Source organism: Leptodactylus fuscus, chromosome 2 (assembly GCF_031893055.1).
Source record: "Leptodactylus fuscus isolate aLepFus1 chromosome 2, aLepFus1.hap2, whole genome shotgun sequence".
NCBI classification, from domain to species: Eukaryota; Metazoa; Chordata; class Amphibia; order Anura; family Leptodactylidae; genus Leptodactylus; species Leptodactylus fuscus.
This window is the reverse complement of record NC_134266.1, coordinates 45,925,189-46,213,546: the sequence shown is the minus strand read 5'-3', so window position 1 is coordinate 46,213,546 and position 288,358 is coordinate 45,925,189. Positions and strand designations below refer to the sequence as shown.

Below are 288,358 nucleotides of genomic sequence, written 5' to 3'. Positions count from 1 at the left end.
TATATATATATATATATATATATATATACAGTATATTGTTCTGCATTGTACAAGTATTTAATCCCCTAAAAAGAAAAAGGCAACAAATTTGTCAGAATTACAAATAACAATTAGGCTAAGACCCCAACGTTTTTTGTTGCAGATTTTGCTGTGGCATTTTGAGCCAAAGTAGGGAGTGGCTTGAAAAGGAATAGAAAATATAAAGGAAGCTCTTAGACATCTCCCTTCTATTAAATCCACTCCTGATTGGCTCAAAAAAACACAGCAAAATCTGCAACAAAAAACACTTTGTTTCTGCAACATGGGGCCTCAGAGCTGTATTCACACAGAGTAACGGCAGGCGTTTTTTGTGTGTTTTTTGCACATAGCGCTGCGTTAACGCCACGTAACGCCGCGTATACGCCGCGTTAACGCCGGTCAACGCCACCGCAAAATAGCGCCGCGTTAACGCCGCGTATACGCGGCGTTAAGGCGGCGCTACGCGGCGTTAACGCGGCGCTATGTGCAAAGAGCACACAAAAAACGCCTGGCGTCACTCTGTGTGAATACAGCCTAAGACTAAGCGCCCAAGTAGAAGCCCAGTAAAAAAAAAAAACACTGTGGGAAAAACCATGGCAGCAATGCATGATGTTTTTTCTTCACGGTGAGTCCGCAGAGATTTTCCCTGCAGACTTTCTGCTTCCATTATATCTATAGAGAAACCGCCAGCATTTCCATAGGTGTAATTGACATGTTATGATTTCCAAAACTGCAAAAGCATGTTCGCTGCATGTATTTTTCTGCAATGTGTGGATGGCATCCAGTCGCAGCTCCTCGTATTTTGGACCGGAACCTGAGGCAGTCTCAGGTTCCGGTCCAAAACACCTCGTGTGAACTTACCCTAAGGGAGTCAGAAAATGAAGAGAAATCTAAGGTGGATGCTTTACAGGGCATGATAAATTGGCCCTAGTGTGTTTCTTGGTAATGCTAACCAGGATGACGTAAAAGTAAATTTGTTGGGCTGAAGCGCTACGAAAAATGGCGACCTGGCCAAAAAATAAAAAAGGTACTAAATTTTTGAAAAAAATAAGTTATGACTTTTTTATGCCTTGTATACCAGTAAACTGGCATTCAGGGCATGATAAATCGGCCCCAGTATTTTATTTCTAACTTTCATACCCCAACAGTAAATTTTCAAAGTCACAATTTATTTAAGAGCAATTTTTTTTCTTTCTTCTAAATAAAATTAAAAATCTAAAAATGCTGCATAAACATAAGCGTTAGTCAATAGATATTTAATCTGGACGTATGCATCTGTTCCAGGAAATACCCAGCACGATATATATGGTAATTTGACATTTTGAATGTTATTTTTTTTCACATCATGTTTGTTCCCTATGGCGGGCATAGCTTTCAGACAAATCCACACATATACTTACATATTCATGCAATGATATACGTATACTTTTAGATTTTAGTTTTTATTGTTCGTCTTCCATAGAATTACAGCCCTGCAGACCTTCTATCAGCAGAAATGTCATCCCATCCTGAAGTTAGGTCAGTTTGATGGACAAATAATCAATACTATATATATTTATATGCAATATATATGTGCGTGAGTGTGTGTGAGTTTGAGTGTGTTTGTATGTTAACCCCATCCCATCGCAGGCAATTTTAAATTTTCGATTTTCATTTTTGATTTCCCAACTTACAAATCTCATAACTTTTTTATTACTCCATTTACAGATCCATTTGAGGGTTTAATGTTTGCAGGACAAATTGTTCTTCATGATGGCACCACTTAACATTCTGTACAATGTACTGGGAAGCTGGATAAAAAAAAATCGTAATGAGGTAGAATTGGCGAAAAACTGCATTTGTGGGAGCTTCTTACTAGCTTTGTTTTTACGGCATTCACCCTACAGCCAAAGTGACATGTCACCTGTATTGGTATTGTATTGGTGTTTCGGTACCATACTGGAAATATGAAATTTATATAGTTTTACTTACATTTTAACCCCTTAAAAATTTTTCTTAGCGTTACCATATTCTGACACCCTTAACCTTTTTATACTTCCGTGTACAGTCTCCTGGCTGTCATGGCAATAAATTGCCAACGCCACATATCGTTCCGGGCGCCAACGATCTACTACAGTAGCTGAGCAGCTGCCTTATTTAAAGCCGACATTTGCCGTAATAGTACAGTAGATGTCGTGAAGGGGTTAAAAGCAGATACAAAAATACAACTATAGGGTGCGCTCCTTTCCTGATGTTTGCTTAATAAAAGGATATAGATATTTTTGCAATATATATTGATGTCACATGACTACTGTAACTTTAAGAAAATGGCACCTGTCAAGGGGTGGGGTATATTAGTAAGTAAGTGAACAATCTGTTCTTAACATTGTGCTAGAGGTGGTAATAAAATAAATAAAAATAGATATGTAATTATAAGGTCATGAGTAGAGATGAGCGAGTAGTTAAACACTCGAGATTCGAATATTCGATTTGAGTAGTCCTCAATATTCGACTATTCAATCAAATATTGAATCCCATTATAGTCTATGGCAAGGGTGGGCAATTAATTTTCCCATGGGGCCGCATAAGAAATTGAAACTATTCTAGAGGGTCATGCGCGTCGCAGCAAATTTAGCTCCACCCACTTCTGTGTTGACTCCACCCATTCTCAATCATCTTTCCTTGTGCCCCCACAAAATATAATCCTCCTACAGTCACCCATACATTATATGCCCCCACATTATAATGTTCTCTTCCAACTGCCCCACAGTATTAATTCCTTCTCCTAGTGCTCCAGTTTAAACTGGTGGAAACTAGAGGGGACATTAAACTCGGGCAGCTGGAAGCAACAATTAAACCGTAGGGGTAGCTAGAGGGTGACATTAAACTGGGGGCAACTAGAGGCAGACAGGTCCCCCTCCAGCTACCTGCACGGTTTAATGCCCCCTCCAGTTGTCCCCAGTTTAATGTCCCCCAGTTTAAGTGCCCCCTTCATCTACCCCCAGTTTCATGTCCCCCCTCCATTTCTCTACCAGTTTGATATCCCCCTTTATCTTCCCCATTTCATGCCCCCCCTCCATCTCTCCCCCAGTTTCATATCCCCCCTCCATCTCTGCCCCAGTATAACGTTCCCCCTACATCTCTGCCCCCAGTATAACATTCCCCCTCCATATCTGCCCCCAGTGTAACATTCCCCTTCCATCTCTGCCTCTAGGTTACTAAGACACAGACACAAACAGACAGACACACACACGCTCTCCACCCTACATCTCACATCCCCCCTCCCTCCCCTCTCAGTACCTTAGGACACGCACCACACATCTCCATCTTCTTGCACTGTCCTGCCGCCACTAAGACACGCCTCCCTAGAAACGCCTCCCTAGTCAAGCTATGTGGGCCGGACTGAATCATTCAGGGGGCCAGATATGGCCTGCGGGCCATACATTGCTTAGGTCTGGTCTATGGGAATCAAATGCTCGTTTCAGGGGAAACCACAATTCGATAAATGGGACTCACCAAGTCCACGAGTAGCAGGAGGAGAGTGTTGAGGAGGAGCGAAGGAGAGTGCGGTACTTGGGCAGAAGTGTGGTACTGGTTCTGCAGGAAGCTCGTCTTTGATGAGACGGAGTCTAAGATGTAGACTGCATATTTAACATTAGAGCAGTCTACATTGTGGTCCGATCTTAGACTTACACCACCAAGTACCCCTTCCTGAAGTCTACAGGCGAGCTGACTACCTGCTTCAGGTAAGTTCTCCGCTTCATGTACAATGGTTGGCTTCTGTCATGTAGGAGATAAGCGGCTGTGCGGGCACCACTGGTGTGCAGGGCTCTACACATGGGGGATTAACCCTTCTGTGGCCCTGGGATTTCTGCAGGGATGTCATTGATGCTGAAGTTTTGACTGTCAAAGACGACAAATGCTATAGTATTCAACCAATCAACTCTGGTTCTGCAGGAGGGATGCTGGGGATTTCTACTCAAAGGTACTATCCTGTGGGTCTATCATTCTCCCCGCGCCATGTCCTGCTCTGCTCGGTTCTTTCTCTGTATGTGGGCCCGGACTCCTCCTGCTTTGCTTTTACTCGTCCTGCAGAACCAGCGTTGTTTGGCCGAATGCTATACACTGTCTAGCATTCGGCCAATCAACGCTGGTTTTGAATCAAATTTTTACTGCGAATAGCGAGCGGTATTCGATCAAGTACGAGTATTTCGAATACCATAGTAGTTGATCGAATACCTACTCGATCAAATACTACTCACTCATCTCTAGTCATGAACATCCTTAATAAGGGACAAATTGTGACACTAAACAATTGTTTCACCTACAAAAATCTTGTAAGGTGTTCCCAGCATGCAGAGATTAGTACATACCAAATGTGGTCCAAAGAAGGACAACTGGTGAACTGGCAACATCTAGGACTTATAGGATCGGCTGTTGTTGTCTTAGTTGTCTCTGCTATTGTTGCTGGCATTAGTGACCTCACCAAACATTCACAGGTCTTATGAAGTCCATTCTTGACAGATCAAAGCTGTTTGATTGCCAGAAGCGGGTTTACACAATATTACTCAGGTAGGTTAATGTTAGGGATGGTCTGTGTATGTTTTAACACCTTTTACTTTGCAGAAATGTATAAAAATTGCTAAAATGTGATGTGAATATATTCCGGGTGTAAAGGTTTTATACTATTCTGACACACTTTACTGATTCCTCTTCATTAGCCAAGGCCTCGGGGTGCAGAAGCTGTATAAGAATAATGGAAATGAGATCTCTACAATCCTCCTCTGATCGCGATGGACGTATTAGTCTTAGAGTTGGCCATTTAACGCCTCTTAAACCATGAATATTGAAATGTATTCCTTAACACCAGGAGGAGAGTCTGCTCAGCTCCTGAGTATCATCTGGCTATTAATCTTATGTTTCTACCATGTTCTGGAACCCCATAGAGACCTTACAATCTACACTGGTTCTTAGTTCTTCAATAGCATAAATTTCAGGAATCACTTACAGCAGAAAATTGATGTAAATGATAGATAATAATTTTGTCAGGGCTGATGGCTATGGTCACGGTAGGCCCATAAGACCCACCCATTTGTAAAAGCTGACAGATTTTGAAGACGAACAGACTTCATTCATGCAATCTATTATGTCATATAAACTGACTGAGATAGGATTTGGTCGCTTTCTTATTTCTCCAGTTCAATAATCCTATTTATACCACACAAAGACTTCATTTTCAAGCTCCTGTACATACAAGTAAACTCTTTTGTACTCATCTCAGACATTTATAGCATTTCACCAAGATGTGCTATAAAAGTCTTAAGTCCATGACTGAGTCTTCTGCTATCATGGATATCGGATCCCTTAGTTCTTGTTCCACTAGATATAGAAGCCACCAGAGAAAGACTATAAAGTCAGTCAGGTGACGTCAAGTCTCTCCAATAAAGACCAAGGAGATTTCTCATGTATCCGGCGCCATGTTCTATTTCAGCTTCTTTTTATGCCACATTAAAAAAATTAAAAAAAAAAGTTTTTGTAGCTTGACAGCTTTAATATTGTTTGTGCCATAAAATTGCCGGAAGAAATGGCTGAAATCGAAACTATCCCTTAGTTGAAGTAGTTAGACCACACGAGATGCACCAAAATTATTAAGGCTATATTCACATCTATGATCTATCAGAAATCACTGGCTGAAAATGCGCTGCAAACCAATATTTTCATCCACCGATTTCAAGGTTTTTTTAAATAAAAAAAAAATAAAAGAACTACGCCCAAAAGACCCCATTATAGTCAGTGCGGTCCACCAGGCTTCATTCTTTTCCATTGCTTGGTGCTTTCCCGATTCAGCGCACTGTCGGATTTCCCGATCCGTGCCCGGTGTAAAGCGCTATCGGTCCCGGTACCGTAGCGCTTTACAGTCAGAAGGGCGTTTCTGACCATTAGCCAGAGACGTCCTTCTGCCTCGCGTCGCCAATCGCGCTGTGCTGTGGAGCGGGGAGGAACGCCCCCTCCCTCCCTGATAATGCTAGTCTACGGACAAGCTGTGTGAGCAGAGGGAGGGGGCGTTCCTCCCCGCTCCACAGTACAGCGCGATAGGCGCCGCAAGGCAGAAGGACGTCTCTGGCTAATGGTCAGAAACGCCCTTCTGACCATAGAAGAGCTACGGTACCGGGCCGTAAGCTCTGTACACCGGCCACAGATCGGGAAAGTCGACAGTGCACTGAATTCAGCGCACTGTCAGCTTTCTGGCAGTATATAGAACTGCCTGTGCCCGGATATGGTGAAAGGTCCTCTTTAAAGTGCTGCGGGAAGAACCATGATGCGTTGCCGTCGCGATTTTTCCCACAGGGCTTTATTGCTGCAGGACGTCCCATAGGGCCTTAGCCTGAAGCAACCAAGAGGTAAACTGTAACGTCCTCATTGCTCCAAAGAGCTCATTTGCATATATACAAATACAATGCTATCTCAGCAACAGAGGCACAGGCTCACAGACTTCCATTTATAATTTTGGAGAATCTGACACCAATGAGGAGTAGATCAGGACTAGCATAACAAATGTCAGTTTTAACAAATTCCTCCTTAATGGGCCCTTAGCACGGTGGAAAATGAAGAATTTCTCTCGGATTGCCACTACGGATTAGACCCAGATAAATGGGCTAAGTCAGCAGGGAGATTCGGACCCCAGCATCCATGGCAGGACACTTATTTTTTTCAGATTCCTGCTGTGATTTCTCCTCCCATTGTTGTTGCTGATTCGGGAGTGGAATCCGGCCACAAATCAGTATCTAATTATGTGTGAAGTCACAGAAACAACTAAATCCAATGGGGAAAATTTGCAAAACTGTCTAAAAGAAAAGTTGTCTTTGTTGCCCCCAGCAACCAATCACAGTGAAGCTTTTACTTTTCATAAAACTAAAAAGTAAGGCTTTTTGGCCACAAAGCAAAATCTATTCCAGGCCCTTGGACTACCGTGTTTCCCCGAAAATAAGACAGTGTCTTATATTAAATTGTCTCTCTAAATATAGGACCTATCTTATTTTCAGGGGACGTCTTTATTACAACCGGCAGTCATGCCGGCACTTCCCTAGTGGAGCGTCAGCATGACTGCCGGTTGTAGGTAGTGTAGTGTAGGGGAGGGGGGAAGGTATCATACTTACCTTTCCCTTCTTCCTAGCAGCGCTGGTGCTGCCGTTCATCCTGGAAGTGGTGAGCGGGGCTTAGCGAGGCTTTGGGGGGCAGGGCTTAGCAAGGCTTCAGGGCGGGCTTAGTGAGGCTTCGGGGGGTGGGGCTTAGCTGAGCTTTGCAAGCTCCACTTCACTGACACAGCAGCCGTGCTCTGTGCTCCGTGTGCACAGGAAAGCCGGCTGCTGCCTCTTCTGTATGGCAGCTGCTGTCTCTGCCTCTGGGATGAGCTGCGAGAGCTCATCCTACAACAGCAGAGGCAGCAGCCGGCTTTGCTGTGTACACGGAGCACAGAGCACGGCTGCTGTGTCAGTGAAGTGGAGCTAGCTAAGCCCCGCCCACGAAAGCTCCACTAAGCCCCGCCCCCCGAAACCCCGCACACCACTGCCGGGCATGCCTTTTTTTCGGGGGATGCCTTATATTAGGCAATTCAACAGAAACCCCCCCCCCATGCCTTACTTTCAGGGGGTGTCCTACTTTCGGGGAAACACGGTATAATGTATCTGTTATGGCATTGATCTTCTCATATAGGGAAGACTGTTTGTTCCATGTTTATGTTTGTAATCTGACAATTGTTTGTTCCATGTTTATGCTCGTATAGGGAAGAGACACCTTATGTGCCTTCGAAGACTTTAGGGCCCAGGTGTGACTTCTGCACTCCCAATACCATTTATATTTGTTTCATTAACCAAAATTGTAACATATGTCATTAGGAGCAAGTTATAGGAACGAAAATCATCCTCCTACAGTGATGTCACCCCATGATGGAGTCATAACCGGTGAAGTTGGTTGGCTTCAAATGGTATAATATGAAGTCCAGAAGTAGGTACAAGGTGATTATAAAGGTGACAATGAATTCACTAACCCTGTACCATTAAAAGTGACAAGTAGAGAAAGCTAGAAAAATAATTGGCAGCCAGAAGACTAAGCGGTCACTTATAATGGGGTTTTCCACTAGTGAAACGTCCAAAAAATCTGCTGTGAGATTTTATAAAGAAAGATGTGTCAGACAGATTTTCTAGTTGACAGCTGCTGATAGGCTGAAGACGTGCACTGCCTTACCCCTATACATTCAGGATGGGTAACCTTTCTGCTGAACCAGGCTCTGGGGACAGCAGTGTCATTATTTGTTGGTTTGCTTTGGTTTGCCACACAAGTGACATCCGAAAAAAATTGACACCTCATGTGCCGTATACAATATATACTGACACCCGCCATAGCATGGCATCATACCTGATGCAGATTTGCAGATTTTGTTGCAGGTTTTCAAGCCAAAGCCAAGAATAACTACGAAAGGAATGGGAAATATATAGGAAGTTCTTATACTTCTAGATTTTGCTCAATCCACTTCTATCTTTTGCTCAAAAAGTGAATGAGATTTTAGTTAATCTCACCCACACACTGCGGAAAATAAAAGAGCTGTGGAAAAGCAGTATTTAGAAAAATGCTTAGGAAAAATCAATGTGGGAATTTAGGCGACGGACTTCTCGAAAACCAAGTATATCAACCCAGCACCACCGATATGTCAGGGCCACGTGAATCATCTGTTATTTGATTTTTATCAATATGTAAATGAGGTTGCAACTTATGATCTACAAGGGCGAAACATAGATTTATTCAAGTGACCCTTATTTATCTATCTGTAGGGCTGGGTTGATATGCGGGGTTCTCGATACAGACTCCCTTTAAAGAGAACCTTTCACCAGGTCCACTCACCCCAATTTGTAATATTTGTTAATAGTACCTGCTCCACTGATTCTAGTGCAGTTGGAATTTTTTTCTCAAGTCCCTGCCATTCCTGAGCAATCAATGCTGTTAATTTTGGTGCCTGATGTGCTATTTAATTTCTGTACTGTCAGGTGGGTGGTGTCAGGCAGGAGCAGAGACGGGGTGTGACTGAGCTCTGACACTGGCTGACTCTGATTGGAGCTCTGAATCACGCCCCCTAGCTGACACCGCCCCCAGATATTAAAGAGCCTAAACAGCACACCCGGCACCAAAATTACCTGCGCTTGCTGCAAGAGAATGGTGGGGGCTAGAGAAAAAAAATCCAACTGTGCTGAAATCAGAGGAGAAGCAGCTTTTAACAGATGGTGAGAACTTGAATTGGTGGAGGTGGTAAAATAATCTTAAAATATTTCTCAAACTTCAATGTTTAATCACTGTAACATATTTGTATTCATTCTGTGGCATTTTGTACTATATTCTGGTCATGTTTCTGGGTGCTAATAAATAATCACTGTCTTAAGATTAGCAGCACCTGGATGAAGGCGGTTTATTGATACTCTTCAGTAAATGTACTTTCACTCCTTTGTCTTTCTTCACTAACAGCTGTGTGCTAAATTGAATGCTTAATAATCCATGCAAACTAGATACCCAAGGAGATTTATTCCAAACCAAATATAGCTCTCTTTCATTACTTGTGGGATGTATAAAACAGTGGGATACCATGTTGCGTGAATCTCTAAATTACGGTGAGTTAATTGAATTATCGACCTAATCTACTGTGTCAACTTTAAGATACAAAAGTCATGTACCGTCTGTGGCTAGAAGAATTCTAATTGTAAGGGATGATCTCATGTTAGTTATTAATGGCATATCCAAAGAATATGTCATAAATGTCTGAAGGATATGGGACTGATCCAGTATCCAGAATGGGAACTCAAGCCCCATCCTGTCTGGTGCCATGACCACTGTGAATGGAGAGATGACCACGAAGTCAAGTCTCAACCTAGTATACTCTAAACCAATAAAGGCACATGTGAAGATTATATATTTTCTTGCCATTTTTACTAAAACACAAAAACACATTGACCCAGGGGCCTTGCAGCGCTGGAGTCCTGGTGTTCAAATCCCGCCAAGGGCATAAATCCATCTGCAAGGAGTTTGTATGTTCTCCCTGTGTTTGCATGGGTTTCCATCCCATATTCCAAACATGTTCTGGGCCCTTAAAGGGGTTGTCCTGTTATGGACATTTATCCTCTATCCATAGGACAGGGGATAAGTGTCCGTAAACTAGGGACCCAATTGTCACATTACCCAGCAATCACAAAGACAGGGGACCGAAAGTACCCCTATAGCCTTCTTGTCAATAGAGCTCAAGTGCACTTGCATGGTCGGTGCTCCATTCATCTGTATGGGATTGTGGATTCTGCTGGAGATTGCAGTCCCAGGAGCCCCATAGAAGTGAATGGAGCACTTGGGGCTTCGAAACCTAGAACCCTTCAGTCATTTGATTGGTTGCATTGCCAGCAGTCAAACACTCCTGATCTAATATTCATGAACTATCCATCAATATCTAAGTCTTGAAACGCCTATACAACTTATAGATCCAAAACTCTACGTAATTGTATTAATATGATCCTCCCCCTCCAATTACATATTGCAATTTCTTTCAAATAAACTATGGTTCTCCTAGGATTGTTATTGCTTCTCATTATAATGAGCAGACACACTGTGATTTAATTAAAACTGTGTTCCCCAATGAGGCATTTTAAATTTCTAGTCGTGCTGACATACTGTCATACACAAGAGTATTCCAATTAATAAATTACCTAATTAGTATTAAAGTGGTTATAGTTACTAGCCAAGCAGCATCGGCAACACCACACATCCAGTGATGAGATACAGCAGAAATACATTGGTATTTAATAGAGATGAGCGAGTAGTGAAATATTCGAGATTCAATATTCGTTTCGAGTAGAGCCTCAATATTCAACTACTCGATCAAATATTGAATCCCATTATAGTCTATGAGAAAAAATGCTCGTTTCAGGGGAAACCACTATTCGACTAAAGGAGAGTCACCAAGTCCACGAGTAGCAGGAGGAGAGTGTTTAGGAGGAGCGCTGTGCAGTTAAACCGCACGGACCCCATTATAGTCTATGGGGTCTGTGTGCTTTAACTGCACATTGCTTGCAGTTGCGCTGATAAAAAGTAAGCTCCCTCGTAACCACAAGCTGCCAGCTCTCCCGAATAGCAAAGAGGAGCCTGCGGGAAATCAATGCTGGTTCTGCAGCAGGCTCGTCCTTGCTAGTCGGGAGAGCTGGCAGCTTTCTGTTATAAGTAGCTGACTCTCTTTCTCACAGGAATTAATTGACCAGCGTTGATTGGCCAGTGTGCAGCATTCGGCCAATCAGCGCTGGTTCTGCCGGAGGCTCGTCTGTGAGGAGGCGGAGTCTAAAATCGGACCACAATGGAGACTGCTGTGGTCCAATCTTAGACTCCGCCTCCTCACAGACGAGCAATCGGCAGAACCAGCGTTGATTAGCAGAATGCTGTACACTGGCCAATCAACGCTGGTCAATGCATTCCTATGAGAAAAAGTCAGCTCCCTCATAACAGCAAGCTGCCAGCTCTCCCGATTAGCAAGGACGAGCCTGCTGCAGAACCAGCATTGATTTGCCGAATGCTATACATAGCATTCGGCAATTCAACTCTGGTTCTGAATCGAATCTTTACTGCGAATAGCGAGTGGTATTAATCGAATACTACTCGCTCATCTCTAGTATTTAACTAACAGAGAAGTGAAAGCTTCGGAAGCCCAGGCACTGAATGAGACTATAGCTGCATCAGATACAATGTATGGGACCACCCTTACAGATGAAGAAATGTTCTTTAAAGAGGACCTTTCGCCACCTCTGCAAAGTCCTGTTCTGTGCAACATTTTATAGGTTCTGCTTCATTGATTCTGGAACAATTGAACTTTTTCTTCTAGCCCCATTCATGAGCAATAAGTACTCTTAGTTTTGGTACCTGCTATCCCATTTAGGTTTTGTAAGGTGGGAGGTGTCAGGCAGGGACAAGCAAGGGGATGTGACTCTGAGGTCTCACACTGTCCACCACTGATTGGAGCTCTGAATAACATCCATTTTCTCCCTCCTACCTGACCCCACCCTCCTGACAGTACAGAGCCTAAATAGTATATCAGGTACCAAAACTAACTATACAGAATTGATTGCTCTGGAATGGTGAGGGCTAGAGAAAAAATTCCAACTGTGCTCAAATCATTGGAGTGGCCTATTAGCATTTTCTAAAAACTGGATTTGGTGGAGGTGGTGAAAGGCCATCTTTAAAAACTTCCTTGCTACTACTGGACATACATACCTGTTGTCCATTTGTATAGTTTTTTACATTTTTTTTTCTGCACTTTACACAGGAAAAAAAATGTCATTGTTACTTTATAATTATTGTACAGTATGCTTTCTCATTGCTGTAACAATATTATACCTAATGGTTCTTCCTATAGGGTGCATAATTTTAGGAACATCCTGCAGAGTTGTTGGCTATTTTGTCAAGTTTTTACATTTTCTCCTAATAATATTACAAATTATAAGCTCATCATTCGAAATATTCCATAATAAAAGGAAGAAAAAGAATATCTAGTTGTTCTTCTTTCTCTAATTTTGTTCCATTACTTCTTTTTTGATGTTTGAATCATAATTTTCATCCTAGAATAATGATAAGAAATGAGCATACTCATTACGATTACATTTTATATGGTCCCTGTTATTAAGCCAAGGGTCTTAGGATTTCCATATAACTATAGTAATGTAGGTTTCAAATTATTTTTTGTCCTTGTTTTTTCCATTTTTCTATATTTTCAAATCTAAAAAATATCTACCGTATATACTCGAGTATAAGCAAAATTTTTCAGCACAGTTTTTGTGCTGAAAAAGCCCCCCTCGGCTTATACTCAAGTCAGCAAAAAAAAATAAAAAAAAATTATTTATTTATTTATTTATTTATTTTTTTAGGGTGGGGGGGTGGGGGGGTCTATGACCAGCCACAATATTAATGTATAGAATCTCCCATAAAATAGTGGGGAAAAAAAGAAGCTTTAAAAAAAATAAAAGCTCTAAATCACTTCTTTCCCTAGAATACATACAAAAGTAGAAAATGACTGTGAAACACAAACACATTAGGTATCCCTGTGTCTGACAGTGCCCGGTCTACTGAATATAGGGGATCTGCAGTGCTCCTGTTCCGTCGGGAAGGGGTTAATAGGATATACCCTATACCCAGATACCCTATATTCAGCAAGGCTGAATTCCAAGTGGGGGAAAAAAAACAGTCCTCAAGCTCAGGGAAGGGGCAGACAGACAACCAAAACACCCCCTCCCCTTCCCCAGCATCTACTGCACCCAAAAACTCCGACCATTTTAATTTTTGAAATTTTCCAGTAGCTGCTGCATTTCCCCCCCTCGGCTTATACTCGAGTGAATAAGTTTTCCCAGTTTTTTATGGTAAAATTAGGGGCCTCGGCTTATATTCGGGTCGGCTTATACTCGAGTATATACGGTAAGTCTCTGTCTAATAATATTAACAAATATATTTTATATGGCAACTGTTATTAAAAGGGTTGTCCCATCTCAAGGATACTATCTATGCTGGTAGCTTATATAAAAAGAAGACTTTTCCTAAATATATTCCTTTAGAAATTCTTCTATGTTTTCCAGCAATGTGACCTTATTCCTCTCATTGTGTATACAGCGTTGCTATAACCACGGGCCTATAGGACAAGTGAAGTCACTCACTGCTCTTGCCGGAAGGATAATCGTTCAGCTAGTTGCAGTTTCCTGGTAAAGCCCGGTCTGTTATCTCTCTATGTAAACACACAGAAAACACTGAGTCCATTCAATACAAGCATCTTCATATTATCTCATCTGCAGAAGTATTGTGTGTCTCGTTCAACAAGAGGGAGTAGGGGGAAGACAAATACAGGAAGTGAGAAGCAGACACTGCAGGCAGAGTGCTCAAACACTGAGATGGGAAAACCCCTTTAAGCTATGGGTAACAGTGATATAGGTTTCAAATAATTTTTTGTCCTTATTTTTTTCCATTATTATATACAGTATTTCCAAATCTAAAAATTGTACTTAGTCTTTACTCTACTCCAAAGTAAAATTAGCGTTACAGTCAACATTGATTATGTAATAGACGAACTTTTAAAGGGATTCTACCATTAAACTACCTTTTTTTCTAATGAACACGCCGGAATAGCCTTAAGAAAGGCTATTCGTCTCCTACCTTTAGACGTGGTCTCCACCGCGCCGTTCCGTAGAAATACCGGTTTTAACCGGTATGCAAATGAGCTCTCCGCAGCAATGAGGGCAGGCCCCAGCGCTGAAACACCGTTGAGCGCGTCCCCATTGCTGCCCAGAGCTCTTTCCTGCGCCGCCTCCTTCTTCTGCAGCAACTCCGCCTCTTCTGGCTTCTCTTGCTCTTGTAGTTCGATACAGGAGCATAGAGAGACCACTCCAAAATAGGCGGCCGCCGGCGGCCATTTTTGGGTAGCCGCTCTTGCAGTTCAATACAGGAGCTGGCCGGCGGCCATTTTGGGGTAGCCGCTCTTGCAGTTCAATACAGGAGCTGGCCGGCGGCCATTTTGGGGTAGCCGCTCTTGCAGTTCAATACAGGAGCCGGCCGGCGGCCATTTTTGGGTAGCCGCTCTTGCAGTTCAATACAGGAGCCGGCCGGCGGCCATTTTGGGATAGCCGCTTTTGCAGTTCAATACAGGAGCTGGACGGCGGCCATTTTGGGGTGGCCTCTCTATGCTCCTGTATCGAACTACAAGAGCAAGAGAAGCCAGAAGAGGCGGAGTTGCTCCAGAAGAAGGAGGCGGCGCAGGAAAGAGCTCTCGGGCAGCAATGGGGATGCGCTCATCGGCCTTTCAGCACTGGGGCCCACCCTCATTGCTGCAGAGAGCTCATTTGCATACCGGTTAAAACCGGTATTTCTACGGAACGGCGTGGCGGAGACCACGTCTAAAGGTAGGAGACGAATAGCCTTTCTTAAGGCTATTCCGACGTGGTAATTAGAAAAAAAAAGTAGTTTAATGGTAGAATCCCTTTAAGACTTCTTTAGCATCCTAAATAATAATTACATCATCTATATATCCTTTATAAATACTGATGTTGAAATTAAAGAGATTACAGTATGAAAAAATATAGTGATCCTTTAATACAGCCATATAATATGTAGCATGACTGGCAGCCATTTTATCCCATCACTGTACTGGCTATATGGTGGGTAATTTTTTATACTTATCTACTGCTATGGAACTATTAAGTTGGTATTGTGCATTTGTGAATTTATGTCCGATCATAATGTTTGCTAAATATTCACTGAACAATTCTCCTGTTTCAGTAGATGTGCTAAAAATCTGATAGAAAAGGGCTTTGATTGGTTTTACTTGGTCATATGTCCTAATGGTCAGCCAGCCCCGTGGCACCTGTGAGATCAGGGGAGTAGAGGGAGTAGGGGGTAGTGCAACCCTGGTATTAGGGGTTGGTTCTTATCACATAACTTGGCAGACAGAACCAGACTGGAACCTCCGAGTCATAATAGAGAGTCTGCCGGATCAAGTAGGTTAATCTTAACTTTGCAGACAACTCCTTTAAGGCTAGAGCTACAGCACAGTTGACATTAGCGCAACACATTTTTAATGTGTAGCCATACTGTTGTCACAAGTAATGAAATTTTTGGTTGTGTTGCTGCTCGCAATTTGCTACAATTGTGATTAAAAAGTTGAAAAAATCCAACCTCATTACGTACAGTTAAAAACCAATCTACAATGTGGTCTTTAGCCACTTGGCATATGTCATGGCCCAAATCACTGTGTAGCCTTAACCTAAATACCGTCATATGCATCATATATGTACTTCAAGGAAAACATGAAAGTATCCAGAACTGGCTGTTCACTTGAATACTCCAGTTTCCAACTTTGTTGGAATTTCTTTAGAAATCTTTATATCGCACTGATCGCTGCCGACACAAGAAGTCCACAGATGGCCATTATGACGCAACATTGTGATGATTCACGTCAATTGACTACATTTAGCTCATCGCAACTGACCTGTAATTGTCAATCTAAATGTAATAATTTGCATTATATTCTCCTGTCTCAAGCAAATGGGAATTAATTAATTATTCATTAATTTAATCACTTGTACTTAACCAAAGAACAATTTATATATAACCTAAGCTTGAACCGCTAATAGATTCCAGCTGTCCACCATTGTACGATTCCAGGCGCACATTTAGAGATGGATTATTAATACTGAGGCTTTCTGCTACCGAGTAGAACAGATGGTGGATCAAAACACAAGTTATGTATTTATTATAAAATTTCATTTCAGAAAAGTGGAAAGATTTACGATAATGTAGACTGTAGATGTGCTCCAATTGTCTTGACTTACTAATAGGGTTGAGCCGATCTTGACTTTTCAGGATCGATTTTAAAATCCGATTTCTGATCATTTTTCATTCGAACCCAATCTCGATCCCAATTCCGATCCCAATGCAAGTCAATGGGATTTTTTTTTAATCGGAGATCGGATTTTAAAAGCAATCCTACCCCCTGGTGTCCACTTACCTCCAGAAATGGCTGGTCCTGTGCCCCGTGCCTTCATTCTTCGCCTCGCTGCTGCTCCACGCTGCTTTTCTTCCTTCGCTGCCCCCTCCCTGCCAGGTTAGGAGAGTGTGGGCGGGTTAGGAGAGTGTGGGCGGGTACTGGGAGGGGAGACGTCACGTCTCCCAGCCCTGTACCCGCCCACACTCTAAGCCACAAGCCCCGTCTACCTAGCGCTTTAAACACTAATCAGGGAGGCGGGGCAGCGAGGCAAGAAGAAGGAGGGCACCGGAGCAGCCATCTCTAGAGGTAAGTAGCTGCTAGAGATTTAGTTTAGCCTTCCATTCGAATGAATAGAGGCAGCCGGCGCGCAGGGGGTTAAGGCTGTGTGTCGGCTGCTTCCATTCATTCCTATGGCCTATCGTATACTCAGTGTGAAGGCTAAGCAATGCATTGTGGGAAAAATCACCGATCTTGATCCCACATAAAAAGATAATGTTCGGAATTCTGATGGCGATCGTGAAATTTTCTCGATCGCCAATCGGAATCCGATCTTTTCCGAACACGATCGCTCAACCCTACTTACTAACTAAGATAGTTATAAGATGCATTTACTGGAAAAGTGGAAGACAGAGACTAGGACCTGATGTCAGGTATATACTTGGCATTGTGAACTTTGACAAATGCTGCATGACAAGGAACTTTGGACAAGGAACTAACTTAAAAGGAGGCCATGGTTGTGGTCATATGTAGGTCTCCAAGAGGGCCAAGATGACCATTCTGCCCTATATGGAAAAAAGAACTACAAAGTCACAGCGAAACAGTGCATTCAGACAAAGCCATCTCCCCCCACCTCCCAATGGCGTCCAATGGCAGAACGATTCTCTAAGAATGAGATAAGGCAGAGTTAGGCTACATTCAGATGACCGAGGAGCACAATGAAAATTTTTCACGGATGTCTTGCACCTGAAGGGCACATGTCTTCACAAATCCCCATACATTTGAGCATAATGGACAAAAAAAAGGACATGACCAATATTTTAACAGTCCATTACAAAGGACCATCAATATAATGGTAATGTGAATAGCCCCCATTCACTCACATTCAATTTAATGATACAGCGTGATGTTCTTTAAAAAATGAACGTCACACGGCCAATAATCACTGTTGTATGAATAGCATTGTATAGCATTGTTGCCCATAATAATTTTCAAGGGGGTGTTCACACGTAGGAATTTGAATATTTTTTCTGCTGCTCAACAGTTTGAGACTAAGGCTTTTATAGCAAGCGCTGTGGAAAAGATCGCTGCGTAAACGCATCACTTTATTTTCCGCAGAAATTTTTACAGAAAGTCTGCAGAAGTCTAAAACAGAATCTGCCCAAAGAATGAGCAGGATGCTTTTTTCTTCTGCTAGCTGATATCATGTCGAATTTGAGGACGATTCTATGTCAAATTTCTACATGTGAACACCCCCTAATAGTCCAACCCAGAATGAGACGTTATCTGGAACCTCTAGCATTGTATAGACCAAAAAGTTATATGGCTCTCACTATGTGATGAAAGACAATGACCTCTTAGGCTGGGTTCACACTACTGTTGTTAATGTCCGTTGCTGTCATCCTATGATGGAAGGCAGCAACGGACATTAACAATGATAGTGTGAACCCAGTCTTATCCAGCAAAACAGATGCCGGTAATTCACACTATTGTGTTACAAAGTGTATAAATGTCACATATAAAGAGGAAATTACTGTGAGGAATACCGAGCCAAGCGCACATGAAGCAGATTCACTGTTGTATATTACAAATGAATTCATTCTTGGTAGGAAAACGGAAATAGTAGGGTGTGTAGAGATATCCCAAAATAAAACTGCATGCCACAGCACAAGGTGATGATGAATAGTTACATCAGACTGACAGACTGGTAAAGAGTACATTAACTAAATCCATTCCATATTATTAATGGAGGGGAGACAACAATGAAAACTTTCTTATTTTGCATTCTCATGACTTATGATATTCACACACCTCATTTCTGGCTTCAGTTTCCAGCTTCATTTGCTGACATCCTTCTTTTTATAAGATCCGTCTAATGACTCATACCGCTATAACAAGTAACACAAAACTGTGAAGTGGGAGACGATTTCTCTCTAAAAACCATTCTGCTGAGTCTTTTTGGTATTCTGTGTATATCCTCTCTACAATAACTATAATACAAGCTCACTATTCAGAATCTGCCAAGTGTTGCCGATGAAATTTACCAGCAGGCAGATCTTAAAGCAGTATATTAACCTTTTATTCCATTAAAGGGGCTCTATCATCAAAATCATGTCCTATGAGCCACACACCGCTAATCCTATTTTAAAAGCCCCCCCCATTTTTAAACTAAGGCTGCATTCACACTGAGTAACGCTGGCATTTTTTGTGCTTATTTTTGCACATAGCACCGCGTTAACAGCTATGTGCAAAAATAAGCACAAAAAACGCCAGCATTACTCAGTGTGAATGCAGCCTTATACCCTAAAAACGAATATTCAAATCATACTTAGCGTGCACGGCGGGCGGTTTGTGCAGTGGTGGATGTCATGTTTCGGTCACGCCTTCCTCTGGTGTCTTCTTCCAGCGACGTCCTCCTGGGCTCTTTCTTCCACGCCTTCATCTTCTTTTCTTCTGGTGGGTTGTGTTGAAATCCTGCGCGTGCGCAGTAGCGCTCCCTCCGGAACTCTACTGCGCACGCTCTGGCGCCATTTTTGTCAATGGAAGTTCGTGTACTTCTAAGGGGAACTGAGCATACTGCAGAAAGAAACGCATTTTCACTGCAAGACGTCCTGTGGGGCCGAAGCCTAAGGCTAAGTCCCCAAATAGCACAAACACAGTGTTTTTGGCTGCTGTAGAAACACAGTGGTAAAAAAAAAAAAAAATGCTGAATTTTACAGTACCATAAAGTGAATGAGATTTTGGTTAATCTGATCCACACACTACAGGGAAAAAAGAGCTACAGAAAAGTGGCTTTGTCAAAAGTTAAAGAATCACAAATATTTTCCTATAGATTTAATAGAGGAATGAAAAAAAATGAAAAAACCACAGCACAAACTCAATAAAAAATACTGTAGATAAAAAGCAGTGTGTCTTTGCTGCATATTGCTATGGGAGTCATAGCCTTAAAGGGGTTGTCCAGGCTGGAGGAGGTGAAAAAAAGAAAACATACTCACCTGTCCCCAGTTCTTCGGTTCCCTCCCAGCACAGTGCGCTCCTGCTGCTCCAATGTTTTCTACTGGGTGACGTTCCGGCTGCACGTGACTGCTGAGGCCAATCAGCGACTAGTGACATCCCCGGGTTCTTTCCTTAGGTTTGAGGAAAGCAAATCAGGATGTTAAATTTGGCGACGACTTCCACCGCAAGAAGACATCGGAGAAGCAGGACAATACCGCACTGGGAGCACCAGGGGCAGGAGAGTCTGTATTTATTAAATTATTTTAATAATTAATTTTTCTATTTTTTTTTTTTTTTTATTAAAAGTTTTATCTTTGACAACATATTTCGACTAACGTTCCATGTAGTAGGCTGCAGCAAAAAAAGCACTATGGAAAAAACCTCAGCGGAAATAGATGGCATTTTTCCCCACAGAGCTTTTCACAGAAAGCCCACTGAGTTTTCCTCTGCAGACTTTCTGCTTCCATTATACCTATAGGGAAAACGTTGTCATTTCCATAGGTATAATTGACATGTTGCGATTTCCAAAATGTGATGGTATTTCAAATCGTATTATTTCCGCTACAAGTATTTTTTTGCAATGTTTGAATGGGATTTGCTAGAAACTCATCCACTTTGCAGGGACTATAAATCGCTCCGGTTTTTGCCTCGCCATTTACATTACAGGGGGTCCTGGCATTAAGACCAGTTGCAGACGACTGCGGCTCTGTTCCATGTGCTATGTATGTGCTATGGATAGCACACTGACCCATTCATTTCAATAGGCCAGAGAGAATTTCATGGTGCTGTGTGCGGGCCGACAGTCCGGGCCACAAAATGTCCAATTCCTGTCCTATTTTGCAGCCTGTGCTTCCATGGCTCCTATTAATTTAATGAAAGAAACTTGGCCCGTGCACAGGCGACACACGTGTGATATGACCGTGTCCCCCATGTGCCGCCCATGCTTTTAAGTCACAGCCGGCCGTTTGCAGCAAGTTCATCTGCAACAAGCCTAAGAAAGAAATTCTCATACACATTAACGTTGTACCTCTGCCCCGTTGGCTTTTAGAATCTATTATATCTATTAGAGTATGAAATCTTCTTCATGTCTTATCTCTCATGATATCTGCGGTTCAGGCATCTGCGAATGTCATTCTTCCGAAACTTGTTCATATTGAATCAAGTATTTTGTGACCTTTTTATTGGTGTAATCTCTGTCTGTCACATTTATCATGCTTTTGCACTTTTTTCCTACATTGGCACCTTCCTTGTCATTTTTCCATTTTGTCGGATAATGAGGACACGGTTTGCTTGGCGAGCGGATGATGCCACATTTATCACTTAAGACTTTTGAAGAAAAATCCAAGCGCACTTCAGGACAAGGAAACATACCATGTGGAATAAATTGTTAAGCCGTGCTTACATTGTAAAACCTTTATTAAACACTGTGATATTTTGATAAATTTGCTACATTTTTTGCTAGCAAAAAGCAAAGCACACAGTTATCTTCTCATGCATGTAGCCATAGGGCATAGTTACAGGGGGTGCAGTGGTAACCCTTTACCCTAAGATCCTTCTGATACATAAAATATACCTTTATTCTAAATGAGCGATGGTAGGGGCCCAATTATGGATTTTGCTCTAGGGCACAGGAGCTTCAATTTAGGCCTCTGCATGTAGTGTCCCTGACTGATAACTCGGCCACAATAAGGAAATCGTGGCTGGGTTTCTGACAAGTCCCAGACCATAGAAAGTTCCTGCATTCATGGTCATATCCACTGGCAACTGATCAAGACAAAAGATGTCACCACTAAGATGGTTAGAGGAAATCTATAAAATTGTGCTAAATTCTAAACCCTACTAATATTATAAATGTGAAAGTTTGTATGTTTGTTCCTCAATCATTCAACAACAGCTGAACGGTTTTGGATGAAATTTAGTACATAGATAGTTTGTAAAGTGGATCAACACATAGACTGCTTTTTATCCCAATAAATGGCATGGCTTCACGACTGTTATGAATTTATGTTCATATACTATGTTAAACTGCAGGACAATTCACCTAATTGCAGTTTGCTGATTAAGCCTGGTTTGTTATCTCTCTATGTAAACACACAGATAACACAGAGTCCATTCTGTACAAGCATCTGCTTATTATCTGATCTGCATAAGTGTTCTGTGTCCTCTTCAGCCAAAGGGAGGAGGGGGGAGACAATCTAGGCAGCGTGCATGCTGAGACACTGAGATGGTAAAACCCCTTTAATTCAAATTGGCAGTTTCCCAATTTTAAACATGCCAGGAAAATGAAAAAATAATGTGTCGCAAAATTCTCAGAAAACCAGAGCTATGATGGTACCCAACAGTCAACACATTACTCCTCAAGCAGAGCTGAGGAGGATTGAGCAAGCTAGGTGTCAAGTGGCTCTTACAGCAGCCGAAACACCGTAGCAGGCGGATCATCGATGCCAACAACACGCTCATTATTTGGTGTCCCTTCCAGCTGCTGAGATACCAGAACAATCACAGGCACGGCACAAGGAACAAGTTAAGTGGCAGGCCAGCTTGCGAGCAGGCGAATTTTTTTATCACTCACACATTTTTCATTTCTCTCTGGACCCATTTCTGAAGTCCACACAGATGAAGTCGCGGGCAGAAGCTAGTTACACATATTTGCAAAAATTTAACTTTTGATTGTCCACAAATTTAAATATGATTATGATCTTAAATAAGGCATTACTCAGATGACCATAGTGTAAATTGGCAGTGAAAATGGATGAAGTGGCCCATTTTTTATGGTAGATCCATGGGGTAACCTTTTTCACAAATCTCTCTTGAAAACTGGCAAATCTATGACATGTCCTATTTTTTTACACAGTGAGTAAATAGCCCCATGGAGGAGTGTGAATAGCCCCATAAGTTCTGTATTTTGAAAGCAAGGAGCATAGCTGTAAGAGGTGCAGAGATAGTAGTCGCTACCAGCAGGGGCGTAACTACCGTAGAGGCAGCGGAGGCGGCTGCCACAGGGCTCGGGCCATTAGGGGACCTGGTGACAGCCGCTAGCGCTGCGTTTTTTTGTGTGTGTTTTTTTTAATAGGCCATTACGGGCCCTATTTACTTGCCGATCCTGGCTGGGTCGGAATCGGCAAGTGACACCGCGGGCCCCACAAATACTATCATTATACTCGGGGGTCTTTGCAGACATAATACTGTGTGCAGGGGCCACTATGGGGGATAATACTGTGTGCAGGGGACACTATTGGGGATAATACTGTGTGCAAGGGCCACCATGGGACATAATACTGTGTGCAGGGCTTACTAAGGGACATAATAGAGTGCGGAGGAGGGGGTCGGTCGAGGTCTTCGGCGTCGGTGTCGGTTGGGGGGGGGCATGTCAAAAGTTCGCCACGGGTCCCACCATTCCTAGTTACGCCACTGGCTACCAGGTCATGACAAATGGTATGTAGGCGCCCCATTACAGTTTTTTGCATTGGTGGAAGAAACTTCGAGTTTCCTCTGTGTTAAAACGTATGATCATTTTTAATATTCATTTGAATAAAGCCTTACTTTGAAAACAGACCCAGATCCATCAAGTTCAGCATATGATCCTATATTAGATCAACACCCTGGATCAACCACTCAACTCCAAAGTTCATCTTTTCCATCTAGTTCCTCTAATTTGTGTTATAATTTGTAATTAATTATAACACTCAATGTCATTGCTTATTAGATAAGCATCTATCCCTTTTTTAAATCCTTCATGCCAAATCACGTATATGTATGTGATTAGGTGTGTAGGAGACTATGGAAAGGGCTCAGGAGCTAATCTCTCTCCATACACAGCAGATGTCGGGTGTATAATACAGTCAGCACCTGCAGCTAACAGATACGATCGCTGCCGACACCGTTCTCAGTTGTTAACAGTTTAAATGCCTCAGGTAAACACGACCACGGCATACAAACAGCACAGGCATTATGGGCACCACCGTCTTTATTCAACTGCCACCCTCCGAAGACGTTCGACAAAAGTGGCAAATAAAAGTTTAAAACAGACTGACAAGTGAAAACTTGCAAATTTTCAGCTTTCTTAAACTAGACATTGGTCAAAATTGCAGTGCCAGAGTTTTCTCTGAGTTTTTTTACGCTGTGTTTTTTTGCTGCATTTCCGCCCAGTGGGGCCTTAGCCTAAAGGTGCGAGCTCAGCATTTCAAGGGTCAGACACAAATGTGGGAATTTATCAACCCAACTATTATTATTATTATTATTATTATTATTGTTTATTTATATAGCACCATTAATTCCATGGTGCTTTACATTTGGGGGTTACATACAGTACACAGAATATACAGGCAGATATAAAACTAACAGTGACCGACTGTTAGGGTTAGAGAGTCCTGCCTGCAAGGGCTTACAATCTATGAGGGAAGGGGGGTAGAGACAGAGGGAGAGGGGGAGAGGCTGTACAGATTGGTGGTGCGGTGATAGTGTTATTGGAGGTTGTAGGCCTTCCTGAATAGATGAGTCTTCAGGGCCTTCTTGAAGCCTGTGATTGTGGGGATCAGTCTTATGTGTCTTGGTAAGGAGTTCCAGAGTATGGGGGATGTACGGGAGAAATCTTGGAGACGGTTGTGTGAGGAGCGGATGAGAGCAGAGCGGAGTAGGAGGTCATTGGAGGATTTGAGGTTATGTGTGGGCAGGTAGCGGGAGATTAGGTCAGAGATATATGGAGGGGACAGGTTGTGGATGGCTTTGTATGTTAGCGTTAGTAGCTTGAACTCAATTCGCTGGGCTATAGGTAGCTAGTGGAGGGACTGGCAGAGGGGAGCAGCCGATGAATATCGGGGAGAGATGGGTGAATTAAGCGAGCAGCGCAGTTTAAAGTGGACTGGAGGGGGGCGAGGGTGTTAGCTGGGAGTCCATGGAGAAGGGTGTTGCAGTAATCTAGGCAGGAGATTATGAGGGCCTAGATGAGCGTCTTAGTCGTTTCAGGGTTGAGGAAGGGGCGAATTCGGTGGACGTTCTTGAGTTGGAGGAAGCAGGAGGTGTTAAGAGTTTGAACTACACCAGTCTTTGGGTAATAATCTTGCGCATCTGTGGTGCCAGGCCACTTATTGCTCCAAAGATGTGCCACATCCTCTGCTTTGTGCCTTGCTGGTCACTTTCCATGAATGGGGGTGGAAAGGGGAGGGTCACTGACCCTTCTTGATAATTCTGGCGCAGATTGCACCAGTCACGTTATTAAGACTGTCATGCAAAATGCCAGTCTTAATAAATTTGCCCCAATGTATATAAGTCTAGAGGAAAGTTACATACAAACATTATCTCAGGTTTCCCTGAGGTTATTTCGCACATTATGTGTTCTCTATATCTGATGGGCTCGCTCTCATTAGATTGTTTAACCAGAAGATTGCAAAATGTTTTCAGCAGTAAAACTATTTGTATATAATTAGGCAAAGTAGAAACATAACGAAAGACGCAAAGCATTCTGCACATCATTTACCTAATGAGTCTAACATCAGTAAGTTCCAAGGCAAAGTAAACCAACAGGCGACAATAATCAGCCCGTACAGATTGCTTCTCCCTCGGCAGCCATGTGTGCAGTCATTTCTACAAAAATCACCAGCAATAATTCCTCTCCATATTAACTTTATATGGACTGTGCCTTCATCACTCCCACGTAAGCATATTTTAATTGTAGAAGATCAAAAAAAGTCTAATGCGCCAATAAAATAAGCAATTCGTGTATTATATAGACTAAAATGATCACGATTCTGCGGCAACCTCAATAAACAAATATCTAATGGGAGTCTGAGTGACTCCCACACTAACCCGATAAATGCTGAAATGGTCACTATTGCTTCAGCAAACTTCGCATAAATAAAAACTTTATATCAATAAAATATGTGAATATAAGACTAGGTTCACAATTGCTCCCGTTCGGGAATTCCGTCCACGAACCCGCTTGCAAGCAGGACTTTTCTCTCCGCTTTTTACAGGTGGAAACCAGGAAGAAATCCAGCAGACTCCATCATGGTAACTGACCCCACGTGGTGTCCCACACCAAAAAAAATAAAAAATAAAAATCGCTGCAGGAATATCTGCAGCAGCAACACATCGCGGTTCATTCCGCAGCACTTTGCAAATTAAATTCACAGTTGTTTCTTCTGCAGACTTTCTGCTTCATATTATATATTATGGGGAAGTCAGCTCAGTAGAAGCCATGCTGCGGGCCCAAACAGTCAAGACAGGGGCACAAAATATAAAGCAAACTGGTTTATTTTGAAAAAAACTGGAAAATAAATAAATCTTGACTTCAGGCACCAAAATGAGCAAAATAAAGTACAGCCTTAAGTTCAGGCAAAAACAAAATAGAAAACCTGCTCGTCTGAGCAACTAACTAAACAGAACTGATAATCTAACTATACATGTGGCTTACTACCAGGCACACGATCAAAACAAGCGCAATATTGTCTCACCGGACTCAGGGTTACTGGACAGAACCATACACCTCCTTTCACCTCATGGAACTGCACTACAATGCAAGAGCTGCAGGCTTTTTCTGGCCCAGTAAGGAGCCCAGGAGCTACACCTGGACTGAGGCCTACTCCAGATCCGTCCTGGACCACACATATGTCAGACACCTGGGGCTGATATATCTGGAGCCCAGCACTCTGTCACCTTCTCACAATATATATAGGGAAACTGCCGGCGTTCCCACAGATATAACTGACACGCTGCAATTTCAAATACCACAATTATTTTGGAAATAGATGCATGTTTGTACCATGTATTTTTCCAAAAAGTGGCTATGGGATTTGCTAGCATCCCATCCACTTTGTCTTGAGTGTATGATGCAGAATTTTTTTCCGTGGCATTTTCACTGCAGACCAAACATGGCATTTACACCACGTGGGGCTCAGGCCTTAAGTGAATTGGGTTTCCATTTTTCAGGTCCCCAAAGTGCACCCAAAGAGCGGTAACCAGTCACAGATGTGGACCTATCGTTAGATACTTTGTAATGTATCTTAGAGTAAAATTCTCCTCTTATCAAGCTGCTTTCTCTCACTAAACTGACTTTCACTCTGAAATTTTTGTGTTTATCTATGTCTAAGCTCCAGACAGAAGTTTAGGAGCTAAAGAAGAAGCTCTGTATCACAGCCTAGGCGCTTTATTCACATCATTATCAGTCAGTATGTCTTTGTATATGTCATGCATGATCCTAAGGTTGTTTTTTATATAGAAAGTTATGTAGCACTTTCTCCTCTACTTACCGCGGCAACCATTGTCCACCCAACAGCTCAGGGAGAACTGCAAACTAGGGATAGAGCCTGCAGAGGGGAAAAACTGTAAAGCATAAAATGTAGAATACAAGTCATATAAAATGTAGAATACAAATCATATAATAGCCAGAAATAGTGCTACAGATGGACGTGTTCAAATATTGGAGGGCAAAAGTATAAGAGTTATAGTTCTGGGCTCCAATGCAAAATCTGTAACAGACCCCAAATACCAGAATACTAATGTCTTCTTATGTGGCAGAGGGGAATTTTGGCCTCAATCACAAGCATATGTGAACCTAGCCTCTCTGCTGCCTGAGGCGAACTATAGAAAGGTGACTCCCCCCCAAAAAATACCCATCCAGCTATCTTTTGCGACAGGGTCCCCATCATTAGGACATGAATCCCTATTTGCAGGTCAAAAAATTCCCTTATATAGTGTACTGCCCCTTTTTTTGCCCCCCACACGATGTACAACCCCCTTTTTTGCCCACCACATGATGAAAGACCCCTCTTTTTTTTAGTCCACAACATGATACAATACCCACTTTTTCTGATCCTACATCATGGTATTTGACCCCATTTTTCTGGACCCACACTGTACATAACCCCCTTTTTCTGTCCCACTACATAGTATATGACCCCCTTCTTTTGCCCCCACAGTATATGACCGTGCTTTTTAAAGCACACCCCCACAGTATGACTCCTTTTTTATGCCACCCACAATATATACTCCCTTTCTTTTGGCTTCCCCACAATATTTGAACCCTTTTTTGTCCCCACACAGTATATTACCCCTTTTTTTAACACACACACACCCCACAGCATATGATCCCCCTGTTTATGACACTCACAGTTTGACCCCCTTTTATAACCCCCATACAGTATATGACCCCTTTTTTAAAGCCCACCCGCAGTATATGACCCCTTTTTTATCCCTACCCCCACACAGAGTAGTAGCAGTTGGTTATTGTAATAACACAATATGTAGTTATAAATTTTAAAAAAAATGCCACCCCCCAATTTATTCCATGAGGTACAGTTTGAGGCCATCGCCACAGGTCATTAATAACAATATGGTAAGACATTTTAAGGGAACCACAAAAATCCTTTAAAAATCCTACAAAAAATCTGGTGGTATATGGAGATGCTTTCATATGTAGATTAGATGGAGACTAAGTTTTCAATATGAGTAAGGCTAAACTTGTTTTTTTAACACAGCACCCAACACAGAACTGTGCAGGATACATTATGGTGCACAATATGGTTCCATATTTAGGATCACTTTACGAAGCGATATATAGTCACGTACATATTTGCTTGCATAAGTCTTAGTACTATTGCTGGTGTTCTAGTAGAGAAAGCAAAATTTCTCTGTCTGCTATACAGAACTGAAATAAAGTCCCAGGATGACAAATATGAGGAATCTACTGTACCAAACATTACCAGATAGCACGATCTGTGCCGGACATTGTATTACTATCAATATACTGAGTGCACGAATGGTTATGTTATATATCCCACAATAACAGATGTAGGCCACCTGAATGTGCAGTGATATACCAGACAATATTATAGCCCTTCTTTATAGGGTTAATATAATAAGGTCATTTATATCTACTATAATTATAGTATTAATCCCATTAAAGTAATTAAAGAGGACCTTTCATGGGTTTGGGCACAGGCAGTTCTATATACTGCTGGAAAGCTGACAGTGCGCTGAATTCAGTGCACTGTTGGCTTTCCCGATCTGTGCCCCGGGTAAAGTGCTATCGGTCCCGGCACCGTAGCTCTTTACAGTCAGAAGGGCATTCCTGAAACTCTGTCAAGAACGTCCTTCTGCCCAGCAGCACCTATAGCGCTGTACAGTGTGAGCGGGGAGGAACGCCCCCTCCCCTCCTGATAATACTCGTCTATGGACAAGCACTGTGAGCAGAGGGAGGGGGCGTTCCTCCCCGCTCACACAGCACAGCTCTATAGGTGCTGCTGGGCAGAAGGACGTTCTTAACAGACTCTTAACAGAGCCATAAAACAGATGTAATGCAGATACTTAATATAAGGTACTCATGTAAGTAAGAAGGTAGGTGCAATAGGTATCAGGCCGAGAGTTTAGTGCAAGAAGAGAAAAGTTTTTAACTATTACAAAAGTTGTCTGCTTTGGATAACTTATTCTTTGATGAAGCCCCCTGTTCTGTTGCATTATTTCATTTATATTACATGTAAGACTCATTACAGCCAATATTCCCAATGTGCAGTCTTTGATGCTGTTCTGCTTGACCTATGGTAGGTGATGACTAAGGGACGCACACAGCAGCTCTGCAGCCTGCAGCTCATTCATTCATGTTTAATGACTTGCCGGAAGCAGCACAGATTATAGAATACTGTAATACTCTACCGCCTGGCCCTGCCAACAAATAGTGAAATATAATTCTCTTGTGGGGAGAGTTTAGGTGGATTACAGGTGATTCTCAGATAACATGGTGCAGACACAGTCAGAGAACTGTGATATGAAATAGTCAATTTCCTCACTGTCCCCACAGTAGTTGCATCACTAGCTTAACTATTGTTGCCAAATGTCCCCATTTTACAAGCTTGGCTTTATCAGCACCTTCATGACATAATGAGGCTGAACTCCGGCATTGTCAAAACTGATGAGTCTCATTAAGCAGCCAAACTAATAGTTACGATTAGGTACTAAAGTTCCTTGACAATGCTATTTATACTGACTGATCCCCCTGGGTTTTAAAACAGCCTTCTCTGGAGTGTTAATGTTGGGCACCACCAGCCTGCTAATAAACTGAACAACTTCATACAATAAATAATCCGATCTCAAGGCCATTACACTATAGAAGTAAGTGGTGGAAAATGGAATGGTAGCCGGCAACAAATGTGTTATAAATAGGGAGCAATCGATGGGGAGCCTATGATGCATTCACAGTTGGCACTAGCACCATAGGACTAATGCACTATAGTGTTAGTAGCACATACTGTAAATGTGTTAGATGGAGATGAAGTTATTGGCTGTTGGATTGCACCAACAGATGATGTCCCTCCTTCTTCACCCCAAGTGTGAGAAGGAGCGCTATCAGAGATCCTTCCTCCCAACCGTGGTCAGGCTGTATAATAAACATCAGGCTAAGCGGAGATCACTCCGTACAGAGAACTAATGATCCTGAGTCTTTCTTTTTTTCTTTGTTACTATGACTCCTAGTATCTTTTTCTATCTGCTATGAGCTTGTATGTGTTATTTCTTATAATATATTACTGTATCTTACTTATCGTACAGAACACGCAAGTGGCTGAAGATGGAGAACAGTTAGTTACTTTATAGGATTTCAAAGTAACAGTTATTTATCTATGGCCCGTATATATATTTATCATGTTAATGCAACATTTAGGCTAAGGCCTCACTTATAAAAGGGCTGTGGGGAAAACAGGGCACAAACACATAATGTTTTTTCCCACAGAGTTTTCCTCTGTGTACTTTCTACCTCAATGATACCTACAGGGAAATCGCTGGTGATTCCGTAGGTATAACTGACATGATGGGATTTCCAAAACTGCAAAGGTTTTGGAAATCGCAGCATTTCCACTGTGCGCATTTTTCTGCAATGTGTGAATAGGATTCACTAGAACAAATCTGTTCAGCCATTCCAAAGATATAAGCCAAATGGGCCACAACTCTACATTCACACAGAGGCTTCATCCCCAGAAAAACCACACTGGCAAGTCTAATTTGCATCAACACTTAAAGGGCTTATAGCTTTGGAATGGCTGAGCTGATTTGGATAAACAGGACAAATGTTCAGGGTGACATCGCCTATCAGATGGTGTATGTCATTGGACTTGTCAGACCTGGTGACAGATTCTCTTTAAAGGCATTACAGAATCCTGTCCTATTAAGGAGGCCAAAATCCCATTCCATGGGTACTACACTTACAATTGGAAAAATGATATATACATGTTGAAGTGCGGTTGCAGTAAGGTATATGTTAGACAGGCTTAACAGATGGTAAAGTTACCCTTCTGCTGTCAGAAAAGAAGGAAAACGCAGAAGATGCCTGCGAAAGGAGATTACAGCAAACCAAGAAAGACAAGAAAAATTGGGCATTTTTTCTTTAGGTGTAAATCTAAATAACAACCAGCAAGGCCGGCGGCCAGGAGATGCAAACACTAGATAGCAAAAACCTAAACTATCCATACCAGACACAAGACATTTGTAATAGGACATAAGGTTTTAGTGCTGTAAATACCTATGTCTGCCCTACTCACTAAACATTTGGTCAATATCACATACATTAATAATACATGGACAGAAAACTGTAAATACAGAATACATTAAAATTACAATTCTTGTTGAAACTCTAGAGATTTAATGAACCTAATAAAGAAATCCAATAAACTTCCCCTAGGTGAAGATCCATTTTTATCTGCAGATCTTCAGCTTCCTCCATCGCTTCCAGCACTTCCATCTGAGACCACAAACCTCATTTCTAATTTCAAACAAATATATCCACATTATATCCCTATTACATTATCTTCTTTATTCTACTCTGTCACTAATACATGACATTATTCTACATTATTGTATTACATTACTTTGGTATTCTACAGTATATCAGTATTATTTGACATTTTGTATCCTATATCACTACTACATTATTCTGCATTACTTTTTTATTTTACTGTATATCGGTATTATATTCAATTCTTTACTTCATATCATTATTACATTACTTTGTTTTCTATGTCACTATTACATTAGGTTCTTTATTCTCTATATCACTATTACATTATATTATTCTACATTGCTATTACATTATACAGTATAGCAGTATTATACTCCATTCTTTACTCTATGTCACTATTATCTTGTGTCCTTCATTCTGCATTAATATTACATTTCATTATTCTGTGTCCCTATTACATGTTTATTGTACATTGCTATTACATTGTTTTTTATTCTACATTGTCAATATGATAATATTACATCACTATCCACATGACTATTACATTATATTCCACAGTCTGCAATACATCACTATTACATTACATCCGTTATCCTACATCACTATATTACAGTATTTCATCCATCACAGAACACTCTACATTCATTATTCTACATTGCTGCACCATTACACTTGTTATTCTACATCACTATTATATTACATTCTTTATTCTACATTGCTATTACATTATATTTTGCATAAAATATCAGTTACATTACATATTTTGCATCACTATATTCCAGTCTTTATTTTACATCACTGTTACATTACATTCTTTACTCTGCTTTGTTATTACATTTTTTACTATTCTATAGCATTATTATATTATATTCCTTATTCTATATCATTATTACATTCTTTATTCTATGTCTCTATTACATTACATTTTATCTTCTATACCAATATTACATTATAACTAGAGATGAGCGAACAGTGAAATGTTCGAAGTTCGATTCGAGTAGTCGCTCAATACTCGACTGTTCGATCGAACATCGAACCCCATTATAGTCTATGGGAAATAAATACTCGTTTAGGGGGAAACCACTATTCGACTCAGGAGGGTCAGGAAATGATACCAACACCCTGGAATGCAACTGGGACAGCTGGGGAAGCATGTCTGGGGGCATCTAACACGCCCAAATCACTGTATTATGTCAGGATCCCTGTCAGCTTGCGATATGCATGAGCTGACTTTTTCCCATAGGAATGCATTGACCAGCGTTGATTGGCCGAATGCCATATAGAGTACAGCATTCGGCCAATCAACAATGGTTCTGCCGGAGGCTCATCTGTGAGGAGGCGGAGTCTAAGATCGGACCAGAATGAAGAATGCTGTGGACCGATCTTAGACTCCGCCTCCTCCGGCAGAACCAACATTGATTGGCCGAATGCTGTACTCTGTATGGCATTCGGCCAATCAACGCTGGTCAATGCATTCCTATGCGGAGATGTAGCAGCGCTGGCCGTGCGCTCAGCTCGACTACTCCAGAGATGCAGCCAAGCTGAGCGCACGGCCAGCAGTGCTACACTGGAGATGTAGCAGTGCTGGCCGTGCACTCAGCTCGGCTACTCCGGAGATAAGACGATCTGAGTGCACGGCCAGCACTGCTACACTGGAGATGTAGCAGTGCTGGCTGTGAGCTCAGCTCAGCTACTCCGGAGATGAGCTGAGCTGAGCGCACGGGCAGCACTGCTACACCAGAGAACCGCTGCTACACCGGAGAACCACTGAACCCTGCTGCACACTCAGCTCTGCTACATCTCTGATGCAGCAGTGCTGAGTGTGCAGCAGGGTTCAGCGCATCTCTGATGCATCAGAGCTGAGTGTGCAGCAGGGTTCAGCGGTTCTTCAGTGTAGCAGTGCTGGTCGTGCGCTCAGCTTGGCTGTATCTCCAGAGTAGCCAAGCTGAGCGCATAGCCAGCTCTGCTTCATCTCCATTGGGCCTCAAGCAGAGCCAACTGCGCATGCCCAACAGCCACAAAAAAATGCCCGCTTACACAGCTTACTGTGTAATCGGCCATTCTCTTGTGGCTGCCGGGCATGCGCAGTCGGCTCTCCTTGGGACCTGATGGCAGAACCGACTGTGCATGCCTCGAATATTGAAACCCAGGATGGAAGAAGACACAGGGAGAGGCCGTTCCTGAAGAAGATGGAGGTGGAGCTGGAGAGTTCTCTCGCAGCATTGGGGACACCTCCAGTACTGTTTGAGCGCAGGGGCCTGCCTCCAGTGCTGTGAGAGAACGAATTTGCATATCGGCGAAAAACGGGATTTTAACTGAACAGTGGGGCGGAGAAGACATCTAAAGGTAGGAGAAGAATAGCCTTTCTTAAAGCTATTCTGTCGTGTCAGCGAGAAAAAAAAGGTTTTTAATGGTAGAATCCCTTTAATCCATATCACTACATACTTTAATCTATATCACCTTTATACTACATTATTCAATATTACTATTACACTTTCATTCTTTATTCCATACCACTATTATACTACATTATTCCATACCACTATTATACTACATTCTTTATTCCATATCACTATTTCACAACATTCTGTATTCCACTTCCTATATATAATGTTATCTTTATTATTCAGCCTTCTCTTTTCCCCCTACTGGCATCTGATCTAATCATAGAGATTTATAGGTAACGTGAAATGCGCCTTTCATTCATCTCCTCTGCTGCCACTAGACACCTGTATCGAACCATCTTCACACAGCTGGCTGCTCAATCTGCTCAAGTGAATGTAGATCAGCGAAATATGGATCTCACTTACAATCTGATGAGTGGATAAGTACAAGACTACGCTAAATATAAAGCATTCCTTTTTAATTCACTCTAAGTGTTGTCTGACCCCAGGGTATATTGGAACCAAATGCACCGTGCTTGCTTATGATGAGATTTATCCCCCCCTCCCCCCCTCAGCCTATGAGCCCTATGCATAAGCCAACTGTATATTCTATAAATAGAGAACCATTCACCTGTTAGATGGTGTAAACTGGGATGTTATGCATCATCATACCTTTTATATTTTCTGTAAAGATCAGAGACTTAGGACACCAAGCTAACCGGGGCTCTGATTTGGCATCCAAACAAGGTCTTACATGTGGTACTTAAATTTAGCACAAATATAAGGTCAGTGCCTGTGATTGCTTCTTGTGTCCTGGCTGTCTGTGTCTGCTTTGTGCATGTTATTGTGATTAGTCCATCATGTACAGATTGTGGTTTATTCCACCATTTAAGCTCTCGATTCCTGATTTGGCTATATTTGTACACTCCTGAACTCAACCTCATCTGCATCACGATTTTACTTTCTTCATACCCCACTGGTTTGAACTTTGACTAGTTGATTTACTCTTTCTCTTCTGGCCATTGGTCATCTCTCTAGATATGTGGACTCTCACCTGTACTCTGCCATTTGACTCCAACCATTGGTCTCTAGTCCATATCATAAGATGTCAACTTTATTCTATGGGTCAACCAGGCTGTTTAAATAAATTAGAGAACCCTATTCACATTTTCAGCACCCCATTATGACACTGCAGGAGTGCCAGTCCGTAAAGTAAGGAGCGACCTTGTCTCTGCATAAGGGTAAGCAGCCACATCTGCTTGTTCTCGAGAACGCACATTCCCAGTACATGTACTGCCGACTGTATTAAGAGGTTAAGTCAAGTAGTTCAATTTTTTTATTTCAACAGAATATTCTTCTAGTCATCTGGGAAAATATTAAAGTACAGTATCAGTAGAATTGAAGGGTCTTTCCTATGAGAGCATCCATTGTGTTGAATTTTCTCTATTAGTCCTTGTTACAGAAAGTTGCTTAAGAAGACACATCTGTCAACTTCAAACCCAATTCACAAGAAGATCGGGCTAGACTGCAGGTCTCTGTGCTTTTCCTCTTCAGGTAGTAATTTCTTGCAGAAGTGCCAACCCTTATTATAACAGGCATATATTTCTTTTATACTTCGCCCATTAATTCTTCACTGTCGCCGTCCTACAGATTCAGCGATGTGAGCCTCATCTCGGAGTTCCCAATACGAAATATTCTGTTTAACTTATTTTCTCCCAATGATGACATGAAAACTAGAAATGCTTTTGAACATTAGAAGTCTGTGAGAAGTTTGTGACAAGTTTTGCACTTTTAAAGCAGAAACCTTATGCAATGGAATTGATCAATTCCACCAAATTTATATGCTTTTTCTTAATTTGTATTTTAGGGCAGCCGTATTACAAGCACACACTCCTTTGCTGGATTGACAGGGCAACAGATTGTGTGCGCTTTATGGCAGCTGAAATGAATGGATGTCAATTAAAAGAGACACCATAGATTATTACAGTCTACGCAAGGAGATGGAGTACAGCTATCTCCCCGGAGAGGATGGAAGAACAGAGGACATAAACAGAGAACACCTCTTATCTGTGCGAGTGTCACTATCCTCCCTTATCTAGGTTTTCATCAGTGCCATAAAGCGGTTATTAACTCACCCACTGATATAAATGAGTTGCCACCATATCATACTATACCAGACTAGACTAGATTAGACTGTACAGCAAAGCAGGAAAAAATACACAAATGCTAACAGGCTACAAACTTATATGTAAAGTGGATTCCATATTAACAAGAAAGCTCGTTGTCAAAAGACAGAACCAACAATTGTAAAACTGATATTAATGCCGAGCATAGTGGTAAACAATGGCCGCACAGAGATACAAGCTACGCGATGCTGCTCGCGAAAAAATAAAAGCGTATGCATGCACAAACACTACACAAGCGCCAAGTATGGGAGTAACAAAAGTAAAAATTATATCAGTTTTACGCATGTGTGTATCTTTATGTTTTGTGGCCAGTATCGTGTGAGTAGCTACACCTCGGGCATGTGCATTGCCTGTGATAACGGTGGTGATTTGTGAAACCTGTGTATTTCCCAGGTATCTTCTTTGCTGGTATTTGTTCATGTCTTAGATAAACTTCATCTTTGTAATGTGAGCCTACCCCCTGATGAAGCCAGTATGGCAAAACGAGTGTCAGGTTGGTGAGATTTATATTATATTTCTAAGGACAGAACAGTGGTGTTTTATTATGATACTAGCTATAACCCGCGACTTCGGTGGCGGCCCCCTGACGCTTGCTTAAACCACCTGCAGCGCGGGCCATGGGCCCCAATGCCCCTCTACTTGTGGCCTGCGCGGGCCCCTCCCACAACATGGTGGGCCGGGACCCCATGGCCACGCTGCTGCGCTTGGGTTCCTCTCCTTTTCCCCCACCCGCACCTCCAGACCTCCCCTTACCCCCCATCCATGTCCCTGGCCCCCCTTACCCACCTGTGACCCCGGTTACCTTCTCCACCCCCTGTCCGCATGTTCAGTGGGGCCCCCCCTACTTACCTTCTGCCCTCTGGTCCTAATCCCCCCCTAACCCCCAACACCTCCTTCAAACCCCCCCACCCCACCTGCCCTCTACCCATCGCCTTTTTCCCCCCTCACTTAAGCAACCCGCCGATCATTGGACCCGCAGCACTTACCCAGTAGATCCTGTGGAGGTCTGTGTGGTCCTTGCCGAGACATCGGGTTTCCCGGGCACACAGTACGTGTGTTTGTGTGGCTGGGTGGATTAGCAGCAGCATGAGGACGTTTGGCCGGCCGGCATATGAGCTGCCTGGGGAAAGTTGCGGGCAGCCGCCATGTTGTGGAGAGTGTCCTGGGACACTGGGCACGCCCACAATTCTGCTCAAACCTATGGGGCCATTGTGCTGGCTCCCTAACGTGCCCACACACCGCCATGCACCAATAGCAGCTGTCTGTAACTCTCTGCGCTGACGTGATGTCCGGGCCAACAGCAGAGCTGGAGACAACTTTGGAGGGTCGTGGTGGTGTTTTGGGGTGAGTGACACACTTTTAAAGTAGTCTATTACCCCTTCCTGGACAATATGTAGGTGTGTGTGAAATTTCTAGGAAATCCATTGAGCCATCCGGGTGTGATTTAGGAACAAACATCCAAAGATCCAAACACACAAACTCACAAACTTAATATTAATAGGATTGCACCTTGTATGGCTTTATGTATCCACTTGATTGTATTATTATGTTTTCACTCTCTATGTCACTGGGGTTCTTTTAGCTATACCTGTTAGCATATAGATACATTTATACCACCACCTGTGTCCTTGTATTATATTAATGTTTTTATCCCTCCACTTTATATTATTTTATATTATAATATTTTAGCAGGTTAATAATAAAGCTATAAAGGTTTAATTTGCGACCCTATATTTTTGGATACTCACGCTATCCCTGATTTTTTCCAATAATTGCATAATATAGGGAAACCTTTTGAATCTCTTTTTGTACATATCCCTCCATATGTGATGCATTAAGGCAACATTAGCCTCCCCCTCTCTGTTTGGTCCTTTTACTATTTGCTATTTTTGTCATGCCATTTTATTGATATCATTAACAAATTTATACCATTTTATCATTGGTGGTTCTGTCTTGTACAGCAAAGCAGACGAGTCCATTTCAAGAAGATGAAAAATTAAATATGTTTATAAAAGTTATAAAACTTGTGGTCTCAGTAGCTCAGTACTCAGTACTCCATAGAACTACACAAAGATCACTTTAAAATGGCTGATAGAGCATGCGCAGTCGGCTCTGCCACGTTGGGTTCAGACAGAGTTGACAGAGCATGTTTGGGATTTCAATCCTGAACAGAACAGTGTTGAATGCTACGCAGAGGAGAAGATGTAGGGGGAGAGAATATGCAATAAGTGACAGTGAGCGGTGATGACGCTGGTGTGCTCGGAGCACAGGGAGAACACCTCCTCTACTCCCTGAGCATAATTTGCATATGGAGTAAGCGTTTTTTCACAGAAACGGTGGGGAACATAAGAGGAGGAAAGGTATGAGTAGAATAACCTTTATAAAGGCTACTCCAACATGGCATTACTTAAAAACATGATTTTCAGAATCCCTTTAATAACTAAGCCGATCCATCTCCTATCAGTCTGTAGCTATATGCAGGTATATAACAATATGAGAAGGACAGATGTTTCTTTACACCTGTAAATCCACTTTCCGATTTCAGGAAGACCTAGTAGTGAGCGGAGAAGGACTGTCATTTCAGATTTCTTTTTCCCAGTAAGCTGTATGTAACAGCCAGCATGATAGAGCCGGATCAGCAGTGTGCCCATTACAGGAAGCCGCTTATCACTATAACACTATACCCTTCCACATCTCAATCTCTTGTATTGACTGCATTAGAAAAGAAATCTCGGGAAAATTCCCTTATGATTACAGGTCTGTGAATGTGCTCTGACCAGATGTCTTGCTGCTGGTATTTTTCTTTATATTTCTATTATTATTTCTAAACATATAGCGAGAGCATGCCTCTCAAATTGTTAGTCACCCCAGTTATCTTTGGGATCCTGCGACAGAAACAGTTTGACAGTCTTTACTGGCTACAGCAGTCTCTGGGTTAGTAACGTAATTGACTCCTTGTGCGTGTACTACCATTATACAGTCCTATGAAAAGGTTTGGGCACCCCTATTAATCTTAATCATTTTTAGTTCTAAATATTTTGGTATTTGCAACAGCCATTTCAGTTTGATATATCTAATAACTGATGGACACAGTAATATTTCAGGATTGAAATGAGGTTTATTGTACTATCAGAAAATGTGCAATATGCATTAAACCAAAATTTGACCGGTGCAAAAGTATGGGCACCTCAACAGAAAAGTGACATTAATATTTAGTAGATCCTCCTTTTGCAAAGATAACAGCCTCTAGTCGCTTCCTGTAGCTTTTAATCAGTTCCTGGATCCTGGATAAAGGTATTTTGGACAAACAATTCAAGTTCAGTTAAGTTAGATGGTCGCCGAGCATGGACAGCCCGCTTCAAATCATCCCACAGATGTTCAATGATATTCAGGTCTGGGGACTGGGATGGCCATTCCAGAACATTGTAATTGTTCCTCTGCATGAATGCCTGAGGATTTGGAGCGGTGTTTTGGATCATTGTCTTGCTGAAATATCCATCCCCGGCGTAACTTCAACTTCGTCACTGATTCTTGAACATTATTCTCAAGAATCTGCTGATACTGAGTGGAATCCATGCGACTCTCAACTTTAACAAGATTCCCGATGCCGGCATTGGCCACACAGCCCCAAAGCATGATGGAACCTCCACCAAATTTTACAGTGGGTAGCATGTGTTTTTCTTGGAATGCTGTTTCTTTTTGGACGCCATGCATAACGCCTTTTTTTTATAACCAAACAACTCAATTTTTGTTTCCAAAATGAAGCTGCCTTGTCCAAATGTGCTTTTTCATACCTCAGGCAACTCTATTTGTGGCGTACGTGCAGAAACGGCTTCTTTCTCATCACTCTCCCATACAGCTTCTATTTGTGCAAAGTGCGCTGTATAGTTGACCGATGCACAGTGACACCATCTGCAGCAAGATGATGCTGCAGCTCTTTGGAGGTGGTCTGTGGATTGTCCTTGACTGTTCTCACCATTCTACTTCTCTGCCTTTCTGATATTTTTCTTGGCCTGCCACTTCTGGGCTTAACAAGAACTGTCCCTGTGGTCTTCCATTTCCTTACTATGTTCCTCACAGTGGAAACTGACAGGTTAAATCTCTGAGACAACGTTTTGTATCCTTCCCCTGAACAACTATGTTGAAAAATCTTTGTTTTCAGATCATTTGAGAGCGGGCTGTCCATGCTCGGCGACCATCAAACTTAACTGAACTTGAATTGTTTTGTAGAAAGAAATGGTCCAAAATACCTTCATCCAGGATCCAGGAACTGATTAAAAGCTACAGGAAGCGACTAGAGGCTGTTATCTTTGCAAAAGGAGGATGTACTAAATATTAATGTCACTTTTCTGTTGAGGTGCCCATATTTTTGCACCGGTCAAATTTTGGTTTAATGCATATTGCGCATTTTCTGTTAGTACAATAAACCTCATTTCAATCCTGAAATATTACTGTGTCCATCAGTTATTAGATATATCAAACTGAAATGGCTGTTGCAAATACCAAAATATTTAGAACTAAAAATGATTAAGATTAATAGGGGTGCCCAAACTTTTTCATAGGACTGTACTTCAGAAGGAAAAAGATACATTCAGTATAACCTACAGTAGTGAGTCAATTCTGCTTTTATGTTATACATATTGGAGGGAATTGGCGTTCTTTACCCCAGTCTTAATCCATTCCCCACTGGTGCATTCATTCTAATGAAGAATCCTGCTCCACTCCAGGATGGCGATCTATGCCGGCCAGGTGTACACGGGTGTAAATTTCTTAAATAACTCTGACAAATTTCTGGCATGATTTATAGTAGATTTGTCAGACAGGTGCCCTAACCTGCCTTAGTGTCCAGTCTCCATTCATCTTTAGGGGGAAGTAGTGAATCTCTGAGGCTAGAAAGTAAATTCCACCAATTGTTTGATGATTTTTTTTAGTTTCTAACTGTAGTTTAAAAATTATTTCTGGCAGGCTCTATCTTTCTATTTTGTAATAGATGAATGTCCCAATTTAGCACAATGATAAAAAGTTTGGGTTATTTGTTGATAAGTCTAAAGTATGTCTAATGCTCAATGAGGTCCAGTTTGTAATATAGGATTACAAATTCAGAGGTAGGAAGGGAGGTCTCTGAGCAGTAACTCCTAGACGAAATGGAGACAGGTTACATAAAGCATTTTTCATCTCCTCTGGTAGATCTTTCCTGCACCACAGTAAATGGTTTTAATGGGCAATGTGTAATGTTTAATTTCAGAGACATAACAAGAAACCTTTGGCCCACATAGCAAGACTTGTAATGGGTCGCCTCTATACCACGAATACTTTATGCAGCAAGTTCAGAAATTGAAAAGAGTACAAGTATTTTGGTCTCCTTTATGCAGATGGATAACCCACAGGATAATGCACAGAGTGATGTCACAGTACAGGGATATTACACAGTGATGTGACAGTACAGGATAATATACACAGTACAGAAAGAATGCGAACAGCGATGTCACAGTACAGGGATAATGTCACAGTACAGGAGTAATACACACAACGATATCACAGGACAGGGATAATACACGCAGTGATGTCACAGGACAGGGATAATATACACAGTGATGTCACAGCACAGGGATAATACACACAGTGATGTCACAGTACAGGATAATACACACAGCGATGTCACAGGACAGGGATAATATACACAGTGATGTCACAGCACAGGGATAATACACACAGTGATGTCACAGTACAGGGATAATACACACAGTGATGTCACAGTACAGGGATAATACACACAGTGATGTCACAGTACAGGGATAATACACACAGCGATGTCACAGGACAGGGATAATATGCACAGTGATGTCACAGTACAAGGATAATATGCACAGTGATGTCACAGTACAAGGATAATATACACAGTGATGTCACAGCACAGGGATAATACACACAGTGATGTCACAGTACAGGATAATACACACAGCGATGTCACAGTACAGGGATAATACACACAACGATATCACAGGACAGGGATATTACCCACTATCATAGCACAGGGATAATGCACACAAAAAGATCACTGTGTACACTGTGACATCACAGCATAAGAAGAAAGTAATTACAATGATGTCACATGCAGGTATTAGGATGCCCCTGTAAGGTAATGGAGGTGCAGTCAGTTTTCCACACCCCCTTCCATCATCCATAGATATCAGTAATTGTACCCTAAGTCTCAGTGGAAATGGACCCCATAAGTTATTGGGCCCCAAGCAGCTGCTGTGTTTGCTCTCCTAGTAGTTACATCTAGGCTTATTTACCCTGTGGTGGCGCTACAAGGAAATGTAACACTACTTGTGAGCTTTCTCCACAGATACAGTAAGAGCTGACCACAGGGACCTGATAGAGGACACTGTTTGCTGCTTACTTATTGGTAAAGGACACTTCTAATAGTAGGAATTGTCCATTGTGGAGAAATGCTTTATATTCCCAGGAACATCCGAGCACAGACATTGTTCCAAGTTTCAGCACAATATAACATACATAATATTGGAGAGCGGCGTCTCCAGTTGTATATTTTTAGTGGCAGAGGTTGCTGCTAGATGTGACCACTCAGCTATTGAGGTTTTCATCCAGGTCCACTAGGTGGTGCATGAAGTCATCACTTGACAACTATGTTGTACTTTGTGTTTTCTTTGTAATATTGATATGGAATAAACAGAATTTATCACAGCGGGATCTCAGCATGGCGCGTGATAGATTTAGACTAAAAAATAATTTGCTCTGTTGCTCTCTTGACATATTGGAAGTCATTTACAGTCCTATGAAAAAGTTTGGGCACCCCTATTAATCTTAATCATTTTTAGTTCTAAATATTTTGGTGTTTGCAACAGCCATTTCAGTTTGATATATCTAATAACTGATGGACACAGTAATATTTCAGGATTGAAATGAGGTTTATTGTACTAACAGAAAATGCGCAATATGCATTAAACCAAAATTTGACCGATGCAAAAATATGGGCACCTCAACAGAAAAGTGACATTAATATTTAGTACATCCTCCTTTTGCAAAGATAACAGCCTCTAGTCGCTTCCTGTAGCTTTTAATCAGTTCCTGGATCCTGGATGAAGGTATTTTGGACCATTTCTTTCTACAAAACAATTCAAGTTCAGTTAAGTTTGATGGTCGCCGAACATGGACAGCCCGCTCTCAAATGATCTGAAAACAAAGATTGTTCAACATAGTTGTTCAGGGGAAGGATACAAAACGTTGTCTCAGAGATTTAACCTGTCAGTTTCCACTGTGAGGAACATAGTAAGGAAATGGAAGACCACAGGGACAGTTCTTGTTAAGCCCAGAAGTGGCAGGCCAAGAAAAATATCAGAAAAGCAGAGAAGAAGAATGGTGAGAACAGTCAAGGACAATCCACAGACCACCTTCAAAGAGCTGCAGCATCATCTTGCTGCAGATGGTGTCACTGTGCATCGGTCAACTATACAGCGCACTTTGCACAAATAGAAGCTGTATGGGAGAGTGATGAGAAAGAAGCCGTTTCTGTACGTACGCCACAAATAGAGTTGCCTGAGGTATGAAAAAGCACATTTGGACAAGGCAGCTTCATTTTGGAAACAAAGATTGAGTTGTTTGGTTATAAAAAAAGGCGTTATGCATGGCGTCCAAAAAGAAACAGCATTCCAAGAAAAACACATGCTACCCACTGTAAAATTTGGTGGAGGTTCCATCATGCTTTGGGGCTGTGTGGCCAATGCCGGCATCGGGAATCTTGTTAAAGTTGAGAGTCGCATGGATTCCACTCAGTATCAGCAGATTCTTGAGAATAATGTTCAAGAATCAGTGACGAAGTTGAAGTTACGCCAGGGATGGATATTTCAGCAAGACAATGATCCAAAACACCGCTCCAAATCCTCAGGCATTCATGCAGAGGAACAATTACAATGTTCTGGAATGGCCATCCCAGTCCCCAGACCTGAATATCATTGAACATCTGTGGGATGATTTGAAGCGGGCTGTCCATGCTCGGCGACCATCTAACTTAACTGAACTTGAATTGTTTGTCCAAAATACCTTTATCCAGGATCCAGGAACTGATTAAAAGCTACAGGAAGCGACTAGAGGCTGTTATCTTTGCAAAAGGAGGATCTACTACATATTAATGTCACTTTTCTGTTGAGGTGCCCATACTTTTGCACCGGTCAAATTTTGGTTTAATGCATATTGCACATTTTCTGATAGTACAATAAACCTCATTTCAATCCTGAAATATTACTGTGTCCATCAGTTATTAGATATATCAAACTGAAATGGCTGTTGCAAATACCAAAATATTTAGAACTAAAAATGATTAAGATTAATAGGGGTGCCCAAACTTTTTCATAGGACTGTATGTCTTTTCCTAGAAATGTTAATTTATTTTAATATAGTAGACATTTATGGAAATGTTCCACTGACATGTCTGCAAAAAAAATTGTATGAAGATCGCATTATGACATCAGAACCTAACAATTATACAGAAACAAGTGGCATTACATAGACGCTCCAGCAGCTGCAACCTGTCACTGATCACTACTGAAGTTCCTTCCTTGGACAACCAATACTTGCCCAGTGGTTCTTCAGCATGTGTAATATGTATTATACAGTTGGGTCCATATAATATACACCTCCCCTTTATTATTATTACAAGTCGAAACAAGGAATTTCAATGACTCAGTCTCCTACCATAGTCCCCTGCATCTCAAGGGCTTCAAGAATTGGATACTCTTCTCATTCTCCCACCATATGTCCAGTAGACAGTCCCTTCTCAGGTCAAAGTAGACTATGTCTTTCTCACTCATAAACAATTAATTCACAGACGTTCTTAGAGGCTTCCAATATACTGTCATGTCTCCTCACTCACATCTCATCCATGACTGCACCACCAGGACACCAGCTACTCTACTGGTCCATTAACAGAGATTCTATTCCCATACAGGACCCAACTATAGCCATCCGTCATTCTGAGGATAGTACTGCTCTCCCAGCATTGGCTTCATGCCAGGCTGATTATTCCCACTGCTCTAGTGAACTTGGCAGCGGTGCCCACAAGATCTTATAATACACCTCAGCCATCACTATTCAGGATGTGACCTACCTGAATTACATGGCACAGACCACTAATGGTAATCAACAGTTTACCATGCAGTCTACTAAACCCACTCCAAAGCTTTGGTTCACAAAAGTACGAAACTGCTCCCCTCTCAGTATCTCTCAGTCCTATCTCTGTAAGCAACCTTCTTCAAAGATCTGCACAGGGCCACATGTCACAATCTATCCAACCTCGCATCATCACGACTGTCACAAATGGCAACAAACGTCCGCTTTTCATAAGCTCTATTCAGCCCCCTCTCAATAGTGTAACGGCACAATGCATCATCATCACCATACTCCATTTCTAGCTAGAGACAAGCTTTTTCTAGGCTCAGGAATTTTGATAAGCACTTTAATTTCTTATTAAATCAATTAAATATAATATAACTATATGCTAACAAAACCCTTGATAGGCTGCAATTCACAACACAGCTGCAAAGTGTGTCCACAAAGACGCCTATAGTGTGTGTTTGTGCCACAACATCACAAAATGATGTTGTCTAGAAAAGCTAGTTATCTTGTGACACGAATACCTAGACATGTCCAGCCAAGAAGAAAGATAAGGAAGGACACATCTGTACCTCTCTCTCTTCTAATCCAGAGTAGTCACAGTAACACACTGCCATCCTATGAATAGAACAACATACAGTATATACAGTGCAACACATCATATGTACAGGAATGTCCAGGAGCCAAGGTTGAGGAAAGCTAGGAGGTTGGGAATAGTAGAATAGAATCTCTACAGTGCAGTTTAGTGGAGCCCTGCAGGGTGTAAGATGATGTTCCCTGGGCATGTCCTAATGGTGAGTCTCCCTGAGCATGATGGTTGTTGGAGTGACATTGATGGTGAATGCAGGATTAAGACTCAAGAGGTGGTGCTGTGGGACGAAGAGTAACTCATGACTCTTCCCCCTCTTCTCTTCATAGACTTCAATAGTATGTTAGAAGTAACTAGAGCTGTATGTGAGGATGCCAGTCTGTTTACTCTATGGGTATGGATTTTATTGGTGATAACAGACTATAGTGAAGGATGTGGAAAGGAAAACAGTCAGAACAATAGTAGTATTATATATTACATATATATTATAAGTTTCTTACTATAAACTTATAAAAGTTGCCTTATAATTGGAGGTATTATTTCATGTACTGTATATATTTCTAAATCTAAATATCGTGGTTCTTTAACTAAATTACTGGCAATTCACTAGAATATATTACACAAGACCTCCGTGGCCTTATTGTCATTACTCGCCATAGGGTCCTGGAAGGATGGGATGTTTTTAGTGTAATTAACGGCAGCCCATTAGCTACAATGGCTTGTTAGTAAAGAGCGTGCGGAGTGCGGCTGGCTGTGCACAGTTATCATTACAGATACGTTTAATTTGGCAGGAACCAAAAACATCTAGATTAAGTCATTACGAGGAGGAATAAATACATTGCACGTACCCTGTATTATTAAATGGGGGGCCGTAAAATAAAATTTAAAAAAAAACAAAAAAACAACTATCAACTAAATATGACACTGGCACAGTACCATTGTCTTTGTGAGAAGATACAATTTATATCTGCATTTTTTTTATTTATTCATTGCAGAAAGGTATAATTTACAAGGATAGTAGCCCACCTGTTTTAAGAATCTTGTATCTGCCTAAATCTCTGCGTAAATCTTCCAATCTCGTAAAGCTGGGAGACAGCTACTGTGAGGGAACAATGATAACTAAGTATTTTAATAACAGGGAGTAACATATTGGGCCTCACACAGAAAAATTGGTCAGATTTAGTATACCTGCTGCACAGAATTCCTGCCTTAGTTTTTCAAAATTTTGACACAATTAAATCAAAACAAATTTTTTACAAATTTGCTCCAAGAAGAACTAGGCGCAATTTCTTTTCATGGTATATACGTCACTTTTCTGGTACACAAGTCACAATAAATCAACTCCGCAGAGTTTCCAATCAATGGGAGCGGAGCTGCAGTAACTTGGCACAGTCATTACTAATTGGACAGAGCTGCCTGCTTTCAACTTTGACAATTGTGTAGATGTGGTGCTGTCAGCTGCTGTGAACAGCTGATCAGTGAGGGTACTGGGTGTCTGACCTGCAGGAATATACACAAGGGAAACAGTTTCATGGTTAAACCTACCCCTTTGCTGACCATCAGCACTGACAGAAGTGCTCATTGGTTACCAGTGGGACCTGGGAAGTGAGCAGTCAGTTTGCTTCTTAGTAGTCAATGGTCTTAGGACTGACCACTCCTTCTCTGCAGCTTGTGCCAGCATTACTGAGACACAGTGTGCACAAGGAGCAAAAAGAAATGGGGATTCCTAAGACTGGTGACTACTGAGAGGTGTACTCACTGGTCACTCCCTAGGCCATACATTGTGTGAGGACTGGGGCATTATATGGGGGCTAAGCTGGAGGCATTATAATATGTGAGGGATGAACTGGGGGTATTATAATGTCTGGAGGCTGGAGGCATTATCCTATGTGAGGTCTGAGCTGGAGGCAAGGCATGGTACTGTGTGGGGGCAGTGGCATTGTACTGTGTGTTGGAAATAAGACTGCATGGTATGGGAGGCATTATATTTTTTTGAGGGTATAAAAGAGCATATTAAAGGGCTCGTTCACACGGAGTTACGTCCCACGAAATTTGGAACGTGTACGCCGCGTGACCCTTTGCGTGCCGTACACGCTCCCATTCATTTTGAGCATGGATCGTATGCGCCGCGCTAGTTTGTGGCCGTAAATAAATGCACGGCCGCAAACTAGCACGGCGCATACGATCCCCGCAAAGGGTCACGCGGCGTACACGTGCCAAATCTCGCGGGACGTAACTCCGTGTGAACGAGCCCTTACTGTGTGAGGGTGCTAAAAGGGACATTATACTATCTGACTAGCATTATATTGTGTAGTAGCCACTGAGGGGGCAGTATACTGTAAAGGTGCACTTGGACAACAGGAAGCAATGTGGGGGCACTAAGAAGGTGCCATACTGTGTATGGCGAGCGCTTCCTCCTGCTCTATAAAAATCCTGCATACTCTCCTGGGCACTGGCATTCAGCTTTCTATTTCTGCGCCCATTTTTGCAGTAAATGGGAGATTTCTGAAGACCATGGAGAAGGGAGAAGCTGATCGAATACAGCTGTTCCTTCCCCTGTGGTCAGCTTCAGAAGGCAGCAGGATACATCTCCAGTGATTTATAAATTTAGTCATCCTGTTAACATCCCTCTCAGACAGGTAATGTGAAGCTCCTGGGCCCCTATGTAAGATCTGTGCCATTAGGAATAGTGTTATATGCTATGTAGCATAGGCAGCTTTGGGGCCTCTCAGGCTCCAGAAACCATTGCTACTGCTACACCCCCTATAGCTATTTTCCCAGAATTCCCCTTAATCCAATGGCTGCTTGCCAGTCTCCAGGCTACAAAGTTATTATGAAAATGTTAACACTTTCTTTGTAAGTTTACATAGAAAAAGAAAAAAGCCTGGCAACTGGTTCAACGATGGGAGGGACATGTCTCTATACTGCCCCGACATGTCATAGACAAACTGCGGACATGTGCTCAACTCACAACCTGGTATCTGTAGCGGAGGATTGCCTGATGGGATGGGAGCATAGTCGGTAGTTTATATAGGCTAGGGGCATACGTTTATAGGGAGCTCCAGATAAATCGGATGGGGATAATTGGAGGATGTGATGGGTGGGAGTGTCAGTAAGTGGCAGCCAAACCGCAGAGTTCCCAAATAGACAGGCCTTTGTAGAATGTGTTCCTATGCTGAACTCTGGTTACTACCATAGCACATGTCCATTCTATAAGGCACCACCATACTGGGTCTATCTGGGACTTGCTTTCATAAACACATTCTGACTGTGACCGCGGATTTGTCTCATTTCTTGTCTTTGTTATCGTACTGATTTGTATCAATGTACAAGACCATCCCCGTTCCTGACTGCGGTAATGCCGCCTGCGTGAAATACTGAACTGTTTGTGTCTGGATTTTGTATTTAATTTGAAAAGGTTTAAAATACAGTAAAAAAATTGAAGTAGAAAAACCATTGCAAATAGATGTCACGTCTAGACAATTGCTAAAATGTTTTAGTACCGAAATCCTAGATGATGCTGTATGAATTATGTATTATTGCTGTATGCAAAGCCAGGCAGACAATCGAAGTCTTATCATTTCCTAAATCCCGCTCCATCATTGTACTTTTAATTACTATTCTAGTAAATCCTGAAGTCACTAGCGGATTTCGAGACTTGACTTGCCGGTTTTTATAAATGGAAGTTTAGTAACACAATTCAGTCTTGGATTTGTATTATCATATTCTGTGTGTTATCATATTACATGTTATTAGTAGAGATGAGCGAACACTAAAATGTTCGAGGTTCGAAATTCGATTCGAACAGCCGCTCAATGTTCGTGTGTTCGAACGGGTTTCGAACCCCATTATAGTCTATGGGGAACAGATACTCGTTAAGGGGGAAACCCAAATCCGTGTCTGGAGGGTCACCAAGTCCACTATGACACCCCAGGAAATGATGCCAACACCTCTGGAATGACACTGGGACAGCAGGGGAAGCATGTCTGGGGGCATCTAACACACCAAAGACCCTCTATTACCCCAACATCACAGCCTAACAACTACACACTTTACACACTCAATACCACCTCTCTGACAGTAGGAAAACACCTTGAAACATGTGTATTTGGCACTTGCAGTGAGGAGAGCTTGTCACCAGCAGTGAATTTGGCCCTTGTAGTAAGTTGAGGTTGGCACCAACATTTGTTTTGAAAATCAGGGTGGATTGAGCCTCTAACCAGCAGAGTTTGGGCAAATTCATGGTGGAGGGAGCCTCTAAACACCCCAGTTTGGACCAATTCATGGTGGAGGGAGCCTCTAAAAACCCCAGTTTGGACCAATTCATGGTGGAGGGAGCCTCTAACCAGCCCAGTTTGGACCAATTCATGGTGGAGGGAGCCTCTAAAAAACCCAGTTTGGACCAATTCATGGTGGAGGGAGCCTCTAAAAAACCCAGTTTGGACCAATTCATGGTGGAGGGAGCCTCTAACCAGCCCAGTTTGGACCAATTAATGGTGGAGGGAGCCTCTAACCAGCCCAGTTTGGACCAATTCATGGTGGAGGGAGCCTCTAACCAGCCCAGTTTGGACCAATTCATGGTGGAGGGAGCCTCTAAACAGCCCAGTTTGGGCAAATTCATGGTGGAGGGAGCCTCTAAAAAACCCAGTTTGGACCAATTCATGGTGGAGGGAGCCTCTAATTAGCCCAGTTTGGACCAATTAATTGTGGAGGGAGCCTCTAACCAGCCCAGTTTGGACCAATTAATGGTGGAGGGAGCCTCTAACCACCCCAGTTTGGGCAAATTCATGGTGGAGGGAGCCTCTAACCAGCCCAGTTTGGACCAATTAATGGTGGAGGGAGCCTCTAAACAGCCCAGTTTGGGCAAATTCATGGTGGAGGGAGCCTCTAAAAAACCCAGTTTGGACCAATTCATGGTGGAGGGAGCCTCTAATTAGCCCAGTTTGGACCAATTAATTGTGGAGGGAGCCTCTAACCAGCCCAGTTTGGACCAATTAATGGTGGAGGGAGCCTCTAACCACCCCAGTTTGGGCAAATTCATGGTGGAGGGAGCCTCTAACCAGCCCAGTTTGGACCAATTAATGGTGGAGGGAGCCTCTAAACAGCCAAGTTTTGGGAAATTCATGGTGGAGGGAGCCTCTAACCAGCCCAGTTTGGACCAATTCATGGTGGAGGGAGCCTCTAAACAGCCCAGTTTGGGCAAATTCATGGTGGAGGGAGCCTCTAAACAGCCCAGTTTGGGCAAATTCATGGTGGAGGGAGCCTCTAACCAGCCCAGTTTGGACCAATTAATGGTGGAGGGAGCCTCTAAACAGCCAAGTTTTGGGAAATTCATGGTGGAGGGAGCCTCTAACCAGCCCAGTTTGGACCAATTAATGGTGGAGGGAGCCTCTAACCAGCCCAGTTTGGACCAATTAATGGTGGAGGGAGCCTCTAACCAGCCCAGTTTGGACCAATTAATGGTGGAGGGAGCCTCTAAACAGCCAAGTTTTGGGAAATTCATGGTGGAGGGAGCCTCTAACCAGCCCAGTTTGGACCAATTCATGGTGGAGGGAGCCTCTAAACAGCCCAGTTTGGGCAAATTCATGGTGGAGGGAGCCTCTAAAAAACCCAGTTTGGACCAATTCATGGTGGAGGGAGCCTCTAAACAGCCCAGTTTGGGCAAATTCATGGTGGAGGGAGCCTCTAAAAAACCCAGTTTGGACCAATTCATGGTGGAGGGAGCCTCTAAACAGCCCAGTTTGGGCAAATTCATGGTGGAGGGAGCCTCTAACCAGCCCAGTTTGGACCAATTAATGGTGGAGGGAGCCTCTAAACAGCCAAGTTTTGGGAAATTCATGGTGGAGGGAGCCTCTAACCAGCCCAGTTTGGACCAATTCATGGTGGAGGGAGCCTCTAAACAGCCCAGTTTGGGCAAATTCATGGTGGAGGGAGCCTCTAACCAGCCCAGTTTGGACCAATTAATGGTGGAGGGAGCCTCTAAACAGCCAAGTTTTGGGAAATTCATGGTGGAGGGAGCCTCTAACCAGCCCAGTTTGGACCAATTAATGGTGGAGGGAGCCTCTAACCAGCCCAGTTTGGACCAATTAATGGTGGAGGGAGCCTCTAACCAGCCCAGTTTGGACCAATTAATGGTGGAGGGAGCCTCTAAACAGCCAAGTTTTGGGAAATTCATGGTGGAGGGAGCCTCTAACCAGCCCAGTTTGGACCAATTCATGGTGGAGGGAGCCTCTAAACAGCCCAGTTTGGGCAAATTCATGGTGGAGGGAGCCTCTAAAAAACCCAGTTTGGACCAATTCATGGTGGAGGGAGCCTCTAATTAGCCCAGTTTGGACCAATTAATTGTGGAGGGAGCCTCTAACCAGCCCAGTTTGGACCAATTAATGGTGGAGGGAGCCTCTAACCACCCCAGTTTGGGCAAATTCATGGTGGAGGGAGCCTCTAACCAGCCCAGTTTGGACCAATTAATGGTGGAGGGAGCCTCTAAACAGCCAAGTTTTGGGAAATTCATGGTGGAGGGAGCCTCTAACCAGCCCAGTTTGGGCAAATTCATGGTGGAGGGAGCCTCTAACCAGCCCAGTTTGGACCAATTAATGGTGGAGGGAGCCTCTAACCAGCCCAGTTTGGACCAATTAATGGTGGAGGGAGCCTCTAAACAGCCAAGTTTTGGGAAATTCATGGTGGAGGGAGCCTCTAACCAGCCCAGTTTGGACCAATTCATGGTGGAGGGAGCCTCTAAACAGCCCAGTTTGGGCAAATTCATGGTGGAGGGAGCCTCTAAAAAACCCAGTTTGGACCAATTCATGGTGGAGGGAGCCTCTAATTAGCCCAGTTTGGACCAATTAATTGTGGAGGGAGCCTCTAACCAGCCCAGTTTGGACCAATTAATGGTGGAGGGAGCCTCTAACCACCCCAGTTTGGGCAAATTCATGGTGGAGGGAGCCTCTAACCAGCCCAGTTTGGACCAATTAATGGTGGAGGGAGCCTCTAAACAGCCAAGTTTTGGGAAATTCATGGTGGAGGGAGCCTCTAACCAGCCCAGTTTGGGCAAATTCATGGTGGAGGGAGCCTCTAACCAGCCCAGTTTGGACCAATTAATGGTGGAGGGAGCCTCTAACCAGCCCAGTTTGGACCAATTAATGGTGGAGGGAGCCTCTAAACAGCCAAGTTTTGGGAAATTCATGGTGGAGGGAGCCTCTAACCAGCCCAGTTTGGACCAATTCATGGTGGAGGGAGCCTCTAAACAGCCCAGTTTGGGCAAATTCATGGTGGAGGGAGCCTCTAAAAAACCCAGTTTGGACCAATTCATGGTGGAGGGAGCCTCTAATTAGCCCAGTTTGGACCAATTAATTGTGGAGGGAGCCTCTAACCAGCCCAGTTTGGACCAATTAATGGTGGAGGGAGCCTCTAAAAAACCCAGTTTGGACCAATTCATGGTGGAGGGAGCCTCTAATTAGCCCAGTTTGGACCAATTAATTGTGGAGGGAGCCTCTAAACAGCCAAGTTTTGGGAAATTCATGGTGGAGGGAGCCTCTAACCAGCCCAGTTTGGACCAATTAATGGTGGAGGGAGCCTCTAACCACCCCAGTTTGGACCAATTCATGGTGGAGGGAGCCTCTAATTAGCCCAGTTTGGACCAATTAATTGTGGAGGGAGCCTCTAACCAGCCCAGTTTGGACCAATTAATGGTGGAGGGAGCCTCTAACCACCCCAGTTTGGACCAATTCATGGTGGAGGGAGCCTCTAATTAGCCCAGTTTGGACCAATTAATTGTGGAGGGAGCCTCTAACCAGCCCAGTTTGGACCAATTAATGGTGGAGGGAGCCTCTAACCACCCCAGTTTGGGCAAATTCATGGTGGAGGGAGCCTCTAACCAGCCCAGTTTGGACCAATTAATGGTGGAGGGAGCCTCTAAACAGCCAAGTTTTGGGAAATTCATGGTGGAGGGAGCCTCTAACCAGCCCAGTTTGGACCAATTCATGGTGGAGGGAGCCTCTAATTAGCCCAGTTTGGACCAATTAATTGTGGAGGGAGCCTCTAAACAGCCAAGTTTTGGGAAATTCATGGTGGAGGGAGCCTCTAACCAGCCCAGTTTGGACCAATTAATGGTGGAGGGAGCCTCTAACCACCCCAGTTTGGACCAATTCATGGTGGAGGGAGCCTCTAATTAGCCCAGTTTGGACCAATTAATTGTGGAGGGAGCCTCTAACCAGCCCAGTTTGGACCAATTAATGGTGGAGGGAGCCTCTAACCACCCCAGTTTGGACCAATTCATGGTGGAGGGAGCCTCTAATTAGCCCAGTTTGGACCAATTAATTGTGGAGGGAGCCTCTAACCAGCCCAGTTTGGACCAATTAATGGTGGAGGGAGCCTCTAACCACCCCAGTTTGGGCAAATTCATGGTGGAGGGAGCCTCTAACCAGCCCAGTTTGGACCAATTAATGGTGGAGGGAGCCTCTAAACAGCCAAGTTTTGGGAAATTCATGGTGGAGGGAGCCTCTAACCAGCCCAGTTTGGACCAATTCATGGTGGAGGGAGCCTCTAAACAGCCCAGTTTGGGCAAATTCATGGTGGAGGGAGCCTCTAAACAGCCCAGTTTGGGCAAATTCATGGTGGAGGGAGCCTCTAACCAGCCCAGTTTGGACCAATTAATGGTGGAGGGAGCCTCTAAACAGCCAAGTTTTGGGAAATTCATGGTGGAGGGAGCCTCTAACCAGCCCAGTTTGGACCAATTAATGGTGGAGGGAGCCTCTAACCAGCCCAGTTTGGACCAATTAATGGTGGAGGGAGCCTCTAACCAGCCCAGTTTGGACCAATTAATGGTGGAGGGAGCCTCTAAACAGCCAAGTTTTGGGAAATTCATGGTGGAGGGAGCCTCTAACCAGCCCAGTTTGGACCAATTCATGGTGGAGGGAGCCTCTAAACAGCCCAGTTTGGGCAAATTCATGGTGGAGGGAGCCTCTAACCAGCAGAGTTGGTGGAAATCAGGGTGGAGGGAGCCTCTAACCAGCAGAGTTGGGGGAAATCAGGGTGGAGGGAGCCTAGTATTAGCAGAATTGTGCAACGCTTATGGTGGATGAGTATGAGGATGCGGAGGAATTGGAGAGGTTGAGTACAGACATGGAGTTTCATGTTGGGGTGCTTTACACAGGTGGGCACAAAAATGACGGCTCTACCCAGTGGTGGTTCATTTTTATCAAAGTGAGCCGGTCGGCACTCTCAGCTGACAGACGGGTGCGCTTGTCAGTGATGATGCCACCGGCTGCACTGAACACCCTCTCAGATAGGACGCTGGCGGCAGGACAGGACAGCACCTCCAAGGCATATAGGGCAAGTTCAAGCCACAGGTCCAACTTCGACACCCAATACGTGTAGGGCGCAGAGGGGTCGGAGAGGACAGGGCTGTGGTCGGAAAGGTATTCCCGCAACATGCGCCTATACTTCTCACGCCTGGTGACACTAGGACCCTCCGTGGCGGCACTTTGGCGAGGGGGTGCCATCAAGGTGTCCCAGACCTTAGACAGTGTGCCCCTCGTTTGTGTGGACCGGTGAGAACTTGGTTGCCTACTGGAGGAACTGCCCTCCCTGCCGCCAACGTCACATGCTGGAAACATCTCCATCATATTCTGCACCAATTGCCTGTGGCAAGCATTGATGCGATTGGCCCTCCCCTCTACCGGAATAAAAGACGAGATGTTGTTTTTATACCGGGGGTCAAGGATAGCAAAGATCCAGTACTGGTTGTCCTCCATGATTTTGACAATACGCTTGTCGGTTGTAAAGCACCCCAACATGAACTCAGCCATGTCTGCCACAGTGTTAGTTGGCATGACTCCTCTGGCCCCACCGGAAAGTTCAATCTCCATTTCCTCCTCATCCTCCATGTCTACCCATCCGCGCTGCAACAATGGGACGATTCGAAGTTGCCCGGAAGCCTCCTGTATCACCATCACATCATTGGACAACTCTTCTTCCTCCTCCTCCTCCTCCTCCTCCTCCATTAAACGCAGTGAAGCGGACAGATGTGTGGACCTACTCTCCAGCTGTGACGGATCGGATGCTATCCCTAACTCCTCTGTGTGATCTGAGTTATCCCTGATGTCAATCAGGGATTCTCTCAGAACACACAAGAGCGGGATTGTAAGGCTCACCATCGCATCCTCAGAGCTCACCCTCCTTGTGGACTCCTCAAAGACCCGTAGGATGTCACAAAGGTCTCTCATCCATGGCCACTCATGGATGTGAAACTGAGGCAGCTGACTTTGTGGCACCCTAGGGTTTTGTAGCTGGTATTCCATCAAAGGTCTCTGCTGCTCAACCACTCTATTCAACATCTGAAACGTTGAGTTCCAGCGTGTGGGGACGTCGCACAAAAGCCGGTGTTGTGGCACATGCAGGCGTTGCTGGAGAGATTTTAAGCTAGCAGCGGCTACTGTCGACTTGCGAAAGTGGGCGCACATGCGCCGCACTTTCACCAGTAGCTCTGGAACATTGGGGTAGCTCTTTAGGAAACGTTGCACCACTAGGTTGAAGACGTGGGCCAGGCATGGAACATGTTGGAGTCCGGCAAGCTCCAGAGCTGCTACCAGGTTCCGGCCGTTATCACGAACGACCATGCCTGGGCCCAGGTGCAGCGGCTCAAACCATATTGCCGTCTCATCGAGGAGGGCATCCCTCACCTCGGAGGCAGTGTGCTGTCTGTCCCCCAAGCTGATCAGCTTCAGCACAGCCTGCTGACGTCTACCAACGCCAGTGCTGCAACGTTTCCAACTCGTAGCTGGGGTCAATCTAACAGCGGAGGAGGAGGCGGTGGCGGAGGAGGAGGCGGTGGCGGAGGAGGAGGCGGTAGAGGAGGAGGAGGAGGGGGGTGTTCTTCTCGTGTCCCTGCCAGGAATGTTAGGCGGGGAGACGAGGTACACCGGGCCAGTTTGGGAAGCAGTCCCAGCCTCAACTACATTCACCCAGTGTGCCGTCAGTGAAATGTAGCGTCCCTGTCCGCATGCACTTGTCCACGCGTCGGTGGTCAAGTGGACCTTTGTGCAAAGCGCGGAACTAAGGGCCCGCCTGATGTTGAGTGACACGTGCTGGTGCAAGGCGGGGACGGCACACCGGGAGAAGTAGTGACGGCTAGGGACGGCATAGCGAGGTGCCGCAGTTGCCATCAGGTCCAGGAAGGCGGGAGTTTCAACAAGCCGGAACGCCAACATCTCCTGGGCCAGCAGTTTAGCGATGTTGGCGTTCAAGGCTTGCGCGTGTGGGTGGTTAGCAGTGTATTTCTGCCGCCGCTCCAATGTCTGAGAGATGGTGGGTTGTTGTAAAGAAACGCCTGATGGTGCCTTTGATGGTGCAGGAGAAGGAGATAAGACAGGACCAGGGGAGGATGAGGTAGAAGTCAACAAAGTGGCGGAGGCAGATGAAGTGGTGTCCTGGCTCGTCCTCTGGAGTGCATCGCCAGCACAGTCAGCAGTGGCAGTGGCAGAGGCAGAGGCAGAGGCAGTGGCAGTGGCGTGAACGGCAGGCGGCCTTTGTCCTGCCGTTGCTGCCTGCCACTGATTCCAGTGCTTGGATTCCAAATGACGGCGCATTGAAGTGGTGGACAGGTTGCTCTTCTCAGAGCCCCTAATCAATTTCGAGAGGCAAATTGTGCAGACAACACTATATCTGTCCTCGGCGCATTCCTTGAAAAAACTCCACACCTTCGAGAAACGTGCCCTCGAGGTGGGAGTTTTTCGGGGCTGGGTACGAACTGGAACATCTTGGGAGATTCCGGGTGTGGCCTGGCTTCGCCTAAGCTGCTGACCTCTGCCTCTGCCTCTAGCTACCCTTTTTGGTGCTGCACCTGCCTCAACATCCACACTACTTTCCCCGCTTGACATCCCCCCTGTCCAGGTCGGGTCAGTGTCCTCATCATCCACCACTTCCTCTTCCAACTCCTGTCTCATCTCCTCCTCCCGCACAATGCGCCGGTCAACTGGATGCCCTGACGGCAACTGCGTCACATCATCGTCGATGAGGGTGGGTTGCTGGTCATCCACCACCAAATCGAACGGAGATGGAGGAGACTCTAGTGTTTGAGCATCTGGATACAGATGCTCCTCTGTTAGGTTCGTGGAATCGTGACGTGGAGAGGCAGGTTGAGGGACAATGAAAGGAGCGGAGAACAGCTCTGGGGAGCAGGGACAGTTTGGGTTATTGTTCTGTAAAGCTTCGGAATTTTGGGAGGAAGGAAGACAAGACTGTTGGGTAATAGGAGGAGAGGAGGCAGAGTCTGACTGGCTGCTGGACAATGTGCTGTAAGCGTTCTCTGACAGCCATTGCAAGACCTGTTCCTGGTTCTCGGGCCTACTAAGGTTTGTACCCTGCAGTTTAGTTAATGTGGCAAGCAACCCTGGCACTGTGGAGTGGCGCAATGCTTGCTGCCCCACAGGAGTAGGCACGGGACGCCCTGTGGCTTCACTGCTACCTTGCTCCCCAGAACCATTCCCCCGACCTCGCCCACGGCCTCGTCCACGTCCCTTTCCGGGAGCCTTGCGCATTTTGAATTCCTAGTTAGAAATTGGCACTGTATACCAGTAGTAAAAATTGTGGGTGCACGTAACCCCAATATATTCTTTGAATTACCAGTCAGAAACTGGCACTATATGGCAGTAGCAAGAAATGAGGGTATTTGTATTCCCAATATACTCTTTGAATTCCCAGTCAGACAATGGCACTGTATACCAGTAGTAAAAATTGTGGGTGCACGTAACCCCAATATATTCTTTGAATTCCCAGTCAGAAACTGGCACTATATGGCAGTAGCAAGAAATGAGGGTATTTATAACCCCAATATATTCTTTGAATTCCCAGTCAGACAATGGCACTGTATACCAGTAGTAAAAATTGTGGGTGCACGTAACCCCAATATATTCTTTGAATTCCCAGTCAGAAACTGGCACTATATGGCAGTAGCAAGAAATGAGGGTATTTGTATTCCCAATATACTCTTTGAATTCCCAGTCAGACAATGGCACTGTATACCAGTAGTAAAAATTGTGGGTGCACGTAACCCCAATATATTCTTTGAATTCCCAGTCAGAAACTGGCACTATATGGCAGTAGCAAGAAATGAGGGTATTTGTATTCCCAATATACTCTTTGAATTCCCAGTCAGACAATGGCACTGTATACCAGTAGTAAAAATTGTGGGTGCACGTAACCCCAATATATTCTTTGAATTACCAGTCAGAAACTGGCACTATATGGCAGTAGCAAGAAATGAGGGTATTTATAACCCCAATATATTCTTTGAATTCCCAGTCAGACAATGGCACTGTATACCAGTAGTAAAAATTGTGGGTGCACGTAACCCCAATATATTCTTTGAATTACCAGTCAGAAACTGGCACTATATGGCAGTAGCAAGAAATGAGGGTATTTATAACCCCAATATATTCTTTGAATTCCCAGTCAGACAATGGCACTGTATACCAGTAGTAAAAATTGTGGGTGCACGTAACCCCAATATATTCTTTGAATTCCCAGTCAGAAACTGGCACTATATGGCAGTAGCAAGAAATGAGGGTATTTGTATTCCCAATATACTCTTTGAATTCCCAGTCAGACAATGGCACTGTATACCAGTAGTAAAAATTGTGGGTGCACGTAACCCCAATATATTCTTTGAATTCCCAGTCAGAAACTGGCACTATATGGCAGTAGCAAGAAATGAGGGTATTTATAACCCCAATATATTCTTTGAATTCCCAGTCAGACAATGGCACTGTATACCAGTAGTAAAAATTGTGGGTGCACGTAACCCCAATATATTCTTTGAATTCCCAGTCAGAAACTGGCACTATATGGCAGTAGCAAGAAATGAGGGTATTTGTATTCCCAATATACTCTTTGAATTCCCAGTCAGACAATGGCACTGTATACCAGTAGTAAAAATTGTGGGTGCACGTAACCCCAATATATTCTTTGAATTCCCAGTCAGAAACTGGCACTATATGGCAGTAGCAAGAAATGAGGGTATTTATAACCCCAATATATTCTTTGAATTCCCAGTCAGACAATGGCACTGTATACCAGTAGTAAAAATTGTGGGTGCACGTAACCCCAATATATTCTTTGAATTCCCAGTCAGAAACTGGCACTATATGGCAGTAGCAAGAAATGAGGGTATTTGTATTCCCAATATACTCTTTGAATTCCCAGTCAGACAATGGCACTGTATACCAGTAGTAAAAATTGTGGGTGCACGTAACCCCAATATATTCTTTGAATTCCCAGTCAGAAACTGGCACTATATGGCAGTAGCAAGAAATGAGGGTATTTGTATTCCCAATATACTCTTTGAATTCCCAGTCAGACAATGGCACTGTATACCAGTAGTAAAAATTGTGGGTGCACGTAACCCCAATATATTCTTTGAATTCCCAGTCAGAAACTGGCACTATATGGCAGTAGCAAGAAATGAGGGTATTTATAACCCCAATATATTCTTTGAATTCCCAGTCAGACAATGGCACTGTATACCAGTAGTAAAAATTGTGGGTGCACGTAACCCCAATATATTCTTTGAATTCCCAGTCAGAAACTGGCACTATATGGCAGTAGCAAGAAATGAGGGTATTTGTATTCCCAATATACTCTTTGAATTCCCAGTCAGACAATGGCACTGTATACCAGTAGTAAAAATTGTGGGTGCACGTAACCCCAATATATTCTTTGAATTCCCAGTCAGAAACTGGCACTATATGGCAGTAGCAAGAAATGAGGGTATTTGTATTCCCAATATACTCTTTGAATTCCCAGTCAGACAATGGCACTGTATACCAGTAGTAAAAATTGTGGGTGCACGTAACCCCAATATATTCTTTGAATTACCAGTCAGAAACTGGCACTATATGGCAGTAGCAAGAAATGAGGGTATTTGTATTCCCAATATACTCTTTGAATTCCCAGTCAGACAATGGCACTGTATACCAGTAGTAAAAATTGTGGGTGCACGTAACCCCAATATATTCTTTGAATTCCCAGTCAGACACTGGCACTATATGGCAGTAGCAAGAAATGAGGGTATTTGTATTCCCAATATATTCTTTGAATTCCCAGTCAGACAATGGCACTGTATACCAGTAGTAAAAATTGTGGGTGCACGTAACCCCAATATATTCTTTGAATTACCAGTCAGAAACTGGCACTATATGGCAGTAGCAAGAAATGAGGGTATTTGTATTCCCAATATATTCTTTGAATTCCCAGTCAGACAATGGCACTGTATACCAGTAGTAAAAATTGTGGGTGTATATAGCCCCAATTCTATTGCTAGGGGACTTGCAGGGTATTTCTGGGGTGAAGGTGGGGGGGCACACCGTTGGAACGGGTATCGGGGGTATATATCGGGTATACGGGAATACACTGACAGTGTATTCCATTCAGGATCCTGGGAAAGCTGGGTTGCGGCGATTGAGCCCGTCAGTGCCACGTTACACTGACAAGCTTCTCCCTGGAATTTAGCTCTTATAAGAGCTGTTGGTTGTCTTCTCCTTCCTATCCTAGCCTGTCCCTGCCTACCCAGAATCTAACCCCTAGCTAACTGGACGGAAACCTCCGTCCTCGGTGAATTGCAAGCTCAGAATGACGCGAAGCTGGGCGGCGCTGTTCTTTTAAATTAGAGGTCACATGTTTTCGGCAGCCAATGGGTTTTGCCTACTTTTTTCAACGTCACCGGTGTCGTAGTTCCTGTCCCACCTACCCTGCGCTGTTATTGGAGCAAAAAAGGCGCCAGGGAAGGTGGGAGGGGAATCGAGTAATGGCGCACTTTACCACGCGGTGTTCGATTCGATTCGAACATGCCGAACAGCCTAATATCCGATCGAACATGAGTTCGATAGAACACTGTTCGCTCATCTCTAGTTATTAGGTTACAAATATTACATTTATAACACTTTGGGCATTTTTTCACTGATTTCTTTATTACATTTGCATCCCAAATGCAAAATGAATCAATTCATTAAACTGTTTATTTGCAAATTTCTTACTATTTAGTTGCCGTAGAGCCTGAATAACTCCTTCACATACAGCAGATGGTTGTTCAAGTACTTTTGGCTCACGGCTCAGTGCTCCATGTTATGTTGTGTCTCTTGGCATTCTCCCTCCTATTCTGAGTGAGTGAGTGAGTACTTCTATAAGGAACAGCTAGTTGAACCTAAAGTCAGCCGTGTACAGTGTGAAGAGGCAAGAACTGTACCTTGTGGTGCCCTTGTACTACAGATAACAATGTCCAATACACAGCCCCGGGCTCTCACATGCTGAGGTCGGTTTGTGAGGTAGTCTAGGATCCAGTTGGGCAGGTGATGGTCCACTCCAACAAATAACTGATAGGTTCACCTTCTTGGCTTTATAGCATAGATAAAGTAGGTACTTCAGTGGATAGATGACAAGTTATATTGAGTTTTATCAATTTTCTCAGTTGCTCCTGCTCTATAACATGTTGCCCGCTCATGTGCTGCATTTTTCTGGTGACAGATCCCCTTTAAGAGGGAGTGAGGTGGAATTATACCAGCGATGTAGAGAGAAAGGAAAGCACACACTGCAGACTCTGCAGAAGGAGGTGGGGGGAACTAGGACAAGCGTAATAAGTGAATAAATGTCTGATCCCTCAAGAGCTTTAGAATGAGAATATATATATATATGTATTACTGTCAGAAACACGTCCATATAACACAAAGTGTGAAACTAGCCGCAGGTTGTAAATGGCATATCAGGGTCTGAAAATACCCAGAGATATAGAGATTGTAGACTAATACTTAGTACAACTTTTGTAAAGACAAGGTAACTACTAAAATACGGACTGTAAAGATGATCTTTGCATGTCAATGGTGTTCATAGGAAAAGTCTAGTCTTAAAATTGGTAAAATCTAGACTTTAGAGAGGATCTGTCTCCATGAACAAAATACTAAATGCCATACAACATTTTATTCTGTGTTCCTCATCAGCTTGACATTTTTAGTTTTAAAATCCGTCCACCCGCGGCCCCTAGGAGGTTATATGTAAATGAGCTTTTATTTGCCAAATTCGATCGAATATCAGGCCATTCGAGATATTCGTTCCCAATCGAATACCACGCGGCAAACGCAGTAAAACTTCGTATCCTCTCCCACCTCCCCTGGCACGTTTTTTGCACCAATAACTGTGCAGGGGAGGTGGGTTAGGAACTCCGACAATGGAGCCAGTGAAAAAAAATTGAAAAAAACCATTGGCTGCCGAAAACATGTGACCTCCCATTTATAAGAACGGCCTCCGCCATATTCGCCATTATTGCGGTCAGAGATAGGGAGAGAAACATATCTGCTGAGGGCTAGATAGGCATTAGCTTCAGATAGGCAGGGAAAAACCGAATAACAACAGCTCTTCTCAGAGCTATACACTGCAGCGACAGGAGTCCAGCTTTCCACGGACGGTGGAAAACAGGGATACACAACAGTTACTTGTTGCTATATACGTGACAAACACCTCTTGTTAGGGGTGTCCCCCACAAAATAGCAGGAATCCAGAGCAGTTACTTCTTGCTATATAAGTGCAAACCAGCTTTTCTTAGGGGTGTCCCCACCACAAAATAGCAGGAATACAGAGCAGTTAGTTCTTGCTATATATACGTGCAAACCAGCTTTTCAGGCAGTGTGCAACCCCAAAACAGGGATACAGAGCAATTAGGTCCGGCTATGTACGCTCAATACAGATATCCAGGGTGTGTACCCCCAAAACCTAGATGGGAGACACCGAAATTCAGTCTGGCTATGTACGCTCAATCCAGTTTTTCACGGTGTATACCCCCAAAACCTACCTGGGAGACATAGAAATTCATTCAGGCTATGTACGCTGAATCCAATTTTTAAGGATCTACCCCCCAAAGCTAAGTGGGAGACAGCAATTCAATCAGGCTATATCAACTCAATCCAATTTTTTGTTCAGTCCAGTATTGTTTGCTCTCCATGATGTGAACTATGCCTTTGTCTCTTGAAAAGCAACCCAACATGAAGTCAGCCATGTGTGCCAGTGTGTTACTTGGCATGACTTCGCTGCCCCCACTCTCCATTTCCTCCATTTTCCACTCCCCTTCACACCATCCGTGCTGAAGCAATGGGATGCACTGAACTTCACCCTCAAGCCTCGTGTGGGACAGTGACATGAAATGCCACTCCATCCCCCTCGTCTTCCTCCGCCAGCCAACGGTGCGAAGATGAGAGGAGCGTGCTCTGAATGTTTTCAGCCTAGCAGAGGCTACTTCTCACTTACAAAAATGGCCACACTTTGACCAGTATATCAGGCACAATGGTGTAGGTTTCAAAGAACCTTTGCACCAACAAGTTGAAAATGTGGGCCATGTGTGGACCATGTTTGAGTCTAGCAAGCTCCAGATTTGCTACCAGGTTCTGGCCATTATCACATACGCAAACATGCCTGGGCCCAGGTGCAGCGGGGAAAATCATATTGCCATATCATCCAGGATGGCATCCCTGACCTCAGAGGCACTGTGCTGTCTGTCCCCCAAGCTGATGAGCTTCAACATGGCCTGTTAATGTCTCCCCATGCCAGTGTTGCAGCGTTTCCAGCTCGTAGCTGGGGTTGATTTAACAGTGGAAGAGGAGGAGGGTGGTGTTTCAGCACTCCTGCCAGTAGTATTGGGCGGGGAGACCCAGTCCCAGCCTCAACTACTTTCATCCAGTGTTCCTGGCCGCATGCACTTGTCCACGCGTCGGTGATCAAGTGGAACTTTGTGCAACTTAGCGCAGAACTCAGGGCCCGTGCTGGTGCAAGGCTCAACTCACCCTAAGGACCAAAAACACTGCTGGTGAATTTTGTTCAGTTCCAAAAGACTATGTGTTTAGATTTGGCTCAGTCGCAGCTCCAGGACATGTCTTTGAAGGCAAGGTTTCCTTTAGTGGCTCCATCTCAGCTGGATGATGATGGTGAAGCTTGGTTAAATCTGGTGTCGGAAGGGAAAGTGGTTTCTGATCTATATCTAAAGTACTGGAGTATGTTGTTTGGACTATTAACACCTGATCAGAACCCTGTATAGGTAATGTAGAGTCCGATATTAGAGGACCATTACCGGTAGCAGTGGTTTCAGCCAATTCTCCCCCTTTGCGGTCCTCTAAATAAAAGTTACCCACAGGACTTGATGCCAAAATGTTATCAATTTCCCAATTAAAATCAAGGTCAATGTCTGGGTCCTCAGTCCAATCCACTGCATCAATCCCACACAATGAGAGTGATGGTTCTGGAACCACCGTTTTAGGGGCAAAGAGTTTTAAAGGGGCTAACACTCTGCTGGTGCAAGGCTCAACTCACCCAAAGGGCAAAAAACTGCTGGTGCAAGGCTGAACTAAGTTAAAGGGCCTAAAACTCTGCTGGTAGCTCAGCTTAAGGGCCTCTAACTTAATTTGGAAGGGCCAGAAAAGTGAATTTTTGAAGGTCTCACCACATCACACACACACACATCCACAATGACAGTTAAGGGTGGAAGCTTTTGGATTTCCCATTGCCTATGCTATCTGTGGTTGTCATGGGCAATGTGATTTAAAAGGGTGCTTGTTAATGTTTCTTTAGCTTAAATTTGGGTTTCTGTCATCCATTTGGGGAAGAAAGAAGGTTTCCAGGTATTTTCCCACTTTGATAGAGGTTTTTTTGAGTGTGGAAAGTGTGTAGTTGATAGGCTGTGATGGTGGGGTAAAACTGTGACTTGGGTTTGTTAGATGCCCCCAGACATGCTTCCCCTGCTGTCCCAATTGCATTCCAGGGTGTTGGCATCATTTCCTGAGGTGTCATAGTGGACTTGCTGACCCTCCTGAGTTGAATGGTGGGTTCTCCTGAAACGAAGCATTTTTTCCCCATAAACTATAATAGGGTTCGATATTCGATCGAATAATCGAATATTGAGCGGCTATTCGAAACGAATAACGAATATCAAATATTTTACAGTTCGCTCATCTCTAGAGGGAACCTTTTGTTTTCCTCTGAGAAAAATAAAAAAATCAAATTGATCCGGAGAAATTGTACTTGGCGACAGATCCCCTTTAAAAATGTGCTTTGTATATACATCATATTGTATTTTGGTTACACAAAGTTTTTTATATGCTTTAAAACAAGATGTAAAAATAACAAATAAATGCATCAAACCATCAAAGTAAAAAGCACAGGGCTTTGGGGTCCTGACGTGATTTTTACTAGGAACCCATATTAATATTTTCTCCTGTAAGTTTATCCACCAGGACGATACTGAATGTGGCAGAAATACTGAGATGATGCTAGGTTGTTGTCAAATGCGTCCTCCACATATTTATATGTGACTCAGAATTGGGAAGTGTATTTTCCTAAAACATGTATCTACATAGATTTTTCAGTATACAGAATGACGTGAGAGCGGATTCTTCAGTTTGCTGCGTGGGCATGGTACAGCGTATAATGTGATTGAAATGCATTGTTACAGCTCCCCCTAGTGGCCTCTTAGTTAATAATGCTATGGTTACCAGCAGTTACTCATTTTGGTGCAGTTTATTTCCTTATAAATGGACATGGCTTTTATCTGAACTATCAAGCAATGAATATAGGCATTGGCGTATCTACCGCCGTAGCAGCAGAGGCAGCTGCCACAGGGCCTGGGACATTAGGGGTCCGTCGAAAGCCGCTACCGCTGTGTTTGTTTGTTTTTTCTTAATAGGCCGTTAAGGTAACGGCCCTATTTATTTACGGATCCTGGCTGGGCCAGGATCGGTAAGTGACACCACGGGCCGCACAAACACTATCATTATACACGGGGATCTTTTCGGACTCCCGAGTATAATGATCGGAGGCCCGGGAGAGGTAAGAAACATAAAAAAACACTGTTACTTACCTCTCCACGATCCAGGCAGGCTTCAGGCCTAGTCATCTGACGTCTCATGACCCCGGCCTGCGTCCCGGGTAATGTGAAGTCTGACGTCATTGAAGATGGACTACAGCGGAGGCCAACAGCGGAGGACTGCAGCAGAGCCGGGAGATAGATGAGTAACAGTGGGGGGTTTTATGTTTTTCTCCCCCTGAGTCTCCAATTATTATACTCTGGGGTCTGAAAAGACCCCAGAGTATAATAATTGTATATGGGTGTCCACAGTGGGACACAATACTGTTTGCAGGGGACTCTATGGGGGATAATACTGTGTGTAGGGGCCACTAAGGGACATAATACTGTGTAATGGGGCCACTATGGGGGATAATACTGTGTGTAGGGGTCACTGAGGGGCATAATAGTGTGTGCAGGGGCCACTAAGGGACATAATACTGTGCAGGGGCCACTAAGGAACATAATACTGTGTGCAGGGGACACTATGGGGCATACTACTTTGTGCAGGGGCCACTATGGGGCATAATAGAGTGCACAGGAATGCGTAGGAGGGGGTCGGTCGAGGTCTTCGGCGTCGGTTGGTGGGGGGGGGGGGGCATGTCAAAAGTTTGCCACAGGGCCCCGCCATTAAAGGTTACACCACTGAATATATGTATATACTTATTAAAACATTTTAAAGATTCCAGAATATTGTAACAGATTTCTGTGATTGGGCTTCAGAGGTCATGTGGATCACGTAACATGATGCAGAAGCTTATACAGTTGTCTACGAGGTTAAATTACAATGGCGACAAATGGATAATTACTTGTCACTGGGCCCCTTGCAGCTATCGGGCCCGCAAAAACCCATTTTGCCGTTCTAATCTGCCTTTGGTAGGGGGTCACGGATGTCCATTGTTCGAACATCAGAACATAAGACGACAGAAAGGACCTGAGCCCCACAATTGGGACAGCTGGGTGAAGAATAGGTAAGTATCATCACTGCCCCCCTATTTAAAGACATAGCATGATTTGACATGATTTGTAATTTCTGCCCTAATTTCAATGTATGCATTGAGTCTTTGTCCTCCTGGAGCACTATGATGTCCTTTTCGTACCCCTAGTACTCAATTGTGCAAAGTATCTTATCTTGTAAGATGCTCACATATAGTTCAGCACTGAGACCACAATTTCCCATCTCCAATCTGTAACTATCCACCTTTTGTACATTTTATTCAATCTCGAGTTGACGCTTCTTATGATGATATTGAAGTCGCAGTGTCTTCACCTTTTTTCAGGTCCTCATACCAGACTTGTGTAACGCATAGTGCACGATGCTGGCATGGACATCTGTGATCTCACTATTACAAAGCATATGAGCCACCACCACTGCCGTGTCTGTCTTGCCAGAATTGATAGACCTTGTGATAACGCTGATCTTTTGCCTGGATTTCCACCATTTCTTGGCTTTTGAAATGATGGACGGACTTCATTTTATATTCTTCCAACTGTCATAGTACTCACACGATGCTGTTTGGCAATTTTCTTGGCCAAGAAATGGCTATCAATGAGCTGGATGATGCTGTTCCTCTTTTCTTGGGAAAATCTTCTTCATGACTGAGCTTCAATTTGAACCAGTTTTCCACTACCAAGAGCAAAACCGTAACAATGCAGTTACATAACAAGAATCTGCATAACTAATCATATGCTAAATAATTGCAAGCCAAATTTATGTATCAGATAGCCAAGATGATTGTCTATAAAATGATGGTTGTCTCACATTGGAAGCTGTAATGGATGGTGAGATATGGAGCCTGAAAGTGAAAGGATCAAAACACTGTTACCCTTTTGCTCGTTGGTGTATGTGGCCACAGATGTGTTCACTTTTAGATGAAGTCTGTGAGGGTCATGTTCACATTTCCAAAACTATGTCCATGTGTGGCATGTTCTTAAGTGCTTGGGCTGAGAAAAATTCACTCCCTCTTAGGTCCCTTCATCTTCTCTCCAAGCGAAGTGAAATTGGAGATAGAAATGCAGTGAAAACCATCCCTTAAGGCTTTATCAGTGGACACCCATTACAAAGCAAGCTGGTGTATCTAGATGTGAGGGACCTGACTTGGTGAGGCTTAGCGTATATTGAGATCATTTTTTGTCTATAGTAATTGCAATACTATTATATTTGATGGGTTTTGCCCATAATTGTGAATTAACAGATGTCAGCAGAAGTAGTAGATGTCTCAGATCACTTGTTGGGACAATTTCCATCTGTAGTTGTATTGTGCGGTATGTCAAACATGTCGAGTCTGAAAATGCAATCATTCTATACATAGTATTTATGGGGACATTACAATCATGCATGTCGTTATGTCTTCCTGCTTTTGTTACCTATATAAATAGCAGCGTCCTGATACACTAATAACGGTGTTATTTTTAGCCAAGGGGATGGTAAAGTGACAACCTGAGATTTGCATGGAATTTCAACATTTCAGTGGTTGTTATACAGACTCAGAATTGCAAGGATTTAGTCTGCCTTGCAACACTATCAGGATCACACGTGACGAATGTCACCGTCTATTTGCCACGTGGTCAGTTACCATATTGTAGAACTGCACATGCTTTAGGTTGAATTCACACAGGGTTTTTTGGACCAGATTTTGATGCAGAATCCGCCTCAGAATCCGGTCCAAAAAAACACCTCCCATTGACTTCAATGGGAGCCGTTCACTTCCTTTTCCTCACTGTAATTTCTTTAGCAGGATTGAAATTCTGCGCATGCGCTGTCAGGGCTGCCACTTCGGGTTCGGACAGAGCCGACAGTACATGCTTTACCAGTCACCCTGAATCTCATGAAAGAATAGAATTAGGATGGCATGTGGAGCATGCGCGAGATTTAGAGCCCTCTGAAGACATTGCAGCAAAGAGGATGAGCTGGAGATTCAGGGGGCATGCTGAAAAGGCACCAGAGGTTGCATTACAGATATGACGATGCTGTGCTCGGAGCACAGGGGGAACGTCCCCAGTTCTTCCTGAGCTTCATTAGCATATCTGGATAAATGAATATAATTCAAAAAGGTGGTGAGCAGGATTGAATAAGAGGTAGGATTAAACTGTCTACCAATAAGTATTTGGACACCCAGTAAAGTTCTGCGGAGGTGGAGTTATGGTCTGGGGGTGTTTCTCCTGGTATGGACTGGGACCCTTGGTCCCAGTACATGGTAAATTCAACGCTGACACCTATTGCACTATTTTAGATAACAGTGTGATTCCTACATTATGGCGGTTCTATGGGTCGGATCAATGTTATTTCCAGGATGACAATGTCAGCTGTCATGTAGTGAGGTCTACCATGGTTTGGTACAGTGACAATCAAGTTAACCGACTGCACTGGCCTGCCTAGAGCCCAGACTTGAACCCTTTCGAGCACTTCTGGGACGAGTTGGAACGAACTAAGGGCTGAAGCAGCCAGGCAAAATCGGTGAAAGAACTTACCTGTCTTCTCCAAGCTGAATGGAATAAAATACCACTAGCCGTCATACAAGGACTTGTGGAAAGCATGTTCCAGAGAGTTGAGGCTGTAATTGCCGCTCGTGCCGCTCAGACCACAGGTGTCCAAATACTTATTGGTAGACAGTGTAGAATTGCCTTTCTAAAGGTTGTTCCGACCTGTGTTTAGCTAAAAACAACTTTAACCAATGATAAACTCCCTTTAAATGTAGGCATCCTGCAAGACCATTTATAAATCTCCCATTGTCTGTAATAGGCAGACACGTAGCAAAATGCAACAAAATAATAAGATATTACATGGAAAACAATGGGATACATCGATCACTACTGATATAGGAAACATGCTTTTAGCATCCATCCCATAATAACTGTACAGGTTGTATCACAAATAAGATTCCATAATTATCCCGCTAGATAATTCATGGCTGATTTATGCGTACATTATATTTTGTGCTAGAAAACATTGTGTATTCCTCCTCTTAGCCAAAATTCTGTTTCAGCATGATTGGTAAAAGGTAAGTGGAAAAAAATCTCTAAAATGCAAATGAAATTTTCTGCACTAGAATGTATCTGCTTTGTATACCTCCACTATATAAGGTTATATTAATCACCAGAAGCTTACGTAAGTGAAGGAACACTCCAATGATACATCGTACTGGTGTTCATTTACCTGTAAAATTTCCATTTAGCATTTCCAGCATAAATGAACTCATTACCATCCCCTCAAGTGGTTATAAAAGTAAAATAAGTTTTATCTTAATGAGACGGAGAATCTGCCAAGTAATTAAACAGGAGAGGATTCCTTTACTGCTGCTGTAAATGTCAGGGGAAAGTGCTGGTCTTCTATCCATTATTCAAGCAGACCGGGAGACCTTCTGAACGTTACGTTCTGCGGAGTACAAGATATTCCCAAAACTATAGGGGAACTTTATTCTGTAGAACTGAAGGAAAGAGTAACAGCAAACATAGACGAGGAAAATGTTAACTTCAAAGTCCTGGGACAAGACGACTTGTAAACTCAGTTATAGGGGTAGCCAGGGATTCACAACTTTTTGGTGGTTACACATAAGTTATTTATATTTTTTAAGTTATATATTTTATAAGTTATGTTTTTTTAGTGATTTGCACCAAATGTACCTTTTAAGGAAACAAATAGAACACATGGGGGCGCTCTCTAAGATAAGATACTGAACAAAAGGTAAAAGAAAAGGCATGGGTGGGGTGGAATGGCTCTTACCCCAATGGTGGTTCAAGGCATGCACAACTAAGTGTACACAGCGGGTACTCAGACAGCTGCTGCTTCTGCCTGGTGGTGACCATGGACATCCAGATTGTGATACAGGAGTAGAAGAAAAACAGGATCAATAAGGCCACTGCTGAACCTTATCAAATATCTGTAATGTCTCTACCTGTTCGGGTCTCTGAACCACCCTCCGCTCGCATGTTGCGGAACAGGAGGTGTGTACAGTTTCATTCTTTGCTTAGACTTTTTTCATTGCACAGTGTGAACACTGCTAAATTATCTATCCTCTGTAATTGAATTTCCACCACACCCGTCTCCTGCACCTTGTTTCCCTCTGTTCATCAAATAGTTAATTCTAGCCTTACTTGTGTTATTGACAGCCTGTCTACCAATCAAACCTAAGGTTATCCTGGACTTCCTATATACAGGCTATCAGTCCACACAGGCTGGCTATTATGACTCTCTCCTTAGACATTGTCCCTGCTAAGCTCCTCTTTTGATACTATTGTATTACAGATCTCTGACCCTTGGCTTCCCTTGTGACTATTCTTTTGAATTACGATTTTGCACTGCGTTGCTTGACTGTTACCGGACCCTTGGCTAGCTGACCTCCTTTTGTTGTTGTTTGCCTTGTCTGCGTTCTGTGTTGTCACTTATATAGGAAGGGCTTGTCGACCAGTTGTCCTCTTCCGCTAGGGCAGTGAGGCAAGCAGGTAGGGGCAGTGGTGGGTTCAGCTTAGGGCTCACTGTCTTGTTGTGCCCCTTCCCCCCAGGGGTTCACCAGCAGCTACTGGGGAATTGTTCCTACTGCAATTGCCTTACACTATCAATATGGTTACGTTCATGGAAAAACCCCTCTGAGAGGAAGTGCTGGGGTATGTTTAAGCATTGTGTTTAGTGTTCCTTTAAAGGGGTTTTCTGGCATGAACAAAAAAATCTTCCTATAAAATAAACTCCCTCCCCCATCTAACTTCTAATTTAATTCAATTAAAATGTATAATTATCATGTGACTTCCCCTTCCCCACTTCCGGAATGTCACCAGTACTCCCCCCACCCCATCCCCATCCCCAATACTTACGTGTCTTTCTGTGTCCGGAACAGTTCTTCCTCTCTTCCAGCACCTGCGCAATCTGGAGTTGAGTTCTAGACAAGCGCAGTAGAGGTGGCACTCCATCTCTACAGCACATGCCTTACAGTTCATTCCGGTCTGTGTGCAGCATCTCCAGGCTGCGCACAGTGAAGGGGAGAGAAGGAGCCGGCTCCGACATAGGAAGCTAGGTAAGTATGATGGTATGAGACTGGTGGGGGGGGGGGGGTTATCAGTGGGCAGGATAGCCAGCTTAGCATAGCTAGGGCGGGATGGCTTAGTGTAGTTTAACTAGGGAGACAGGGAGGGGGTGTAACGCAGTGAGAGAGGAGGGGGCAGCAGTGATCGGGAGGTAGCGTGGAAGGTACACAGGAAGTTACATAGTAGGAAGCTACACATGTAAACAAATGCAGAACGTACCACAGACAGCTAGAAATCACTCAAAACACTGATAAAAGTATATGGGTGCACTTTTAACCCATTAATCACACTAAAGGGTCTTTTAAAAAGAAAATGATTTTTTGCCTAGAAAACCCCTTTAAGCATGAGTCCTCTACTTGTACTTAGTAAGGTTTACATTACAGCTTATATAGGATTCTCTAAGGTTTGAAACTGGTAGATGAGAAAGCTGGCCCGTCTACAGGTTGAGTAAAGCTTACAGAATTACAGTGGCGGATCCAGGCTTTGCGGGGCCCTGTGCAATTGACCTTGGAGGGGCCTACTTACTAATTGAAAAAATTAGCCCTAAAAATGCGTTTTTGAGGTGTTTTTTTTAACTAGTTAGCTGTGATTGACCAACTTATAAAACTGACCTTATTTGGGTACTATTAGCTGCATCGGGAGCGTGCACGCAAGGCCAGCGGCATAGAAGAGTTTATAGCAGCGAAGACTGGTGAGTAAGGGACATGGGAATACCCCTTTAAGGGCCTCGCGCTTCTAACCCATACCTCCCAACTTTTGAAGATTAGAAAGAGGGACGAAATGTGCGGCAAACTTGGCTCCGTCCACTTTTACGTTGACTCCGCCCATTCTCATTCATTTTTCATGTGCTCCCACACAGTATAATCCTCTTACAGTCACCCGTAAATTATATGTCCCCCCTCCATCGCTCCCCCAGTTTCATATACACCCTTCATCTGCCCCTAGTTTCATGTCCCCCCCTGCATCTCTGTCCCCACTTTCATGTCCCCCCAGTTTCATGCCCCCCCGTTTCTGCCCAGTTTCATGCCATCCCCCCCCCTCATCTGTCCCAGCGTCATGCTGCTCTCCCCCCCTTCATCTGCCCACAGTTTCATGTCCCCCCGTCTCTGCTCCAGTGTCATGCCATTCTCCCCCCCTTCATCTGCCCCAGTGTCATGCCGTTCTCCCCCCTTCATCTGCCCCAGTGTCATGCCATTCTCCCCCCCCCCCCTTCATTTGCCCCAGTGTCATGCTGTTCTGCCCCCCTTCATCTGCCCCAGTGTCATTCCATTCGATGGACGCCGATGAGTTGAAATCGGAACATACCTCCCATTTTGTTAGGTCCGGGCCGCAGCGCGGGCCTGCGGGTGGTTGCCCGCCTCGCCCAGCCCTGGATCCGCTCCTGCAGAATTATTTAGATTCACAAATGCGTTCTGGTTTTTGTTCTTCATGTCAGCTTGGGGACCCATAAAACGGAAACCCAATCTGCTTAAAAAGCGGTTACTAGCAGACCCCATACACTATAATGGAGTCCTCTGGGTTTCCACCCAAAAAATGCGGAGAGAAAAGCGCTGCTTGCAGAACTTTTCTCTCTGCATTTTTGAAAGAAGAATGGGAAACAAAATCCCTGAATGGAAACTGGACGCAGGTGTGAACCTAGCCATAAATGTACTCTCCAGTAGAGGTATAGAAACATATACCTATATGACATACACATCTCCCAATCCAAAATTGGTGATTTCACGTGCATACCCACAGTGGAATTACAACTATTCAGAAGTATAATACAGAACTTCTTTTACAAAGATGCAGATATAAACTTTTAGATTGGCAGAATTGTATCTCCTTTTCTATAAATCACTGCTAACAGACGCCCTCATATAAAGAACCAGGAGATATGCTATATGTCAGCCGTGGCTTCAAATGAAAATGTCTACATGCAAACAATTCAATGCTCAGGACGACAGCACATTATATATGAAAAATGTCTCCTGTCACAGGCAATCTCAGTATTGATGTGATATAGTCACTGAATGCAAAGAACGTCCATCTTTGTGAGAGCTTTATAAATCAATACCCAATATAATAAAGAACCTACCGAGACATCGTATCTAAAGAAAACACTGTCAGAACGATAATGAAATATGATGCATTAATATTGAGGCCTTGTCCTAAAGTCTTATAGCACAACTTAACTTTCAGACAACTTACAATTCTCTGGCTGCATTGGTGACATTAATAAATATTGTAATGTGTTTTAGTATTTCATTTTGTCTCCTGCGCTGAAATCGACTTTCTGTGCCTTCTGTATTCTAAGCTTTGTTTTACTCATTGGCTTCATACTGGAGTACAGGCTCTAATAAAGAAGGGAAACTGAATTTAGGGGGTTCACTTTAAACAGTTGGTCAATATAAAACATAGAACACTGCTTTTGGTACCCTATGCTGTTTCATAGGACACCAAAACTACTGTTCTAAGTTTTATAATGGCTGAGATCTAACTCTTAAAGGGATCCCCCATACCTAATTTCCCTGCTTTATGAGAGATCCTATAGTGTACAGTGAACGAAACAAGACAAAGAAAACAAAAGGGACAGAAGTGGATTTTAGCACAAGATTTCACAGAAAGGAACCAAAATCCATAAATGAAGTATATTACAATATATATGAATGTCACATCTGCTGCCAGAAAATTAAAAGTTGTTTAGACTGTTTAGTGACCCTTTATGGTATAACCAATCCCAGTTACAATTCAGCTCCTGATATCTGTAGTGTATATAGAACTAAGATATGCCAAGTGAACAGATTGCTTCCAGCCTAGTGTTAGCTCAACCAGTAGACGGACCAGGATTTTCTACATCTTCATTTCTAAGCACAGAATTGTGGTCTGGGGGCAGAATGCTGAGTGCTTGGATAACCCCACAACAAAAATAGTGACCCTGTATACAACTTTTATTAGATTTCTTTTTAAAAATATAGACCTAAAATGTGCATAGATGAGTCCAAATTCTAGTCTAGGTGTGATGTAGAAGTATACATACCTGTATGAAGGATATCTATATCCTATGGTCCCTAATTAATCCCCATTTGCATCCAAGACAAGGATAAATGTGTCTAATTAATTGGCCGAACGCCAAGTGGTTAAACGCATCGAATCTTCGAAGCGCTTAACCCCTTGGTGTTCGGCTGATTACATGCATTCCTATGCCAGCGAGGTTTTCAACGAATACTACTCGCTCAATGCTAAAACATACCATTGCTAGCCCTCTGCTCCTCTCAACAGAGAATGTAAAAAGTCAAAGGATATCAGCGAGACAGTGACTCAACATGTAATAATCGGAGACATCTGAAAGGTGGTAAATCCATTTTGATAGCACAGAAACAAAATTGATCTGACATTAAACTTTCATGATACTCAGAGCATATGACAAGGAAAATTCACAAGTAATTCATGGCCAGTGACATTTGTTGTAACATCAGATGGACTCATAAAAACTGCATGTAACCAGATCTGAGGACCAGGAAGCCGATAACAGCCGGGATATTGCAGGTTATGGCAGGTGAGATAAAAGTTTCTATACACTGCTAGGATATGTGACATTTGGTGTAACCTTATTATACAATGAACGCTAAGTGACTGTTCTCTTTGGATATCCTCAGCACAGGAAATATTTGTCTTATTAAATAAGGAAAAAGGAAAAACTTGAAACAATTAGTTACAATAATGATCTTTTAATTATGGCCGTGTATCCTGTGCAGAGCAATACACAACCAGTCATAATACACAACACCCTATTAAATATGTAATATCTGACCTAAAAGGGAGCTAACTAAAAAGATGGACAATTTCTAAAAAGAAGCCATAAAAATGCCCCCCTGCTCCATGAAATATTACTCCATCACTCGCTGGTTTTTTCAGATACTTGCGGCACATATCCCAATGACACACAGGATATAACAATGTGCTACATCACTTCCATTACATAGGTTTTTTGCAAAAAAAAAAAAGAAGCTTTTATTCTTTGCTTTTCTTTATTTGCATGTTGCTTTTTGGAACAATGGACAGGTTTTTTGCAAATTGCAGTGCTGTGTGGTAATTTTTTGAATGTGATTTCCTGTAGACTTCTCTATAGGAAAAAATTCAGCTGAAAGAAAGCATGCAAAAATGCTTCAGTTATTTTTACAACTTATGTGGGGAAGGTAACTCAGTAGCAGCAATGGTGAGGAAACAACCAGTTTGAGACAGGGACACAAAATCTGGTGCAAAAAAAGCAAAATAAATAAACCTTCACTTCAGGCGCAAAAGGAGCAAAATAAAATACAGCCTTAACTTCAGGCCAAGAATGTGAAACAAAACCCTGCTCATCTGAGCACTAACTAAATGATAAGTACTAACTGTACAGGTGACTTATTACCAGGCACAAGAATCAACAAAAAGAGCACAATATGGTCTCACCAGACTCACAGTGTACCAGGACAGACTCAGGCACCTCCTCTCACTTTCTGGATCTGCCCTGAAGTGCAGGCTCTGCAGGCTTTTATGGCCCAGTAATGAGCCCAGAACCTACACATGGGAAGAAGCCTATTCAAGATCTGCCCTGGACCACACATATGTCAGGAATCTGGGGGAGATATACTACAATATTCTTTCTGTCACCTTCTCACACCTCATAAACCACCACAAAAAAATATATCAACAGACCCATTGAATTATAGATTGTGTGTAGAGATGAGCGAACGCCGTTCGATCGAATAGGTATTCGATCGAATATCATGGCGTTCGGAGTATTCGTTCACAATCGAATACCAGGCCGTATACGCAGTAAAAATTCATATCCCCCTCCACCATCCCTGGCGCTTTTTTTTGCACCAATAACTGTCTTCCTCTTCTATTTTCTTCTTTCCCCTTTCTCACATTTCCTGTTCTTTACATGTATTTTTGTGTCTTTGTAGGCTATCACAGTTATGCTGTATGTTGTATAGTTGTTTAACTATTTATAAATTCCAATAAAAGATTGCTATAAGAAATACACTGGACATTCTGCACACAGATCAAACAGATAGCAGCGGTAAGAAGTTAGCCTGATACAGTCCTATGAAAAAGTTTGGGCACCCCTATTAATCTTAATCATTTTTAGTTCTAAATATTTTGGTGTTTGCAACAGCCATTTCAGTTTGATATATCTAATAACTGATGGACACAGTAATATTTCAGGATTGAAATGAGGTTTATTGTACTAACAGAAAATGCGCAATATGCATTAAACCAAAATTTGACCGGTGCAAAAATATGGGCACCTCAACAGAAAAGTGACATTAATATTTAGTACATCCTCCTTTTGCAAAGATAACAGCCTCTAGTCGCTTCCTGTAGCTTTTAATCAGTTCCTGGATCCTGGATGAAGGTATTTTGGACCATTTCTTTCTACAAAACAATTCAAGTTCAGTTAAGTTTGATGGTCGCCGAACATGGACAGCCCGCTCTCAAATGATCTGAAAACAAAGATTGTTCAACATAGTTGTTCAGGGGAAGGATACAAAACGTTGTCTCAGAGATTTAACCTGTCAGTTTCCACTGTGAGGAACATAGTAAGGAAATGGAAGACCACAGGGACAGTTCTTGTTAAGCCCAGAAGTGGCAGGCCAAGAAAAATATCAGAAAGGCAGAGAAGAAGAATGGTGAGAACAGTCAAGGACAATCCACAGACCACCTCCAAAGAGCTGCAGCATCATCTTGCTGCAGATGGTGTCACTGTGCATCGGTCAACTATACAGCGCACTTTGCACAAATAGAAGCTGTATGGGAGAGTGATGAGAAAGAAGCCGTTTCTGCACGTACGCCACAAATAGAGTTGCCTGAGGTATGAAAAAGCACATTTGGACAAGGCAGCTTCATTTTGGAAACAAAAATTGAGTTGTTTGGTTATAAAAAAAAAAAGGCGTTATGCATGGCGTCCAAAAAGAAACAGCATTCCAAGAAAAACACATGCTACCCACTGTAAAATTTGGTGGAGGTTCCATCATGCTTTGGGGCTGTGTGGCCAATGCCGGCATCGGGAATCTTGTTAAAGTTGAGAGTCGCATGGATTCCACTCAGTATCAGCAGATTCTTGAGAATAATGTTCAAGAATCAGTGACGAAGTTGAAGTTACGCCGGGGATGGATATTTCAGCAAGACAATGATCCAAAACACCGCTCCAAATCCTCAGGCATTCATGCAGAGGAACAATTACAATGTTCTGGAATGGCCATCCCAGTCCCCAGACCTGAATATCATTGAACATCTGTGGGATGATTTGAAGCGGGCTGTCCATGCTCGGCGACCATCTAACTTAACTGAACTTGAATTGTTTGTCCAAAATACCTTCATCCAGGATCCAGGAACTGATTAAAAGCTACAGGAAGCGACTAGAGGCTGTTATCTTTGCAAAAGGAGGATCTACTAAATATTAATGTCACTTTTCTGTTGAGGTGCCCATACTTTTGCACCGGTCAAATTTTGGTTTAATGCATATTGCACATTTTCTGTTAGTACAATAAACCTCATTTCAATCCTGAAATATTACTGTGTCCATCAGTTATTAGATATATCAAACTGAAATGGCTGTTGCAAACACCAAAATATTTAGAACTAAAAATGATTAAGATTAATAGGGGTGCCCAAACTTTTTCATAGGACTGTATAGTCTGAGGCACGGCAGCAGTCTGAACCAGTGATGAGAGAGAAATATCAGGTAACTCATTCCTGTTGTTACTGACTTACCTTAGGATAATTGACTGTGTAGCAAAGTGTATAACAGTAGGAAGTGAGAGAATGTGATCTTACCATATAGGGCGCCCATGAGACCATGTGGAATACAGTGTCCAATTCTGGAGACCCCACCCACAAATAGAAAGTTAAAATCTAATAGGTGCAAAGGCAGGCTCCCAAAAATAGTGGTGGGTCTGAAGCTTAATACATATAAATTAGAAGGCCCATAGGGCCTCTGATATTTTGCTTTTGTTTTTTTAATAGACCGTTACCTGCTGGATTAACTCCTATTTACTTACCGATTCTCACTCCTGCTCATGGCCGCTGGCGCTTCCCCTTCTGCGGAGGCGGCTGTGACCAGGAGCTGGGATCGGTAGGCCATGGTACCATGAACCCCACAAACACCCTATCATTATACTCAGGGGTCTTCTCAGACCCCCAAGTATAATGATCCTAGGGCTAGGAGAGGTGAGAGAACATAAAAAACACTGTTACTTACCTCTCCTGCGATCCGGAAGACTTTGGGCCTATTTGGTGAAGTCATGGCTCACGTGACGTCTGGTCCATCATTGAAGATGGCTGACATCAGCGCGAAGTTAGCCGCACGCTATGTGGGGCCATAGCCATAAGAAGAAGATAAAGAACTTAATTTCCATAGCCTTAGGGAAAAAAGGGAGAAGGCGGACATGATTGAAAGCTTTATATATGTTAAAGGTATAGATAAGGTTCATAGGGAAGTGGTTTTAATACAAACTAAACCCCAGGGGACACAATCTAAAATTAGTTGGGGGGAAATCAGAATCAAAGTCAGGAAATAATATTTTACTGAAAGAATAACTTCTAGCATATGTGTTTGGGAAATCCACAGTAAGTGAATGTAAGTCTGCCTGGGATAAAGACGTGTATCCTTAGATATAATGGTAATAATATAAGGGCAGACTAGATGGACCATGTCCTCCTTCTTCACCATCAATCTTCTACGTTGTCACATGTCACCTCCTGACTGGAGGGTCTTTACCTATTCGACATCTCCATAAATCTTAACATCTCAGCTTTTAGCAATGAGGCAAGAAAAAACATAAAAATCAATTAACACTTTATTTCACAGGTAAATTGGCATCTAAGGTATTGCATAGGTCTCGAGCACCTTGTATTTCAATTACTACTCCCATTAAGGTGCAAACACTATAAATAAATAAAAACTATCCAATCTTTTTTTGTAATAAAACCCGTCATAATTAAGGGTTTTTTTTCACACGGTTGGATAATGTGACTTGTATCAAGGTGGAATAAAAGATTCGGCATATGTATGAGTGATCTCGTGTTCATCCGGGAAGCCCTTGGAAATAGGATGCATAAGTAATTCAGCTGCAGACTGTGATGTATAAATTAGACTGCGTTTTTGCTCATATTTCCCCTTTTTGCATAATTTCATATTTCATTTTATAATGCACATCACTGAAGCACACTGCGATATCTGTCATGTTAAGAAAAAAAAAAGTTTCCAGACGGAACAGGTTCAAATGGATGAGAAAAAAGCATTTTGTTAGGCGAAAATTGCCTCTGAAACAAATGGCATCGGCTGATAGATCTGCTCCTTTATATTCAGTTAATAAGTGCGAGCGTGAACATTACTCCGACTGGTTTTTTTATATCCATTTTGATTTGTTGTAAAAAAGAAGACATTTTCCAGAAAGCTTTGTGTGAATTTATGTAAGGGCTCGTTCACATCTGCGGCCCAGTCTCCGTACTTAGGTTTCCGTTTCCTGCCTAAAACACAGGCAGGATACGGAAACCTGCAGGAGACTTTCTCACCCATTCATTTGAATGGGTGAGAAAGCTGTCCGGCCGTGCGCGGCGGTGAGCGTTTTGCGCTCTCCGCCGCGAAACCGGGTTTTATAATCCGGACACAGAGTCGGACATGCAGTACTCTGTGTCCGGATAAAAAAATCCGGTTTCGCGGCGGAGAGCGCAAAACGCTCACCGCCACGCACGGCCGGACCCGGTCTATGGTTTCGGTCTTCTGGCATGCAGAAGACAGAAACCATAGAACGGAGACCCCAGACGCAGGTGTGAACCCAGCGTAAGATGTATATATGGAGAACATCATTCCACTAATAAGTTACTCCTGATAATTCATAAAGATTGTTTTTGTTATCTCTCAACTTTCCAACAACAATGACTTTTTCATTTTCTATCAACGTCATCCTATTAGGGCTTGCTTTTTGTGAGACGAGTTGTATTTTGTATTACCCCTGCACTAATACAGAACACCAGTGACTGTCTTTCTGCTGTCTCTAATATCATGTCTTCGCTCGATCTGAAACTGAATCTCTCAAAGACAGAACTACTACTGTTTCCACCATCTAATAGATCTGTCACTGATATATCCATTGCAGTCTCAGGCCTTACTATAACTCCTAGGCAGTATGCCCGCTGCCTCGGGGTTGTGTTTGACTCAGACCTTTCCTTCACCCCTCATATTGAATCACTCATACGCTCATGTCATCTCCACCTCAAAAACATCTCCAGAATACGCCCTCTCCTTACCAGAGATACATTAAAGACACTTATTGTCTCTCTGATTCCCTCTCGCCTTGACTACTGTAACTCCTTACTAATCGGTCTTCCCCTCAGTAAACTCTCCCCTCTACAATCTATTCTGAATGCAGCGGCCAGGCTCATCTATCAGGCTAGACGCTACAGCGATACCTCCGGTCTGTGCCAGTCACTACATTGGCTGCCTATTCATTACAGAATACAGCATAAACTTATCACTCTCATCCACAAGGCTCTCCATAATGCTGCACCTCCATACATCTCCTCCCTCATCTCTGTCTACTGCCCAACCCGTGTTCTCCGCTCACTCAATGACCTAACACTTACCTCCTCTATTATCAGAACCTCCCATGCTTGTATACAAGACTTCTCCCGAGCTGCACCACTTCTCTGGAATGCTCTACCCCGGACAATCAGATTAACTCCCAATTTTTACAGCTTCAAGCGCAAACTAAAGACACATCTTTTCAGACAGGCCTATCACAACTCCTAATGGAAACCCTTCCTTAGTTAGAATCCCTAAAACAAACCCTTCTCTGTTCACACTCCCACATTTCCCCACATGATATGATGCCATTTCAGGCTAACTTTATATGTCCAGGCACCATCTGGATGTTAAAGGACACGACTGGTGACAGCTCATACCACTTTATGCTTGTGTAATGACAGTAACCTCTATTACAAAATTGTCTGACCACTGTATAAGCAATGCCGCCCCTGCTAAATGTGAAGTAGACTCCTATAGATAAGAAACTTTTATCACACCCATAAGAACATTTACAAGTCTATTTTGGTGAGTTGACAATCCCTTAAAATTGTTTCAATATATCTCTCTAATATCGCTCATTGTATAACCTTTTGGTATCGTTACGTTCTCACTAGCTTCAGCCTATCAGTTGTTCTGCTCCGTTGGAGGATGAGAACAATAGATAGGTGGACCACTCAAATAACGGCTGCACACAGAGTCTGGCAGACCTATTGACTAAAATCGGGTGGCCATTGTTTTAAAACTGAAAGAGGTGCCTGGAAGCTGAACGTTACATAAATATATGCCATAGATGAGAATCTGGTATTATAGTAACAGGTCATGGTGTGTCTGACTAAATGAACAATGTGTATACATGCACTAACATGATCTATGGCCGACTCTACATCTTTAATGACCCGTTGAGGTCTTGGTATGACATATACTTTGTAGTTAGAGAAGAAACGATTTAGACAGATGTAAAGGGAAAGAAATAAGACTTAGAAAAGTCATTAAGGATGTTACTAAGACAAGACATCAGCCGTCTGCAGGAACTCTCCAGTGATGTCTTCCAAGTCCAAAGCAAACGATATTTCCAATGTAGATGGACAAAAAGTCCTAGACCCGTCCTGAATTGTTAACCATTGTAACTCTAATAATCTGTATCAGACATGTGCAGCATCTCTGAAGCAGAAGGTCTGTGTGCACACTTCATATGTTTCACCTTCGCTGTCACCGGTACTTCTTTGTACATATTTTATTGGGAAAAGAGTGTTACAAAAATTCTTTCTTCTCTATCTGAAAGGCTCTCATTGTGTTGCTATGACTGTAATAGCTTGTACTGCTCAGCACAGCGGCCGGCACACAATATCCGTAAGTGCAAGAGACTATTGTGTCATGTCAGACAGAAAGTGGTGTGAAGCCGGGAGTCACTGGTCTTCCATCTAGGATAACAAGAAGAAATAAAAAAAATGACACACGGTATATAAAATAATATAGACACACATAAAACATATGTATATCACATAGATTTCACTAAATAACCTGGGGTAGGGTCCTCATGAGGCTCACTCTCCACTAGCACAGGAGATATAGCGACTGATGGTGAAAATACCATAAATCTGCCCCAATGTTTTTACTTTATTGCTGATACTATATTGATTGATAGTATTAGAACACGTAGAGCACCAGCATGCATACTGGCTCTGCTGTTCTGGGAACTCCCATGGAAGTGAATGGAGCATGCTGGGAGTTGTAGTTTCACAGCAGCTGGAGAGCCAAAGGTTCCCTACCCCTGATCCAGATGATACGAAACACAAGTCCTCTGTTTGATCCCTTAGGAGGACTGCAATTAGGTAACACCAGAATACCTATTGTACATTGTGCAAAATTCAGAACGGAGTGGAATTGGAGAAAAACTACAATTGTCTAACTTTCTTACAGGCTTTGTTTTTATGCCGTTCACTGTGCAGCCAAAATGACATGTCACCTGTATTTTATGGGTCAGTACAATTATGGTGATACAAAATTTATATACTTTTTTTTTTTTCTTACATTTTAACCCACTGCATTTTCTTAAATGCAAAAGAAAATTTTCTTGGAGTCACCATATTCTGACACTTTTTAGATTTCTGTGTATGGTGACGTATAGGGTATCTTTTTTAGAGGGGTGAGATGTACTTTTTATTCATACCAATTTGACCAATTTTCCCAATTTCCTCCCCTGCTTGGAGAATTTCCTTATTCCATTATGTACGATTACAGTGGCTTGCAAAAGTATTCACGCCCCTTGAACTTTTTCACATTTTGTCACCTTATACCTTATCTTAAATGGATTTTATTGAGATTTTCAATGATCGACCAACACAAAGTAGCCGATAATTGTGAAGTGGATACATGATACATACATAAAATGATACAGGATTTGCATAATATAAATCTGAAAGTCTTCAGCCCCTTATAGCAATACTTTGTAGAGCCACCTACACTGCATTTACAGCTGCAAGTCTTCTGGGGTCTGTCTCTACCAACTTTACTATGTTACTATGTAGTGTCCACTTTATCATTATATACAATGTTCTTATTATTATTATAGTGTCTCCTTCTTAATATATACAGTCTTCTCCTATTATTATAATATACAGAGTCATTATCATATACAATGTCCTCCTTAATATATACAGTGCTCTCTTTATTATATACTGTTTCCTCCTTTGTATATACAGTGTCCTCATTATTATATACAGTGTCTTTAGTATATACAGTGTTCACTTTATTATATACTGTTTCCTCCTTTGTATATACAGTGTCCTCATTATTATATACAGAGTCCTCATTATTATATACAGTGCCTTTATTATATACAGTGTTCCCCTTATTATATACCGTTTCCTCCTTTGAATATTCAGTGTCTTTATTATTATATACGGTGTCATTATTATATACTTCTTTCGTCGTCATGGGTGACGCATGCGCAGTCGGCTCTGGCATCGCGAGTGAACTCATCCAGGCGTCGGAGGGCTGTACGGACCTTACTGAGCATGCGCATTACACTGAGTTCGGCAAATACTTAGCGGAGCGTACTGCGCATTGTGCAGTCAGCTCTAACAGGGTCTCGCTGCCAGAGCCGACTGCGCATGCGTCACCATGATGACGAAAGAAGGGGAGGAGGCAGATCAGGAAGAAGGCGTGGCTGGATTGCCCAGTTCCGGCAGCAGTGGGGACGCCTCCATCGGCGTATGAGCGCTGTGGCCCGCCCTCATTGCTGCCGGACACTCATTAGCATACCGGGAAAAAATGGTATTTCGGATGACCGGCGCAGCGGAGACCACATTAAAAGGTAGGAGACGAATAGCCTTTCTTAAGGCTATTCCGACGTGGTCATTAGAAAAAAACATGTTTTAATGGTAGAATCCCATTAATGATGAAAAATTTGCATGGTGCTCTACGCACGTCACCCCTAATGGCCCCAACCCTATTTCCCAGTCTCTCACACCAACACATGCCCAGATGGTAAAATTCCTGGGTACACCCCTGTTGTATACACACAGCTTTGGCTCCCGATACATAGATAAGACTTGATAATGTTGTTAATGTGTAGGTGTGTATGTGTAATGTTATTGTGAGCTCCATTCATTACGTCTGTGCGTATATTCTTTCCGTTCAGATATTTTATGCTGAAAAGAACTTATCACAACACCAGCGTGATTCATCTACTAAACCTTCCTCAAAGGTCCAGGTCGGACTATTTCTCATTATGCCATGGAGAGATAGAGATTTATATGGGACATGAATTTCTCTACCGGCTGGAAGGAAACCGGAGGATAGTATCAGTCATACACATGTGAATGTTAAGGAGTTAGAATGGCACAGACATCAAATAAGAATCACTTAGAGGTCAAACAAGTCAAGGTGATGCTAATGGAAAAGGCGGCAATAAAACCAACCAAAACTGAATGAAGCTAAAGGTGATATATTCAGGAACTGGCACTTCTGTTATAGGACCATAATATTAGTCTCTGTCTCAATAAAAACCTGTACCTGAGGTCACAGATAATATTGAAACCTTGAAACCAATCGAGACTAGACATGAGCCAACTGATTTGGAACTAACTGATTTTGACCATAATTTTGCAAAATTTACCAAAACTTTTGCAATTTGTTTCAGACTGCTGCCACATATAAGACAAGGAACAAGACCAGAAGAGAAGGATTACATGGTTTCTGTGACCTAGGCCCGCTTCTGGCATAACCTGACGGTGTCTTAGCAGATCACGAGTGGTTGGTGGAGAGGTAACACTGCTGATGTCGGCATATAGGATACTGGGCAGGGAGAAGAAGAGACACTTTGTAACACTGCAAGGTATGGGAAGAATGAGTTATCACTGCATGATCCAAAACTATTACTGCTAGGGGAAAAACACCAACATTGCGATAGTACTATAGAATAATAGGGGAGGAGGGCTCAGGAGCACAGTTTAGTTAGATTTAATCAATTTTAGACAAATATGCATAAAATTCATAAGAGTGGTGGGAGAAGTCCTGCAATGCACTGCAATCACTTGCTGTGTTATACATACACTGGTCACTCTTTCAGTGCCAGTGTTAATTTCTTTGAAATAGAGCTATAGATAGATAGATAGATAGATAGATAGATAGATAGATAGATAGATAGATAGATAGATAGATGATAGATAGATAGATAGATAGATAGATAGATAGTAATACCTACGCAGTGTATGGTTAAAGTCGGAGTTTGTTTCCACTGTTTACCATCCATTTTTCCATAGACATACACCATCACTTTGACAACTTCAGCTCTGTTTGCCTTAACCCTGGTTCACATCTGCGGTCAGTAATCTGTTCCCTGAGTCCGCATAGGGAGTCCACATGGAGAGTCCGTATGGGGACCCCCCGAACGGAATACCAAACGCATTGGCAAGTGGTGACCTTATGAAAGCACACAGACCCCATAGACTATAATGGGGTCCGTGTGCTTTCCGCGCGGTGTCCACATGGAACATTTAGACAGAAAAGTAAATCATGAACTACTTTACTGTCCTCATGACTGCTCACCACTTGTCAATGCGTTCGGTATTCCCTTTGGTGGGTCCCCATGCGAATTCCCCGAAAGGACTACCGAACGCAGATGTGAACCAGGCCTTAGAGAGTTTGAGATGTGCTCTGTATAATCCTAGGAGCCCTGACAGTGTTATACACTATACTTTAAGCCAATTGAATCTGGTGATTGGTCCTGAGCTTTCCCGTGGAGCTCGCTGGCATCATGACACTTTGACACAAATGATAAAGCGTTCCTTCGGTAACACATAATTTTGCCTAAATTAATAATACAGGTGAAAATAAGAAGCTTTGTAATATATCTTAAAATATGTTTTCTTCTCCACTTTTCAGGCAGTTATTTTCTACATATTAGTTTATAAAGAGAGAGAGGGAAATAGAAAAGACACTCCAATAATTGCTGCTGTTCCACTTTGCTATTCTTTGATTTTTAACTCGACGAGGTTGTAGATAAGAGGCTTCTAGCACACAGAATGAGGCAATAAATCAATCAGCCAGAAGAAGCCCCCACTCCACTCCTCGTTTTTCCATTGAACTGTAGGTGTGAGGCTGAATATGGAGACCAATAAAACTTAAGTAAGCAAATTGGAGATAAGAAGCAGGAGAACAGACAAATAGGTGAAGATCTCCATAATAAGATATATCATAATCTTAAAATTTTCATCTGTACTATTCATTCTTGAAAAGTTGTTTATAACTGGAGGTTACTTTAAGACGTTGGCAAGCCACATGTGACTTCTGAGGCCCAATCAAAGGCCTTAGTGATCCTTCAGGGCTACTATGTCACCCAGGAGAATTGAAGACACTTGTGGAGGAGATCTGAATAAGGTAAAGGAGTCAGTGTATCAGTGTTTATTATTTTCCAGACCACTCTGGGCCTCCATTTACTATTCTCCAGGGTCTAAGGGTGACCCAAAAGCATAATAATATCTTGTGGGTGGCAAATTCGTAACAAACCTGGCTCGCTGATCTCCGGTCAACACCATTACTATACATTGGTGAGGGATTCTCTGTTATTTAATCATACTGGTGCATTTCCAGGAGGAATAACAGAAGAATGTCAGTGGTCTTTATGGATAGTTTACAGAAACTTTCTACCGTTTACTTTCTGGCTTTGACTTGTGAGTCAGTTTTAATCCAAACACAACATAACCTTCTCGCCAGCGCTTTTGTTATAGCAATATATTGTGAAAGAATCCTGTGTCTCTGGGTGCCATGGAAGCAATCTGTCGATTAACTTGACGTGTAGTGTTTACTTTCATTATTTGATATCATCTGCTGGCGCGGTTCTTTGTGTGACACACTTCCCTGCCTCAAGTATGATAACAATATTTCTTGGCAGATCTCCTGGGCATCTCAGTCACCCAGAAACTATCATTGTCTGAATTTCTACAGCTAAACAATACAGTCTGTGCTCATAGGAAGCGTGATATGTGGCGGTGACATACAGAAGTGGCAATTCACTCGCTGTGTTATCAAGTTTATCTTTGTAGACTAATACAATTGCAGGCAGATTTGCAATTTGGGAGTCATGCCTGAAAATATCTCTTTGTCCCCTTTAAGTTATTAAGAACAACAAGTAACGGCAGCGATAACGGATGTTATCAGATGTGACAGATTCTGCACAGAATTTTTGCAACAAGCTACTGTACAGCTTGTACATATGTGAATGAGGGTCTTAAAAATACCTACACAGAGGGCCAGGGGTGAACCATGGCTTTCTGCCGCCTGAAGCGGACGTCAGAAAGCCCCCCCCCCCCCAGGAGGAGGCGGAGCCGAGTGGAAGGGGGCGGGCCGAGCAGAGGAGGCAGGGCCGAGCGGAGCTTTAGCAGGCAGGGAGATGACCGCGCTGCTCCAGCGGCCTCCCCAATCCACCGCTCAGTGACGGTGACCCTAAGCCAATCCAGGACAGCTTGTCCTGGACTAGCTTAGGTCATCAAAAATGCCGCCCTCCCTGTGGCCCTGGCATAACGCCGCCTGAAGCGGTCGCTTCAGGTCGCCTCATGGGAGGGCACTGCAGAGGGCTACGTTCACATCTGAACCAGAGTGTCTGACTGTTGCAGTGCCTGTCGAAAATTGGCAGGGGAAAAAAGTCCTGCACAAAGGAAGTTTCCTCCGCCAGTTTCATTATAAAGTGTAACTAAACTTCCAGATAACTTTTGACTTTCTGGCAGTATTTGTGTCATTAATACATTTTGTATTATATTATATTAACAATTTTTGGCTCCTTACTGTGAAATCCTGCATTTTTTCACTCTTTCCCTTGCTTCTGTATTGAGAGCTGCCCCTGAATCTCACTGAATGTTATTGTGTATGGATACGTTCTGTGTAACATGTAACATTCGGAGCGCTAATGAGACAACATCGGGAATACTGTGTCCAGTTCTGGATACCTCCCCTACAAAAGGACATGGATGAAATGGAACGGGTGCAAAGGCGGGCTGCAAAAATGGTGGAGGATCTGAAGCATGAAACATATCAGGAGAGGCTTCTGTATAGAGGAAAGAAGTGAGGAAAACCTATACATATGTTAAAGGTATAAATAAGGTTGTGGAGGAAAGGGTTTTTAATTAAAAAAAAAAAATACTAAACACAGTCACACAAGGGCATTAGCTCTTCATGCACAGGGAGGATGTAGGGGGACTTTCTCCTGATCGCCGGGGTCCCAGGGATCTGAGTGTGCAAAACTCCTTTAACAGCCATGATTAGTGCTGTTACTGTTTTCAGCTATAGGTGCCCACAATGGATACCTACCTAACTCTCTCTATACCCGTCACCATTTACATGCACAACATACCTCAGAAAGATACCAGAAATAGTTCATCATAGACAATTTACATCCATTGCTAGGTTCACATTTGCGTCAGAGTCTCTGTTGTCTCTGCACAGAGGACATTTTCCTCCATTGCTTTCGGTTTTGAATCACAGACACGCGGCAGACCCCATTATAGCCAATAACATCCACTGGTGTCCATGTGTAAGCGCTGTTGTAGCGGTCTGGCTCTCAGATGGCTCCACAGAGAGCCCAGCACTAGTGTGAACCTCGTATCCCTGCAACAACTCATTGAATAAAGTTATGTTACCACATGTACACCGAAAATATAGAATTTTTTTTTTATAAAACAACCTGTTCTGCAAAGAAACAGACCTTATATGTTAATGAATAATAATAATAATAATAATAATAATAATAATATAAAACTTGTCGGAATAAACAGGTAAAAATTCGACAATGAAGCTAAATTTTTTTCATTTTTCCAACTATAACCAAATTTTATACAAGTATATAAAACAAATTCTTCCTGAATAACAGGACACTATTGCAATACAAAGTATTAATATAACAAATGCACGAGTAATCTTTCATTTAAAACTGGATTAAATGTCTCCTAAAATACCTGACTAAACTAAAAATCATCCCAACCACCAGCCCAGCATTGTAGCAAAGATTAGTCTTGTCCTATCTGTCATGTCGCAGCGGTTTCCTCAAGTGGATTTCTTAGAATTTTCAACATATTTTTTTGCAGAGATAACAGCAAACACATTCCTGTAATTGGACCTTTGCTGAATTTTAATTTATTTCATGTGTCAGGAGTTCATGAAAAAAAAAATTGAAAAAATTATTGATGAAAAATAATCAGTAAATGTTATCATGTTTTCATAGAGCGGTCGTAAAAAAAATATGACATGTGTATGTTATAAATGATGGCATCCCAAGGGGACAGAGGGATGGCCTTCTGCTGGAAAACTTCCACAACGACCCCTGATAAGTGCATTTTATTACCAAGCTAGAACTGATACAGAAGAGAGACTTATATATATATATATATATATATATATATATATATATATATATATATATATATTCTCAACTTAAGCCATAAAGGGTTAAGACAGAAATAACCCTGGAATTGGTAATATTGTAGTAATATGTAATACTAGCTTTTGACCTGTAGATGTCAGTACTGTAATTATAAAAAAATAAATATTGACAAATATTTAGGCTTATTAGTGGTGTTTAACCCCTTAAGGACAAGGCTTAGTTTGGGTCTCAAGGCTCAGATCCATCTTTCCCTTTATGTGACAATAGGAATAACTGCATAATAGATTTACCTATCCAAGCAATTCTGAGATTATTTTTTCATAACAGACTAGGGGGGAATTTATGAAGAATGGCTTATTCCACTCCGCTCTCAGAATCTCCTGCCCCAGCAGAGAATGTGCCTAATTTACGATGTATCGAATCGCCATAAAGAAGACGCATTCTCACGCCGTGATACCAAAATCTACGCCAACTTGTAATTGGCTTAAATTTCAGTCATCATTTATGCCAGAAAACTGGCATAAATGATGATAAATTTGGTAAGGCAATGTCCCCGCCCACAGCGCACCTTTGCCATGCCCCCTTTTTGGTGCACCTCCTGTGACAATTTACAGTCTTGGCTGTAAGTGTTGGCACCCTTGAAGAAAATGAAGTATTTCTCCCAGAAAATTATTGCAATTACACATATTTTGTTATATAAATGTATATTTCCTTTGTGTGTATTGAACCAAACAAAAAATATTAGAGGGAAAAAAAATCCATAAATGATATAACTTCACACAAAACTCCAAATATAGACCAGACAATATTACTGGCATCTCAACTTAATATTTGTCTCTACACCCTGTGGAAAAAATAACTGAAACCAATCGCTTCCTATAACCATCTGCAAGCTTCTTACACCTCTCAACTGGAATTTTGGTCCCCTGTTCTATTGCAAACTGCTCCAGGTCTCCTTACCAAAATCCTTTGGTGATGTTCAGATTTCATGTTGCTTTACATAGAGTCAAGGCACCCAGTGTTAGAGGCAGCAAAACAACCCGAAAACATCGTTGAACCTCCGCCATACGTGACTGTTACTTCTGCGTTCTTTTCTTTGTAGGCCTCATTCCGTTTTCAGTAAGAAGTAGAATGATGTGTCTTACCAAAAGCTCTGTCTTGGTCTCATCTGTCTACAAGATGTTTCCCAGAAGGAATTTGGCTTACTCATGTATCTCCTGCCATAGTGTTTCATTTCACTGAAATGTGGACGGATAGTTGATACATCCTGAGCTCACAGGACAGCTGGATTTCTTTGGCACCTTATTGGTGCTGCTTATCCACCATCCGGACTATCCTGCATTGCTACCTTTCACCAATTTTTTTCCTTCCATCCACATCTAGGGAGATTAGCTACAGTGCCATGGGTTGTAAACATCTTGATTATGTTGCGCACTGTGGACAAAGGTAGTGACAGCCCATGTCCTTCACTGAACCCACTGATTAGCCACCACGGGTGTGTGTGGTGGGGCCTTCCACAAGAGCAAAATGTTAGGAATCAAATGCAGCATCGGGCTATGTAGTGAGTACCAGCATCAGACACATTGATGAAATGGCAAGAACTGCACTGAGTATCCGTCGCACTCTGAGCTGCACCAAACCCAAGCCTCCAGAGTTGTTCACCAAGGCCCCAGCAGATGGCGGTAACCAGGAGGTGGCAGCAGTACACCAATAGAGTAGTCATCCAATCCTAGTTGTCAATGAAAGGTCATGGTAGTACAGAGGGGTAATCCAGGAGAGAGGTTAAACAAGCCAGGTTGGTAGCAGGAGAGCAGAGCGGTACCAAATCGTGATCAAGGAACAGGAGTCTGTAGGCAAGCAGAGGTAGTAGCAGGAAAGAGCAGAGTACAAAGTCAGGAGATTAGAGCAGAGACGGGGAAGGAACCAAGAAGTCAGGCAAGAAATATATAGAAAACACAGAAGAAGAGAGCTAAAATCCAGGTCAAACCGAATAGCCAGCGATGAATGGGAGCGGAAGTGAGCATAAATTGTTTCCAACAGGCACCAACATTAACCCTTCAACCCTTGACCGGAAGAAGAGTGGTCCCGATTTGAGTTAGGTGAGGGCTTGTAACCTCCACATCGCCGCAGTTTTTTTTAAAAAAACAAATTTCACCTTCCCCAGCCTAAAGCATATATATATATATATATATATATATATATATATATATTGCAAGAAATTGAGCATGTGAGTCTACCTAAGCCAGCCATTGATTTACTTGTAGGTCCATGGACAGTCTACGAGATTTACATCGGGAAGACAGATCTTTCAAGAGCGTGCTTATTTATTCACTGTGTCATAATAAGAATTCTTCAAGTAGCCACTTGTCACAATACATCAAGGATTAAATCAGAAGACTTGGATATAGAAGGCTGTGATCTGCATTCATTTAATAGCAATGTCAGTCCTATGATGAGGCAGATATGCTTTTAAGGGCTCGTTCACATCTGCGCCCGGTCTCCATTCATACAGGTTTCTGTTTCCTGCACAAAACAGAGCAGGAGACGTAAACCTGCAGGACTCTTTCATACCCATTCATTTGAATGGGTTTGAAAGATGTCCGGCCGTGAGCGCCGGTCAGCGTTTTGTGCTCTCCGCCGCGAAACCGTTTTTTTTAAACCGGACACAGAGTCAGACATGCAGTACTCTGTGTCCGGTTTAAAAAAAAACAGTATCACGGCGGAGAGCATAAAACGCTCACCGGCGCTCACGGCCGGACCCGCAATGACAGATTTCCATCTTCTGCATGCAGAAGACGGAAAGCTCAGAACGGAGTCCGGGCGCTAGTGTGAACCCAGCGTAAGGTGTGTAGCCATTGGGCAGCCTACTGATGTGTTAGGCCTCCTTCCTATGCTTCCAGATGTACAGAACTGCAGGATACAGTGTAGAGTTACAGGAACTTTGTATATTTCGGTACAGAGGCAGCAAAACCATTAATGGGTAAGGCTACGTTCACATACAGTCCTATGAAAAAGTTTGGGCACCCCTATTAATCTTAATCATTTTTAGTTCTAAATATTTTGGTATTTGCAACAGCCATTTCAGTTTGATATATCTAATAACTGATGGACACAGTAATATTTCAGGATTGAAATGAGGTTTATTGTACTAACAGAAAATGCGCAATATGCATTAAACCCAAAATTTGACCGGTGCAAAAGTATGGGCACCTCAACAGAAAAGTGACATTAATATTTAGTAGATCCTCCTTTTGCAAAGATAACAGCCTCTAGTCGCTTCCTGTAGCTTTTAATCAGTTCCTGGATCCTGGATAAAGGTATTTTGGACAAACAATTCAAGTTCAGTTAAGTTAGATGGTCGCCGAGCATGGACAGCCCGCTTCAAATCATCCCACAGATGTTCAATGATATTCAGGTCTGGGGACTGGGATGGCCATTCCAGAACATTGTAATTGTTCCTCTGCATGAATGCCTGAGGATTTGGAGCGGTGTTTTGGATCATTGTCTTGCTGAAATCTCCATCCCCGGCGTAACTTCAACTTCGTCACTGATTCTTGAACATTATTCTCACGAATCTGCTGATACTGAGTGGAATCCATGCGACCCTCAACTTTAACAAGATTCCCGGTGCCGGCATTGGCCACACAGCCCCAAAGCATGATGGAACCTCCACCAAATTTTACAGTGGGTAGCATGTGTTTTTCTTGGAATGCTGTTTCTTTTTGGACGCCATGCATAACGCCTTTTTTTATAACCAAACAACTCAATCTTTGTTTCCAAAATGAAGTTGGCTTCTCCAAATGTGCTTTTGCATACCTCAGGCAACTCTATTTATGGCGTACGTGCAGAAACGGCTTCTTTCTCATCACTCTCCCATACAGCTTCTCCTTGTGCAAAGTGCCCTGTATTGTTGACCGATGCACAGTGACACCATCTGCAGCAAGATGATGCTGCAGCTCTTTGGAGGTGGTCTGTGGATTGTCCTTGACTGTTCTCACCATTCTTCTTCTCTGCCTTTCTGATATTTTTCTTGGCCTGCCACTTCTGGGCTTAACAAGAACTGTCCCTGTGGTCTTCCATTTCCTTACTATGTTCCTCACAGTGGAAACTGACAGGTTAAATCTCTGAGACAACGTTTTGTATCCTTCCCCTGAACAACTATGTTGAACAATCTTTGTTTTCAGATCATTTGAGAGCGGGCTATCCATGTTCGGCGACCATCAAACTTAACTGAACTTGAATTGTTTTGTAGAAAGAAATGGTCCAAAATACCTTCATCCAGGATCCAGGAACTGATTAAAAGCTACAGGAAGCAACTAGAGGCTGTTATCTTTGCAAAAGGAGGATGTACTAAATATTAATGTCACTTTTCTGTTGAGGTGCCCATATTTTTGCACCGGTCAAATTTTGGTTTAATGCATATTGCGCATTTTCTGTTAGTACAATAAATCTCATTTCAATCCTGAAATATTACTGTGTCCATCAGTTATTAGATATATCAAACTGAAATGGCTGTTGCAAACACCAAAATATTTAGAACTAAAAATGATTAAGATTAATAGGGGTGCCCAAACTTTTTCATAGGACTGTACATCAGTATATACTACATCACCAGACATGTGTACATTATGACTCTGGACACAGGGGAATTAGGAACAGGGATAAAGCTCTTCTCACATACTCCTGCCATTGAGAACACTGACACATGTAATAGCCAGGCCTTTTTTCTTTTAGGGTGCATTCACACTGAGTAAACGCTAGCTTATTCTGAACGTAAAACACGTTCAGAATAAGCGGCGTCTAAAGCAGCTCCATTCATTTCTATGGGAGCGGGGATACGAGCGCTCCCCATAGAAATGAATGGGCTGCTTCTTTCACTCCGTGCAGTCCCATTGAAGTGAATGGGGAGTGCCGGCGTGTACGCTCCGGCATGAGCAGAGCTTGCCGTATACGCCGGCACTCCCCATTCACTTCAATGGGACTGCACGGAGTGAAAGAAGCAGCCCATTCATTTCTATGGGGAGCGCTCGTATCCCCGCTCCCATAGAAATGAATGGAGCTGCTTTAGACGCCGCTTATTCTGAACGTGTTTTACGTTCAGAATAAGCTAGCGTTTACTCAGTGTGAATTCACCCTTATACTGGTTTCGCACTTGCATGTTATTAAAAAAAAACAAAGGCTATAGACTTTCAAAAATTCCTGGAAAAGATTAGATGAAATAAAAATTGCAACCAGAACACTTGTTACAGGCAATTTATAGCTTTCAGAAAATGACTCCCTTACCGGGATCCTATCATTAAAAAGCTCGTAGCACGTAGGAATAGCCTTAAGAAAGGCTATTCTTCTCCTACCTTTAGATGTCTTCTCTGTTACCTATTGCTTTCAATGTGATACGCGCGTATGCCAGCACCCATAGAAATCAATGGGATCTGTTTTAATGCCGCTCATTCTTAACGAGTTTACGTTCAGAATGAGCGGAGCGTTTACTCCATGTGAAGGCTCCCTAACTGTTTTTTTGGCTGGCATCCCATGGACACCCGCCAACCTCATAGACTATAAAGGTGCCACATTAGGTTTCCACTATTTTTATACTGATGTTTGGTGGATTCTTTGGCAGAGTCTCCTACTCTGATGCAGATGTGAACCCCCACCCCCACCCCCACACCATGAATCTCATTGGAGAAGGGGAAATTTATAAAACAAATGCCTAGAGAAGAATATTGTTGGATCTTTGAAATGGATAATGTGATACCGGAACTATTTGCATTCCAATAATATTGGCCCATATGGTACCTTTTTTCTTTACTGTAATTTACATATAATTGTTTCATTTTTTTTTTACTATTAATTTGTTATACGGAAATAAATCCATTGTATTATGTAATTTTAGTGAGCATTTGATAAGGAGACCACTATTTGTTAACGCTACTTAATAAATAAATAGTATCCAATTAATTAAGAGACAGTCCAGCATAGTATCCTATCCATGAATAAAGAAGGGGATGAGTATGTGCTCCCATCCCTGTATTAAAGAGATCTATATTGTTTATTGATTGTATTATATAAGTACATAGGAGATGAACATTTGGGCATCACCAGTAGTCACTGCTCACTAGGGACTAACTGATTATATGTCCCTTAAATCTACATTATAATTTATCATGTTTGATGATATTAGTATAGTGCAAGTGAATCTATTTACTATTACTTTATATGAGGGCTTATTTTTTGCAGGAGCAGTTGTACATTTAGTTGACACCCTTTTGACATATAATGTTTTGAATAATGTTGTATTATTTTTTACCAAAGGGAATAAAACACCAATTTGTGAAAATAAACAATTCACCTGTATTTAGTTGTTCATAACTTTCTAACTTTTCTGTTGATGGGGCTATATGAGGGCTCTTTTTCTGCAAGACAAATTATAGTTATCAGTTGGACTTGATGGACCTAATCAACTATGTTAGGGATGTAACTAACAAAGACTGGACCCCACAGCAAACTTTTGACCCCCCACTTGGCCTAGAGTATCGTTTCGCAGCGCCGCACCTCCCTTGAGGCGACCTGAAGCGACCGCTTCAGGCGGCGCTATGCCAGGGCCTCGGGAGGGCGGCATTTTTGCTGGACTGGCTTAGCGTCACCGTGTCTGCAGCCCGACATGGGAAGTGAGCTGTGTATTGGGGCGGCCCTGCTGGACGCAGCGCTGCTCCAGCGGCCGTCCCTCACACACAGGCAGAGAGCAGGTCCTCTCCCTGCCTGCTCTCTGCCTGCGAACGCCGCTCGCTCCGCTCGGCCGCACCCCCTTTCCGCTCGACTCTGCCCCCTTCCGCTCGGCCCTGCCCTTTTCTTGCGACCCCCGTCGCCTCAGCTCTGCCCCTCCTCCGGGGGGGGGGGGGGCTTTCTGACACCGGGTTCACCCCTATTTCCTGGCCCCAAAATAAGATAAGATAATCCTTTAATAGTCCCAGTGCGTTACAGCAGCATGGATAATACAGTAATATACTGCAAGAAAGAACACATACAAGCTAATAGCAGATAGAAAAGATACTAGGAGTCATAGCAACTAAAAAGAAAAGAAGACTTCACGATCATTTAGTTCTCTGTGCGGAGAACTATATATGGTATATTGCCCCATTTACACACACTATAATTTCCCATAGTTTTCCCTGAATACAGTACAATAGTGGCCCCTCCACACAGTATAATGCCCCATACCAGATCCCACACAGTATAAGCAGTGGCGTAACTACCACCATAGCAGCGGTAGCAGCTGCCACAGGGCCCGGGACATTAGGGGCCCGGTGACAGCTGCTACCGCTGCTATCATTATGCTCGGAGGCAACGGCTGAGACACAGGAGCTGCAGCTCTGGCTCCTGTCAGCGCTTCAGGACGCTCTCCCTCTCTCCCCCCTCCCTTTCTCTGCTGTCCTCTGCCCACCAATGAGAGGAGGAGGCGGGGATTATCCCTGCCGAGCTCCTGCACAGAAGAGAAGAGGAAGAAGCTGCTCTAGGAAAATGAAACTGAAGCTACACAGGTACGTACTGGGGTTACTTATTAATATCAGGCATTTGGGGGGATTACTTGTGTTTTAGTAACTCCATGTGCCTCATAGTAATAGCAGTTAACCCCATCATCTCCCTCACATTAACCCCTGTTTGCCTCACCATAAGAGTTACTGATATGTGAGACATTTGGGGGTAATAGTAATGAAGATACTTTATTATTACCTCCATGTCTCTCACATATCAGTAACTCTTATGTGAGGTACACAAGGCTTAATGTGAGGGACATGATAGGGTTAACTGTTATTAATATGAGGCACATGGAGTTACTAAATTGTAATGCACAGGACCAGATTTTTTTTTATCCACAATTTGTCCTGGTATAGCGGTCAGCGGTGACAGTATTTAGTCCTGTAGGGGCCACTAAGGGACATAATACTGTGTGCAGGGGCCACTATGGGACATAATACTGTGTGCAGGGGCCACTATGGGACATAATACTGTGTGCAGGGGCCACTATTGGGTATAATACTGTGTGCAGGGGCCACTAAGGGACATAATACTGTGTGCAGGGGACACTATGGGACATAATAGAGCACGCAGGAATGCGTAGGAGGGACTCGGTCGAGATCTTCGGTGTCGGGGGGGCCCCATGTCAAAAGTTCGCCACGGGGCCCCGCCATTCCTAGTTACGCCACTGAGTATAAGGCTACATAGTGGCCACTTGACACAATATAATATCCAATAACAACCCCCCCATTCAGTATAATGTCCAATAGTGGTCCCTCCACACAGTATAATGTCCCATAGTAGCCCCACAACACAGTACAATGTCTTATAATGGCCTTTATGGTGTTCATTTGGCAGACCGCATAATTTTTGGGATACATCGTCCACAAATAATTATTATATTCTAGTGATAGAGGCCCAGGGGATGTGAGAAAAGATTAAAAAAAACAGTGGTACTCACCTCTCCTGGTCTTCGCCACAACTCCCTTCTGTCTTTGGGCCTCTTCAATGAGATCGCAGACATCACGAGGATCAGGGCAAGTCTTCAGGCTATGAATGACAGGTTTGCTTGTAGAGTTGGTGAAGCCTCACATTGATTGACTGAAATGTAAAGGGTTTTCTAGAGAAGAAAATCCTTTTCATATACATTATTAAGAAATTCTAAAGTAATAGAGGAGAGTCCTTTTTTTTACGTAGATTGTGAGCCCCACATAGGGCACACAATGTAAAAAAAAATTTTTGTGCTGGATCCTCATATCTTGGTCAGAGAGCAGATGCAAAAAGCATCTCTTACACTGGAGGACCTAACTGCTCCTTTATTACACAGTCAATAGACTGTTTTGATTGTTCACTGTGTAACACAAGTATGTCAAACACAAGGCCCGTGGCCCGAATATGGCCCTCCAGGTCATTTTATGTGGTCTGCGTGGTCTCTCTTTAGCCATCTCACTTTCTCTAGGCATAAGAATTCTAGGATCATGCAGCATTTGGGAAGGTGGCAATGCCAGCAGATGTAGCAGCAAGCAGGTGCCATCTTGACACACAGAAGCAACTCTGACTGCAGTATTTCCACCTCAGCCTACAAGGTATATCACTTTTCCAGGAGGACGCAGCATTTAGCAGAGGAGCTAGCAACAGCACAGGGAGCGGGTGCCATCTCATCACGCAGATGGCCACAGTATTTCCACATCAGTGAAAAGCGATTTTGCAACAAGTGGAGTTGAGAACTAATCATTTAATATCCAGCAACATAAAAATGTATGTAGGAGGAAGGCAAATTAAAGAAATATGAGAAAGTGAAAACATGTCTGTGCTCCAAGGAGAAAAACGGTATGTCTTTTGTGTTATGAGATAGTGTGGTGTTATAGGAGGAAAACATACATCAACATTTTGATGCCAAACACAGAGACAAGTACAGTGGCGTAACGATCATGTGCAGAGGGTTATGGGGCACATGTCCAGCTTTCGATGGCCAGGGCCCTTGCCGCCATGATAGCTATCAGGAAAACCTGGTTCCCTGACTGCTATACTGTACATATTGTTAATGGAAGGGGTTCAGGTATGTCGCTGGGCCCCTTTCCTATAGATGCCTGCCCGGGGAGGTGACTGTGGAGGAGGAATGTGGAGCATATTATACTGTGTGGGCCTTTTTCATTATTCACATCACACGCCATCTGTTTAATAGCAGCCATGAGATATTATTACAGGCTGTAATAACATTGCATGGTGATTATAAAACTGATCCTATGCAATGTAAACAGTGATTTTGACATCCATGGTGTAGTACTTAATTTCACCTACTGTTGAACAGGTCATCATTACGAAAAACTGGAGACCTCTTTAACATTGGCCATTAAGCTTCCATTCCAGTGACTACTTCAGGCTCCAAACACAGCAGAATATAAATTGATCGGTGAAGGTGGCAGACTTTCACCAATCTCATATTGATGACCTATTATCCTAAGAACAGACCCTCAATATGAAGTTTTGAACAACCCCTTTAAGTTCATGACGTGTGTAGGATTTCATCCATCTTGTACAATAAGAATGCAAAAGGAATAAGTCATTTAAACTGTACCTCCAATTATAAAACAGCTTTTCATAAATGAGTAATATAGGGTAATATAAGAAACTTTGTAATATATCTTATTAAAGAAATGTGTTTTCTTCTGCACTAATGAGACTGAGATGCCCTTAGAAACTAACTGCAAGATACTTAAAGATGACCTTCCACCACCTCTACCAAGTCCAGCTCCTTACATCGACTGATCCACTGATTCCAGCACAGTTGGAATTTTTTTCTCTAGCCCTGACCATTCCCCAGAAATCAATGCTGTTAGTTTTGGTTCCTGAAATGCTTTTTAGGCTCTGTACTGTCAGGAGAGTGGAGTCAGGCAGGAGCAGACAAAGGGTGTGATTCTGAGCACTGACACTGGCTGGCTCTGATTAGAGCTCTGAATGACACCCCCTGCCTGACACTGCCCTTCTGACATTACAGAGCTTAAAGAGGACCTTTAACGTCCTCTGGCACCCGAAATTTGAATTCAGTTTTGACAGTACATGCCCAGGTAGCTTCAACACCGATATCCCTTTACCTTCAGAAGGGCAAGCCTTACTTCTCAGCATCAACGCTGAGCAGTAAGGAATGCCCCCTCTGACAGTACAATGCTATGGAAGAGTACTGTCGGTGTGTTGGGGGTTCCTCACAGACCAGCAATGACACTGAGCATTAAAGCCCATACTGAGGGGGCCTTACTGCCAAAGCTGAAGGCACACATATCTCATGCACTCAGGTGCACTTCGGGAAAGCTCACAGGATGTGAAGGGTCCTCTTTAAATAGCACATCAGGCATCCAAACTAAATGCGCTTATTGCTCAGGAATGGTGGGAGCTAGAGAAACAAATTCCCAAATGTGCTGGAATCAGTGAAGTGGTGCCTATTAACAGATGCCAGGAACTTGAATTGGTGGAGGTGATGAAAGGTCCTCCTCAAAGGGTATTTCAACCTAAAAAAAATGAAAAGCCCCAAATACGAAAAGAAACAGTGATGTTGAACCCCCCCCCCCCCCCCCCCCCTTTTCATTACCTCAAGTCCCCACTGCTATCTGTTGCCTAGCCCTTCTCAATAAGCAGGAAACCACTCATACAATCACTGACTGTGGTGGTCAGTGATCTGGAAAAGGGAGACCAAGAAGCAGGGCAGGCCTGGATAGTATCAGAAGGGGGTCAGCAGGGAATAGGTGGGGGGAAGTATTTGGTAAGACCTATATGTTTTTCACTGGACTGAGAATTTTGATTTAGATGTTACATACATTGCTGTCTTAGCTCTGGGAAGTCATCTAGCATTTAGAAGTTATTATACAATTGAATCTTGCAATCTGCATTCCTTACACTTGAGAAAAATACAGAATTAGACTGTTCTCCCCTCAATTTCCCACTTGACACGACCATCAATTACCAGTAGGTTAAATGTGTAATGGTTTGCGATAAATTTCCATAACTACGCTGTTATTATACTGTAGAAAATGGAAAAGTTTAACAAAAAAGGCAAACTCTGAAAGTTTCAACATCATCAGAACACAAAATGAGCAGGGTCAGAATATTTATAGCGAAAACAGCCGATTTTGCATACAAATTGAAATAAGCTTGAAAAGTCACAGCAAAAGGCTACTAATTTGGCACATACTAAGGGTGACCGGGATTATTCACAATACAGAAGTGGTGTATGATTATATATTACTTGTGTGGCCTATGGTTATATGTTACGTCATTTGTTCTGGGTTCTAAAAAATAAAAAAGTTTCAAATGGAAATACAAATGAAATGTAAAACGTAAAAACGAAGAAGGTAATTGTTTATGTAGAAAATAATATGCTAATAAAAATATTTCAGAACCCCTTAACCCCTTCCGGTTGCATGCTTGTTTCTATTTTCATTTTTGACTCCCTGACTTCCAAACCCATAATTTTGTTATTTTTCCGTTTACAACGCCATGTAAGGGATTAATGTTTGCAGGACAAATTCTAGTTTATAATGGCCCAAAAATGTATCCGAGCACATAGTCGGCACAGGAAGGAAGGAGCATTAGTTGTTTTTTGGAGCACCGATTTAGATGGTTTGGTTTTTGGCCATCATGCCACTTTTGCAGAGCTACTGAAATGCCACTAAAGTGTAAATTTCAGAAAATATTTCTACACCACTTGATAAATCCCTTGAGGGGTGTACTTTCCAAAATCAGGTGACATGTCTGCGGATTCCACCTTATGCCCTGTTCACATCTGCTTTTGTATTCCGTCCAGGGAGAGTCCGCATGGAGACCCCCTGAACGGAGTATAAACGCAATTGCAAGCGCTGTGCTGTAAAAGCACACAGACCCCATAGACTATAATGGGGTCGATGAGCTTGCCGCTCACTGCCCGCACGAATCATGCGGACATAGTCTATATAGTCTATGGGGTCCGTGTGCTTTAACAGCACAGCGCTTGCATTTGCATTTGTATTCCATTCAGGGGGTCTCCATGCGGACTCTCCTTGGACGGAATACAAAAGCAGATGTGAACCAACCCTTACTGGCAATTCAGTGGCTCTTCAAAAGTGGCATGACTTCCAAAAACCAAACTGTGTTCCAAACACCAACATGGTGCTCCTTCCCTTCTGTGTCCGGCTGTGTTCAAACAGTACGGTAGTTAAAGGCCCTGTGCCATTGACCAGAAACTCCTTCAAGCAGTGTGCCAATGGTCTGTCTAAAATCAGGAGGAAACTTTGGGTTCTGAAAGATCAGTGTCATGGAACCTGGCTTACAAGAGATCTGTCACCTATGAACCCAACTATCCCGAACATGTAAGGTGTGCGAAAATAGAGACAGCCTTGAAGACGGTGAGACTGCATCTTTATCCAGCAGGGAAACATTTAAAGAGGACCTTTCATCAGATCGGGCACATGCAGTTCTATATACTGCTGGAAAGCTGACAGTGCGCTGAATTCAGCGCACTGTCAGCTTTCCCGATCTGTGCCCGGTGTAAAGTGCTATCGGTCCCGGTACCGTAGCGCTTTAGTGTCAGAAGGGCGTTTCTGACAGTTAGCCAGGGACGCCCTTCTGCCCAGCAGCGCCTTTCGTGCTGTACTGTGTGAGCGGGGAGGAACGACCCCTTCCCTCCTGATAATACTCGTCTATGGACGAGCACTGTGAGCAGAGGGAGGGGGCATTCCTCCCCGCTCCACAGTACAGCGCGATAGGCACTGCTGAGCAGAAGGGTGTCCCTGGCTAACTGTCAGAAACGCCCTTCTGACACTAAAGCGCTACGGTACCGGGACCGATAGCACTTTACACCGGGTACAGATCGGGAAAGCCGACAGTGCGCTGAATTCAGCGCACTGTCAGCTTTCCAGCAGTATATAGAACTGCCTGTGCCCGATCTGATGAAAGGTCCTCTTTAAGCATTCCATTTTCATAAGATTCATCTTAAAATTGCTGAGATTTCTGAACCTCTCAAATTCTAGGACAACTGCAGGCAACTGCTGGAGACATGATATATAATATACAATTTAGCTTAGGGCTTTGGTACATCTCTGTGATCATCTCTCCGCACTACAAACACAACCAGAAATATGAGAAAATGAGATGTTAAAATACATTATTACTAAGTGCTCACAAACAATCATAAATAACTTATTAGCTAAAGTATCTGGTCGCTAAAACACATTACTGTTCTTCCTTCACACCCACAAAGGACTTACGCAGAAAGGAAATAAAAGGGGTGAAGTAATTTTCTTTGCACTTTCCCGAAACATTTAGATTTCCCATATCTAAGTTTTAGGCAATGATTTTTTTATTTTTCTATTGTGATTTTTTTTTTATTATTGTGAAAGATTTTATGGAAATATAAATATAGTGTAGAGTATATACCAACTAGACAAATAGACTTTAGACTTGTGAAGCCAGAAGATTTTACCTCCCATCTGTACAGTATATAGGTCGTACATGTTGTACATTACTGTGTCATGGATGCTTGCACTGCTATGGCATATCCAACATCCTCTTATTAAATTTGACACCAACGTTTTTTAATTTCTTTTTGGGCCTCCTGCACACTTCCAGTTATGGTGCTGGAAATACAGTCGGCCATATACTGTCAGTACTGGCATAACTATAGGGATTGCAGTGGATGCAGCTGTCACCAGGTGCAGAAACCAGGGACCACCAAAAGTCACCATCAACACACTAGGGCGGGTTCAACTTTTTAAATCTTCTTTCTCATTTCCTTTGATGGCTAACAGTCTGTGCATTATAAATGTATGATCCCTGCCCTCTGGAGCACTGGAATGAGAAGACGTGTAATACATAGCCTTCCACTGTCAGAAAAGGAGAAAATCAACCTTTTCATGGTTATAATACCAGAAGAAAATTGTCAAGGAGAGATTCTGTGGGAAAGGTGTTGGCAAAACAGGGAACTTGTATGTGAGGGTCACAGACATGTTTTGCACAAGTCTTCATGGTGATCTGCACCCAGATAGTGAAGGAAAGAGAAATGTCAATGCTGCTATAAAGTATAAATGGAACATGGCTAATTGTTGTCAGAATTTACCCCAGGAAACCCAAACTGAGCTTTTGCACCAGGACCCATAAGCCTTTAGTTACACCCCTGGCTGGCATGTTAGACCCGGTTCACGTCTGCGTTCAGGGATTCCATTCCCCGCTCCGCATGACAAATGCAGAGAAATAAAGTGCTTCAAGCAGCCCTTTTTGTCTTCAAATTTTTTGTGCAAAAACTGAGCAGAAACCTAAGGTAAACGTTTTTTATGTGGATTAGGTTTCCATTTGGGGGTTTCCATTTCTTGGCCTATCTGGATTGATTGGTCTTTACACTGCAGCTATCCTCTGACATAAGCACTTGCACTTTACTGAGATATCTCTTGTCTGGCTGCTATTCCTATATGCACCTTATTTGAACATTGATATTACCCTATTACTATACTAGAGGCATAGTTCTGTCCTTTTTATGTGCACATTTACTGTCCTGGTCTCTGTATTCTTCCTCTGACATTTTTGTAGTGTTTGTTTCTTCTTACTACTTTGTTTTATTATTTTTCAATAAAATTTGTATTTTATTCCATATACTCTGAGTGCTACTGTTTCCTTTCCCTGGATTTTCTATTGATTACAGTATAGGACGGCAGTCCCGCAGTGAGACAGTGACTCATAGCATCATAGATAACTATGATAGTGTGCAGGCGAGTCTCTAAACAGAGAGCTGTCCAGGAAATACTCGACTATACAGACCATATTTTCTGCACCAGAACTGCCCATGTGCAGGATGCTTAAAGTGGGCCTTGCACCGCTACCAACTTCAACGCTTGGAATGATTTAATGGGCGCTGCTTCACTGACTCCAGCACTGTTGGAATTTTTTCTGTAGCGTTCACCATTCCTCAGCAATCATTTCTGTTAGTTCCAACACAATTAGACTCTCTACAGTCATGTGGGCGGTCCAGTGCTGGAGCATACAGATCGAGACCACCCACCTGACAACAGAAAACAAGATTGTGCTTAAACTAACATAAATATTTACTCGGGAACGGTGAAGGTCCAGCAAAAAATAGACTATAAATGCACTGGAGTCAGGGGATCAGCAAATAGTTGGAAGTGGTGAAAGGTTCTCTATAGGGGTCATTGTTAGAATTTTTTTTGCATAAAGAATCGTCGTGAGATCATCTTATACATTATTTATTAAGTGTACACCAAGATAGTGTCTATGTCAGCTTATACCTGGCATTAATAAATAATAAGCCTACTAATGGTCTCACTTTTCAATAACCAAGTAATTCAGTTGCGATTACTGAGCAGATAATGGTCTGGGGTCCTTGGTGCGCAGCATTAATCTCCATCAGACCTCAACGGTCTACCACAAAATACCTTTAAAATGAACGAACCTGTTGCATTATAAATGCAGTCTAATCCGCAGGCAGTATGTTATAGAGCACCAGGAGCTGAGCATATAGATATATAGCTTTGTCAGAAAAGTACTAGTATAACTTGTCCTTCACTCAGTTAAATCGCTGCTCATTCTGGAGTCCAGTCCTAGATCTGTGAACTTCTAAGCAAGTTCCATACTTGTCATTTGTATTGTTTTCCTTCTGACAAGGATCTCCAACTTGTGACTTGTTGTAAAACCACAAGTCTCAGCAGGCAACAGACCACAGACCTCTTTCATGTTATTATTGAGATTTCCAGGATTGCGTAAATTTAGCAGAAAAATACCAAGCATAAGACCTGCTGATATTTCCTCGTATTGTCTTCACTTTAATGCTTTGATCTCTTCTGAGCTGTGATCTCGGTCAGTGGTTACATAGGAGGGGCTGTTTGTTTTCATGCACTCTTTCTCTTCAAGGACTGCGCTGTAGCCGATACTACAGTATATGAGGACATGAGAGTATGTGCCGTATTAGTTCGTATATAAAAAAAAACTTAAGTGACTAATCACATACTTAAAGGAGTTGTCCAGGAATTGCAGCAACCCATAGGGCAGCCACAGAACGTATATTACAAAAAAGAGCCTACTCACCTGTCCTTGACACTCCATTGCACGACACCACTATCCTTTCAGTCTCATGCAGACGCCATATTGCTGGAAGTCCTGCACTTCACTTGACCGCTAAAATGAATCAGTGGCCTCAGTGGTCTCTGGGGAGGTATACCAGTATACACCTTATAGTGCCCTTATAGTGGTAGATAGGCTGTGCAGAATATTTGAGGAAAATTTTGTTATATACAGGTGATGTCTCTGACCGTAATCAATTCACAATTCCCTTCTCTTCCATCTGGGCTGCCATGACCACTTCTTTCAGCAGTGACTTGCAAAGTTATGTGTTTGGGTGCTTTTACATGGAGGAAGCTGGCACTGATTCTGGTCCGGACCCCGCGTCAAAATCAGCGCTGAAAAAAAAGACTCCCATTGACTTCAATGGGTTCGGTTTTCTGTGCGGAACCCATTGAAATCAATGGCTGGCTTTTTTCCCATTGATTTCAATGGCTTCCATGCGGAAAACGGAACCCGTTGAAGTCAATGGGAGTCTTTTTTTCATCGCTGATGTTGACGCGGGGTCCGCACTAGAATCAGCGCCAACTTCCTCTGTGTGAAAGCACCCTAATATATATATCTTTGGTTCCTCATAGAGATGAGTGAGTACTATTTGAAACGGCTGTTTCGAATAGCACACACCCATAGGAATGAATGGAAGTGGCCTTGCCGGCGGCCAACTGCTTAACCCCCTGCGTGTCGGCTGCATCCATTCATTCCTATAGGTGCATGCTATTCGAAAGGGGAATTTCGAATAGTACTCGCTCATCTCACTTTTCCAGGCACCTGACTCACATTGACCTCACCTACATGCCCACTCTGTTGCTACCCCAATTATAAAATAAGTAATATAAAAGCAGTATTTTTGGGTTTTGCTCAACAAATACTCTTGCTGCAATCCCGCGGCCTTACTCACTGATTCACGCTCCTGCTCACAGCCTCCTCTGCTTCCCCTCCTTCCTAAATATACATATGCATTATAATATAACTATCTTACCATGAGTAACTGATGAGTGTGTTAGCAAATGTAGAGTATTATATGTTATCACATCACTGAACATTTCTATGTCTCCACCTGACCGGAGCTTGTTCTACTTGGAATGGAATATGGCAGTATCTATTCAATAATAACATGCAGATGTGCCCACCCACTCATATTTGGTCAATGACTGTAATTTCCGGGGTCATCCGACACATTCCAGTTCTTCTGCTTAAAGCCGCTGATTTTTTTTTTCACTTACCCAGCTGATTGAAAAACATTACCACACTAAAAAGAAAAAACACAACAGAGCGTTTCTTTGTGCAGAGCCTAAAATCAATATAAGCATGTCTATCAATCTCAATGCGCATATGGGAGGAATCGTACCTTTTGGTGTTGTGTAAGACACAACCACGCATGAACCTTTGCAAACAGTTTTGGGATGCCCCAGAGCTGTTGTCCAAACTCTTTGTCCAAAGACTAGGGGAGTTGCACAGAGAAGTGGATCATTGATCAGTAGATGGATCAATTGCAAATGCGCTTCCTCCAGGCACTGTTGTAGCTGTGTTGGTAGGGATCAATAAATCATACCAGAGTCGGCATCCAAAGAATCCTCTTATTTCTATAAGAATTCTTTTATTAATATAAATATTATACCTGTCAATCTGATCTGATCCGGTTTGATCTATTGATCCCTGATGGAAGCGCAGTTGTAATTGGTTCACCTTCTGGTTAATATGGTTTTTGTGTTATTCACTTCTCCATAGTACCGGCTTACAAAGACAATTGGACGATAACTAAATCATATACTGAAAATTATATAAGGAAGCCCGATAACAATTAATGTTTTTTTTTTCTTCACAGATCTCAAGCCTTGTAACATCAGGGTGGCTGATGAGGGCCATATAAATTGCCGACTTTGGTCTGGCACTTGAGAACATCTATAGAGACCGGACAGCCACCGAGTACACTGGAACATTGAGTTTCATTGCTTCTAAGAAGCGGGATGTGAACAAGTACAATACTGGAGCAGATTGGTATGCCTTTGGCACCAATATGAACATCATGGCTACTAAATACAAACAAGAACTATTCAACGCCTCCAGCAAGGACATGTAGAACATCATTAAAAACATCACTATATTTGTCCCATTCTTTCTATGACTTCTATCCTGATGAACAGTGGCTTATCCAGTGCTGATTGTCGTCTTCCATATTCCCTAACACACAGGACAGAAAGAAAAAAAAAAAAAAACATGCAAGGGGGAGGGCTCTAGGTCTACTTATAGGGGGCTAGGCTGCATTTTATTATGCTAATTAAAAATTCTGCCTCTCCTATTAGCACACAGGGGCAGAAAATACCCCGTATGTTGTGCTGCTGTTGAGACGTAAGGGAATGTCCGTTACAATGCAGCGCACCAGGATAGAAATAAATGGTGTAATATGGTGGATGGGAAAGGTTTTCCTTCTAACCTTAGTAGACGTGAGAAAGAAATGTGGTCTGACCTCAAAGTCAACGGCAATATGGTAATTAAAATGGCTGATAACGGGGAAGGTAGTTGTCACGAACGAAGGAGACGATAGGGCAGATGATAAATCTATAGGAGCTCAGATCATGACCCTACACAAAGCCCTTGTTAATTTTGGACTTATTCATCCTCCTTAACCGGTTAAGGACCAGGCCCAAAAGTATGTTAAAGACCAGGCCTCTTTTTTCAAAACTGACATGTGTCACTTTAAATGGCAATAACTTTGAGACGCTTTAACTTACAAAAATGATTTTGAGATTGTTTTTTTCGTAACACATTATACTTCATGATAGTGGTAAACACTAATCAATATTTTTGCATTTATTTATAAAAAAACTAGGAAATTTGATGGAAATTTGAAAAAAATTGCAATTTTCAAAATGTGAAATTCTCTACTTTTCATGCAGATAGTCATACCATCCAAATACATGAATAAATATTATCTCCCATATCTCTGCTTTATATCGGCATCATCTTTTGATGGTCTTTTAATTTATTTTGGACGTCACAAGGCTTAAAAGTGTAACAGCGATTTTCCAGATTTACAAGAAAATTCTCCAAACCAATTTTTTAGGGACCACTTCAGTTCTGAAAGTAATTATAAAGGCCTGTATAATAGAAACCCCCATAAATTACCCCATTTTCAAAACTGCACCCCTCAAATTATTCAAAACAGCATTTGGGATGTTTGTTAACCCTTTAAGCATTTCATAAGAATAAAAATAATATGGCAGTGAAATTTAGACATTTCATTTTTTTCACTAATACATTCATTTAGACCTAAAATTAACACATTCACAAAGGGTTAAAGGAGAAAATGCATCTGATAGTTTATTGTGCAATTTCTCCCGTGCACAGAAATACCCCACATGTGGGTATAAACTGACTTTTGGGCACACGACAGTGCATGGAAGGGAAGGAGCGACACTGGGTGTTTGAACAGCAGATTTTGCTGGAATAATTTTCAGGCGCCATGCCTTATTTGCAGAGACCCTAGAGTACCAAAACAATGGAAACCCCCCAAAAGTGACCCCATTTTAGAATCCACACCCCTCACAGAATTCATCAAGGGGTATAGTCAGCATTTAGACCCTACAGTTGTTTCACAGATTTTACTAACATTGGGATGTGTAAATGAAAAATTACTAAAATGTCACTTTATCTCCAAAGTTTTCATTTTCACAAGGGGTTAAAGGAGTAAAAGCCCCCCACAGTTTGTTAAACAATTTCTCCTGAACACGGCAATACCCCATATGTGGCCATAGTATGCTGTATGGGAACATGGCGGGGCTTGGAATGGAAGGAGCGCTATTTGGCTTTTGGATGGCAGATTTTACTGGAATAATTTTAGGTGCCATGTCGCATTAGCAGAGCCCCTAGAGAACCAATACAGTGGAAACCCCCTAAAAGTGACCCCATTTTGGAAACTACACCCCACACAGAACATATCAAAGGGTAGAGTGAGCATTTTGACCCTACAGCTGTTTCACAGATTTTATTAACATTGGGCCTTGAAAATGAAAAATTACTTTTTTTCCAACAAACTGTCAATTTAGCCCCAAATTTTTAATTTTCACAAGAGGATAAAGGAGAAAAAGCTCCATAAAGTTCGTTAAACAATTTCTCCTGAACACAGAAATGCCCCATATGTGGCCATAATCTACTGTATGGGAACATGGCGGGGCTCAGAATGGAAAGAGGGCTATTTGGCTTTTGAAGGGCAGATTTTGCTGGAATATTTTTCAGATCCCATGTCGCATTTGCAGAGCCCCTAAAGTATCAATACAGTGGAAACCCCCTAAAAGTGACCCCATTTTGGAAACTACACCCCTCATAGAATTTATCTAGGGGTAGAGTGAGTATTTTGGCCTCACAGGTGTTTCACAGATTTTATTAACATTGGGACGTGAAAATGAAATATTACTTTTTTTCCCAATGAATCGTCCATTTAGCGCCATATTTTTAATTTTGCAAATAGTTTAAGAATTAAAATCCCCCCAAAGTTTGTTACACAATTTCTTCTGAGTACGGCAATACCCCATATGTGGCCATAATCTGCTGTATGGGTACATGTTGGGGCTCAGAATGGAAAGAGCGCTATTTGGATTTTGGAGGGCAGATGTTGCTGGAATAGTTTTCAGGTGCCATGTCGCATTTGCTGAGCCCCTAAAGTACCAATACAGTGGAAACCCCTCAAAAGTGACCCCATTTTAGAAACTACACCTGTCAAGGAATGTATCAAGGGGTATTATCATTTTGAGCCTAAAATGCTTCCCAAAAATTAATGTACAAAATGAAAATTGAAATTTTTAAAAATATGCCATTTCGGTGCCCAATACGTTGCACCCACTTTGTGTTGTCAGAGACCTACACTCCTAAAACTATTAAGGGGCCATCCCGAGGGGCAAAAAATTATATATGTGGGTGTAAACTGCTGCTTGGGCACACAGCAGGGCTCAGAAGGGAAGGACCACTGTGCGTTTTAGCTTTTGGGGTAGAGATTTAGAGGGACCCTCTGGGCACCATGTTGTTTTTGCAGAGCCCTGGAGGTGCCAGTAAACTGGAATTCACCAAGAAGTGACCCCATTTTGTAGGGGAAATTTTAGGGTCTCTGCAAATGTGACATGGTGTCCAAAAACGAAGAATCTAAATCTGCACTCCAAAAGCACATATTGCTCCTTCACATCTGCGCCCTGCTGGGTACCCAAATAGCAGTGTATGCCCACATGTATGACACTGGTGTACCCCGGATAACGGACTTAATGCCATATGTGGGTATAAATGGCTGTTTGGGCACAGCCGGGGACAGAAGGAAAGGAGCGCTATATTGGTTTTTGGAGCACACCATGCCACTTTTGCAAAGCCCCTGAATTGCCAATAAAGTGGAATCCGCAGACATGTCACCCCATCTTGGACACTAGCCCACTGATGGGATTTATCAAGTGGTGTAGCGAGATTTTTTTAACCCTTGAGTGTTGCATTTATTTAGTTTCCAGAAATGAAATCGCAACTGATAGAGAAGTTAAAAATGAAAATTTTACTGATTTGCCATTTCAGTGTGCAACATGTTGTGCCCGACTTATGTCAGCAGAGACACTCCAAAAACTGTTAAGCGGGTATCCTGGGCACAACAGCTTTCAGAGCTTTCATCTCTGATACAAGGCGGGCACAACATATTACGCACTGAAAGGACGTATTCCTGGAAAAATGGTCATTTTCACCTTTCACAATCAGCTTCGTATTCATTTATGGATAATAAGTTATAGCAACACTTGGGGGTTAAAAATGCTCTCTGTACCCCTGGATAAATCCTTCAGGGGTGTAGTTTCCAAAATAACATCTCATATCAGGGGATTCCACGTTACTGGCGTTTCAGCTCTGCAAAAGTGTCATGGCATCCAAAAACCAAACCGTCTGCGCTCCAAAAACCCAATAACCCTTCTTCCCTTCTGTGTCCGGCTGTGCCCCAATATCAGTTTATACCCACATATGACATTACGTCCGTTATCCCGGGTACACCAGTGTCATACATATGTCATACATGTGGCATAAACTGCAGTTTGGGCGCACAGCAGGGCGCAGAAGGGAAGGAGCGCGATGCGGCTTTTGGAGTACAGATTCAGATGTTTGGTATCTGGACGCCATGTCATGTTTGTAGAGCCTGTAAGGTACCAGAAAAGTGGATTCCCCAAAGGAGTGACCCCATTTTGAAAACTGCACCCCTCAAAGAATTTATCAGGGGGTGTAGTGAGTATTAGTATCCCAGACGTGACTGCACAGCGGATGGCGAAGAGGGAATATATAAGCGGTGCGGAGGACATTGGGGACACCAAATTCCCTACTATGTCCCAGTAGCTCCTATGATTGGGGGAGTCACTCTGGGGGTCACTTTAGGGGTCACTTCTGGTGTCCGTTCCCTCATAAGCTGTAAATCTGGGGTGTCCCCTGATATCCGCTCGCACCGCTTATATATTCCCTTCCTGCCGCAGCCAGTTGTGTTCTAATAATTTGGCGATTTTTGCGGACTTTTGTCTTCACATTATTAGATGCTATATTTTCTTTATTTTTCTGGTGACGCGGTCATATAAGGGCTTGTTATTTGCGGGATGAGATGCATTTCGTAATGACACCGTTTTTGGGTGTCTACATCTTATTGAATACATTTTATTAACCCTTTTTTGCTGGATTTAAAAAAAAAAAAATCAATCCTGGCATTGTTTTACTTTTTTAATTTTGCGCCATGCAGCGTACAGTATAAGTAACATGTTCCCTTTATTCTGCGGGTCGGTACGGTTACGGCGATACCTCATTTATGTTATTTTTTTATGTGTTATGTTCTAGTTCTGCAGAGGAAAAACACATTTGGGGACATAAATCAATGTTTTTTGCATAGCATCTTCTGAGAGGCGTAACATTTTTATTTTTCGGTTGACAGTGTTGGTTGAGGGCTTATTTTTTGCGGGACAACCTGCGCTTTTTATTGGTACTGTTATCGGATGCATATGACTTTTTGATCACTTTTTATAGTATATTTTGTAAGGTGAGACGGCGAAAAATCATTACTTCCGGCGAGTTTTTTCCGGGTTTTTTTTCCGGCGTTCGCCGTGTACATTAAATATTATTTCAGTTTTATTGTATAGATTGTTACGGACGCGACAATACCAAATATGCATTGTTTTTATTACTTTTTAGTTCTTTTTTTATATAATTCATTTTCTATAGAGAAAAAGGGATTTTTGGGCTTTATTACTTTATTAATTTTTTTCATACACTTCATTTTATTTTTTTTTTACTTTTTCATGTGTCCATTTAGGACACTTCAATCAGCAATACTGTGCTGATATAGAATGCCATGTGAGACACAGCCTGCAGGTGTCCCACATGGCATTCCGTAGCAGGATGTCAGGCTGTGTAGACGCACAGCCTGACATCAGAAGGTCCTGGCAGGATCACCAGGTATGTGGGGGCTCCGGGCAGTCTGGGGTCACTGGCCAGACCCCAGACTACCTTTTACTGCTATCGGCACCCTCCGATCTCGCCGTGGGGGGTGCCGATCAGCTTCAATTGCTGGCGGATGCCTTTCGATCGCGCCGTGATGTTTCACGGCGCGATCGAAAGGGTTAAAACGTCCAGTCGGACTCAGTTCCGACTGGACGTTATTGAGGAAGGGGTTAGGTGTTAGTAACACCTAACCCCCGTCCTCCCCGCACCCCTCCCCCCGCCAAGAAGGTACCTAAAGACAGGACGTATTTTGACAATAGTCCGGTCTTTAGGTACCTGGACCGCAGGCCGTAAATTTACGTACGGCGGTCCTTAACCGGTTAATTACTCAATTTCCCATAGTAGCGAGTCTAGTGAGGATCGCTGATCTCCGACATCCGGATTCCATCATCGACCTTTCTCTCCCGCTTAGCGCCCTCAGTATGGGGACGTTATTATACGCAGCCTATGTTGGTGGGAGCCCCTGAGTAATGGAGGGGGGGGGGGGGTCGCTCTGTAAAGGACACTTTATTTCCCAGGTTATTTCCGATGCCATCACCCTGCTTGCCGCTTCTCAAAGGGGTCTCCCATGTACAGAACTATTCTTAAATATGTAGATAAGTAAAAGTTAAGCATCTTTGCCAATAGAAGTAATTAAACATTTTGCAGAGTTTTAAGGATTTTCTCTAAATATCTTGGGGTCACTGTCTTGTTGTCTTGATCAGTTGCCAACGGATACGACCATGAATGCAAGAACTTTCTAAAATCAGAAGATCAGCCATGATTTCATTATTGTGGTCGGGTTATCTTCTCATATATGTAGTGTCCTCCTGGTAGCCAGCCATGATGTCCTTATTGTGGTCGGGTTATCTTCTCACACATGTAGTGTCCTTGTCTGATAACCAGCCATGATGTCCTTATTGTGGTCGGGTTATCTTCTCATACATGTAGTGTCCCCTCCTAATAACCAGCCATGATGTCCTTATTGTGGTCGGGTTATCTTCTCATACATGTAGTGTCCTCCTGGTAGCCAGCCATGATGTCCTTATTGTGGTCGGGTTATCTTCTCACACATGTAGTGTCCTTGTCTGATAACCAGCCATGATGTCCTTATTGTGGTCGGGTTATCTTCTCATACATGTAGTGTCCCCTCCTAATAACCAGCCATGATGTCCTTATTGTGGTCGGGTTATCTTCTCATACATGTAGTGTCCCCTCCTAATAACCAGCCATGATGTCCTTATTGTGGTCGGGTTATCTTCTCATACATGTAGTGTCCTCCTGATAACCAGCCATGATGTTCTTATCGTGGTCAGGTTATCTTCTCATACATGTAGTGTCCCCTTCTGATAACCAACACACTCCAAAATTACCTGGCATCACCAAGGGCCAATATATACATAGAACAAACACCAAACAACTTCCACAGAATTGGCCCAAACAGAGAATCACAAACAGATCTTAATAAAATGATATAATATTTATTGAAAATTATTAAAATTGATTCAGATAAATGGCTAAGAAGCAAACATGGAACACAAAATGACATCAGGAAAACCAAGTAAGTAACGGATAATGTGCAATAGATAATATAATGGATGAATCAAATATATGAATAATAAATAAGATCATATGCACAAACCAATTGAAATAATAATACACCATGAAGATAAAGAGCAAAGTTCCCCATTAGAATAGCCCTAACAATAATAAATAGGGACACACATATTTATATAAAGTCATCGGACCAAATTTCAGCTATAAATACATCAGGTTGAATGAACAAATAGTTAACATATAAGTTAGAAGATTCACAGCAATATTTACATATATGCAAAGCTGAAGTTCCTTGCATTAAATAGTCTCACATGTGTCCGCAAGAGGAAACAAAGATAGTCACATAACAGGCATCATTCATATACCTGTAGACATGGTGTATAGTAGCCAAGATAAGTCTCAAACCAGGGTCCCCGAAACTGCCTCAACGTGTTTCGCCCGTATTTAGGCTTCTTCAGGAGGCATAAAATGACATACAAATACCACCCTTATATACTTACATACATACATACATTGGTGATTCAGCATCATAGAGCGCGCCAGTGCCGTGATGCTGACGTGAGAGTCGGCCCCCGCATGCGCTCACAAGCCGCAAAATTACACGGTGTATACGCTTGTAACTCCCATTGAAATGAATGGGATCTTTTTGAGCGCTCAAACTGCTGACACGCATATACGTGCCAGATTGCGCTCCACTTTACTACATGTGAATTCCCCCTTACGTTGAGCAAAAGCTTTTGGCTAAAACTTGACTCTTTTTTGCTATTTGCTGTTTTTCGGGTGGGGGCTTTCGCCTCCATCTGTCTTGGTCCCTTAGGGCCATTGTTTTTGTTTTTCTCCCCTTCCCCTTACAGTGAGTGAACAAGAACTCCTCAGACTTGTTATCGATCAGAGCACATGGATGAGCCCATCAGGTGAGACATCAGTCTTCTGTGGGGTGGGGGGACGCTCTATCTATGGGGGTGACATGTCATTAATCCTCTCTGGTTTATTTCTAGACTCTTCTGGAAGATCTGCAAGAAGATCCCAGGCCACAGCTGACCTTGATGTCCGCAACCGCAGACAGCGAGACCATGTTCCGCCCTGCCACAGACTGTCATCACCACAAAGGAGCAGATCACCAGTGCACCACTCCCCGGAACATCTGCAGACCCTGCCAGGACCCCCGCACCAGGACCTGCAGAGCCAATTCCTGAACAGCAGCCACCAAGATCATCTCCAGACCCATTGGATAGACCGGAGGAGACAACACCTGCGCCCACCCCTCCAGTACCTGACCCAGCGCCAACAATAGCAGCTGCAAGACAGGCAAGAGTACGCACAGTAAGGCTGTATTCACACAGAGTAACGCCAGGCGTCATTTGTGTGTAATTTGTGTGTCTTTTACGGCCGTCATAAAACGTTAACATAGAGTTCTATAGGATAAGACGTCCGTAATTTACTGCTGTCATTTACGGCCGTCATTACAATGAGTCCCTCTTATTGCCCCTATGCAGTAATAGTCCGCTCTTATTGCCCCTACGCAGTAATAGTCCGCTCTTATTGCCCCTATGCAGTAATAGTCCGCTCTTATTGCCCCTACGCAGTAATAGTCCGCTCTTATTGCCCCTACGCAGTAATAGCTCCCTCTTATTTCCCCTACGCAGTAATAGTCCACTCTAATTGCCCCTACGCAGTAATAGTCCGCTCTTATTGCCCCTACGCAGTAATAGTCCCCTCTTATTTCCCCTACGCAGTAATAGTCCACTCTAATTGCCCCTACGCAGTAATAGCTCCCTCTTATTGCCCCTATGCAGTAATAGTCCGCTCTTATTGCCCCTACGCAGTAATAGTCCGCTCTTATTGCCCCTACGCAGTAATAGTCCCCTCTTATTTCCCCTACGCAGTAATAGTCCACTCTAATTGCCCCTACGCAGTAATAGCTCCCTCTTATTGCCCCTATGCAGTAATAGTCCGCTCTTATTGCCCCTACGCAGTAATAGTCCACTCTTATTGCCCCTACGCAGTAATAGAACCCTTTTATTGCCTCTACGCAGTAAAAGTCCTCTCTTATTGCCCCTACACAGTAATAGCTCCCTCATATTATCCTTACACAGTGATAGTCCTCTCTTATTGCCCCCTCATGTTATTAGCAGAGGGCGAGCTGCTGACCCTGTGACCTGGGGAACTATGAGGACACCGATGACATCACTGGACATGTCGGGACATGGGGCAGATATTCAGGACATAAAATACAATATCTGAGGATCAATAAATAGCATCCTGGAGTGGCTTTTTCCACTTTAATTTTTTTTTTTTTGGGGGGGGGACTCCAAATCTAGGCCTGCATTGGGTAATAAATGCGATTTCCATTGATGATTTTTGTGGAATTTAGTTGTCATCACATTCAACTGTACAGAACAAACAATGAGAAGATTTCATTCCTCCATATCTACGGGGTGTGTTATTGGGGGGTCCCTGTAGTTTTTTGAACAGTATATATATATATATATATATATATATATATATATATATAATATATATATATATATATATATATTTATATACACATCCATATATGTAGTGTCTTGTAAAAATCTTCACACCCTGTGACCATTATCACATTTTGTCACAACCTCGAACTTCAGTGTATTTTCTTGAGTTTTTCGGTGATAACAACACAAAGTATCAGATAATTGTGAAGTGGAAGGAAAATGCCGAAAGGTTTTCACATAGTAACCCAATAAACATCTGACAAGTAAGGTGTAAAAGTCTTCACCCCCCTGTACACTGATCACCCTAAATATAACCCAGTGCACACAATGGTTAATAGATTAGTTATAATAGATCAGTCCGGCTGTGTGTGATGTAGTCTCAGTATATACAGTGTTGGCCAAAAGTATTGGCACCCCTGCAATTCTGTCAGATAATACTCATTTTCTTCCAGAAAATGATTGCAATCACAAATTCTTTGGTATTATTATCTTCATTTAATTTCTTTTCAATGGAAAACCACAAAAAGAATAGTCAAAAAGCCAAATTGGATATAATTCCACACCAAACATAAAAAGGTGGTGGACAAAAGTATTGGCACTGTATGAAAAATTATGTGATGCTTCTGTACTTTGTGTAATTAACAACACCTGTTACTTACCTGAGGCACTTAACAGGTGGTGGCAATAACTAAATCACACTTGCAGCCAGTTGAAATGGATTAAAGTTGACTCAACCTCTGTCCTGTGTCCTTGTGTGTACCACATTGAGCATGGAGAAAAGAAAGAAGACCAAAGAACTGTCTGAGGACTTAAGAAGCAAAATTGTGAGGAAGCATGAGCAATCTCAAGGCTACAAGTCCATCTCCAAAGACCTGAATGTTCCTGTGTCTACCGTGCACAGTGTCATCAAGAAGTTTAAAGCCCATGGCACTGTGGCTAACCTCCCTAGATGTGGACGGAAAAGAAAAGTTGACGAGAGATTTCAACGCAAGATTGTGCGGATGGTGGATAAAGAACCTCGACTAACATCCAAACAAGTTCAAGCTGCCCTGCAGTCCGAGGGTACAACAGTGTCACACCGTACTATCCGTCGGTGTCTGAATGAAAAGGGACTGTATGGTAGGAGACCCAGGAAGACCCCACTTCTTACCCAGAGACATAAAAAAGCCAGGCTGGAGTTTGCCAAAACTTACCTGAGAAAGCTAAAAACGTGCCCAACTTTGGATTCATGTTTTTATTTGTGATCTACCGGTATATGGCCAAGTTTATGTTTGGCGGTATTTCCACGCATGTCACTCAAACACTTCACAAAATTCCTCAGTGTCTGGAAACTGGAACCCCACCAGGTCCCTGAATGAACCTGCCACTCTGCCAGAACGGATGACCTCTAACACAAAGAAGGTCACAATGGCTGAGCATCGTCTTATGAAAAGGTTAGAAGCTGCTTAGAATCCCAGGAGTTGCCCTGGACTCCTAAATTCAATTTCCAGACCCCTACTGCTGTAATATCCAGACAAGAGGTGTAGAGCACAGCTCAGTCTATCATGACTACATAGGGTTTTAATATGGGGGGTTTAAAGCTCTGTAGGGAAGGTTTAATCAGTCCTATAGGTTACGCTCCATACCACCCTCCCATCCCCCCACATAATCCACTGTCACCACTATGTTACTGAGCATATCTATGCTGTTATGCAGATCTTACATGCAGCGTATTCACTTAGTGTGGACAGACTTTTAGGGTCCACACATGGCAGACATTTTCTGCTAGATATTGGCACCATATAACAGTATGTTCTTTGACTGTCAACCCTGCTGCATTAAAGTAGTAACATCGGCAGTGATGGCACACAACAGCATGGGCATCCTGTAAATCCCATTCTCCTGGTTAGTGGGGTCCTGAGCGACCGACTCCTGTGTATAGGGAATAACTTGTCACAATAGCACAACCCCTTCCAGCCCTGCATCGTATTATTACGCCGAGTATATAGCTAAAGATCAGCTCCGTAATAGTATGGCGCTCTTATGTACGAGCACAGGACCTGTAGTCTGACTTCCAGGTTATTATATACCGCTGGACTTGGAATATACTCCAGTGGCTTAACCCCTCCGATGCTGCACAATCACGGCATCTGGGTGGTTAGGGGGCGAGTTCACCCCCCCCCTTTTTCAGCTACTCGGATTCCCTGAATGCAGGGTCCGAGGGGTTGCCATGGCAGCCAAGAGACCGAGCAAAAGGCGCTTGCTATTATTAAAATCCATGTGTGTGCCTATAAATCCATACCGAGTTATTTATCATGTATAGTGAACATGAAAACATATACCAGAATACACAAATAAAGGTGCTTTGGTCAGCTTGCCCCCCCCCCCCCAAAAAAAAATAAATAAATAAATAAAAAATAGCCATATGTGGTGGCGAGCTTTAAGACTCCTAAGGCATTGGTCAAAGATGACCGAGGCCCCATTTTGGGGTAAATTGCTGATCCTGGGAGTGAGACCCGGGTCAGCGATCCTTCAGTATATTAGTCAACGTCTTCCTCTCTAAGGCCGGGACTTCAGCAGCGTATCCTCTCAAGCCTGTGCTGGGGCCAGTTTTGTTGGGGACATCAAGGGACCCCGAGATATGTTGTCCAGTTTCTAATCAGGTAATTCAATCCGCACCCGGAGAAGACACATGCACACGTGTTGTGGGTGTAATGAATTCTGTTTATTGAGAAGTGTCAGGGTAGCTTTATAGGAAAATAATGGCTTTCTGACAACTTACACATCACACACTACATCATATCAAACATGCAATACAATTGGTTAGAGATTGAATGGATGTTCTACATGACTTAGGACATGAACATTGTGTGCTCTTCCGGTATCCGCCATCTTAGCATCTGACCATATTAGCTCAGATGGCCTTGGAAAGACATTTTTAATAAGCTGTAACTGTTTTCGGCATAAATCTGCAGTTCTCTGGCCGAGACATTACAAGATTAATATGCATAAGCTAAAGTAATATTAAACATAGAAACATGTGGAAATGCGCTAGCGACCACGTGCGGCCTTCATGGTAACAAGCAGCATCAAAGGACACTGTGGCCACACTCCCAGAAACATGGCTAAGTGCCCAGAAAATACTATCTATATACTATCTGATACTATGAAACCTTGAAGATTGTCTCAAGGCTTCTCATTCAGCAAAAGTCTTTTAGGGCGGGTTCACACCTGTGCCCGGTCTCCGCTTTCAGGCTTCCGTCTTCTGCCCGAGAAACTGAACAGGAGACGGAAACCGGCAGTAAGTTATCAAACCCATTCATTTGAATGGGTTTGTAAAGTGTCCGCCCGTGAGCGTCTTCTGGCTCTCTGCGCGAAACTGTTTTTCTTTAACCGGACACGAAGTCGGACATGCAGGACTTTGTGCCGATTAAAAAAAAAACAAAAAACGGTTTCACCGTTGAAACCAGAAGATGCTCACGGGCGGACACTGACTGCCGAGTTTCCGTCTTCTGCCGACAGAAAGTGGAGACCGGGTGCAGGTGTGAACCTGTCCTTAAGCGAGTTCAAACACGGCTGTTTAAGACAGACAAGATGGAGGGCAACAAAATGGAGTCAAGTGATACAAGATGGCGTCTAAACTCTAACAAGTATGACAGTCAGGGGCCTACTGAAGGCTCCCAGTCTTGTCACTAGCCTAGTTCTATTACCGCCTGTAATAGTATAGTCATTTCTCAATACACTGCTCTGTAAGGGGTCTAAAAATAAAAGTTTAGAAAAAAAAAAAAATTCTAATCACCCCCTTTCCCTAGGAAACTTATAATAGTAAGGGCCCGTTCACACAGGGCAAGAGGGGGCGGATTTTGGCGTGGAATCCACCTCATAATCCGCCCCCTCACAATGGTGGTCTATGTAGACGCTAGCGGCAAAAGAAGCAAGCTGCCTTTTCTTCAGGTGTATTCCACGGCTAAATCAGCTGCAGTGTCCGCCTCGCGACAGCGCCCTCCGGACTAGGCCCATTCATTTCTGGGGCAGAAAGCCGCAACGGAATATGACACGCGGATTCCCTGTGTGAACTAGCCCTAAATAAAGTAAAGCACATAGACATTAGTTATCCCTGTGCCCAAAAACACCCGGTCTACAAAGTTCTAAAAAAAAATTTTTGGTAAAAAATCAAGAGAGCTGAACTGCGCCCGAAATGTGGTTAAAGCAAAGTGATAGACATTCCCCAAAATGTAATAAATAAAAAATAAAGTTCCGGGTATCAGAATATGGCGACTTCAAGAAATATTTTATAATTTTTTTGCAAAGTTTGGATTTTTTTAAGGGGTAAAAAACCCAAAACATAAACTGTATACCGGTGACGTGTCCTTTTGGCTGTACATTGATCACCATAAAAACGAAGATGGTAAGAAAGCCCGGAAAACGCAACGTCTCTCTGATTCCCCGTCCTGACGTTCCCTCGTACATAGTATGATGTATTAAATGGTACCATTGCTAAGTACAATTTATCCCGCAAAAAATGAAGCCCTCATTCGGCTCTTTGAACGGGAATATAAAACCGTAGTGGCTTTTGGAAGGCGGGGAGTCCATTAATGGATGTAGGAGCAGAGCCCTCCGGAGGTGAAGGGGTTAATGTGTGCTTAGCATGGAGGATGTACAAGGCAGCTGTGACTAGGACGAGCTGAGGTGATGCTGGGACTTGTAGTAGGACTTGTAGCTCCAGCAGGATGATGTGACGGCGGCTCCTCTCACACATTGTCTCGGTCCCCGGCTCTCCGCTCTGCCGCCCCCCCCCCCCGGATGCACGCTGTGACGTCATGACGCGGGGGCCCGGTGGCGGCGTGACGTGCGGCTCCAGTATCAGCAGAGTCGGGGCCGCGGTGCAGCTCACGGTACGTGCCCAGGTCGCTGCTGTGTGTGGTGGTCGCTATGGCGGGGGTGCCCGCTCCTGCTCTCGGCACCGCTGGGGGCGCTGTATGTAGCGGTGTGTGAGTGCGGAGCAGGTGCACTGCGCCCCCTCGCCTGTGTTATTATAATGTGCGACTCTCCATGTGCTCGTCTTCTCCATCTCCTCCCTGTCACCTCTCCCTCCTCTCAGCATCTCCCTCCTCCTCCTCCTCTGATAAGAAAGCTGGCTGATAACTGACAACCCTTTATAATCTGTTGGGCGTTGTGTAAAGTTGGGTGACAACTCCTAGTGGCCGCCATCCAGCTTTTCTAGACTAAATTATAGTTGTAAAGAAATTGTCAACTTTCTATAATTCCTGAGCAGCAGGTGCAACCCACAGAGCTAAGGCGGTGTTCACATCTGGATGAAGAAATCCTGCAGATCTGACTGTATCATGTGATGACTGTCTATGGAAAAAAACCATGGACGCCCGACGAACCTTAAGGCTAAGGCTCCACTGGCTGGAAACGCAGTGTTTTTGGGCATTGCGAAAACGCAGCAGAAAAAACCGCTGCGTTTTCAGTACCAGCATATTGAATGCAATTTTGTCTAATCCTAGACCCACACTGTGGAAAAAAACGCTGTGGAAAAGCTGTGTTTTTCAAAAACGTTCACGTTTTTAAAAAACACAGCATGTCGATTATAGTTGCGGAAACGCTGTTTTTCCCTCCATAGATTTCTACGGAAAGTGTGAAAAACACAGCATGATAAATGTGTTGCGGAAATGCCACAGAAAAGTGTCAAAATCCGCAGATAAAAACTCACTGCTTGGTTGAGGCTAAGGCCCCACAGGCAGGAACCACCGTGCTAAAGCGCTGCGGTAACAAACATAGCGTGAACGCATTGTGGTTCTTCCCGCAGAGCTTTGAACGGAAAGTTCAGAGTTTTTCTCCGTGGACTTTCTGTTACAATTACATCTATGCGAAAGCCGCCGGCATTTCCGTAAATATAATTGGCATGCTGCGATTTTCAAAACCATGGCGGTGTTGGAAATTGCAGCGTGTACGCGCTGCGATTTTTTACTCAAAGTGGGCGTGGGATTCGCATGAATCCCATCCACTTTGCAAGTACTTTAAAGGACCGCGATTTTTCCCGCGGCGTTTCCACAGCACAAAACTGAAAAACGTAATGAAAAATGCATGTACATGCGCGTTTTTTTTTCCGTGACAGAAAATGCAGCGTTTACTCTGCGTTTTTTTTTTACACTGCGTTTCCGCCCAGTGGGGCCTTAGCCTAAAGGGGTTCTCTGGGGAGTATTTACTCACTTGTGGAAAGGTTTTGATGGGTCTGTGGGTTCTGTCCACGTCATGACCCCCGAGTCGTGTGAGACAGTGGGGTGACTCCTCCTCTCCCCAATTACCTGCACAATGGGGGTTGGTTTTACTTTAGTCAACCCCATGGCACAGGTATTTAATTACCTGTTGAGGGGGCAGAGTGACCCAGGGAACCAAAAGTTGCCTCTGATCACATGACGGGTTTGGAATCCACAGATCCATCTAAAGCATCCCACAGGTAAGTGCATAAATATTCCCCGGGTAACCCCCTTATGGTCAAAGAGGATCCGGATCTGCTGCTCTCTGTCATTAGACCATTTTTTCTGTTCACAAATGTGAATGTCGTCTATCCAGGAGCTTTTTTTTTGCATTGATCACTAAATGTTCATCTTGTAGACTAAGGGTGAATTCACACTGAGTAAACGCTAGCTTATTCTGAACGTAAAACACGTTCAGAATAAGCGGCGTCTAAAGCAGCTCCATTCATTTCTATGGGAGCGGGGATACGAGCGCTCCCCATAGAAATGAATGGGCTGCTTCTTTCACTCCGTGCAGTCCCATTGTAGTGAATGGGGAGTGCCGGCGTGTACACTCCGGCATGAGCATAGCTTGCCGTATACGCCGGCACTCCCCATTCACTTCAATGGGACTGCACGGAGTGAAAGAAGCAGCCCATTCATTTCTATGGGGAGCGCTCGTATCCCCGCTCCCATAGAAATGAATGGAGCTGCTTTAGACGCCGCTTATTCTGAACGTGTTTTACGTTCAGAATAAGCTAGCGTTTACTCAGTGTGAATGCACCCTAAGGCCCCACATTATGGAAACGCAATGTTTTTTGTTGCAGATTTTGCTCCGATTTTTTTTGAGCCAAAGTAAAGAGAGGATTGTAAAGAAATGAAAAATACATAGAAAGCTCCGATACGTTTTTCCCTTATGTTAAATCCACTTAAAATAGCGCAACAAAATCTGCAATAAAAAATCGCAGCATTTTCACAACATCAGGCCTCAGTCCTTGAGTGGTCTTACAAATTTCATTGAGCTATAGATACCACTAACTGGACACTGCGGACAAATCTGATTCCGTGTAAGAAAACGCCCCCATTGTCTGCAGTGGTAAATCACACCGTAGTTTACACAAGACAAATTTTCCTGTGTGTGGAATTGAGAGGAGGGAAAAAAAATATTTCTTTTTTCTAATGGTGGTTTTAGTGCTGAAACTGCAGCAGGTGCCCGGAACACCAGTGTGTATAAACTGCCAGCTGCGGCAAAAACCGAAAACTCAGCCTTAGATCTCTGCCACATCAAAATTAGACGATAACCATCCCCATGCGAAGTTCGACTGTGTGAATCTGCCCCTATTATGGTGTGTTCACACAGAGATATGAGCAGGTGGTGACAGGCAGTGACAGCTGAGGCCCGGTTCACATCTGCACATGGCTTTCTGATCGGGGAGTCTGGGGACCCCCTGAACGTAAACCTATACGCATGAAAAAGCGGTTACCTAAGGAAATTGGTGGACCCCATAGACTATAATGGGATCCGTGTGGCTTCTGGGCCATTCTGGAGAGGGGAACGGAGTGGCCCAAACACAGATGTGAACCGGACCTGAACTGTCAGTAAGTCCTGGGGCCCGGGGTCCCTTGTTTCTTGTCTCCTCAGAGGTTCCCCTCTTAATGTGCACCTGCCACTGGCAAAGAGCAGGGAGTAATGTTTAGCTAGAACGTGTGTCATTTCATTTCTGTAACTTGGCCTATACTATGGCACCTTAAACTGTAACCCTATTTCTTGGACCCTGGGCTCATTGCTGTCTCTCTTAGTGGCCCCATGGTTGCATACGGATAAAGGGGAATTGCTATGTAAAGGTTCCTGCGTGTTTTCTCTCCTCTATTTGCTGCTGTTGTTTTGCCGTGTACTTCCTCTTCATATCCTGGATCTTCCCTATGAAGGGGGAGGGGGTCAGCAGTCTGTTTATCTCCTGTCCTTGGCGTGATTTGTGACCCGCTAACCAGGGTGGATTATTGTTGATACAAATTGTTATTTTCTATATAAAATGTATCATTATTCTTTATCAGGTTGTTACACATGAAGAGTCATTCAGTCTCTTCTAAGGCCCAGTTCACATCTGTGTTTGGGGAATCCGCTTGGAGACCCCCGAATGGAAACCTATATGCATTAAAAAGCCGTTACTTGGGAAATCCGCAGACCCTATAGACTGTAATGGAGTCCGTGGGTTTCCTAGGTAAGTGCTTTTTAATGTGTATAGGTTTCCATTCAGGGGGTCCCGTAGCGGACTCCCCTAACCCTGTAAATAATTTATTCTAATTTCTTGTAGTACATTTAATAGAATATTAACTCATTGATCCTGTGTGATGTAACCTCTACTGTATTGTATGACTAAGAAATGGATGTCACCGTTTTTGTATAATTTCTTCCAAAAAATGGAAGAACTCTTTTTAAAAGTATAGACCTAGGGGCACAGCTTGTAAAATGCCATCAATATAACGTCATGTGTGCCGAGTATAAAGGACAGGAATGTATCTTATGCCATCTTATTGTACCACTTTCTGTGGATGTGACACAATTTTTATCGTTTTGCAGTTTTTAATTGTATGCGGCGAATGGTGCATTGTAAGGGTTAGTTCACACGGCGGCAATGAGGCAGATTTTGACAGCAGATTTCGCCTCCATACAATGGAGACTGCTAGCAGAAAAAAGAAGCGACATGACCTTTCTTCAGGCGGATTCTGCCTGAGGAAAGCAATAGAAGTGAATGGGAGGCGCCTGGCGGTTTTTTTTACAGTCCATTCACTTTAGGGGAGGGGAAACCCGCCTGGTGTTTTCTGAAGCAGTTTTTATGAAAAACTGCTCCAAAAATAAGCCAGGAGGTTTTTACGTGTGAACTAGCCCTAAGGAAATTTGGTGTGGAATATTCCACGTGGGAAAAAAAAGCCTCCCATTGATTTCAATGGGTTCTGCTAGCTTTTTTTTTTTTTAATTTTTTTTTTTCTATTGGAATTTATGTAAAGCCACCATTTTTGACTGCAGAAAAAAATAAACTCTGTTTTACAATACAATACAATACAATACACTGCAGCGCTGGAGTCCTGGGTTCAAATCCTGCCTAGGGCAACATGTGCAAGGACTTTGTATGTTCTCCCTGTGTTTATGTGGATTTCCTCCCACACTCCGAAAGACATACTGATAGGGGGGAAAAAAATACCAGCAAAGTGAATGAGATTTTGCATCCTCTCATCTACACATTGTGGGGAAAAAACACTGCGGAAACATTTGCATTTTTAGAAGACATGACTTGTTAATTTATATATATATATATATATTATGTTATTTCTAATACAATATCCAACTTTAGGTAAATTTGCTAGAGATTATGGCAGCTCAGCTGCAAAACTGACTTTAAATACAGCCCCTCATGATAAATCTCTCCCAGTGTGAATGCGGACGAGTAGTAGCACTTATCTCACACGAGCATTTCATTGGTGGAGATTTATGTCTTAGTCTGGAGGAATAGCAGAGCGTCCTGAATTATTCAGCATGTTTAGTAGAAAAAAACGATACCCATGGAACGGCTGCAGACTGAAGACAAATGAGCGCCGTGCCTGCAAACTCTAGCGTACTCTGCTGTCTGCCGGTGAGCCAGTCGGGGATGCAGATGAGACCTGTGTGCCCAAACCAGAGGAGCACTAAAATCACTCAGGAAACTATAGGTCTGGTTCCTTTTTATTCTCTAATGGACAATGTGAATTTGTATGAGCTCCAGGAATGAAACAAGAGACTGTGACATTGTCTCTCCTATCATCTGTGTCCAGCTGACATCTGCTAGGATAGTCTTAGGTTTCACCTGCCAGGTGCCCACTGTACCCTGCACTAGTTTTAGGCATGCTGTGTGTTATAGTCCTGAAGATAGTAAAAACAAATTAAGTTTTTGTATTTTTTTAGCATATGTGTCCGCACTTAAAGCCATTTCTGGGCCCCAACAGTGTTTTTTCTATACTGATGACCTATCCACTCTAGGACCACCACTATACAGTGAGCAGGGCTGCAGCTCTGCACCTATTGAATAGGAGCAGAGCTGTTTCCGGACCCCAGCATAGCAGTCACTTTTGGTGCCTGGAGGGAGCTGGATTAGCTGATCCATGTGGGGTCCAGGTGTCTGATACTATACTGATGGTCTATCCTGAGGCTCAGGCGTCACGTCTGATACGGAAAGGCTGCTGTAACAGCTGATCTGTTCAGGATCTGGGTGTCAGACGTCCCCACAGATCACATATTGATGACCTAGCCTTTAGTAGCCTTTAGTTTTTTAGTAGGTTCATAATACGACCACTGAATGAATTAAACATCTTGTGATCGAATATTACCAAATCATGTCTTGAGAATCTGGTCATCTGGGTGATATATCTGACATAACTAGACATGTCCAGCCAAGAAGAAAAGTAAGGAACGAAGGACTGTACCACCCTTAGTGGCGAGAGCTATGTCAAAAACTGGTGGGACATGCAATTCTTGGCATCATTTTATATATACTTTAAAGAGGATTTTTCTTGTCCTCAGGCACATGCGATTTTATATACCGTTAGAAAGCTGACAGTCCGCTTCATTTCCGTTATGTGCCCCAGGGCTTGTGATATCGGCGCCGTTTGTTTCAGCTCTGATCTCTGCCCACTGTCAGGGGGGTGTTCCTCACAGACCAGCTAGACTGTCAGGAATGCCCCTCCTCACAGTCCTCGTCCATAACCCTGTACTGTCAGAGGGGGCATTCCTTACTGCCCAACAATGACGCTAAGTTGTGAGGAACTATGCCCAAGTACTGTCAGGAGGGGGCGTTCCTCACAGCCCAGCTAGACTGTCAGGATCGCCCTTCTGACAGTGGGCAGAGATCGGTCTTGAAACTAACACCGATATCTCCAGCTCCAGGGCACATAAGGGGAAAGCCGACAGTGCACTGAATTCAGCACACTATATAAAACCGCATGTGCAGGAGGACATGAAAGGTCCTCTTTAAAGGACTCTGCTTAGAGTATGTTCACACAATGGAATTTTCCCACAGATTTTAGCACATATTCTGGTTGCTGTTCATTTGATATCAATAAGTAACAGGTGACTATGAGAGGATTCTGCAGCAGGTTCAATTGGGATAATATTAGCAAGGCTTTATGACATATCACAGGGCAAATTCCCAATAGAAAACCCTGATGTGTAATATCCATCATGTTAACATACACTTAGACATACACTCACCGGCCACTTTATTAGGTACACCATGCTAGTAACGGGTTGGACCCCCTTTTGCCTTCAGAACTGCCTCAATTCTTCGTGGCATAGATTCAACAAGGTGCTGGAAGCATTCCTCAGAGATTTTGGTCCATATTGACATGATGGCATCACACAGTTGCCGCAGATTTGTCGGCTGCACATCCATGATGCGAATCTCCCGTTCCACCACATCCCAAAGATGCTCTATTGGATTGAGATCTGGTGACTGTGGAGGCCATTGGAGTACAGTGAACTCATTGTCATGTTCAAGAAACCAGTCTGAGATGATTCCAGCTTTATGACATGGCGCATTATCCTGCTGAAAGTAGCCATCAGATGTTGGGTACATTGTGGTCATAAAGGGATGGACATGGTCAGCAACAATACTCAGGTAGGCTTTGGCGTTGCAACGATGCTCAATTGGTACCAAGGGGCCCAAAGAGTGCCAAGAAAATATTCCCCACACCATGACACCACCACCACCAGCCTGAACCGATGATACAAGGCAGGATGGATCCATGCTTTCATGTTGTTGACGCCAAATTCTGACTCTACCATCCGAATGTCGCAGCAGAAATCGAGACTCATCAGACCAGGCAACGTTTTTCCAATCTTCAATTGTCCAATTTCGATGAGCTTGTGCAAATTGTAGCCTCAGTTTCCTGTTCTTAGCTGAAAGGAGTGGCACCCGGTGTGGTCTTCTGCCGCTGTAGCCCATCTGCCTCAAAGTTCGACGTACTGTGCGTTCAGAGATGCTCTTCTGGCTACCTTGGTTGTAACAGGTGGCTATTTGAGTCACTGTTGCCTTTCTATCAGCTCGAACCAGTCTGGCCATTCTCCTCTGACCTCTGGCATCAACAACGCATTTCCGCCCACAGAACTGCCGCTCACTGGATGTTTTTTCTTTTTCGGACCATTCTCTGTAAACCCTAGAGATGGTTGTGCGTGAAAATCCCAGTAGATCAGCAGTTTCTGAAATACTCAGACCAGCCCTTCTGGCACCAACAACCATGCCACGTTCAAAGGCACTCAAATCACCTTTCTTCCCCATACTGATGCTCGGTTTGAACTGCAGGAGATTGTCTTGACCATGTCTACATGCCTAAATGCACTGAGTTGCCGCCATGTCATTGGCTGATTAGAAATTAAGTGTTAACGAGCAGTTGGACAGGTGTACCTAATAAAGTGGCCGGTGAGTGTATATGACGTGTATATGCGGAATCCTATCCTACTAATATTATAAATGTGAAAGTTTGCATGTTTGTGTGTTTGTTCCTCAATCACGCAAAAACGGCTGAATGGATTTGAATGAAATTCAGCACACAGGTAAATTGTAACCTCGATTAACACATAGGTTACTTTTTATCCCGGTAAATGACATGGATTCACAACTGTTATGAATTTATGTTCATATACTATATTACACTGCTCTTATCTCAGCTTCTGAGAAAGCCAGGGCTGTTATCTCTCTGTGTAAACACACACTAACCCTCATTGTTCAAGCATTACCATATTATCTGATCTGCTCCAGACACTGCAGACAAACTGACATGGGCAAACACCTTTAATCCAAATTGGCAGTTTCTCAATTTTAAACATGCCAGGAAAAAGAGAATTTAATTTGTCGCAAACAACGAGAGCTATGAAGGAGCCAGAAGTCACAGAGTTCTCTTCAAGCAGAGCTGAGGGGGATCATCGACGCCAACAACACACTCATTATATGGCATTGCAACGCGCTGCTGAGATGCCAGAACATTTACAGGTATAATACGAAGAACAACTTCAGTGCCAGGGCAACTTGAGAGCTGCCGAAACGCTGGATCAGGCGGAACATCAACGCCCACAACACGCTGATTATATAGCGTCCCAGCGAGTTGCTGAGATGCCGCAACAATCACGGGCACAGTGCGAGGAACGAGTTTAGCGGCAGGCCAGCTTGACAGCTATCGAAACGCCGGAGCTGGTGAATCATCAACACCAACAACACGCTCATTATATGGCGTCCCAGCAATCTGCTGAGATACCGGAACAATCACAGGCACGGTGTGAAGAACAAGTTCAGCAGCAGGACAGCTTATGTGCTGCCAAAACGCCGGAACAGGCAAACCATCAACGGCAGAAATTTGCTTAATACGCTCATTATATGACGTCCCACCGAGCTGATGGGATGCTGGAACAATCACGGGCACGGTGCCAGGCCAACTTGAGAGCTGCCGAAACGCCAGAACAGGTGGATCATCAACGCCAACAACACGCTCATTATATGGCATTCCAGCGAGCTGCTGAGATGCCCGAACTATCACAGGCACGGTGCCAGGCCAACTTGAGAGCTGCCGAAATGCCAGATCAGGCGGATCATCAACGCCAACAACACGTTCATTATATGGCGTTCCAGCGAGCTGCTGAGATGCCGGAACTATCACAGGCACAGTGCAAGAAACAAGTTCAGCAGCAGGACAGCTTGAGAGCTGCCAAAACGCCGGAGCACGCAAACTATCGATGGCAGCAACTTGCTAAATTTAGGCGGATCATACACGCCAACAACCCACAGCCGAAGTCGCGGGCAGAGGCTAGTATACCATGAATGTCTGATAGAAGTGAGTCCCAGCTCTGGGACCTGCACCCCTCCCACCTGGTGAGTCAGTGACCACATTCAGGAGGAGAATGAATAGCGCAGTGAATAGTCAGTTCCTATTATTGCTATGAGGCAATCTTAAGACACTTCATTATTCTCAGAAACCCTGTCCAAGACTTGGTAAATATGTTGTGTAATAGAATGGTTTCTATGTTGTGGTATGGCCCCTCACCTCTTCTGACATGTCTCTTAGTAAATACTTGTCACACAAAGAGTAAGCCCTCATATAGCTATGACAACAAAAAACTAGGAAAGTTATAAACGGTAGAATGTGGAGATGGGGGGAAAAAATTCTCCAAGTGGTATAGATGATCTTTCGGTTTAGGTGTTGTGTCACTCATTGCAGCACAGTTCGAATTTTTTCTCTAGCGCCCACCTTTCCTGAGCAACAAGTGCTGTTAATTTTGGAGCAAAAAGCAACAGAGGCCCAGGTCAGGAAATGGAATAAAATACTTTACTCGTGTGCACCCCGCCTATCAGACTGTGCTTAGGGTAAGTTCACACGGGGTTTTTTGGTCAGGATTTTGAGGCCATATCCGTCTCAAAGTCCTGACCAAAAAGACGGCTCCCGGAAAAAAGAAGCGACATGCTCATTCTTTCAGACCGATTTGTCTCGCGACATCTGCCTGAATACACTCCCTCCCGACTAGGCCCATTCGTTTGGGCCTTATCCAGAGAGGAATACACGACTGGATGCCAGTACACTGCATCGGCATCCAGTCGCAGCTACCCCTATTTTGGTCTGGAAACTGAGGTGGCCTCCGTCTCAGGTTCCGGACCAAAAAATCCCGTGTGAACTTACCCTTATAGTTCAATAGGGACTATCCTGGTGACAGGTTCTCGTCACTGTTTTCCTGTTCTTGCACCTCGTCTTATTAGAGTTTGTCGGGACCCTTTTTGTATTTGTGACATTACATGCTGCCTGCTCAAATGGATCCACTAGTGCAGAAGAAGACTTTACAGGGGCTCTCCATTCTGGCAGGTACCCCCTCCCCCTCTGTGTTCCCACCGCAAGCTGCCCAATACAGCATGGTACTAGTAATGTCGGTGTATTATACTGACTGATATGAGCAGTGGATTGTGCTGTTCTTAGGCAGTGATGTCTGCGCCGAGAACATTTGTCATCAAAGTAACATGGAGAACATAACGCGGGCTATTACGTTTATCAGAAGACGTTGTCTTTTTGACTTTTAGTCGTAGATGATGCGTTTTATAAGCCGTAGGAGATAAATAATATATATGTTCCCTCTTTACTACTTTGCTTTCTGTGATTGAAGCTGTCTGTCTGGTAGTGGTGCGTGGGAGGAAACTGCGATGGTTTCTAGAAGGATCACTATGAATGAAAGCTCGATATATATGGGGTATAGATGTGATCGCTACCTATCCCACCATTATATGTACATGGGTTCTGTGTAATTCTGTGTCTATGGAGGGACACGGTCCTGTGTAGTCTGACTTCTTGTATTCTTTGCTACAGACAAAGAATAACATGACTGCAAGATCAAATGACTACGCAGTGTTTGTAGTCTGTAACCATGCCAACACATAGGTCTTCATAGGAGCTGCAGATACAAAAAACACAAAGTGGTAGGAAATTGTTAGTCAAGTCTATTTAAAGGTGCAGTCCACAGACTCAACTCAGGATGAAACTCAGTCTTCTGGGCGCACCCCCTGTGCTCTAAGCACACCCACATCATCAGACTGGACCTGCATCGCTGCCCCCTTCTTGTTTGCTGTTCGCTCCTTCTCCTCTTCTTTCCTTCCTTGTCCTGTTGGCACAAATGAAATCTCGCGCATGCATTGTATGCTCAACCACTCAAGCTTTGGGCCTGAGCGTACAGCGCATGCTCCGTGCGCCATCTTGGATTACTTCTTAGACGAGTGCCTGCACCGTATGCTGACAGGACAAGGAAGCAAAGAAGAGAAGGAGTGAACAGCAAGCAAGAAGGGGGTGATGACGCGGGTGTGCTTGGACTCCCTTTAAACCGCTATGTCTGTAGACTACAGTGCTCTGCAAAAGTTTTAGGCAGGTGTGAACAATGCTGCAGAGTAAGAATGTTTTCAGAAATAAAAGAGTTAATAGTTAATTTTGTTAATTGACAAAAATTAAGTTAATGGGAAAAAAAAGAAATCTAAATCTCATCAATATTTGGTATAACCTTTGCCTTCCATCAGTTCTTCTCAGTACTTGCAGACAGTTTTTGAAGGAAGTCAGCAGGGAGGTTGTTCCCGGCATCTTGGAGAACTAAGCACAGATCTGTGGATGTAGGCTTATCCAATCCTTCTGTCTCCTCATGTAATCCCAGACAGACTGAATGATGTTGAGATCAGGACTCTGTGGGGTCCATATCATCATTTCCAGGACTTCTCCTGCTCCAAAGGGCAAAGGTCACACCAAATATTGATGGGATTTAGATTTATCTTGTGTTCATTCACTTCATTTTGTTAATTGAAAGAAATAGACTATTAACCCTCCTATTTCTGAAAGCATTCTTACTTTGCGGAATTTTTACACGCTTGCCTAAAACTTTTGCACCACACTGTATATTTAGATAAATCTATATGGTTTCCTTTTGGTATCCCTTTGCTCAGCATATGACATGTTAGCAGCTATAATAAAGTATTTAGTCAGCTGTGGTTTTCCTTATAAACATATGCTAACCCCGCCCCCCCTCCAAATATACAGTAGGCAAATGATGAAAGGGCTTTTCCCACAAAGGTAAGTTATCCCCTATCCATTGCAGGTCAGTTGGGTGTGGGGTACGACCGCTCACTCTGATCAGGACAAGGGGGTCTTTCATCCCCATTATGCATCATGCAGTGATCAGGTAGTGCATGTAATGGGAGCACCCAAGATAGCCAAGTGTTGTATTTTAGTTATCTCCGACGCTTTTATGGAAATGAATCCCCAACCTCTGCTCCATTTACAATGAGGAATGAAAATGCCCCCCACCCCCCTTTCTGTTGATCAGCTGGGATCTGTACGGTCGGCCCCCATTATTCTGCAGGTTATCAGCTATATTATGGAGAACTTCAAATGGACAAGCTGCGCATATATTAGACATGGCGCTAGTCTGGCCTGGGTCTCATGACTGGGACTGCCCTGACAGCTGCTGATATACTGTAGTACGGCGCTCTATCTCTTTCTATATGATTTGTCAGCTATGCCTCCAATGCAGATGACTAATACTCTTTACCACATAGCGATTTCCCCTTGGGACACCGAAGAGTCAGAAATTTGTATGAAATAAAACGTCTCAATGTTCCTTTGGAAACAATGAATTCTTGAGATGTTCTGCTTGGGGCATTTCCTTGTGTGCATGTTTAACTCATATGACAAATTTACTGAAGCCTTTAATATCTGAGAAGATTAAAATGATGTCTAAACATTAACCCCCACACCACCGCCAAGTCACTGACCTTCGTCTCGTTTTGCTATTTCTTCTTACCTCTACTTCGGGGTACCCTGAAGGTCCAACATTACACCTGAGACAAAGGTTATGCGACTGGCTAGTCTTATATAAATTAAAGGGGTATTCCCACGTCGCATACTCACCAGTCTTCACTGCTGTAAAATCTTCTTTCTTCCTGGTTTCTTGCGCATTTGGTGTCGGGGTTTCACATGCAACCTGCTGTTTAGCTCCGCCCCAAATTAGTGTGTAGCTCCGCCCACCGTATAGCGTGATCCTATGGGGTGGCTGAAGGGCCTGTGATGTCATCAAAGGTCCTCAAACCACACTATATGCACAATATTGGACTATGAAGTACAGGCAGGAGCAACTCCATTCTGTGTTACATACAGACACTGCCTGTCTCTGCCATAATGAACACAATTGAATTAGCTAACCTGATAACTGGGAGAACAGAAGTCGAGTTCAGAAATGCAAGCAGCTCCTCTCCCCTATCTGAGAGCAGCAAGCTAGGTCACGTGGTGTAGACACAGGAATAGCTAGAAACACAGGCTCGCTCCCTGCACTTAGCCCCTCCTCCCTCCCCCCTGAGAGCAGGCAGCTACATCACTTGACTTTTGAGCAGATAAGTCAGGGCTGTGTCAACAATGAATTGAATAAAGTAAGATAGTGGACAAACAAAGCAGTTTTGCTGAAGCAGTGTATTTAGGAAAAGTCTTACATCCACATTAACCAGCAGTATAGATAGGATCCTTGTGATGGGACAACCCCTTTAAGGAGTGGGTCACTTATTGGGGTGGATTCTGCGTGCAGCTACAGATATAATGGGACATTCAGGTGAGTCGTGTCTGGATAAACATTAAAGGGACACTTTGTTATGAGGTCCAGTAAGGGGGTTATAGTCACCAGTAAATATTAATGGCCTGTCCAATTTAAAACCTTTTAGGGCTACACGAATGCGACTCTAGTGGCCTGCAAAAACCGATCCATATTCTGCAAAAAAATATCTGCAATCACACAAAAAGATTTCTTTGATCCCCTATAAGTGTATGAGGTTTGTCTGGACAGAAATGGGACCTGCTCCATATTTTCAAGGATGGTTTCTACAGCGTGGACACTGATCAGTATAAACTACGGATGTGTCTATAGGGCCATAGAGATGAATAAGACTATATACTGTCCGTAGCTGTAGACAGTATACTCCAAACCACTATGGTTGTTTGCATGGAGACTTATTCTTGCAGATAGAGGAAGAGATTTATGTAGTGATAGACGCCCTCACTTTGGTAAAGCCAACCAGTATGTTTGCTCACGGAGTTATGCCCAATTTCCAAGGCTATGATCACTTAATGAAGATTTATCATGTTCTCTAACACCAGTCGCCGAGATAATGCTGTCGATATCCCTGCATTGTCAAAGGGGCCGGCCTTACAGTGTCATCACAGGGTGGTAAGGGACCCCTCCCTGACAGTACAAAACTATAAGAGTAAGTTCACATGGGGTTTTTGGTCAGGATTTTGAGGCTGTGTCCACCTCAAAATCCTGACCAAAAAGACGGCCCCCATTGAAAGCTGAAAGGCCGTCCCCTTGGACAGTGCAGGGATATCGGTACTAAAGCTAAGAGCACAGATATCTCTGCAACCGGGGAAAATTCACGTGCACTGCCAGCTGTGGTATATAACCGGGCCAATGTTAGAGGACATGAACCGTCCTCTGTAACAGAATCTCGCCTAGATTTTGGGCAGCCTCAGTCTTCTGCCACAGAAAGTGGAAGTTAAAAAATCGGGACTGTGGAACCGGAGTCGTAGTCTAAGTTTGAGGGGGTAAAAAAAGTTTCAAGTTGGATGTTTGGCCTACCAACTCGAAAGCCCGGTGAAAAATTTTCCAATGTGTGAACATAACACAAATGGCAATTTGGCTTGGACTCTGGGCAGGCTTGTATTTGAGAGAGTGGGAACCTCTAGATTAAATTACAATCTGAGCCTATCGCTTTTACCCAACTTTCCCAAAAACCGATAAGTTCACACTAGCCTTCAGGGACTCTGTCCCACTTTCCACTTAAATATGGGGAAGAGAAAAGTCAAGCATTTTTTTTCTCTCCTCCGTTTTCCACATAAGGCTGGATTCACATTTGTGCTTGGTGACCGATCGGGGATTCCGTCCCTCATTTTACAGGACTTTTCTTTTTGCATTTTTCGGGTGGAAACCTGACCGTTATAGTCTATGGGGTCCTCAGGTTTTTGCGCTTTTTAAGCAGACTGGGGTTCTGTTTTTTGGGTCCCCAAGCAGGCTCGAGGAACCGAAACTCAAGCACAAGTGTGAACCTAGCGTAAAACTGGAGGAAACTCGGCAGGCCCGATTATAGTCTATGGGGTCTTTAGACTTTGAATGGAATGGTAGCATGCAGTGATAGAGGACACAGGACTCGCGTTCTTACAATCTACGCTGGTCCCAGTGAATAAGTAATGAGTGCTAATGATCGGACAGACCCATAAAATGTAATACGCCCCTGTAACTGTATACCATGCCTAGTTTACCCCATGTACCCATTCATTAAATATGTAAAACCAGCCCAATAAATTTCATTAAAGGAGAGCATCAGCCATTCTACACATTGCAATGAGCAGATGTAGCATCCCTGAAGGCGTGCGTCTATTTCCGTAGCGGCAATAAACCGCTCACATCAAACTCCCGCAGCCTCTTCTGCATTGCAGCCTGTGGCCATCTCTCCCCCCTGCCCAGATTTCACCCTGTAAATCTGCAAACTTTTCTCCTTCCTAAGAAATAAAGCAGCCGCTCCTACCCTTCCTTCTAGGTTGTATTCTCATTGAGATGCTGAGATTCCCCTGCAGTAGGTGGAAACACATCCTACTTACAATGCGGAGATAAGAGAGGAATCCTTGGCGGCATCACAGTGACACATCATATCCGTGTTGTGCCAGTGTCTCCTCACTAGTTTCCCTGTCTGGTGACCCCCCTCTAGCTCGATGCCTTCTCTCTTTCTGCATAGTAACTCCCACCCTCATCATTCCCCTCCTCACGTGTGTCACAGGGCTGTATCTGGGATTTTGCCAAAGCTATGCATGCAGATAAGCGTCTGTTACAGAACAACCTCTCTATTGTGATGGAGAAATAGAAGCAGTGCACGTCCCGGATTTCATTCACTACCATCCGACATCAGGTCCTGGTACTGGAGGAGCCATGCCTCTCGGAAGACAAGTCATGAATATTTTATTGATTTCTATTGATTTGCTTGACACTGTACCTAGTTGGGAGCATTGTTAGGGGGGGTTGCCGTATCGCGGAGATCCCCTCTTGACGGATTTTCATGTTTTCTTCTCTTCACAGATGCAGTTTATGTTACTCTTCAGCCGTCAGGGGAAGCTGCGGCTCCAGAAGTGGTATGTGCCACTGTCTGACAAGGAGAAGAAGAAGATTACCAGGGAGTTGGTTCAGACAGTATTGGCAAGAAAACCGAAAATGTGCAGCTTCCTGGAATGGAGAGACCTGAAGATTGTCTACAAAAGGTGGATCCCACTCCCCTCTCCTCCCTCCTTATCCCTGACATTAACCCCTTGGATCCAGTGTGCACTAGGCCTGTAGGACGTGTTAATTAACCGTCAGCCTCCTATAGGCCCCCTTGTCTTATTATCTGTGCAATATTGTGCCTTTAATCCCATTCATCCATGTACGTGTGCATTGCTTATGTGGGTTGTATTATGTAGCTTGCTGGGAAATCTCGCTCGGCAGTAGACGAAACCCCCTAAGGCTTCCCATGAATAGAGGATATTGACTGACGGACTTTAGAAGTTCAGATGTTGCCTTTCATTTAGTTTGTTAGCGGGATTGTTTTTATCTATTGAATTCATTTGGTGCTAAAGACGTACATTGATATGCCAGGAATTCAGCTGATCTGAGCTGATACATGTGTCGTAAGAGAGGGCTTAGATGTGACCAATCCAAATCTATCCTACTGGCCCCGAAGGTGTAGGGTGAGAATCACAACTGCGTGTTTTGCTGCAAATCAGCAAAGCTTTGCTATAAATGTTTTCAGCAGTATGTTCATTACAAGTAAAACATGTTAAAGGGGTTTTCTATTATACTGATCACATATTCACAGGATAGGTCATTAGTATCCAATCGGTGGGAGTCTGACATCCAGGCCCCACACCGATCAGCTGCTCTGGCTCCCTCCTGACACCAGAAGCTACTGCACAGAATGTGTCTGGAAGCCGCTGTACTCCTATCCAAGTACTACGTGCAGGTATAACGGAGGCGCCCAGGTACTGCAGTTCTCTGCCTATTATGTGAATAAGAGCTGCTTCCAGGCCCGTCCAGTGCAGCAGCTTCCTGCATCAGAAAGCAGCCGGCTAAGCAGATCACTGCAGGTGGATAGGTCATGGCATTAACAGACAACCTGTGACCAGACAACTCCTAAAAGGACTCTGGTGGAGCCATCCTACATATACACAGTGCTGGGTAAGGGGTGTGAAACTGACCTTTAGGTGTCTGATCTAATTAGAGCGAAAACAAAGTTCGAATCAATGTGCAAATGAGGCTGCATGTGTCCAGTGGGCGGTCCCGATCAACACTCCGCAATAATTCCCGCCCCTCTGCTTTTTGTAGATTGATAACCCCTTTTGCTGTCTGTCATTCTATGCCGTTCTGAAATCTCGAAAAACGCTTGGTGTGATCGTAGGACGTTGTATGCTTAGTACTTTACTTCTTGTGGGCTGCAGACTTGGTTACGTACTGGATATATACTGCATACATTGCACTGCGCAGCATCTGGGTACTTGATGAGATCGGGACCACCCACTGGACAACTTGTAGCCTCAATTGCGCATTGAACCCCCTCCACGTTGATAATAAAGGTTTGTTTGGTAATGGGTCTTATAACCCTTACCTGGCTCCCATACACCCTTTAAAGAGGTTGTCTAGGTATATTGCGCTGCAGATGTGAGCATGGAGAGATATCACCGAACCGGTTAGGACACAGGAAACCGTACAATGCCCAGTGAGTTTCGTGCATGGGTCCTGTTCTAAGCAATGGGAACTATGGAGGATACTTGTGTATCATCGTGTGCAGTTACACGTAGATGTATATCATGTAACGCTGTGATTTCAGTGGGATTGGCCCACCATTTCACATGCTCAATCTTGGGGGTAGAGAAGGGTCAAGCTTGACAGATTTCATCATGCCCCTGGCTCCTCATTAAGAACATATGCATATTAAAGGGGGAGATCGGGGGACATACAGGAGGCCTGAGAAGCTTTCATCGAACAGATATCTAGGGTATATGGCCAGCCTTAAAAAAATATTCTCACTCGCTAGCTATAAAACTCTATAGTCGTAGGTTTAAAGGGGTTGTCCCATCACAAGGATCCTATCTATACTGTTTGTTAATGTGAATGTAAGACTTTTCCTAAATACACTGCTTCAGCAAAACTGCTTTGTTTGGCCGCTATATTACTTTATTAATTTTTTTCGGACACATCCCTTGACTTATCTGCTCATAAGTCAAGTGATGTATCTGCTGCTCTGAGGGGGGAGGGAGGAGGGGCTAAGTGCACGGGAGCGAGCCTGGAGGGGGGGGTAGTTTACCCTTTGAGGGGAAGGGGCTGCCAATGCAGACCGGCATCCGCTGTAATAGAGAGGCGGATGCCGAGGAGGGTTAAACGCTGGCACAGATGCCTGCAACATTGCTATGCTGCTGCCCTGCATGAAGCCAGCAGCGGCAGGAGCGATGCTGCTATTCCGGAGGGCGGAGGAGCGGAACGACAGCATCGCTTCTGCCGATGCTGGCTTCATGCAGGGCAGAAGCATAGCGATGTTGCAGGCATCTGTGCCGGCGTTTGTGCATCTGTGCCGGCGTCTAACTCTCCCCGGCATCCGCCTCTCTATTACAGCGGATGCCGGTCTGTATTCACATATGCACGCTCATAGACCAGTCTAGCCTTCACAATGCGAATACAGACCCGACATCCGCTGTAATAGAGAGAGGCGGATGCCGGGTCTGTATTTGCATTGTGAAGCCTAGACTGGTCTATGAGCGCGCACGCAGGGCCAGCGGCATCTCGCCGCTTGGCTTTGCATATGTGACCCCGCCCACCAATGACGCATCAAAGCCGGAAGACAGAAGATTTTTCAATAACGAAGACTGGTGAGTATGCGACGTGGGAATACCCCTTTAAGGCTGGGACCCCATGTTACAAAAATGCAGCTGAAACGCTGCAGCAAAAACCACTGCATTTTACAATACCTGCAAAATGGATGAGATTCTGGCTAATCCCATCCACATATTGTAGAAAAATCAGCAGCCGAAAAGCCGCGTCTTCAAACGTGCATATGTTTTTGAAAATCGCAGCTTGTGAATTATCTGCGGAAACGCTGGCATTTTCCGTATAGGTATAATAAAGGCAGAAGGTTCGCGAGGAAAAACTGCAAAATCTCATTGAGAAATGCTTCAGAAAAAAAACGCAATGTGTTTCCGACGTTTTTTTTTTTTTCTGCGTTTCACAATGTGGGGACTTAACCTAAAGCAGTTTTCCACCCAATGGGACCGAGTCACTAAGAATATGGGCTACTATTTTGGTGAAAAAAATTGCAAACCTGCAGTTTTTGACATTTTAACACCACTTGCAACTACAATAGTCACAGGTGGTGTTTTTTCAAGGCTCTTGAAAAGTGGAAAGACCCACCGCTGGTCCAAAGGGACACCAGAACAGATACCTGGTATACTTTTTATACAATGTAAGTCAATGTACAACATATCTGAGACTGTGCCTATACAGTGGCATACGTCAGGGGTCAGCTGAAAGGGAAGAAAATGAGATGAGTCCCAATGGAGCTCACACTTTATATACTGTGACAAAATCTCACTCCTCTGCCGCCAGCCCCTAAGAGCCGCTCATAGCCGTATAACACTATAGGTTTAGCACATTAAATAATCCAAGCGTCCGCTTAGAGGTGAAGTCGCAGACCTTGTCACTTCCATAGTAGTTTTAACAGGATGATTTTTTGCTGTGAAAGCTGGCAGTCTAAAAATACATTACACGGCCTTCTCGGGTCACTGAAATTCTTAGCATCTGTCCCTGAATCTCTGAACATAATGCATAGCCCACACAGTAGTCCTCGGTTTATTAAAGAAATAGTTTTACCGGCGTCTTCTGCCGAATATACACGCCTTTATTTAACAGGATTTTCTTCATTCTAGTACTGGGATGCTGAATATACATCATAGTAATGTAAGAGCAGAACGTAGCAGGAGGGAATGTATCTCCATTAAAGGGATTTTCTGACCCAGTGTGTTTTTTTTTTTTTTTTTTGTTTTTTTTTATACTGATGACCTATCAGGGCTGTGGAGTCAGAGTTTGGGCCAATTTTGGGTGGAGTCAGAGTCAGTTGTAAAGTTATTATTCCATAACTAATTAGATGTTTCATATTTACTTCCATAGGAATCAATCACTGGCTGTTTGGCCATGGCTGTCAGCCGTTTATGAAGTAGTCTAAGGGTAGGTTCACACGGGGTATTTTGGCCGTATCCGCCTCAAAATCCTGACCAAAAAGACAGCTTCCATTGAAAAAGAAGCGACATGCTCATGTCACGAGGCGAATCCGCCTGAAGACGCTCCCTTCTCCCGACTAGGTCCATTCATTTGGGCCTAATCCAGCAGCTACCCGTATTTTGGTCCGGAACCTGAGGTGGCCTCCGTCTCAGGTTCCGGACCAAAAAACCCTGTGTGAGCTTACACTGTGCACAGGATTGGTCCTCTGTATCTGATCAATAGGGGTCCAACATCCAGACTCCACATCGATAAGCTGACCGGCCACATCCAAATGCAGAAAGCTGCTGCACTGGACGGAGTTGCAAACTGTCTGCTCATGTTCATAAAACTCTTCCTTTTACAGTATCTGCAAAGTGGATGGGATTCTGACTAATCTCATCCACACATTGCAGAAAAAATTGCAGCGGAAAAGCTGCGATTTAAAGAAACATTGCTATTTTTGAAAATCGCAGCATGTCAATTATACCTGCAGAAACGCTGGCATTTTTCATGTAGGTGTAATAGGGACAGAAAGTCTGCAGAGGAAAACGTTCTGTGAAAAACACTGCAGAAAAAAAAGCAATGCCACAGTTTAGGGATTCTCTACGTGGGGCCTTAAAGGGGCTCTATCATTGGGAAAAGTTATTTTTAGATAAGCACATCCTTGCATAGCCTTTAGGGCCCCTTCACACGGCGTAAGCACGCCGCTCATTTAGACCTGTACACGCGAGCGCTTCAAAACACATCCCATTCACTTCAATGGGAGCGCATGTAAAGCCGGCTTCACGTGCGCTCCCATTGAAGTGAAAGGGATGTGTTTTGAAGCGCTCGCGTGTACGGCTCTAAATGAGCGGCGCGCTTACGCCATGTGAAGGGGTCCTTAGAAATGCTATCCACACCTACCTTTAGTATGTAAATTGCCTCAGTAGATTTTGATTAAGTCTGCTTTTATTCATATGCTAATGAGCTATGTGTATGCACAGCAGAGACAAGTCCTCAGCACAGCAGCCTCTGCTATACATACACACAGAGCAGACAGTGCACACAGACACTTCTGGTGCACGGTCTAAGCTCATTAGCATATTAATAAAACCAGACTTAATCAAAATCTACTGAGGCAATTTACATACTAAAGGTAGGTATGAAATAGCCTTTCTAAAAGCTATGCGAGGATGTGCTTATCTATAAATGACATTTCCCAATGATAGAGCCCCTTTAAACCTAATGCCGGGGGCCCCACATGGCGGAAACGCTGTGGAAAAAATTGCGGCGTTTTACAGTCAGAGCAAAGTGGATGGGATTCTATGGAACTTTGAGGTAAAAACCGCACTGCAGACATGCCGCGATTTCCAAAACCAGCAAAGTTTTGGCAATTGCAACATTTCAAGTATACCTACAGGAAGGCTGGCAGTTTCCCCATAGGTATAATTGAAACTCAAAGTCCACAGAGTAAACTTCTGTGAACTTTCTGTCTAAAGTGCTGTGAGAAGAACTGCAATTAATTGCCTCGGCGGTTTTTCCTGCAGAGCTTTATTGCTGCGAGATGCCATGTGGGGCCTTAGCCTGAAGGAGTTTTCCTAGTAACAGCACCTATACCCTCTCTGCAGGATAGGGAATTACTGGTACCGAGCGTCTCCTCTGTGATGGGGTGATGGGGTGTGCATACATGACCTTCTAGGACTGTCGCATCACTGCAATCTTCTTCAGTGGATGGAATGACGGCCGTGTACGCACATTATTGCTCCAGTCACGCAAGCGACACAGTGACTCCATTTCTCGTGAACGCTGGAGGTCCCACAGGTCGTACACCTAGCGATCAGACACTGAGTTATATGGGAACGTATATATTATGTTAGGAGCAGAAGTGACAGAACATGACACATTGCCGTGAACATTGATTTTGGGGTCGAAAGACAATTCCAATGAATAAATGTTACATTATGGGCGGTTTTCATAAGTGGGTAAATGTGTGATCGCTGAGCGTCCTGTGTTCCCTGAATGAAGCAACAACCACAAGGGTACTACTGGGCTATTCAATGTCTATGGGATTGATGAAGATAGACGAGAGATGTACTTGGCTTTCTTTGTTAGGGCTCACTCACACGGCAGGAGGGGGACGGATTTTGGCTCCGAATCTACCTCAGAATCCGCCCCCTCACAATAGAGGTCTATGTAGACCACGAGCGTTCTTTTTTCCACTAGCGGTTTGTTCCCGCTCACGGAAAAAAGAAGCGAGCTCCCCTTTCATCAGGCGGATTCTGCGACTAAATCAGCCGCAGCGGCAGCCTCACGACTGCACCCTCCGGACTAGGCCCATTCATCTGGGCCTACTCTGGAAGGGGAAGCCACGACTGTCGGAAGTCGCGGCAGGCGCATTTTAGTCCTATTTTGACGGGGGCCTTAGTTCCATAGAGACTGAGTCGTTATTCACACAACACAGTCTCGGCCATTAAACCCTGTCCATGTGTGTCAGATTTACTGGGCTGAACACTGTGCAGTAGGACAGACCCCCATTTATGTATGATGTTAGTCCCTGCCTATCCCAAAAAACTGTACTGCAATTGGTATAAGACAGTATTTCACTATAATGCTTGGTGTCTGTCTCACCACACCCTGTTCAGACCGGTAAATCCAGCACACATACTGTCTGAGTTTTTTGGTGCGGTCTCAGTCATGTGAATAACGCCTAAATAGAGCAGCAGTGTGCACATACAACCATCGCAGAGTGCGAACAGGGAACACAGGACCCCCATTCTCCTGACTGGTGCGGATCCCAAAGGTGAACCCATAGTAATCAGACACATAAAGTGCATGGGGGGAGGGGGGGTTGAGGACCTCTAATTCCCCCATGGCAGATGTCAGGGAGATTTCAACATGTCTGATCCTTCATCTGAGGTGTCTGGTAGTGGTTTATTCTCTTCTAAGTTTGAAGGGCCACAGTTGCACTGACAATTCTCTTCATATGGTCACTAGACACAGAAGTGATAAAGTTGCAGCTACTAGTCACTGACTACTGCCAGGACTACAGGACTCTAGTGCAATTCCATCCTTTGTGAATTGTTTACTGTACATTATATCCATCTTTTTTACATTAAATACATTTATATTCACGCTTTTATATTACATACACTATATCTCATTTTTTATAAATCTATTTATATTCTATACATTATATCCACTCTTTTTATATTATATAGATGTATATTCACTTTTATATAAACTTTACCATCTTTTCTATTATATCCTATTAATATTATAAATGTGAAAGTTTGTGGGTTTGTGAGTTTGGATGTTCGGATGTTTGTTCCTCAATCACGCAAAGCCTGCTCGACCGATTTGGCTGAAATTTTCCACAAACATAGTCACTACACCCGATTGCGCAATAGGCTACTTTTCGTCACAATAGCACACATACGTTTGTGCCAGGACCCCCACAAAACCCAAACTCACACCACCATCTCTGCAATCTCACACACTTTGGACCATAGCAAGCCCCAAAATTCATATTGCCCTCTGCAGCCTCGCCCCTAACCCCACACAATCACATATACATATACTTTACCACTTTGCCCCTCACCTTACCGATACTCCAGGAGGCTCTCTTTAACCCTCCGGAGCAGCCATGTTTGCCGACCCCCACCGCTCTGACAATCCGCGACACCGCCCACCCATGTCAATACCCCTAGGCGGTCTAATAAATGCAAAAAAAAAGTTTAAAAAAAGTAAAAAAAATATATAAAAACAAATAAAAAGGATTAAAAATTCAAATCACCCCCCTATCCCTAGAACACATATAAAAGTAGTTAAAAACTGTGAAACACATACATGTTAGGTATCCCCGCGTCCAAAATCGCCCGCTCTACAAAGGTATACAAATATTTTTCCTGTTCGGTAAACACTGTAGCGGGAAAAATGGTCAAAAGTGCCAAACCGCCGTTTTTTCACTGTTTTGATTCTAATAAAAATTTGAATAAAAAGTGATCAAAGCAATAACATTTCCCGAAAATGGTAGAACTACAAAGTACACCCGGCCCCTCAAAAAAAGGCGCCCTATACAACCCCGTACACGGACGTATAAAAAAGTTACGCCTGTCGGAATATGGCGACTTTTCAAAAAAAAAAAAAATTTTAACACAGTTTTGGATTTTTTTTTAACGGGTCAAAATGTAAATAAAACCATATAAATTTGGTATCCCCGGAATCATAACGAAACACAGAATACAGGGGACATGTCATTTTGGTTGCACAGTGAACGCCGTAAAACCAAAGCCCGTAAGAATGTTGCAGAAATGCATTTTTTCTTCAAATCCACCCCATTCTGAATTTTTTCCCTGCTTCCCAGTACATTATATAGACTAAATAATGGAAGCATCATGAAGAAAAATTTGTCCCGCAAAAATTAAGACCTCATATGGTTCTGGGAGCGGAGAAATAAAAAAGTTATGGGGTTTAAAAAGAGAGGAGTCAAGAATGAAAAACGAAAATCAAAAAATGCCATCGGCGGGAAAGGGTTAACTTCAAATACTTCTGTCCCAAAGTCACTATGTAAAGTTTCTCACAACACCGTATATATAGCAGCTGAAATACAAAGTAACTTCAACACAAAAGTCTCACGTATTCTCTGAATTACAGAAAAAAACAAGATACAAAGTTACATTTCATATCCCATACCTTATACACAGTACGAAAACCTTACCCACACCTGTATATACCCACTTCTACAATCACCGCAGACAAAGTCGCGGGTACCAGCTAGTATAGTATATTATGTCCCCTCTTTTATACTATATTAGGCTCTGCTCACGACTTCATCTGTGTGTTGTTGGCGTCAATGATCCGCCTATATTCAGCAAATTGCTGCCGTCGATGGTTTGCCTGCTCTGGCATTTCGGCAGCTGTCAAGCTGGCCTGCAGCTAAACTTGTTCCTTGCGCCATGCCTGTGATTGTTTCCGCATCTCAGCAACATGGTGGGACTAGAGATGAGCGAACACTATTCGAAACAGTCGTTTCGAATAGCACGCTCCCATAGAAATGAATGGACGTAGCCACTTCCATTCATTTCTATGGGAGCGTGCTATTCGAAACGGCTGTTTCGAATAGTGTTCGCTCATCTTTAGCTGGGACGCCATATAATGAATGTGTTTTTGGCAGCTCCTCTTGAGGAGAAGTCTGTGACTTCTGGCTACCTTCATAGCTCTCGTTGTTTTATAATTTTGCGACAAATTAGATTTTCTTTTTCCCAGGCATGTTTGTCAGCAGGCTGCCTGGAGCAGATCTTATAATATGCAAATGCATGTACACAATGGTGCTAGCTTTCGGTTTACACACAGAGATAATAGACATGACTTTATCAGGACGTGAGATAAGCTGCTGTGTAATATAGTATGTGAACATAAATTCATAACCGTCGTGAAGCCATGTCATTTACCGGGATAAAAAGTGTTAATCGAAGTTACAATCTATATGCCAAATCCGTTCAGCTCTTTTTGTGTGATCGAGTAACAAACACACAAACATCCAAACCTTCACATTTATAATATCAGTAGGATTTGTTATATCCCTCTTTTTACGATACATACATTATATCCACTCTTTTTATATTATATGCATGTATATTCACTTTTCTATAAATGTTACCATCTTTTATATTATTACAGTACATTATTTCCCCTCTGTTTATACTATATTTGTTATATCCCATTTTTACGATACATTCTAGCCTATCTTTTTGTTCTATATACATTCTATCGCCTCTTTATGTGATATACATCATGTCCCTTCTTTCAGTTATACATATGGTATGCCCTCTTTTTATATTACATGCATTATATCCAGTCCTTTTATAATACATCAGTTATATCCACTCTTTGTTTTTATTACATAGATTCTGTCCCCCCTTTTACATTATATACATCATATCCTCTCTTATATATATTCTATGCATTATATCCTATGTTTGTGTTATATACCTTATATCTAATTGTTGTCTTCTATACATTTATGTCCCCTCTTTTTGTCTATCCCATTCCTTGTATCTTGTATATACTGTACCGTATCCTCTCTGTGTTTAGAGCAGCTTTACTTTCTTTAACATCCCCCCTCATTTCTAATGTAAAATATGAAATCCATCTGGGATTGTTTTCTTGTTTTTAGATTTTTAATTTTTTTTTTCATAACTTGTCTCGTCCATATTCTAAGTTTTTAATGCTAATCCAGTTCTGCAGACATTTCTGTCTCGGTGGCAGATGGGCTGTGACATGCCCACGTCTTCTGCTGTCAGAGACTATGAATATACTGTATTTATGTGTTGCAGCAATAGGAGATGGATCCTGACAGATTGGCACATGTTGTTAGTGTAAAGAGGTCACATTATGTGACTTGCATTTTTAGCTGGAGCATATGCTTTACAACTCAAGTGCTTTTTGCTCTTGTCACCAAATACTACTGTTATTTCTGAAGGAGTAGATCTCAAGATATATTCATGTATTTCATTAGATTCCAGTTCTATCTCTTACATTTGGATGTGCAGCTCCAGGGAGCACCGTGATTCTGAGAGAGGGAATAGTTCCCAGTCGGTGAATAGTCACAAAGATCACTTTATTGTTACCATATTTCTCAATTCACTGTCGTATAGATTGACAAAACCCATACATTGCCATGGCCCCATACAAAAGTACGGATATGTGTCCAAGCCGTAGAAAATCGTTGCAAACTATGGAGCAGGTCTGTATTTTCAATGTATGGATGAGTGAGAATCATGAATGACACACCAATACCATCCATATGTAATCCATGCCATTGTTACTGACTCTGTACACAATCATATAATAACAAAAATAATAATAAATTTTATTTATATAGCGCCAACATATTCCGCAGCACTTTACAATTTGTAGGGTTCAAGTACAGACAAAAAGATATATTACAAAGAAACAAAAGAGAATAGACACCGAGCAGCCCATAGTATAGTAATTTTGATAGTGATAGAGTTACAAATATAAGAATACAGTTCACCTTCTGAAGTTGTGAAACTAGGTCACAACTCCGTGGTGGCCAAACACTTAGTAAAATGGAAGGTTTACTTCCTCAGTACTTCCTCAGATAGGTACAGCCACAGTCCTTTCTTCACCTCTTGGGTGTGTAAACAGTGGCAAATAAATACAGACCCAACACAGATGCATCAACCATCCGATAATGTGAAAGAAATGCGCTTCTCTTTGATTTATTAAAAAACGGCTTTATTTACACATACACTACGTGTTTCGGGCGCCAAACTTGCCCTTCTTCATGTGTATTGGTTCTGTTTGTGCAGTGAGCGAGGAAACTACAATCACACCTGTCCAAGATGTCCATCTTTAGTTTGCGCTTGAAGCTGTAGAAATTGGGAGTTAATCTGATTGTCTGGGGTAGAGCATTCCAGAGAAGTGGTGAAACTCGGGAGAAGTCTTGTATACGAGCGTGGGAGGTTCTGATAATAGAGGATGTAAGTGTTAGGTCATTGAGTGAGTGGAGAGCACGGGTTGGGCGGTAGACAGAGATGAGGGAGGAAATGTAGGGAGGTGCAGCATTGTGGAGAGTCTTGTGGATGAGGGTGATGAGTTTATTTTGTATTCTGTAATGAATAGGCAGCCAATGTAGTGACTGGCACAGACTGGAGGCATTGCTGTAGCGTCTAGCCTGATAGATGAGCCTGGCCGCTGCATTCAGAATAGATTGTAGAGGGGAGAGTTTATATGGACTTGGTACTTACATACCAATGTCCAGGTTCAGAATAATTTTTTTTCCTCCTTCTCCACCCTTTACAGAGCCCAAATCTTGTAACACTTCTCGCTTTCCTCTCTATTACTAGGGGCATATGTGAGAAGGCAGGCATTACTGTAAGTCCTGGGGTTTCCTCTCCCTAATATGCTATCATGCATTGCTCATGCGGTGGCCAATGACAAGGACATTATTGCTTGTTATAGTAAACCTTTTCTGCTCTAAAAGCCCAGTACGGGATGCCGATCTTGTCTGTGGCCAAAACTATCCTGTGTTGCCTATACGTGCAGCAGTGTACTAACATTACTATTGTCTATAGCATTACATGTATGTGCAGCAGAGTTGTGCACACGGCATTACCTGTAAGTGTAGCAGTAAGTGAAATGCCAGTACAAGTGTACTGGTACGCAGGATAGTTGTGGCTGCAGAGAGAGCCATTATATTGTATCTCAGCAGTCCCCACCATTTTTGTATCTCGGACCATTTCCAAACAAGACAATTTTCCAATGACATGGGGGTACTTGTGGGAACGTTCTGTTGCTTAGATATACCATTGGTATTAGCCAAGTGTAGGGGTGCAGGAGGCAGAATGACTTGGGCTGTGCTCTCTGTGCTTGGCTCTCTAGGCTGTAGGCCACTCCCAGCGAGCGCCGATATATCATAAGCAGTGTGCGTGCGGGGAGACACAGATCCTCATGGGCTGCCACTCACTGCATGCAAGCAGAGATCAACTGAAAGACCATCTGGTGGCATTGTACCAGGTTATCCATGGCCCGGGACTGGTCCGCAGGCTGCTGTTTGGGGACATCTGCTGTAGCTGATTTGAATGGGTAAAGGCTTAAATGGGTTTTCCAGACTAAAAAAATGTGTGACATGACCTATTCTAAAGGTCATAGGTCATTAATATCAAATTGGTGGAATGTCACCCCCAGCACCCCTATCGATTAGGAGTTAATACACAGAGAATAGAGCAGGAAGCAGACAGCTCTGTTCTGTGTAGTGACTGAACTGAATCACTTCAGCTTAGCTCCCAATAAGAGCTGATCTGCAGTAAGGTAGCCTGACCACTACAGAGAGAACGGAGCTGTCTGCTTCCTGTTCCATTCTCTGTGTATTCAGAACAGGACCAAGGAAGATTCACCCAGGGATTTCCAAAAGGACCGCGCTTTACTTGGCAATTTTGAATAAAATTCTTTATTAAATTTCACAGCACATGATGTACGTTTCGGGGTGAAAACCCCTTTATCAAGTGTAAATGTCAAGCGTTAAACCATGTATACACAGACAGACATATAAATGAACACTCACTTTAAGGCACGCCCACCTGACTGACCATATGTAACACTATAAAAACTAGGACAAAGGTGGATAATAAAATAATATCCAAAAACTTTTAGTTCATTGCTGGTTAGAGTGATGGTGGCGGTCTAGGGGTCCTCCTGCACGTGTGGGTAGATGTTCCCGCGCGCGGTTAAGAATAGAGCTGCTTGCCAGGAACCTTCACGCAGCGCATGCACAGTGATGTGAAGCAGCGAGCGGCCGTAACAGGCGGGAAGTAAGTGCAACTCGCTCCTTAAAGTGAGTGTTCATTTATATGTCTGTCTGTGTAACATGGTTTAGCACTTGTTATTTACACTTGATAAAGGGGTTTTCACCCCAAAACTTACGTCGTGTGCTGTGACATTTAATAAAGAAGAATTTTATTCAACATTGCCAAGTGAAGCGCGGTCCTATTAGAGATTGCTGGGTGAATCTTCCTTGGTCCTGTTCTGATTATTTTGTGACACCTCTGGGTGACGGACCCTGCTGCTCCCCCATATCGGAGAGGAACCCTCTGTTGATCAGTTCCAACATCCACAAAGTAGCTGTGAATTTCTCACAACTCCATAAGCTCGGTCTCTGCGTATTGGTTGCTGAGCACCGCTAATTGATGGGGGGCGCTGCTTGGTGTCATAGCCCACCAATCTGTTATTGAGGACCTGTCCTTAGGATAGGACCGTCTTTGATATTTGTAGTCTAGAAATTCCATTTACTGTAGAGGAAACACTGAACTTTCACATAGATGAAGAGATTGATTCATAAGAAAGCAAAGCCTTGGCCTTTAATTCCTGTAATTCATCTCATTGTCTCTGCTGCCAAAGATGAACTTCTCATGACAACAAGCCATGGACATCAAGTACTATCGAAACTCCTAATGGCCAGTGCAAAATGTGATATTAGATAGATAAAGTCATTTGCATTTTTGGTGGTGATCAAATTGGCTGTCATGAGCTCAAGTTAGTTGGAACAATGTCCAGGTATAGCAGCTTTGTAAGTACTGTATATACTCGAGTATAAGCCGACCCGAATATAAGCCGAGGCCCCTAATTTTACCACAAAAAAACTGGGAAAACTTATTGACTCGAGTATAAGCCGAGGGGGGGGAAATGCAGAAGCTACTGGAAAATTTCAAAAATTAAAATGGTCGGAGTTTTTGGGTGCAGTAGATGCTGGGTGCTGGGGAAGAGGAGGGGGTGTTTTGGTTGTCTGTCTGCCCCTTCCCTGAGCTTGAGGACTGTTTTTTTTTTCTCCCACGTGGAATTCAGTCTGGCTGTATATAGGGTATCTGCAGTGCTCCTATTAACCCCTTCCCGATGGAACAGGAGCACTGCAGATCCCCTATATTCAGTAGACCAGGCAGTTTCAGACACAGGATGCCTAATGTGTTTGTGTTTCACAGTCATTTTCTACTTTTATATGTATTCTAGGGAAAGGAGGGATTTAGAACTTTTATTTATTTTAGTTTTTTTTATTTTATTTTTTTAAAGATCCTTTTTTCTCCCCACTATTTTTTGGGAGATTCTATACATTACAATTGCGGCTGGTCATAGACCCCTCCCCCCTAAAAAAAAAAAAAAAAATTGGCTTATGTTCGAGTATATAAGGTATTTGATATTAGTGATGTATCTATAGGGTATGTCATCAATATCAGATCAGTCGGGGCTACTATCAGGCCGGGTTACTATAGATCAGCTCTTTATCAGTCTTCAGTAAAGTGGCCTGGTCACTACAAAGTGTACAGAGACATCTGCTTCCAGCTCTGTCCACTGTGTAGTTCTGGTGGCTGCTGGGAAAAGGAGAGATCATCCATATCAAAAGCCCAGAAAACCCAATAAATATGCAGCTATTACTCCACCATCAAGTCAATAGTATAATAAAAAACTGCAACGCGAATAATTTCACTCTTTACCTCTGGAAAACACTTTGCTCACTTTATTGTTATTTGTTTTTCTTAAGACTTTACACAGAAATAATAAGAAATTGACATACATCCAGCCAAGGTAGTGGAAGAGGTCATTATAAGAAAAAACTTGACAACTGTCACTTGAAGTTTCAGTGTGTGTTACCTGTCCTCTTCTCTAGCTACGTCCGGTCCCATTTACATTCCCTTTTAGCCTCTGCTTAAAGCAATTTTAAAGCAACTATTTATAAAAGAATAGTACGGGTGAATTTTAAGGAAGCTTAAAGAATCTGTTTCCTTTTCCGCTTTTTCTCTTCTACTTCTTATCTTCACTTAGTCTGTTTGCTTATGTAAAGTCTGTCTCTGTATTCCCCTCATACACAGAAGTCTATGGAGAGGGGAGGAGGGAGCTGTTAATTTATTGATTGCCTTATTCTGTGCAGTGGGAGTTTTATCCTGAAGAGATAGCAGTGTCCGAAGAGCTCTCCCTGACTCACAGCTGTAGTTATTTGTATGTCTTTTCCAGCATCCTCCTCTCCATAGACGTCAATGTAAAAAGTAAGGAAATGTATTTTACTTAAATTATATTACAAAGTTTCTTATAGTCACCTGTATTATTCATTTATGAAAAGCTGTTATATAATTGGAGAAATACCTTAACGTATATATCTGGAAAAGCCACCTTATACCTCCGACAGAAGGCTTTTGCACATCATACTGTCTAGGCCCGTGATGACGAACCTATGGCATGGGTGCCAGAGGTGGCACTCAGAGCCCTCTCTTTGGGCACCCATCTGTGGAGCAGATTATACTGTGTGAGGGCCACTGTAGAGCTGATTGTACTTAGTGGTGGCCACTGTGGAGCAGATTGTACTGTGTGGTGGTCACAGTGGAGCAGATTGTACTGTGTGGGGGTCACTGTGGAGCAGATTGTACTGTGTGGGGGTCACAGAAAGCTCTATAAAGCCCAATTTGTATGGCCATATTTTGCAGGTCTGTAATTATGTGCAATTGTGGATCCGCACATTATTAAGGTTATATTGCTGTGTTGGCACTTTGTGATAAATTAGTGGGTTTTGGGTTGCAGTTTGAGCACTCGGTCCCTAAAAGGTTCACCATCACTGGTCTAGGCATACAGTGGGATACATAGTCATCGGCTCCCATCATGAAGAAACATTCCTATATTATATTGTAACATTTTGTTTGTTCTGTGTTGGTATTTTACTATATGTCATTGTGTCTAATAGAGCAGTCTACTAAACTATTCGGAAGTAGCTGGATAGCAATATACCGTGTAGTGGCCAGATGGCATCCTCAAGGACAGCCTGTGCACCTGGTGCTATTCCCAGCGTACATGACTAATGTAATGCGAACAGGGACTGACTCCATGGAAAGTAATCACTTCTTATTGTGCTTATATTCTATCTATAACCAGCTGCAGATATGCCAAGTAATATGGATTTATTTTACAAAACTTCATCATCATCTACATCTATAGCCTTATAATATGATCCATGTCTGATGGTGAGTTAGTTTATCTCATTTACATAGGTGAGGGCTGCTTTTCTTGTATACGTTGATAAATGTATTGTAATATGTTTTAATTCTATATTTTTTGCATTGCCTGACACCACCACCCTCCTGCCATGGTTCTTCTGAAAGGGTTGTGCGGTTATGGACACTCATCCTGTGGATAGGAGATACATGTCCATAACGGCACTACTCCTTTATATCCCAGTAGGGATCTGTGTCGTTGTAGGGATCTGTGTCGCTGTATACTCCTCTTTGTAGAACTATGGCAGAGAGGGAGGTCTAGGTTTTATTTCTAGCTGTCACTTGACTCTAGATTCATTTTAGCCATCTGAATGAGACCCAAGACCTAAGAAAAGTTGGATTGAGTTCTTGTATAAGAGATAATAGTTATATGAAGCAATGCAGATAGCTCTGTTCACATCCAATCTGAGCCGTCCCTCATACACTGGAAGTATTTCTCAATATATGCTACTATATACCCATACAGTGACATTTGGCCACTATAGAAACAAATTTGTATACAAAAGTACAAAAAGTTATACCAATACTTACCAGTCCAAAGGAGGCCAAAGGGACCTCCCTCAACTGAAGTGGTTTAGGCCTATGGATATACATAGTATAAACATAAGGAAAAACAAGTATTGATATAGCCTTACTGCTACACTTGGCATAACGCTATGTCCACACAAGTCAAGGCTTCCACTCTCTTGGTCCATAGTGCTGATACTGCAGCGATGTCTAATTCACAATACCCCGCACTGCTGCTCCTTAGTAGAAGATGGACTGATCTGAACAATGATAGACCGCTGATCGGTAGGGTTCGACTCTTGGCATCAGAAGGGCCATCAATATTCCGATCCTGGAACACACCTCTAAATAGTTTGGTGTTTTACTGTATAGTGTACTGGGCCGGCAGACAGCGGCGTAGCCGATTTTGTGGATATATTTTATCACCAGAACCCAACATATCAAACCAGTGTCACAGATAGTTTGGAGTCCCCTGAATCCAATGGTGTTTTCTTCTTGTGAACCACTGCCTCGAGTGCTGAGGTCACAGTTTGTGTCAATATGCAAATTAGCTGTTTGGAGTAATGAAGGCGTGGCTGTAGCTCCAAAGAGGTAAGCAACAAGGACCACATTGCTCCAAAGAGCTCATTTGCATATTGACAAAAAGAGCCATATCTGAATGGAGGCAGCGATTCATAATGCGGAAACTGTGCGTGATTCAGGTGACTGTAACCTATCTATCTGCAGGACTGGATTGAGATGCTGCGTTCTCCTGACAGACTCCCTTTAAATATTGTTTTTCGGTACATTTCCTGTATCCTAAGTGTGTGTTAATTGCACTAATGTGCCACAATAAGATTGCCGCTGAGTGAGAGAAGATCTTCCCTTTATACAGGAGCAGATAGATGGTTTATTGGATTCATGTAGGAGCGCTCAACAAATGTTCCTAATTATCATCTCCTCAGTCCTGAGCTGCTTCCCCAGGGGCCTCGGTACCGCCGCCTCTACGTGTCTGACTGCTCGGTGACAGCGGCTCAGGAATTAATGTACTGGCAGTGTGACTTTAATAGTACAATGGTTAGCGAGCGGGAGAGGCTGCGGCATGGGTGCTCAGGCAGGGACAGGCTTTTAGCAGGTTCTTCTTTTTAAGTGTCAGTAATTATATAGCAATGCAGAGGATGACAGATTAGGAAAGGTTACAGTGTAATGGCTGGATGACAGCTTCTTTTAGCCTGCCGTCTATAGCTCCTTCATCATGTACCGTCTGCTTCCGAGAAATGGACACACAGGAGTATTGTGGGCTACATGTAGTCTTCATTTCGCTGAATTTGGGATTAGTGAGAATACTGAGGCACAGGACACAAGCTGCCTCATATGTAGAGTTATATCACATTGCTATATACCCTATTACGGGCTTCTTAGTGAATAGGGTTATGGTTACACGTCTATCTCTCACTTTGTAGGACCTGTCCTTACACAGACAACCCATTGTTTGGAATTGGCATTGTGCAATGCTCAATTCTCCTTATGATGGTGTTGCAGGCAAACTTTTTGCTATTCTCCTTGTCAAAAGGGTGTGTCCCCACACTGCGGTACGGACAGCAATGATTGGATAATGTCAGACTGTATAGGGACACCCCCGCCCAACTGGTAATACCTAGATGTCAATGTATTCATTTCTAGGAGGAATACCAGAGGAACTCCATTCTATAAGAAAAGATGCTCTAGAATTGTTATATTATGGAGGATGCAACAATTTCCTATAGCTGACATGTCAGGAGAGGTGATCCTTTAGGGATCCTATCATTGGATACCCTTTTTTCTCCCTAACATGTAGGAATAACCTTAAGAAAGGCTATTCTCCTACCTTTAGATGTCTTCTCTGCGCCGCCGTTTGGTAGAAATCCGTTTTTTCTTCGGTATGCAAATGAGTTCTCTCGCAGCACTGGGGGTGGTCCCCAGCGCTCAAACAGCACTGGGGGCATCCCCAGTGCTGCGAGAGAACTCTCCAGCGACGCCTCTATCTTCTTCTGGAACGCCCTCTCCCTGCGTCTTCTTCCGTCCTGGGTTTCAATCTTCTAGGCCTCAGGCAAAGCCGATTGTGCATGCCCGCCACAATAAAAATGGACGTTTACTCATTAAGCTGTGTAAGCGTCCACAAGAAAATGGCCGCTTACTCAATAAGCTGTGTAAGCGGCCACAGGAAAATGGCTGCTTACACAGTTTACTGAGTAAGCAGTCATTTTCTTGTGGCCGCTGGCATGTGCAGTTGGCTCTGCCTAAAGCCCGAGGCCTAGAAGATTGAAACCCAGGACGGAAGAAGACACAGGGAGAGGCTGTTCCAGAAGAAGATAGAGGCGTCGCTGGAGAGTTCTTTCGCAGCATTGGTGACGCCCCCAGTGCTGTGAGAGAACTCATTTGCATACCGACGAAAACTGGGATTTCTACCGAACAGCGGTGCGGAGAAGAGATCTAAAGGTAGGAGAAGAATAGCCTTAACTCCCACGTGTTAGTCAGGAAAAAAAGGGTATTCAATGATAGGATGCCTTTAAGAAATCCTCTTGACTGCAGAAGACCAGCATTGAGTCTGAGGTGATCTCCCCTAGGCCTGTGATTCTGTATGCCATCTTTGTGCCCTCTGTCCTCTGCCCTCGTCTCTGTTTGATTCTTCTTAGAAACCATTCTCACTAAAAAAAAAAAATTTCTCCCTTCAGGTACGCCAGCCTTTACTTCTGCTGTGCCATTGAGGACCAAGACAATGAACTTATCACCCTGGAAATAATTCACCGTTACGTGGAGCTTTTGGACAAGTATTTTGGCAGCGTGAGTGTAATTGCAGTATTTTAGGTTAAATACCGTGCATGGAGAAAGCTTTCCGCATTAAAACTTCAGGAGAACGTAAATGGTGTCATTTGGAGCCGGCTCCTTCCTGTGTCTTGTTACATGGAGGCTATGATTTCTTGTTGCAGTGATGCATGAGCTGAATATGATCGCTTTCACTGCCTTTTATTCTCACTGCTTGTCTCAGTTACCTAGGGTTGCCAGTCATGTGTCTTATCCCTATATTAGAGCAATGATACCATGTTATTCCCCATTGGGGACCTTCCCTAATCATCATGTAGCAGTCGTAGTGATGGGATCCGGTGTGTGTCAGAGCCATTATTGGATCTGAAGGATCCTGTCATTGTGATCATTTTCAATGTAAATCCTCCCATCCTATCTTTGGATATTATGCTTATGCAGATCTAAAAATGAAGGTTTTTAGCTTTGTAATATATCGTTTGCGTTTTAAGGATGTCATTATTTGCAATGCATAGCACTGCTTTGGAAACCAGAATGATATGTCTTGTACAAAGCAGATTCATGTCTTTCTGGGTTTCTGAAACATTAAAGGATATATATATATATATATATATATATATATATATACACACACTGTCCCTATCATTATCAGATACATTCTCTGCATAAACCCTAGACAGGGTTTAAGTTCATTTAAAGGGACACTTTTGTTTTTTTAAGTCATTATCTGAAAGGCCATCCCCTTAATAGTTTCTGTTCAGGGAGTCCGCTTGGGGACCCCCCCAAATGGAAACCTAATTCGCATAAAAAAAGCAGTTACCAGAAACCTGCTGACCCCATAGACCATAATGGGGTCTGTGTGGTTTCCGCATGAAAAATGCAGAGAGAAAAGTGCTGCTTGTAGGACTCTCCGCAATTTTCCTGCAGATAGGGGAATGCAATGACCTGAACGCAGATGTAAACGGGGCCTCACAGTGCCTTTGCTTAACCTGCTCTCACCTTCCTCAGTAAGTTACATGATAACAATGCGACCTCTTTTTTTGAGCACGGATTGCTTTGTAAGCAGGAGGTCTCTGTATTCAGAGCTACCCTATTAGTCTTCTGTGATAATGTCTCTCCACAGTCAGGTCTTCATGCCCCTAATACCTGACTATTGGTGCAGCTTCCAGGATCTGTGGTGATATCAACCTTAGTCTAGGGTCCTGGAAGGTCAATTTTACCATTAGCTTTGCAGCGTTTTGCAGAAATAGGATATATAGACGAGGGCACTGGTACTAGACATGGGGAACAGCATCAGCAATAGCACACTTAGACTCTACTTCGATGACTACTTTGCATGTCGGAGTGCTGCAAATACACACTAGATATGACTCACACAGCAACACGCCAACTTTTATGGCCGCCTCTTTAAGTATCCCAGCCCATGACAATGTGGCCATCAGACCTCCCTCCAGCTCAGCTGGTATTACCAGTAGGTAGTTTACCATTCTTCTTCTGGTTGTTAACACTTATTCACACTGGGTTTGTTTTCAGGTGTGTGAACTTGATATCATCTTTAATTTTGAGAAAGCATATTTTATTTTGGACGAATTTCTCTTGGGAGGTGAAGTCCAGGAAACCTCAAAGAAAAATGTTCTAAAAGCCATTGAGCAGGCTGACCTGCTACAGGAGGTAAGGAAAATGGAGTTCTCTGTTGCATGCATGTCTATCAGCTTCTCGTGTGTGTCCTGCTACTAACCATTGATGAGGGGGTATCCAAATCCCTGGCCTGCCGCCACCCATCCACTGCACATCAACAACCAGTCAGATATACTCAAATGATATATGACATCCTTATACAATTTTCATGTAAGCCCCGCCCACGGATCCGCTTACTTTAGGCAAAGTTTGATAAATCTCCGCCCCCTTTTTTGGCTGGGACAAGCCAAATTCACCAGAATTGAAAATTTGCGACAGATACAAAACTATTGGTTACTTTGTATATTATTTAAAAGTCCAGCGCCATAATATTGTTGCAATAAGGTCCGGAGCTTCAGACCTGGGCAAGTAAGTAGTTGGAATAAGGTCAGAAGCGTTGGACTTGTGCCGATAACTAGTTACAATAAGGCCGGGAGTTTTGGGCCTGGGCCGATAAGAAGTTTCAATGAGGTCAGGAGTGTCGGGCCTGGGCCGATAAGTAGTTGCAATAAGGTCAGGAGCTTTAGACCTGGGCAAGTAAGTAGTTGGAATAAGGTCAGAAGCGTCGGACTTGTGCCGATAACTAGTTACAATAAGGCCTGGAGCTTTGGGCCTGGGCCGATAAGTAGTTGCAATAAGGACAGGAGTGTCGGGCCTGGGCCAATAAGTAGTTGAAATAAGGTGAGGATCTTCGGACCCAGGCCGATAACTAGTTGCAATAACGTCAGGAGCTTCGGGCCTGGGCCAATAAGTAGTTGCAATAAGGACAGGAGCTTCGGACTTCAGCTAGTATGTGCACCCAGGAGCCAGCCTTGTGACCAGTCTTCCATGACACTCGACGCTGTATGCGAGTCCTTAGACATCCTTACATGTAGCAGGCCTCAGTTTGGATCTCCACATCAGTACCGTGCATGTGTTGCATGCAACTCCATCTTCAGTGTTGTGCTCTCTGTTTCCATGTATATACTGTAATCTCTAATATGTGTGTATTGTGTCTTATCCAGTCAGATGATTTTGTTTCCCTTTTTGTTTTGGTGCTTGGGCAGGTTTCTTGTCTTTTAGTCTCTTTGTTCTGATCTTGTTGTGTCTGATATACATGTGTGCTTCTCTACTCTCTCATTGCTGAATCCCAGAAGCTAGACTCTCTTCTTTGACCCTTTTCAGGTATAGTTAATCAAACCCTAACTCTTCTAAACCTACCTACTATGCAACTTACCTACTAAACCTTACTAACATGTAACCACTGTGATTAAAGGGTTTGTCCCAGGAACAAGACTTACCCCCCCGGGCACAGTAAAGGGGATAAGCGTCACATCACTGTGGGTCCCACTGATCAGGAATGGAGCGACGGTCATGTATGTGCATGGAATGGACAGCTGTCATCTATGTCAGTCCCATAGAGATGAATGGCGTGGCAATGCACATGCGTCTCCACCGCTTCATTCTTGGGAGCCCCAGCAATCAGATGCCTATCCCCTATTTTATAGTCTTGATCATGGACTATTCCTTTATGGATTTCTATCCCATAAACCCTCTCTTTTCTAATGTCAGAGTTATTGTAAGCTGACATTACCACAAAGCCATAAAAATCAAGACATGTAGGAGGTCACTTATCGACACTACTCACTTTACATGGATTTTCCAGGATTTTCTATCCTTAGGACAGACCATCAATGTGCGGTTAGTAGTGTGTTTCTCCCCATCGCTTACTCTCCGCAGCTTCTTATCTGCAAAGTACTGTACCAGTCCATGCTTCCCTGTTTGGTATTGCAGCTTAACAGTAAGTATAGTTCACCAGAGTAAAATCCCCGATAACTCCTTACGTTGAGGCAACATGTCACGGACATAGAGTATTTTCAGAAGGAAAAAAAAAACCTGCCCAGTAGTATGAATGAGATGATACGTCATCTAATCCCTTCACCTCTGGGCAAACTGCAGAAACCACAGCACGTTCGTTTTACCTTTGAAAACGCAACATTTTCCCATAGACTTATATGGGGCAAGTAAAAATGCAAAACATAGTGAAAAGTGCAAGTGTTTTGGAGATTGTGTTTTTACAGAAATTTTTTATGCTGCATTTTTTTATTTGCATTTCACTGTTTGACCTTAGTTTAAAAGGGGATTGGTCCCCCGGACACATCTGTTATAGCAAAAAAATGTAATAGCAATTCAGGACCTTCTCTTAGAACCCTCTACAGTGCTGCGGGCCATTGTAGGTTTCCTTGTAGGTTTCCTCCTAGAATGTCAATTTCTAGGAGGAATAACAGAGGAATGCACAATGTAAAGTCCTAAGAAAAGATGCTCTAGAATTATTTCACGGGGAATACAAGTGCAAATAATTTTTCAATCCCTCGGAACTAACTAAAGACGTTTTTCTCATTGACAGTATACAGCTTTACAATATTAAATCTACAAACATTTGATATATAGATGTAAATTCTCCCAACAAAGTTGAATAAGCCGATAATGGGAAGCCTCGCTGCAGGGACGCTCACTAGTCATTTGTAATTCACAGGGGACCTGGCTGCAAGTGTTCATTCCCCTGCAGCGCCACCACAGGGGAAATTAAGCATTACATTATGCTCATTGAAATCACTAGGCTGTTGTTTGTAGCCACTATCTACAGTATGTTGTGGTTACTTGATGGAGACCCCTTCTATTAATAGGATAGTCTCTTGTTACCCATAGACAAGCTTGCTCATTGTCGCCACCTAGGGAAATATATATATGTTCACCAGACGAGAACACTGGAAACTGAAATAAATGCCCCCACCTCAAAACGGGATGGTCTGACAAAGCTGACCATATACTGCCCTGGCACTAAATAATATACCAATACACAAATATAGACAGGACCCTGAAGGTGTAAAGATATATTTATCTATACTGAAGATAAACCTCAGCAATCTGGGACCCTTTGTAGAGAAAAACTCATTGGACCAACATCATTGTGTGTTCATTGTGGTCTAAAGTCACACAGTCTAAGTAGGGACATGTAGTTGAGAGGTATCTATTGAGAATCACCATTAAATTGATTTAATCCAAATTTAATTTAATCCAACATGGATACTTACCTCCTAAGAGGGCATTCACACGGAGGAAGTTGGCACTGATTCTGGCAACTCGCTGTAGAATCAGCGCTGAAAAAAAGATTCCCATTGACTTCAAGGGGTTCCATTTTCCGCGTGGAACCCGTTGAACTCAATGGGGAAAAAAAGTCTCCCATTGATTTCAATGGGTTCCGCGTGGAAAATGGAACCAATTGAAGTCAATGGGAGTCTTTTTTTCAGCGCTGATTCTACCGCGAGTTATTGTGCCAGAATCAGCGCCAACTTCCTCCGTGTGAATGCCCCCTAAGGGTAGGTGTTCAAAAGAATTTTCCAACCCCCCCAGTGTTTTGTTATACTGACGACCTATCCACAGGTCCACCTGGACAACTTACCGAGCAGCTGAAGCCTCTGCATAGGACGGTGCCATAAGCAGCTCTGCTCCTAGGCAATAATAGTAATAACCACAGAGATGCAGCCACATCTTCCGTATAGGAGTATTTTGGGGTACCGCAGCTCTACGCATATTACCTGAATAGGAGCAGAGCTGTTTTTGGCCCCCTCCAGTGCAGTGGCTTCCAATGCTGAGATGTGGCTGGATCAGCTAAGTACAGGGCCGGGTGTCGGACCTCATCTCATTGTATTCTGATGAATTAACCAGTGGATAGGTCATCGGTATAAGCAAAAAACACCCAAAAAAACCTTTAAGTGCCTGATTGCTGGAGGTCCGACCTCTGGGACTGATCATGTAAGCAGGGTCCCATGTCCCTCATTTGAAGATCGTGGCAGTGCTAGGGTTTGTCCTTCTATTCAAAGATGGCTGAATACAATGCTCATCTGTTTTTGTCAGTCTCATTATAAATGGAGTTCACATATGTGACCACTACTCTATTCACACTGGGACACCGGACCTCTGTTATGGTGGTCTGTGAGGTCCCAGTGGGTAGTTTCCGTCTCCAGACAACCCCTATAACCTCTACACGTGGTCTTGCAGCCTGTAATGGAGTTAGATCTGTTACATTGATCCCATAGACAGTGATATGTAGGATTGGGATTGCACTAGAGTTATGATCCCTATCTTCCATCATTTGCATGGGGCACTGATGTCTACAGATGTGACCTAGAATTATCGTTGGGGTCTAACCCCTGTAATATTTGCCTGACTTTGCAGCATTTTTACTCACTTCTGATCGTGTCTTGCATAGTATCCTAAACAATCCAATTGGACGAGGGAACCGCTTCTGAGACTTGTCCCCACACCCTAGAAAGCATTGACAGCGTAGGGGTGTACGTAACAATTGTTTGCTTTCTGTGTGCTGCTGACATCTATGTATTAGGAGATCGAGTATCCCGCTGTGTCTCCTAGGCTCCCGTATCTAGTACAAGAGCCAAAGTTGTGGGATGTAATGTGATGCTCCAGCGCTGGCCCCATACTGGATATGGCAGCCTAGGAGACAGAGCAGTATGTGCCGTCTCCTAGCGCATACATATCAGTGGCGGTACGTGCTGCTATTTACAAGCATTATATTCAGTAAATGACATATTATGCACACGCTGCCACCAATACCACTTTTCTGTAGGATTGGAGGACATTGTCCGCAAAAGAATGTATGGAGAGAGAAGCCATTGCTTTACGTTACTGTTGTCAATGCGTTTTACTTGTCGTCACGTATAGCACTTTACATGTCCTGTGGTTCACGTCATGCGTGATCTGATAATTGTCATTTATCTGTTTTATTTTTACTAAGTTTTTTGCTTTTTTTTTTTTTTTTTTTTTTAAATCGGCATAGCTGTGTGTTTTTCTGTTTTTACATATTTATGATGACATAGTGTGAAGAGTGTAAGGTGTTGAATAGGGTGTAAATTAATGTTTAGTACCCCCAGAGACAAGGGGCGAGAAACGGGAACCCTTCAAGTCACACATTTTGCCTTCTTTTATATTCTGCACTAGCAAATACCGTATATACTCGAGTATAAGCCGACCCGAATATAAGCCGAGGCCCCTAATTTTACCACAAAGATCTGGGAACTTATTGACTCGAGTATAAGCCGAGGGGGGGAAATGCAGCAGCTACTCGAAAACTTCAAAAATTAAAATGGTCGGAGTTTTTGGGTGCAGTAGTTGCTGGGGAAGGGGAGGGGGTGTTTTGTTTGTCTGTCTGCCCCTTCCCTGAGCTTGAGGACTGAGTTTTTTCCCCCCACTTGGAACTCAGTCTGGCTGAATATAGGGTATCTGCAGTGCTCCTATTAACCCCTTCCCGACGGAACAGGAGCACTGCAGATCGCCTATATTCAGTAGACCGGGCACTTTCAGACACAGGGATACCAAATGTGTTTGTGTTTCACAGTCATTTTCTACTTTTATATGTATTCTAGGGAAAGGAGGGATTTACAACTTTCATTTACTTTATTTTTTTATTATATATTTTTTTAAAGCTTTTTTTTTTTTTTTTCCCACTATTTTATGGGAGATTCTATACATTACTATTGTGGCTGGTCATAGCCAAAAATTGTGCTGAAAAATTTGGCTTATACTCGAGTATATACAGTAATGTTTTAGAATGTACTAGTCAACTGGATAGATAGATAGATAGATAGATAGATAGATAGATAGATAGATAGATAGATAGATAGATCGATAGGAGATAGATGTGACCCTGCTCTACTCCAAGTACAAGCAGCAGGAGTAGAGCATAGTTGGTCACATAGCAGAGAGCCAGAGGAAAGCGACATCCAGCCCTCTGCTGTGCTCTGCAAACTTAAGAATGTGTACGGGGAACATTGAAGTCAGTGTGATGCTTATTTGGGATCTCAGTGAGGGGCCTTAAGTCCCACCTAAACCCTAAGGGAAGTTTTAATAGTAAGTTCACACGGAGGAATTTGCTGCGGATTCAGCCCCCCGAATCAGCGTTAGATTTCGCCCAGAGATCCCAGCAGGACGTTGAAAAAAATAAGCACCCTGCTCAATCTTGCCGCAGCTCAAAGCTCCCTAATTGTTAGGCCCATTCATCTGGGTCTAGTCAGCAGCAGCCGCCGCCATGCATCACTGTCCCGTCATGGGTAGACTGCGGTCAGAAAACAGTGGCGGAAAATGAATTCCTCTACATTGTCCGCCATGTGAACTTCCCCTAAGGGTCCGCAGAGCATTCTCCCTCCATGATCTTTGTTCTATATGAGTCAGCAGCTCTGCAGCGTGTCTGGTTGCCAGGACTTCACCCCAAGTAAATTTAATATTTTGCTTTAATAAAGCCCAAACTAATTAACTGCGTCTTATCTTAAGGATTGTGAGAATGTCTTAACTCAGGCATTGTGAAGATCTAACAATAGGTATTGAACTCCATATCAGGCTGCTACCAACACTGGCAGCATAAGAAAACATTGGGGCTTATGGGAGTTCTTTGAGGTTAGAAAAACATATCTGTTTTCTTCCAGAAACCACGCGACTGTCCGTGAGCGGCGTCTGCTATTGCATCTCAGCCTTATTAAAGTGAATGCGACAATACCAGACATAACGTCATATAAGCCACAGATAGACGGTGCAATCCAGCAGTAAACTAGTCTCTGTGTACACTGTCGGACCCACACTAGGGTTACACGGGGTGAACTACCGGTATTTCTAGCTGAAAAAGCATACACACGCCAGACAAGGATATCATTGAGGGCATCTGGTGTTAAAGGGATTGTCCAGGATTGCTTTCTTTGAAAATAGAGTGCCACACCTGTGCACAGGTAGTGTTTGGTATTGCGGCTCAGCCTCATTTAAAGGAGTCTGTCATGTTACAAAATGTCCAGTGTGCAGGTAGCATCTTATAGAGTAGGGGGTGCTGAGCAGATACATATATAGTTTTGTGGCAAATATTCAATATAACTTTGTTTAAACCTTTGCTTATTCTGGTGTTCGGTGCCTAGTGGGCGGTCCTACTCAGTGATTGACAACTAGCTCTATATACGCTCTTATACAAATGAGACTGTCAGTAAGTGAGTAGGACCGCCCACTGGACTCCTAACCCAGAATGAGCTGCCAGTGAATAAATGACAGGTTGTACAGGAGTGTATCCCATAAATCTATACAGCAATCTGCTCATCCCCTCCTGCCCTATAACATGGTACCTGCAGATTGTAGTGCATGGACCCTTTAATCTTGTTATACTCATTAGAAATATTGAAATATTGGGGACGTCTTATATGGAATGTTTCAGTCATTTTCCGTTTTTTTGCTCTTAAACGTGATTTTTCAACATCCGGTTTTATATTTGTAGAGCCAGAATGAAGACTGGGGAGGTTACTCAGACGATATGATGTGATAGTGACCACCACAGAGACTCCCTGTAGGTTTCTGGTAACGATGCACTTAGGTGTTCTGCTGCACGTGTAACCCTGGGTGCGGTGCAGGGACTGATGCATGAAGTACTTACCTTGTATCTTGTATAAGGAGGTAGCCGGTATTGTGCTCACGGCCAATAATTATTAGCATGGCGATGTATGATGAGTGGGATTTATAACAGCCATTAATTCCTGTCCACACATTGATTTTTACCAGCACCTTTTATTTATTTCTTTTATAAAGTAAACTAGTAAATCCTGACAGAACCTGAGAGAGATGGTGAGAGTCCTGCTTAGTGTGTGTGCACAGAAGCCTGTCAGGGCTCGCTCTATTTCTTGTCATGATTTATTCTGCTTTTTACTTCTGCTCCATATCATATAACCCTATATATCAGAGAGCTCAGCTTCTCTCCCTCTATCACAGGGATAGGCAACCTTCAGCACTCCAGCTCTTGTCAAACTACAACTCCCAGCATGCATACTTGCTCTGCTGTTGTTGGAACTACCATAGAAGACACACATGTTGGGAGTTGTAGTTTCACAGCAGCTGGAGTGCCAAAGGTTCCCTACCCCTGCTCTATCATATAGACCTATATATCACAGAGCTTAGCGTCTCTCCCTCTATCACATAACCCTATATATCACAGAGCTCAGCTTCTCTCCTCTATCATATAATCCTATATATCACAGAGCTCAGCTTCTCTCCTCTACCATATAACCCTATATATCACAGAGCTCAGCTTCTCTCCTCTATCATATAACCCTATATATCACAGAGCTCAGCTTCTCTCCCTCTATCATATAACCCTATATATCACAGAGCTCAGCTTCTCTCCTCTATCATATAATCCTATATATCACAGAGTTCAGCTTCTCTCCTCTATCATATAATCCTATATATCACAGAGCTCAACTTCTCTCCTCTATCATATAACCCTATATATCACAGAGCTCAGCTTCTCTCCCTCTATCATATAACCCTATATATCACAGAGCTCAGCTTCTCTCCTCTATCATATAACCCTATATATCACAGAGCTCAGCTTCTCTCCTCTATCATATAACCCTATATATCACAGAGCTCAGCTTCTCTCCTCTGTCATATAACCCTATATATCACAGAGCTCAGCTTCTCTCCTCTATCATATAACCCTATATATCACAGAGCTTAGCGTCTCTCCCTCTATCACATAACCCTATATATCACAGAGCTCAGCTTCTCTCCTCTATCATATAACCCTATATATCACAGAGCTCAGCTTCTCTCCCTCTATCATATAGACCTATATATCACAGAGCTTAGCGTCTCTCCCTCTATCACATAACCCTATATATCACAGAGCTCAGCTTCTCTCCTCTATCATATAATCCTATATATCACAGAGCTCAGCTTCTCTCCTCTACCATATAACCCTATATATCACAGAGCTCAGCTTCTCTCCTCTACCATATAACCCTATATATCACAGAGCTCAGCTTCTCTCCTCTATCATATAATCCTATATATCACAGAGCTCAGCTTCTCTCCTCTACCATATAACCCTATATATCACAGAGCTCAGCTTCTCTCCTCTATCATATAACCCTATATATCACAGAGCTCAGCTTCTCTCCTCTATCATATAACCCTATATATCACAGAGCTCAGCTTCTCTCCTCTATCATATACACCTATATATCACAGAGCTCAGCTTCTCTCCTCTATCATATAACCCTATATATCACAGAGGTCAGCTTCTCTCCTCTATCATATAACCCTATATATCACAGAGCTCAGCTTCTCTCCCTCTATCATATAACCCTATATATCACAGAGCTCAGCTTCTCTCCTCTATCATATAATCCTATATATCACAGAGTTCAGCTTCTCTCCTCTATCATATAATCCTATATATCACAGAGCTCAACTTCTCTCCTCTATCATATAACCCTATATATCACAGAGCTCAGCTTCTCTCCCTCTATCATATAACCCTATATATCACAGAGCTCAGCTTCTCTCCTCTATCATATAACCCTATATATCACAGAGCTCAGCTTCTCTCCTCTATCATATAACCCTATATATCACAGAGCTTAGCGTCTCTCCCTCTATCACATAACCCTATATATCACAGAGCTCAGCTTCTCTCCTCTATCATATAATCCTATATATCACAGAGTTCAGCTTCTCTCCTCTATCATATAATCCTATATATCACAGAGCTCAACTTCTCTCCTCTATCATATAACCCTATATATCACAGAGCTCAGCTTCTCTCCCTCTATCATATAACCCTATATATCACAGAGCTCAGCTTCTCTCCTCTATCATATAACCCTATATATCACAGAGCTCAGCTTCTCTCCTCTATCATATAACCCTATATATCACAGAGCTCAGCTTCTCTCCTCTATCATATACACCTATATATCACAGAGCTCAGCTTCTCTCCTCTATCATATACACCTATATATCACAGAGCTCAGCTTCTCTCCTCTATCATATAACCTTATGTATCACAGAGCTCAGCTTCTCTCCTCTATCATATAACCCTATATATCACAGGGCTCAGCTTCTCTCCTCTATTATATAACCCTATATATCACAGAGCTCAGCTTCTCTCCTCCATCATATAACACTATATATCACAGAGCTCAGCTTCTCTCCTCTATCATATAATCCTATATATCACACTGCTCAGCTTCTCTCCTCTATCATATAACACTATATATCACAGAGCTCAGCTTCTCTCCTCTATCATATAACCCTGTATATCACAGAGCTCAGCTTCTCTCTTCTATCATATAACCCTATATATCACAGAGCTCAGCTTCTCTCCTCTATCATATACACCTATATATCACAGAGCTCGGTTTCTCTCCCTCTATGATAACCTGCTTTCAGATAGGGTAGCAGAAATCATCTGACAAGTTGTTACAATTTTAATGTGTTAATGGTGAATCAGTGTTTTTATTTTTCCTTTAATGTGTGTGCTCTGGTCTTGCAGATGTGATCTAACAGTAGATAGCGTAACATTTCCTATGAGGATCTCTTATAACACTTATAGAAATATAGTGGTGACTGCAAAAATCTGTTATTGCTAATTTTCTTTCCCTTAAAGTGATGCTCCCTCATTGTTGTATGCCCAAGACGCATGGAACTGTATTGGTGACTTGGCTCTTATTGTAAAGAAACTTGTACCTTTAAGTGAATGTTTCCCCTTGAGTATAATTTCTTTTCATGAAGAAGGTGTGAATTCTCTACTGATCAAAGGGAATTAGAAAACATAGCTGGTATCATTCAGAAACAGCGCCACACCTGTCCATGGATTGTGTCGGATATTGCAGCTCAACTTTATTGAAATAAATTAGGCTGACCTTAAATAATAGACACAATCTGTTGTGGTGCTGTTTCTGTACTAAAGCAGCCACATTTTTTCTCTACTTTTGAGGTACCAAGCTCTAAATCCTTTAAATATACAGCAGAAGTATAAACGTGGTACAAAATAATTCCAGGAACATTAGACATAAAGGTCAAGATCATCTCCATACTTCTATAAAGCTGACCAGCTGCTTTAGGTTTGTGTCTCGGTACTCCCCCATAGACATGCATGTATTTTTACTGCTTGGATGAGCGGCTGTCAGACTTCTCTGGTAAGCGACACTCAACTGGCCTAGATTTTAATACCGCTGCATAGGACTGCACCTGAGTTATCAATAGGTCAGAGCCTCATAATAATCCAGGCGCAGTTGGTGCCAGTGGGGGAATGTCTTAAGACTAGTGTACCAAACACTAGTCTTAATAAATCCCCCCCCCCCGTTGTATTGTCTGAAAGACCATCCATTTAATAGGAATAGTTGTCTACTCAGTGCTTATCAGACTTTCACAATGTGACCTGTTTTTTTCTGGCATGGGTTGCTGTACGGATAGGAGAATTCTCTGCTACCTATAGTTACAAGCTACCATGTGACCTCAGTCCTGCCTCTCGCACAATCTGTTCCTTATACCGCCATTACATACTGCCCGTATTCCCCACTTACATACACAGAGTCTGGTCACTATATCCCCATTATCTTTCCCATTGTTATCAGCACCATTTGGTGAAGCTTTACAAGGACCGTCAAGGCCTTTTTAGTATTAGCTCTGCAGAAACAAAAACTAGACATGGTTGCAGGTACTCCACGTTAAAATATTTAATATAAATATTTAAATCAAATATAACCATATATACACTATATGGAGAAAAGTATTGGGACACCAACATATTCCACCCAGACTCCCATTCTGTATCCATAGGCATTAATTTGGGATGGGAGAAAAGAGTCATTAAGAACCGCATTCAACACGAGCGTTTGGGTTTACCTGCAACCGAAACTCTCGAGAGTTCATCACCCACCAAACACTTATACTCTGGGGTGTCCTCAGACCCTACAGTATAATAAGTGGAGGCCCAAGGGGAGGTGTAAGAAATAACAAACACTTATACTCCCCTTCCCTCACCTCTCCTAGGCGTCCAGGGTCCCACAGCATCGTCTTCTAGCCTCTGGCTGATGTAATACAACCTAGGCTGGAAGAGGCCTGAAGAAGATCCCAGGGGATTGTTGGACGCCCTAAGGATGCTCAGGAGAGGCCAGAAAAGATGAATGTCATTGTTATTACACTCTGGTATCTTGAGAGACCCCAGAGAAATAATAATAGTACTTACGGTTTGTATCTGAATAAGTTCAGCCGGAAACAAATCGGAGGGCCGAGTCTCACAAATATTTGTTGAAACTCATGAAGTTCACCCATCCCTTCATTAATACAGAGTTGATCTCCCCTTTGCAGCTAAAAATCTTCCAATATTCTGGGAAGGTTGTCTGTGGGAATCTTTGCCGATTCTTCCAGCACATAGGACAAAGCACATGAAGTTCTTACAATGAGTGACCTTCCTGTAATATAAGGTTATTATACATTGCATATGCAGGGATAGGTCGGCACCACACTGGGGCTGCTTTACAGCACTAGACTTAGCAGCGCGGCGCTGACTCCTGTTGGTGATGAATTCTGCGGGAATGCGATTTCCTTCACTTCTATTATTATTTTTATTGTGCATTTAAGTAAATTGATGTAGTAATTTTCCCATCTAACAATGGTGAGCCGGCTTCTCGTGGAGCAGAGGACTGCGTGGCATACCCATGTATATTGCAAGGTAACCTTGGAGAAACCTCGCTGAAGATAGATGGTCGCGTTCCTTCGCCGTCTCCATAGCAGGCGCATTGTCTGAGAGTCCGCTCCTTCCTGGTTAAATTAATGATGCCTCTTCTGTTACATTAGGCAGCGGGTAAAGCGGCCATTATCACTGACTCGGATCATTTTCCACAAGCAGCTGTATTATTATGGTAATGGGATGAGCACTGCTATCTGAGACCCGGGAGTAGAAAGCAGATGTACACAATATCATTCTGACATAAATGATGGCAACTCTGAGATGTATTTTTCATTGCCATATGTTGTCGGATTCTGTAGTTAATTTCCCATATACAGTATATAATGCCATTAGTAGGAAACCGGAATAAATATTCTATATCACAGCATTATGTGACTTCCTAGCCCGGCTGGCTATTTCTTCCATTGTAGTCAGCTTTTTATATGGAATCATAGAATAGATTGTGGTTTTAAAGAAAAAAAAATGTGTCTTAGTAGCTACCAACTCATTGCCAATCTCTGAGGATACAGGGCAGACAGTCAACAAGTTGTCTCTCCTGCCTTTCCATATGTGTGCCCTCCTGTAAGTATGAGCCCCGAGGGGACCATCCTTCACATTTGGGAAGTAGCCTGTGATCGTGAACCTCCACTGATCCCTAAAGGTTTTACGTGGGCTGACAACAGGCCCACAGCCAGTGGCATTTGATAATATCCAATAGTCTATTGCTGTTGTTTAATAGGCCTTGTATAGGGGACGCGTTCATTTCGCAGGGAGAGGTACGGCTTACAAACCCCCATTTTTGGCTTAAAAGATTTGATCACCCAACAAATGAGGAATCTGGTTGGTCGGGGTCTGACACCTGGGACCCCCACAGATCAATGAATGAAATGGCAATGCTGCTGCAGTAAGTGCCGACAGGCGGGTGACAGTCTGTGGCCTTTGTGTAGCTCAGTTTCAATCAAGTAGATGGGACTGAACTGCCATATCAACTATATACAACTATATAATGTCCGGTACTGTGCTTGCTAGGCTGTAAGGAAGTTACAGCACTCGTCCAAAATCTTGTGTTAGGTCAGAGCCTTCAGGTGCAGTTGTTGCCACTGGGGGAATGTATGAAGACTAGCGTACAGAATGGCAGTCTTAATAAATCCCACTACCCCTCTTCCTTCCTTCCCTGTTGTATTCTCTGAAAGACCATCCCTTGTAATAGCCCCCTTGTAATAGCTGGTTGGCAGGGGTGCCAAGAGTCCTCCCCCTACCAGTCTGGTATTTTTGGATCTCGGACACGGAAAACCACTTTGAGAATAAGTTCATAGGAATTTGCCACAGATTCCAACTCTAAATCCGTGGCTAGGCCACGGCCGATTACTGCGGCGGAAAATGAAGAGGAATTTCTCATTTTCTGCCGTGTGAACGTCCCTTTAACTGTGTTGCGATGGAGATCACCATTTGTTTTGGTTCCAGACTTATTCAGTGCAAATTCAGCTCTGCTACATTTGTAAATGATGGTGTAGTTAGTCATAGAAAGGCAATGTGCTTTGTGTATTGCATGTACATACACACACATATCTAGTTTCTATATACTGTATCGTCCATACATGCGGCCAGAGATACACAATGTCCAGTTATAATCTGTTGGGAAAGGGAGCGTTTCTGAAGCCCTAATACCTGCCTGTCAATCAAACCTATTAACCTCAATCAGTGAAATGAACTTAACCCTTTCTCCTCAATCATAGAGAGCCACTAGTGATTCTTAGACCCCAGTGATTTCCTCCCTGCGCAGTCTTTCACTCAATGTCACATTTGGACCTGCGTTTCTTTTGTAGCCCCGCCATGAGTACTTTAATGTGCCCGTGTACTAAGTGACAGCTCCTCCTGCATGCAGAGTATCAGACGACTTTCACTGGGCTTCATCCCGTCCTTGAAACGGTGAAAACATCCATCTTGCTGAGAGCAGTATTTATCATTTTTATATATTGTGTGTTTTTTGTGCCTTCATTTCATCTGTTATTGAGCGGCTCCATGTATCACATCATCTGTTCTTGTAATATTATAACTGCGTGTCTGTCTCTTGTTGCTTTAAACAAAGTGTTATAATAAGTTATAATATAGTTCAATGCTTTCCTTTACTGATGTTGTGCAATTGTTTGAAGTGTTAGGACTCGTGCACACACCCATGTGTATTTCAGTCTACCATACAAATCTGTATGACTACGGTCAGTCTTTACTGGTTGTCGTACACCGCACTGTATTCACCACTAAAATCACTGCAGTGTTACTAGTAGAGGCATATACCATGCGATATACATAATCTTCTGCACTAAGCGGTGTGATGTTGCCTGGATTCCCCACTGGTCTTTGTCCCCCGGCCACTGGCGGCCTACAGGAAATCTGCTCAGCCAATCACCACCGCTGTGAACTGTGATTGGCCGAGCAGGCACTTCCTGTGTATTAAAAGGAACATGGAAGCAAGAAAACGGCAAGGGACCCAGACAGCATGGGAATGAGAGCCCAGGGGGATCAATGAAGTGGGTAATATGTTTTTTGTTTTTTTCCTCGCTTTAAAGAAAACCTTTCATGTTCTCCTACACACATTGTTTTATATACCGCTAGAAAGCCAACAGTGTGCTGAATTCAGTGCACTGTCGGCTTTCCCATTAGGCACCCCGGGGCTGGAGAGATTGGCGCCTTTAGTTTTGGTACCGATCTCTGCCCACTGTCAGAAGGGCCATCCTGATAGTCTAGCTGGGCTGTGAGGACGCCCCTCCTGACAGTACTCGTCTATAGCCCTGTATGGTCAGAGGGGGCACGTTCCTTAACGCTCAGCTAGACTGCCAGGAACGCCCTTCTGACAGTGGGCAGAGATCAGTGCCGAAACTAACGGAAAACCATTGGCTTTCTAGCATTATATAAAACCGCATATGCAAGAGGACATGAAAGCTCCAAAGTTATAGTACAGCCTCATAAATGATGGTTCCCTTGCAGCACTGGGTTCACCTGTGTTTGCATGGCTTGCCAGACACTTTGGTTCCCCCCCACACTACAAAGACATACCAATGGATAGGCAATTTAGATTGTGAGGAACAACTTCACTACATCTGTAGAGCACTGTGAATATCCTATATGAGTAAGTAAAATAAAATAAACTTAGCATATTTACTCAGTAACACAGAGAGTGCATGCATAAGGACTAAATGTTATTTGTATGGATCTATAAAAGGGATTTCCCATTTAGGAATTTATCTCCGATCGAGGTCCAACTGATCACCTCAAGGACAGTGGTGTGTTACTCCTTGTGGTGATCAGATTTACCCCAGCCTTGCTCCGTTCATTTCGATGGGACCACTGGAGATAGCCACACTACAGCGCTCACCTATTTTTGGTGGTCCCATTCAGAACAGGGAGTAAAACACCCCCATGATCATTGCTAGAACATCTACCTATCTGCAACTTATGCTCTATCCCAGGGGTAGGGAACGTACGGCTCTCCAGCTGTTGCAAAACTACAACTCCCAGCATGCATACTGGCTCTGCTGTTCTGGGAACTCCTATGGAAGTGAATGGAGCATGCTGGGAGTTGTAGTTTCACAGCAGCTGGAGAGCCAAAGGTTCCCTATCCCTGCTCTATCCTGTGGATAGGAGATAAGTCCATAATATTGCTTGTCTATTATATATGATACCAATATATACTGATTCAGTGGCGTTACTAGGAATGGTGGGGCCCCAAGACAAACATATGACATGGCCAACCCCCCTTCCCCTCCACTGCAAGCACACACAAACCACATTTCGGCACACAGTATTATGCCCCATAGTGGCCCCTGCACACAGTATTATGCCCCATAGTGGCCCCTGCACACAGTATTATGCCCCATAGTGGCCCCTGCACACAGTATTATGCCCCATAGTGGCCCCTGCACACAGTATTATGCCCCATAGTGGCCCCTACACACAGTATTATTTCCCATAGTGGTCCCTGAACACAGGATTATGCCCTATAGTGGCCACTGCACAAAGCATTATGTTCCATAGTATTATGCCCCATAGTGAACCACCCATGAACAATAATTATGCTCTGGGGTCTTTTCAGACCACAGAGTATTATTATCGGAGACCCAGGAAAGGGTACAAACATAAAAAAAACAATGTTACTTACCTCTCCTGAGCTCCGGCGCACTCCCTGCTGGTGTCGGCCATCTTCAATGATGGAAGAGACGTCTCTTGAGCTGGGCCTGCGTCGTGATGCATACTGACACATACATCCACGGTGGACGCACGGTCATACCAGGCCTCTGGACTTACTAGGGCAAATTGACCCATTAAAATGCAGCAGAATTCTGATCATATACCTTGTGGCACCTTTATTAAAGGGGTTATAGATGATCCGGGAAGGGATAGAAGAGTGCAGCAGTGGGGGTCCGGAGGTTTCTGTGCTCAGTCTCCCCTGCTTATGCACTAACTCTTCAGTCACATGACCGACCCTGCTCTGCTCTGTGTAAAAGCAAGAGGAGTAGAGTGAAGTCAATAACGTCACAGAAAGCTGGAGCGACACGAGGGGAGCACCCTGCTGTACTCTGCAAAGCTAACAATTGGGGTGTGATGGAGCTCCTATTCTGTACAGCAAGGATGTTTCTCCAGTTCACTGTTTTCTATCCTCACATTAACCCGTTAACCTGCTGTGGCGTACTCAACCAGGTGGCATAGGGATTATCTGGCCCCAAATTGATAAGCCATATTTATGCCCTATTAACAGGGTAGGTCATCAGTTTGTAATCTGCAGGGGTACAAAAGCTGGTCTCTGCAAAGATGAGCTGTTCCAGCAGCCTCCAAATACTGGAAATTGCTACTGGATGGGGATTGTGTGCAGCACTACTCCTATTTCAGTAATGGGAGCGATGCTGCAATTTCCTGAAACTCCGCTATGGAGTGGATGGGATTTCTGTTCTGTTCCTGTCACTTGAATTGGAGCAGTGCTGCACGTGCTTCCCATCCACTAGCAGTTTCCAGCTGCCGGAAGATCTGATTTGTGTGGGGTGCTGGTGTGACCCCAACAGATCACATACTGATGATCTATACTGTGGATCGGTCATCAGTATGAAATTTCAATTTGGGGCTGGACAACCCTTTTAATATGCAAAATTATCACAAAGATCAATAGTAAATAAGCATCAACTTATGCGTACCCCAAATTAACTTCTTAAACTTCTGCAAGAACAAAAAAGGCTCTAAAAAGCACTTGCTTGGTGTTTCTCGTTGCCGAATTATCAGCCTCTCTCCATTCCGTTGAAATGTCACTTGACCAGCACTCTGACGCTTTGCGTCTCATAGGAATGCCTAGAAATACGTAGAAACTCTGACTTCCAGTCCACACTGAAGATGCTGAACGGAGCTGATGGGTTATACATTTACCTGGATCTCTTTTTCCCTTATGTACTTTACAAATGGAGGCGAGGGTAAACTAAACATTTAAAGCCAAAATTGTCTTGGTCCTTAAACGGTTAAAAGCGACCTCTCAGGATCCTCTTAGTATGAACGGGCGCAGTCCAGATTTTAGCTTTGACAGGTAACAGAGATTAATGATGTGAAGTCATTACCAGCGACTCGCTCTCCATATTTAGTTTAATAAGCCCTGTGTTGCTTCTCCATACCAAGACCAATAAATCTCTAAATTAAATTAGGGTCCATACCTGCGAGCGAGCGAGCGCCGGTGTAAGCCATGTAAGTGACGCACAGGAGTTCATTTTTTCTTATGCGGTGAAGCAGACCATGTTATTGCTTTTTCTTCTCCGATGTCTAGCAGGTGTACTTGTCATGTTTAAACACCCAGGAGTCATTTTTTTTGGTGAAAAGTGGGCTCCGCTCTGTGACATTAATACATAGCAAATGTTTCACATTACTGAGCAGATCGCTGTGCATAATGTTATATAACTGGAGGGTTTAAAGGGTTACTTCTCTGGAGAAGGCCTTTCGTTTTAGGATGTTGTCGTACATCAGACTGTGAGGGTTCCCTTTGCTGCTATAGCAGAGATCTGCAACCTGCTCTAATAGCCTCGCCTGTCAGCAGTTTGGAGGATCAGACTTGCTGACGGGCTCCCTTACAGATTAGAGATTGATCACAATTGCAACAAAAAAACAAATAGGTCTAGTCCTTTCCAAACAGCTTAGCTACAGAATATACTGTACATCAGGATACCGTGCATGGAGCGCCAGCTGTAATCTGGATAGTAGGGGGTTAAAACGTAGAGTAAGAATTTATTTTAGCACTGGTTTCTTTAGAGTATATTGATATTTTGAGCAATTTGTCTTTCCTGTTAAGAAGAGAAAAACGACAAAAATTCACGCTTTTTAGGTCGATTTGACTAAAGGAAAAAATTGCTGCGGACAGCGCCCTAGTGCTGAACGTATAGGATTTCAATGCGCAGCTCCGTGTTTCTAAGCAATATATCCCTAAATATATTATGTCAAATACCCCCAAGCTATGATCATACACGGTGCTGTACATTAGAAGAACAGAATGAGGACAGTGCAGGCGCCCTCGGGGTGGCACTGCCACAGAGTAAGAACCAAGACTAAGTGACTGCTTTATATGTCACTATAAGAAAATGTGCTGAGATAGGTGCAGAAAACCAATAGAAGTAGACTTCTTCATCAACCCTACTGGCTTACAGGGCTTATATGGGAAATAAGAAAGCTGGGAATGCACTGGTTACGCTTTATTACCCTGCTTATTACATGTGTAGAGGGCAGCGGGGGAGGCCAGGACTCATATCCCTTTGTCTCCCTTGCAGCCGCTCTTACTCTCATATGACCGGCTCTACTAAATGGACCTGTGCTCTCCAAAGAGAAGAGTCAGTGATGTCTGTGAGAGTATGAGTGGCTGCGGGGGAGACCGAGGAATGAGAGATCTGGTCTCCCCAGCTGCCCTCCGAACACATAATAAATGAGGTTTTTACCATGCAGCCATTGGCCACAGCAGGTGTAGCGCTAGCCACATTGTCTACCCCCACCCTGAAAGTAACAACCCAGAATAAAGACATAAAGGAGATGAACAAGTAACCCCCATGTCTAGCAAATCCAGCTAAAAATAATACACCTCCGAATACCAATTATATTTCTTCATCTCAGAGCAGGGAATTCTTTGCGCTCAGCTGCGCCCCCTGTTGCTTTTACGTTGCGTGGTGAACTCTATTGTAAATGTTTTATTTGAATTTTCTTCCTCTGAACCTCCCATGTGTAGTTTTTGTTGGCATGTGTCAAAATAAAACCGTGTTTCTATGCCTGTGTTTATTTGCTTTTCTTCTGCTGTGTGTATTGAGGTGATAAAATATTTGGCTCAGGTGTTCACAATATATTCTGCTTATAATAGAGCAAGCATTAGGCTCTATTCACACTAGGCTCCTGGCACCTGTTTTTTCATGGAATCCATGATTCTTTGATGGATAATTTTTCTAGATGATTCACACTGACACTGATGGACCCTGTCGACTCTTAGGGTTCGTTCACACGGGGCAAGAGGGGTCGGATTTTGGTGCTGATTCCACATCATAATCCGCCCCTCACAATAGCGGCATGTTCCCGCTCACAAAAAAAAGAAGTGAGCTGCCCTTTCTTCAGGCGGATTCCGCGGCTGAATCAGCTGCGGCATCCACCTTGAAGCAGCACACTCTGGACTAGGCCCATTCATCTGGGCCTACTCCGGAGTGGGAAGTCACGACTGTGGGAAGCCACGGCAGGAGTATTTTGGTTCTATTCTGGACCAAAATACGCCCCCCTTGCCCCGTGTGAATGAGGCCTATGGGGTTGTGTTATTTTTGACAAGCGCAAAACATTGGGGTATATTATTTGTGCTGTCAAAAATACCCTTGCCTGAGGGGGTCAGCATGTGGTTGATAAACAGCATGGATTACAAGTACGTCATTGTTATCCCTATTCCTAACAGTGCTCAGATTCTGTCAGATGAAATATGGCTACCTGACCCCTAACAGCACTTGGCGGGGCACGCACAGGGCACATAACTTTTTTGTTTTGTTTTTTTGTTCATAGTTTTTGGAAAGCAGGTTAAACAAAGTTTATTGCAATATACAGAAGATGTCTCAAGTGCTACAGGGGTGGTCCTAGGCCTGGCAAGTGCTCTGGGTCTTACTGGTAAATCCTTCACAAGGCTTCGCCCTCTTCTTTGATTGACAGGACAATCACTATAAGCCCCATTAAAATCTCATAATAGGGCGAGTATCATGTATGTGCCACGTGGTGACCAAAAGCAGCAGCTGTAATGGAGCTAAGGAAGGGGAGTCCTTCCCCCTAGGGGTCAAGGGTGGCGTTCATTATCAAGAATTTAGTACTTGCTTGGCCTGAGACCACGCTCGTAGCTCTTGGGATGTTACTTATCACAATAAACGTCTTCTGCTATAAAAACAGGATGAACAGAAGAAAGTCACTTGCCTGCAGGTCAATAAGTTGATCCTATAACTTTCTACTGTACTTGGTATTTCAATTCCTTCCCTTTTTCAAGATATAACATGCTCAAAGGAAACCTAAGGCGGGTATGCCACAAAAATGACTTATCCTCCATCTTTAGGATAAAGAATAAATTTCTGATTATTGGGTGTCTGAGGCCCCACCGATCCTGAGAATGGGTGTGTGTTCTAGTACCCCACTTCATTCATGTCTATGGGAACGCTGGAAGAAGTCAAGTACAGTATATGGTTATCTGATATGAATGGAGCGGAGTCTGTCTCCACCACCATGGGGCCTCCGTGGTCAAACCCTCACTGACGAGCAGTTTATCCCATTTCTTATTCATACAGGGTAAATAGTTTTTGTGACAAAGCCCCTTTAAACATGGTCACCATGACATCTTAATAGGGCTACAAGGGGTCATGGTGGCAGTGGTCTGTGGTGGCTAGTAGCCACACACTTCCACTTTGTTACATGGAGCTTTGCCTTGTTTCATTGATGTCCGATGTTTCATTATGGAAACAGTACTATGAGGCAGTACAGGGACCTATTAGCCCATGCATGCACTGCTAAGAGGACGAGCGTCCCATCCACAGACTCTAGTTTTGAGGTTATTGCCCCTCACCGGTGCAGAGCTCAGTACTGACTGGCAGTGTGAGAGGTCTAGACTTTGGTCAGAAGGGGTAATGTGTCTTATTGTTTTACATTAAAGGTCAGAAACTTGCGGCATATTGTGCCAAGAAGCTACTGTGGAGATTTGCTTACAGTAAGTGAATAACAGCAGAGGTGACTTGTCGGTGGCGGACATAGCTGTCACGTCTCATAAGTCATCTTAATGCTTGTATGTCTGATTAATAGAAAACGATTAGCCATCTCTTCTAATTTCAATATATTTTTTGGATCACATATAGGAGTTCTCCACCTTCAGATGACATTAGCTGTTTCAGTCTTTAGATTTTCTGGTGTACACTGGTAGATATGACCAAGCTCTGGTTCTTGTTCCATGCTCCCCCTATAGTCTGTCACATGAATACCGAGCAGCAGTTGTATTTCAGATTGTATGTGTTGAAGAATCGGTCCAATTAAATCATTTTTTTTTCCATCCTGTGCCCCTCAACCAATTGTCTTTCACAGTATGCACTTTTTTTTATGTATATTGTACTCATATTCCTGTAGTTTAGCAAAAGGTGTAACTTGAAGCTCCTGGAACCAGATGTCAAACCTACCATGTGAAAAATAATTGGTATATTTTATGCAGCAGAGGGATTTTGGGGGGCATCTCGGGGTTAAGGATCCAGTAGCCACTGCCGATTCTGCACCCCTACAGCCACACCCCTGATTTCAGCAACTCTGCTCTTTTCTGACCATCTTGATTTTTAGATTTCTCTTTCTCTGCATTGTGCTGTCAGTTCTATGATGCTTCCTTCTAGCATCACATCTCCAGCTAGAGACAATACCAGCTGTGCCTGCTGGGGGATAGTATAATTATCCTAATTTCTAAGTCTACGTATAGGGAAGCTGCATTGTCCTCATGTTCATTATAACTGTGTGACAGGAGCCTGTCTGATCATCAGCAGTAGCTCTGATAATGGTACGGTCCATGCAGTTTTATCAGATAGGAGTGATGACTTTTGAAGAGCGCAAAAAGGCTTCTAATTTCCAGAAGGTTAGAATAGGATGGGATCATAGGACCCAATGAAGAGAATAATTCCATGGATTTTTAGTTGGAAAGGCAACACTAGCTGTTCTATATAGATTGGGCAACTAGGAACCTAAAAAAGAAAAAAATGACTGAAGCCTCACTTTAATGATCATTAGTTATTAATGGCCAACTGGAAGGGATATTCAATATAATCTCAACTAAAAATAAAGGCACAAGATCCATCAGCAGCAGATAAAGTTCTTGACTGATATGAAATAATATTAAAAAATGAAAAAGACTGAATTTAAATTACATTATTATCAATACTAGATGTAACATATGCCGACTATATAGCCAGTATGAGACCAAAGAGGGGCAAATAAGGTGGAACATGGAATCACTGACTAAGATATTTTGTATTAGAATGTGGAGTATTACCATCTGGTATTTTAGTTCGATAGGGTTGATGATATATATTGAATGTATGTTGTGTGAACCCCTTTAGGTCTAGTCCCCACAATGTGGAAAAGATATTTTTTTGGGGGAAGGGGAGGATTTGTTGTTGATTTTGCTGCAATTTTGTGAGACAAACCCAGGAGCGGATTGAGAAGAAGGTAGAAGTATATATGTCCTATTCATTAAAGAAAAAACACGCAGCTTTTCTGCAACATGGGCCTTTGTATAAAGGGGTTGTCCAACAAAAAAATTGGGGCAAAGTCAGCAAAGGATGTAAACGAACAAACAAAGCACTACTTACCTGTTGAATCTCTTGCCGCTCCAGCGCCACCACATCGATGCTCCCCATTGGTCTACTGGGCTGGAGTGATGACATAACAGTGACAACACTTGCCCACTGCAACCAGTCACTGGCCTCAATGGGGGAGCCAACAGGTAAGTTGTGCTTTGTTTGCTATTTTACACCCTTGCCTGTTTATTTTGTCCGATCACAAGCGACCCCTTTAGGTCAGACAAGTCTTGCCCCTTCTCTTCTAACCTCCACATCTCATAATGGACTATTTATAGGAGACCGTATTGTGTTGTGGTGCATTAGTTGGAAAAATCGAACAAACAACATCATCTTTAATAGAAGAAACTACTGCAGGCAGCTATTTTTATCAGTATAAAACTGTGACTTCACAGTCCCAAATTCTAGATCCTAAAAAGCCTGCTAGAGGGATAAAATACAGGTTAATGCTGCTCGGCGTCTAAAAGCTTCCCAACCCCACCTTTCCACCAATCTCACATACGTTGCAGCTGAGGCAGAGAGCAATAAAAGGCTTTTTGTTAGCATAGTTGGCCGGATAAACATTTTTCGAAGGCTCAAAGATTTTACCCTGTATGAGGCTCAGCTAAGCCTTTTGTGTACTAATGCATAGTTCTATATTTAGTTTAGTAATGCGAATTCCAGGCATGTGACACCTGAAACAGTCACACAAAGAACATGCACAGTTCACTAGAAAATGCATATACCCATGTAAGAAAAGGCTAAAGTGACCTCTCTGTGGATGGAGAGCGTGAAATTATCATTCACAGATCATTGTGCTTTAGACTTCCTGTGTGGTGATGAATCCATGCCAAGGTTCCTTGGCCGCTGCAGGTTTAGAATACAGATGTCAGTATAGCTATAGATTTTAATACAATGTGCTGTACACTGTAGAGAGCCCAATTTTTCTTTAAATAGTGTGGATCATTCTCAGGGTTAAATATAAAGTCTGTAGGGGTGGCCGCTCCAATAGTCATTGGTATGGGAACCCCAAGTAAATGGTCCCTTCTTATCAGAACTTGTGGCTGAGTTCTAGAAGTTACAACGTTGTATAATATGTAACAGTCCAGATTGCTTAGCAGTTTTGGTAACTAGTCTGCCCTTGGGTTGTATGGTGTAACAGTCCACAGGCTGTTTTGCCGCATCACATCAACTCTTCCCTACCACGGCCATACTAGTGAGGAGATGCATGCACTTACATGCTGTCAGTGAGAGTATTAATGGTTGTCTGAGGAATGTTATACCACACTGAATGCAGATGTCCTTGATGGGAGACAAGCCCGGTGACGCTACAGGCCATGACAAGACGATTAGGCCACACACGCTCCTCACAGTAGCACAAGCAACGTACGCTCTGGCGTTGTCCTGTTGAAAAACTCCTCTTGAAACACTTTGGAGAAATGGCCGTACCCCCAGTTCCATAACCAAGTTAGTGTAATGTTTTGAAGACTAGAAGGGTCTGGTTACCTTACCTTACATTATGATTTCATCCTGGCCCAGTGTGACGCTTCCTTATGAAGGCCTTGTCATGGTATGGCCCGTGTGGTCTCCTAACCAATCTCCAAATATCATGAGTCTTGAGACAAAAACAGGACACAACGCAGAGGAGTATAGTCCTCTGTTAAAACCTTTTTTCCGTGCTCAATGATAGCTTTTGAGAGTGGGGTTATAAGGTCAATGGAACAGCTGTAGTTGGACATCTGACGTCTAACCCAATGTCGTACAAACTCCTTCTGATGGTCTGTGTCCACACTGTTTGCCACTCTAGGCTTGGGATGTGACGTACAAGTTCATTTGCAGCACAGAGTGGATCACTACGCTCCATTCTTTCACTCAGATGATCCAGCCATGCTCCTCTGTGCACCTCTTACTGTCTTTCCGGGTTTTTGTTATTCTCCCAACCACTTGGACACACAACATTGAACAGCGCTGACATCTCGGCCTAGTCACGTAGTGTTCTGCCACAGTAAAAACCAAGGTGTCCCTGTTCAAGGATTCTCCTCCTTTTTTTTCACGACAATAGCGGTAACTGGCACATTGACAAACAAAAGGCATGGCACAATCCTCCCACACCCCTTGATTTTTAAGGATTCAGGTGGCTAAAATCTTTGCTTTCAAACTGGCTTTTATTCCCTTCCCATGTGTCACAGACTTGAGTTAGGTGCTTCGAATTTGCAGATCTTTGCGACATGTGCTACTTCCTTACGGCCTGTTCTGCTTGGTGCTGCAAGTTCATTGTTGAGGAGTGTATATACTTATCTATCTGTTCGATCGGGGATCCAGCGGAGAGTTTCCGGTCTACCTGACCTTTGCCCTGTTCAGCAGCGTTTCAGCCAATCAGAGGCTGAGCAGTGATGATGTGTCCAAAATGACCGCCAATGCTCATCCACTGATTGGACGACACATTTGTGATCAGGCAGAGCGTAAACAAAGACCGGAGACCTGATGGGAAACTCTGCTGAATTCCCAGCCGAATGTACAGGTGAGTATATAATATTAGTTGTTATGGGCCTCCCTATACTGTAGAAAAAAAACTGGAACACCCCTTTTACTGGTGCATTATCAATATACATTATATACCCCTCATGTGCTAAACATTTTAAATAATGTAACAATAGGCCATATATTCCCATTGAAGCCCTTGGACAACACAGGGTGTATACAGTATATTGCACTTACTCCCGGACATTGGAAAAGCCCCATTACTTGCTGCCTTTTCTCCCTTTGCCGTCTTTGTACCTCAGCGATTCATTTTTGTACTTTTGATATATTCATGAGAGCTTGAAGAGAGATCTGTAGATTTTCCCACATAGAGAACTGATGTATGAAACTTTGGAAAGAATCAGAAAGAGAATTTTGAAGCAAATCTCTGGTTACCATTAAAAAATTCACAGTAAATGAATAGTTATGATGCCTGGTGCCCTCCTTTTTATTCTTTCTGGTGCGCTTCTCCTGATTCCCAGTCCCTTCTATTATTCCAGTAAAATTGTCGCCAGGTTCTCAAACTTTTCTATGCACACTGTGCACCCCTGCTGTTAAATGGACCGGTCGAGTCGCGGAGGGGGAGTGTCCCAGACTACCAATACATTGTGCACAGAGTAGTCTGAGAAGCTGGTGAATGTTTTACTGGAATTAGTCCGGGAATCGGGGACCACGCCAGAAAGATTATAAAGGAGGAGAGCGGGTATTTTACCTGTGCAATATGTCATTTTTTTATACACTTAGATTATCATCAGGAAATTAAGATGCACATTTAGTTACAATCCATTGAGTCTTCCTGGATTAGTCTTTTACCATCTACCCCGCTTGATATGCTTAGAAAAAAAAAAAAAAAACTACTCAGAGCCATTGTGATGATCTGGTGTGTGGAGGCCAAACAACAGGTCATAGATGTAATTTGTTACGGTCACAAGGTATGACGGTACGTAGAGAGGGAACCATATGGTACAGAAGATACTGGGATTACTAGACGTCTATACATGTTGCGTCTCCAAACGAAAGCCTTCACTCTGTTAAAGGAGAGTTCCACTTCCTGTTTTTAACCCCTTCAGAGAGATTCCTTTCAGTTTCCTGATGTTCCTGAACTTTGGCCCACACAAGAGCAATACAGACAATCCTACAGCGCACCATCACTCAGTTACTGAAATATTTGTGTGACGGCAGATCAACAAAGACCAGAGACTCTCTGAGAGAGATGCCTATACAGTATTTGTTACTTTTAAGACACTGCAGGGGTTAATATAGGAACTGGAACACCCCTTTAAGTTTCTTCATATTCACTATGATGCTTATAGCCCTATCATATATTCCAGAAACTAACTGAATTATATTTAGATAATATTTTAATTTATTTACAAATTGAACTTTTTGCAAATATAAATAGTTAAAAATCTTGCAGAATTTGAGACTTTCTCTAACCATGTTAGGGGGCGTGCACACTACCGCCACTGTCCGCCCTGGGGTTTCCGTCCTAAACCCAGGGGAAACTGGAGAGCGGACGACTTGTTGGCGAAATTTGAATGGATTTTTAAAGGTGACTGCCGGTGTGTGTATGCGGCCTCTCCGCCTGGAAACAGGGTTGGCTTTTTTTGCATGGACACAAAGTTGGAGAGGCCGCATACAGACACCAGCGATCACCTTCGAAAATAATGTTTTTTTTTAAGTTGACCGCTGGCAAGCCGCCCCCTGTCCAATTTCCCTGGGTTTAGGAAGGAAATCCCGGGGCGGACAGCGGTGCTAGTGTGAACCCAGCCTTAGCGCTGACAGTCTGTTGTCTTGATAGGTTGCCAATGGACATGACCATGAATGCAGGAACTTTCTATAATCTTACATCTGTCAGACACCCAGCCATGATGTTCTTATTGTGTCTGGGTTATCTTCTCATACATGTAGTGCCCCTGCCTGATAACCTGTCCACAATAAGGACATCATGGCTGGGTTTCTGACAAGTCCAAGACCATAGAAATTTCCTGCATTCGTGCTCATGGTCATGAGGTCATTGGAAATATAGCAATGGAAGTGACCATAAAGCTGGTCAGTTTTCTGCTTCTGAGTGATGAAAGGCTATAACATCCTTCCATCTTGTCACCAGCTTTACCACGCAGGGGGTAACTTGCATGTATCATATCAATGTGTGCTAAGTATGTATCCAACCAGCACACCTATCTATGCCGATCTTCCTGGTACCACTAGGAGGATGTTTAAAATTATACAATTGGATTTTTTTTTTTTTAATTTGTTAATTTTTTTTTTGTAAAATGCTATGACAACGCAAATAAAACTTTACTGCTTAAGATGATTTGCTATTTTAATATAATCTTTTTTCCCTTTCATTGCTGTATGCCCTTCCTTGTATTAGGATGCGAAAGTAAGTCTTCTTTTAATTGTTAATTTATAAATCAAAATCTATTTTTAATTTTCCTTTTTTTACACTGCGCATTATTACATAATCATTTTCTGCAGCGGGAGAAAAAATAGCAGAGAAAACTGTATTTAATGTATTGCTCTATGTGTTATTAGTAGGGAGTATTACCAGTAGGGATCTTATAAAAGTCAGGTTAGTTCTTTCTTCCATATTGATGTGATCTTTACATGAAGTGTGCCATACAACATACTGATAAATACAGCTGAGGTGTTTGTCCCCAGCCTTAAAGAAGACCTTTCACCACTTCCACCATTTCCAATTAATTCATTCCAGTGTTCAATAGTCGCTGCTCCACTGATTCCAGTGCAGTTGGAATTTTTTCTCTAGCCCCCACCATTCCTGAGTAATCCTTTCTGCTTGTTTCAGCACAGTTAGGCTCCATTCCCATGGAGTAACGCTTCGCGCATTCAGACACGTATACACGTGTCAGAGTATGAGTGCTCAAAACAGATGCCGTTCACTTTAATGTGTGCCGGCTCACACGCGCTACAAATTGAAATCAATGGGTTAAAAAGCCTCCCATTGATTTCAATGTGTAGCGCGCATGAGCCGGCACACATTAAAGTGAATGGGATCTGTTTTGAGCGCTCATACTCTGACACGTGTATACGTGTCTGAATGCACAGCACGTTACTCCGTGGGAGCGGAGCCTTATACTGTTTGCTGTCAAGTGGGCGGTTCTTGATTGGAATAGAATGACAGGGACCTCCCATCTGACAGCAGGGAACATAATTGTGCAGAAACTAACAGAAATAATTGCTCAGGAACGGTGGGGACTAGAGAAAAAATTCCAACTGCGCCAGAATCGGTGGAGCAGAATCTATTAATAGAGATGAGTGAGTAGTATTCGATCGAATACGACCATTCGATTGAATACTCGTATCGGTCGAATACCACGCAGGAAAATTCCATTGAATTCAATGCAAAAACCACCTCGTGCTCCTCGTCCTGCTACTTCCGGAACTTGGAGGATCCAATGTGGCGAACTTTGGTTCAATGGAAACCGGAACAACATTCCTGTTTTTTTCCCAGAGACTATAATGTTATTCGATATTCGAACGTATACTACTCGCTCATCTCTATCTATTAACAGACGTTTTGAACTGGAGTTGGTGGAAAAGGTGAAATGAAATGTATGGGTCAGTGTGCTCTCCGGATAACACATTGACCAGTCATACGGTCGTCTGCAAGGGGGCTAAGGTTATGGCTTCACACCAACATTGTTGTCTCCGCATCTAACCATCAAAAGATGATAAAAACTTATTAGAACAGGTTGTTTAACCCATTGTTTTCAATGTTTTTCTAAAACTGTAACCATAACACAGGTGTGTGCGTTTTCAGACGTGTATCCGCTGTCTTGGTTGGAGACAAAAGTCGAACTTGCAGCACTTTTGCTCCATCCATGCCTTTTTTTTAATTTTTTTATATTAAGGTCTTGGATGGTAATCCACTTGTGTGTGTGTTTTGCAATCTGTTTTTTCCCTTTTCATTTTCCCCTGCTCACGTCCAGAATGAAGATGAGGGATACCATTAACATATCCATCAAAAAAAGACAGATTATGATATGTACTTTGTAATCGTTGGTGTCTGTTTTTTGACAAATTAGATGAATTTGCAACGGGTGGGTAACAGGCACAGATGTGAGCATAGTGAAAGGCTTCATGCACACGACAAAGGGTTTTTCTATGTTTCATCTTGTTGCAATATTTTCTAGGACTGGCTTTATGAGGACTGCAAACTCTGTCATGTGCATTAAGCCTTCATGTTTAGCTTCATAAGAGTTCATGGTTTTATACTTTATTTTTTTTATCATGTGTTAGTTCATTTATTTTTGTATATGCAGTGAGAATTTTACTGTGTGATAGATGGAATAAATGTGGATAGATAGATAGATAGATAGATAGATAGATAGATAGATAGATAGATAGATAGATAGATAGATAATAAATGGAGATAGATAGATAGATAGATAGATAGATAGATAGATAGAATAAATGGGGATAGATAGATAGATAGATAGATAGATAGATAATAAATGGGGATAGATAGATAGATAGATAGATAGATAGATAGATAGATAGATAGATAGGAGATAGATAGATAGATAGATAGATAGATAGATAGATAGATAGAATAAATGGGGATAGATAGATAGATAGATAGATAGAATAAATGGGGATAGATAGATAGATAGATAGATAGATAGATAGATAGGAGATAGATAGATAGATAGATAGATAGATAGATAGAATAAATGTGGATGGATAGATAGACAAATTGATAGAATAAATGGGGATAGATAGATAGATAGATAGATAGATAGATAGATAGATAGATAGAATAAATGGGGATAGATAGATAGATAGATAATTAGATAGATAGATAGATAGATAGATAGATAGATAGATAGATAGATGGATGTGCCGTACATCAGACAGACTTTGTGTGTATGGAGAGTTGTCTAGTGATCCGTCTCCCTACATCAAAGTGCAGCTTTCCTTTTGCTATGTGTCATGGAGTCGTGTCTGCAGATATACATTTATGGAGGAGCCCGCAGCATTTCTCCGGGCACCATGGCTCTTTGATGTCCAAACTAAAAGCATGACACTTGGCTGTACACTACAGAAGCCTTCATGTATAACAAGTATTACTGTACTTGCCATGAGAGATAGATATGTAAGAAATAAGAAGTTCTCATATACAGATGTAGATACTGTGCCTAGAGCACACTGCAGACTACAGGGTTAAAACTGCTGTATCCCAAGGACCCGCTGGATGTGTGCCCGTACACCTGCGTCCTGCCCACTTTATCTTTGTGAATTTGCTATTGATGGCTCATTGCTCACTCTCACAGTTTGATCTGCCTTGAATTGGCCTTTGGAAAGTGCAAATGTAAGCAAAAAAATAAAACATAAACAACCCTCTTTCTTCCAGTAGTGGCCGCAATAGCTTGCACCTCGGCTCAGGGAGTGCATTATAATGTCATGTAAATTTATAGCATTTATGTCAAGGCTATGCTTAAAATGGTTGCATTAGATAGACACAGCACCACTCTTGTCTACAGGCAGTATGTAGTATTGCAGTGTAGACCTCATCCAGTGAATAATGGTAGTTTTGCATAGAAACAATACTACAGCAAGTACAGAAAGTATTCAGACGCCTTTACATTTTTCACTCCTTGTTTCATTGCAGCCATTTACTAAAAGCAAAAAAGTTCATTTTACGCCTCATTAATGTACACTTACAAGCGCCCTTTTGAGCTAGTACAGCCATGAGTTTTCTTAGGAATGATGCAGCAAGTTTTTCACATCTGGATTTGGGTATCCTCTGCCATTCTTCCCTGCAGATCCTCTCCAGTTTCGTCAGGTTGGATGGTGAACCTTGGTGGATAGCCATATTCAGGTCTCTCCAGAGATGCTCATTTGGGTTTAGGTCAGGGCTCTGGCCGGGCCAGTTAAGAATGGTCACAGAATTGTTCCAAAGCCACTCCTGTGTTATTTTAGCTGTGTGCTTAGGGTCATTGTCTTGTTAGAAGGTGAACCTTCGGCCCAGTCTCAGGTCCAGAGCATAGTCTGGGAGTCCTTTGTGTGGTTTTTGGCAAACTCTATGCGGGCTTTCATATGTGTTGCACTGAGGAGAGGCTTCCTTTGGGCCACTCTGCTATAAAGCCCTGACTGGTGATGGGCTGCGGTGATAGTTGATTTAGTGGAACTTTCTCCCATTTCCCTACTGCATCTGGAGTTGAGCATCCTACTGGAGCTCAACCACAGTGATCTTTGGGTTCTCCTTTCCCTCTCTCACCAAGGCTCTTCTCCCATGATTGCTCAGTTTGGCTGGACAGCCAGGTCTAGGAAGAGTTCTGGTCATCCAAACTTCTTTCATTTAAGGATTATGGAGGCCACTGTGCTCTTAGGAACCTTGAGTGCTGCAGAAATTCTTTTGTACCCTTGGTCAGATCTGTGCCTTACCACAATTCTGTCTCTGAGCTCCCTGGGCAGTTCCTTTGACCCCCATGATTCTCATTTGCTCTGACATGCACTGTGAGCTGTGAGGTCTTATATAGACAGGTGTGTGCCTTTCCTAATCAAGTCCAATCAGTTTAATTAAACACAACTGGACTCCAATGAAGGAGCAGAACCATCTCAAGGAGGATCAGAAGGAAATGGACAGCATGTGAGTTAAATATGAATGTCACAGCAAAGGGTCTGAATACTTATGACCATGTGATATTACAGTTTTTCTTTTTTAATAAATTTGCAAAAATATCTACATTTCTGGGTTTTTTTCTGTTAACATGGGCCTGAGTGTACATTAATGAGAAATAAAATGAACTTTTTTATTTGATTTATGTTGAAAAACATAAAAAAAGTTGGCAATGTACATAATGTATCCTTGAGAAGAGGAGAAGGTTGTGCTATTGTCTTAAAATGACCCTAAAAAATCCCATGGACCCTCTCCAGCGTCTACTGCAAGTCTTACTAAAAGAGCAGAGGCCTTTATAGTTCTATATAAAGATGCAATTCTATATACCGGTACATCCATTGTATTGGAATAGGATGTCCAACAAGCGCATATGGGTGTGATGGTCAGGGGTTCACATACTTTTTAATGAGAAAAATGGAGGAGGTGAGAGACTCTCCTTAAAGCTCTCCTTTTTTAGTACACACTTGTATTGTTCATGAAATTACAATTTTTCCTCTTTTCTTTGAGAAGTGACAGAGTTCCTCCCAGTCATCAGCATATTCATTCATATTCAGGAGGAATAACAGAGGAACGGCACAAAGTAGAGATCTAAGAAAAGATGCTGCAGAATTGTTCATTCATGGGGAATACAAGGATGTACTGAAATAGACATGTCAGGAGAGGGAGGGGACAGGCGCCTTCAAGAAATCTTCAATGCATATGTTTTGCACAATCTCTTGGAGGCCAGAAATATCACTTTTCCTCCTTTTTGCGGATTCCTTATTCCGTTGTTCCACCAAACCTTGTCTGTAATAGAGACCCTTTATGCTACAGAGCACATGACATGGCCACTAGGTTAATAGAGTCTCCAAAATCCACTAAAGAAGTTCACAGACGCTTTCATTCCCCTTTTAGGATTACAAAGATAAAAGCCCGTCTCACCCTAAACTCATTCCCGACAAGTTGGATTTAAGGATTCTGACAAGTTAACACTTTGATTTTAGCTAAACCACAATTCTGTACAAATGTCAGTTTTATGAGATTGGCTCTAGGTCACATGGCGGCCCTATACAATACCCTAATGTTGATTAATGGGATCACTCACCCCGTCAAGCTGGAGTATACTGGTACTACATCAGGCAGGCGGGGGGAAAGCAGATGTGGCCCGTGAATATAACTATTCAGTGCAGTAGATTCCTTGTTAGAAGTTATTTTTAGCGTATTCCATAAGAGTTAGGCCGGGGGGCTTCACATTGCGTAAACGTTGCGATTTTACCGCAGCAGAAACACAGCTGCGAACAGTGGCAGTTTACAGTACCTGCAAGGTGGATGGGATTCTGGCAAATCTCATCCACACATTGTAGAAAAATATTTTTAAGACCATGAGACTCATGTTTTTTCCAATATAGTGCTGCATAGGCTGCAGGATTAAGGCTAGGTTCACACAAGCACTCGATTTCCGTTCAGGGTTTCCGTCCCCAAGTACATTTAAAAAATCCTGCAGGACTTTTCTCTCTGCATTTTTCGGCTTTTTAAGTGCATGTGATAGATGGTGACAGACGTTCTTGGCTCACACTGCAGAGAATTAGTGTATACTATTTGATACAACTTCAGCCTCACCTGTCTTCTGTTCTGTGATAGGTTTCTCCCTAACATCACTTACAAGCAGGAGGGAGAAATATGTAGCTACATTTTAGGATACACAGGAGATTCTGCACACAGCACTCAAAGATAATATAGCCAGGCAGTGTGAGTTATAATAATTTTATACTCAGCAGCTAACTGTGTGGCCTCACCTTCTTTATTGCTGTACTGCAGGACCCTTAGAGCAAAGATAATATCTTATATAGTGCTGTATACATGGAGGGACATACAGAAGAACAAGAAGGGTGAAGCTGGGCAGGGAGGCAAAAGTCAGCTGCACAGTAGAGACAAGAGAGCAAGGTCTGAGCTCAGGGTCTGCCATTTTGCTCGTAAACAATACAAATGACTGACTTTAGACTTCTGATTGCCAGAAACCTCCACTAGAGGGAGCCCTAGTGCATTCTGTTATACACCAGTCTTACTTCTAAACCAGTATACGATAGGCTTCAGTGGTGGCTGCAGACAGCAAGCAGGTTATTTTAGTTTCATCTTTATATATGCGTGAACTATGGAGTTCTGTATCAGGAAAGTGAAGCCCCAACCACACAAAGGTATAAGACATTGATAAATACATTTTGGACCATATCATGACATGACGGTAAGAGGCGGACACTTCCTATAACATAGAGCAGCTTTTTAAATGCCTATTTTATGCATGCAAGACCCAGACCTAACACTGCCCTACTAATCTAAGATTTCTAGAAATATATTGGCTTTTTTGGGGTTTGTTTTTTTATAGTCTGCATTGATAGAACTTTCTTTTCCCAAAGCATGTGAGCAGATCTCTGTAATGAGAAATGGCAGAAATCTCTGTAAGAAGTCTGCTGTGTGTAAATGTATCTTAAGAACGTGTTCACACACAGCAGGCTAGCGGCAGAGATTTGTTACACAGTTCATGTGAATGGGGTTCTTTGTGTAGCATGTGCATGGATTTTTACTAAACCTATACCTATAATATATGAACAGACTTTAAGGCACGGGGGGGGGGGATTGAAAGCCAAATTGAGAAATGTCTCGTCCACACTGCAGGACTGCAAATGGACTGTTCTTAATGTCACAGTCATGTGACCAGTCACTTGCAGAAGCTGTGTAGGCACAGTGGAAGTGCTAAGTGTGCGGGGAGGGAAGATTGGATGTAGCATAGCTGAGTGTGGGAGGAAATGTGAAGGTAGCAGAGCTCGGCCTGGTGGATTGGTTGTAACATCTGTGTCTGAAAGGGGGGTGGGTTGATGTAGCAGAGCTGAGTGTGGGGTAGAAAGTGGATGTAGCAGAGCTGATTGTGGGGTAGAAAGTGGATGTAGCAGAGCTGTGTGTGGGGACAACATGATAGCAGCAGAGCTGAGTATATGCAGTGAGCTTGGAGGGAGGAAACATGAAAGTAGCAGGGTTGTGGGTTAGAGCAAAGGCTTAGCAGAGCTATGTGTGTGACAGAACATGAAGGTAGAAGAGCTGTGTTTGTGTAACAGGCAAATGTGAAGAAAACAGGACAGAGACAGTATACAGCTGAAAAGCTTAGCAGAGACCAAAGCTAGCTGACTTATAGCCCAGGCTCACTGAAGGAAATGAATGGGTCTGTGAAAACACGGGTGGCAAACGGATATTATCCATGTGCTGTCTGTGCTGTTTAAGGCCCGAGTCACATCTGTGTTCGGGGACGTCCCGAACAGAAACCTATCCCATAGACTATAATTGGGTCCAAGTGGTTTCTGCACGAAAAATGCGGAGAGACAAGTGCTGCTTGCAAGACTTCTCTCTCCGCATATTTCAGGCAGATCGGGGAATGGAATGGCCTGGACGCAGATATGAACCGGGCCTTACCATGGAGCCAGTGTATTATCAATCCAGGGCAAAACCCATCTAGTTTTAGGTTTAGAAGACCAGGCTCACTGAAGGAAATGAATGGGTCCCTGCAAATACGGAGCAGCACACGGATGTCATCCATGTGCTGTATTATCATGGACACATTCATGTGCTTGGAGCCTATTGCTGTAGTTTCCCTGCAGAAGAAATATACAAGATACGAAGCCTCAAACTGCAAAGGACACAGTTGTCTTATAGAAGGGGGTTGTTCCAACACCGTGATAAGTGCAAGATTTGTGGGGGTCTGTCTGCTAGGACCCCCTGCAATGGCGACAATGGAAGTGTTTTATGTTTTGCTAGTACAAATCTGGGAATAGATGTCCTGTATGAGGATGGGAATTTATTGGAGAATCTGTAGCCATCACCTCCAAAAATACTAGCCAAATCAGCAGTGGGCTTGTGATTTGGACATTAGCCAGCAGGTGGCAGTGCTGCAGTGTAGTTGTAGAGGTTAGGAGATCTCTTTACATAGATCAGGGCTCTCCCTATTGTGTCTGGATTCTTGCATGCGCCTTGCAGTATGTCACAGTCTAGAACTGATTCCTTCACGTCTTGTGTTTCCTCCACAGGAGGCAGAGACACCACGAAGCGTCCTGGAAGAAATTGGACTGACATAAACCCCCGGCTGCTGTCACCTGCGTCTCTTTGTTGTCACATCAATGTTCACTGCCTTCACCTCAGTGTTATACCACTAGTGTAAGATGCCGTCTGTCAGTATTACCGTACTGCTAAGCTGCTTTAGTTCAGTCTTCAAAGAAAACTACTCCATAGAAAATCTACACAAAATGGATCAACATAAAGGGACTCAGACATTGGAAATTGTAGCACATCCCTGACCCATCGTAAGGAAATTTTCTTCTTTTTTCTTTAGTGTTTTTAGGGTTCGGTGCTGATTGGAGGGAATCTTTACACCTCACATATCTGGTTCTGATACTGCCTCTACACCAGAACTGTGTGTGTGAATGGGATCAGCACAACGGAACCCGGTCCCTACTTCTGACAACCAAAGACTGCGCCCTTACTTATTACAGGCATAAAGGGATTAAGGAAACTGTTTACCACTGGATTTTTCTTTTTGTAAACCAAAGAATTTGTGACCTATCCCTCTGCTTACGGCGGCGACCATACAGGAATTATTAAAAAAGTGCAGACCCCCAAAGAGTGGAAGGCAGAAGCTCCAGAGGAGACGTGACACCCTGATACTTTATCCCTGTGCACACTGTTCGGTGACGGTCCTGGCCCTTGACATAGGTCTGATAAATATCCTTATTCATTGGTTCTATCCTTATGTATAGGCCGCATGTATTCTTGAAGTTATTGTCCGGGCTAAGGAAAGGTCATCAATATCAGATTGGTGTGGATCTGACACCCGGCACCCCCACCGATCAGCTGTTCTTAACAACTGATACACAGAGAATGGAGCAGGAAGCAGACAGCGCTATTCTCTTGGCACTGGAGCTTAGCTCCGATTCTGATGGATCTGTAATACCCTTATCTGGCCACTACACAGAGGACAGCGCTGTCTGATTCCTGCCCTATTCTCTGGGTATAGCTGCTGAGAACTGCATGGAGGTGCCGGGCGTCGGACAGTGACATACATTTCTTCACATGGGTTTCTGAAGCAGTAAAATTTGTGAAGCTTTCCCATAAAAGACGTACAGTCTACCCATAGGATATGTTATAAATGTCTGATCGTTGCAGGTCCCACCTCTAAAGCCTCCCAGGCGTTGTCCTCGGCATCAATCTTGCTGCGACCTCACTGACAAGACTGCCCTCGCTGGTCAGGATTTATGGAAACTGAGTAGAATCGTGAGCAAAGTTATTTTCAGAACCCCATTCACTTCTATGGGAATCACAGAAATAGCGTAGCTTAGTGACGGACCGTGGAATGGTTCATATTAGAGAGGGGTGCAGGTCCTAGAGGTGAGACTCACATCTGTCAGACATTGTATGCCCCAACCAAACCTATGCAGTAGTAGACGTGAATATCAGACTCATCTGGCTCTTCTTCTACGACCCCTTCCTGCTAAACTGACGTTCAATCCGCCTTTCTACCAAGACGGATTGCAGCTCAGCGATATCAGGCTGTGAGTATATGGGGAAGAGTGAGAGAGGAAAGACACAGACAGAGGCCGCTGGAGATGGAGAGGACATTTCTATCTCCTCTTTAGTGTACGGAAGACATCATAGCAGCCAGTCTATACCCACAAGCTCAGGGAGAAGTGAGAGGTGGAAAACTGCAGTGCAGAATATACAAGTCCTATAATGGGCACATCTAGCTCTACCCCTCATGTACAAACACTGGACTATCCATTTATGCAGTTTGTTGAAAGCCAAGAGCAGGGTCACACTAGCGCTCGGGTCCACCGATGATTTTATACTTTTTGCAGGACTTTTCTCTCCGCTGATTTAAGCAGAATCTCAGTCGGACGCCCGAACACTAGTGTGAGCCTTTCATTATATCTGTTCCTGACACGTGGAAACCATCAGCATTCCACCTATGGGTATGTTTAGATGGTGTGGGGTTAAAACCACATTGAATAATCTGCGGTTTTCCTATAGTTTTTGGTGCGGCTTTTATTTCACCTGTAAAATAAATGTGTTTAACCTGCAAAGACCGAAACCCCATATGTTATTTTTCTTATGCAGTTTTAACCACACCATCTGAATACATCCCTTATAATGAAGAAGTCGTCCGGGCTCCATCGCTGGCCACATGACTTCAGCCAGTTACCTATATATGGGGGATATAAGGGCCGTATAAAGTAGTATAAAGTTCTAAAGACACTTCAGAAAATCCACTATGTTGGACCCTATTGCAGTTCTAGCAGGTGAATCGTAAAATAAATGTATCTGGCCTGTAAAAACCACAACCATATCCAAAATGCTGCGTGCAGTTTATCTAATATGGTTTTTGTTAATCAATGTGAATACACCCCGAGGCCCCATGCACACAACTGGAGATATGGTCCCCCTGATCTGTGAGCAGGGGTAGCATATAGATACGTCATTGCTATGGCCCATACACATGGATCAGTGTATGAGCTGTAGACGTGATCTACAAAATACGGAGCGGGTCCTATTCCTGAAGGGTGATGGGACATGGATGCTAAGATGTGCGCTACCTATCTCTTAGATCCACAAGGAATTGGAAATCTAAAGGAAACGTACTTCTCCTTCTGTTGACCTTGGCTCAAAAGAAAGGCATTAAAACTGCTGTGTGTGAAGCTGCCCTAAGACTGAGGCCCCACATTGCGGAAACGCAGCTTTTTATGTTGCAGATTTTGCTTAGGTTTTTTCAGCCCAAACTAATACTGGCTAAAAAAAGAATGGGGAAATATAAAGGAATCTTATACTTTCCCTTCTGCTCAATCCACTCTTGGCTTTGGCTCAAAAAGCTGCAGCAAAATCTTCAACAAAAAAGCTGCGTTTCCACAGTGTAGGGCCTCAGTCTAAAGCTGGAGTCGCACAGTTTTTTCAGCTGAAATTTAATCCTACCTTTATTTTTCCCTGTTCCTATGTGTGATTGTAGTTGAAAGGAGTTGTTGGAGATTATAAAAAAAGGTTTAGTTTTCCTCTAGAATCTGCGCCATTCTCCTCCATGGGCCATATCTGGTATAGCAGCACTTAATAGGAACCAGTCAGTGTGATTTGGGACACTAAACCACCCACAGGTTAGATCCCTATGGACCAGTGGTTTAGGGTCTCAATACCCCTGTTGTAATGTTGTTCACGGCCACATTTAAAAATAACATTTTTGACCTGAAAACATCGACCTGTCCCAAATCGCCCTGACAGGTTCCCTTTAAGTGAATGGAGGTACCAGATACTTCCCATGTATTAGAGCGCTGCTGTTTCTGGGGAGGGGGAGCAGAACTCTAAACACGTCAGTCATTAGCGATAGGATTCCAACCGATCCAGTAAATGGTGAAACTTCTTCCTGCCTTGTATAAAGCCAGACTATTACAGAATCTAATAAAGTACATTCTATAAGCCGGATTATATACCCGCGTGTAACATTTCTGTATTATGTTCTGGAAAGTGTGAAGGACAGCCTCTCCATTAAATGTCACCCCATTAGAGTTGTGATTTTTTTTTCCCCTAGGGGGTGCTGTCATCTGTTGGGTTCCTTAGTACGGTTTCTATTCACGTCTCATGTAGATCTACAGTAAGACCAGTCCATTTACCCATCTGTACTCAGTGTCAGATTGCGTAGGGACACACCTCACTCATAAGAGGATTGCTACCTAATTTTCAGTGTATTCCTGCATTTCCAGTAGGAGTTACAGAGGAACGGCACAATATAAAGTCCTAAGATGCCCCATTATTTCAGAGAAGGGCAGCCCCCCTAGCAGTATAAATGCACCCCCTCCTCTTTATTCCCCCGGCATCATGGTTACAAAGCATTGGGAAAGCAAAAAGTTAAAAATTGGTTTTAAAAAAACAAACTACAATTTACCTCAAATCTGATTTTTGTACTTTTGAGTTACCTTTTATGTACTGAAGGAGATTTCCAGGACTAGATTGTGAATGGCCTTTGCCGCCCCTATAATCGGTAAATGGTCGGGGTTACGAGTATGTGTGTAAGCCATGACGTGTCTGTAGTGCCGGGAATCAGACGCCCCCCACCGAACCTTGTAACAGGCTATAAATAGTCCGGTCCTGGAGCGCCCCTTTATGGTTTGTCTGTAGAGATGCACAACAATGGCAGAATTTTATTTTTTTTCCTCCATTTCTTGTCCTTTAGGCCAGAAACCCTGAAGCTTCTCATGTGTTGTGTAGCCTGCGGCTTCTGTGCATTCATGGTTTCTACATACTGGATATTTCATTTAGTGATAAGTGTGTTTTGTGTATAACAATATGGAAAAGATGCCCCATAGCAAAGCCAAGGAACACCCGTGGTGGCATCTCAAAAAGCCATAAGCTGTCGGCACACAAGACGGCAATCTCCATCCGTGTTTGTATAGTGGATGTAGGTGACGTAACCCCAGAGCTATAGATGGTGTCAGGCTGCAACCGGGAAACACAAGCACATGCACACGGGGTAATCCGGGTCTCAATATACAGTCTGTACCTTGGCTTCACATTGGTAAATCTGACCAGTAAGGAGTCCAGGACTCCTTGTACTATAGTGATCCAAGATGCCGAGAGTCCCTGCGGCTTTACTGTCTATACTATATACACCCAAGATCATTATGGTCTCCTGACTGGATCCAGGGTGGGAAATCTGGCCGGATTCCCCCAACTGCATGGAGTCTAAGGGAAAGAATTGCAGCGATCAGAGTGATGGCGGTGTATATCAATCCATAGACATATCTAGCTAGGTGATTTTTATTACGTGCTGTCAAGAAAAAGCATGAACAGCCAAACATGTCAATGGGACACAGATTAGTACGGAAAAACTGCACTGCAGGAGGCCCAAGAGTTGGACCCCACTAATCAGATTCTTATTGCTAGGACACCAACTTTAGAGAAAGCTGGATAACCCCTTTATAGGGAACCAGTGACCATGAACATGCCATGTACTCTAACAGCATGATGTTATAGAGTAGGAGGAGCTCACTGATAAGGACCGCCCACTGGACTCCTAAGCAAAAGGAGGAGCAAGGGTTTTCAATCAGTTATATTAAGGATAGTGTAACGCAACAACAACAAAGCAGCCATTAATGTCTATTGTGTTTCAGGTGACTGCAACGCTTGCATGTCGCAGTAAAATCACATTGTGATCATCAGGTTGCAATAAAGTTGCACAATTTTAATGTCATTTTTAAATGTGCGACTAAGATCACTGCGAGGCCCCAGCCGAAATCTTATCCCTCCCCCTGTTAAATAAAATCCAATTTTAATAACAGGTTCCCTTTAAGGCTGTGTTCACACTGGTGGCCTAGCTTTGTATTATCATATAGATTATGTGTCTATGTTCTTCCTCCCATCAATTTGGTTCTCTTTACCTTATACAAGTCTATTTTTGGACAACCCCTTTATTATAACTTGATATATTGGGTATATACTGTCCAGTGCAGATGTATACGGTATATATCCCCAGACACTGGGGTAATAGTAATGAAAGGCACAACGATCCAGGCAAGCTTGTGACAACCATCTTAGAAAGGGCTCATAAAAAACCATAGGGTAGCATTGGGTCAGTACTGAAATGTTCAGGACTGTATTAGATGGGCGTTTCAGCTGCCCCCTGTGTGTGACTACACCTGCACCCGGGCCTGGAAATGCCCATCAGATACGGCTTTGTGTTTTTGTTTTTTTCCTTTTAATAGTTTCTGGTCATCTGTGCGTGCTTTGCTGGACTAAGCTTTGTTGTAATTGTGACTAATGACCCCGTGTCACCATTGTCTGTGTGTTACATGTCATTTCATGAGTAATAAACTCAAAGATTTTTATGCCAGGCCGTGTCTTTATTTGCCAAATCTGACGTGGAAACTGCTACATACTAACTGTACTGGGACAGAGGGACACACCAATAGTATATAGCTCTGGTCCCTGTATAGTTACTACAGCTCGGCTCCCATTGACGTCAACAGGAGTGGAGCTGTAGTTACTGTGCCATCTTCAGTGTATAGACCAGGCATCATATGTGGCCCTGGATAGCTGATCCATGCAGGGGCCACCTGTCGTCGTCCCCATAATAAGATAGCTAAGAGTCAGTATTCAGTGTGTTGTATACATGCTGAATAAAACTAGTTACAAGCAGGGACGGCTCTTCAGCCTGCCCTCTATATATCATTGTGTAAAAACACATTTATGTCACCGTTCCCGCCTAGAAGTTGCATTTAGCTCTGATCTGTAACAGCACCTTCCTGTAGTGTCCCTGCTGGGTAGAGGGAAATACCGGCCATGGTTAGTCCAGCACTGATGACCATACCTCGGACCACAGGATTTCCTCATTCACACTGAATCCACTTCACAAAATACTAGCTCACTTGATTTTATGTCTTCCGTCCATATAAAGAGCCCTATAAGTGTCCATTCCATGTATCTCCGAGTGATATGTCCTATGTCCCCCACCCTGCCTCTAAGGCACTGCAGCATATACAGCAGACACGTGATGCCTAAGCAACTATAGCAGGGGAACAGGTCCTAGATATTACCCCATATCTACTGATTGAGATACTTCATGAACCCAAGGTATTCTTATGCTGCGTTCACACCAGCACTGGAACTCCTTTCAGGGATTCCGTTCCCCTTTCTGCCTGAAAGATGTGGAGAGAAAAGCGCTGCAAATAGTACTTCTATCTCCGCATGTTTCGTGCGGAAACCACATGGACCCCATTATAGTCTATGGGATCTGTGTGGTTTCTTAGTTAACTGCTTTTTAATGCATATAGGTTTCTGTTGGGGGGGGGGGGGGGGTCCCCAAGCAGACTTCCTGAACAGAAACCCAAACGCCGAAGTGAAACGGGACTGAAAAACAAAACATTTCTGCTCGATATCAAATATTTATCATTTTTATTTAAAAATATTTACACTCAAATAAAAAAAGAAGGATAATGGCTTCTCATGAACATGTAGACCAAACCTTTACTAAGGTCCTTGCAGCAGAACTCAAGTCACACCTTTGGTACAGATCAGGACTGACACATTTACTTCTGCGTTGTGCCTCACTAGTCAGTTATATGACACAAAGTAATGGTCTGACATACGTCAGCTTGAGAAGAGGGAGGTATCTAACGCCAAACAAGGTGCACCAAATGTATCACAAAGTGCACCGCTGGGGTTATTTTGGCGCATCTTGTGTTTGCAGGGACTTTGTTTATGTTGCCTAAGCATTCGACAGACTTAAAGGGAGTTCCAGGACTTTGAGACATGTCATCAATTAAAGATCCATGGGACCTGGAGCCCCGTGGGTCAGCTGATGGCTAGTAGCAGCTGTACTTCACTGGCCAGGTGGTGTGACATTCATTGGTCACATGATAGGTCATCAATTAGCAAGTCCTAGAAAACCCCCTTTAGTCTAAGGCCCCACATGGTGTCGCACAGCAAAAAAAACGCTGTGGGAAAACCTGTGCTGGCAACGCATCCCAGTTCTTCCCGCAGTGCTTTAGACAGAAAGTTCGCAGAGTTTTCCTCTGCAGACTTTCTGTTTCAATTATACCTATGTGGAAACCGCCGGCATTTCTGTAGGTGTAACAGACATGATGCGATTTTCAAAACTGCACTGGTTTTGGATATCGCCGCGTGTCCGCAATGTGGTTTTTACCGCAAAGGAGGAGTTTACCCTTATGCACATGTCAACAGTGTGTCATTCTGCTGGGTTTCTGTCCTCAGCCCCGGGGAAACTGGACAGGGGACGGTTACCCAGCGGTCAATTTTAAAACAATTCATTTGAATGGGTTTTAAAAGCAAATCACCGGTGTCCGCTTGCGGCCTCTCCGCGGGGAAACCATTTTTTGAGGGGGGTTTTAAAACTGACCGCCGGGTATCCGTCCCCTGTCCAGTTTCGCTGGGGCTGAGGATGGAAACCCGGCGGAATGACACAGGGCAGACCTGGGTGCAAGTTTGAACGCCCCCCTAAGTGGGCATAGGATTCACTAGAATCTCATCCACTTTGCTCTAATTGTAAAACATTGCAATTTTTTTCACAGTGTTTCCACTGCAGGCAAATTGCGGTGTTTACGCCACGTGGGGCGCCGGCCTTAATAAACGTGGCCTGAAGTTATTGGAGTGCATTTACACTGTGTTTAGAGTATACATTTGGCATATACACCAGAAAAGCTCCCAACGTAAGTCAAATGTATGCACAGACAGTAATTCTTCCGATGGCGTTTTGGCCACTTTGTTATAAAGCAGCATTTTTATTTTTTTTTTTGCCTTCGATCAACATATGTCATTATGCACCCCTAGAGTGGCACAAGTCACAGTATGAATAGGTCTTTAAAGGAATTGCGCAGGACTTTGAAAATATGGCTGCTTTCTTCTTCTAAGGAAGTGACATCATGTCCGTTGGTCACATGGTCATGCTGCAACCCAGTCCCATTCCTTTTAATGGGATGAAAGTGTGGCATTGCCATGTGACCAACATGCATGCTATCATTTCCTGAGAAGAAGAAAGCAGCCATGTTTTGGAAGTTCTGCACAATCCCTTTAAGAAGTCTGGCTTCTTTATAATAAAAGATCTGAGATGAAACACAGAAGTCGCTGCAATACTACTATCAAAACCAGGAGGAAGGGGGAGAGGTCACAGTCATTCTCCTGAAATGAGGATACACTGTATCCATAGACTGACACCGGACAGGAAGACGCCAGCAATCGATCTCACCATGATGGACCTGTAAAACACACAGTAGATGGATTTACATCTGTATAGGCGACAGACAGAAGGTCACAGTGAAACATTCAATATAAATCCTGTGATAGAAGGGGGAAAAACAAAACAAAAAAACAAACAGTATATTTTAAAGTATCTAGAACACAGTTAGGCCCCATTCACATGGGGCATGGGATGGCGTATTTTGGTCCCGATTTTGACACAGGAAGCCGCGTCAGAATAGGACCAAAATACGACTGTGGCAGCTTCCGACAGTCTTGGCTTCCTGCTCCGGAGTAGGCCCAAATAAATAGGCTTAGTCCGGAGGGTGCTGCCGCGAGGCGGAGGCTGAATCATCCGCAGAATCTGCCTGAAGAAAGGGCAGCTCGCTTCTTTTTTCCACTAGCAGGAACAAACCACTCACGGAAAAAAGGACGCTAGTGGTCGGCATAGAACTTTATTGTGAGAGGGTGGATTTTGAGGAGGATTCAGCACCAAAATCCGCCCCCTCTTGCCTAGTGTGAACGAGCCCTTACAATATCAGACAGCGACATTGTTATTTAGGATAAGGCCAGGGCCACACAGCGACTCCTTGGCTAATGTTAGTGACTGACACCACATTGTGACCCTTAGTGTGCCGAACAAGTGATTTCTGATTGATCATTGCTCAACTGCAGCACACTAGGGGTCACAAAGTGTCTCCATTCGCTAACATTGAGTCGTGGCCAAAATCTCTGTGTAGTTCTAACTTCCCTTCCCCCACACAAGTGTAATGTGGTGCCATCTTGCATTATATGATGGAAAATATGAATGAGAAATCACACAAATGGGGCAGCCGTATATAAGCAGGTCACATGGGGCGGCCGCATATAAGCAGGTCACATGGGGCGGCCGCATATAAGCAGGTCACATGGGGCGGCCGCATATAAGCAGGTCACATGGGGCGGCCGCATATAAGCAGGTCACATGGGGCGGCCGCATATAAGCAGGTCACATGGGGCGGCCGCATATAAGCAGGTCACATGGGGCGGCCGCATATAAGCAGGTCACATGGGGCGGCCGCATATAAGCAGGTCACATGGGGCGGCCGCATATAAGCAGGTCACATGGGGCGGCCGCATATAAGCAGGTCACATGGGGCGGCCGCATATAAGCAGGTCACTTGGGGCGGCCGCATATAAGCAGGTCACATGGGGCGGCCGCATATAAGCAGGTCACATGGGGCGGCCGTATATAAGCAGGTCACATGGAGCAGCCGTATATAAGCAGGTCACATGGAGCAGCCGTATATAAGCAGGTCACATGGGGTAGCCATCTATAAGCAGGTCACATGGAGCAGCCGTATATAAGCAGGTCACATGGGGCAGCCGTATACAAGCAGGTCACATGGGGCAGCCGTATATAAGCAGGTCACATGGGGCACCTTCCTGCTGCAGTTTTAGCAGTATACATTTTCTATAGTTACATCCCTCCAATAATGGGATTTTTTTTTTTTATCTATCATTTCAAAGGCTTTTCCTACTCCATGAAGTTTCTGACTTTAGAGCTGCAGCGGTGACATCCATCTTGTCCTATACAGACAGTTGTGTTTATGGATCTATTACCTCCCTGCATGGAATAGGACAGAAACAAAGGATGAGGATTTCAATGAGTGAACAATATGGTGGCCTGTATGAGCGACTCTGCATACATGTACGGAGCCCTGACATAAGAGGAGGCCGGGCCGCTGTGTCTGATGTGGAGCAGCCGTTCTGTGTAATCCTTTATGACTAAGCTCTTAGAGAAGCAGATCCGTTGGCGTTTGTTGTCGGGATTTCTGCCCCCTGGGGTCCGACGTACAGTATAAAGCCTGTAACTCCGCTTTTAAGTCATAAAGTGACTGGTTAAATAGAAGATTTCAGAGTTTCCTTATCTACAGTGAGCGCATTGTGACCTCTGTTAATCTCCCCCCACCATCCTATGTGTGAAGCTGGGAAGAAAGCCAACCCGGGGATTACTGATGTGAAAGAAGCCGCAAATAGAAAGCGGAAGAGAACATTCTCCATGAATATGAGCTGAGATAAGGAAAAACTCCTAGGCCAAATGCAGTAAATAGGACTTACACTTAAGGGGGTGTCCCATAATGACAGCTTATCGCTCATCCATAGCCTAGGTGACACATATCTGGTTACTTGTGGTCTCATTGCTAGGACCCCCCATCAATCACCAGAACTGGAGGTCTCTGTCCCCTGTCTGACTAGATCACTGGTCACACATGAGCACTGCAAATCTCTATGGGACTGATGGTGATGCGTGTGTCTGACTGATATTACACCCAATCGCTGCATACACATACACGGGAAGGAGAGTACACTGCTAGACACTTCTTATATTGGATTATCTTCTGGAGACAAAAGAAAAGTAAGGCAACGCCAACATGCCAGATCCTTCTATATCTGCTGACAGGGGAGAGGTAGGACAACCCCATAGACATTAGATGGTCATCTAAGTATGGCCACCTAAAAGGATCTTAAGGGGATAGGATACAGCAGACCTATTCTTACGATAGGTAATCAATATCAGACCATTTGGGGGTCAGACATTGATCAGTGGGAAGGGTGCTCCCCTCCAGCTGCTCTTGCCACTCAAGTAGGAAGTGTGATGTCATAACAGTGGGACGATCAGCTCTGACTGCAGGGGAAGCACAAGTAGGAGGTGCCAAGTGTCCATGTGACACCAGAACTAAAGGCCCTGAGAGCTAAAGGCCCGCCCTCAGTGCACCAACTGCCTCATTGGCATAAGATCTCAAAGTTGTTTCCTCCAAAGCTACCAAAGTGACATACATAAAGGCGTAATGCTTATCACGGTAATGTGTTCTATAATGCGGTGGTGTAAGAGGAATATGCTTGGGGGAAGTGATAGACTCCCCTTTAAAGGGACCATCTAGAAAAAGTAAAACCTCCCTGGTGGCAGGGACAGTCATATCAAACAAACGCAGCCATTGTGCCGACACTGCAAGATGAAAATCACCAAATCCAGGATCAACTAATCACTATTGGCCTATGACTGTCCAGAGTCATCCTGCAGCGCCAGCGACCACCAAGGAAAACGGGAGCCATTGCCCTGCTGTGAGGAGTTCAGAGGGGAGAGCATGGCTGCATTTGTTTTGTCATTACTAGCCCCAGCACCAGTGCAGCTTTACTTTCTATGGCTAGCCCCTTTATAGGACTGAATATAACTAAATATAATTTTAGTCCAAAGAGACTTTTTCAGATAAGCTGTACATACGTCACACACCTGGACAGACGTCTACTTGTGCACACTGGGACTCTGCGGGCTTCGCTCTCTGCTCCTCGACCGTTTCCTGCCACGGCTTCTGGATCTAGATCGACTTCTGCTCTTCCTACTTCGACTCTTCGACCGTGAAGAACTTTTGCTTCTTCTACTCCTGGATCTAGATCTGGATGAGCTACGGCTGCGGTTCTTACGCTTGCGCTTCTTCCTGCCCCGGCTACGTGACCTACTCCGGCTTCTCGACTTGCGTGAGCGATGTTTCTTCTTGCTTTTGCGACTCTTTTTTCTCCTGCTAGAATCTCCATTTCTTCTGGAGTCTGGGCTGGGGCTGTGGTATCTCCTGGATGTCCCATGATCTTCATATCGGTTTGACCGATCCCGCCTCTCACTTGGGTTCGCCCTATCAGGTGACATATTTAAGTCTCTGTTGGCCTCCCAGAATTCATTATTTGGATTCCTGAAGACGTGCAGGAAATTGCAATGTTTGCCACGGGGGCATTTTTGCCTTTCAAATAATCCTATGGAGAGAAAAACACCACGGATCACAATGTACAATGGCGGTGGTATCAGGTGGAATTTGGTTTTCAAACTTGGACTAACTTCTTCAGGACCAGACATTTTACTCTTCAAGAGCACACAATTTTTTGATGTCTCGTCATAATATTCTAAAGCTAACAAAACTTTAATTTAAAAAAAAAATTCTATGAGGTCTTTTTTTTTTTTTTTTTTTTTTTGCAGGTCAACAAACATGTGGTTCTACTATATACAGCTCTGGGCTATGTATAGATTGCCAGATTACCTCCGAACAGTTAACATGATCTATAGTAGGAACCCCTATTATTAAGGCAGATTTATTTATTTACTATTATCCTACATTTAAACAGCAAATGTGACAACTTCTATATGTCTGCTCTAGTTTTAGCACATTGGCTCACAATTATGATATATTTGATGCATCTTCCTAGTTATGTTAAAGGGGCCCTTTCATGTCCTCTGGCACCAGTAGTGTTATATAACTCTAGAAACGTGATCAAATTCAATGCACTGTCAGCTTTCCCAGTATGCGCCCCTGTGTCAGAGAAATCAGTGCCATTAAGGGGGCACTGGTTAGCACTGCAGCCTTTCAACTCTGGAGTCCTGGGTTCGAATCCTGCCAGGAAAAACATCTGCAAGGAATTTGTATGTTCTCCCCGTGTTTGTGTGGATTTCCTCCCATTCTACAAAGACATACTTAAATGAGAAAAAAAAAAATGTACATTGTGATCCCTATATGGGGCTCACAATCTACATTTAAAAGAAAAAAATAAATAAATTGGTGCTGTTAGTTTTGGCACCAATATCCATACACTGTCAGAGAGGTGGGCCTTGCAGTTCAGCATCAGCGGTTCCATAACTTTGTACTGTCAAGGGATGACACTTGGCTGTAATGTAAGGCCTGCCCCTCTGTCATATAGTACAGTCCATGCCAGAAGACATGAAGGGTCGTCTTTAAGCTCTTCTGTACGCTCTCTTGGCTGGCTCACTTACCACCCTTATTTGGTTCACATACTGGTGCACTTCATGAATAATTTTGAACCATTTATGATAAAATGAAGAAAGGTAACAGAGAGATGCAGCACATCACAGCACATCACAGTACTTTAAAGGGGTTGGCCACTTTCAGACCAATATTGACAAACAAATCTACAATAAAAAGAAATACAATTTTCCAATATACTTTCTGTATCAATTCTTCATGGTTTTGTAGGTTTCGGCTTGCTGTCATTCATTCTGTTACTTCTAGAGCAGGGGTAGGGAACGTACGGCTCTCCAGATGTTGCAAAACTACAACTCCCAGCATGCATACTTGCTCTGCTTGGAACTCCCATGGAAGTGAATGGAGCATGCTGGGAGTTGTAGTTTCACAGCAGCTGGAGAGCCGAAGGTTCCCTACCCCTGTTCTAGAGGATAAAACTCTGACCATGGTCATGTGATTTACAGTCCATGGTCATGTGATTTACAGTCCATGGTCATGTGATTTACAGTCCATGGTCATGTGATTTACAGTCCATGGACATGTGATTTACAGTCCATGGTCATGTGATTTACAGTCCATGGTCATGTGATGAGTACACAGGTGCCGCTCGTTACAGTCACAGCACAATAATCAGACATCTGCCTGGTAATCAGCTGTGTACCTGTGTCCTCATCACATGACCATGGACCGTAAATCACATGACCATGGGCTGTAAATCACATGACCATGGTCATTTTTTTTCCACTAGAAGTAACAGAATGAATGACAGCAAGCCGAAATCTAGAAAACTGTGAGGAATTGATACAGAAAGTATATTGGAAAATTGTATATCTTTTTATTGTACATTTGTTTTTCAATATCAGTCTGAAAGTGGCCAACCCCTTTAATGACGCTCAGTAACTTCTTACCACATATGGCAGATTTCCATTTGGTGACTGGCGACAATTCACACTGAAGCTGGCGGCCTGCATACCAGCGGCCATTGAACTGTGAAAGGGCCTGCAAACAATCTTCTTCCCTAGAATAGAAAACAGCACATACAGACCTGTAGATATAAAGTATTTCTAGCAATCCTTGTCATGTCACAGTCTCATCTTTTCCACTTCTAGTTGTGTTTGGTAGAAGTTCTCAGCATTATTACTCTATAGTAAGCGCATGCACAGAGACCACTCCCCACAGATACACACAGGAGGAGAGGTTTATTTGAAGTGACACACTTACGATTGGTACTGGACATAGACGTTTCCTCTTAAGTGCGGTTCAAAGTTACAGCTAACCTAGTAAAAGATGAAAAAAGAACACATGTAACAAAGCGTCTTATTAGGGTAAATTCACACAGAGATTTTTGCAGGTTGAATCTGCCTCAAAAGCCACCTCCTGACTCTCTGATTTCCGTGGGAGTCAGGAGCAAATTTTTTTCCTCTAGCTATTTTATTTTTAGATTCCTGGCTCAAATCAGTGGTGGATTCTAAATAACGTTAATACCTTGAATTGAATGACCTTGCCCACATTCTTAAACTCCGGCACAACATCATCGTAGAATTCAGAAAACTGCTGATAGATTTCCTCGTCTCCATATTCTAGGCTGGCGTCTGTGTCGTAATCGTCTCGTCTACACTGCTCCATACCAAACGTAACAAACATTCCACGAACAAGGAGCGTCTGGCTGGAAGAAGGGTAGCAATGCTTGCGAGAACACCTATGGAACAGGAGAAAGAGGGAACATTTACTATGATTTATCAAGAATACACACACTCATATACCTGCACTGCTTACCAGTCTACAAATAGGATATATATATATATATATATATATATATATATATATATATATATATATATAATGAACAGGCCAGCTTACAGATGTAGTGTGAAGATATGTGCTCCTCTTTGGAGCACTGAGCTGTTCTCTACTTATCCGGTGCTCACATTTCCTATATGAACAGGAGGTCAGACTCTCAATTCAATTCTATTAGAGGCAAGTCTATAAGAGTAACAACAACAGACCTGCACTGTGACTTTGACTTCCTGGAGGAGCAAAAAAAAAAGTAGTCAGCGCTCCAGAAAGGAGCACATAACTAATATATAACTGTATCTATCTATTATATAAATATGTATGTATTATTCATTATTATTACACCAAACACAGATTCATTTACAAACGTGAAAAGGGGTCTTTTTTTTTTTTCTGGATTTTTTTTCTTTTCTAAGCAATATGGTGATCACAGGAGAAATCCCAATGCAGGAACCTGATCTTGTGATGCCCCGTGGATTTTCATTTCAGCAACAATAATAAACCCACAACTTCATGCTTACCTCTCACCAAACCTACATGCTCCAGTTTTAAGATAGAAAGGGCAGTTGGCGCGGTCCTTTTCTGTGCCATATCCTTCTGGTGCCTCTGGATTATGCCATATGCCATTTTCTAGCTGTAATAAACAATACATTAACCGCCAATACAGAATCCAAACATTTCTTAAACATTTCAAGACATAAGCTGTTATCCTGGTTAAATGGCTGTACACATTACATGCTTATATTAAAGTTACAATTGTTGGGAGAAGGGGTTACAATTAAACACTACATAGTGAACAGACAAGCTCTCTCATCCCATCCAAGGTGGTCTCAAATTCTCTAATCCCACCCACCTACCCAAGTCTATGGCCGCTTTACTGAAGCTAAAACTGATTGGAGCCAATGTACAGACCCTCAGTAATGTGATGTGTATTACAGTGTATGAACTGTACACATAAAACAATACAGACCCCCACCCCATGCTATGCAAACAAAGGCTAGTAATACGAGAGCGGCTACATGTGGGCAGATGTAATGTGCAGGATACTAGCTCTCCAGACTCGCCATACCTTACAGACAATGCTGGGCTTACCTGGCTCTCTGCTTCATCCAGCAACTTCTGCACAGCTTCCTAGAAATGGTGCAAACACAGGACTAGTAAAAACCTCCATGAGAAACACCATCTGCTTTTGGGGTTAAGAAACTCTAACATTAAATTGTACTTAATAAAAAGTAAATCTCACTATTCTACCATTAAACAAGGAAAAAGAGAAGTAAGTAGTGACCTCTAGATAGGCCATAGCTGTTTGCACACGTCCAAGCCTACCGCACATTCACAGTAATGAACACAGGCCGCAGTAACTCACTAGTGCACACTTTGTCTTCTCATTCTTTTCTATGGGTGTTACAGGGTGCGCATAGATTTGCTGCATTATGTCACAGTCTCTACACACGAGATGCTATAGACCAGTGGTTCTTAACCTTGTTTGAGGTACCGAACCCACCAGTTTCATATGCACATTCACCGAACCCTTCTTTAGTGATAAATCAAATAGGATTTATTTCCAAATTCAATACATAGGTATATGTTTTTTTTACTGGTACACAAAATGAACCGCGCGTATGGCCTAGGGTTCGATCGAACCCCGATTAAGAACCACTGCTATAGACAATAGTAACAGTAAGAGTAAAAGGTGCCCTGCACGTCTAGGACACACAGGATAGTTGTGGCTTAACATAGAGCCAGCATACTGTAGCTGCCTTTGAATGGGGGGGGGGGGGAAGGGTTAAAGGGGTTTATTCACCAAAGATCCCAATTTCTACAACTTCAAATGCCAACTAAAGACATATATTTTCAGACAGGCCTAATGTAAACCCTCCTGTAATTAGAATCCCTAAAATAAACCCTCCTCTGTTCCTGCTCCCACATTACCCCACAGGATATGATGCAGTTTCAGGCTAACTTTATATATCCCGGCACCATCTGCATGGTAAAGGACACGACTGGTGATGGCTCATACCGCTTTATGATTATGTAATGACAGTAACCTCTATTACAAAACGGTCTGACCACTGTATAAGCAATGTTACCTCCGATGCCGCCCCTGCTACCACTTGTGTCACCCTCTCTGCCTGATAGATTGTAAGCTCTTGTGAGCAGGGCCCTCAGTCCCATTGTGTGAAGTGACTATTTCTTTGTAATGTATCTTTTTGTCTGTACTTGAACCCTACAGATTGTACAGCACTGCGGCATATGTTGGTACTATAAAAACATATTATTAATAATAATAATAATAATAATAATAATAATGAGAATTATCCCCCTATCCACATTATAGGTAAGTGTCTGACCAGTGGGAGATTGCCGCCTGGCAGCCTGACACGCAGTGAAGGCTATGCAATCGCTCCAGTGCTTTGTTTGTATGCTGCATACTGGGGAACATTCAGTCCCATTTCCCTGATCACTAGAGGTCCCAATGGTGAGAACCCCAATGATCTGACACTTATCCCCTATCATCTTTAGAGGCAAAACTGTGCTGATACTGAAGAAAAGAGCAGTGCTGGTTACTATGAAAGCAAAACGCCTTCGTTCCAACACCCCACCATCCCCTTCACACATCCTTTGTGTATATATGAAAACAGGCAATGGACATAATGATAGAATAAAGGGAGACACCTAGTGGTCAGAAGTTTAGAGCAATGTTCTGGCAGCTGCAGGGAACAGCTACTCGAGAGCGGTGGCAGATGTCAGAGTCCTGCCAATTTGATATTGATGACCTATCAGGTCATCTATAGGTCTAACCTAGGAAACTCCTTTTAAATTTAAGCTATATTCATATCTGTGCTGTTTGGAGTCCCCAGCGGAGATCTCTCAGAAATCGCTAGTCGAAAAAGTTCTGCAAGTCTGACGTTTTCATCCAGCAACAGTTAAAAAGGCCGGACATCCAACACACACCCGAAGGTCTCTCGGACTCTGTGTCCTTCATAGAACCAATCCGTTTTTCCATTCTTCAGATCAGACAGACTAGAAAAACAGAACCACTAATACCAGTGTGTACCTGGAGTTACATGTCCTTTTAGTGAAAGAACTACCAGCATTAATAAGAGAGCTCTAGAAAGAACAGGGTTAAGTATTCAGTACTGGGTTACGTATGAAAAATAAGCTGGAACTGAAAAGATACATCTTGATGTAAGGAGTCTGGCAGGGATTAGCTGGCAGCTTTCAACATGGAAACAAAAGTTAAGGAAACAGACACTGTGAAAACTTACAGCCTATGAGCATGACTGGCTGGCAGGAGGACATACAATAACATCATGGGGGCTTTATAAAGAGACGCTATAAATGGGGTCTGACCTTTAGGACTCTTAGTGACCCAAAGAACAAAGGGTCATAGTGCTGCACAGTTCTAGGTTTCGCCTGCACGGAAACTTTCCTGGTCATGCAATAAACTGCAGCTTGTCCCATGTGACTGCTTTGAGCACAGTGACATGTGAAGGGACAGCTATGAAGGAGATGCAGAGGTAAAGCAGCGCTGTGGACCCTTCATTCTCAGGATCAGTAAAGGCCCCCCAGGTCAGACCACTGCCATTCATATTCTAGCAGAGTGAAAGTCACTGTATAAACCACTAGAACGTCACCAATGAGCCACAAAAGATCAGCGTCTACATTATACTTAGGGTCATAGGTTTACATATCGCAGACAGAATTTCTAAACAAAACTTTATCACCATTTCAACAAATGTGCCGGAAATAGCAAAAATACAGCAGTTACCATGTTTCTCCAAAAATAAGATAGGGTCTTATTTTTGGAGAAACAGGATTTCAATGGCACGCTCAGTGAAATGAAAGGAGTGTGGGAATCCATTCTGGCGTCCAGTGTTACATTCAGAACAGGACTAACACACAGAAGTTCTCAGGACTGGTGGGTGTCTCAGCGGTTAGACTCCCAACAATCCTATGGGCAGGCTGATAGCTGACATACAATATAGTAACTACATACTGATACAATGTGCACAAGTATTTTGTAGTAGGTGACATCACTTTTTTTATCACAAATATTTATTTAAAAACATCAGATTCAATAAAAGAATATTAGAAAACCAGATAGGTTTAATGGATGCGTAAGCTTTACCATAAAACGTGGCAAAGTGCATGTGCTTTTTGGGCCCTATTCACATCTGTGTTTTGGTTTCCGTTTGGAGAGTCCTCCCAAATGGAAACCTATACGCATTAAGAAGCGTTTAACTGGGAAACCTGCAGTCCCCATAGGCTATAATGGGGTCCATGTGGTTTCTGCACAAAACATGCGCCACTGCAAGCAGCACCTTTCTCTCCACATGATTTGTGCGGAAACCACACAGACCCTATTATAGTCTATGGGATCCATGTGGTTTCCTGAGGTAACCGATTTTTAAGGCGTATAGGTTTCCGTTTAGGGGTCCCCAAGTGGACTCTCCAAATGGAAACCCGAACACAGATGTGAACAGAGCCTCAGTCTGCTTGCCCATCCATTTTCTTTAAAACTGGTTACGCTGGGTTCACACCTGCGTCTGGGGTCTCTGTTCTGTGGTTTCCGTCTTCTGCATGCCAGAAGACGGAAACCACAGACCGGGTCCGGCCGTGCGCGGCGGTGAGCGTTTTGCGCTCTCTGCCGCGAAACCGGATTTTTTTATCCGGACACAGAGTACTGCATGTCCGACTCTGTGTCCGGATTATAAAACCCGGTTTCGCGGCGGAGAGCGCAAAACGCTCACCGCCACGCACGGCCGGACAGCTTTCTCACCCATTCAAATGAATGGGTGAGAAAGTCTCCTGCAGGTTTCCGTATCCTGCCTGTGTTTTAGGCAGGAAACGGAAACCTAAGTACGGAGACCGGGCCGCAGATGTGAACGAGCCCTTAGAGTGACACAGATATCTGCACTGCTACAGACCAGTTATAAAAAAAAAAAAAATGATGCTACTCTAACCCCAGGCATCTGCTGTTATCACCCAGAGCGGCTCACATACACATAGTACACTATTCACATGAATGGGCACCAGTGTAATACACAGCCACATCAAGGAGTATTCCAGCTGATACATCTATGCAGATTTCCTGATCAATCCCTTCTTAAGAATGGTTTCACATCCAGTGCTTTTTTGGAAAATAAATTAAACGTAGTTTTTAAGCTGTTTTTTGAGTTAAAGGCAGAAGTGGCTCCAACAGGAAGAAGTTTATCCTTTATATTTCCCGTTCCTTCTGAATCCACTTCTTTTTTTGGACTTAAAAGACTTAGCATTTTCTTTTTAGAAACAAAAAATATCACAGTGTGAAACCACCTTAGGTACAAGATTTAGGTACCCCAAATAACTACAGCTGAAACAGGATATGAGCGGTTCTATCCTCCTATGGCGGGAATCACCTCTCTTTCCTTCTTCTTCAGCTGCTCTGGATCTTCTGTTTTCTCCACCATTTCCCGCTGTCTCCATTCTTCTATCATCTTTCTCTGTGGGGAGAATAAAAAAAAACAAAAAAAAAAAACAAAAAAAACAGGAAACACAAAATTCACTTATATGTTACATCAAGATGGAAACATGCCAAAAACATATGATTCACAATATATAGGGTTATATGATAGAGGAGAGAAGCTGAGCTCTGAGATATATAGGGTTATATGATAGAGGAGAGAAGCTGAGCTCTGAGATATATAGGGTTATATGATAGAGGAGAGAAGCTGAGCTCTGTGATATATAGGGTTATATGATAGAGGAGAGAAGCTGAGCTCTGTGATATATAGGGTTATATGATCGAGGAGAGAAGCTGAGCTCTGTGATATATAGGGTTATATGATCGAGGAGAGAAGCTGAGCTCTGAGATATATAGGGTTATATGATAGAGTCCAGTCGAATTTACTATACTTTTTACTTAAAAAAAAAATCTTCTTCCAATCATATAACCCTTTGCTTACGACACTGAAGGACTACAGTGTAAATTACACAGTGACATATTTCATTATTACTAGAAGTTAAGAGTTCCTAATCTAAATCAGTGACAGAAATAAATCTGATTGTATAAATAGGAGACCTGACAATATCTTACACATTATACGGATGTGTATATATATATATATATATATATATATATATATATATATATTACACACATGACAGATTACTCTGTAATGCATGCCTCCTATGGCCGCAGTTCCCTTATATACTCTACCTCTTCTTCTTCACGTTTCCGAGCCGCTTCTTCTTTTTCCATTTTAATCTTAAATTCTTCCTGAGCTTCCTGTTCCCGAGCCAGCCATTCTTCATGTAGCCTCTGCCTACATATATAATGGCAAAATGTTTACCTAAAGGTACACATAACCCTTAAAGGCCCTTACTTTCTGTTAAAAAGTGAGAGTATTTGCTTAATATTACTTCTATGAGATATATAAGTTATACAAGCCCCCAAACTGAATTTACCATCTTATTATGCATACACCTAGGGCTAGATCTGTCATTACAGTCTGTGGATCTGGTCTGTCATAGGATGAGAGCAATGGACTTAAGCAGTCATTCTATCACCATTTAAGTCTATTGCTCTCATCCCATTGCGAATGAGAGCAACGGACTGTAATGATAGCCGTGTGAACCGAACCTTAGTCTTTAGGGTAGGTCCCACATGTGGCCAATAAGCTGCAGAATTCTCACCCAGATTCGCAGTAGGAAAATTTGTAGTTTTTCAAAAGTATCAGCAGAATGAATGAGATAGAACCAAATCTCATTCACATGTTGTGGGAGAAACTCTACAGTGGAGACTGACCTGCAGCGGGGGCGGGGGCTTACATTTACACTGTAGATTTTCAGCAAAGATTTCTTCCATGGTAATGCGCAGGAGGAATTCTGCATCAAGATAGTCATGCAGGCATGCAGCTTTTTCTGCATAATTGCATCAAAATCAGTGGCAGAAAATTGGTACATATTACAGATGTACGTTCACATGGGGCTCATGCAGTGCAGATTTTGCAGGTAATAAATGCAGATGTAAGCTTGGACTAACTGCTGAGAGTTTGCTGTGTGGATGTACCCTAAAGCCGGGTTCACACGTGGGTCTTTTGGACCAGATTTTGAGGTGGAGGCCACCTCAGAATCCAGTGCACTGGCAGCCAGTCGTGGCATTCCGCTCCGGACTGAGCCTAGTCGGGAGGGAGTGTCGTGAGGCACACGTTCGTGGCTGAATCAGCTGCAAAATCTGCCTGAAGAAAGGGCATGTCACTTCTTTTTTCCACAAGAGGGAAAAAAAACGCTTGTGGAAAAAGGAAATAACCGGCTCCCATTGAAGTGAAAGGGAGGCAGTTTTTTGAGCTGAATCCGCGTCAAAATCCGGACCAAAAAACTTGTGTGAACCCAGCTTAAATGTACATTGTACCATGAGGAATGAAAAAAAAGAAAAAAAACATAGCATGGTCTTCACATAAGAAAATTACTTAAAGGGGTTGTCCAGATATTACAGTTCTGTGCCAGCAGGCTGGGAAGGTGAAACAAAACACACTCACCTGTCCCTGGCGCTCCAGTGTAGTCTGGTCCAGCCATGCCCGGGAACTTGGTCTGGCAGAATTCCTTGCTGCATCTATGTTACTAGTAATGTCCGGGTCCTTTCCTGTGACCACTGATTGGCCTCACCAGTCACAGGCATCGAGGACCTTCCACCTTTCCCGCCCTCCTGGCCCAGAACTGTATTTCCTAGACAATCCCTTTAAGGCAAAACAAATGCTCTGTGTATCAGTTTTGCCTGCAACCTTCACTGGCTGCTCAGGCCCAGCAATAGATACACAGTGAATGGGGGAGTTTATTAGGACCAGCGCTGGCAACAGAGGCACCAGAATTAAGAGGCTCCAGCTTTTTAATAACTCTCATGCACCCAGGAAATCCCATGTACCATAGCTGAAATCCATGTCAGTCAGGTATATGTCACACCAGTTTTCATGAGAGAGTTACAATAAATCTGTTAGGCCGAGGTGTCATTGTCAGGGCCTGTTTCAATCGCTTTTCTCAAAAGTGGTGAGCAGGTTGAAAAGTGGACAAAATGGAACATTTTTTTTGTGTAAATGGCCGTGCTCCAAACATACAACACTTTTGTGCTAAAAAAATGACATGACCAGTTTAGTAAATTCCCCCATATACATCTTGTAGGTTTTATCCAGCAAGGTTTTAGAAATACACAAAAGTTCAGCAAAGAAACAGCAGGAGATTATTTTGTTACCTTTCAATTTCCTCCTGTAAACCATCATCCTCGTCTTCATCCTCAGCACTGCCTTGTTCCTTTTCTCCTTCTATCAAAACAGCACATACATGCATTTATTTTCCTTGTACTAAACAGAAATGCACAGGTTAGTTTTTCATTCATTTTTTAGACTCCTCTCGTACAATATACTTGTATCTGAATAAGTTGAAGAGAAGATATTTATGGCCTCTTTCAGCATTCTATAGGATATAGGGTTCAAGCTTGAGAGAAGTTTCAGCCGCCACCTCCGCAGTTACATCACTATAGGGCTCTAAGGTCATCTGTGCTCAGTTCAGTAGAACCAAGTGAGGCCGCCATGTTGTGGCAAGAATACGACTGCGAGTCTGAAACTGGACACGAGTCCACATTTTCTATGCGGTTCTGAAGCCAATACAAGGTGTGGATGATAAAGGATGGGAATCTATGACAGACAAACAGATACTTCTCTTATTCTCAAGTCACTGCTGGTTTAGTCTTCAGGATTTGATGCAGTTTCTGACCCAGTGGCATTACTCTAAAAGATACACATACTGTATGTGGCTACAACATCTGGTGCCTTAATTCCAACCTTTCTGGGGTGGTTCCTTAAAGTCTCAGTCCCCTCTTCATTTCTGGAAAATGGCCACTGGCTGCTGGGACTACTCTATATACACTGTGCGTAGGGCTGGGACACTATTCTCTACTTTGAGCTGCTTTATTTAAGAATATGGGGAAATGTTTCGGACGACCAAAGCACAGGGTATACAGAGAAGCTGGTGGCCATTTTACAGAAATGAAGAGGGGACAGGGAACTAGAGGAACCGCACAACAGAGATTAAAAAGGAGGGCACCGGGTATGTCAACTAAGCATCATCATGGAGTAAGTTTTATCTTATTGGGAACCGGAGGGTCATCTTATAAATACATGAACCAATAGATTCACCTGTTTCTCTTAGCTTTGCTAGCGCTTGTCTCTTCTTTTTCCGTCTTTCTTTCTTTAACAGAGATCGGGCCTGCTTGTGACTGGAAGAGAAGTAATGATAGAACATTAAACAACGTGCAGCCATAAGTAGAAAATATATATTTTATCTCTAGGTATAGAGACATACATGGATATCTATAAGAGGTATTGGAATTTCAGAGGTAAATTGTTTTTTGCAGAAACAAAAATTAACTTTAGTGACCTCACCTCAATACTACTCAACACACAGGGCTAACACTCCCACCACTGTAATGGGACTGGTTAAAGGGGCTTTCTGGGACTAAAGTATAAAAGACTTATCCTTAGAATAGATCACCAATACCAGATGAGTGGGGGTCCAACACCCCAACAATTCATTGTTTGAAGAGAGTCTTTTCATTACCTATTAAACACCGCTCTGTACATTGTATACAGGTTGTCCTTGGTATTGCAGCTTAACATCCTTCATGTGAAGGGAACTGAGCTGCAAATAAGCCTGTGAAGTGGAGCCTCATTGCCTATTCAAACACCGCTCTGTACATTGTATATAGGTTGTCCTTGGTATTGCAGCTTAACATCCTTCATGTGACGGGAACTGAGCTGCAAATAAGCCTGTGAAGTGGAGCCTCATTGCCTATTTAAACAGCTAATTAATGGGGGTACCTAGAATTAGACCCCCACCGAACTGATACTGATGTCCCAGAAAACCCCTTTAAAGGCACTCATGTAACTTGCCACATCATCCTTGTGAGCAGCAACATCACAACAGAGCTTACACATACAGTATCTATTCCCCTGGTTTTTTTTTACATTTTGCCCATTTTACTTAAAGGGAATGGATCAGGGTGTTTTGGGACACTAACCCCCCCCCCCCATAGTTCCCTATGGAAGAGGGGTTTAGTCCCCCAAATCAGCCTGTTATAAAGCCATCCGAGCCCACAATAAAAAAAAAAAAAAAAAAAAAGCTTTATACTCAATCTGCCTACCAGGAGCACCATCGATGAGTCTGATGAGAGTTGTCGGAGACATCTCTAGATAAGTTTCTTTAAATGCAGGCATGGATGGCTTTAAAACAGGGCGGTTACTAAATAATACTAAACCCCACTCTCCTCTATAAGAAACTGTGGGAGGTTTAGTGCCCCAAATCAATGTGACAGGTTCCCTTTAATGGGATCACAGTGTGTGACTGCCCTCTTCTGGGTAATTATAGAACTGTATTCCAATATATAAAACTAGTAAATACATTTTTAGTGTATATCAGAGGTTCAAAAAGGTTTTGAAAGCAGGAACCCCTTTTGGGCGACACTTTCGTTTGGGACTCCCATTACCGCTTGACAAATAGGGCTGCTTTAAAATAAAAAATTAAAAAGCTATGTTTGGCCTCTATTATACTGTTCTGCTCTTTCTTCCTTCACACACACACACACGCCTCTCTATGTTCTCCATATCCACCTCTGTGCTTCTGCCATGTTTTCCCCTCCACATACACTGCTGCCCCTTGTTTTCTTTCCTGCACAAACAACTCTACTACCTCTGTAGCCCCCCCTACACCCACAATTCTTCTACTTTCATTTTTAGATGCAGAGTGTGTAGACGCTGCTGACATATCAGAGCATGTATCACTTCTCCTCTAGATAGCTAGATCAAAGCTAGTGCAGTTACCATAACTAGGAGGAGTTTGGAAGGCGCCGCAGTCAAGCATGGAGTCTACCGTTCCATTCAATGTTTATGAGACTGATGGCTACAGAGATGGCATCGGGTTGAGCTGTCCAAAATCCCCTTAGCCGCATTGCTGCTGCTGGGAGGTACAGGGTTCACCACTCAGACATATAGTGGGGTCTCAGCGGGTAGAGCATTTATCACCTTCCAGTAAATATCGTATTCATTCTTCTAGTTAGAATAACCCTTTACTATAGCTAGACAAATCCCTTACTGTCATATAAACCGGACATTTCCAAAATTAATATAAAAGAGGCCATGTATGTGGCCAATTACATTGTTGTGCTCATACCGGGCAGTGAGTATATTGTGCACTGACTACCGACACCCCAAATACCGTCACTTTGATTCATGGATTTGCAGGGTGCTGCAGGGGTGGAAGATTATGGGGCAAGTCACCGACTCTGCTCTACACCATGTACAAGCAGTAGGAAACGCCGGCCGCCCGCAGCCCTCTGCAGTCTAGGAATCTGCATGACAGGTGTCAGAACACAGATTAGTCAGCATGTGTATATAAATCAGTACACTGCCCAAAATGTCATTGCCCATGTAATCCTTTTAAGTGGACATTCCCTTTAAATCCTCATGTAGGATTAGCTGTATTGTGCCAGTCATGGGCTACCTGTACATAAGCAGGTCACATGACCCTTATCCCCACACCACTATTACCATCCAGACCACTCAGTTACTAGCTGTAATATTTATTAGCGCAGTCTCTAAGATGAAAGCCAAGTACAGTGAGGACAGCCGAGGTACATGCGGGAATATGTGTAACCAGAGGTGTACAAGGGTCCACCCTTCAGAAAGAACGGAAATTCTTACTTTAATCGCACAGCTTCAGCATTTCCTTGCACGGAGGCCGCCATCTTTACTTCAGTCGCGAGTCAACAGCTTTAGTACGGAAGCCGAAATAGTACATTGGTAGCTGCTAATACGCATGCTCTGAAGCCGGCGTGAGCGCTGCCGCGTTAAGTACAGTCACGTGATGCGCGTATAAAGGCTAATTGCAGATAGAATGGATGAGCGATCTGTTATCTGCCTGCAGTCTAGTGTGACAAGTGACGGGCGATAGATAGATAGATAGATAGATAGATAGATAGATAGATAGATAGATAGATAGATAGATAGATAGATAGATAGATAGATAGATAGATAGATAGATAGATAGATAGGAGATAGATAGATAGATAGATAGATAGATAGATAGGAGATAGATAGATAGATAGATAGATAGATAGATAGATTGATAAATAGATAGATAGATAGGAGATAGATAGGATATAGATAGATGATAGATAGGAGATAGATTGATTGATTGATAGATAGATAGATAGATAGATAGATAGATAGATAGATAGATAGATAGGATGGATAGGAGATAGATAGATAGATCATAGATAGATAGGAGATAGATAGATAGATCATAGATAGACAGATCTGCTTTCATTAGGGTTGAATTTACATTCACACTATGGACAAATCCTCTACAAAATCATTTTCAGGCAGATTCATAGACAAATGTTCTGCAGATTTCCGCTGTTTCAGTGCTCGCTGATTTCACACTTGCCATTAGGATTTTGTGGAAGATCTTCCTACAAATGTCGTTTGTGAATCCGCTCTTGGGACATGTTCACACTACTTCATTTTCATGCAGGGTCTCACACACATTTCGCACCAAGATCTGTGTCGAATTCATTTCCTTTTGAAATCTGTATCACTATTGAAGCTGCACAGAATTGACATTCACAATGCAGAGAGAATGTGATACACTTTTGTTTAATGGATTTTCCATAATGATGTAGTGTGTGATCTGTGGGGGTCCAACACCTGGAATCCGCACAGATCAGCTTTTCCACCAGCCTCTGAGCACCGGAAGCTGCTATATTTATGTTCTACATATATACGGTAGCAATAAGTTTGGTTCCATATTGTCGGCAGCCAGTGATGGGCTTGGCAGGTTTTGCTTTCTCCAATTCTTTCAAGGGTTCCATTGGCTGTATACTATAAAAAGCGTGCCTGCGTATTTTCTAAAGCCTCATTCTCTTATTTTCCTGATGCAGTTTTCATGTGGTTAATTTTTATTCCCAGCGGGTATTATGTAAGCGCTGGTCTCTCCGCTGTTAATTTATCACCTATGAGTTATATTATGCTCAGCATATTGTCTGGCTGTTATTTAACCGGTATGTGAATAGGACACAGGATGAGCCGACACTGTTATGTGTGAATGACCTTTTTAGCACCAAGCTGGCTGAATGTATTTCCGCTATATACAGCAATACATATATTTTTCATAGCCATCTTGTGCCTGAGGGGCAGCCATTTTCATGTATCCCACATACATTCGAGTGTATGGAGAGGTCCATGAAAACGGACAAAAATAGGACATGACCTATATTTTGACAGTTCGTTACAACAGACTGTCAAAGTAACAGTCCTATGAATAACCCCTATTCACTCACACTGAATTTAATGTACCCGTGTGACTTCCATTCAAAAAACCGGACTGTCATGTGAATATAGCTTGAGACTTTGTAGCTAGCAAGTGGGACAGTTCCCTTTAAGCTGGACAATACAGAATCCGATCGAATAAATATTAACCTTCAGAAACCTAATAAATAACTGTACAGCAGGCAGACTTACAGGGCCACGCATCATCCAGGCAAATAGTTTTAGGCCTGGGCCCCATGTGGTGTAATTGCCGTGGAAAAAAACGCAGCGTTTTACTGTCCCTGTAAAGTGGATGGGAATCTAGCAAATGTCATCCACACATTGCGGAAAAACTGCTTACGTTTTGGAAATCGCAGCATGTCAATTATACCTACAGAAACGCCAGTGGTTTCCCCTATAGGTATAATGAAAGCAGAAAAGTGCTGCGGGAAAAATCACGATGTGTTGCTGCCGTGGTCCTTCCCACCACACTTTTTTTGCTGTGGCCTTAGCCTTAAACAATATCCATGTGTAGTACAGTGAAGTGTAAATCCCTGGTGGTCTAGGGCAGTGAAAGGGTTTTGTATATCTGCATCTTTGGAGGGTGACAATGATAGGTTTTATGACTGTCTGGTGGTCTACAGCTATAAAAGTGTTAGCGTTTCTGGAGACACTCCAAATAGATGAAAAAAAGCAAAAGGTGACTTTATTTCATATGTGCTATGTTTCTGTCCACTAATAAATCTTGAGAAAGGTCCCAGATTTGTTAGTGCTTTTTTTCATCAATTTGTATTGCATCCTTCATTTTTTCTATCTATCTATCTATCTATCTATCTATCTATCTATCATCTATCTATCTATCTATCTATCTATCTATCTATCATCATTTCCTATCTATCTATCTATCATCTATCTATCTCTCTCTCCTATCTATCTATCTATCTATCTCTCATCTATCTATCTATCTATCTATCATCTATCTCTCTCTCCTATCTATCTATCTATCTATCTATCTATCTATCTATCTATCTATCTATCTATCTATCTCCTATCTATCTATCTATCTATCTATCTATCTCCTATCTATCTATCATCTATCTATCTATCTATCTCTCTCCTATCTATCTCCTATCTATCTATCTATCTATCTATCTATCGTAAAAAAAAAAAAAAAAAAAGAACAGAGTCAACACCGCACAGTTTCTTTGACCAGCCATGCTATATCCAAGGTCCAGCGTACAACCCCCCCCCCCCCCCAATAATCGTAGGAATCTAATCTTATATATTCTTTTTCATATTCAGAGAATTGACTTTACTTTTGGCGTCATTTTTAGTATTAATGACTATTGGCGGATAAGAGCGGGCTGGGCAGTGGTAACGAAATGCAAATAATTTGTCTAATTACTGTCTAATAATGGATGACAAATGGCCGGAGAACACGGCCTGTACAGATCATTTGGCTGCAGGAGAGGAGATTAATAATTAAGCCTTTTTCCCAGGCAAAGTTTTTAAGACAGCTTTTCAGCGAGCCGCAGTTCTTATTTCTGGGGGATTTTCATTCTACGAGGATGCTGAGGAAAACTCTAGTCCTGATTCTCCCTTTGTTCGGCCTTGCTGTATCAGAACTCTGCAGACCAGGTACATGACAATAATTCATCGTATAGTGCAGAAAACAGAGACGTATTCACTACAGTCTTATCTAGAACAGATACTATCTCTGTTGTATTTAATGGAGATTTATCAAAACTGGTGCAAAAAGCAAAGTGGAGCAATTGACCATAACAACCAATCAGATTCCAGCTCTCATTTTTCAGAAGCCTTTTGAAAAATAAGAGCTGTAAGCCAATTGGTTGCTAAGGACAACGGATCTGGTTTTTCTTTACACCATGTTTTTTTTATAGAGAAGGCCTAGAAATGTAATAATATTATATTGTATGTAGATTGGATGTAAAGAGGGCGCTGGCGCACATTTATAGGAAACCTTAAAAAGCAGATTCAATATATGGGGTCTTTTTATAAACTGCCACGTCTATGGGCTTTAATATATAGAAAAATATGGGGAAATTTAATATTTTGCTTGAAGCCAATATAAAATGGTCAATAAACAGACAAATTTGGTTTATATAGTTTGGTTATGACTGGGATTTTTTTTCCGTATTTTCACACCTATGGACAATGTCGTCCTGTAAGATTATTGCAAAAAGATCTGTATCATTTAAGCTAAGGCCTCATGTAGCGGGCCGCAGCAAAAAAAGCGCTGTCTGAAAAATCGCGGCATCAACGCATCATGTTTTTTTCCGCAGCACTTTTCAGAGAAGGTACATAAAGTTTTCCTCTGCGGACTTTCTGCTTCCATTATACCTATAGGAGAACTACAGTCGTTTCCATAGGTATAACTGCCATGATGCAATTTCCAAAACCACAACAGTTTTGGAAATCGCAGCGTATCCGCTGCGCATATTTTCCCGCAATGTGAGGATGGGATTTAATAGGAACTGTAAAAAGGTGCATTTTTTCCATGACATTGCCATTGCAGCCATAGCGTTTACGCTATGTGGGGCTCCAGCCTCATACAGACCACTGAGATCAGAGATGACTCCTAATAGCATTTAAGGCGGCAGTTTTTCCCCGCATCGCTTTCTGCTTCCAATATATGTCGGGAAACCGCTGGCATTTCCGTAGGTGTAATGAACATACTGTGATTTCCAAAACCGTGACAGGTTTGGAAATCGCAGCGTGTCCGCAGCGCTTATTTTCTGTAATGCGTGGGGCCCGGCCTAAAAATTCATAGAAAAGATATGTAGTTCCTGGTAATAGACAATTCAGCTGCTGTAGAACCTCTTTTTATAGAGTTACCTTACAGCCCCTTTACACAGGGCATTTCTTTGCACTGCCCTTTATATGGGCCAATGCATGATACATGGGTGAGGATGAATGGCTATCGTTGTGCTGTGGGTGTGCGTTTATGGCTGCGTTGGCTTATCAGGGCTGTGTATACAAGGGCGGCCGAGAGATCAGGGGAATGAACGCTTGTACAGACGTTTGCTCCCAGTTTTAGTCTGAATAAATGGCGCTTTCTGAGCTTTCTGTTCACTGCGTATTGACTGATATGTAATGCCCTGACAACAGTATAACATGTTGCAGCTGCTGAAGAACCTCTTAAAAAAAGAGTGGACATTACATTTTAGTCAATCAGTGTTTGGCGCAGGAGATATTTTTTTCAATAGTTATGTATGACAGACTTCTTATATGGCAAGAAATTCCCAGGCCCAGATTTACTAATAGTTAGTGAAAATTTAGACAGACAGTCTGAAAATACATCAGATTTATCACAGTGACTGATGCTGGATGATAAATCTTGCATATTTTTAGACTGTCCATTGAAAGTTTATTCCCCCTTTATGAATACTGGCGTGAGTAATGCCAGTCTTCGTAGCCCCAGAGCCGGCAGAGAGTGCACCTCATTTATGAAGAGACGCACGCCTTCTGTTATATGAGGTGCATCCCCCATCAGGTTGCGCACCTCAGGAAAAACGTACGCTAGCTCTATCGTTTTCACCATATTTCTGGAGTAAATGATGATAAATTTGGTGGGGTCACTGGAAAGTGGCAAAGATGACGCAGATTTTAATAAGCCATAACCTTTCATGCCTGGTGTACAAGGCATAATAAATATGGCAAGGCTGGCTCATTTTTGATACATCGTGGCAAATTTAAGCCACCCCCTTTTTTTGAGAAGCCACCACCCACGTGTCAAATTTTGTCCATTCCAAGTGTGCCAAACAGCGCTGTTTCGGTCTTTTGGACCTCCTCAGCATAGCGCAGGGATACTAATTTGGCAGAGTTAGAGACTATAGACTAGGGTCAGGGGATAATCAAACACATTAGGGAGAGTGTGTGCCTACATAGGCGTATGGAGACTTACAAGTCATTAGTATCCCTGCGCTATGCTGAGGAAGTCCAAAAGACCGAAACAGTGCTGTCCATAGCTGGGAATCTGTTCCTTTTGGGATAGAAATACTAATTTGGTAATAAACTCTGCATCATGTCAGTAGGCTTATTAACTGAGTCATGCATGATGTTAAGGGGGCTGCCCTCTAGAGGGCGGCATACAGAGGCACTGTTCTCCTAATTATATCCTGGAGAATAGATTTGCATATTTTTTACCCAGAATCCCTAGTGGAGCAGGAATGACTTGTAAGTCTCCGTACACCTATGTAGGCACACACTCTTCCTAATGTGTATGATTATCCCCTGACCCTATTTAAACCATAGTAATGTTGCTGTTGCAAATACAAGTGCAGGTATAGCTATTCTTCCGTATTTTGGGCATGCGCAGGATTTCAGCGCAGAGTTCCATCACTAACTGGTGATGACGCTGCTCTGAAGAGTATGAGGTGATCAGACTACATGACTGGATGACGTGGCTGTGCTCCGGGATTCCGGTGAACGCCCCTTGTGCTCCGTGAGCCTCATTTGCATAACACAAAAAACACGTTATTACACTTATCCTGGTGGGATAATCTAGAAACAAAAGCTATGCCTGGGCTTGTATTTGCAACGGTGACATTACTATGGCAGTAGTATAAAGAGGCTGCTATAGATGATAGACTCCCTTTAACATGAGAATGTGCTGAATCACAGTTGGGTCACATTATGGATTCATTTTCTGTATTGTGTACCACTTACTTTTTATCTTCACTGCTTCTTGTATCTTGACCGTTTAGTACCAATGTAACTAAAGATTGAGCATGCTTTGGTATGGTACAAACAAGAACTACAGTGTGATCTGGTCATACCAGCATACATCCGACGGTGGATTACAGATCATTAGTACTGCTTGTACCATGGTTGTTAATAATCCCTTAATTCTGCTGTGACAGGACTAACATTAGAAGTCCAGGCACCTGAGTGTACCGAGGATTGGACAGGGGGCATTTGCATGCATTTTTCATGTCCATAATATTTCTTTGATATGAAACTATATTATAAGCTTAGGAAATTATCAGATCACTTATTATTTATATGATTCTCACTTACAGAAGCTCCTGGAGCCTTCAAAGTTCGTTTTAATATCAAAAAGGCTTTGGGCGATAAAGCAGTAAGTGAAATTTCACTTTCTTAATAAATAATGAAGTTTCATGTATGAATTATTTCAGTGATCTGCAACCTGTGGTTGTCCAGCTGCTGCAGAACTACAGCTCCCAGCATGCCCTGTAGTTTGCAGCTGGGGCTTTATTGATTGATTGAATAATTGAAATATTGTCATTTTTGAAAGGGTTTTCCAAACTTGTGAAATACATTTTGGGTAAAATCACAAATATGGTGTCATTCCCTGTTTCATCACCGCACCTGCATTACAGATCCTTGGTCACCCTTAGTCCCAGTTCACATCTGCGTTCAGTATTCCATTCAGGGAGTCCGCTTGGGGACCCCCCAGACGAAATACTGAACGCATTGACAAGTGGTTAGCAAAGAAAGCACACGGACCCCATAGACTATAATGGGATCTCTGTGTTTTCCGCGCGGTGTCCGCACAGAAAAAGCTTGTGAAATAAGTACCTCATGAACGACTTTCCTCTCCGCATAACTTGTGCATACACTGCGTGTAAAACACATGGACCCCATTATAGTCTATGGGGTCCGTGTGCTTTCATTGCTCACCACTTGCCAATGCATTCGGTATTGCGTTCGGGGGTTCCCCAAGCGGACTACCAAAACAGAATACCAAACGCAGATGTGAACCAGGCCTTAGGTCATGGTATAAGGCTGCCTGCGATTGTTGCTGATAGTCTCACCTCACATTACGTAACCAAAGAACGCCGGGTAGCCATGCAAGTCTTCACTAATGTTAGGGAATGGAGTTGTATTGTGACTCCTAGTGTGCAACAACCATGACTTCTAGTCACACAAAAAATGAGCAGTGTTCAACTTGAGGTCGCAGTTGTGGCATACTAAGGGTCATAATATGGCTCACTTATTTTAGTTAAGGAGTTGCAAGGCAACTGAGCGATCTTTGGTCACATGACAAAAGTCACAGCCAAAATCGCCATGTAGCCCTAGCCTTAAGGGGTTGTCTGGAATTCAAAAATACATGTATCCAGCAAGGTTGGTGTACAAAATAAAAATGACCTTATACTGGGTTGTTAGGAAATGTATAGCCAGATACGGCTTAACTTGTCAATTATAGCCTACTGCTAGGATATAGTGTGACTGGGACCACGGCGATCATATGATTTCTGGACCGACTTCTATTTAAAAAAGGGATTTTCTTTGTGACAGTCCTTTTAAATATGCAGATAAGCTATGTGTTACTGTAGCAGATTGTAACGAGTGTAATCCATATGTTCCAAAATAAATTGAAATCAGTATATAAATGGATATATAGTGTGAATAAAATAAAATCCTCAGCATGTCAATTATTTCTGTCTATTTTCATCCTATCCAAAACATAGGTTGGAATCAACCAATTAGCAACCAAATCAGTCCCAAAATATGTATATAATATATTCATTGCAGAATTACAGAGGGTTAGCAGTTTACAGTGTGAGTAGATTTACCCTGAAAGCCTCCTTGTTTTTTGGTGTAGATGAATGATAATGTGTCACATCTTTGGCACTACACCCTTTCTTGCGCCAAAGATACAACATATCTACCATTCTGCATCTTTCTCATCACTTTCCACTAATGTGGGCTGAGAGGGCCAGGGAAAGGATGCCCCGGGCCAATATATTTGGTTACCAGTTTTCTGGCATGAGCTATACAGAAAACCAACGCCAGTACCTGACCAGCATCTCTGTGAAACCAGATTTATTAAAGAGGAGCTTTCATATCCTCAGGCTTTGCCGTTTGTACCCCGGGGCTGGAGATATCGGTGCCATTACTGATCTCTGCCCACTGTCAGAAGGGATTTCCTGACAGTACTGTCCAGATTTTAGTACTTGGGAGGACGATCCGCACAGCTTAGCGTCATCGCTAGGAAGTATGGAATGTCCCCTCTGACAGTATAGGACTATGGACGAGTACAGTCAGGAGGGGCGTTCCTCACAACCCAGCTAGACTTTCAGGAATGCCCTTCTGACAGTGGGCAGAGATGGGTAATGGTACCGATATCTCCAGCCTCGGGGCTGAATTCAGTGCACTTTCGGCTTTCTAGTGGTATATAAAACTAGATGTGCCTGAGGACATGAAAGGTCCTCTTTAAGAGGCACGTGCAGGAAAAACCTGGCAAAAAAGCTGTAACATCTCTACCTGTTCAGGTCTCTGCACCACCCTCTGCTCGCGTGCCACGGTGCAGGAGGCGGGCGCAGTTTGATAATTTGCTTAAAGTTTTTAGTTGCACTGTGTGAACACGGCTCTAGTTCTGTAATTGTATTTAAACCACACCCGTCTTCTGCCCTTGTTGCCTCTGTCCATTCAGTGGTTACATTTTTTCTTGCCTGTGATTGACAGCCTGCCTTCCTGTCAGGTCCAGGGCGGGTTCATCTCCCCTATTTAGTCTTGGCTCACATTCACACTGGTGCCGGTTATTGCCTCTTGCTTGCTGGCTTCTCTTGCTGTTAATTTACTTGTATTCTAATCCTTGACCTCTGGCTTTCCCTACTGATTATTCTTTTGGACTCTGATTTGGCTCTGACACTGCATTGCTTGACTGTTACCGAATCCTGGCTAGCTGACCTCCCTTTGTTGTTGTTCGTCTTGTCTGCGTTTTTGTGTATCACATATATAGGAAGGAATCGTCTTGGAGTTGCCGCCTATTATGTAGGATAGGGCCTGGCAATAGGAAGGGACAGTGGGGGGCTTCAGCTTAGGGCTCACTGTCCCTTGTGCCCCTTCCTCCAGAGTTCTCCAGCAGCTTCTGGGGAATTATTATCTGGCTATTCCCTAACAAAAGCACTGCAGGAAAAAACGCGTCTGCATCGCAGTTTTTCCCACAGAGCTTTTCACAGAAAGTCTGCAGAGGTTTCCTGAAAACCATGCCAGGAGAAGGATTCCTGTCATTCTAGTTATCTATGATGCTAGACCGTGATGAACCCCAAACATTTCAGGTTCTGGACAAGGTTGAAACTTTTGGGAAATTTGGGTTCAATCCAGTTTGATACGAACCAGTTTGCTCATTTCTACCCCACACCCCTACTGATCAGCTGTTCTCAGCACATGGAACCAGTTGCAAACATTGTGTATATTTTGTAGTGCCATGTGCTATGGCAGCTTAACTTTATAGACAGCACCTTTAAAAAGGACCTGTCACCATGTGCAAAATGCTATATGCTATATAAGATTTGATTCTCGCTGTGCTCCTGAACTATTTTGGTTCCTGAAAGATTACCTATAAAATACCAAGTGGGCAGTACCTTTTCAGAAAAAATGATGAATAAGAGTCACCTGAAAAAAAAAAATAATATGGGTGTGTCAGCAATAAAATGATGTATGTCATATAGCATTTTATACTTGGTGACTCTGCAGAATATCTTAATATTTAATGCTAGAGATATGATGACGATTGTAACACTGAACGAGTTCTCTGTCATAAATTATAAGGTTAAATACCCAATGACACCTGCAGAATATCAAATATTATCTAACTGTTGGCAATTGTCACCATCTTCATTATATCACCAGGCTTGGAATAGTGATCAGTAGAGATGAGCGAACACTAAAATGTTCGAGGTTCGAAATTCGATTCGAACAGCCGCTCAATGTTCGTGTGTTCGAACGGGTTTCGAACCCCATTATAGTCTATGGGGAACAGATACTCGTTAAGGGGGAAACCCAAATCCGTGTCTGGAGGGTCACCAAGTCCACTATGACACCCCAGGAAATGATGCCAACACCTCTGGAATGACACTGGGACAGCAGGGGAAGCATGTCTGGGGGCATCTAACACACCAAAGACCCTCTATTACCCCAACATCACAGCCTAACAACTACACACTTTACACACTCAATACCACCTCTCTGACAGTAGGAAAACACCTTGAAACATGTGTATTTGGCACTTGCAGTGAGGAGAGCTTGTCACCAGCAGTGAATTTGGCCCTTGTAGTAAGTTGAGGTTGGCACCAACATTTGTTTTGAAAATCAGGGTGGATTGAGCCTCTAACCAGCAGAGTTTGGGCAAATTCATGGTGGAGGGAGCCTCTAAACACCCCAGTTTGGGCAAATTCATGGTGGAGGGAGCCTCTAAAAACCCCAGTTTGGACCAATTCATGGTGGAGGGAGCCTCTAACCAGCCCAGTTTGGGCAAATTCATGGTGGAGGGAGCCTCTAAAAAACCAAGTTTGGACCAATTCATGGTGGAGGGAGCCTCTAACCAGCCCAGTTTGGGCAAATTCATGGTGGAGGGAGCCTCTAAACAGCCCAGTTTGGGCAAATTCATGGTGGAGGGAGCCTCTAAACAGCCCAGTTTGGACCAATTCATGGTGGAGGGAGCCTCTAAAAAACCCAGTTTGGACCAATTCATGGTGGAGGGAGCCTCTAAACAGCCCAGTTTGGGCAAATTCATGGTGGAGGGAGCCTCTAACCAGCCCAGTTTGGACCAATTAATGGTGGAGGGAGCCTCTAAACAGCCAAGTTTTGGGAAATTCATGGTGGAGGGAGCCTCTAACCAGCCCAGTTTGGACCAATTCATGGTGGAGGGAGCCTCTAACCAGCCCAGTTTGGGCAAATTCATGGTGGAGGGAGCCTCTAAACAGCCCAGTTTGGACCAATTAATAGTGGAGGGAGCCTCTAACCAGCCCAGTTTGGACCAATTCATGGTGGAGGGAGCCTCTAACCAGCCCAGTTTGGGCAAATTCATGGTGGAGGGAGCCTCTAAAAAACCCAGTTTGGACCAATTCATGGTGGAGGGAGCCTCTAACCAGCCCAGTTTGGGCAAATTCATGGTGGAGGGAGCCTCTAAACAGCCCAGTTTGGGCAAATTCATGGTGGAGGGAGCCTCTAAACAGCCCAGTTTGGACCAATTCATGGTGGAGGGAGCCTCTAAAAACCCCAGTTTGGACCAATTCATGGTGGAGGGAGCCTCTAAACAGCCCAGTTTGGGCAAATTCATGGTGGAGGGAGCCTCTAACCAGCCCAGTTTGGACCAATTAATGGTGGAGGGAGCCTCTAAACAGCCAAGTTTTGGGAAATTCATGGTGGAGGGAGCCCCTAAAAACCCCAGTTTGGACCAATTCATGGTGGAGGGAGCCTCTAAACAGCCCAGTTTGGGCAAATTCATGGTGGAGGGAGCCTCTAACCAGCCCAGTTTGGACCAATTCATGGTGGAGGGAGCCTCTAACCAGCCCAGTTTGGGCAAATTCATGGTGGAGGGAGCCTCTAAAAAACCCAGTTTGGACCAATTCATGGTGGAGGGAGCCTCTAACCAGCCCAGTTTGGGCAAATTCATGGTGGAGGGAGCCTCTAAACAGCCCAGTTTGGGCAAATTCATGGTGGAGGGAGCCTCTAAACAGCCCAGTTTGGACCAATTCATGGTGGAGGGAGCCTCTAAACAGCCCAGTTTGGACCAATTAATGGTGGAGGGAGCCTCTAAACAGCCAAGTTTTGGGAAATTCATGGTGGAGGGAGCCTCTAAACAGCCCAGTTTGGGCAAATTCATGGTGGAGGGAGCCTCTAACCAGCCCAGTTTGGACCAATTAATGGTGGAGGGAGCCTCTAAACAGCCAAGTTTTGGGAAATTCATGGTGGAGGGAGCCTCTAACCAGCCCAGTTTGGACCAATTCATGGTGGAGGGAGCCTCTAAAAAACCCAGTTTGGACCAATTCATGGTGGAGGGAGCCTCTAAACAGCCCAGTTTGGGCAAATTCATGGTGGAGGGAGCCTCTAACCAGCCCAGTTTGGACCAATTAATGGTGGAGGGAGCCTCTAAACAGCCAAGTTTTGGGAAATTCATGGTGGAGGGAGCCTCTAACCAGCCCAGTTTGGACCAATTCATGGTGGAGGGAGCCTCTAAAAAACCCAGTTTGGACCAATTCATGGTGGAGGGAGCCTCTAAACAGCCCAGTTTGGGCAAATTCATGGTGGAGGGAGCCTCTAACCAGCCCAGTTTGGACCAATTAATGGTGGAGGGAGCCTCTAAACAGCCAAGTTTTGGGAAATTCATGGTGGAGGGAGCCCCTAAAAACCCCAGTTTGGACCAATTCATGGTGGAGGGAGCCTCTAAACAGCCCAGTTTGGGCAAATTCATGGTGGAGGGAGCCTCTAACCAGCCCAGTTTGGACCAATTAATGGTGGAGGGAGCCTCTAAACAGCCAAGTTTTGGGAAATTCATGGTGGAGGGAGCCCCTAAAAACCCCAGTTTGGACCAATTCATGGTGGAGGGAGCCTCTAAACAGCCCAGTTTGGGCAAATTCATGGTGGAGGGAGCCTCTAACCAGCCCAGTTTGGACCAATTAATGGTGGAGGGAGCCTCTAAACAGCCAAGTTTTGGGAAATTCATGGTGGAGGGAGCCTCTAACCAGCCCAGTTTGGACCAATTCATGGTGGAGGGAGCCTCTAACCAGCCCAGTTTGGGCAAATTCATGGTGGAGGGAGCCTCTAAAAAACCCAGTTTGGACCAATTCATGGTGGAGGGAGCCTCTAACCAGCCCAGTTTGGACCAATTAATGGTGGAGGGAGCCTCTAAACAGCCAAGTTTGGACCAATTCATGGTGGAGGGAGCCTCTAAAAAACCCAGTTTGGACCAATTCATGGTGGAGGGAGCCTCTAACCAGCCCAGTTTGGGCAAATTCATGGTGGAGGGAGCCTCTAAACAGCCCAGTTTGGGCAAATTCATGGTGGAGGGAGCCTCTAAACAGCCCAGTTTGGACCAATTCATGGTGGAGGGAGCCTCTAAACAGCCCAGTTTGGACCAATTAATGGTGGAGGGAGCCTCTAAACAGCCAAGTTTTGGGAAATTCATGGTGGAGGGAGCCTCTAAACAGCCCAGTTTGGGCAAATTCATGGTGGAGGGAGCCTCTAACCAGCCCAGTTTGGACCAATTAATGGTGGAGGGAGCCTCTAAACAGCCAAGTTTTGGGAAATTCATGGTGGAGGGAGCCTCTAACCAGCCCAGTTTGGACCAATTCATGGTGGAGGGAGCCTCTAAAAAACCCAGTTTGGACCAATTCATGGTGGAGGGAGCCTCTAAACAGCCCAGTTTGGGCAAATTCATGGTGGAGGGAGCCTCTAACCAGCCCAGTTTGGACCAATTAATGGTGGAGGGAGCCTCTAAACAGCCAAGTTTTGGGAAATTCATGGTGGAGGGAGCCTCTAACCAGCCCAGTTTGGACCAATTCATGGTGGAGGGAGCCTCTAAAAAACCCAGTTTGGACCAATTCATGGTGGAGGGAGCCTCTAAACAGCCCAGTTTGGGCAAATTCATGGTGGAGGGAGCCTCTAACCAGCCCAGTTTGGACCAATTAATGGTGGAGGGAGCCTCTAAACAGCCAAGTTTTGGGAAATTCATGGTGGAGGGAGCCCCTAAAAACCCCAGTTTGGACCAATTCATGGTGGAGGGAGCCTCTAAACAGCCCAGTTTGGGCAAATTCATGGTGGAGGGAGCCTCTAACCAGCCCAGTTTGGACCAATTAATGGTGGAGGGAGCCTCTAAACAGCCAAGTTTTGGGAAATTCATGGTGGAGGAAGCCCCTAAAAACCCCAGTTTGGACCAATTCATGGTGGAGGGAGCCTCTAAACAGCCCAGTTTGGGCAAATTCATGGTGGAGGGAGCCTCTAACCAGCCCAGTTTGGACCAATTAATGGTGGAGGGAGCCTCTAAACAGCCAAGTTTTGGGAAATTCATGGTGGAGGGAGCCTCTAACCAGCCCAGTTTGGACCAATTCATGGTGGAGGGAGCCTCTAACCAGCCCAGTTTGGGCAAATTCATGGTGGAGGGAGCCTCTAAAAAACCCAGTTTGGACCAATTCATGGTGGAGGGAGCCTCTAACCAGCCCAGTTTGGACCAATTAATGGTGGAGGGAGCCTCTAAACAGCCAAGTTTGGACCAATTCATGGTGGAGGGAGCCTCTAAAAAACCCAGTTTGGACCAATTCATGGTGGAGGGAGCCTCTAACCAGCCCAGTTTGGGCAAATTCATGGTGGAGGGAGCCTCTAAACAGCCCAGTTTGGGCAAATTCATGGTGGAGGGAGCCTCTAACCAGCCCAGTTTGGACCAATTAATGGTGGAGGGAGCCTCTAAACAGCCAAGTTTTGGGAAATTCATGGTGGAGGGAGCCCCTAAAAACCCCAGTTTGGACCAATTCATGGTGGAGGGAGCCTCTAAACAGCCCAGTTTGGGCAAATTCATGGTGGAATGAGCCTCTAACCAGCCCAGTTTGGACCAATTAATGGTGGAGGGAGCCTCTAAACAGCCAAGTTTTGGGAAATTCATGGTGGAGGGAGCTTCTAACCAGCCCAGTTTGGACCAATTCATGGTGGAGGGAGCCTCTAACCAGCCCAGTTTGGGCAAATTCATGGTGGAGGGAGCCTCTAAAAAACCCAGTTTGGACCAATTCATGGTGGAGGGAGCCTCTAACCAGCCCAGTTTGGGCAAATTCATGGTGGAGGGAGCCTCTAAACAGCCCAGTTTGGGCAAATTCATGGTGGAGGGAGCCTCTAAACAGCCCAGTTTGGACCAATTAATGGTGGAGGGAGCCTCTAAACAGCCAAGTTTTGGGAAATTCATGGTGGAGGGAGCCTCTAAACAGCCCAGTTTGGGCAAATTCATGGTGGAGGGAGCCTCTAACCAGCCCAGTTTGGACCAATTAATGGTGGAGGGAGCCTCTAAACAGCCAAGTTTTGGGAAATTCATGGTGGAGGGAGCCCCTAAAAACCCCAGTTTGGACCAATTCATGGTGGAGGGAGCCTCTAAACAGCCCAGTTTGGGCAAATTCATGGTGGAGGGAGCCTCTAACCAGCCCAGTTTGGACCAATTAATGGTGGAGGGAGCCTCTAAACAGCCAAGTTTTGGGAAATTCATGGTGGAGGGAGCCCCTAAAAACCCCAGTTTGGACCAATTCATGGTGGAGGGAGCCTCTAAACAGCCCAGTTTGGGCAAATTCATGGTGGAGGGAGCCTCTAAAAACCCCCAGTTTGGACCAATTCATGGTGGAGGGAGCCTCTAAAAACCCCAGTTTGGACCAATTCATGGTGGAGGGAGCCTCTAAAAACCCCAGTTTGGACCAATTCATGGTGGAGGGAGCCGCTAAACAGCCAAGTTTTGGGAAATTCATGGTGGAGGGAGCCTCTAAACAGCCCAGTTTGGGCAAATTCATGGTGGAGGGAGCCTCTAACCAGCCCAGTTTGGACCAATTAATGGTGGAGGGAGCCTCTAAACAGCCAAGTTTTGGGAAATTCATGGTGGAGGGAGCCTCTAACCAGCCCAGTTTGGACCAATTCATGGTGGAGGGAGCCTCTAAAAAACCCAGTTTGGACCAATTCATGGTGGAGGGAGCCTCTAAACAGCCCAGTTTGGGCAAATTCATGGTGGAGGGAGCCTCTAACCAGCCCAGTTTGGACCAATTAATGGTGGAGGGAGCCTCTAAACAGCCAAGTTTTGGGAAATTCATGGTGGAGGGAGCCTCTAAACAGCCCAGTTTGGACCAATTCATGGTGGAGGGAGCCTCTAAAAAACCCAGTTTGGACCAATTCATGGTGGAGGGAGCCTCTAAACAGCCCAGTTTGGGCAAATTCATGGTGGAGGGAGCCTCTAACCAGCCCAGTTTGGACCAATTAATGGTGGAGGGAGCCTCTAAACAGCCAAGTTTTGGGAAATTCATGGTGGAGGGAGCCCCTAAAAACCCCAGTTTGGACCAATTCATGGTGGAGGGAGCCTCTAAACAGCCCAGTTTGGGCAAATTCATGGTGGAGGGAGCCTCTAACCAGCCCAGTTTGGACCAATTAATGGTGGAGGGAGCCTCTAAACAGCCAAGTTTTGGGAAATTCATGGTGGAGGGAGCCCCTAAAAACCCCAGTTTGGACCAATTCATGGTGGAGGGAGCCTCTAAACAGCCCAGTTTGGGCAAATTCATGGTGGAGGGAGCCTCTAACCAGCCCAGTTTGGACCAATTAATGGTGGAGGGAGCCTCTAAACAGCCAAGTTTTGGGAAATTCATGGTGGAGGGAGCCTCTAACCAGCCCAGTTTGGACCAATTCATGGTGGAGGGAGCCTCTAAAAAACCCAGTTTGGACCAATTCATGGTGGAGGGAGCCTCTAAACAGCCCAGTTTGGGCAAATTCATGGTGGAGGGAGCCTCTAACCAGCCCAGTTTGGACCAATTAATGGTGGAGGGAGCCTCTAAACAGCCAAGTTTTGGGAAATTCATGGTGGAGGGAGCCTCTAACCAGCCCAGTTTGGACCAATTCATGGTGGAGGGAGCCTCTAAAAAACCCAGTTTGGACCAATTCATGGTGGAGGGAGCCTCTAAACAGCCCAGTTTGGGCAAATTCATGGTGGAGGGAGCCTCTAACCAGCCCAGTTTGGACCAATTAATGGTGGAGGGAGCCTCTAAACAGCCAAGTTTTGGGAAATTCATGGTGGAGGGAGCCCCTAAAAACCCCAGTTTGGACCAATTCATGGTGGAGGGAGCCTCTAAACAGCCCAGTTTGGGCAAATTCATGGTGGAGGGAGCCTCTAACCAGCCCAGTTTGGACCAATTAATGGTGGAGGGAGCCTCTAAACAGCCAAGTTTTGGGAAATTCATGGTGGAGGGAGCCCCTAAAAACCCCAGTTTGGACCAATTCATGGTGGAGGGAGCCTCTAAACAGCCCAGTTTGGGCAAATTCATGGTGGAGGGAGCCTCTAACCAGCCCAGTTTGGACCAATTAATGGTGGAGGGAGCCTCTAACCAGCCCAGTTTGGGCAAATTCATGGTGGAGGGAGCCTCTAAAAAACCCAGTTTGGACCAATTCATGGTGGAGGGAGCCTCTAAACAGCCAAGTTTTGGGAAATTCATGGTGGAGGGAGCCTCTAACCAGCCCAGTTTGGACCAATTCATGGTGGAGGGAGCCTCTAACCAGCCCAGTTTGGGCAAATTCATGGTGGAGGGAGCCTCTAAAAAACCCAGTTTGGACCAATTCATGGTGGAGGGAGCCTCTAACCAGCCCAGCTTGGACCAATTAATGGTGGAGGGAGCCTCTAAACAGCCAAGTTTGGACCAATTCATGGTGGAGGGAGCCTCTAAAAAACCCAGTTTGGACCAATTCATGGTGGAGGGAGCCTCTAACCAGCCCAGTTTGGGCAAATTCATGGTGGAGGGAGCCTCTAAACAGCCCAGTTTGGGCAAATTCATGGTGGAGGGAGCCTCTAAACAGCCCAGTTTGGACCAATTCATGGTGGAGGGAGCCTCTAAACAGCCCAGTTTGGACCAATTAATGGTGGAGGGAGCCTCTAAACAGCCAAGTTTTGGGAAATTCATGGTGAAGGGAGCCTCTAAACAGCCCAGTTTGGGCAAATTCATGGTGGAGGGAGCCTCTAACCAGCCCAGTTTGGACCAATTAATGGTGGAGGGAGCCTCTAAACAGCCAAGTTTTGGGAAATTCATGGTGGAGGGAGCCTCTAACCAGCCCAGTTTGGACCAATTCATGGTGGAGGGAGCCTCTAAAAAACCCAGTTTGGACCAATTCATGGTGGAGGGAGCCTCTAAACAGCCCAGTTTGGGCAAATTCATGGTGGAGGGAGCCTCTAACCAGCCCAGTTTGGACCAATTAATGGTGGAGGGAGCCTCTAAACAGCCAAGTTTTGGGAAATTCATGGTGGAGGGAGCCTCTAACCAGCCCAGTTTGGACCAATTCATGGTGGAGGGAGCCTCTAAAAAACCCAGTTTGGACCAATTCATGGTGGAGGGAGCCTCTAAACAGCCCAGTTTGGGCAAATTCATGGTGGAGGGAGCCTCTAACCAGCCCAGTTTGGACCAATTAATGGTGGAGGGAGCCTCTAAACAGCCAAGTTTTGGGAAATTCATGGTGGAGGGAGCCCCTAAAAACCCCAGTTTGGACCAATTCATGGTGGAGGGAGCCTCTAAACAGCCCAGTTTGGGCAAATTCATGGTGGAGGGAGCCTCTAACCAGCCCAGTTTGGACCAATTAATGGTGGAGGGAGCCTCTAAACAGCCAAGTTTTGGGAAATTCATGGTGGAGGGAGCCCCTAAAAACCCCAGTTTGGACCAATTCATGGTGGAGGGAGCCTCTAAACAGCCCAGTTTGGGCAAATTCATGGTGGAGGGAGCCTCTAACCAGCCCAGTTTGGACCAATTAATGGTGGAGGGAGCCTCTAAACAGCCAAGTTTTGGGAAATTCATGGTGGAGGGAGCCTCTAACCAGCCCAGTTTGGACCAATTCATGGTGGAGGGAGCCTCTAACCAGCCCAGTTTGGGCAAATTCATGGTGGAGGGAGCCTCTAAAAAACCCAGTTTGGACCAATTCATGGTGGAGGGAGCCTCTAACCAGCCCAGTTTGGACCAATTAATGGTGGAGGGAGCCTCTAAACAGCCAAGTTTGGACCAATTCATGGTGGAGGGAGCCTCTAAAAAACCCAGTTTGGACCAATTCATGGTGGAGGGAGCCTCTAACCAGCCCAGTTTGGGCAAATTCATGGTGGAGGGAGCCTCTAAACAGCCCAGTTTGGGCAAATTCATGGTGGAGGGAGCCTCTAACCAGCCCAGTTTGGACCAATTAATGGTGGAGGGAGCCTCTAAACAGCCAAGTTTTGGGAAATTCATGGTGGAGGGAGCCCCTAAAAACCCCAGTTTGGACCAATTCATGGTGGAGGGAGCCTCTAAACAGCCCAGTTTGGGCAAATTCATGGTGGAATGAGCCTCTAACCAGCCCAGTTTGGACCAATTAATGGTGGAGGGAGCCTCTAAACAGCCAAGTTTTGGGAAATTCATGGTGGAGGGAGCTTCTAACCAGCCCAGTTTGGACCAATTCATGGTGGAGGGAGCCTCTAACCAGCCCAGTTTGGGCAAATTCATGGTGGAGGGAGCCTCTAAAAAACCCAGTTTGGACCAATTCATGGTGGAGGGAGCCTCTAACCAGCCCAGTTTGGGCAAATTCATGGTGGAGGGAGCCTCTAAACAGCCCAGTTTGGGCAAATTCATGGTGGAGGGAGCCTCTAAACAGCCCAGTTTGGACCAATTAATGGTGGAGGGAGCCTCTAAACAGCCAAGTTTTGGGAAATTCATGGTGGAGGGAGCCTCTAAACAGCCCAGTTTGGGCAAATTCATGGTGGAGGGAGCCTCTAACCAGCCCAGTTTGGACCAATTAATGGTGGAGGGAGCCTCTAAACAGCCAAGTTTTGGGAAATTCATGGTGGAGGGAGCCCCTAAAAACCCCAGTTTGGACCAATTCATGGTGGAGGGAGCCTCTAAACAGCCCAGTTTGGGCAAATTCATGGTGGAGGGAGCCTCTAACCAGCCCAGTTTGGACCAATTAATGGTGGAGGGAGCCTCTAAACAGCCAAGTTTTGGGAAATTCATGGTGGAGGGAGCCCCTAAAAACCCCAGTTTGGACCAATTCATGGTGGAGGGAGCCTCTAAACAGCCCAGTTTGGGCAAATTCATGGTGGAGGGAGCCTCTAAAAACCCCCAGTTTGGACCAATTCATGGTGGAGGGAGCCTCTAAAAACCCCAGTTTGGACCAATTCATGGTGGAGGGAGCCTCTAAAAACCCCAGTTTGGACCAATTCATGGTGGAGGGAGCCGCTAAACAGCCCAGTTTGGACCAATTCATGGTGGAGGGAGCCTCTAACCAGCAGAGTTGGTGGAAATCAGGGTGGAGGGAGCCTCTAACCAGCAGAGTTGGGGGAAATCAGGGTGGAGGGAGCCTAGTATTAGCAGAATTGTGCAACGCTTATGGTGGATGAGTATGAGGATGCGGAGGAATTGGAGAGGTTGAGTACAGACATGGAGTTTCATGTTGGGGTGCTTTACACAGGTGGGCACAAAAATGACGGCTCTACCCAGTGGTGGTTCATTTTTATCAAAGTGAGCCGGTCGGCACTCTCAGCTGACAGACGGGTGCGCTTGTTAGTGATGATGCCACCGGCTGCACTGAACACCCTCTCAGATAGGACGCTGGCGGCAGGACAGGACAGCACCTCCAAGGCATATAGGGCAAGTACAGGGCTGTGGTTGGAAAGGTATTCCCGCAACATGCGCCTATACTTCTCACGCCTGGTGACACTAGGACCCTCCGTGGCGGCACTTTGGCGAGGGGGTGCCATCAAGGTGTCCCAGACCTTAGACAGTGTGCCCCTCGTTTGTGTGGACCGGTGAGAACTTGGTTGCCTACTGGAGGAACTGCCCTCCCTGCCGCCAACGTCACATGCTGGAAACATCTCCATCATATTCTGCACCAATTGCCTGTGGCAAGCATTGATGCGATTGGCCCTCCCCTCTACCGGAATAAAAGACGAGATGTTGTTTTTATACCGGGGGTCAAGGATAGCAAAGATCCAGTACTGGTTGTCCTCCATGATTTTGACAATACGCTTGTCGGTTGTAAAGCACCCCAACATGAACTCAGCCATGTCTGCCACAGTGTTAGTTGGCATGACTCCTCTGGCCCCACCGGAAAGTTCAATCTCCATTTCCTCCTCATCCTCCATGTCTACCCATCCGCGCTGCAACAATGGGACGATTCGAAGTTGCCCGGAAGCCTCCTGTATCACCATCACATCATCGGACAACTCTTCTTCCTCCTCCTCCTCCTCCTCCTCCTCCTCCTCCATTAAACGCAGTGAAGCGGACAGATGTGTGGACCTACTCTCCAGCTGTGACGGATCGGATGCTATCCCTAACTCCTCTGTGTGATCTGAGTTATCCCTGATGTCAATCAGGGATTCTCTCAGAACACACAAGAGCGGGATTGTAAGGCTCACCGTCGCATCCTCAGAGCTCACCCTCCTTGTGGACTCCTCAAAGACCCGTAGGATGTCACAAAGGTCTCTCATCCATGGCCACTCATGGATGTGAAACTGAGGCAGCTGACTTTGTGGCACCCTAGGGTTTTGTAGCTGGTATTCCATCAAAGGTCTCTGCTGCTCAACCACTCTATTCAACATCTGAAACGTTGAGTTCCAGCGTGTGGGGACGTCGCACAAAAGCCGGTGTTGTGGCACATGCAGGCGTTGCTGGAGAGATTTTAAGCTAGCAGCGGCTACTGTCGACTTGCGAAAGTGGGCGCACATGCGCCACACTTTCACCAGTAGCTCTGGAACATTGGGGTAGCTCTTTAGGAAACGTTGCACCACTAGGTTGAAGACGTGGGCCAGGCATGGAACATGTTGGAGTCCGGCAAGCTCCAGAGCTGCTACCAGGTTCCGGCCGTTATCACAAACGACCATGCCTGGGCCCAGGTGCAGCGGCTCAAACCATATTGCCGTCTCATCGAGGAGGGCATCCCTCACCTCGGAGGCAGTGTGCTGTCTGTCCCCCAAGCTGATCAGCTTCAGCACAGCCTGCTGACGTCTACCAACGCCAGTGCTGCAACGTTTCCAACTCGTAGCTGGGGTCAATCTAACAGCGGAGGAGGAGGCGGTGGCGGAGGAGGAGGCGGTGGCGGAGGAGGAGGCGGTAGAGGAGGAGGAGGAGGGGGGTGTTCTTCTCGTGTCCCTGCCAGGAATGTTAGGCGGGGAGACGAGGTACACCGGGCCAGTTTGGGAAGCAGTCCCAGCCTCAACTACATTCACCCAGTGTGCCGTCAGTGAAATGTAGCGTCCCTGTCCGCATGCACTTGTCCATGCGTCGGTGGTCAAGTGGACCTTTGTGCAAAGCGCGGAACTAAGGGCCCGCCTGATGTTGAGTGACACGTGCTGGTGCAAGGCGGGGACGGCACACCGGGAGAAGTAGTGACGGCTAGGGACGGCATAGCGAGGTGCCGCAGTTGCCATCAGGTCCAGGAAGGCGGGAGTTTCAACAAGCCGGAACGCCAACATCTCCTGGGCCAGCAGTTTAGCGATGTTGGCGTTCAAGGCTTGCGCGTGTGGGTGGTTAGCAGTGTATTTCTGCCGCCGCTCCAATGTCTGAGAGATGGTGGGTTGTTGTAAAGAAGCGCCTGATGGTGCCTTTGATGGTGCAGGAGAAGGAGATAAGACAGGAACAGGGGAGGATGAGGGAGAAGTCAACAAAGTGGCGGAGGCAGATGAAGTGGTGTCCTGGCTCGTCCTCTGGAGTGCATCGCCAGCACAGTCAGCAGTGGCAGTGGCAGAGGCAGTGGCAGTGGCGTGAACGGCAGGCGGCCTTTGTCCTGCCGTTGCTGCCTGCCACTGATTCCAGTGCTTGGATTCCAAATGACGGCGCATTGAAGTGGTGGACAGGTTGCTCTTCTCAGAGCCCCTAATCAATTTCGAGAGGCAAATTGTGCAGACAACACTATATCTGTCCTCGGCGCATTCCTTGAAAAAACTCCACACCTTCGAGAAACGTGCCCTCGAGGTGGGAGTTTTTCGGGGCTGGGTACGAACTGGAACATCTTGGGAGATTCCGGGTGTGGCCTGGCTTCGCCTAAGCTGCTGACCTCTGCCTCTGCCTCTAGCTACCCTTTTTGGTGCTGCACCTGCCTCAACATCCACACTACTTTCCCCGCTTGACATCCCCCCTGTCCAGGTCGGGTCAGTGTCCTCATCATCCACCACTTCCTCTTCCAACTCCTGTCTCATCTCCTCCTCCCGCACAATGCGCCGGTCAACTGGATGCCCTGACGGCAACTGCGTCACATCATCGTCGATGAGGGTGGGTTGCTGGTCATCCACCACCAAATCGAACGGAGATGGAGGAGACTCTAGTGTTTGAGCATCTGGACACAGATGCTCCTCTGTTAGGTTCGTGGAATCGTGACGTGGAGAGGCAGGTTGAGGGACAATGAAAGGAGCGGAGAACAGCTCTGGGGAGCAGGGACAGTTTGGGTTATTGTTCTGTAAAGCTTCGGAATTTTGGGAGGAAGGAAGACAAGACTGTTGGGTAATAGGAGGAGAGGAGGCAGAGTCTGACTGGCTGCTGGACAATGTGCTGTAAGCGTTCTCTGACAGCCATTGCAAGACCTGTTCCTGGTTCTCGGGCCTACTAAGGTTTGTACCCTGCAGTTTAGTTAATGTGGCAAGCAACCCTGGCACTGTGGAGTGGCGCAATGCTTGCTGCCCCACAGGAGTAGGCACGGGACGCCCTGTGGCTTCACTGCTACCTTGCTCCCCAGAACCATTCCCCCGACCTCGCCCACGGCCTCGTCCACGTCCCTTTCCGGGAGCCTTGCGCATTTTGAATTCCTAGTTAGAAATTGGCACTGTATACCAGTAGTAAAAATTGTGGGTGCACGTAACCCCAATATATTCTTTGAATTACCAGTCAGAAACTGGCACTATATGGCAGTAGCAAGAAATGAGGGTATTTGTATTCCCAATATATTCTTTGAATTCCCAGTCAGACAATGGCACTGTATACCAGTAGTAAAAATTGTGGGTGCACGTAACCCCAATATATTCTTTGAATTACCAGTCAGAAACTGGCACTATATGGCAGTAGCAAGAAATGAGGGTATTTGTATTCCCAATATATTCTTTGAATTCCCAGTCAGACAATGGCACTGTATACCAGTAGTAAAAATTGTGGGTGCACGTAACCCCAATATATTCTTTGAATTACCAGTCAGAAACTGGCACTATATGGCAGTAGCAAGAAATGAGGGTATTTGTATTCCCAATATATTCTTTGAATTCCCAGTCAGACAATGGCACTGTATACCAGTAGTAAAAATTGTGGGTGCACGTAACCCCAATATATTCTTTGAATTACCAGTCAGAAACTGGCACTATATGGCAGTAGCAAGAAATGAGGGTATTTGTATTCCCAATATATTCTTTGAATTCCCAGTCAGACAATGGCACTGTATACCAGTAGTAAAAATTGTGGGTGCACGTAACCCCAATATATTCTTTGAATTACCAGTCAGAAACTGGCACTATATGGCAGTAGCAAGAAATGAGGGTATTTATAACCCCAATATATTCTTTGAATTCCCAGTCAGACAATGGCACTGTATACCAGTAGTAAAAATTGTGGGTGCACGTAACCCCAATATATTCTTTGAATTACCAGTCAGAAACTGGCACTATATGGCAGTAGCAAGAAATGAGGGTATTTATAACCCCAATATATTCTTTGAATTCCCAGTCAGACAATGGCACTGTATACCAGTAGTAAAAATTGTGGGTGCACGTAACCCCAATATATTCTTTGAATTACCAGTCAGAAACTGGCACTATATGGCAGTAGCAAGAAATGAGGGTATTTGTATTCCCAATATATTCTTTGAATTCCCAGTCAGACAATGGCACTGTATACCAGTAGTAAAAATTGTGGGTGCACGTAACCCCAATATATTCTTTGAATTACCAGTCAGAAACTGGCACTATATGGCAGTAGCAAGAAATGAGGGTATTTATAACCCCAATATATTCTTTGAATTCCCAGTCAGACAATGGCACTGTATACCAGTAGTAAAAATTGTGGGTGCACGTAACCCCAATATATTCTTTGAATTCCCAGTCAGACAATGGCACTATATACCAGTAGCAAGAAATGAGGGTATTTATAACCCCAATATATTCTTTGAATTCCCAGTCAGACAATGGCACTGTATACCAGTAGTAAAAATTGTGGGTGCACGTAACCCCAATATATTCTTTGAATTACCAGTCAGAAACTGGCACTATATGGCAGTAGCAAGAAATGAGGGTATTTGTATTCCCAATATATTCTTTGAATTCCCAGTCAGACAATGGCACTGTATACCAGTAGTAAAAATTGTGGGTGCACGTAACCCCAATATATTCTTTGAATTACCAGTCAGAAACTGGCACTATATGGCAGTAGCAAGAAATGAGGGTATTTGTATTCCCAATATATTCTTTGAATTCCCAGTCAGACAATGGCACTGTATACCAGTAGTAAAAATTGTGGGTGCACGTAACCCCAATATATTCTTTGAATTACCAGTCAGAAACTGGCACTATATGGCAGTAGCAAAAATAGTGGGTGTATATAGCCCCAATTCTATTGCTAGGGGACTTGCAGGGTATTTCTGGGGTGAAGGTGGGGGGGCACACCGTTGGAACGGGTATCGGGGGTATATATCGGGTATACGGGAATACACTGACAGTGTATTCCATTCAGGATCCTGGGAAAGCTGGGTTGCGGCGATTGAGCCCGTCAGTGCCACGTTACACTGACAAGCTTCTCCCTGGAATTTAGCTCTTACAAGAGCTGTTGTGGTTGTCTTCTCCTTCCTATCCTAGCCTGTCCCTGCCTACCCAGAATCTAAGCCCTAGCTAGCTGGACGGAAACCTCCGTCCTCGGTGAATTGCAAGCTCAGAATGACGCGAACCTGGGCGGCGCTGTTCTTTTAAATTAGAGGTCACATGTTTTCGGCAGCCAATGGGTTTTGCCTACTTTTTTTCAACGTCACCGGTGTCGTAGTTCCTGTCCCACCTACCCTGCGCTGTTATTGGAGCAAAAAAGGCGCCAGGGAAGGTGGGAGGGGAATCGAGTAATGGCGCACTTTACCACGCGGTGTTCGATTCGATTCGAACATGCCAAACAGCCTAATATCCGATCGAACATGAGTTCGATAGAACACTGTTCGCTCATCTCTAGTGATCAGCTGGGTATTATCTGGACTATGGACCTAACTGTGACATGTTATATAATTTGCTATGTCTTGTCACTTCCCATAGAGGCTGCTGTAGCATCAGCTGAGATACAAGGATCATAGTGCAGAATGGTATACACATGATATACACCTGTAAGGAAAGTGTATCATATACCAAGATCCTGCAATATAGTATTGTAAAAGAATCAGAAATGGAGCAAATGGTATTCTGTAATGAACATCATCAAAGGTGTCCTGAGCCCCAATGCAGTATCTATAATGGCGTCCCTACCTATCGTGTACCATTTGATACAGGTTAAGTGGCGGAGGGACCTCTCAGGGACCAGGGCCTGGTAGAGACTGCTACTGCACCCCCTATGGCTACACCCTGTTAAGGCCAGGACAATAAGCATGGGATATCTTGCCACCCAGGACAGAAAACGGCTGGTGTTGACCATGCATTGCAAAGGTTGAAAACTGACATGGAATCTGCATCAGTAACTGACATGTCGTGGGTTGTTTTTTTGAGCTACTGTTTTTTTCCACAATATGGATGGGATTTTTTGAAATCCCCTCCATTTAACTGCTAGTGTAATCTGAAGTGGATTAGCCACAGGAGATTCCACTGGTGGCCCAGGCTTACCCAATGTGAACTCCCAACCTATGGTACCGGCCTCAGAGATATTTTTTCATTATAAAGTAATAGCAGCTACTCTAAAACCACAAAATACACCTGGAAAGATGGTAAAGTAACAATGCACATCATGATGTCACAGAACAAGCAGACCCCCCTGAACGGAAACCCGAATGCAGATGTGAATCTAATCTTAGAATCTCAATAAAATACATTTAAGTTTGTGGTTTTAAGGTGACAAAATGTGAAAAAGTTCAAGGGGTGTGAATACTTTTGCAAGCCGTTATTGCAAAGAACTAGTTGTACCATCCCCAGCTGAGAGTGAGATTACTGGTCTACCGTGGTTATGTCAAAATACCATTGCTTACTTAATAATAATAATACATTTTATCTATATAGCGCCAACATATTCCGCAGATTGTATTTGGAACAGTATATATTACACTATTGCTTGTATACTACATATAGATACAATAAATATAGGCATCACAGGTGCTCAGGGATTAGCACCATTTACAATATTAGAGTCAACATCAGCCTTGGGGGCAATATCAGGATGAAGTTTCTAACTTCCTTCCACATGCCAAGATTATACTGATAAGTTAATTGGCTTGCTGTAAAATTTTCCATAAAAACCTTGTGCCAAATTGACAATTTATCAGCTCGTGACAGGAAAGGGTTTTACCGATATGCAAAATCATCCTCACGGAGCATCGGGGGTGTTACTGGAACAGGATTCATTTTCAATGAAGTGGGATTACCTGAGAGAGGAGGAGGCGGAATGCAGGACATGATGATGCAGTGCTCAGAGCACAGGGGCAGTGCCACACCTCCCCTGAGGCGACCTGAAGCGACCGCTTCAGGCGGCGCTATGCCAGGGCCTCAGGGACGGTGGCATTTTTGCTTACCTAAGCCAGTCCAGGACAAGCTGTCCTGGACTGGCTTAGCGTCACCGAGCGGTGTATTGTGGAGGCTCCTGGAGCAGCACTGCTCCAGCGGCCTCCCCTCACGCTCAGGCAGACAGCAGGTCCTCTCCCTGCCTTCTCTCTGCCTGCTAACGCTGCTCCGCCGCGCCCTCTTCGCTCCGCCCCACCCCCTCCGCTCCACCCCTTCCTCCGGGGGGGGGGGGGGGCAGCTTTCTGTCGTCCGCCTCGGGCGGTGAAACAGGTAGATTCATCCCTGCACAGTGATAACACCCTCGGTGCTCCGTGAGGTGAATTTGCATATCAGTAAAAAGCATTTTATTAAAAAATGGCGGGCAGGAACAGTAGAAGGAAGGTCGGCTTTGAATAGCCTTTCTAAAGGCTATTCCAAAATGTGCTTATTAAAAAATGCTTAGATCTAATGATAGATTCCCTTTAAAGAGAACTTTTCACCAGCACCCAGCTTTCCTATTATGGGCCCAGTGCTGGAGATATCAATGCCATTAAGTGCAGCACTGACATCTCTCCACTGTCAGAAGGGCGGGCCTTACAGTCTAACGTCTACACTGAGCAGTAAGGAACACCCCCCGATAGTATTCTTCCACAGATTTGTACTGTCGGAGGGGGGTTCCTCACAGCCCAGTGATGACACTAGACTATAAGGCCTGCCCTTCTGACAGTGGAGAGATGTCGGTAAAAAGTCCTCTTTAAAAAGTGATTTCTCTAGCATAAAACAAGGTCTCACGTCAATAAAGAAATAAAAAAAAGTTGCAGCCTATAAAACACAGAGCCAAAAACAAAAAAAAAATGTTGATTGTTGAGGCAGAAAAACCCCTCGGCATTAATGGTTAACTGGTGACGGTATAATAACTGTGCCCCATTGTGTTCTCTGTGCTCTATACCTCTGAGTCAGGGAGGAATGAGACTTCAGAAGGAAGGAAAGATAAGTGTCAAAGTTTAACCAAGGCTTGCAAGCTGGAAAAAGAGTTTTATCTTATTGCTGTTCCTTCCACTATCACCTGGCTGAATTGTTTTTCTCAATTCGTGTGGTTATATCTTTTCAGGTTTTGGTCAGCGGCAGTTTTAGGGGGTCACAAACTGAGCAGTGTCCCTGGGCAATATATAACAATATGACAGTATGTGGGGTCTTTATGGGAGTATTATTTGGATCCTGCGTATCACATGGGTTTTTATGTGAGCTGCATATGGCAATATTATCATGGAACTATGTAGCGGTATGGTGGTATTACAAGGACTGTATATAGCATCATTACCTGGGCACTATATGCCTTAAAAGAAAGTTTTATCTATCTGCTTGTTACCCAGGGCTTCATTCTCCTGCAAACCAGGCCAGAGTTTCAAGGCTTCTTCCATCTGTAAGGTGACAGCTTTCACACTAGTTAATAAAACTGTACTCAGCAGCTCATTCAGCACATATTTCACATTTAGTGGTATCTCTGTAGTAATACATTAATTTATTAAACAACTTTAACATGTGTAACTTCACTGTAGTTTGCTATTAATAGACGTAATTTATCAAGGCAAGAAAAATTGTGGAAAAACTGGGAAAATGTGAATTGTGTGAAATGAACATGTGTAATGTGTATCTGTTATAAGTATAGTTTAGTGAAGGTTGTGAGAATGATTTGCAGAATTGTAGCGTGTAGTTTCACTGCAAATTTATAGAGGTAACAATCTATTGATGGGTGTTATAGTACAAGATTAATTCATCAATATCACAATAGAAGGATAAGGCACATAGTGATGTCACAGCCCAGGCATAGTGTACACAGTGATGTCACAGTACATGAGTAATGCACATAGTGATATCACAGCCCAGGAAAAAGGCATGTACGGTAGTTATGCCACACTATAGGGATAATGATTTCAGTGATGTCAAAGTATTGGTGATAAGTCACAAGAGAGTGATGATGCATACAGTGATGTCACAGTACAGATACAGTATAATACACATTGTCATGTCACAGTATAGGAATAATGCACAAAGTGATGTCACAACTGAGTAATAATGCACACAGAGATGTCACAGTACCGCGATGATATACACAGTGATGTCACAGTACACAGGGATAATATACACAGTATTGTCACAGTACAGGGATAATATACACAGTGATGTCACAGTACAAGGATAATACACAGTGATGTCACAGTACAGGGATAATACACACAGTGATGTCACAGTACAGGGATAATACACACAGTGATGTCACAGTACAGGGATAATACACACAGTGATGTCACAGTACAGGGATAATACACACAGTGATGTCACAGTACAGAGATAATACACATAGTGATGTCACAGTACAGAGATAATACACACAGTGATGTCACAGTACAGGGATAATACACACAGTGATGTAACAGTACAGGATAATACACACAGTGATGTCACAGTACAGGATAATACACACAGTGATGTCACAGTACAGGGATAATACACACAGTGATGTAACAGTACAGGATAATACACACAGTGATGTCACAGTACAGGGATAATGCACACAGTGATGTCACAGTACAGGGATAATACACACAGTGATGTAACAGTACAGGATAATACACACAGTGATGTCACAGTACAGGATAATACACACAGTGATGTCACAGTACAGGGATAATACACACAGTGATGTCACAGTACAGGATAATACACACAGTGATGTCACAGTACAGGGATAATACACACAGTGATGTCAGTACCAGAATAATGTACACAGTGATCTCAAAGAGTGTGGATAATGCACAGTGATATCATGGGACAGGAATAATGAACTACAGAGTATATAGATACTGTATATATAATGCACACAGTACATTCTGGAAGGTTCGATTGATGTACATAAGAAGGCAGACAGAAGATGAGGAATGATGCAGTATCCAGAAGTGGTTTACAACAGGAGCGCTTGTATGCTACATTTTAAACACTAGGCTTTTGTGACATCTATGCACAAGTTTTTAAGAATGCTCACATCAGCATACTATGTAACACAAACATGCAACATATAAGGATTTATAACCATGTAAAACAGTACAAGTGTAATCATAGATATAATCTTCCAATGTACATGTTGTAACTAACAAACACAGCTCAGTCACCTGTATTGTAATTCACATAGATTGTACCTGATATCTCATCAAATATTATCAAGGGCATGACCATATGTTAGTGTCACTGAGCAGACAGGAAAGAAAGTGATCCATTATCTTTACAGCTGTGCTATATGTATAGTACAATTCAACTCTCTTGTAATAATGATAAAACATAACAACCAATACTGGGACTTTGGATAAGCGGTCACTGAGGGCAAGATAAAGTATTGGTGTCCACATGGAGGAGACAGGAGAGGAAAATATGGCTTCACAAAAGAGATGGTATAAAAAACATACCTTCCTTTCTTGTAAAATGTTGTAGTTTCCACCTCCTTAGAGGTTGATTTGGACTGGTAGGTGAGCCACTGAGCCAGCATGGGACCCCACACCAGTATGGGCATTGTAGGCCCAACCCATGCGAGAGCAGTGTATGATACAGTACACTCGTATACTACAAAAATATAAGTAGTATACAGCATGTCAAGCACCCTATGCTTCCATTATTTATTTTAAAAAACTACCCATTTTATTACTATACCTATAGAGGGGCATATAAAGAAACAAAAGGGCAGATATACAAAGGTGCTTGAAAGTTTACAAACCCTTTAGAATTGTCTACATTTCTACATCATTTGACCTAAATCTATAGTACAGAACAAAAGTTTAGACACACCTTCTCATTCAAAGAGTTTTCTATATTTCCATGACTGAAAATTGTAGATTTACACTGTGGAGTTATATACTTAACAAAAAAGTGTGAAACAACTGAAAATATGTCTTCTATTCTAGGTTCTTCAAAGTAGCCACCGTTTGCTTTGATTCCTGCTTTGCACACTCTTGGCATTCTCTTGATGAGCTTCAAGAGGTAGTCACCTGAAATGGTCTTCCAACAGTCTTGAAGGAGTTCCTAGAGATGCTTAGCACTTATTGGCCCTTTTGCCTTCACTCTGCGGTCCAGCTCTCCCCAAACCATCTTGATTGGGTTCAGGTCTGGTGACTGTGGAGGTAAGGTCATCTGGTGTAGCACCCCATCACTCTCCTTCTTGGTCACATAGCCCTTACACAGTCTGGAGATGTGTTTGGGGTCATTGTCCTGTAGAAAAATAAATGATGGTCCAACTAAACGTAAACTGGATGGAATAGTGGTAGCCATGCTGGTTCAGTATGCCTTCAATTTTGAATAAATACCTAACAGTGTCACCAGCAAAGCACCCCCACACCATCACACCTCCTCCTCCATGCTTCACAGTGGGAACCAGGCATGTAGAGTCCATCCGTTCACCTTTTCTGTGTCGCACAAAGACACGGTGGTTGGAACCAAAGATCTTAAATTTGGACTCATCGGACCAAAGCACAGATTTCCACTGGTCTAATGTCCATTCCTTGTGTTCTTTAGCCCAAACAAGTCTCTTTTGCTTGTTGCCTGTCCTTAGCAGTGGTTTTCTAGCAGTTATTTTACCATGAAGGCCGGCGGCTGCACAAAGTCTCCTCTTAACAGTTGTTGTAGAGATGTGTCTGCTGCTAGAACTCTGTCTGGCATTGACCTGGTCTCTAATCTGAGCTGCTGGTAACCTGCGATTTCTGAGGCTGGTGACTCGGATGAACTTATCCTCCGCAGCAGAGGTGACTCTTGGTCTTCCTTCCCTGGTTTGGTCCTCATGTGAGCCAGTTTCTTTGTAGTGCTTGATGGTTTTTGCAACTGCACTTGGGGACACTTTCAAAGTTTTCCCAATTTTTCAGACTGACTGACCTTCATTTCTTAAAGTAATGATGGCCACTTGTTTTTCTTTACTTAGCTGCTTTTTTATTGCCATAATACAAATTCTAACAGTCTATTCAGTAGGACTATCAGCTGTGTATCCACCTGAATTCTGCACAACACAACTGATGGTCCCAACCCCATTTATAAGGCAAGAAATCCCACTCACTAAACCTGACAGGACACACCTGTGAAGTGAAAACCATTTCAGGTGACTACCTCTTGAAGCTCATCAAGAGAATGCCAAGAGTGTGCAAAGCAGGAATCAAAGCAAAAGGTGGCTACTTTGAAGAACCTAGAATATAAGACAGATTTTCAGCTGTTTCACACTTTTTTTTTGTTAAGTATATAATTCCATATATGATAATTCATAGTTTTGATGCCTTCAAAACTGCATAGTCATGAAAATACAGAAAACTCTTTGAATGAGAAGGTGTGTCCAAACTTTTGGTCTGTACTGTGTATCAATTTTGCACGTTCTTAACGTAGATCAAGAGAACAAATTGAAACATATGGGTCAAAAAATTGTACTTGGTCATTTATTTATAGAAGAAAATTATTCAATATCAATAGTACCTTTAGGATTAGCAGATACTTTATTCAATGGGATGACAACCACATACGAGTGGGTAACCTTTTTTATTTAAAGAGCAGGGATTTATCACAGTCTGATCTTCACAACACATGTTTGCAGAAGTATCATTGTATGAACAAAGGAGATTTCTGAGGCCCTCCAAAGAAGAGTTGTTGATGCTCAGGCTAGAAAAAGGTACAAAATCACCTCTAAAGTGTTTGCTCCATCCAGGCCAGGACAGCTTGCCAGCATGGTGGAACAATGAATTGTGAATTATACCAGCACATTGTAAAGGAAAATGTCAGGACATCTGTCCATGAGCTGAATGTTACGAGATTGTGGGTCATGGAGAAAGCTCATGGGAGGAAATCCACCAACATGACAGAACTGGAGCTGTTTTGTACTGAGGAAGGGGGTAAAATTCCTCCATCGTGATGTACAGACTGATCAATTAACAGAAATGTTTTATAGGCAGTTATCACTGCACATGGGTGTCACAGCAGTGGGTTCACATACTTTTTCCACTCACAAATATATGATATTGGATCATTTTCTTCTAAAAATAAATGATCAAAACTAACTTTTTTTTTACTCATTTGTTTGATTTCTTTCTCTTTATCTAATTTTAGGAATTATCTGAAAATCTGATGTGGTGTAAGTCAAATTTATGTAGAAAATTCTGAAGGGTTCACAAACATTCAAGCACTACTGTACTTTGGAAAATGTGCCAGAATACTGGTCTTAAATGGATTTTCTGGCCTCAAGTGGATTTTTTTTATACTGATGAACTGTCAACTGGATAGGTCATCAGTATGTGATCCATGGGGGTCCGATACCCAGACTCCACACACATCACCTGTTCTGGCAGTCTTCAGGCACAAGGAGTTGCTGCAATAGATGGGGAACTTGTACAGGATTTTCCTGTTCAAGTCCCGACCTCTCCTTTGGATAGGTCATCAGTATGAAAACTCCTTTTGGGGCTGGAAAACCTCTTTATTTTTAGACAGTATTAGTAAATCTGACCAGAAGTGTGAAGAGAGTTTTACAGTGCTAGTCATTGATGGTGGGGACTGGCTGGCTAAACAGAATGAAACAGGGAAGGAGCAAAGCAGAAAAGAAGAGGTTTTCCGAAGATTTGCAGCATGACCGTTTTTTTAGAAAATGTCTTCCTAGCCAAAATGGAAGGAACAACCCCCCACCATTATACAGATTGGAATAATAGACAGATTATTCAGCTGTCATGTAAAGGGATTTTCCCACAAAATCAAATGATTCCATAACCATAGGATAGGGATATCCTGCAGATCAGGGGAAGTCCAACTGTTCAGACCAAGACTGATCAGGAGAATGATGGACTCTCGCTCCCTTTCTGAATGAATCAGCAGTCTGCTATTTCCAGTGATCCCTTTGAAATAAATAGAATGGTGTTCATGCTGCCCGACCACCACTCCATTCAGAACCCCTGTTCTCCTTATCAATGTTGGGTCGGAGTGGTTGGACTCCTATAATCAGCAAGATATCTTGAGTTTGTAGGAAAGCTCCTTTAAAGAGGTTGTCTGACAGTTGATGGCCTATCCTTAGGACTTTGGTGGTGATGGAATCCCTTTAATAATATACAGTTCAGACAACCAAATTTGCATTAAAAAGGGGTCTTTTAGTGGGGTGGTTGTCTCAAAGACGATAGCTAGTATGGAAAACTGAAAATCCATTACAGAAAATGTGGTCCAGATAAGGTGACTGTCTCCTCAAAGAAGTGGTCTTTCAGAGAGGTTTCACTCTATATCATTGGTCATATTATTATAGATGATATGGCGTTGGATTAATAAGATGATAAAAGTCAAGAACTCTTTAGGATTTTCCCACTGAAAGAAATCAAATAAGGTAAATTGTCTGTACAGTAATAGATGTTTGTTTTGACCTGACGGCAAAGAGAGCAGCGACTGAGATCGATAGAGCTGTATTCAGTATGAAATCCATGGTGACAAGGATATGTATTGATTCGGGATATCCACACCAGTTCATTCAAGGAAATCCAAACCGCTTGAGTAACGTAATAGTCTCTAGTATTTATATGATACTAGCAGGAGGACCCGGCTTCGCACGGGTATATTACATTTTTTGTTTGTGTAGAGGCCCCATAAGAATTGTCTTATGTATGTCGTTTGTGTGTCCATAAGCGTCACGTGATAATGTGTATCTCATTTTGGATATCAGTAAAAAACCTGTGATCAGTTGTTAGGGATACCTGGAGTAAAGCTGTGTGTATGTGACCTTGTGTAACAGTGTCATCCACAGTGCCCTGCTTCTTTAAAGCTGACATACAGCAATGAAGAAAAATGGCTGGGTTGCTATGGAAACCTGGAGTAAAACTCTAATGTGTGGTACTCTGTGCAGAGCCGTCTATCTAATCCTCCAGCGTATGGTACTGTGTGCAGAGGCACGTATCTAATCCTCCCTGTGTGGTATTGTGTGAAGAGGCGCGTATCTAATCCTCCGGTGTGTGGAACTGTGTGCAGATGTGCGTAGCTAATCCTCTCCAATGTAGTACTGTATGTAAACGCACGTATCTAATCCTCTGGTGTGTGGTACTGTCTGAAGACGTGCATATCTAATCCTCTGTCGTATGGTACTGTTTGAAGATACGCGTATCTAATCCTCCGGCGTGTGGTACTGTGTGCAGAGGCACATATCTAATCCTCCTCAGTGTGGTATTGTGTGCAGTGGCGTGTATCTAATCCTCCGGTGTGTGGAATTGTATGAAGACGCGCATATCTAATCCTCTGGCGTGTTGTACTGTGTGCAGATGCGCGTATCTAATCCTTCCTCATGTAGTACTGTAAGTAGACGCAAGTATCTAATCCTTGTTGGTGTGGTACTGTGTGCAGATGCACATATCTAATCTTCCCCCCTGTGGTATTGTGTGAAGAGGCGCTTATCTAATCCTCCGGCAAGTGAAACTGTGTGCAGACATGTGTATCTAATATCAAAAAAAGAAAAAAACAATATAGAAACTCACCAACCGGTGCAAGGTGCACGACCTATTTCTTCTGGACTCAAAGAAGAAAAAATCCAAATGTAAAAGAGAGAGTTGAGGTCCGCAGCTCCATATCCATATGGCAACCATCAGGCTATGATTAAGAAACCCTTGCGGTTTTGAAACGCGTCAGCCAAGCCAGAGATGTGATATTTAGCGTTTTTATTTTCACTTTTTGTATTTTCTCTCTTTTTCACTTTTTTGTCATGGTGTTCTTTGCCAAATTTTAAAATAATGGAATAAAATATACCTTTTATTACGAGCAAGAGCTGCGGACCTCAACTCTCTCTTTTACATGTGTATCTAATCCTATGGCATGTGGTAGTGTGTGCTGAGATGCGTATGTAATTCTCCAGCATGTGGTATTGTGTGAAGAGGTATGTATCTAATCCTGCCCTGTGTGGTACTGTGTGCAGACACAGGTATCTAATCCTCACCTATGTGGTATTGTGTGCATTGGCGCGTATCTAATCCTCTGGCATGTGGTACTGTGTACAGACGCATGTATCCAATCCCCTGGCGTGTGGTACTGTGTGCAGACTCACGTATCTAATACTACGGCATGTGGTACTGTGTACAGATATGTGTTACTAATCCTCTGGCGTGTGGAACTATGTGCAGATGCGCGTATCTAATCCTTCCCTGTGTGATACTGTGTAGACTTGCATATCTAATCCTCTGGCGATGGTACTATGTGAAGACATGCCTATCTAATCCTCCAGCGTGTTGAACTGTGTGCAGATGTGCGTATCTAATCCTCCCCTGTGTGGTATTATGTGAAGAGGTGTGTGTCTAATCCTCCTCCGTGTGGTACTTTGTGCAGACACACGTATCTAATCCTTCAGCGTGTGGAACTGTGTGCAGACGCGCATATCGTATCCTCGGTCATGTGGTAATGTGTGCAGAGGCACGTATCTAATCCTCCCCTGTGTGATATTGTGTGAAGAGGCGCATATCTAATCTTACGGCGTGTGGAACTGTGTGTAGATGCGCGTATATAATCCTACGGCGTGTGGAACTGTGTGCAGATGCGCATATCTAATCCTACGGCGTGTGGTACTGTGTGCAGACATGCACATTTAATCCTCTGGTGTGTGGAACTGTGTGCAGATGCGCGTATCCAATTCTCTGGCATGTGGTACTGTGTGCAGATGCATGTATCCAATCTCCTGGGGTGTGGTACTGTGTGCAGACACGTGTATCTAATCCTTCGGCATGTGGAATTGTGTGCAGACGCACGTATCTAATCCTTCAGTGTGTGGAACTGTGTGCAGACGCGTGTTTCTAATCCTCTGGCGTGTGATAATGTATGTTGATCTGTGTATCTAATCCTCTGTTGCGTGTATCTCAGTTTGGATATCAGTGTTGGATTGTGCATGTGGACTGAATGTGTGTATTGCAGTTGGAATATGAGTGAAAGACTTGCAGGTTTGTATTGGCTAAGGGGGGGGGGGGGGCACTGTGTTTGGAATGCTGTATCTCAGCAATGATACTTCCGAGCGAGTTGGAGTCTCATCTTAAACCTTCCCGGATACCTGAAGTATCTCTGTACCAAATTTGGTGAAGATCGGTCCAGTCGTTTGGTCGCGCATAAAGAACAGACAGACAAGAATTCATTTTTACAAGATAGAGAGATGTGGCAGTTTGGTATCTGCAGCGTTGTCTATGTTATATAGGTATCTAAGAAAACAAGGTTGTCTGATATATATATTGTGGGGAAGGTAGCTCAGTAGAAGCAGTGGTGTGGACCCAACCAGTCAAAAACAGGGACACAAATCTTGCAGTAAAGCGGTTTATTTAAGAAAAACAGCAAAATAAATAAACCTTTACATCAGGCTCAAAAGTAAGCAAAATAAAATAGAGCCTTAACTTCAGGCAAAATAACATCAAACAAAATCCTGCTCGTCTGAGCACCAACTAAACAGAAAATATTAACTGTACGTGTAGCTTACTATCAGTCACACGAATCAACCAAAACACACTGTACCATATCACAAGACTCTCAGTGTCAGGACAGACCCAACCACTTCCTCTCCTCCCAGGATCTGCCCTGAAGTGCAGGTTGTGCAGCCTACTATGGGCCAGTAATGAGCCCAGGACCCACACCTGAGGCTGAGGCCTATTCCAAATCTGCCCTGGACCACACATATGTCAAAAACCTGGGACTGATAGCAGGACTCAAGCACTCTGCTTGTCACCTTCTCACAAAAAATATGTATACGCCAGGGCTGTGGGGTTGTTAGGGCAGCTTTCTTTAAAGGGATTGTCCAGGTTATACAATTCTCAGCAATGAGGTTGGGATGGTAAAAAATAAACCTGTCACTAGTGTTCTTTTGTTCCCCACTGCTGTTCCGCAGGGTTCGAGTGCTTCTTCTGGCGGAAATCCTTGAATCAAGTGACTGCTGAAGTGAATCAGTGGCCTAAGAAAAGGAACCCGGGCTATCACTCACATAACATGCAGCATGTAACGTCCCGTGTCCTTTCTTTATTTTATTTGACGTCAATCTGAAGAACTGTTGTATACTAGAATTGCTGCAGTAGAATTTTTGCATTACTCCTATAGTGTCTATTATATAGCGGCACATACACAAGCTATTTATACCGATGAACCAGGAATGGCTGCTCATGTATTACATACTGAACATTGTCTCTTCCTCCCTTACAGTATGCCTGGAACGCTGATGAAGAGTTTCTCTTTAAAGCTGTCATGGTGTTTGCCATGCGAGCTCATGTGAACAATGCAATTCAGTAAGTTCCAAGTACAGGTAATCCACAATATTGGTAAGGAGCATAGCTTCCAAAATATGATCATGACTACAATGCTAATAGTTATATGGGGTTGGCAGGACATACGCACCACTTTGGAGAGCTATTGTAGGAGTGAATAGAGCCTACTTACTAAGGGGTTTCTAACATCGATAGCCTATCCTTAGGATATGTCTTCAAAATTAGATCTTTGGGAGTCCAACACCCAGGACCCCACAGATCACTGATCTCTGACAAAGCACGGCTCGCAATATTGTTTACGTACCGTGAGGTGTGCTGTTCACTCACCATACAAACTGTGGTGCCAAGTACCCACACTCGCCACACCAGTTTGTACGACACCCGGGACCCCCGCAGATCTAATACTGATGGCTTATCCTAAGGATAGACCATCAATGTTAAAAACTGGATAACCCCTTTACTTCCCCTAACCTGGAACGCTAAAAAAATATCTTTATTAATAATTCTTAAAATATACACTAATATGTGAGACCCTACGTGAACTCAAAAATGGTTAAGAGGGAATGACTGGTGTGTTATTTCATCACTCCCTGCTCATCACATAGCAGAGTGATATACCAATGTTTAACTTACACATGAAGCTAATATGTCCATACCTATAGACCGTACCACAACTGTTATAACCCTACTAAACTGGTATAGGGCATATATCAGCTCCACCTACACCATTAAAGCAACCCCCCAAGCCAAGTTAGATTTTAGTTCCAATAAAGCAAACAACTGATGGACTGATAAACCACCTGATGCGTTCCTACACCTCCATGTAGTGTAGTGTTTCATCGGAGGCCAATACCACAACTAATGATAGTAGGATACATGGATATCCCCTCCCCACTCATCTACTGGCCCTGTGTAAGCTAACCATTGGTACGTCATTCAGGGAGTGATGAAATAATACACTAATCGTTCCCCCTTTAATAATTTTTTAGTCCACGTAGGGTCTCACAGTTTGGTCTATATTTTAACAGTTATTAATAAAGATATTTTTCCGTGTTCCAGTGGAATGTATGTCATGTACTGTATATATTTCACTTATGTCATAGGACATCCATGGAAACTGATATATGTTCCAGATATTAATGGGGTTTACCGCGTGTGGTTAAAGTCATCCAGGGGAGGGGGTATGGTAAATAAATGGTAATCATAAAATGATAGAATTATTGCTTACCCACCATTCTTTGCTTATTTGGGTGCAGTGATGATGTTCCTACCCATGTAACCCTACAGCCAAAAACTGTTTTTAGTAGTCTCATGCCACCAAGACCAATGGTTGGCTTCAGATTAAATGTGTGTAGATGTTTGGGCATGTCGCCAAGTGTATAGAGATCAGTGAGGTGCATTAGAGAGACAGCGCTGGAACAGCTATGTATATAATAGGTATGTAATGGGTCTTTTATATTTTATGTCCTCCTATGGTCCTGACCAATTTTTGGCCAAACTCAGGAAACCCCTTAAGTATAATGACTCATGTGATACAATACACTTCTCAAGCCTTGCTTACAAGTATCACCTTGAGATCTTGGATGGAGCAAGGTGGACTTTCTATCCCTGACTTTAAAAAGTAGCAGTTCTGTAAGACGAAATGATTTACCATGTAAAGCCGCCATGTTAGTGAGCCATTGACATTCATCGATGACAACCCTGTACCCTTCATGTGAGTAAGGCAGACTGAAAAAAAGCTACAGAAGCTCTTCAGGAAGCACGGCATCATGGATCTCAGCTTCCAGGACCCCGGAAACAAGTTACTGCACTTGCTAGATACACAATGTACTATATAGTAATGATAATAGAATTATTATATAAGGGTCTATATACAAGCTCCTTCCATATTATTGTTTTTCCATCCTCATAATTTCATAAAAGTGGAATAGCAGTAATGATGTGCCTTTTATATGCAGGATATCAAATGTTGAGATCTGCAATGTAACTCCCAGAGTGTCGTTCTGGTTTGTGGTGACCTCTCCTTCAAACAGCTCAGAACCCGTACAAAGCACAGAAGTAAAGAACGCTATAAGGTACGTGCAAAGTATATGGCAGGTGGCTTCATGGCCAATATGTAAAGCCATCATTACTTAGACCCTTTGGTGTAGGAACTTTCCTTCATACGTTCTTCTGTGATGTGCATATTACCAAAATCCACTAAAATTTTGATTATGAATCCTAGAAGTTATGCCCCATGTACACAGTATATCCTCCACAAACACATTCTCCTCTACAAGCAATGTCTAATATTCCCAGATATCCTACTTACCCACAGATATTTCAGGGTGCCAAACTATGGCTCCTTACAATTTGGTGGTCAAAGGGGTTTTCTGGGACGCCCATATTAATGACCTATCCTCAGGATAGATCATCAATATGGGATTAGTGGGGGACACCCACAGATCTGCTATTTCAATGGCACCCAGGAGTGCAGCAGCCTCTTCCCTGTGCTGCTGATGTCATGTTCATTGCTCATATTGTACAAGAGCAACTCAGTGCTGTGAAAATGAATGGGGATGAGCTTCAGTACCGAACACAGTTCCTACACAATGTAAAGCTCTGTACTTCTTATTCAGTGATGTGGCCACAATACTCACCCAAATCCTGAGGCCTCTTCGCCCAGCTGATCACTGGTGGTCCCAATGTCAGACCCCTCCGATCACATATTGATGACCTATCCTATGGAGGGTTAATCTACATGTTAGTCTCTGAAAACCTCTTTAAGCAGAGTGATGACCCTTGAAGATGCTGGTTTGATGTCATAAAAGGAATTATGTACAAGCTGTCTTCATCTCCTTATATCCTATTAGGCCATATGGACATAATAGTTTGGGGGAAATAGGTTCCCATGTTCACACCAGTATGTAGAGCTGCCAGCAGTCCCTGTTGTTGGTCTTCAGCCATCCTTGTATTATATGTATTGCCTGCTGCAATAAGTGAAAGATAAATGCCTGGCCGACTGCACGTGGAAGGAACAGCCACGTGCGCGTGAAAGAAGTTACCTGTGAGATGAGACAATCCCTTTCAACTATTAGAATTATGGACTCTCTAAAGAAATAATATAACCACCAGCCATAAGATACATGACGTGAGGTTTCTATAGTATTTGATGGTTTCATGACAAAAATGTACAAAATTAGATCTGCCAGCTTGGTTTTCTGTGGCGTTAAAGGGGTTATATGGACATTTAATTCCTCGGTTCTATTTAGATCATGTGATCATTGTCATCGACTTGGGTGCCAGATTCTGGTTCCGATTATGTGACCCAGGGTCATAATCAGCCCAAGGTTCGACCCAAATAGAACCAAGACAAAGTAGCAGTTCCTGGATAACCCCTTTAAAAGGAGCCTCTTCTAAACACCTTATATGTAGGGGAAATTAGGGATATAGTGAACATACTTTGGTACTCTACTTTTAATCCATATGCAGATGAGCCATTTGGTGCTCCAGGGGTATAGCTGCTCCTGTCATAGCACCCCTTTTCACATGTGGTCACCGTATATTGGGACCTGTCAATGTTTGCATTTGGGGTGGTGATGGATTACAACCACAACCAAAACAGGTGCTCTAGCACCAAACAACTAACTTGCATACGGATTAAAAATTGATTTTCTCGGTATTACGATTGCACTTTGACACAAGAAAGGTATGTGCAGTGTGTGAGTAACAGCTCCTGCCATAAAAGTGGTTGTAAGAGTCACCGGCACAGAGCCCTGCTGGTTGGTTTGCTGAGGCGTTTGCTAAGCAGCTCCTCACAGTTGATAGATAGTGAACCCTTTGAAGTGTACTCACCTAAGACCGAATGCAAGGAAAAAGAAAGGTGGTAAGGAGACTTGTGTAATGTGGTCTCCTTAAGGAAAATCCAGGTGGTCAGCTGATACTGCCTGAGGAAGCCAATGCTCAAATGTCTCTGCAAATTCCTTGGCCTAAATCTGCCCTCCATGTGAAAAGGTAACATTATAAGCCAGCCATTTAAATGAATAGTCATCCATGTAACGCATAGACATATCAGGAAACACCAGACCAATGACCCCTCTTACAGAGCCCCCATCTATGATGTCTATATGTACTAATAAGATGAAAAGAAACTTTAAAACATAGTCAATTCACCGAGGGTAAGTCACTCAGCAGAGGTACTAACACAGAATGGAGCAACTAAAATGCAATGCCCTGTTCACATCAGGGGAGTCCGCATGAGGACCCCCCCCGAACGGAATACCAAACGCAAGTGCAAAGTGCAGTGCTGTAAAGGCACAGGGACCCACAGACTATTATGGGGACTGTGTGCTTACTGGCAGATGTCCACAGGAAAGTAGTTCCCAATCTACTTTCCTTTTCTTTTTTTTTGTAGATTGTGAGCCCCACATAGAGCTCACAATGTACATTTTTCCCTATCAATATGTCTTTTTGGAATATGGGATGGAAATCCATGCGAACACAGGGAGAACATACAAACTCCTTGCAGATGGTTTTTTGCCCTTGGCGTGATTTGAACTCCAGGACTCCAGGAGTGCAAGGCTGCAGTGCTAACCACTGAGCCACTGTGTGGCCCCTCCCAATCTACTTTCCTGTCCACATGATTCATGCGGGCAGCGCATGGCAAGCACACGGAACCCATTATAGTCTATGGGGTCCGTGTGCTTTTACAGCACAGCGCTAGCAATTGTGTTTGTATTCCGTTCGGGGGTCTCCATGCGGACTCTCCCCGGACAGAATACAAAAGCAGATGTGAACCAACCCTAAAATCGAGAACGTGGTATATGTATGACAATGCTCAGGTATATGGGCTGGTTGAAATTGTATAGGAGTGTATACAGGATACTTCATTCCCTTTATACCATTACTACAACCACATTCTCATACATACATAGATATTTGTCCACAAATACAAGTAAATCCCTCCCTGTAAGGCTGTGATGGTGAATTTGTCTATATTAGCTATATCGCTGACATCGTGTGTTATCCGTGTGGTATATATACATATACATATCACATTCTTGAGTTTAGCCTATTTAATATACCAATAAAAGTTACGTTAGTTGCTCCATTCCATAACACAGTGTGAGATGAGTTGTCTTATCAGTGCAATAATGTTTATGCATTACTTTATCACTTGAGTCACCAAATTACCTCCTTTCGTAAAAGCAATTTACCCAATTGTTAATAATTATCTATATTATAGATACTACATCATCCTCTGAACTTTTCCATCCATATACTCTACAGAGTCTTGTTTTCAGAGAGTCTTCGCTTCCTAGTAAAGGCCGGGCCCTACGTTGTGAAAATGCAGCGTTTTGGCTGCAGTGGAAAATGATGCGGAAAACAATTCTGTGTATTACAGTACCTGGAAAGTGGATGGGATTCTGGCTAATGCCATCCACACATTGCAGAGAAAAATCTTTTCTTAGAAGGATCCAACAATAAAGTATCACACTGCTTGGTCCTGGAATCTGGATATGGTTTTGAGCAGGGGCATAACTACCATAGAGGCAGCGGAGGCGGCTGCCACAGGGCCCGGGCCATTAGGGGGCCCGGTGACAACCGCTACCGCTGCGGGTTTTTTTTTTTAATAGGCTGTCACGGGCCCTATTTACTTGATACATAATACTGTGTGCAGGGGCCACTATGGGGGATAATACTGTGTGCAGGGCTTACTAAGGGACATAATAGAGTGCGGAGGAGGGGGTCGGTCGAGGTCTTCGGCGTCGGTGTTGGTTGGGGGGGGGTCCATGTCAAAAGTTCGCCACGGGGCCCCGCCATTCCTAGTTACGCCACTGGTTTTGAGGTTAAGTTGGTCTGATGGTATAACTATTAATGATTACTTAGTGATATGGTGTGATAAAGCAATCCCATCGTATCATTTAATGACATACTGCATTTTGCATATTACCGTATATACTTGAGTATAAGCCGAATTTTTCAGCAGTTTTTTTTTTTTGTTTTGTTTTTAGGAGGGGGGAGGGGGGTTCTATGACCAGCCGCAATATCAATGTATAGAATCTCCCATAGAATAGTGGGGAAAAAAAGAAGCTTTAAAAAATAAAGAAGAATACGTTCTAAATCCCTCCTTTCCCTAGAATACATACAAAAGTAAATTGCTGTGAAACACAAACACATTAGGTATCCCTGTGTCTGATAGTGCCCAGTCTACTGAATATAGGGGATCTGCAGTGCTCCTCTTCTGTCGGGAAGGGGTTAATAGGAGCACTGCAGATCCCCTATATTCAGCCAGGCTGAATTCCAAGTGGGGGAAAAAAAATCCTAGTCCTCAAGCTCAGGGAAGGGGCAGACAGACAACCAAAACACCCCCTCCCCTTCCCCAGCAACTACTGCACCCAAAAACTCCGACCATTTTAATTTTTGAAATATTACAGTAGCTGCTGCATTTCCCCCCTCGGCTTATACTCGAGTCAATAAGTTTTCCCAGTTTTTTGTGGTAAAATTAGGAGCCTCAGCTTATATTTGGGTCGGCTTATACTCGAGTATTTACGGTATATATTGCTTTATGACTTGAGTTGAAGTTTAAATACAAAACATAAAACTTGTTTATTACCTTTTATTAATTTTTGTCTTAAAACTGGCGTTTCCAATGACAGTCTTAGAAAGTCTCCGACTGACATGAGATGCAGTACTTGAATTATTAAGAGGCATCAGGTTCCAGAATTGAAATCTATGTCAGTCAAGAATTGATGTAGACTTCTTTTATAAGACTGAGATCCCAAGCTGTAGAAAAGCTGTTTTTTTGTTGTAGAGTTTACTGCGATGTTTTTGAGTCAAAGTCAAGAGTACTTTTCAGGCTGAAGCTCCACGTTGTGGAAATGCAGCTTTTTTTTGTTGCAGATTTTGTTTGTTTTTTTTTAAGTCAAAGACAGGAGTGGATTGAGCAGAAGGTAGAAGTATAAGAACTTCCTATACACTCACCGGCCACTTTATTAGGTACACCATGCTAGTAACGGGTTGGACCCCCTTTTGCCTTCAGAACTGCCTCAATTCTTCGTGGCATAGATTCAACAAGGTGCTGGAAGCATTCCTCAGAGATTTTGGTCCATATTGACATGATGGCATCACACAGTTGCCGCAGATTTGTCGGCTGCACATCCATGATGCGAATCTCCCATTCCACCACATCCCAAAGATGCTCTATTGGATTGAGATCTGGTGACTGTGGAGGCCATTGGAGTACAGTGAACTCATTGTCATGTTCAAGAAACCAGTCTGAGATGATTCCAGCTTTATGACATGGCGCATTATCCTGCTGAAAGTAGCCATCAGATGTTGGGTACATTGTGGTCATAAAGGGATGGACATGGTCAGCAACAATACTCAGGTAGGCTTTGGCGTTGCAACGATGCTCAATTGGTACCAAGGGGCCCAAAGAGTGCCAAGAAAATATTCCCCACACCATGACACCACCACCACCAGCCTGAACCGTTGATACAAGGCAGGATGGATCCATGCTTTCATGTTGTTGACGCCAAATTCTGACCCTACCATCCGAATGTCGCAGCAGAAATCGAGACTCATCAGACCAGGCAACGTTTTTCCGATCTTCAATTGTCCAATTTCGATGAGCTTGTGCAAATTGTAGCCTCAGTTTCCTGTTCTTAGCTGAAAGGAGTGGCACCCGGTGTGGTCTTCTGCTGCTGTAGCCCATCTGCCTCAAAGTTCAACGTACTGTGCGTTCAGAGATGCTCTTCTGGCTACCTTGGTTGTAACGGGTGGCTATTTGAGTCACTGTTGCCTTTCTATCAGCTCGAACCAGTCTGGCCATTCTCCTCTGACCTCTGGCATCAACAACGCATTTCCGCCCACAGAACTGCCGCTCACTGGATGTTTTTTCTTTTTCGGACCATTCTCTGTAAACCCTAGAGATGGTTGTGCGTGAAAATCCCAGTAGATCAGCAGTTTCTGAAATACTCAGACCAGCCCTTCTGGCACCAACAACCATGCCACGTTCAAAGGCACTCAAATCACCTTTCTTCCCCATACTGATGCTCGGTTTGAACTGCAGGAGATTGTCTTGACCATGTCTACATGCCTAAATGCACTGAGTTGCCGCCATGTGATTGGCTGATTAGAAATTAAGTGTTAACGAGCAGTTGGACAGGTGTACCTAATAAAGTGGCCGGTGAGTGTATATTTCCCATTCATTTTGTAGCCATTCTTGGCTTTGGCTCAAAAAAACGCAACAAAAAAAGCTGCGTTTCCGCAACGTGGGACCTTAGCCTCAGGCTGGAGCCGCAGCATTTTACCCATCCACACAATGCAGTCAAATACGCGCAATGGACATTCTGCGTTTTCCAAAACCATTGCAGAATTAAAGGGATCCTATCATTCAGATGGAATTTTTAGTGACTAAGGGCGCATTCACACGGAGTAATGTGCCGCGTGACCTGGTACATATACGCCGTGTGAGATTTTGAGTGCCGTATATGATCCCATTGATTTCAATGGGAGTTAGTCACGTATATGCCGCGTTATTTTGCGGCCGTGATTTTGCGGCCGCAAAATAACGCGGCGTATACAATCCAGGCTCCCATTGAAATCAATGGGAGTGTATACGGTTCTCAAAATCTCACACGGCGTATACGTGCCAGGTCACGCGGCACGTTACTCCGTGTGAATGCACCCTAACACATCGGAATAGCCTTAAAAAAGGCTATTTGTCTACTACCTTTAGATGTCTTCTCCACGCCGCTGTTCCGTAGAAATCCCGGTTTTCTTCGTTATGCAAATGAGTTCTCTTGCAGTATTGGGGGCGTCCCCAATGCTGCAAGAGCACTCTCCAGCGACGCCTCCATCTTCTTCAGGAACGTCGTCTTCCTGTATCTTCCTCCGGCGCAGGTGGTGAAACTTGTAGGCCATCCGACAGAGCCGACTGCGCATGCCCAAAGGCCACAAGAAAATGGCCGCTTACTTACTGTGTAAGGGGCCACTTTTCTTGTGGCCGCGGGCATGTGCAGTAGGCTCTGCCCGAGGCCTACAAGTTTCACTGTCTGCGCCAGAGGAAGACACAGGAAGAGGACGTTCCTGAAAAGAGGGAGGCATAGCTGGAGAGTCATCTCGCAGCATTGGGGACGCCTCCAGTGCTGCAAGAGAACTCATTTGCATACTGATGGAAAATGGAATTTCTATGGAACGGCGGCGCGGAGAAGACATGTTAAGGTAGGAGACGAATAGCCTTTCTTAAGGCTATTCCAATGTATTAGTCACAAAAAATTCCATCTGAATGATACGATCCCTTTAAAGCTTCAATTTTTTGATCATGTAAATTATGTTTGGAACATACTTGTAGGTACAGCTTTCCTCACACATACATCTTTTTCATAGACTTGAAAGGAATCGGATAAACAGCGCTTTCCTATTAGATGATCACACATTGGAGTTCCTCGCCATTCCCCCTACCCTCGCTCCTGAGGTTGCGTCTTCTAGCAAGTCATGGCTGATTGTATTTGGAGTGGTTGTTGGCATTCTCGGAATCGCAAGCATTTTGCTTGTGATAACAGGAATTAAGAGCAAGAGGTAAGTTGGTTTAACCATTTATTGCCATTAATTAAAAATGATTGGACTTTTGGGGGGTGGGCTAATGTAAGACGTACCCCGAAAGTAAGACATAGTAAATGTCTAAAAGTAAAAGTAAGACATACCATAGTAAACATAAGGCGCACCGGACAGCGCTGCGCCTTATAGTTCGGTGCGCTTTATTGTCCGGTGCGCCTTATGTGTCGTCTTCTTTGGGCCTCATGGATGACGCATGCGCAGTCGGCTCTAACAGGCTCTCACAGCCAGAGTCGACTGCGCATGCGTCAACCATGACGCCCAAAGAAGACGACACAGAAGGGGAGGATGCAGCTGAGGAAGAAGGCGGCGCTGGCTATGGCAAAAGGTAGGAGACGAATAGCCTTTTTTAAGGCTATTCCGACGTGGTCAGAGGAAAGTACTTCTTTTAATGGTAGAATCCCTTTAAGTGGCGGCCGTCGGCAAAGTCTGCCTGCCGCTTCCATACATTGCAATGGGAGCGCGCTATTCAAATAGTATTTGCGCATCTCTAACTTCAATTGTAAGAAGTTACAATTGAAGTTAGAGATGAACGAATACTATTTGAATAGCACGCTCCCATTGCAATGTATGGAAGTGGCCGGCGGCTGCCGCTTAACTCCTCGCGTGCCGCCGCTTCAATCCATCAACCCCTGTCATTTTTTTTCCAATATAAGACATGTCCCGAAAGTAAGACATAGTGGGACTTTTGGGGGTAAAAAGAATGTAGGACACCGTCTTACTGTCGGGGAAACACGGTATCACCATAACGCCAGGACCCCACGTGTGAATCCCATCCCAACAGTGCGGGAAAATTCGCACTGCAGACATGTTGCGATTTTCAAATCCGTTGCGGTTTTGGAAATCGCAGCAACTTGGTTTTATGTAGCAATTTATTATTCTGGTTTTTGAAATCAGCAACTTTGAGGGGTTATCCAAGAGCTAATGTTATAGGCCTATCCTTAGGATAGCTGACCAGTGGGAGTGCTGGGTGTCAGACCTTCCATCCTTCTTGGATGTGATACCACAAGGTTCACACACATGAATTTGGGGATTTTCTGCCATTATTCCCTACAGATCCTTTCAAGCTCTGTCAGTTTGAATGGAGACCATCGATGGACAGCCACTATCAGGTCTCTCCAGAGATGTTCAAGCCTGGGCTCTGGACATTCACAGTTGTCCATGAACCTCTCCTGTCTTGTTAATATGGGGTAGTAAGTGTAGATTGAATGGGAAAAGTAGATTTTTCTTGTTTAGTGCAAGGTCACATCGTAACAATATTTTACGAAGACTTTTCAGATGTAGCTCTGGGATGGATCGGCTGTTTGGGGTGGATCCCTGTACTATACAGTGCGCAGAGCCAGGAGCAGATTGCTCTGTGCTCTTTATAGCGTGGGTGTACTACCCCTTAGGGTGTGTTCACACCAGCGCCGATCTCTGTTCTCGGGTTTCAGTCTTCTACCGACAGAAGACGGAAACCTGGCATACTGTTCCTGGCCGCGAGCGTTTTGTGCTCTCCACGGCGAAACCGTTTTTTTTTACCGAACACAAAGTCCTGCATGTCCGACTTTGTGTCCGGTTAAAAAAAAAACGGTTTTGGCGCGGAGAGCACAAAACGCTCACCGGCGCTCACGGCCTGACACTTTCCACACCCATTCCAATGATTGGGTTTGAAAAATTACTGTAGGTTTCTGTCTCCTTTCCAGTTTCGGGCAGGAAACAGAAACCTGTAAAACAGAGACCGGGGCGCAGATGTGAACCCGCCCTTACCAGCTAAGCTTTGCCCCATGATTGGCAAGGCAAAAAACACATGTAGATGTATAAAACACAAGCTGCAGGCCTGATTTGCCTACAGGAAGACGTGATACAAGCAGCGTTTGAAAACATATACAGCTAGAGGGGAGATGTTGGGCAAGGTTGCCAGAGAAGAGCTGGAGCACATATGGCCATCTGAAGGCAAATCTGGCAAATCAGGTTCCCTCCCCCCCCTCTGTACTTGCTGACTGATAAACATATCCATAAAAAGTTATTTATCTCTGCATTCTTTCAATGGTTTGTGCTTTTGCTTCTAATGGCCTTTACACAGCACTATTATTGGTTTGGGAGACATTTTGGACCTGTCAGACTCCCTTTAACACCATTGTTAACATAGCACAAAATTGGACTCCAATATATAAATCATATTTTAGACAATGTATTATTGTCCCTCTGGTAGTGCACTGGAAATCTCTATTGCACAATGAATGCCAGGACGTCTGTATCCTGATATATAATACTATTTTCCTTTTTTCCTTTTCGATAATCTCAATTTGAATACAGTTTAATTGGCTGCAATTAAACAAACTGATGCTTGCAGTGTGATTACCGACTAATAGCCATGGCTCATCAGAATTGCTTTCATATCACAGAAACAAGAACTGATTCCAAGTTCACATAAAACAATAAAATGCTATTAGAGTTAATGATTTCCGAGTGTAGAAATTACCGCACACCGTGCCATAAACTCTCCCGATAGGCATAATTCATGATCTTTGAGTTTCTTATCTAGTGATTTCAAAACAAATGCTCCCTGTGATGTCAGGTAATGTTCCTTTGTACATTTTGGTCAAGGGTCAAGGAAGTATACAGGTGAAGTTATAGAGATGTCTTATTTCTGCATACAGTCTTTCTTGGAATGGAACATTATCAACATATCCCATATTAATTCCTGCTGCCGAAGGGCAAACTATACCACTATTCCATATTATAGACCTATATTATATTTCTACAAAAAATAGATTGTGGTGGCCAAAAAGAAAGACTGGGGTATGGAGAAATTTACTAAAAAAGGTGCTCAAAAGTGGCACCACTTTCTCCATTTCTGACCTGCTCTCCACTTTTTAGAAAAGTGGGCAGAGATCAAAGCAGGGACATCTTGGCCCGACAGATTTACTATAACTAATGTGAATCATACCTGAAATTTACTCCACTCCCCGACTAGTATAGACTTCAATTTTGGTGCTTCTGACCTTGCAAAAGAGGTAAAAAGCACCAAAATATGCGCCATATTCCCCACGTTCCAGCCTGTTCACCACTTATTAGAAAAGTGGTCAGAGCAGGGTGGAGATCAAGGCAGTGACGCTTCAGCTCAACAGATATCTTATGACATGAGTTATACCTGAAATATATGCTAGTCCCTTGCATAAAGTTTGATGCTAAGGCATGGAGCCTCTCAAGATAGGACACGTTGATCCAGGGTTTTATACTGACTGCCAGATTTGGAGTTTTTTCCCTGAAATGAGGCAATTGGCACGAGCCTCATGGGGTTTTTTTGCCTTCCACTGGATCAACACTGTAGGGATTGTAGGGTTATAGGTTGGACTTGATGGACTCATGTCTTTATCCAACCTCATCGACTATGTAACTATGTAAGATGTGCCATGAATTCTAAGGGTATGTTCACACGGCGGAAACCTTTTCCACCGTGTGACTTTTCCACGCAGCGAACCACAACGGGATGTCGATGCAGTGTCCTGGATGAATGGGCCTAATCAGGAGTGAGTCTTGCGCGGCGGATGTCGTGGATGAAACAGCTGAGGAATCCACGGGAAGATAGGGTATGTCGCTTCTTTTTCCCGCTAGCTGAAAAAAATTGCTAGTGGGAAAAAAAGCAAGGGACTGCCATTGAAATGAATGGGAGACGTTTTTGCAGGTGGATTTTCAGGTGGATTCTGCGTCAAAATCTGCCTGCAAAATACTCCGTGTGAACATACCCTAAGAGTAAGTTACCACGGGGTTTTTTGGACCGGAACCTGAGGCTGAGGCCGCCTCAGGTTCCAGTCCAAAAAAACGGGTAACCGCGACTGAACGGGTAGTCGCACATTCCTCTATGGATTAGGCCCAATGAATGGGCCTAGTCAGGAGAAGGGAGTTTCTTCAGGCCGAATCGCGAGGCAAAACGGCCTGAAGAATGAGCATCTCGCTTCTTATCATACACTAGGGCGTAACTTGAGGGGGTTCTGAAGGTGAGGTCGCACCTGGGACCAGAAGCCTTAGGGTCAGTTCATATACCTCCAGAATCCGCCTCTCATTGTTTTCTATGGGAGGCAGAGATTGCAACAGGATGCGGAAAAAAGAAGCGTCCTGCTCAATCTTGCTGCGGATTCTGCTGGTGGTGACTGCAGCTTGAGACTCCCTCCTGAATAGTCCCATTTCATCTGGGCCTAATAAGGAGCAGGATGCCGCCACAGAATGCTGATGCACTGCAATCGGCATCCCATCACAACTAGCTCCACGAAAAAGCCAGTGCCGGAAAATGAAGAGATATTTGCTCTTTATTTTCCGCCATGTGAACTGACCCTAAGGGGGCCAGTAAGGTGTTTCTACCCTATATAAGGAGACCAGTATTATAAACAATACATTATAGTCAGGGAGCCCGATACATATTTTGCACTGTGGCCCAAGGACTTCATGTTCTGCCTGGGATCAGCCATGGTCAAATTCAATATGTCCAAGGTATGGCCAGGTATTGTTTACTATGCACAGCACTGTAGTTTTGGTATCCGCTATGCCTGGTAATATAACTTACAGCAGCTCAGGCGAATGTACTGTGTAGTATTAGACACTTCCACTACACAGTGTATGGCGCTGTGCCCCTATAATCATCTGATCAGTAGCGGTGCTCGGACTTGGACAACCATGACCTGATATTGATGGCCCATTTTGAGGATAGGTCGTTTATATCAAAATGCTGGTGATCTCCTATGAAGAATAACTCATTTAACCCTGACAATGCTGTACCTTGTAGGAACATTCACTTGATGCTTCTGTCTGTATAACAGGAAAAGAAATAAGGCGAAATCTGAAGACCAGGATGGATGTGAAGAAAGGATAAAATCTGCAGAAACTGTTGAAAATGGAGCTCATTATGACAACTTACAGTTTTCTGAAGGAGCGGACAATGAGGCCTTTGAGAGTATAACACCATTTTAGGGGCATTTTCCTTCATTTATTGACTACCCTACCTATTTGTCTGGACTGCTTACCCTATAGGATCTATGCTTGTGTGCTAAGGATAAAGTATAAAACAAGGACTTCCATATTCCTAAAGACTCTTGTAGAAAAAAAATACAGTATACATATATAACATGTTCAATTGTCCAAGTAATAAGGAGTTCCCCATGTGCTGACAGACATCAATACTAGCAGGGACTTATACGAAGTTCACATCTGTGCCACTGTCTGTGTTTATGGTCTGCTGGAGGACCAGAACAATGGACACACAGACCGCTAAAATAGTTGCTACCAATGTCGCCCACCAGACCCCATTGTCTATAATGGAATCCATCGGGTGTCCGTTCTTTTAACTGAAACTGCCATATGCAAAAGTCGGAGTTGTAGCTTTTCGGCCGGCAATTGTCTGATGCAGATGTGAACCTGGGCTTAGCTGAGTGTGTATATCGGATGCGGGTAATAACTAGGCTGGCATTTACCTCTTTTTTATTGTATTGGGACAGCCAGATATCGAGGATATATCACATTGTATGATGACTGCATTTTATAAAAACTAGGTTTAGGCCGGGCCCCAAGTTGCGAAAACACAGCATTTTAGAATACCTGCAAAGTAGATGGGATTCTGTCTAATCCCATCCACACATTGTAGAAAAAAATCCACAGTAGATATACCGTACTGCATTTTCAAAAATGCTTGTCACTTATACCTCTGGAATTACTGACGTTTTCAGTATAGGCATAATAGGGGCAGAAAGTGCGCAGGGGAAACGTTTCCGTGAACAACGTTGCAGAAAAAACCTGATATGTTTCCTCTCGTTTTTTTCTACAGTGTTTTGGGGGGTTTTGCTAGCCTTAAAGGGATTGCACAACTTCTGGAAAAAAAATGTAAAAAACTCTGCAAAGAAGTGCAACATGTTTTTCCTTTTCCCCAAGAACCCAGCACTGATGCCCCTGGGACCTCCCGGACATTATGTAATAGTACTACACAGTTACTAAAATTTGCATTGAATTAATTTTCTAATTTCAGCCAGATACTGGGAATACCGAAGCCACCTGGAGCTCCCTCATCCCTTTCTGGCCGAGACAAAAAATTGCTGGGATTGTCTCTGAATCTTCTGGGCAATCTTACCAAATTCTGAAATGTTAGCAAGTATGCTACAGTAATATGCTGCATCTCAGCACAGTGATGACAGCCAAGTACAGCACATGACCCCTGTGGTCACTTATACGCTACAGCCGTCACTTTCTGACCATTTGTAATGGTGACCAGGAGGACCCCCAGAGTCTTAGTGCTAGATTTGTAGGGGAAGAAACAGGCGAGTTGTGATGTTTTTTCTTTATAACATTTGCATATTTTTTTAAAATATTTTTTTAAAAGTTGGATGACCCATTTAATACCAACGCCCCATACAGTAATATCTACATTGATACATAAATTACATTTTTTCTTTTTACTTTTCTGTAATAATGTGGAACAGTGTATGGATGTTTGTAGTAAAGATCTTCTGATTAAAACCAATTTCCCATTTCCAAAAATAAGATAAGCTAAGGCCCCACACGCGGACCAGAGTTTCCGTATTTATTATTGGCGTGCTACTAATTTCAAAAACACAAACCTTATTGAAATCACAGCTTTCCCACTGCAGATTTTTTTCTGCAATGTGTGGATGGGATTAGCCAGACTCCCATCCACTTTGCAGGTACTGTGTTTTCGCAATGTGGGGCCCAGGTCTAAAACCAGTTTCCCATTTCCAATAATATGCTAACAATGTGGCCCTATATTGTGGGGATCTTGCAGGATCTCAAGTTTCCAATTCAATCAGACCTCATGCACATGAGCATATGATACTCTAGAATGTTAAAATGGTGACCATAGTCTGCTATGGGCCCATACTATACCGTCTTGTGCCTCTGATTTTATATGGATGCATGTGTACTGTAGGTTTGCCTAATCTATGAGAAAATAAACTTGTTGTGCTATCATCTATGTGCAGATGCGTAATACAGAGATGTATATATCATATGGGGTTTGGGATTATGTTCTCCTAGAAGCTATATACAGTATCTAGGAGACATTGAAGCATTGGACAGAATCTATATACCACCACATTTGTGCAAGTCATATAGAGCTTGTGATCTACTACATAATGCTGTGTATGAGTATGGTCAGACTTTACATGTGTATTGTTTAAAGGGTTTTTCCAAGAGTTTCAGATTGATGAGCAATCCTTGGGTTGTGTATGTATGTATGTATGTGTGGTGTAGTGTGGATTTGTGTATGTGTGTGGTGTATATATGTGTATATGTATGTATGTATGTATGTATGTGTGTGTGTAGATCAAATGTTTAAAGTGGCAGTGGCCCTCAGATGAGTGCTGCTTCTGCTTTATAGGCCAGTGACGTCACATTCATTCATCACATGGCCTGTTTGCATCCCAGTCCCATTCCAGTGAACGGAGATGAACATCAATACCACTGTGCTAAGTATTCATTGTAGAGGCCACAGTGCTCACCTGAATGCTGCAGTGTCTTCATGGCTGATTGTGGGGTCTCCAGGTGTCAGACCCCCACCAATCTGATACTGGATAGGTCATCAATATGTAGCTTCTAGAAAACCACTTTTACTTACAGCAAGCAATTTTTTTTTTCAATCTGAATGTATCCGTATAATGCAAACAACAGTCCCCACTCTGGTTAAAGTCATATTCACATCTAAACACTCACAAACAGGGATCACCCTAAAACTTAAAGGAGTGTTCTCATGAACGTAACCATACTTAAAAGTATAGACAATTAAAATTTAAACGTTTTTGCAAATTTGATTAATTAAAAAATGTAACAATTTTCTCTAACCATCTTAGTGGTGATAGGTTGTTGTCTTAATCGGTAGCTAAGAAACATTTATTAGGCTGGATTCTCATCTGTGTTGCAGTCTCCTTAGGATTCCACTTAAAATCGGTGGAGAGAATAGTCCTACAAGGAGGCCTTTACACTCCACTGGTTTTAGTATAAAACCAGCAGAAACCAGGTGGAGACCCAGCATACCTCATTATAGTCTGTGGGGTCCACAGGTTTGCGTGGGTAATTGTTTTTTGAGCAGACAAGGTCTCCATCTCTGGGGTCCCCATGCAAACTTGAACAAGAGAGACCAGAATGCTAGTGTGATATACAACATAAGGGTGCATTCACACTGAGTAAACGCTAGCTTATTTTGTAGAGTAAAATTACACTTGTAAATTTTGCTATCCCATTGACTTCAATGATATTTTTTTACAAGTGTAAAAATATGCCTGTAAAAAATACGCCTGTAAAATGTCATTGAAGTCAATGGGATAGCAAAATTTACAAGTGTAATTTTACTCTACAAAATAAGCTAGCGTTTACTCAGTGTGAATGCACCCTAAGATTAGTCCTAAACTACTTGTCTCCTAGACCACTGTCACTTAATCTTCTTTCAACTACGGAAGACCAGATGGTCACGTTGGTACTTGGTCCAGTCCAGTGATCACATCAATATCAATGAATGACAGCATGCAGAGATCTAGAAACTGTGAGGAATTGATATAAAAAGTATATTGGAAAATTGTACAACTTTTTATTATACAAATAATAACATTTATCTCTTAATATGGATCTGGAAATGGCCAACACCTTTGAGTTGTATATATCTAACAAAAGTTATACTTTAGGGTTATCCCTGTCTGTGAGTTTTTGGTGTAAGTTGGAAAACCTTGGTTAATGCCGGCAGGCTAGGCTGGTATCTTGTTGACCAATAGCTGTGATATTCTTGTTCACCTCTACGGTACATTGTGTGCTGTGTCTCCATCATCAGGGCAGATGTTCTTTAATGGCTGTATACTAAGTGTGAGTCTATGGCAGTAAATTACAGTACGCTGTATTGTTCTTTGACCCTCTTCATGCAGGAGCTAACACTACTGTTTTATGTACTTTGCAGAAAGTAAGTTAAGTTAAATGAGCCAGAGTCAATATTACTGGCAACGACCAATGTAAACTCCGGATCATAGATACGATCGCAGGTCTACGAGGTCATATAATGTTTATGTCACATGAATAAACTGGAGTTAAAAGCAAACTCTGATATTTATTCAGTAACAATATTCAGTAGCAATAAATCACTGTATTTTAGGCACCGGTAATATAATGCATGGCTTCCTTTATGGTCTCACTAGCAAAACACATTTGTTTATTGCAGTGCATATGGTTGGAGAGGCAATATACGCCTACTGCCTCTTACTCTGCCCCCTCGCCTATTGCCGCAACTACTCAGTCCAGTGGCCCCAGGCATAAGGCTAAGGCCCTTGCAGACGACCGTGGCCATGTTCTTTTCTATTGGCACGATGGTGAATTTCACAGTCCTGTGTGCGGGCCGCAAGATATAGAACAGGTCCTATTCCTGTCCTATTTTGCGGCCCGTGCTTCCGTGGCTCCGGTTTAATGAAAGGAGCCTCAGAAGCACGGCCTGTGCACATCCCTGTGTCCCCCTTGTGCAGTCTATGCTTTTAATTCACGGCAAGTTGCAGCACGGTCGTCTGCAGCCGGCCTAAGGCCCAAGTTGCTGAAAAGCTTCTTTTTTTTTGTTGCAGATTTTACTGGGTGTTTTTTTTAGCCAAAGCCAGATTCTTAGGGACTTGAATGGCCAGTGACAGAGCTGATCTAGTAATCCAGTGATCCAGAATGGAATACCAGAGAGGTGGTATCCAGAGACTGGTTGAATGAAAATGAGGCAGCCTAGGAGGCCAGGTCTTCAAATAGCACATGTGTGTCTGAGAGATCCATCTCATTAATTCCTCAAAACGGGCTATTCGATGCACTTTAGCTTCACTAAGGTGTTTGAAGATAAAACTGGGGAATCAATGATTAGTCATCTGCAATGAGATGGGTAGCAAGCTGGTCTCTGGAAGGTTTGTAACCTATCTTTAGTCATTTCTAATGAGACCCCTGAGTATAATAGCAGCAGTATTTGTTGGGGTTTACTCTTGCCGCAGGCCCATGGGCTTACTTACCAATCCACTGGTTCTCCAGCGACGTGATATCAGACACACGGAGTCCCCTGGAAGGTAGAAAGAGAGGTGTGATCAGGAGCGGGGATCAGTAAGTAAATTGGGACCATTATCTGCTGGGGTTCCTCCAGCTGGTAGCAGCCTATTTTAATTAAAAAAAAAAAAAAGCAGCAGGAGACCACCAGGCCACCTGGCATCCGCCATGGCTCCTACGTCAGTATTTACGCCACTGATCTTCACCTTGCATCCAACAAACCAACCTAAAATTTAAGTTGATATAGGGAACACCAAGTAATCTCCTCATTGGTATTATCGGAACTGAGATGAGGTCACAGAAAATACTAATGAGCCAGGTAAAAGTGACTGGGTGAGCAGAGCTGAAAAACGGGAGACTCCCTTGAGAGCTGACATGTCAGGAGTGGCTGGCTGTCTGGCTCTTGCTAGACCCTCTCCTCCCTCCAGGTCTGTGCTCATTAGCATCATCACTAGGCTGTAAGACCCTCACCGAGATCTCTGTTGAATCCAGCTTTCTGGCGGTATAAAGTACCACTCATCTCCATGGACATGAAAGGTCTTCTTTAAGAACTGCAGTAATATCTAGCACACATTACTATACACCTCACCTGTATTCTAATGACTATTAAACAGGACCTTTCACATCCTCAGGGCACATGCGGTGTAATACATGTAATACAATTGGCTTTCCCATTCTGTGCCACTGCTGAAGAGCTATTGGTGCCGGTACCGTAGCTCTTCACTGTCAGAAGGGCATTTCTGATAGTCTGTCAGGAACGCCCTTCCTCACAGTAGCGTCCATGGTGCTGTACTATGAGGGGGGACGATCCTTACCGCCTAGTGATGACACTGAGAATGTCCCCCCAGTCTATGGACGAGTACTATCAGGAGTAGGGGAGGCGTTCCTCACTGCTCAGCGTCATCACTAGTCGGTAAGGGACACCCCCTCTCACAGTACAGCGCTATAGACGCAATTGACTGTCAGAAACGCCCTTCTGACAGTGAAGAGCTATGGTATCGGCACCGATAGCTCTTCACCGGGGACACAGAACGGGAAAGCTGATAGTGCGCTGAATTCAATGCACTGTCGGCTTTCTAGCGGTATATAAAACCGCATGTGCCCCAGGAGGTGAAAGGTCCTCTTTAAATAAAAAACCTCTGCTTTACATCATAGTAGAAAACTGCAGCTCATAACTGCAATTAAAAACTGCATGCAGTATAAGAAGCACTGTGTAAACATAGCCTAATGCTGTACTTATCCAAAATCAATTGGGGAAATAACAATACTCCCATTTCCATCAAATGATGTTCCTTCAATACAATCATAAAAGAGAATTACACAGATCATATCAGATTTTACAGCAACTGAACAGCACAGTTGCAAAAATCTGATTTATTACATTATGTGACTCGAGGCTACACCTCAGTGTGTTTGATAAGATTAGGAATAGAATAGATTCACTTATGTTAGCTGAAATCTTAGTAACCTCAGTCTCCGATTAAACTGCACAGATGGCGAATGTGGGATATTAAAATAAGAACAGCAGCGGACTGTTCCCTATTTATAAGGCTGTTTGTCATGTTTGACACTGTGCAGGTCAATGAAGGAAGAAACACTTGCTTATACGCATTCAGATCCATAGGTCCAGTTCACATCAGTGTTTGGGTTTCCGTTCGAGAGTTCTGCTGCTTGCAGCACTTTTCTCTCCGCATGTTTAGTGTGGAAACCAAGCGGACTCCATTATAGTCTATGGGATCTGTTTATTTTCTTAGGTAACCGCCTTTTAATGCGTAAAAAGCAGGGGGTCCCCAAGCAGACTACAGGAATGGAAACCTGAACGCTGATGTGAACCAGGCCTTACTGCTAAACCTGTCATTAATAGCTTTACTGTATAGATCAGTGGTTCTTAACCTTGTTTGAGGTACCGAACCCACCAGTTCCATATGCACATTCACCGAACCCTTCTTTAGTGATAAATCAGATATGATTTTTTTCCAAATTCAAGACATAGGTTTATGTTTTTTTTTTAATGGTACACAAAATGAACCGTGCATAGGGCCTAGGGTTCGATCAAACCCTGGTTAAGAACCACTGGTATAGATGGCGGACACAATGTAATTTCTCTTGAGCAGTAGTCTTATATATCAGAATTTCTACAAAGGAGAAACAAATAGCTGAGTTACATAGCAGAAAGACACCCAAAAGATAAAAATGTAGTCTAGCACCTGCAATATACAGTAGTCTAAATCCTAGTTTGGTGCCTACAGACGTTGCGGCTGAGCCATCGTAACCGTATACATATTACCACAAATTGTTATTCTGTACCCATTGCCATGGGCTCAAGTGGAAGATAAAGGTGCAGTACAGTAAAGAGAGGTGAACCATGTGTGGTTACCAAGACTCAGCCATAACATACAGTATAACATTTTAGGCAGGCATGGGAACTATGCTGCAAAGTAAGAATGCTTTCAGAAATAGAAGTGTTAATAATTTATGTTTATCAATTAATGAAATAAATAAAGAAAAAAGAAATCTAAATCCCATCAATATTTGGTGTGACCAGCCTTTGACTTTAAAACAGCATCAATTCTTCTCAGCACTTGCAGACAGTTCTTGAAGGATCTCAGCAGGAAGGTTGTTCCCGCCATCTTGGAGCACTAAGCACAGATCTTCTGTAGTTGTCGGCTTGCTCCAATCCTTCTGTCTCTTCTTGTAATCCCAGACAGACTGGATGATGGTGAGATCAGGGCTCTGTGGGGGCCGTATCATCACTTCCAGGACTCCTCCTCCTCCACAGGGCAAAGGTCACACCAAATATTGATGGGATTTAGATTTCTCTTTTCTGCATTTTAACTGTGTAACATTTGATAAATGCGGCACAAATTTCACAGTGCAAACTCCAGCAAAACTTATATTTCTTATACGTCTTAGACTGGTACACTATCATTATTGACTTATATTTGATAAGAAAATCGCCTGAATAATTGCACAGAAAAGACCCAAGAAGATCTCATGGCTTGTAGATTTTCTAAGGTCACATGCACAATGATGCTAACTTCTCTGTTAATCCTGATGGGTGACGATTACCAATGATTAAAGGGCAGTTCTATGTCAATAGTTATAGAAAGATGAGCTAAGCGCAGGGGTGAACCTGAGCTTTCTGTCACCTGAAGCGGCGTCAGTAAGCCGCCCCCCCAAGGAGGGGCGGAGCTGGGGGGGCAGTGCCACAAGAAAGGGGCGGGGCCGAGCGGAAGGGGACGGGTTGATCGAAAAGGGGGTGTGGCCGAGCGGAGCGAGCAGCGTTTGCAGGCAGAGAGCAGGCAGGGAGAGGCCCTGCTCTCTGCCTGAGTGTGAGGGGCGGCCACTGGAGCAGCGCTGCGTCCAGCAGGGCCCCCCCAATACACCACTCGCTTCCCGTGTCGGGCTGCCGACACGGTGACGCTAAGCCAGTCCAGGACAGCTTGTCCTGGACTGGCTTAGGTCAGCAAAAATGCCGCCCTCCCGAGGCCCTGGCTGAGCGGTTACATAGATCAGAGTGAAGCCCTGGCAGGGGAGGACACGCCCCTAAAGTACTTTTCAGCTAATTTGCATAAGAATAACACCCTGATATTCATGAAACTGGAGCTGCAATGCAGAATAAGAAAGACGTCTTTGGAAAGTTTAGAAGCCGCCCTACAAGACACTGTCATTAGTTTGATACCAATTTCTCTGCTGACAGACTCCCTTTAAAAAAAGCTTACAATTGTTAATTCTTGAGAAATAGAAGTATTTACTATAGCAGGCTTGTCCAGAGAGGTGACGGATGGGATCTTTGTAAGTACAATACTGCTTGATATCCATTTAGCCATAGAAATAGACATAGATACAGTATATACATGGAGGAGCTGGTCCACTGATTAAATACACAAAAAGTCTACAAGTGTGTCTGCCAAATAAATCCCTTGGCGCAGATCAGGCAGAGCTTGTGACTGTAGATCACCGACCAGTCTTTTTATGTCAGTGTGACACAACATGACCACAAAACCAACAAAGGGAACAATAAGGAATGAACATTATGTAGTAATAAAGTCATCACAGGAGAGCAGGTATTGTGTAAGAAATAGCATCAGAAAACCTTAAAGGCTACAGAGGTATATAGAGGTAGTGCATGATACTACTCTGGGGCCCTTAAAGGGAGTCTGTCACCAGAACCAGCTTATCAATCTAGCTCCGCAGATAGATAGGTTACAGTCACCTGAATGATATGACAGACTCCCTTTAAAGGGAATTTCCAACGCCACGATATTGGTCACCTATGCTTAGATGAATGGGAGCAGCACAGCTATTACAAAGTATATGGATCTGTGTGCTGGATATCAGCTGATGCTAGGTGTACAAGGTGTCTGACCTCCGATGATGTGATATTGATGTATA

At 43.4% G+C, this 288,358-nt stretch overlaps 3 protein-coding genes across 6 annotated transcripts; 2 read left to right on the top strand and 1 right to left on the bottom strand.

The window, feature by feature from the left end:
• The first annotated feature begins 123,950 nt into the window (after nucleotides 1–123,950).
• Nucleotides 123,951–204,325, top strand: AP1S2 (adaptor related protein complex 1 subunit sigma 2). Of its 4 annotated transcripts, XM_075263693.1 has the most exons (6): nucleotides 123,951–124,061; nucleotides 140,059–140,237; nucleotides 159,992–160,100; nucleotides 161,613–161,750; nucleotides 169,063–169,131; nucleotides 198,339–204,325. In XM_075263693.1, the coding sequence occupies exons 1-5, from the start codon at nucleotides 123,987–123,989 to the stop codon at nucleotides 169,105–169,107; spliced, it is 546 nt and encodes a 181-aa protein (XP_075119794.1). In that variant the 5' UTR covers nucleotides 123,951–123,986; the 3' UTR covers nucleotides 169,108–169,131; nucleotides 198,339–204,325. The 4 variants fall into 4 exon arrangements, with proteins under 4 accessions (XP_075119794.1, XP_075119792.1, XP_075119795.1 ...); XM_075263691.1 differs by lacking the exon at nucleotides 169,063–169,131; XM_075263694.1 differs by lacking the exons at nucleotides 169,063–169,131; nucleotides 198,339–204,325 and adding an exon at nucleotides 176,124–176,381.
• Nucleotides 204,326–205,258: 933 nt separating this feature from the next.
• Nucleotides 205,259–225,420, bottom strand: ZRSR2 (zinc finger CCCH-type, RNA binding motif and serine/arginine rich 2). Its single transcript, XM_075263675.1, has 12 exons — nucleotides 225,347–225,420; nucleotides 222,788–222,867; nucleotides 221,845–221,914; nucleotides 219,817–219,922; nucleotides 219,017–219,100; nucleotides 214,707–214,745; nucleotides 214,136–214,248; nucleotides 213,306–213,519; nucleotides 213,042–213,097; nucleotides 212,729–212,838; nucleotides 210,308–210,822; nucleotides 205,259–207,053 (listed from the first exon to the last, which is right to left on the bottom strand). The coding sequence occupies exons 1-11, from the start codon at nucleotides 225,388–225,390 to the stop codon at nucleotides 210,320–210,322; spliced, it is 1,419 nt and encodes a 472-aa protein (XP_075119776.1). The 5' UTR covers nucleotides 225,391–225,420; the 3' UTR covers nucleotides 205,259–207,053; nucleotides 210,308–210,319.
• Nucleotides 225,421–228,556: 3,136 nt separating this feature from the next.
• Nucleotides 228,557–278,887, top strand: LOC142194526 (collectrin-like; the record flags this gene model as incomplete). Its single annotated transcript, XM_075263696.1, has 5 exons — nucleotides 228,557–228,589; nucleotides 264,276–264,358; nucleotides 266,296–266,412; nucleotides 273,710–273,901; nucleotides 278,737–278,887. Coding segments are annotated over 5 exons (576 nt in total), but the record flags the coding sequence as incomplete, so codon positions are not given.
• Nucleotides 278,888–288,358: the final 9,471 nt, after the last annotated feature.

Excerpts from the sequence above, each read along its gene's own strand:
- AP1S2 (XM_075263691.1), top strand. The coding sequence starts at position 123,987 with ATGACGCGGGGGCCCGGTGGCGGCGTGACGTGCGGCTCCAGTATCAGC. Across the intron at positions 124,062-140,058 it reads GGGCCGCGGTGCAGCTCACG|ATGCAGTTTATGTTACTCTT; the intron begins GTACGTGCCCAG and ends TTCTCTTCACAG. Across the intron at positions 140,238-159,991 it reads CTGAAGATTGTCTACAAAAG|GTACGCCAGCCTTTACTTCT; the intron begins GTGGATCCCACT and ends TTCTCCCTTCAG.
- ZRSR2 (XM_075263675.1), bottom strand. The coding sequence starts at position 225,390 with ATGGCGGCCTCCGTGCAAGGAAATGCTGAAGCTGTGCGATTAAA. Across the intron at positions 221,915-222,787 it reads AGCAAAGCTAAGAGAAACAG|AAGGAGAAAAGGAACAAGGC; the intron begins GTGAATCTATTG and ends CTGTTTTGATAG. Across the intron at positions 219,101-219,816 it reads GGAAACGTGAAGAAGAAGAG|AGAAAGATGATAGAAGAATG; the intron begins GTAGAGTATATA and ends TTCTCCCCACAG.